Genomic DNA, 288358 nt, shown 5'->3' with positions numbered 1-288358 from the left:
GATCCTAGGGCCTTAGGGACATCTGTTGTCATAAAATTCATCGAGAGGGGTCATAGGTTAACCTATGACTCCTCTCAATGCATTAGAACCAACCAATTATGTCCCTAGGGCCCTAGGGCGCCTAGGAACATATGTTTTCATGAAATACATTGATAGGGGTCATAGGTCATAGGTTAACCTATGACTCCTCTCGATGTATTAGAACCAACCAAATCCATCCCTAGGCATCTTAGGGCCTCTAGGGACATATGTTGTTATGAAATGCATTGAGAGGTGTCATAGGTTATCGTATGATTGCTCTTGATGCATTAGAACTAAAAAAATGTGTTCTTAGGGGTCCTAGGCCTCTAGAGACATAAGTTTTCATGAAATGTTTCGATAGGAGTCATAGGTTAACCTATGACACCTTTTGATGCATTAGAACCAACCAATTGTGTCCCTGGGGTCTTTGAGCCCCTAGGGACATAAATTTTCATGAAATGTGTCGAGAGAGGTCATAGCTTAACCTATTAGCCCTTTTGACTCATTAGAACCAAAAATTTGCATCCCTGGGGGACCTATGGTCCCTAGGGACAAATATTGTAATGAAATGCATTGATAGGGGTCATAGGCTAACCTGGGTCATAAGTTAACCTATGACCACTGTCGACGCAATGGAATGAACCAAGTGTATCCCTAGGGGCCCTAGGGCCCATAGGGATATTCGTTGTGATGAAATGGATCAAGAGGGGCATAAGTTAACCCATGAACCCTCTCAATACATAAGAACCAACCAAATGCATCCCTTAGTGTCCTAGGGTCCCTAGGGACATATGTTGTCATGAAATGTGTTGATAATAGTCATAGGTTAATGTATAACACCTCTCAACACATTGAAACCAACCAAATGTGTCCCTAGGGACCCTAGGCCCCTAGGGAGATATGTTGTCATAAAATGCGTAGAGAGGTGACATAGGTTAACCTATGACACTTCTTGACACATTTCAAGACAATGTATGTCCCTAGTGTCATAAGTTAACCTATGACTCCTTTTAATGCATTTTAACCTACCAAATGTGTCCCTTAGGATCCTTAGGTCCCTAGGGACCTAAATTGTGGTGTAATGTGTCTAGAGGGGTCATAGTAAACCTGTAGCCCCTCTCGAATAATTACAACCAACCAAATGCATCCCTGAGGGTCCTAGGGCCCTTAGGGATATATGTTGTCATGAAATGCATTGAAAGTCTATTTAGAACTAACAAATTGTGTCCCTAGAAGTCCTAGGGCCCTAGAGACATACGTTGTCATGAAATGCATCAATAGGTGTCATAGGTTAACCTATGACCCCTCTTGATAGATTAGAACCAAATAATTGTGTCCCTATGGATCATAGGGCCCCTGGGCACATACATTGTCATGAAATGCATCAAGATGTGTCATAGGTTAACCTATGACCCCTCTCGATGTATTTGAGCCAACCAAGTCTATCCTTAGGGGTCCTAGGGCCCCTAGGGACATATGTTGTTATGAAATGCATTGATTATTTAGATTTTTTGATCACACCAAAAGCACGTACTAATGGTGGAGAGGGATCTCATCGGAGATATTGTTGCTACGACAACATGCCCCACATGATAGCCAGATATAACCATTTGTCATGTGGGATTTGCATCCATTACATACCATGTTGATAATCCAAGCCTATGCAGATGAAGGGACAAAGGGCTCGAGGGACTTGAACCAATGACTTGGGCTCTAATACCATGTAGCAGTTGATGAAATCCAACTCGATAGCTCACCAACATCACTTACATGCAAATAACCTATTGAAGAGAAACCAAAAAGAAAACCAAATAATTATTTACTCTAACACCCCCCCTAAGTGCAACTTAGGGGAATGCTTTAAGCTCACAAAACTAAGATGAAATGTAGAATGGGTCCCCACAGCAAGGCCATGTTAGGTACCCATGTACAATACAAAGAGATGCAACCTCTAAAAATTGGGAAAGAGAGAAAACCACATGGAAAAAACCCTCCCCCAAAAAGAGGTAACCTAATGAAGAATTTAAGAAGTCTCCAACTAGAGAAATGTCCCCATAAAATAGGAACAAAGAGTGATCATGAAGAGCATCACTGATGCATGAAGAAACTACAAAATCTATAATCAGAAAGAAACTTCTGATCTGAAGAACCTCCATGGAAGAAGGCACAAACTATGCATGTCTATATGGTAGATAATCCATCTCACTGAAATGCATAGGTAGCCAACCACTGTAATCGCTTTGCATATAGGATCAACCACTAAATACATAGCTCACACTATCAAACCATTGAACCAAGGATAAATTAGAACAATTGCATAAGCCCCCCTTAATGCAGATAGGGCAAGATGACAGGAAACAGAGAAGGTCGTCCAAAATCCTCTACAAAAAGAACCAAGAACAATGAGAGGGAAAGATGTACAAACACCTATAAATACATGGTCACATTGATGCTAAATGGGGCTAATGTCATAGAAGGGACACTCACTTGACAAAGGAAGAGGGCAAGAAAATGGAAACAACTATCACCCCCATGGTGCTTTGTAAAAAGAGTGCAAGTACAACTATCTCAAAACAATGTTCATGAACCCAAAATGCAAGAGTGGCACTTTAGCTAAGTGTGTATACATAAAAGTGCTTACAAACGATGTCTACAATGATTAGAAAAGGAAAAAAATTGACACAAACGATAATACAACCTAAAACAAAGGATCCCATGCCTTGAAAATGATCCTCAGACCTAGAACACTCAAGATATCCACCATAAAGAAAAAATGACAAAAATATGATGGAAAGAGTATGGGCCTGAATCTCAGAAAAAAGACCACATTTTTGAAAATGTGACAAAACCAGCTTTCCAAAAATGTAATTTTTTCAAAAAATAGACATGGGACACAAAAGATATGCATGCTAGAGTAAAAAAATAGCACCTCAAAATTTGACTACAACAATGAGCAAGAAAACTACATCAAAACTCCAAAATACATACACTAATGTCTCCATCTCAGAACCAACTTTCTGGTGCTTCTTTTAAATTGGAAAAATACCTCTGTATGCTCAAGATATGGCCAAAAAATTGCAAGTAGGTAAAAATGACTTTGGAGAGGTGCTAGAAGGTGTTGATGTAGGGATGATGTCATGCTAACATCAGTAATCTACACCAAAAGCATGTACTAATATTGGAGATGGATCTCATCAAGGATATAGTCACTATGCCAACACCCCTCGACTTGATGGTGCTAGATACAACCATTTTATCATGTAGGATTTGCACCCACTACATACCATGATGATAATCTAAGCTTACATAGATGAAGGGTCAAAGGGCTTGAGGGACTTGAATTGGAGTTGATGAAGTCCAACTCCATAGCTCACCAAGATCACCTGCATGCAAATAACTTTTTGAAGGGAAACCAAGAAGGAAGAGGAGGAGCTTGGAAAAATCCTAAATGGACTTGAGAGAGAACATATTGAAAAACATTGAAAATGTATTTACAATGAAAATGAGTTGTGAGATACAATGAGAGATCCTAAATATAAAGGCCTTATGGAAGCTTGTAGAACAAGCTGGAAAGAGGTAGAAGATAAGGTTGACAACTAAGCATCCACAAAAAGGTGAAACATGCTAGAAGGGAACAAACTCTCGTGTTCTCAGTAACTCATCACTATGACCATTAAATGAATGCATTAACCTAAGCTTAAGTAAATAGAATAAATAATTAATATTTCATTATTTACTCTAATAAATTGGGGTCATAGGTTATCTTATGAACCCTCTCGACACATTGGAACCAATCTAAAGATCCCTAGGCGTCCTAGGGCACCTAGGGACATACATTGTCATGAAATGTGTCAAGAGGGGTCATAGGTTAACCTATGACCCCTCTTGACTTATTAGAAACAACCAAATGCATCCTAAGGGGTCTTTGGGTGCCTAAAGATGTAAGTTTTCATGAAATGCATTGATAGGTGTCATAGGTTAACCTATGACCCCTCTCAAAGTAGTGGAACTGACCAAATGTGTCCCTTGGTGTCTTAGGGCCATTGGGGAGATATGTTATCATGAAATGCATTGATAGGGTTCATAGGTTAACCTATGACCCATCTCAATGCATTTGAACCAATCAAATGCATCCCTAGGGTCCTTAGGTCCCCTAGGGACATACATTGTCATGAACTACATTGAGAGGGATCACAGGTTAACCTATGGCCCCTCTCAACACATTCAAACTATCTAAATGTGTCCCTTGGGGCCCCAGGGTCCCTAGGGACATACATTGTCATGTAATGCATTGAGAGGTGTCATAGGTTAACCTATGACCCTTCTCGATGCATTCTAACCTACCAAATGTGTTGCTCAGGGTTCTAGGTCCCCTAGGGACATATGTTATCATGAAATGCATAGAGAGGGGTCATAGATTAACCTATGACTGCTCTCGAGACATTAGAATAAAGCAAATACATCCCTATGGATTATAGGGCCCCTAGGGACAGATATTTTCATGAAATATGTAACCTATGACCCCTCTTGATGCATTAGAACCAACAAAATTGTGTCCCTTGGGGTCCTAGGGCCTTTAGTGACATATGCTGTCATAAAATGTATCAATAGGGGTCATAGTTTAACCTATAACCCCTCTCAATGCATTAGAACCAACCAAATGTGTCACTAGGAGTCTCAGGTCCCCTAGTGACATACATTGTCATGAAATCCATTGAGAGGGGTCTTAGGTTAACCTATGGCCCCTCTCAATACATTATAACCAACTAAATGCGTCCTTAGATTCCTAAGGCCCCTAGGGACATATTTTTTCATGAAATGCATCAATAGGGGTCATAGGTTAACCTATGACCACTCTTAATGTATTGAAACTAACCAAATGCATCCCTAGGGGCCCTAGGTCCCCTAAGGCATACATTTTCATGAAATGCATCGAGGAGTCATAGGTTAACCTATGATCCATCTTGATGCATTTGAACCAACCAAATGGGTCCCTAGGGGCCTAAAGGCCCCTAGGGACATACATTATCATAAAATGCATCAAAAGGGGTCATAGGTTAATCTATAACCCCTATCGATGCATTCGAACAAACCAAATGGTTCCCTAGGGGTGCCAAGGATCCTAGGGAGATATGTCATCATGAAATGTGTTAAGAGGTGTCATACTTTAACTTGTGACCCCTCTTAATGCATTCAAACCAACCAAATGCATCCCTAGGGTCACTAGGGTCCCTAAGGATATTCATTATCATGAAATGCATCAAGAGGGGTCATAGGTTAACCTATGACTCGTCGCGATGCATTTGAACCAACCAAATGCATCCCTAGTTGCCCTAGGGCCCCTAGGGACATTAGTTGTCATGAAATGCATCAAGAGGGGTCATAGGTTATCTTATGACCCATCTTGACACATTAGAACCAACCAAATGTGTCTCTTGGGGTCCTGGGACCCCTAGAAGCATATATTGTCATGAAATGCATTGATAGGTGTCATAGGTTAACCTATGACCCATCTCTACTCATTAGAACAAACTGAATGTGTCCTTAGGGGCCTTAGGGCCCCTAGGGATATATATTGTTATGAAATGCATCAAAAGTGGTCATAGGTTAACCTATGACCTCTCTCGACACATTAGAAGCAACAAAATGCATCCCTAGGGCTCCTAGGGCCCCTAGGGGCATATGTTGTGATGAAATACTTTGATAGGGGTGATAGGTTAATGTATGACCGCTCTTGACACATTGGAACCTACCAAATGCTTCCCTAGGGCCTCTAGGGCTTGTAGGGACATACATTGTCATGAAATGTATCGAGAGGGGTCATAGGTTAACCTATGACCCCTTCTAATGCATTTGATCCAACCAAATGCATCCTTCGGGGTCCTAGGGCCCCTAGTGACATATCTTGTAATGAAATGCATCAAGAGGTGTCATAGATTAACCTATTACCCCTCTAGACGCATTAGAACCAACCAATTGTGTCCCTAGGGTCGTAGGGCCCCTAGGGACATAATAATATAATATAATAATCAATTATATATATAATGTATTATATTTATAGGTCATAATAATAATAATAACATATATTGCATTATTATACATTAATAATAATAGTAAAAATTATAATAATATAATATAACAATCATATATATTATATTTATAGATCTTATAACAATAATAACATATATTATTATATTTAATAATAATATAATATGATAATCATATATATATATATATATATATATATATATATATATATATATATATATATATATATATATATATATATATATATATATATATATATATATATATATATATATATATATATATATATATATATATATATATATGTTAATGAAATTTGTTACATTGCCCCTGATTCCATACAAAATTTGGGAATAAATATTGAATATTTGGTCTGATATTAGATATCTGATTTAGTATCAAGTATCTGATATGAGGTCGGATACCTGATTAAATTGGCATGATTTTCCCAACCTATTCCCTATCACTGCAGACCTAACAATATCACTTTTTGTGGGGTCATTTTTATGGGTTTTAGAAAAATTGACTTTTTGGGGCCCAAATGATCAAAAAATGTTCGCTAATATATCTTTAGGTGCCTGATATTGCCATCTGAATGTGGAGCAATAGTCATCAAAGTGCTAAATACAAAAGGAAGGTATCGAGTGAAGAAATTGTGACATATAGGGAAAAGGACAAGGTAAATCACTGAAGGAAAAGACAAAGTATGTTAAATGTGAGTCAAGTTGACGATGTATTGGTCGAAAGTGAAATCATAGAGTCAGATAATGAATATGTGCAGTTGGGGAATGAAATTGTACCAATTAAAAATGATAATGTTGGGATTGAAAATTTAAAGAATAAAAATTTGGAGAATGAAATGTGACCACGTCATAATGTAACTTGCATGATTGACCATGCCGAACATGATAATGCATAGGAACCTTACATATCTCTTAATTATAATTGACATGAAGGTTCTAAAACACCAAAATGGATAATTGAAATTTATGAAACAATTATTACCAATTTGGAAGGGAAAAAATCAGAAAGAACAATTCATTTATGGGCTTCAAGACTATATAACATATTTTTCAGCAACAAGATAGTGGTGGAGCAATGTCAGCTTTTATGCACTTATTAAAGATGCAAAAGATGAGACCTATGCTTTCCATTATTATGAAGAATCTTTTTAGTGCTCTCAATAGCATTGGGAAAAATAGCAAGGAGAAGGATAAGAGAGTTTCTCAAAGGGCTATTACAACCTCTTTGGTAAGTCATCATTCAAGAAAGGGTAGATATATGAGAAAAACTTGTATTGACTTGAACTTAAATCGTACTACTTTGAGAAGAGCACTTAGTATATGAGAGAGAATTGATTATCCACTTCAAAATAAAATATGGGCTTTTGGTGGGAGACTTCCATGTTTTGATAAGAAGTTATCTGATGATGTAAAGGAAGAAATTACACAATTTTGGTACTCTAGCTCAAGAGTATCACCCAATGCTAAAGACATGTTAAAGTTTAAAATTGGCATCAAAGACCACACACCGCATCCTAAACATTATTTGGAGGTAAGTCAAACTATGTTCAAATAATTTAGAGAGAGTCATCGAAGTCTTCATATATCACAAAGGGCTTTTGAATCTTTGAAGCCATTTTGTTGTGTCCCACTTAAAATTTGAAATACATATTGTTGCAAATATCATGTCAAGTTTTCTATGCACCATGAACTATTATGCTCGATCTGTTCTACTTTGCATAGTAAAGAAATGTTGGAGAATTGTGGTGCTAGTGGTCTTCCAAAATCATCAAGAGACTTGCTAGATCAATTTTTATGTCATAGAGTTGATGCTTGTTTCTTTTATAGAAATGCTTGCTTAAATGAGAAGTGTTCAGAATGTGGTGGCTTATCCAAGTTTCAAAAATGTTTAAATGAGAGGTGTGGACAAGATCTTGGGAAGACAACAATAAGAAAAGAGGTATATGAAATGGTGAAATACACATTGAAGAGTGGGGGTGAGGGCTCTAGATGTGAATTGGCTACAAAAGAAATTAATGTGTGTAGTGCCTGCCCTAGTTTGCATTTTTGCTATTATTGCTGAACTCTTTTAGGTTAGTTTTATGTTTGATGATTAGTAGTTTTGTTTTGAGATTATTAGATATTGATTTACATTTAGTTTATTGTATAAAGAGATTACTTGGTACTTTATATTTCATGTATGCATGACGATTATTCAATGTTTTCAGTTATTGATGATGATTAGTTAGATGGTTTATTATCATATGTATTTTCTTATGGATACTTACCCCATACTGCATGTGTATGGTGTGCGTGTTTTTTTTCTTTATGTATGATGTTTCTAATGTCGTTAAGGAAGGGAGTCGTAGTCACCTACTAGTCGGGATCTACACGATGCACCACTTCCTGCCATTGCCTATTTAGCTTAGAATAGTATGTCTGTACATGCGTGAATTTTATACAAGTTGCAGGTACTGGGTATTGAATTCCCTCAATTGCTAGGACGAGCATACCCTATTGCATTATCTCAATGATAAGAGAGGCGAGATAAATTCTTAAGTCCAAATCCTAAACCTTTAAGCCATTTGTCCTAATTGAAAATTAGGACAAGTATCTGAGCCGAGTACCCTCTGAATGTGTCGAATGATGTTAATTAAGTCTAATTAAAAGTTTAAATTAATGTTTTAATTTAATGAAAAATTATTATGACATTTTAACATTTAATTATATTTAATTAATTGAGAAATTAATTAAATAAAATGAATTAAATTTGGAGATTAAAGTTATAAGAATAAATTTAGAATGTGATAATATTTATTTAATTTAATAATATAATATTTAGAGTTTATTATTATATAAATGCTAAATATTATTGTTATTTAAGTTAGTAAATATTTATCAAATTAAACATTTGAAAATAAATTAAAAGTTAAAAAAGATATTAAATTATGAAAAAGTTTTAAGTTCGCATGATTTATGCATTAGATTAAAATAGAAGAAATTAATTAAAAAGATAAAACATGTGAACTTAATAAAGATATTTTAATAAAGCGCACATGAGATTTAGAAGTTAATAAATAAAATAAAAATGAAGTCAAGTGAAAAATTAAATAAAGTAATTTAATAATTCATTTCACATAGATGGAAAGGATAAAAAAAAAAAAAAAGTTAATTTAGAGTTTGAGTCTTGTGAGCAAGGAGTCCCCTCGGGTGAATGCACAATTAGTGCCCCAATTTGAGGAGAGAACTCCTTATCACTAATTGATGGTTCATTTTTCAGAGGAAGCAAATTGGACATGCTTTTTTGGAAGAAAACTTGGAAGCAAATTTTGGAAGGGAATTTTTGGGAAAGTTTCAGAGAGAAAGTTTTGGATAGAAGTGAATTCTCTCACAATCTTCAGGTGGTTGCATATTAGCATCAGGTTTAGGTAGGGTCTTGTGTTTTGATCATTGATTAATTAAACAATTTTTTTTTTATGTCTTCTTCGTGCCTGTGGATTGTAAATCCAAATTCTTTGTGATGAACACTTAAACATTTCAATATTGTAAATTATTATATGCTTGCCAATATCTTCTGCATATGCGGAGATTAGAAAAGTAATCAGAAACCCTCCTTTTCAAGATTAAAGAAATTAGAATTTAATTTGGGAAGGGTTTGAATTTAAAAAGAAAAGAAAAGAAAATTCTAGATAGAAAGGATGGTTAATAATATTTTCTCTATTAGAGTAATGTTGGAAACAATTTTTAAAAATATATATAAAAAAGGAGATCTATTTAATAAATTTTATATATTTATAAAATTTATAAAATAAACAAATTTATTTAAAATGTTGTACAAAATATAATAATAATAATAAAAAATTAATTAGGGAGAGACAGGTTTACCCACCCCCTACTCCCTTACCTATATAATGTAAGTGACTATTGTACACAGTCATACCTGTGATTGCGGTAGCAGTACAACTGTGACTATAGCTGTACACTACCAAGAAAGTCAGCACTACTTTTAAAGCATCAACGATAATTAAATCACAGGTGGGTGTAATTCATATTTATTTTTATTATTTTTTGTTAAAGTTTTGTAATATGTGTTATCAATTTAAACATTAACATATTTATTATCTAATATTAAATTGATTTATGTTATTTAATATGTATCAAATATTATTTAATATATATTAAATATTAATAAGTTTTAAGGTTAATAAATTTAATTGTGATTCAATGTCTTGGGATCGTTAATGAATGTAACCTATTATGTATGCTTTGAGATAATTGTATGTTATCACTTCAACTACTACGTGTTTGATGTGAATGATCTATCTTTCTTGTTTTCAAAAACAAATTGTATGAAAAACTTAGTAAAAATTTAGGTTAATTATTTTCGATCCCTTGGTGGTGCATTACATTTGGTATCAGAGCCCGAGTTTCTACATTGGGAGCTATGGGTATATTGGAATGCCACTAGTTGTTAACTAGTTGAACAAAAATGAAAACATTAAACTGTTATGTATATCTATTTCGAACTAAAATCTGAACTAGTTGAACTTAAAATAGAACTTAAACTTTTCATTGTAAATTTTTCATACTTCAATGCTTAGACTTCAAAACTAAAATTATATATAAACCTAAATATAGGAAAAACTAAAATTGAAACTTAGTCTATTTGTAAAACATGTATATTTCATCTACCCTTTAAGGTAGTACATCATTGATTGTCTTTGTGAGCATTATGTTGTTCTTGCTTACAGAGTTTTGGTGATCTATTTTAGTAGTTGTTAAAAGGGATGAATGTTGGATCAATATAGTTTTCAGTTTACTATTAAACTAGAATCATATTGTTCTAAGCGATTTAAAGTAGTATGTATATTTTTATGATATCATCTTGTATCTGGATATTATTGTAGGATGGTATCTGGGATGAGATCTTCTATTAGAGGTTGTAGCCTAGACCATGGTAGAGGCCATGGACAAGGCAGAGCTATCAGTATCCATGAGCCTATCCATGAAGAACCTATCCAAGATGGGAATAGGGAAGGGCATGTTAGAGAGCTTTAGGAAGAGAACCATAAAGAGGAGCAGGTTATCTCTGAGGAGGTTGATCTAAGGCAAATGATGTAGACCATCATTGATCGCCTACCTCCTATTCATGATCACGAAAGAACACATGGGATAGGACTTGAGCATAGACTTAAGTGTGTTAGCTCTCATAAATCTTGCAATGCATCATATAATAAGCACCACCAACTTCACTAGCCATCTCAGGGTTTCCTTTTTCTATGATTGCGGGTAGCGGTCAGTAGTCTAGTGCACCTAGAGTTCAGTAGAGCTTCAATGGAGAGTGTTTCTCATGTGGAAAACATGAACACAAGTCACCTCATTTCCCTCAAGGGAAATCATAGCTCTTAGATCTGACACCCGCAGCATCAGAACCTATAGTTGGCGATATGGGTAGATTCTAGAGAGTGTTCTCAATCGAGACATATCCTCCTACAAGGGAAAGGGTCCAATGTGACCTACATAGTGAGTCCCTTAGTTTTATCATTCATGTAGGCTTCTAGGAGTAAGCCTATGTCTAGGGGGGGTGGATGTAGTGCCTACCCTAGTTTGCATTTTTTCTATCATTGCCAAACTCTTTTAGGCCAATTTTATGTTTGATGATTAGTAGTATTATTTTGAGATTATTAGGTATTGTTTTACATTCAGTCTATTGTATGATGACATTAATCGGTACTATATATTTCATGTATGCATAATGATTATTCAATGTTTTCTTATGGATACTTACCCCATACTACATCTGTATGGTGTGCGTGTTTGTTTTCTTTATGTATGTCATTTCTGATGTGGTTAAGGAAGGGAGTCATAGTCACCTGCTAGATGAGATCTACATGATGCACCACTTCCTGCCATTGCCTGTTTAGCTTAGAATATTATGTCTGTACATGCATGAATTTTATGCAGGTTGTAGGTACTAGGTATCCACTTCCTTGAATTGCTAGGATGAGCGTACCTTATCGCATTATCTCAATGGTAAGAGAGGGGAGATAAATTCTTAAGTCCAAATCCTAAACCTTTAAGCCATTTGTCCTAATTAAAAATTAGGACAATTATTTGAGTCGAGTATCCTCTGAATATGTTGAATGATGTTAATTCATGATTATAACCATTTAATTTGATTTTGTATGTGTTTTTCTATGATGGGTTTTTGTATTTTACTTTATGAGTCTTTGGTGGATTTTCTATTAATTAAGTCTACTTTAAAGATTAAATTAATGATTTAATTTAATGAAAAATTATTATGACATATTAATATTTAATTATATTTAATTAATTGAGAAATTAATTAAATAAAAAGAATTAAATTTGGAAATAAAAATTATAAGAATAAATTTAGAATGTGATAATATTTATTTAATTTAATAATAATATTTTTAGAGTTCATTTTTAAATAAATGCTAAATATTATTGTTATTTAAGTTAATAAATATTTATCAAATTAAACATTCAAAAATAAATTAAAAGTGAAAAAAGATATTAAATTATGAAAAAGTTTTAAGTTCACATGATTTATGCATGAGATTAAAATAGAAGAAATTAATTTAAAAGATAAAACATGTGAACTTAATAAAGAAATTTTAATAAAGTGCACATGAGATTTAAAAGTTAATAAATTAAATAAAAATGAAGTCAGGTGGAAAATTAAATAAAGTAATTTAATAATTCATTTCACATACATGGAAAGGATAAACAGAAAAATAAAAGTTAATTTAGAGTTTGAGTCTTGTGAGCAAGGAGTCGCCTAGGGTGAATGCACAATTAGTGCCTCGATTTGAGCATAGAACTCGTTATCACTAATTGAGGGTTCATTTTCGAGAGGCAGAAACTTGGATGCGATTTTTTGGAAGAAAATTTGGAAGCAAATTTTGGAAGGGAATTTTGGTGAAAGTTTTAAAGAGAATTTTTTAGATGGAAGAAAATTCTCTCACAATATTCAGGCGGTTGCATGTTAGCATTAGGTTTAGGTAGGGTCTTGTGTTTTGATCATTGATTAATTACACAATTTTCCTTTTCTGTCTTCTTTGTGCCTGTGGATTGTAAATCCAAATTCTTTGTGATGAACACTTAAACATTTCAATATTGTAAATTATTATATGCTTGCCAATATCTTCTGCATATATGGAGATTAGAAAAGTAATCAAAAACCCTCGTTTTCAAGATTAAAGAAATTAGAATTTAATTTGGGAAGGGTTTGAATTTTTTTAAAAAAAGAAAAGAAAATTCTAGATAGAAAATTCGAATGGTTAATAATATTTTCTTTATTAGAGTAATGTTGGAAACAATTATATATATATATATATAATAGGAGGGTTGTTTAATAAATTTTATAAATTTATAAAATTTATTTAAAATATTGTACAAAATATAATAATAAAAAAATAAAATAAATTCATTAGGGAGGGGCAAGTTTACCCACCTCGTACCCCCATACCTATATAATGTAGGTGACTACTATACATAGTCATACTTGTGATTGTGGTTGTAGTACGGCTGCAACTGCAGTGGTATGCTTCCAAGAAGGTTAGCACTACTTTTAAAGCAACAATGATAATTAAATCATAGGTGGGTGTAATTCATATTTATTTTTATTATTTTTTATTAAAGTTTTGTAATATGTGTTATCAGATTTAAACATGAACATATTTATTATTTAATATTAAATTGATTTATTTTATTTAATATGTATCAAATATTATTTAATATATATTAAATATTAATAAATTCTAAGGTTAATAAAGTATGATTTTTTATTTTTATTTAATAAAATATTACCAGAATTAATTATAAATTATTAATTAATAATAATTTTGTTAATTAATTTTAAGGAAAAGAGATATTAATATAAGTATTTAATTAATAATCATTAATTAGTTTAATTAAAAATTAGTTTGATTAAATTTAATTAATGATGAATATGGTTGAATAAAAATTGTAGATAAAATCAGTTATATAATTATTAATTAACTTATTTAAATATAATTTTAGTTAAGATTAATTAGTGAATGGAGTTATATAATTATATAATTATTAATGATATTGATTTTAATGAAATTGATCATTATTTTATTTAAAATCAATAAAGTTTATTTCAAATAAATGATTATCCTTGGAATATTTTAGGAAGTTGACTTAAATATAATAGGGTGAATTCTACTTTTGATTCGAATAAATAGGTGGGTTGACTTGTAGATTAAACTAAAAAAATAATGCACTTGAAATATACTTTGAAACAAAAATTGAAACCTCATGTATAATTCAACCGTGTGATTTAAAACAAGCCAAAATATGAACTTACACCTTGTCTTCTATGTGATGTTTATGTTTGGGATTTTGGGGTTGATTTGATGTTGACCTGTTTTGGTTGTTACCAGAGGCTTGGGAGTTATGAGTTTGTGATGTTATGTTGATGTTTTGATCTCAATCTTTTAAACCCAACCATGGTAATGCAATGGAATGCTCTATGATGTGTGTGGATTATTGATTGTTATTGCTTTCTAGTTTCCTTGTGTGAAGTTGAGGTGTATGTTTATGAGATACCTATCTTAACCATTTTTAAGTCATCAATCAGTTATATTTGATTTGCTTTCTAGTCACTTTGAGAGGATTGAGGTGTTTTGAATGATTTATTCTTGATGATGTCATGTTGTGGCATGTTTGACTTGACCATTTTGGAGTCCTCAATCATTATTATTATTGGAATACTTTCCAGTTGCTCGTTGAGAATTGGTGGATCTTGTGATTTATCTTTGATGCTTTTTAGTTGCTCATTGAGAACTATTGTGATTATTATGATTATCTTTTGGTGCTTTCTAGTTTCTCATGGAGAATTGATGTGAATATTTTGGATTATCTTTTGATGCTTTTCAGTTGCTTGTATAGGGCTAAGGTGATTTTTATATGATTATTGATTTGTGCTTTTATTGAGCCTAGGATAGGTTTTCTATATGTAGTGTCTGGAAGTAGCTTGCAATGGGGGATAGGGGCCCTAAGTGGCTCTAGGGATAAACCATTGTAAATTGTTTAATAAGTGATAAAATTACACTAAATATTAACTTAAATGAACCTAATAAGAGTTAATTGTATGTTCTCACCCATGCCTCGAGTGCTAGTATAGACTAGGATGTGAGTAGAGAGAAGGCATGGTTACAACCTTGTATTTTGTAGTTTTTCTTATCAGTACGAGAGGATACTGGTGGCTTCAATGGGATCACTAGGTACCTGAGATTCCTAAGGGACTACTCAGGTAACTCCAAGCATGATTTGTGTGATGACACTTGCCCACTTACATAGTAGGTCTCCTACATGTCTTGTGTGCCTTTGGGTCTAGATGTCGATCTATGCTTGAACCTTTGAGTTAGTATACTTTTAAGATTTCCTTGAATTAGAGAGTATTTTTTTTATGTGATTTGATATCATGTTTGGGACTTGAGACTATCTCCTCAGCGTGGTGGGAGTGGGCCATTTAGGTTCCACATGGTTGGGTGGTAATGCTTTTTACTCTTACCATTGACATTCATCTGTAGTCACTGTGGCTGTAGCTTCTTGGTATGCTTGTTTATCATGTTTGGATGATGTTGTTTACTGATGCATTTCCTTATATTGATGATTAGTATGTGATAGATGATGTAACCTACTTTGTAGAATAATCTTATGCTTTATTCTAGCATGTTAGATTTCTTTATGCATTTATTGTAGCATGTTTTAGTAGTGACATTCCTATTATGATAGTACAGATGATTTGATCAGTGGCTTGGGATGTTATGCATAGGGGATGGCTAGGTCCCACAATAGTATTATAATGATATTCATGGTTGGGAGGAACCACACACTTAGTTGTGTTTTATGATGGATGGATGTATCGTGTATGGTGGATGGTTACATTTATTTTACTATACTTTGTATCATGGATCCAAAGGGGATAATGTATTCTATTTTCAAATATGTATATTCTTTTAGCCTTTCATACCCTGTGACATGTACAATGGATGATTGAGCATTCTGAATTTCATTTAACAAGAGGCATTTGGAACAAATATATATAATTTAAATGGACATTGGACTTTCTAATTATTTTTTCATGTGGATGTGGTAGTTGTTAGACTTCAAATTAATTAAATTGAATTGTGACTCAATGTCTTGGGATCCTTAAGGAATGTAACTTGTTATGTATGCTTTGAGATGATTGTATGTTATTCCTTCCGCTACTATGTGTTTGATGTGAATGATCTATCTTTCTTGTTTTAACAAACAAATTGTATGGAAAACATAGTAAAAAATTAAGTTAATTCTTTTGGATCCCATGGTAGGGCATTACATCTAGTATCAGAGCTCAAGTTTCTACATTGGGAGCTATGGGTCTATTGGAATGCCACTAGTTGTTAACTAGTTGAACAAAAATGAAAACATTAAACTGTTATGTATATCTATTTCAAACTAAAATTTGAACTAGTTGAACTAAAAATAGATCTTAAACTTTTCATTGTATATTTTTCATACTTCAATGCTTAGACTTCAAAATAGAAATTATATGTAAACCTAAATATAGGCAAAACTGAAACTGAAACTTAGTCTATTTGTAAAACATGTATCTTTCATCTATGCTTTAAGGTAGTATGTCATTGATTGTCATTGTGAGCATTATGTTGTTCTTGTTTAGAGAATTTAGGAGATCTACTTTAGTAGTTGTTAAAAGGGATGAATGTTGGATCAATATGGTTTTCAATTTAATATTAAACCAGAATCGTATTTCTCTAAGTGATTTAAAGTAGTATGTGTATGTTTATGATATCATCTTGTATCTGGATATTATTGTAGGATGGTATATGGGATGAGATCTTCTATGAGAGGTTGTAGCCTAGACCATGGTAGAGGCCATGGACAAGGTAGAGCTATCAGTATCCATGAGCCTACCCATGAAGAACCTATCAAAGATGGGAATAGGGAAGGGAATGTTAGAGAGGTTTAGGAAGAGAGCCATAGAGAGGAGTAGGTTGTCTCTGAGGAGGTTGATATGAGGCAAATGATGTACAACATCATTGATCGCCTACCTCCTATTCATGATTAGGAAAGAGCACATTAGAAAGGACTTGAGCATAGACCTAAGTGTATGAGCTCTCATAAATCTTGCAATGCATGGCATAATAAGCACCACCAGCTTCACTAGCCATCTCAGGGTTTCCTTTTTCTATCAGTGGGGGTAGCAGTCAGTAGTCTAGTGCACCTAGAGTTTAGTGGATCTTCAATGGAGAGTGTTTCTCATGTGGAAAACATGGACACAAGTCACCTCATTGCCCTCAAAGGAAACCACATCTCTTAAAGTAGACACTTGCAGCTTTAGAACCTGTAGTTGGCAATATGGGTAGATTCTAGAGAGTGTTCTAAATGAAGACATATCCTCCTAGATGGGAAAGGGTCCAATGTAACCTGCATAGTGAGTCCCTTAGTTTTATCATTCATGTAGGCTTCTAGGAGTAAGCCTAAGTCTAGGGGGGTGGATGTAGTGCCTACCCTAGTTTGCATTTTTGCTATCATTGCCAAACTCTTTTAGGCTAGTTTTATGTTTGATGATTACTAGTATTGTTTTGAGATTATTAGGTATTATTTTACATTCAGTCTATTGTATGATGACATTACTTGGTACTCTATATTTCATGTATGCATGGTGATTATTTAATGTTCTCAATTATTGATGATGATTGATTAGATGGTTTATTATCATATGTGTTTTCTTATGGATACTTACCCCATACTACATGTGTATGGTGTGTGTGTTTGTTTTATTTATGTATGGCATTTCTGATGTGGTTAAGGAAGGTAGTCATAGTCACCTACTAGTTGAGATCTACATGATGCACCACTTCCTACCATTGCCTTTTTAGATTAGAATATTGTGTCTGTACATGCATGAATTTTATGTAGGTTGCAGGTACCAGGTATCCACTTCCTTGAATTGCTAAGATGAGCATACCCTATCGCATTATCTCAATGGTAAGATAGGGGTGATAAATTTTTATGTCCAAATCCTAAACCTTTAAGCCATTTGTCATAATTGAAAATTAGGACAAGTATTTGAGTCGAGTACCCTTTGAATGTGTCGAATGATGTTAATTCGTGATTACAACCATTTAGTTTGATTTTGTATGTGTTTTTCTATGATGGGTTTTTGTATTTTACTTTATGAGTCTTTGGTGGATTTTCTATTAATTAAGTCTAATTAAAAGATTAAATTAATGAAAAATTATTATGACATATTAATATTTAGTTATATTTAATTAATTTTGAAATTAATTAAATAAAAAGAAATAAATTTGGAGATAAAAATTATAAGAATAAAGTTAGAATGTGATAATATTTATTTAATTTAATAATAATATATTTAGAGTTCATTTTTAAATAAATGCTAAATATTATTGTTATTTAAGTTAATAAATATTTATCAAATTAAACATACAAAAATAAATTAAAAGTGAAAAAATATATTAAATTATGAAAAAGTTTTAAGCTCGCATGATTTATGCATTTGATTAAAATAGAAGAAATTAATTAAAAAGACAAAACATGTGAACTTAATAAATATATTTTAATAAAGTGCGCATGAGATTTAAAAGTTAATAAATTTAATAAAAAAGAGGTCAAGTGGAAAATAAAATAAAGTAATTTAATAATTCATTTCATGTGCATGGAAAAGATAAAAAGAAAGATAAATAAAAGTTAATTTAAAGTTTTGAGTCTTGTGAGCAAGGAGTCCTCTCCGGTGAGCTTACAATTAGTGCCTCGATTTGAGGAGAGAACTCGTTATTACCAATTGAGGGTTCATTTTCGAGAGGGGGGAATTTGGGAGTGAATTTTAGAATGGAATTTTTGGGAAAGTTTCAAAAAGAAGTTTTTGGATAGAAGCGAATTCTCTCACAATCTTCAGGTGGTTGCGTATTAGCATTAGGTTTAGGTGGGGTCTTGTGTTTTGATCATTGATTAATTACGTAATTTTTCTTTCATGTCTTCTTTGTGCTTGTGAATTGTAAATTTGAATTCTCTGTGATGAACACTTAAACATTTCAATATTGTAAATTATTATATGCTTGCCAATATCTTTTGCATACATGGAGATTAGAAAAGTAATCATAAACGCTTGGTTTCTAGATTAAAGAAATTAGGACTTAATTTGGGAAGGGTTTGAAATTTAAAAAGGAAGAAGAAAATTCTAGATTGAAAATTCGAATGGTTAATAATATTTTTTCTATCAGAGTATTGTTGGAAACAATTAAAAAATATATATAATTAAAAATGAGGGTTGTTTAATAAATTATATATATTTATAATATTTATAAAATAAAAAAAATTATTAAAAATGTTGTACAAAATATAATAATAATATTTTTTTTAAAATTAATTGGGGAAGGGTGGGTTTACCCATCCCCTACCCCCTTACCTATATAATGTAGGTGACTGTTGTATGTAGTCGTACCTACGACTGCAGTTACAGTAAGACTGTAACAGTAGTCGTACACTACCAAGAAGGTGAATGCTACTTTTAAAGCAACAACGATAATTAAATCGCAAGTGGGTCTAATTCATATTTATTTTTATTAACTTTTATTAAAGTTTTGTAATATGTGTTATGAGATTTAAACATTAAAATATTTATTATTTAATATTAAATTGATTTATGTTATTTAATATGTATCAAATGTTATTTAATATATATTAAATATTAATAAGTTAAGGTTAATAAAGTACAATTTGTTATTTTTATTTGATAAAATATTAACAAAATTAATTATTAATAATTTTTTAAATAATATTAAGAAAAAGAGATATTAATATAAGTATTTAATTGATAATCATTAATTAATTTAATTAAAAATTAGTTTGGTTAAATTTAATTAATGATAAATATATTTGAATAAAAATTGTAGATAAGATCAATTATATAATTATTAATTAACTTAATTAAATATAATTTTAATTAAGATTAATTAGTTAATGGAGTTATAGAATTATTCAATTATTAATGATATTGATTTTAATGAAATTGACCATTATTTTATTTAAAATCAATAAAGTTTATTTTAAATAAATGATTATCCTTGAAATGTTTTAGGAAATTGACTTAAATATAATGGGGTGAATTCTACTTTTGATTCGAATAAATAAGTGGGCTGACTTGTAGATTAAACTGAAAATCTTATGCACTTGAGATATACTTTGAAACAAAAATTGCAACCTCACGTATAACTCAACCATGTGATTTAAAACAAGCCAAAATATGAACTTACACCAACAAAAGTGCAATTGCAAGGGCTATATAAGTAGGTACTATTTTTTATCATCGAGCCTTATTAAGGACATCAAAAGATCATACAATCATCACTAGTGTAAAGTATGAGAATATGAATATAATCTATGTCAGATAGGAATGTGAGAAACCAACCCATGTATCAATGATAGTGAAGTCAAGATGATTATGCAACTAGATTTGCTAAGTTTAGTATATAAACATTGCACTTGTATCAAACCATAATGATAGGATAAGCTCCAAGTATGGTCTTGGGAGAACAAATAGAGAGGATACATTAGATATTGTAAGTGTCAAGTGAAATAAGAAAGAAACTCAAGACACTTAAGGTCAACAAGATATACCCAAAGGGAGAAAGAAAACACATCTCATGACCCAAATATTCTGTTCTATGAAATCCTTGAAAAACTATTTGGGAGAGAATAATCAACTAAGAAATCATCATAGATATCACACAAAAATAAATAAAGCCAACAACTATTAATCAATTTTTTTTTGTATGCAAGTGAGTGTGTGTAAGTCATATGATTGTTTCTTTAGGACTCAAGTCTGCCAACGAGAAGTATTGTGAGATCCTAAACTATAGCTAAAGTATTTTATTACTATTGAAAAATACTCTATGTCAAAGGAAAGTATTAAAAAATAGTATTTGGTGAGATATCAAAGAAACGCCATTATAAAAAGGAGACCTTGATAAGCTACATAGTTTGTGCCTGCAATACCTAGACATGAGTCAATTCCAACCTAGGAAAGGAAAGGGAAATATTAAGTGAATGGTTTGTGAGCACAAAATGAGATTCTAATAGACATATCTACAAGGGTCTAAGGTAGTGCATGTTTCTAAGCTTTCAACACTTTGCAAGATTTGTTTTTAATGATTTTTAATATTGTTTTGTATTTTTGAGATATTTAATTTTTTTGGTGATACATCAAAGTTCCTATTGCTATGTTTTCACTAAGATGATCATTTTTTTAGGATATATTTTTCTTTTTAAGATTTTTCAATATCATTTAATTTTTTAAAATTTTTCTTAGTTTCATAACATATATACAAGTTCTAACCAACAAAAGCACTAAGAATAGAACCTCTTGAAGTGAAGTATATTAATGGGCTTAGGGAGTCATTCTCCCTCATGTGTAGAGAGCTAATAAAAACCAAATCCAAATGCAATAGAACATATCTAGGGGCCCTTCCAATTAGGTTTGAACTTTGCCTTTTGTTCTCTACTTTTCTAATTTTTCAAATTTTCTATAAGGACAAGATTACCAACTTGAAATTCTATAGGATGAATCTTCTTAATGTAGCAAGTAGACATGCATTTTTGGTAATCCCTCATATGATCAAAATTATCCTTATGCATTCATCTATGACTTCAAGTTCATGTATCCTCACAGCACAATAATCTTCATCATTGATTATCTCTTTTAGAGAGACTTGCAAGGAAGGAATCTCAACCATAATTAGTAGAATAAGCTCATAACCATAAACTATGTCAATAGGAATAGCCCTAGTAGGTGCGCATATGCTAGTTCTATATGCTCATAATGTAGGATTGATATGTAAATGCTAATCTATTTTGGACTTATGTAAATTTCTATGCATGATTTTTAGCAATGTCTTTTTTCAAGCCTCAACTTTGAAGCATTCCCTTGAGGGTAGTAAATAGAAAAATTAATATTTTTATCTTGAACTTCTTTTAGAGTTGTCTAAGGTCATTATTTTTGAATTTTCTTCCATTATCAATGACTATAGAGGAGGGAATTCCATGGTGACAAATTATATGATTAAATATGAACAAAACAACATGATTTCATGTAACCATAGAAAGTGGAACAACCTCAACCCACTTAGTGAAGTATTCTATATAGGTGATGATAAACTTATGTCCACTTGAAGAGCTAAGATGTATTCTTCCAACTAGATCAAATACCTATTCCTAAAATGGCCAATGTGTGATAGATGGGATCAATTCATGTTCATGGGCATGAATCAAATTACCATTTAGTTAGAAATTTTCATAGGACTTAGTATAAAAAACAACATCTCCTTACATATTAGGACAATAATAACTAGTCCAAAATAGTTTTTGAGCAAGTGAAAGCCCATTTGAGTGAGCCCCTCAAATATCATCATGGACTTTAGTTAACACCTATTCAAACTCAGCTATTTGTAAGTACTTAAGAAGTGTTCCATCTAGACACCTCATATATAAGTTACCAAAGAAAAGGGTATAATGAGAGGCATTACGAATGAGTTGAGATTTTTCATTATCAGTGACATTCTCTAGGATAATTTCATCATAAAGATAGGAGTATATGGTAGCATAGTAGGAATAATCATGGCCAATGATAGTAAAAATGACTCGGTTGAAAGTGAAATTATAGGAAGGGAAATGTAGCTCTTACACTAGGAATTAGAACAAAGACTCATATTGTTTCAATTGCAAGATAGATGCCAAATTAGTCATAACATCTATAGCCTTATTTCATCCCTAGAAATTTGTTGAAAAGTGGCAAAGGTGAAATAGTTGTGTAGAGTATCAACCAACTTCTTGTATGCAATCAACTTGCCATAGTTGGTTTTATAGTCATTATTAATCTAATTTATTAAAATTTGGGAGTCTCCATAAATATAAAACTCAGTTATTCCACATTAAATATCCACCTTGATATCATTTATGAGATACTCATGTTCTACTATATTATTTGTGCATGGAAACAAGAGCATGTAAGACTTAGGAATGGTGTAGCCATGAGATATAATGAAGAGAATACCAACACCAACACCATTTTTAGTGTGGGTTCCATCAAGTTACATTTTCCACGTCCTTTCCATGACATACATAATTTATGGATCTAAGAACTTGATTTGCATAGGGACATTACCTTGGACTGATAAATCAATGAGATTATCTACAATATGTTGTCATTTAATGGCTATGCATTCAATACACTAAATGTCAAATTTAGATAGAATAATCATCCATATAGAAAGTCCATCCATAAGAAAAACTTTAATTAGAAGGTATGTAAGAGGATTTATTTTTGCATCCAAATGTTTAGTATGAGATAGCATGTAATGTCACATCTTTTGAGAGGAAAATGTGACAATGATACAAGATTTCTCAATGTTAATATAATTGATCTCATAAGTAGCTAATTTCCTACTAATATAGTATCTAGCTCATTCATTTCAATTCTTATCATGTTGTGCTAGTAATGCTCCTATATATTGAAGTAACAATAGCTAAAATGTATGAAGTCAAGGGCTTCCCATGAATATAAGGCATAAGAAAAGGTGGTTTAGCTAAATACTCCTTTATATGGGTGAAATGTCCCTTTAATAATTTTTCATGATATTTCCAGCCTCAAATCAGACCTTTAAAATCAAACAACCAATATTACAAAGATCTGCCAATTTCCCAATAAAACCCAAATCGGGAATGTCCAAATTAGTGCCAAAAACTTCACAACTTCACAATTTTTTAATAAATCTGAGAATGGAAATTTTTACAAAAATTTCAGCAGCATAAAAGCCTACAAAATGAAATTTCCAGATTTGTATAGCCTTTACACAACAGCTCACAAATGTAGGGCAAAACTATGCTCAATCGGGCTCCCGAAATTAACACAAAAATGCTCGAAAACACCACAAAAACACTCATAAACTATCTCAGAAGTTTAATCATGATCCAATACATATATTTAGCTCTATTTTAACATCATAAAGTCTGAAATACAGCAGCAAACCAAACTGATATGAAACACTCAACTGAAAACCCAAACTCAAACCAAAAACAACCCCGAAAACACCCAAATCGGCACTATTCAGCACAAAGGAAAACTCTGTATGAGCATGCACATGGAATGGCTTCAAACTCCCATCCTTAGCCTTCTTGGAAACCTGAAAACTCCCGTTCTTGGGTCTCCTTCTCCACAGGTTTGGCAGCCTCTGAAGAACAACAAGAAAATTAGCAAAAATCAAGTTCTGGAATGAGTACAAAATGCCTCCAAACCCCTTTTAAAGAGGGCATAACCCTAACTCACGTCCAAGAGGGGTTTATAAAATATAATTTAATAATAATTTTTATTTATTAGTTCATTGGTTTCCAAAGATTAGCCCTTTTTCTCCGACTTCACCTTTTTGGAGCCTGCCTGCCTTAGCAAAGTTTATTTTTTTTAATTATTTGAATAGGGGACATGACAAGTCCTCCCCTCCCAAATATTGCTTGTCCTCAAGCAATGAAGGTTGGAATTCTCAAGAATATGTGCTCCTTCCCAAGTTGCATCCTCTAGTGGTAATCCTTTCCATTTGACCAACTGCTCTATGACGCTCCTATTTCTCAACCTTTTCTCTCTTGTATCCAAAATCTCTTCTGGTATCAAAACTAATTTCCCTTCATCATCAAGAGGTGGTAATTCTGTAGATACTATGGTTTTCTAGCCTAGAACCTTCTTTAAGAAATATACATGAAAAATATTATGTATTTTGCTGTTTGGTGGGAGCTCCAATTCATAAGCTACCTCTCCTACCTTCTTGATGATTTTATAAGGCCCATAGAACCTTGGCTTAAGTTTCTTTGCCCCACTCCTCTTCAAGGTGCTTTGCTTATATGGCTACAACCTAACAAATACCAAATCTCCCACCTCAAAAGATCTTTCAATCCTTTTCCTGTCAGCATATATCTTTTGTTGGTTCTGTGCATGTTGTAGATTATCCTTGAGGGACCTTATTATGTCTTGGCTTTGCTTGATGAAATCACTTGCTGCAGGTACTCTGCTATCGGAAAGTATTAGATCAACAAATGAAAGGGAATCATAACCATAAAGAGCACAAAAAGGAGGCATACCAATAGACATGTGATGAGATGTATTGTAACAATACTCCCCCAGGTGTAACCATTTCACCCAAGCATGTTGTTGATTGGAAACATAGTTCCTCAAATATCCCTCTATCCATTTATTAACTATCTCTGTTTGTCCATCTGTTTGAGGGTGATAGCTAGTACTAGGAGTGAGTTCAGTTCCTGCCAAATGAAAGAGCTCCTTCCAAAAAGATCTGAGGAATCTCCTGTCCCAGTCACTAACAATGTTTCTAGGAAAACCATGTAATCTAAAAATTTCCTTGAAGAACAATTCGGCCACTTGTGATGCCTTGAAATCAGATGTGATAGGAAAGAAATGTGCATACTTAGTTAGTCTATCTACCACCACATATATGCAATCCTTACCTTGAACCTTGGGCAACCCGGTGATGAAATCCATGGAAATACTTTCCCATTTTTGTTTGGGAATAGGAAGTGGCTGCAACAACCCTGCAGGAAAATTTTGCTCATTCTTGCTTTGTTGGCATACCATACATTCCTTAATGTGTTTAAGGACATCCTCCTTCATACCCTTCCATGAAAACCGCTCTCGAATTTGCCTGTATGTCTTGAAGTATCCTTGATGACCAGCCAAACGTGTGTCATGAAAGGCCCTCAATATCCTCTCCTTAGTTTTTGACCCTGGCACTAAGAAGATCCTGTTCTTGTAATAAATCAATTCATCAACAACCTTGTACCTGTTATCATCCACTAACTTATCCAAAATCTTGGTGGAAAATGAATCTTTAGCATACTCTAAAATTATGGAGACTTTCCAATTAGCAGAGATAGATGATAAGGAACACAAAGTGGGCTTTCTTGAGAGAGCATCAGCAACCACATTATTCTTTCCTTTCATGTATTCAATATCAAAATCATAAGCTTGCAATTTGCTTACCCATTTTTGTTGACAATCATTCAAATCCCTTTGGTTCAAGAAGAACCTGAGGCTATTATGGTCTGTCTTTACAATGAATCTCCCACATAACAAATATTGTCTAAACTTATGAAGTGCATGCATGATTGCCAACATTTCCTTATCACAGATGGAGTAACCTTTCTCTGATTGATTTAATTTTCTACTCTCAAATGCTATTGGATGTCCCCTTTGAGTTAGGACTGCCCCTATACCTTCTCCAGAAGCATCACATTCAACAAAAAAAGGTAAAGAAAAATCTGGAATTGCAAGCACAGGGCATGAACTCATTACCTCCTTAAGCTTATCAAATGTTTTTTGTGCCTCTTCTATCCAAACAAAAGCTCCTTTCTTTGTCAAATCAGTCAAGGGGGTAGAAAGCTGAGAAAATCCCTTGGCAAATCTCCTATAGTAGCTACACAACCCAAAGAAACCTCTCAACTGTGTAAGATTAATGGGTGGAGGCCAATCCAAACTTGCCTGGATTTTTTGTTGATCAACTTGTACTCCTTTAGAGCTTATAATATGTCCCAAATATAGGATCTCTGTCAAACCAAACTCACATTTAGATAGCTTAGCATAGAAGGATTGCTGCTCCAAGATTCCCAAAACAGTGTCTATGTGCTTTAGATGCTCTTCCCATGTTTTACTGTATATCAAGATATCATCGAAAAATACCAAAACAAATTTTCAAAGATGCTAACTGAATACCTTATTCATACAAGATTGGAATGTTGTAGGTGCATTAGTGAGTCCGAATGGCATAACAAGAAATTCAAAGTGCCCATAGTGACATCTGAAAGCAGTCTTTTCCACATCTTCACTCCTCATTCTGATTTGATGGTAGCCTGATCTTAAGTCAATTTTTGAGAAGTATACAGCACCATGTAACTCATCAATGAGTTCATCTATGCATGGTATGGGTTACCTATTTTTTATGGTCTTCTTGTTTAGAGCCCTATAGTCTATACACATTCTCATTGTACCATCCTTTTTCTTGACAAGTACCATAGATGATGCAAATGGACTAGAGCTAGGCCTTATGAATCCCATGTCCAGGAGTTCTTTAATAGTTTTTCCAATTTCTTCCTTATAACCTCTTGGATGGTGGTATGGGGTTGTTATAACTGGTTTGGCACCCTGTTCTAACTCTATAATATGCTCAAAACCTCTATCTGGTGGTAATCCTAGAGGCAAATCATTGAAAACTATACTATGCTTATCAAGAATATTTTGAATTTCAAAATGGAAATTACCTTGATTCTTTGGAGAGCTTGTTGGTTGGATTATGACTCCTGCTGCCCATGTTACTTGTCCTCTTCAAAAAGTCCTCTCCATCCTCTTTGCACAGACCGCCTTAGGTGCTCCATTCGATAACCCTCTCAATATGACTTCTTTCCCATTGGAATGAAATTTAAACTCCATAGTTTGATGGTTCATGTAATAGCCTCCGATAGAGTGCAACCATTGAACACCCAATACAAGATCTGTCTCCCCAATACCAACCACATAGAAGTCATCACATAACTCATAATCTCCTAAGGTCATCTTGAGTTGTTTCACCACCTGTGTGCAAGGCATAGTGAATCCATCAGCTACAGTAACATTGAATCCCTCAAAATCTTCTGCTTTAAGCCCTCTTTTCATGACAAATCCCTCATCAATAAAATTTTGAGTTGCCCCACTATCAAGAAGAACGGTCAACCTTTGCCCTGCTAGTACCCCTCGAATTCCGAAGGGATGGTATCTTGGGACTCCTAATAATGCTGCTAAAGTGCCATCCTTGCTGATATCTTTTCCTTTCTCTTCTTCTACCTCATCCTTAGTATCATGAAATTCCTCATGCTCATCTGAATCAGATTCTGAAGCAACTTCAATATAGTGCACTTGACCTTTCCCCAAACATCTGTGTCCTGGAACCCATGGTTCTCTATAAGTAAAACAAAGCTTTTTCCTTCGTAATTCACTCCTAGTCTCTTCATCTACCTTCTTTTTTGCAACATTTGTCACATCTTTTGGTGGTAGTGTTGGGAAAGTCTTTTTTTGAAAATTTCCCTTATGTTGCCAAAGATTTGGGGGTTTTTGATTAGTGATTGATTTCATAGGCACACAAGTTTCAAGTTGCAAGCTTCTTTTGATAGCTTCCTGTAAGGTTGAGGGTAAGAAAGCCTTAACCAAACCCTTAACAGAATCTTCTAAACAATCAAGAAAAAGATAAACAATCCTCTTTTCCCTCATATCAGGTACCATAACAGCCACTTTTTGAAATTCTTCTATATACTCATTAACTGATTTGGTTTGCTTCAACTTTGACAATTCTTTAAAGTACTCTTCATCATCCTTGAGGTCAAATCTATCTGTCACTCTTTGACTAAAATCTTCAAATGTAGTTACCTGATCGTGACCTTGAGTAGTCATTCCATGATACCACCAATCATAGGCTGCATCTTCCAAGTGTAGACTTGCAAATTGAACAACATCACTCTCTTTCATGGGGTTAAGTGTGAAGAAAATTTGTAATTTTTGTAGCCATGCTCTAGCTGCAATTTTATTTGTTCCATCAAAAGTAGGTGCTGTAAACTTGCTTATTTTATTTTTGAGCTCTCTTCCACTTGTGTCATGCTCCCTCCTATTCTCTTTCTTGGGCATCAAAGTGTTCATTATATCCACATATTCTCTAAAAGGAACTGAACTACGAAAGTCATCATCTAAACCATTATAAGTAGCTCTTAATGTAATCAAGTTACATGTAACCTCTTCCACTGGATTAATAGTTGGATTTGGTATTGGTGGCTCATCTGTAGGCAAGAAGATAGTTTTGGTTGATTTAGATGGTGTGGATCTCCCATTTCTTGGCTCCTCTGAAGTACTCCCTTTCTCATTAATAGATGCAATTCCTTGTAATTTTTCTGTCAATATTCGCAAAGCCTCTCTAGTTTCTGCCAAACCATCCACTATTTGCTTCTGAGTATTTTGGATGTCTTGGAAGAATTTCTTTGCGATCTCATCTGGATCAGCCATACTTTTTTCTTCCTTGGATTTTGTACTTTTTCTTTCAACTGGGGGTTTGATCAAAATTTCTTTATTCTTTTCTCGCTGCAAATATCTTTTTTCTCTTTCACTTAGTTGCATGCGATCATAAATTTTGACTTGCAACTAATTAGAAGCAACATGAAACCATAAAATATGACATGAAAGATTTGGGTAGTTGTCAAAACTGACATGCAAGAGCTGGGTAGTTGTTAAAACTGACATGCAACTTCTACAAACCCTCAGGCTGGCAAGATCACGGCTCTGATACCATTGAAATGTCCCTTTACTGATTTTGCATGATATTTCAAGCCTCACATCAGATCTTTAAAATCAAACAACCAATATTACAAAGATCTGCCAATTTCCCAATAAAACCCAAATCGGGTATGTCCAAATTAGTGCCAAAAACTTCACAACTTCACAATTTTTTAATAAATCCAAGAATGGAAATTTTTACAAAAATTTCAGCAGAATAATAGCCTAAAAAATGACATTTCCAGACTTATATAGCCTTTACACAATAGCTCACAAATGTAGGGCAAAACTATGCTCAATCGGGCTCCCGAAATTAACACAAAAATGTCCGGAAACACCACAAAAACACTCATAAACTATCTCAAAATTTTAATCATGACCCAATACATATATTCAGCTCTATTTTAACATCATAAAGTCTGAAATACAGCAGCAAACCAAACTGATATGAAACACTCAACTGAAAACCCAAACTCAAACCAAAAACAACCCCGAAAACACCCAAATCGGCACTATTCAGCACAAAGGCAAACTCTGTATGAGCATGCACATGGAATGGCTTCAAACTCCCATCCTTAGCCTTCCTAGAAACCTACAAACTCTCGTTCTTGGGTCTCCTTCTCCACAGGTTTGGCAGCCTCTGAAGAACAACAAGAAAATTAACAAAAATCAAGTTCTGGAATGAGTCCAAAATGCCTCCAAACCCCTTTTAAAGAGGGCATAACCCTAACTCACGTCCAAGAGGGGTTAATAAAATATAATTTAATAATAATTTTTATTTATTAGTCCATTGGTTTCCAAAGATTAACCCCTTTTTTTTGACTTCACCTCTTTGGAGCCTGCCTGCCTTAGCAAAGTTTATTTTTTTTAATTATTTGAATAGGGGACATGACAATGGGAAAGACTCTTTTCATGTTCATCATTCCAAACACATGTATATCCCTTATGGAATGGTTGAGACCTATTAGCCAACTGAGAATTAAACCTTCGTATAGTTTGTAGACATCCTTGAAGACTTCTTAATTAACTTATATTTCTAAAAGGTGTCCTTTCTATTATAGTGTGTACCTTCTCACCACCAACTTCAATGGCCTTAGATAGATGTGGTGTAGCCTAGAAATTTTCCAGAGGTGAAACCAAAAGCACATATTTTAGGATTAAGACTAAGCTAAAAATGTTCCATAACCTCCAATATCAAACTCAAGTCATCCAAATGTGTATTTCTTTGTTTAGAATTAGCTAAGGCATTAGCTACATAATCCTAAATGTTTTTGTGCATTATAACATGAAATATGGTTTTCATATCCCTTTAATAAGTATAACTTGCATTCATAAGGCCAAAACACATAACATTGCAAGAAAAAGTACCCCAAGCACAAGTGAAAGCTATGTTTTCTTGATCTTCAAGAGCTATTTTAATTTTATTATATCTTGAGAACCCATCCATCAAGGAGTACATTTCATATCTCATAATCATGCCCACTATCATTTTAATGTTTCAAAGTGGAATATCATCCTTAGGGAAATATTTATTTAGATCCCATAAATCTGTGGAAACTTGAATAGAGTTGTCATGTTTTGAAATAGTTAAAATGTTGGATATCCATTGAGTGTAATTTCTATCTTTTATAGATTTTTTACTTAGGATATTTTCAAGTTCAAGTTTCACTAATAAGACAACATGCATATGAATTTTCCTCATTTTTTGCTTGATAGGTTTGACACTAGGACCAATAGAGATGATGCATAATTAAATTAGTGTCAAGGTCAAGCATGTCTATATATGTCCAAGTTAAGTTAATTTTATTTTCTTGGAATAATTGATTGAACTAATCTTTTCCTTCATGTTTGTGTTTTAAAACTATAGGCTTAAAAACAACACTAGAATACTACATAGGGAGATACCTAGGGATTAGCTACTTTCCATTTTTAGAAAAAGCCATTTAGATTTGGAGAAACTAATGAAGCAAGAGTACTTCCTACACTTTAGGCTCTCCTAACCAAGGCAGGATTGCCTAGGGATTTCAACATTTCTTCATATTTTGACACTACAAATCCCTTTAGAGAAGATTTGGTCTCTTAATATTCTTGGTAGTTAAATAAATTATTGAATTATAACAGCTAACTACAAACTCAAGAGCTATTATAATAAGTGAATGAAAAATATATCATTTTTTGTTATAGGCTTTAGATATTGATTTTTTTTTAAATGCTTTTTGTTACTAAATGATTGCTTCAATTTGCATCCTATATAATGATCATTGCCTTATCTATCATTACACAAAGTCATGTCAGTAGATCTTGGTCCATTTAATTGACTTGCAACCAAATATATAAATTATTAACCCTAAATCCCATTCTTATGATATCTCTTCTATATACATAGAAATCCTATTAGCTCACTAAAGTATTTACCTAATTTATTGAATTAAAAGAAATAATAAACTAACATACAATCTATCCGAATTGCATTAAATAAAATGAATTTTTTTCACTTAATCTCAAAATGACAAGTATATGAAAGTGGAGACATAAAATAAGGACACATATATTTAGTAAATTCCTTTTGTATTCATCTTCTTGAGAATGATACATTTATTTGATATAAGACTCAAAATATAACTTAAGATTTGACGGTATTTCATTTATTCACTGTGTTCATGAAATACACATTTGAAACAAAAAAAAATAGCACAAGAATTTGGACCAACTGAAAAATAGTATTATCACTAAAGAAAATAGAATTATGACCCTCACTCCACATCTTGGAAATCCTTTTATAAGGCAAGGATCGCTAATAAGCAGCATATGGGAGGACACTTGTCAAAATTTAATTTAAAAAAATAAATAAAAATTTTATTTTCTTTTTCAAAATATTCTTTGTACTTGGATGGAAGATGAGAAGCCATTCCAAAACTGATAGTTGGTAATTGATCTTTAGGTACAATATGGGTTTATTTTTGTAGATGTTTCCAAGATGAGCACATGTACAACTCAACAACTTGCTATAATAATTGTCCTTTCTCTATTTTGTCTCTTCTACATTTATCTATGATTTTTAATTGCTCCCCATGAATAACCTCAGTTTCTTCCCTAACTACTTAGTCACTATCTCTAGATGGTAAGGCTTTTATACTAGCTATGGCCTTCTAGATGACAATATCAATATCAATGTCTAGCCAAGTGGTATCTTTGATTATATTTAGTTCATCAAGGAACTTATTCCACTTTGCATCTGTAATGGCCTTCACTTCTGCAGTCACCCTTTTGATCTCTGATTCTAACTTATACAATACATTGATCATATCATATACTACTATGACATCTACCTCGTTATTATAGTATGCAAAAAATCTTACATGCTTTAAGATATCATCAAAAGAGGATGACCATTCCTGCCAATCCTTCACATTTCCATTTTCATCAATGATGTTGGGCACAAAGTTGGGAGTCCTGGTGGTAATTGTTTTCATTTTATTCTAGATCAATTGTAATTTCCCTAAGAAAAAACCATTTAGTTCTTTATGTTTATGAATAAATTTTCTAATAAGGATAGTTACTCCCTTTGGTAACTACTTCTTTTGTGTCAGCATTAGTATAAGTTTTTCAAAGAATGGTGTATATGGGCTCCACATGGTGAATAAAAGGGATGATAATGAAATCGCTTCTAAATATTGATACCAAACCCCTTGCAAAGAAATGTAGCTACTATGTACATTCTTTGAAAAATGTTTTAGAGAACCTATCTTATGAATCAACAAAATTTCATTGTTCTAATTTTTCTCTCCTTGCTTGATTGTATCTCTTCCATGTCAATGACCATAGGTTGGTGATGTAGGAGCATCCTGGGTGTAAGAGCAATCTTGCATCACCAAAAAATATTTTCTTTTTAGTATTTTATATTTTAATAAGGACTAGTAGAAAGAGTGGTTTCTATTTATGGGAGCTTTCTATTTTTAGCAAGATTGTCATACGAGCTTAGAATATTCTCATTTCTACATGAAGGTTCATTTTAGAGTTATAAGCCTACCATAAAAATCTTATTGCTCTAGCTTAAGTATCAGTGAAATTATTGTGGATTTTCGGCGGAAAAATTTATATAAAAATCTTTAGGCTCACCATTGGAGGCCTTAGAATGCCCGATTGAGATCTAAAAAATCAATGGAAGGGTGCTTGCACCATATTGAGCCTATAGATTAAGAGCTAGTGTTTCTAAAAAGTGGTTATAATAGCCAATCAGATCAATGGTTTGAGAGTTATGGCCTTCCAGAGTTGGGCTGCACAAAATATATAAAATAATTATCAAAGATATATTTGGCTAACTCTATATGTATTGTTAGGGTCTGTTGGCTCTAGGTATTAAGTTTCATTGTCTATAACCTTCTTGAGCAACATAAAATTTCCTATTTAAGAAAGGCTCAAACATTATCTAGAATAGTTTTGGGTGATGGTTTGTAGCTTCTCATGCAGATTATTGTATGAAGGTGTCCATGTGGGTTAGCATATTGTGCTTGTGAACTTTGTAATTGTGCATTTCTAGTACAAATATGTAGTCCATATTTTGTTCTCACATATGTTGTTGTTTCTTTGTTTTCTGTTATGGTTTATGGTATTAAGGGGAGTGTTGGAAATCTGATTGAAAAGCTCACTGTTGAGGATCAAAGAGGTAGATTGTTGGAAAGATGGAAGGTTGTTGTTACAAGAATGTCTTCAATCATTATTTTGTCACTGATGTCAAAAATTGCTATTTGTAGGGATGATATTTGCTTATAAGATCCAAGTACTATCACTTAGTTGATTGATGAAGAGGATTTGATCAACAAGATGTAACAAGAGAACCTAAGGGAAAGGTTCAGTTATGATGTTGTAATGAAGTGCAAGGATCAATTAAGACAATACTTCAATGATGTATTGATGACATACTCAAGGATACAGAGGCTAGTCAAACTTAGAAACATTGAAGGAAGAAGTTGTAACAAGGTAGAATGCAAAGCTTAAAGTAAGATCATTAGTGGGTGCTGAGAAAGTTAGTTGAAGCCGAGAAAATTTTAAGTCGGAGACAAGCATCAGAAAATTCTATTGTGTGATGAGTGAACTTTAGGTGTTGAGTGAAGATCAAGTCCTAAGCATCAAAAAATTCTAAGTTGGTGCAAAGTGATCTTCAGGTGCTGAGCATTAGGAAGAACATAGTTGATGCTGAGTAAACACAGTATGTGTCAAGCATCAGTATTTCAATAGTGCCAAGCTGCTACATTATTTCAAATTATGAAGATTTTCCAAATCTAAGTTGACATAGTGGTTACATTGAATTTTGTGAATGAGTTGAAAGATAAGGATGATGAGCTAGTGGCATAGAATCTTATGTAAACTATTTTGGGAAAATTCTAAATGATTACTCAAGAAGTTTCTAGAGTAAATAGAATATGGGTTAGATGCAATGAATCTTACCTAATCCATGCAAATTGAAATTAAAGAATGGAAGAATTGAGAGGGAAAAGGAACTCCAAGACTTCTATTTAAGAAGTCATAGACCAAGAAGAAAAGAGCTACTGATACTAGTTCTATTGAAAAGCCAAATCTGTGAAGTGGTTAGAAGGGTGTCAAGAGAGAGACATCTAGGAGAAGGAAGAGAATAGAGGCTCTACTTCTATGAGTGGTCATGAAGAGGTGATTGCACTGGTGCATTGAGCATAGAGACTCAAGCAAACTAAGCTTGAAAGGAGGGCAAGCTGTCAGAGTTACAGAGATTGAAGGCCAGGCAAGGGTATGAGCTAAGAAGTGATTTGAGATCTACAAGATAAATTGTGTGTTGTAGTTAGGTCAAAATTTTCCAATACTCTCTAGTAATTGTATTAGATCTAAAAATCCTATGGACTTAGGTTGGCCTAATAGCCATTTGTAAATCCTTTAATAGGGTGGCATTCCAAGTGAATGTTCTAAAGTCCTCTAACCAGGCCCACTTCTAACAGAGTGGTTAAATCCTCTAACAAGGTCACATTTAACAGTGTGTTGTAAGCCTTTAACAGGCTAGGCCTTTCATAGGGCATCACTTTAGAAGAGTGAGAATTGAGTAACATGTTACTAGTAGTTTTTCCCAAATTGGGTTTCCACATAAATCAGTGTGTTATGTGTTGATTTCTTATGTGTTACACTTGCATGTTGATTTATAGTAACTTGCTGATTAGAAAAGTTAAAGCTTGGATGAATGAATGGTTGAATGGCCCACTATACTTATTGAAAAGTTTGAATAGAACATTTGGACCTTGAATAACTAATTCACCCACCCCCCCCCCCCCCCCTTCTTAGTTATTCTTAAATATCTCTAATAGGGAGCACCCTTCATCAAGTAGTATCAGAGCTAGAGTTCTTGAGTGTGTGGATAGATTGCCGATTGTGAGATAATTCACACTATTACCATGGTTTGTGCTGAGCATGTAGATAGATCACTGATTGTCAAGTAGTTTGCAATAGGGTTTCAGTGGAAGCACAAAAATGCCTACACAAAGAGAGCATGGTGGAAAAGTTGAAGGTGTTACACCTAAGCATTTTAGAACCTACTAGAGGAAAATGCAAGTGATGCAAGAACATATTTGTAGAGGAATGAATATTTCAATAGGATATGATGAAAGTGAGGATGAAAGAGAAGAAGGAAATGTGGAACTAGACATGGTAGAGGAAGTTCATAACCTAGAGGAGGCAAAACTTTTTAGGGCCATTTCTAGTATTCGAAAAAGACCTAAGTTTGATGTTCACACATTTTTGGATAATCTCAACCTAGAGGAATTGATTCACTGGATCAATGAATTGTAAGAGTACTTTGAATATGAAGATATTGAAGATAAGGATAAGGTTAAGATTGTGAAGGCCAAACTGAAGTCTCATGCAAAGATCTAGTGGTAGGAGATCTAGTTGGATTGAAATAACAGAGGAAAGGACAAAATCACTGGATGGGATCAAATGGTAGCTAAAATGAAGTGATAGTTCATTCCCATAGATTATGAGCTTGATCTATTGAAGAAAATGCAAGGGTTGAAGCAAGAGGGAAATTTTGTTCAAAGATTATACTAAAGAGTTTTATCGAGTTCTCATTAGAACTAACCATGTAGAAGCTAATAAGAAGAAAGTCACCCATTATCTTAATGGGTTATGAAAAAGCATTTAGGATGAGATTAGTCTTGTTCAAGTGACTAATATTGAGGAGGCATACTAGCTTTCCCTAAGTTTTGAGGAGAAACTAAGCAAGAAGTTTGATAACAATAATAGTGAAATAGGTTGTGATGGAAGATCTTGTAGAAAATCTTATGGAGGTCAAAATGATGATTAGAAGAACAAAGAAAAGGCTAAAAGTAGCAGTCAAAACTAGAGGGGTAGTAATTACAATCATTTTCATGATCAAAACAATAGAGATTAGAGAGGAAAAGGTAGAGGAAACGGATCTGGAAGAGGATGCTTCCATGGGAAATGTTTTGACTATTGAGAAGAAGGGCATAGAGAATTTGAATGTACCCGACACCAAGGAAGGATAGATCAAAGAATAGAAGGCTAGGCTAGAGTTGCACATGTTAATGAAGATGCCAGATCATCACATTTTGAAGATGTTGAAAGAGGAGAGGTCTTAGTTAACAGAAGAGTCCTCTTGAGTGGTGAGAATGAACCTGATCAAAGAAGAAGCTTGTTTCACACAAGGTGTAGATGTGAAGATAAATTTTTTGATGTGATCATTGATGGTGAAAGTGCTGACAATATGGTGTCAAAAATGATAGTCACCAAGTTGAAGCTGAAGAGCTAGAAACATCCACATCCATACTATATTTCTTGGGTGCAATATGAACACAAGGCCATGTTTAATGAGTAGTTCTTAGTGAAGTTCAAGATTGGAAGCTACCAGGATGTGGTACAATGTGATATCATAACTATGAACATATGTCATATGTTGTTTGGTAGGCCATGGCAGTTTGGTAGGCATGTTGTACATGATGGGTGAGTAAATACCTACACTCTAACCAAGGATGGAGTGAAACATAAGTTGAAGCCTTTGAAGGAGAAAGAAGAAAAGGTATGTAGTTCTTCTAGAATATGTTTTATTGATGGAAAAGAGTTTCTCAAACATATGAAGTGTGAGCATATGTATTTTTCTATAATTCCAAAAGATAGTAAAGAAGAAGTAGAGGAGGTGCCTGCAAAAGTTGTAGATATGTTGAAAGATTTTTCTAATATTGTATTAGATAATGTACCTAATGAATTTCCCCCAATGAGAAAAATTATTCACTAGATGGATTTGGTTCCAGGGGCCAGTTTTCCAAACAAGGAAACACATAGAATGATACCAATAGAAAGTTAATAGTTGAACAAACAAGTTCATGAGTTGTTGTAGAAGAGGTTGATTCGAGAGAATCTGAGTCTATCTGTTGTACCAATCATATTAGCACCAAAGAAGAATGGAGAATGGAGGAAGTTCATAGATTCTTGCATAATCAAAAAGATCACAATCAAGTACAAATTTCCATAGCCAAGGATGGATGATATTATGGACTCTTTTAGTGGAGCTGAGTATTTCACAAAGATAGATATAAAGAGTGTGTACCATTTGATTTTTATCATAGAAGGTGATGAGTGGAAGACTTCTTTCAAGACAAAAGAAGGACTATATGAGTGGTTAGTCATGCCTTTTAGGCTAAGCAATGCACCGAGAACTTTCATAAGGCTCATGAATGAGGTACTAAAGAAGTTTCTAGGTAAGTTTGTCATTGTTTACCTAGGCAATATTTTGATCTTTAGCAAGACATTGGAGGAGTGTTTCATTCATATTCATAAGGTCCTTGATAAGTTGAGGGAAGTAAAGTTGTTGATAAAGTTAAAGAAGTGCAATTTTTTAAAGAAGGAGTTGGTGTACTTGGGATTTGTAGTCTCGATAGAAGGTCTAAAAATGGACCCAAATAAAGTGAAGGGTATCCTTCATTGGCCTACTCGAAGGAGTATGACAAAGATAAGATCTTTTCATGGACTGACTAATTTTTGCAAAAAGTTCATAAGAGGTTTTAGCAATATTTGTGGACCCTTAACTAAAATAATAAGAAGGGATAGGAAAGAATTTAAGTGGACTATAGGAGTAGATAAGTGTTTTAATCTATTAAAACAAAAGGTTATTGATCAACCTATTTTAGCACTTCCTAATTTTAACAGGGTGTTTCAAGTAGACAGTGATGCTAGTGGTACTACAATAGGAGTTATTTTAAGCCAAGAAGGTAGACCTATTGCTTATTTTAGTGACAAATTAAATGGCAAAAGGAAAATATTATGTTTATGATCATGAATTTTATGCTATAGTTCAAGTACTAAAGAAGTGGAGACACTAGCTATTTCCTAAGGAGTTTGTTTTCTATACTGATTATCAAGCTTTACAATATTTAAATAGTCAAGAAAAATTGAACAAAAGGCATTTAAAGTGGATTGAGTTTTGTAGTGTTATACATTTATTTTGAAACATAGGAGTGGGAAGTCTAACATAGTTGTAGATGCTCTTAGTAGAAGACAATTTTTGCCAATAGAAATGTAGATAGAGGTGGTTGGGTTCAAGGAACTCTATACTTTTTATCTAGATGATCTTGATTTGGAAAAGTGTAGAAGGCTTGTACATAACCTATTACACTTGACAGGACAAGGTGGTTGGATTTTAATGATCCACTATAGCATGTTGTTTAAAGGAAGCTAGTTGTGCATTCTCAAAAGCTCAATGAGAGAGAATCTTATAAAGGAGAAGCATGGTGGAGGATTGGTTGGACATTTTGGAAAAGATAAAAAAATAGCTTTGGTTGCTAAGAATTATTACTAGCCACAGTTGTAGCAAGATGTGAAGAAGTTTGTATAGAGTTTTAGGGTATGTCAGATGGTGAAAGGAGTAAAGCAAAATACATGGTTGTATTAGCCATTACCTACACTAGAGAAGTCATGGGAGGTTGTTAGCATGGATTTTGTTCTTAGATTAATGAGGAAACAAAGAGGGCATGATTCTATTTTTGTGGTGGTTGAAAAGTTTTCAAAGATGGTGCATTTTATTCCTTGTGAGAAGGCTAGTGATGTTGTTCATGTGGCAGAGTTGTTTTTCAAAGAAGTAGTGAGACTACATGGTCTGCCAAAGAGTATAGTTTCAAATTGAGACATCAAATTTTTTGGGTATATCTGACATACATTGTGGAAGAAATTGAAGATAAAATTGAATTTTAGTTCATTACATCATCTATAGACTGATTGATAGACATAAGTTTTAAATCATAGTTTGGGAAATTTGCTGAAATGTTTGGTTGGAGACAAGCCAAAAGGATGGGATATGATTTTACAAGAAAAAAAAAATTGAATATAATAATTATGTCAATAGTAGTACTAGTAAATCACTATTCTAGATTGTATATGGGAGTAGTTTTAGACATGCTTCTAACTTATGATAGTTGGATAGAGGAGAGATAAGTAGTGCTAAAGCAGAAGAATTTGGTGAACATTTGAAGAACGTCCTTAAGGAGGTGAGGAAGTACATTATAAATATGAATACACAATATATGGCTAAGGAATATGTGAAAAGGAGGTATAAGGAATTTCATGTTGGAGATGAAGTCATGGTTCATTTGAGAAAGGAACATTTTCTAGTGGGTACATATAATAAGCTAAAGATGAAGAAATTTGGACCATGCAAGATCATGAAAAGGCATAATTCTAGAAATTCTTAAGAAGTGGAGTTTCCTACTAAATTGAATATTTCGTGAGTATTTAATATTTCAAATTTGATAGAGTATTATGAAGGAGGTGATGTAGATGAAGTTACATAAGTGCAATGGAGTATTTCATCAGCTAGTTCAGCTACAAAGGAGATTGAGGAGATACTAGATACTCATATTGGAAAAAGTATAAGGAATAATACTTATGAGGAATACCTAGTCAAATGGAAAGGGAGGCTAGTAGAGGATTCATCATGGCTAGCAAGGGAAGAGGTTAACCATATTGGTTTTCCTTTGAACACTTGAGAGGTCACAAAGTTACTTCTCAAATTAAATTGGGTGTCTGATGCAAGAGCATCTTGGGTGTAAGAGAAATCTTGCATCACCCAAAAATATTTTCTTTTTAGTATTTTCTATTTCAATAAGGACTAGTAGATAGGTTGGTTATTATTTATGGGAGCTTGCTATTCTTAGTAATCTTGTCATATGAGCTTGGGATGTTCTGATTTTCTACATGAATGTTCATTTTAGAGTTATAAGACTACCATAAAAGTTACATTGCTCCAACTTAAGTATCAAAATAGTTATTATGGATTTTTGATGGAAAAATTTGCAAAAAAATATTTAAGCTCATTGTTGCAGGCCTTAGAGTGCCCATATGAGGTCTAAAAACTCAATGAAAGGGCGCTTGCACCATTTTTCACTTGTAGATCAAGAGCTGGCATTTCCATAACATGGTTATGATAGCCAATCAGAGCAACAGTTCAAGAGTTATGGCTTTCCAAAGTTGGGCTACCCAAAATATCTAAAGTAATTGTCAAAGATGTATTTGGCTGACTCTATATGTATTATTAAGGTCTGTCAGCCCTAGGTATTAAGTTTCATTTTCTATAACCTTCCTAGGTAGCATAAAATTGTTTACTTAGGAAAGGCCCAAACATTGTCTAGAACAGCTCTAGGTGATGGTTCACAGCTTGTCTTTTAGATTAATTTAATGAAGGCACCCGTATGGGTTAACATATTGTACTTGTGAATATTGTAATTCTACATTTGTGGTGCAAATAAGAAGTCCATATTTAATTCTCTCATTTGTTATTGTTTCATTGTTTCTTGTTATATGTTATGGTATTAAGGGGAGCACCCTTCACCAGTTGGCTAGCTATATCACCTTCATTAGTTACATGATCACATGTTTGTAGACCTTTTGTATTCTACCTCAATAACATTTCCTAGTAGTATCCTTCAATGTTTTCACATAAATTTCTAGCTAGAGAGTTCTTTGTTCTATGACATATGCTTTTTTGATCTCCTCCTCATAGTGTTTCCATGTATCCACATACCTGTTAAAAGTTCCATATGGTTGTTCCTCCAACACATCAATTCTATTATTTCCCAACAATGATGTTGAATTCATCAGTCCATAAATTTAATTAATGGAAGTAGAATAAATATTCTAGAACATTACATTTCCACTAGGTGAATCTCTAATCTCCATGAGTGTTGGCCTATCATCTTCTAGAGCTAGAATCCATATTTCCATGGTCTATGCATCAACACTATAACTAGGAAATCTTCATTCTCATTGTTGATTCACATCTTCAAAAGAAATTTTCTTCTCCTACATTCTCATTTGGTCAAGCTAAAATAAAGAGTTAATTTCCCATCCTCGAAAGATGATCATGCCACTTCTCTTTATCATTTCTCTTGCTTCTTCTACAATTAGGGTTTTACTCTTAAGCTCATGCTCCTATAGCCTTTTGACTATTTCTACTACATTTTCATTGAAGTCACCTAGCTTTAATTGTAATGACAATTCACTTTGCTTTATTTTGAAAAGAAAGCTTTTAAAGTCTACTATTTTTATGAAATTGTCATCTTTCATAAATTCTCTAGCTTGTATGATGCTATCATCTATCATCCTAGCCTCATCATCATCTACTTCTAGTATAATATCAGGATCAAGAGATTTATGATTGACTCTATTTTTTTTCTTTGTAGAAACTTGGGCTATAACCTCATTAAAATTTTCAATGCACTTATCAAATCTAGGAATCCTTCTTTATGTTAAAAATCCTTAAAAGATTGGTCGATTCCCTTCATTTCTTCTTCAAAATCCATCATTTGCCTCCATTATAATCTCCTATCTCTACATACATTTTCATGTAGAATGTCTACATGACATCCTCTTCCCAATATTCCTTTCTCAAGGGAAATTTATATCTGGTCATCTACCCTAGAGTATCCCTAACAACATCAAAAGGATCATATGTCCTTGCAGGAGTAGTTAGAAATTTAAAATTTCTAAGGAATGCATCAGTCTCTTCAATTTCATTCTTACCAATCTTAAAATCTCCACACTTGTAACTTCTATACAATAATTTTCCCTTCCTACTAGTAGGGCCCAAATACTCGCTATTTGTAGATATCAGTTTCTAAAAAAATTCAACAATTCCTAATCTTTCTAGAAAAAATATAGGAAGGAGATGTTGTGGCTAAGGGCATGCAAAATCCCAACTGATTATGTGATTTTCCAGTAGTAAAACGCTTCCCCAATCATGCCCTAATTATTTTCCTTCATCAAAGTACATAGAGGGTTTAAGAAATTCTCTAAAATTTCTAGGAATCCTCTCTACTACAACCCCAAACTTATTTAATCCTTATTTTATTTTGAAATATGCCTCAACATGGCCCTCTTTGTGTAGAAATTCTTGTGCTTTTGGAAATCATCATCATTTTTTCTAGGTCAATAAGGAATTCCATAGGTCCTGCTAAATCGAAAGCCTCAATGAAAGTCTCCTTGTCTAGTGCGTAGAGTATACTTTTGTCCTTTTTGTTGAATGCATGATTAACATGATTATATGCTTTGATCAATACCTTTAAGAACTCAACATCAAAAAAGACCTAAGGAATAATCAAATTTCTATTTCAAGGGTTTTATATAAGGACCTTATTCAGTCTATTGTTATAAAAGAACCAAAACAATTCATTCACATTTCTGTCTGGCACCTCTCGATCTCTATACAAACTATATCAATCTTTACAAGAATGAGCATTTGCAGACTGAAGATTTGATGAACATGGAAAAACTTGTAAACATTCATCAGAAAAAGGGATAGGATTCTTTCCCCTTGAAGAGCTTGATGAAGCTTCTTTAATTTGAACTTGTGCAATCAATTTTCCCTCCTTTTGTGTCATTGTTTTAATCTTTCCCAATATCACAAAAATTTTCTCGCTAAGATTTTCTCTATAACTCAATTCTTCTCTATAATTTAAAGCACTTTGGAATTGGTGAAAAGATCCTTGTCCCTTTTACCTTTTATTTCCTTACAATAAATTAGAGCATGGTATTAATAGCATTAAAACAACATGCATGAAAAATATTTTAGTGTTTCAAAAGCTGCCCTACATTCAAATTTTATGTTTCTTGTACTTTCAACTCATCATTTGGTACATCATCTTGGAAATGAACTTTGTTTTATGTTCTTTTCCTTCAAAATTTAAGGTAGTGATGTAGCCATTATGACTTTTTCCACTTCTCGATAGCTCTATACCCTTCCTTATTCTTGTACATGATGACATGAACATGGTTAACATAACCTCCTCAACACTTTCACTTATTTCTTAAACCACCACCTTCACCCTAGGATTTCATGTTAGTAACTCATCTCTACTTTGTCACCATATAATTCTATCTACCATGGAGACCCACAGAGAAGATAAACATACTTCATAGCCTTATATGTGACATCAAAAGTATTAAGAATTTATCATTTAACATCATGGAAATGTAGAGTTAATGGTTAAATCACATCTTATCACTACATCCCAACTCAAATCTATGTCATTTTCATGTAACCCATGAAGTAGAAAACTTGGTCATCATAATCATTTCACAACTTAGCAACCATTCAACTAACTATCTTACTGACTGCAATGATCCACTGAGTTTCAATTAGGAACAACTACTTAACCCTTATTTCCACATCTCATCCTTTCAAAATTTACCACGACTTGACCCTTGCAAAGGTGCAATGACCACTTATCTCTTCATCAAAACTTGTTACCTCTGGTTACCTTTTAACCTCGTGAAGCAACTAAACTCCATTTTACATACACCTCTGGGTCTTTGTGATTTGGAGCTTAACATTTATCGTACTGGTCAGCTCACAAAAACCTTATTCTAAATGCTTCATAGTTTCACAATAATCAAAAACCTATCATTGTTAACCCCTCTAATGATGGAAACACTACATTGGAGCTAACCATTACTTCCTTTGTGGTTTCATGTCCATAAACTTTAATTCATAACTTATCCTTGTAATGCAATGACCACTATTTATCTCTACTTCTCCACTCTAAAATTACTTCATCTTTGAGTGTAGGAGATGTAGTGATAAACTAATTTTTGATCACTATGCTTTAACTTTGTGGCTTTGCAACTTAAAGATCACCTTGAAAATCATAAGCCAAGATCTTGCGATTCAAAGCTCTCACCACTTTGTATCCCTAACATAACTGCTACCCTTTCTACCTAAGATGTAGCATGAACATCATGATTGACTACCTAACAACATCGCTGCCATTGAAACACTTAGAAAATATAATGTAGAGATTCAGTGATTTAAAGGCTTTCATGACTTTTCTACTTAAAACACTTTAGGATTACAACTTTATATCACATGAATTTAAAACTTAAGTTAGGGATAAACAAATTTATAAGTATAACCAAAGTTTTATCATATCCCCCCTTTTTTAAAATTCCAAACCAAAACCTTAATAATTTTTAAAAAATCATATGGTTTGAGTAAAAATGAAGTTAGGGATTCTTTCTAGAAAATGATGACTACGCATGAAACCCTAATCATGAACACAAATTTATTCTTGATTTTGACAAGACATCAATTTTGAAGATTGGTGAAAATTTAGGTCATCACTTTAGTTGATAAAGACTGAGCAAAAATAAAAATGATCTTAGAAGACTCTTCTTTACTAAGGTTGATAGGCTGCATAGGTTCAATGAAAACTAATGGCCTATCTTGAAAATAGCTTTGTAGAATACCAAGTTTTCACCTTCTGATACATTTTTTAAAAAATATTTCTTCTTTGAAACTTATACAAAGTGGTTCTCACCATCAAAGTGTCTTTTTTAAAAAAAAATTTTTCACTAATGTACTTGATATCTAACTTTGTCATGTTAATAGCTAGTTCATAGGTAGAGAAAACTATGGGCCAATTAATGAGATTGGAAAGTATGAGGGATAGAAATTTGGAAGGTTCTAGATTAATTATATGAAAGGAATCATCTATAGTGACAAGAGAGTTAGGACCTATAGAAATTTTTTCTAAGATACCAAATTCAAATTAGACCTAGTAGAATCAACACGGTAAACTAGATCCAATTGAGTGTTCAACTCATCAAATTGTATGTAAGACTCATCAACTATACAAAGTTTATTATTATAGGTGTGTACAATATCTAGTCTCACTTTTTGAGATGTGATAGAGAGACAATCCCATTTATATTCATTCAAGGAAGTACTTTGATCATGAGCTAAAATGCATGCAATATTTCTTCTAATTAGGTCTCTATTTGAACCCTCTATGTCAGACTCATCAAACTCAATTTTTCTATAAGTGGAAGCCTTAGCAATGTGATAATTATATAACTTGTATTCCTAAAAAAATATGGAGTTTTAAGGTATAAAATCATCTTTTGGGACTATAGTAGCTATAGGTTGAATCTCATCATCTAGATGAATAGTTATAGGAGATTCTTCATCATAAATATGAAGACTATCATAAATCCCATAGAACAATCTAGTAGAATATTTACTTCTATGACCTTTAGTAGGATCCATAGGTTCAAAAAGAGCATTCTTGTTACACTTTAAAGTTCCATGTTTAGGGTAACCCATCTTTTTGAAAAACTAATACATTCTCCCATACCTCTTTGGAGAAATAGGTGTAGAAAGTATAACCTCATCAATTGGGTCTTCTTCTCTCTATATCCAATCACTAATGACTTAGTCTTCCTTTTTATCTTCTAATGGGATTGGGGATTGTAAAAATGGGCCATAAATAGTCATAACTAAGGACTATGGCTTCATGCATTCAAATGATTTCTCATATGAGCATCCAAATACTAGTAATGTAGCAAGAAAATATAAGGTATACACTTCTACAATAATGCTCATTATTTTTATCATTTTCTCATAGTTAGTGAGTGAATATCTAACTTCATTATCATATCTATTATTTGGAACTAGAGATTCAACACTAGTGAGTGTATTAGTTGACACGGAATTATCTCCAAGAATTAAGACATCCATATGATTTAAGGGGAACTTAATGTATTGATGAAAAGTTGATGGAATAGAATATATGTTGTGTATCCAAGATCTCTCTAACACCATATTTTATGCAATAGTAATATCAAGAACCTATAATACCACATCCTTTTCCATAGGACCAACTTGAATAGGAAGCACAATAAGACCCTTAGAAGAGCATTCAACTTCATCATAAGCTTTGATTGTAATTTTTAATCTAAGGTAAACAATAATTTTTGAGAGAACCAATTAATAAATAACATTGAAAGAAACAATATTTAACCCTACATGATTGTCCATCAATGCTCAATTGACTCAGGTGTGATGGATTTGGACTTCAATTTTCAATGCAAGGTTGTGATGATGACTAAGTGCTTTATCATATTCTTCTAAAAATGTTAGGTAATGTAGATTGTAAATTTGATTAACCAGAGCTTGGAACTTATATGCATCAATGTTATTAGGGACACTACCTACATTGAAATCCTTTTCAAGGATCTCATTATGAAAATAAGATAACTCTAGCAACTAAAAAATAGAAATCTAAGTGGGAGTGCATTGTGATTGGTTTAGAAGATAATAGGGAGATGTAGAAATTGAGGAAGAACCCACTTATTTAGCTTTAACTTGTTTGGGATTATATGTAACCTTAAGGAAAATTTTATATCAACCACTAGTAACAAGATTTAGTCTTTCACTAGATGGAGAAGAGAAGCCCACAATTCTAAGTGAAATCATAGGTCTATTGTCCTCAAATCATAGGTAAGACTAGAGGGTTCTCAAAATTAAATTAGATCTTTTGGCATCAGTATCATAGCTAGGTTCCTCATTAGATTCAGGCCCCATCATGTAAACACTCTCCTCAATAGTCTCAAGCATGTTTATGACATTGTCAATATTGGTGTATATATAGTTGATCAAAGCCTCATGATTCTTCTTGTTTTGATTTTAAGTTTCTCCTTGCTCATATTTTGGGATATGATCCTTGAAATATTTATGATCAAAATTCTTAACCAACTTGTTAGTGGCAATTTTCCCTTCATCAATGAGATCTTTTATTACATATTTTAGCTTAAGAAATTTATTGATCTTATGAGCCTTCTTCCTATGATAGTTCAAAAAAGTATCATCCCTCCAACAAAAAGGGTTGATAGTTGGTCATAGGTTTGGGACTTGTTAGATTCATTTGTTCTTGTAGCCTCTTTTTGTTTGGTAGAAAGGGTAGCATTGCCAAATTTGAAAGCAGATTTCTCAATCTTAGGCACATCAACAACACCATCATTACATGCATACTTATTCTTATTCTAAGGTTTTCCCATTTTTATTCTTGCCTTGTTTAGAACTATATCTCCCTTCTTAACAACAACATATTTAATACATTTATCACTCTTAATCATGTCATTTAATGTGGTGAGAATTTTTTTCCTAAGATCATAGTATAGCTTGGATATAAGATTACTAATGAAGATATCAATCTTCTCATTCTCAGGGATTTGTTGGGTATGCCTAGAGTGTAATATTCTCCACATTTGCAAGTATGTAACAAAAGGTTCCCCTTATTTTTTCTCAATATTGCATAATTATAGCATGGTAATTGGGTGTTGATGTTTTATGAGTAATATTGAATAAAACTTTGCACAATCCCGTCAAATTTCATAAGAGAAGGGAAGAGTTTAGTGAACCAATTGATGACTTATCCATTCAAACTTTGATATAAGAGCTTCATGAGATATGTGTGTTCATGCATAAAATCCATGCTAAGTGCATCCAAATGTCTAACATGATTGTGTTGATCAACATTATCATCATATTTATTATATTTAGGAACATCTATATCTGTTGAAACTGACATCATGTAAAGATTTTTTTAAAAAGAAAGAGCACATATGATCTCAACAATGAACTTTTAGGCTTTTTTGTTCTCCATTTGGATTCGTATGGGTTGACTTTACAACTCTTGGATGTATTTCTTTATGAGTTCAATTTTAATTGGTTCTCTCTTTTGTATAATTCTTTGGATGTTAAACTCATGTGGCAATATCCTAATTCTATTTTCCATTTACACAAAAAATTTGTCCCCATTTTTTTCTAACTAGTAATTTCATTTTTGTTAGATTGTGGTGATTGATCAAGGAAGTATTGTACCTTATTAGATTTTGAGCCCTATTTTATCAGGATTTTGAGCTAGCATGTAATTATTAATTATAACCCTAAAGCGATAAAAATAATTGTATAAAAGGGCTTAGAGTTATGGATTGTCTTAGTGTGGTGATGCAAAAATTGGTTCTTGTGGTGGTATTGAGATGTAAGGGATTACAGATTCTAATTAGGTTGTAAGATCACTAGATTATAATAATATTGGACTTGTTTTTTGGTGGACAAAGCTTGGGGATTGGGTGAACCACATTATATCTTGGTGTCTTGTGTTCTTTTCTCTGTGATCTATTATTTTTTGATATTGTTTATATTTGCATGTAATTGTTATTTCTATCTGTCGTTTAATCCTAACAAGTGGTACTAGAGCGAGGTTGTTTTTTTAGCTATTCTTTGTAGGAAAGTATCACAATTGAGTGGGAGTGATGGTAGATGGGGATAAGTTGAGGGTTGACAAGTTTAATGGGCAAAAATTTCAGTTATGGAAGATGCAAATGGAAGACTATCTTTATCAGAAGGATTTATGGAAGCCATTGGAAGGCAAAACTAAGAATCGAGGATCTATGTCAAATGATGACTAGGATCTTTTGGACAAAAAGGCACTTGGAAGCATTCAATTATGCCTAGCAACATCAATAGCATTTAATATTACAAAAGCAAAGACAACAAAAGAGTTGATGCAAACCCTAGCCAAGCTGTATGAAAAGCCCTCTACTTCAAACAAGGTATTTCCAAGGAAGCATTTATTTAATATGAAAATGATAGAGGGTGGATCTATTACGGATCATTTAAATGAGTTTAATACTATTATTGGTGAGTTAGCTTCTGTGGGTATCAATTTTGATAAATAAATTAGGGCTCTCTTGATTTTTTGTTCTTTTCCTGAAAGTTGGAATGGCTTGGTAATGGATATGAGTAATTCTATTCCTGGATCTAGTACCCTAAAATATGATGATGTGATTGGTGTTATTTTGAGTGAACAAACTTAGAGGAAATCCTTAGGCAAATCTACATCTGGAAGTGATTTGAAGGCAAAAAGTTGAGGTAGAGCAAGTGTGAGAGGAAGCGATTCCAAAAAATCATGGAAAATCAAGAGGAAAGTCAAAGGGGAGGAGATCTCAATCAAGAGGACCAAATGACTATTGGTATTGTGAGAAACTAGTACATAAAAAGAAAGACTATTGGACTTGAAAGAAAAATGAAGGAGATAAACTATATGGAGACAAGGAGGCAAATGTGGTAAGTAACAAATTTGAAGAGGATGCTTTTCTTCTATCTTTAGAAAGTGTTGATGATTCATGGGTTTTAAATTTTGGTGCTTCATTTCATGCTACATCTCATAGAGGTTATTTCATTGATTATGTCCAAGGGGATTTTGGACTTGTTTATTTGGGGGATAATGAACCCTATCAAATTTTTGGAAAGGGAAAAGTTAAGATTAAGTTGTCAGATGGGAATCATTGGCTACTACATGAGGTAAGACATGTTCCAAGGCTTAGTATGAATTTAATTTTAGTAGGGAAACTCAATGATGAGGGTTGTGTAGTTACTTTTAATGATAAAAATTGGAAATTTTTAAAAGGTTCCCTTACAATAGAAAAAGTTGTGAAAGTAGGTATCTTATATCTTTGTATAGGTCATATTGCTCCTTTTACTTTAATTATTTTAGAGAAAAATGAATGTTTAGGAATAGTCATTGCAGTTAAGTAGGGAGAACAAATAGCTGATGTAGATTCTAATATAACAATGTGGTGCAATAGACATGGGCACATTAGTGAGAAAGGTATGAAAGTACTTAATTCAAGGAAAGTTTTACCAGGTCTAAAATGTGTTAATATGGATTTCTGTGAAAGTTGTGTGTATGAAAAAAAAAAAGAGAGTGAGTTTTGTGAAGATTGGGAAGGAAAATAAAAGGGAGAAATTAGAGCTTGTGCATACAAATGTATGGGTACCAGCTTAGTTATCTTCCCTTGGTGGCTCTCATTATTATGTTACATTCATTGATGATGCAGCTAGAAAAGTATGGGTTTATTTCCTAATATAAAAATCTCATGTATTTTGGACTTTTAAGAAATATAAATGCTTAGTTGAAAATGAGATTGGGAAGAAATTAAAATGTCTCAGATCTGATAATGGTGGTGAGTATTGTAGTCATGAATTTGAAAATTATTCTCCACTAATGATATTCATAGATAGAAAACTATTCCAAGGACTTCACAGGAAAATGGAGTTGCTAAATGCATTAAACATAACTATAATAGAGCATGCAAGGAGCATGAGGTTGCATTTTGGGTTGCCCTTATGCATGTGGGTGGAGGTGATCAATACTATTTTATATTTGATTAATAGAGGTCCCTCTACTCCTTTGAATTGTGGTATTCTAGAGGAAGCATGGACTGGTAAGAAGGTGAGTTATTCTTTTCTCAAAATATTAAGTTGCAAAGCATTTGCTAATATAGATTCTAAAAATAGAACGAAGCTGGAAGCTAAGTCAAAGAAATGTGTATTTTTTGGATATGGCATTAATGAATTTGGCTATAGGCTTTGGTATTTTTAAAATTATAAAATTGTAAGAAGCAGGGATGTCATATTCAATGAAAAAGTGTCGTACAAAATTTGTTGCAGCAACATGAGAAGAAAGAAGATGATTATGTAGTGATGGATGATACTCTAAAAGATGATGTGCAACAACTGCAACAACAAATACCACACACACTAGTGAATGTTAGATGGTCAACAAGGTTCATTAGACCTCCAAAAAAAATTTCTCCCTCTTTGTGTTATATTTTACTAATAGATGTTGGTGAACCTAAATGCTATGATGAAGCTATGTAGGTGGATACTAAGATTTAGTCAGAGTCTACAATGAAAGATGAAATGGACTCTTTGCTAAAAAATAAGACATGAGATTTATGCAAGTTGTCTATAGGTAAAAGGGCATTACAAAATAAGTGGGTTTATAGGTTAAAAGAAGAGGATGGAGGTAAGAAATGATTTAAAGCCAGGTTAGTTGTAAAAGTATTTGCACAAAAGAGGGCATTGATTTGGTTGAGATATTTTCTCATGTTGTTAAGATGACTTCTATATGTACTATTTTAAGTATTGTGGCTATTGAATATTTGCATTTAGAGTAGCTTGATGTTAAAATAGCCTTCCTTCATGGTGATTTGGATGAAGAGATATAAATGACTCAGCCATAAGAATTTGAGGTCAAAGGTAAGGAGAACTTAGTGTGGAAATTGAAAAAAAGTTTATATGGCTTGAAGCAAGCACCTTGGCAATGGTATCTGAAATACAATAGTTTTATGCATGAGCATGGATATAGTAGGTGTCATTCAGATCATTGTGTTTACTTTAAGAGGTTGGATGATGATAGCTACAATATTTTATGTTTATATGTTGATGATATGCTTGTAGCTGGGTCTAACATGGATCAGATTAAGGGGCTGAAATGCCAGTTAGCACATCACTCCATTTTAGTGGAATGAAGGATCTTATTTTTAAATTCATTTCACTCCTTTAACACTATATTAATTAATTTAATATCTCCTTTGACATTATGATTAATTATTAATTAATTAATTATATTTTATCATATTCTTCTACTTATTAATTAATTTTACCTAATTAAATAAGTTCACTTCCCTAATGTATTTTGAATTTAATTTAAATACTCCCCTCTAATGTGTTTTTGGGGACAACAAAACAAATCCTTGGTATGAAGATTTGTAGAGATAGGAAGAATAGGAAACTGATACTATCTCAGGTTGATTATGTTGAGAAAGTGTTACAATGTTTCTCTATGGAGAATACTAAAGCTGTCAACACATCTTTACTTTGTCATTTGAAGTTGACTAAGGAGATTGTCCCAAGACACAAGAAGAGGAGGATAAGAAATCAAAGGTACCCTATGCTTCAGCTATAGGAAGCTTGATGTATGCTATGGTATGTACTAGGCTAGATATTGCATATGTAGTGGGAGTCATTAGTAGGTATATGAGTCATCTAGGAATTGAGCATTGGAATGTAGTCAAATGGATACTTAGATATTTGAGAGGAACATCCAATAAGTGTTTACACTTTTGGGGCTCTACTACTAATTTACAGGGATATGTTAACTTAGATTTGGCATGGGACATTGATACTAGGTAGAGTACTATAGGTTATGTATTTACTATTGGTGGGGTAACAATGAGATGGGTTTCTAGGTTGCAAAAATTTAATGCTTTATCCACTACAGAGGTAGAGTATGTTGTTGCTATAGATGCAGACAAGGAGATGATATGGCTTTAGTTCTTCTTGGTAGAATTGGGACACCCTCAAAAGGATAATTATTTGTTTATAGAGAGTTAGAGTGCCATTCATCTTGCAAAGAATTCAGCTCTACATTCAAAGACCAAACACATACAATTGCGGTAACATTTCATTTGGTCAATTTTGGATGATGGACAGTTAAAGCTAGACAAGATACTTATAGACAACAATCCAACATATATGTTTATAAAAGTAGTAACAAGGGAGAAATTAAACTCCTCTTTAGCTTTAGTTGGTCTTCTAGACTAAATATGAATAAAAGAACAACAGAGTCCAAGGTGGTTTGATCCAATGGGAGCCTCATGGAGTAGCAGCATAGCTATAGGATCAGTCTCCAAGTGGGAGATTATTGTTTAGTGTGGAGCCTAATTAGTCCCCAAGTGGGATATTTTTAGATTATGGTGATTGATTAGGGAAGTACTATACCTTGTTAGATTTTGGGCTAACATGTACTTATTAATTATATCCCTAAAGTGATAAAAATATTTGTATAAAAGGGCTTAGGGTTAGGGATTTTCTCAGTGTGGTGATGCAAGAATTGGTTCTTTTGGTGGTATTGAGATATAAGGGAATACAAATTGTAATTAGGTTGTAATCAATAGATCATAATGATATTAGACTTGCTATTTGGTGGACATAGCCCAAAGATTGGTTGAACCACATTAAATCTTGGTGTCCTGTGTTCTTTTCTATGTGTCTATTATTTTTTGATATTGTTTATATTTGCATGTAATTGTTATTTCTATCTGTGGTTTAATCCTAACAATTTTACACCTCACTCTCATGATTTGAAGTGTGAGGCCTCGCTCTGAGCCATCCTAGCATCAATGATACCTTATTATTTTGATACTCATGACTCTATATGTCAGAACATTATTTGATGCATTGAATATTATTATGCTATTTATGATGTGTGATGTTTTACTTTTAGATGTTTGTGTTTATTGTTTAATGCTTTATGAACATGTATGATGATGAAGTAAATGAATACAAAACTAACAATATGGATTATGCAATTTTAATAGTAAAAAATATGAGTAGTGTTAGATAAACAATTGATTATTAGAAAAATGGATGTTTTAATCTATATGATTTTTTTGATATGTAAAGTTCATAATGCATGTGATTTCTTGAACCTACTGATGGGTACAATGAGTGTGCAAGAAGTTTAGTCGAAAAATCCAATGGAAAGCCAAAGTTGAACCCCTTGTCTATTTTGTGCTATCTTTGCATTGTCTATCTTTAAAAGGTTGTTATTTGATTTTATTATTCTCCTAGCTTTTAATTGTTCTTATTATGTCTTTAACACTTAAAAACATCAAATTTAAGTGCCCTAGGGGTAAGGGTATGGGTGGGGAGTACTTTCCACCCCCTTAGCCTCCTTATTTGACTTTTAGGGTCACTCAAAAGCCCTATTTTTGAGGGATTGCGAAAATTGATTGTCATCTACATGTGTTGGTGACTCAAACTCCATCTTGAGTTTGCTTTAAGTCTAGTTGAGTTAGGGATGATACTTAGAGGACTTTGGAGTAGTTTGGGGTTTTGTTACCCAATCTCTAATTTTAGAGAAAGTGGGAGACTGAAGGAAGAAAAGAGAAAAGCTCTTCTCAACTTACCATTTTACCATAATTCTTTGTGAAGGTAGGATTTCTTCACTCATTTGGTTTTTTTCCTCATGTTGTTCATGTTTGAATCTTGCATAAAGTATTGTGTTGTTCTTGTTTTTGCTTGCTTGTGTGTTGGGATGGATTTGGAGGGATTTTTGTTGTTCTTAATGCATTCTTATGCTTGTCTTGATGATTTTTTTTTTTTGGAGGGGATTTCATGGGGATTGTTTTGGCATTACTCACCCTTGGATAGGGAAGAAGTGGCCATGTACAAGGGTAGGGCCTTAGTTGGACCTCAATGGTTTAGAGCCTCCTCTCATGGTGAGAGGAGGGAAAGAAGGTAGGGTGTATGGGCCCCTACTTGTCATCACATGGCTTGTTTGATATTGTGAATTCTTGAATACGGAAAGGAATGAAAATCTTTGTGGTATTAGCCTTGAAAGGGCCTTGTAGAAGAATGAAAGTTCTTGAAGTTTTAACCTCGAAAGGGCTATGTTATGGCATGGTGATTGACGTCTCCCATTGGACAAATCTACCTCCCCCCTATTCAGGTCCTATGTTTGGATCTATTGTGTAAAACTGGGTTAGGGTGCATGCTTGAATTGCTCTTGATGTTGTGATGTTCATGCCAGGTCAACCCTTGTCTTCTCCTTGTATTTCCTTGAAGTTTTGAAGGTATTGGAAGAGAGTACTTGTGAAGTATTTTGAAGAGATTTTATTTGAATTATAATATTATGTAAAATGTATTTAAATTTTGATGTATTGGCAAAGACATTGGGTTTTCTTATTGGTTCTTTCCTGATGAAGCCTTGAACTAGGTTGAATAATAGAGAAAGAAAAAGGTTATGAAAATATCCTTGCATTACTCTTATGTGATTCCAAATTTTGCATATGTATGTGAGAAAATAGAATGATAGATAATGTCTTGAATTATGAATTTTCAAGTTTTCAATTATGTTAATGAGAAGCTATTTGATATGATGAAGTTTCCAATTTGATGTTTAAACATTAAGATGAAATAAAAGTCCTACATTGTGATGACAAAGTTATCACTTTCATTGTTAAGTTTCATTATGAACAAAATAAATTTGATCAAGAGATTATGTATTTCCTTGAATTCCAAAAAAAAAGGAACATACACCTTGATTTATGATGAATAGATAAAACATAAATTATAAGATGGAAGACAAAAATATAACCCTATGCACAACCTTGGATTATGATACTTGTTAAAGAAATCTAGGTTGTCATTAGGCTAGAATGCACTCTTAAGATAAAAATAAATATATAGCAAAGAAAATTATGCCAACACTTAGAAAAGTGGCTTCAAAGAAAAATGTGCATCTCGAAGAGTGAAAAACCTCTCTAGAAAATGTATGGGGAAAATTTTAATTCCCCCCACAAGTCATAGAGAATATTCTCTCTTTGATTCTCTTGAGATACTTTTGTGTTATTCAAAAATAAAATAAAATAAAATAAAGTAATGAAAATATTTTTAAAAACATATATATATATATATACCCTATCTCCACCAAACAAACTTTATGTTATAACTCATCCTCCATTTTCCTAGGTGTCAGTTCTTGAACAAGGGGTAGATATGAATTTTTTTTAACCAAAGTCAATAATTTTAATGTTGACACAACCCCTATACCTTCCAAAAAATTCACAGTCTAAGAGTACTTGCGTGGCAGATAGGGTAATGGCAAGTTGCATTTGGGATTTTAAAAAAAACAATGCAAAGTTTTCAATTTAATTCCTCCTCCTTACCCTTCCATTGCCCAACTCAGAAGTCTTATCATGCGCTTGGAAGGGGATGTCTGTATGGCTTAGCATGAGTGGGATAGGCTTGGGCCTTGTGCCCATGTATGAGCTGAGGGTGGTTAGAACCAGGTTGCGTGGGAAGGAGAAGTAGGCGCCGAGGGATGTAGGGGATGGTTAGGTTAATATTTAATGTTAGTAATAGTTGGTTAGTATTTAGTTGTTAGTGTGTAGTTTTAGGTTAGTTTAAATTTTATTATTATTGTTAGTCACCATTTTTCTTTAGTTTGTATCATTTAAAGTTTTCTTTAATTTAAGTTTAGTTTTAGATTAGTAGTTAGTGTTTTATTTTGTTTATGTTTTTTTTGTTAGTATAGATGGTTAGTTTAATTTAGTGTCATGATAATTTTAAATTTAAGATATTTTAGATCTAGTTGCAAGTTAAATTAGTAATAGATTCGTTTAATGTGAGATTAGTAGTTATTTTATATTATTAGAAACTAGTATAATGTTTTTATGTTAGTATAGACGTTAGTATAGATGTTAGTGTTAACTTAGGATAGTATTAAGTTAGTAGTGGTTTGTGTTTTGTTAATATCGTAAAGTTAATTCTAAATTAGTTTGTTTTTTTTTTTTTGTCACCTCTTGTTATAGTTGAATCTTATTATGTGTTATCACTTAGTTTTATATTATTGTGAGTTGGTTAGATAAATCTTAATATTGGCATTTTAATAGTGGACTTAAATTTGTAATAGTTGAATGAAGTTTAGTTGCACTTATAGATTTAATTGGAATAGATTCTAGTCTTCAATTTTAATTGTAATCGATAGATTAATAAATTGGAATGTTATAAGTAGGTTGGAGATAATTATAAATTAAAATGTAGATAGTACATTTGAAAATAAAGAGTACCTCTACTATATGTGTATATTAAGGTTAGTTTAGATTATGGATTAAATATTTAATATGTAGATAGTATGCATTGAGTAGTTAAATTTAATTGATCTTCTAGAGTTTCAACTCATCTTAATGTCAAATGACTAAATTTGTAATGTTGATCAAGTTATTAAGTTAATAGAAGGGACAAGTTAATTAATTCATCATAAGGTTGGTGGTATATTGCTCATAGTTAAATTGTAGCTAAAAAAAGAATATGTCATTAAGACATAGATGTCATTCAGTCAGCATGTTAGTTTAAACATATTGATTCAGTGTTGTGATAACCTAGTGTCTTCCTTAGAAGGTGATAAATTAAAGAATCATTAAAACAATTGAAGGGGTTACGACTTTAATTAAATGCGATTAGTCATTTAACTTCATTATTTGAGTGTCTAAGAAACATTAAGTTCACCAAACTATCTCTCCCATGTTATGTTTCAAACTGAGTTGTCACCTCTATTTTTTATATCGATGTTGAACTTATATCTATCTTCAAAGTACCTAGGGTTATCAAAATTTTAAACTACTCAAACAATTAATTCCATTATAGTCAATCATCTTAAATCTTTTTCAACTATGTTATCTTATTTAAGTATAGTTCTTTAAATAAAAAATTGTGTGTGTGTGTGTGTGTGTGTTGTGCCCTACTTTTTGGGCATGACATAAAGGTTTCCCTTGATGGAAGCATCTAGGTGGTGATACATATCTTGCAACATGTGGTATTGGGGTTCTTGGAGGAATATTTTTACCCTTTTTTACCAAAGTTAGCATGGTTCACAAAGGGGTTTCTATAGGTAGCGCTAGAATTTTGATTCTCAAAAGTATATGTGTGATTGTTCCCAAAACTATGAGCATTATTATTGTGAGCATTATCTTCATCAAAGGTATGTGTAGCCACTCTAGAAACCCTATATTTCACTTTTTCAAGAATATATTGTTCTATCCTAGCTTATTCATCTTGAGAAGCCTTTTTCCCTCTTTTAGTGTCCTCTCTCCTAATATGAAAGAACTTAGCTAGGCAACAGAGTCTCTCCTCTTGATTCATGGTAAAATACATACTATTTTTGTCTCTAAGAGTATCAAAATAACTACCAAAGTGTCTAAGTGGATCATACCAAGTGGTAAACTTGTCTTCCTCAACATTGTCAAAAATAGGTTCATTTTCAAAGTGTTGCTTACATGGACACCTAGTTGGTAAAGATAAATTTTCAAATGAAAATGAAGGATAACCTCCTTGACCAAATCATAGCCTAGTTTCAATTGGCATGTAATAGAATTTATTTATCTTAGTAAGATGACACAAAGCATTTGGAATTTAAAACTTGTAAATTCGAGATGTTCACTAGTCAAGAAATGTAGCGATGATAATAGCTTGTCCAAAGTGTCCAATCAACTTATGACACTAGTGACTCATGTTGGGACTTAGGAAAGGAGCCCAATAGAAAATAGCCAAAGAGATAGATTAAACATGTTTGACAAGTGAACAATCTACGAAATCAAGTTTGTATCCAAGAACTCAAGCTAATCCTTTTAGCATAGAATATAGCCAAACATGTAAGTTTTAGAACAAGGATACAATGGGATCAAGTGTGAGGAAAAAAAATTCAGCCAATAATGTGATTCAAATAAATTTGAGCAAGAAACTAGTCCAAGTGACAAACCTCAAAATGTAGTGTGATATTTGATTGGCAAGAAATTTTGTATGATAATTTATAAAATACTAGGATGGTAGCTTGCAGTGATACAATAGTTTAGAATAGGTAGTTTAATAGAATATAGAGTAAAAGTGTGATAGAGTTTGTATGATAGTGCAATTATTTTCACAATCTACAAGTATTGTATGATACTTCTCAAATAGGCAGTATTATACAAATTCAAGATAGACAACGTTTTGTGACTTTGTGGTTAAATGACATATGTTTGAAAGAAAGTTTCCTATTGTAATAGATTTTTTTTTCATTTTATAATAGCTATATAGTATTTTTAGAGAAATTTGTGCCACAAATACATGTTGTCATAAAATTGGACAAAGGACAAAGAAACCTTGCCAATAAAAACACTTGCAAAGTTTCAAAGAAAAAAAATCATATGGAACTACTATCATATGTGTGTTTAATATATTTCCATAGGTCTAGTACATATTGAAGACACTCCAAGAAATGTATACCTAAACTTCATAGTTAATTACTCAATATCTTAGCTCACAACTTGATGCCCCCTCTCCCCACACAAATTGTTTTCCCATAATAATTATTGGCTTTGTCATGGAAGTGCTATTAACACAACCAAAGGGACACAATTGTTAAGTGTAACTTTTTGGGTAATCTAAATAGTCCACTAGGATTTATCCCTGCACCAATGTATTATGTGGATAAAATGGATGGCCTCTAAATGCTAAAGTACCTAGTAATGGTCTCATTTGTAACACCCCTATTGTACCTGATACACGATATAATAATGGACCTCACGATCTTAAGAGTACCTTAAGTATACCAACTTAGTGATTTCCTCATGATACCAAACCCATGAGTAGTCTCACTAAGTAAAGTAAAGTTTTATGCACCCAAGGCTTTGAACTCTATGAAGGGGTTTGTGAGTATAGTGGATTGGGTTAGCTAGGTTTCTCTTATTCCCACTTTTGATCATTCCTATTGGTATATTTCTACCAATAGCAAGCCCTCTAAAGGTATGAATCTCACTAGTAGATTAACAAAATGGATCCACATGAAGGAGGTAAATATTTATAATTCACCTAAAAGGTGAAGAGCATACTCTCCTACTCCCTAATGTTTCCCCCAAACATTCCAAGAAGATTAATTAAAACTACTAAAGAGTGGAGTATCCCACCGACTTTCTTGATTCAATGAAGGGTCAAGATTTTTGATTCACATGATAGGTGAAGGGTATACTTGCCTACCAAGAATGAATCCTTTCATGATTTTTATGTTCCTAAGAAAATAAAACAACTAGTATATGCCACACATGAAATGAAATAAAAGACACATGATGTTTTTTTTAATAGCTTGGCTAGCCTTGCAACAAATCTTAGTAACCCTATTGATTTAGCAATGCCTCCTTAGAAAAATGAGAAAGAAACAACATGTAAAAAAAAAAAAAAGAGTTAGAGCACAAAAGGATTAGTAAAATCCGAAAACACCTTGCAAAACATCTTGTTAGAAGCTATTAGAAAATTAGAAAGCTCAAATGAAAACTAGAAGCTAAACCAAGAAAATATAGTAGACTAGGTGATAGTTTTATCTAAAATAGTATCAAATGATACTTCCTAAAATGTCTAGATGATAGTTCTATATAGTACGATACTCTATATCATGTCATATGATATTTTGTAGAGTAAGAGTGTGATAGAGTACAAAAACTAGTACAATACCAAAAATGGTAATGTATCATATTAGTGTTGTAGAAATTATTGCACGATACTAGTAAAACATCACATGAAATTTATGTCTATAAAATAAATAAAAACTCAAAAAACCTAGCTAAAATAATGATAAAATTGAAAGCAACGAACCTAGACAAGGTCATCTTGCCACATGCTGGCTGAAAAAAGTGTATGGCAAAAATCAACAACATTTCTATCAGTCCTTATTCTCAAGAATACTAATGATGAAGATCATCTTAAGAGGTTTCTTATAGCTTCCTATCTATGACATGAAAGAACTATGAGATAGTGGCTCTCAAATCAACCTATCTTAAGAAAATTATTTGAAGGTGCAACATAGAATGGAAGATTTCAAGAGTAGAGGAAAGAGTGCCAATATCAAATAATCAATTATGGATGCAATGAAGGTGAAAGCTCAACTAAATTAAATGTAAGATAACAAAGAGAGTTAGAAATTCTCCCAATAAAGCTATGTGAGCTAATCTAAGGCATAAAAGAAAGGCTAAGCTAAGAATGCCATGATGCAAGTGTGAGATGTCATGCCATAAATTTTAACGAAAGAACACAACCATTTTTTTTTCTGTAAGGCCCCGTTTGGTTGCTGGAAGATGAGGGCCAAAACCGGGTTATCAAGGGCAAAACCAAGTTTTGCAAAAAAAAATTGTTGTTTGGTTGGTTAAAATAATAACCCGGTTTTCAATTTCATCTTCCAATTTTGGTCAAAAATTGGAAGAAGTTTCTTCCAGTAAAAAGGTGGAATTCGAAATTAAAACCAGGTTTTGAATTTTATGACAGTTTTTTTAATAATATTGTGGGGTCCACAATATATTCATCTTCCATGTCAACCAAACGGACCATTGGCTTTCCAAACCACAAAACCAGGTTTTCAAAAACCTGGTTATAAGATAACCTGGTTATGTCAAAAATTCATCTTCCCCAACCAAACGGGGCCTAAAATACATTAATGTTTCTTGATTCACTAAATGATTTGGTGTGCACTATGAAGGGGGATTATACTCTTATCGGGTTATGATTATACTTGGCTATTTTTGTATAATTAAAAGTGTGAGTTGCATTCTAGGTTTACAGTTTATGATGAAGCTTTGGTAATTACCTAACAGAATTTGTCGATCAAATTAAAGGATACACTATCTGTATTTAAACTTGGAGTTGTGAAGGTTTGTTAATGGATCAAAAGACTCTACTCAGGAAGTGAATTTATGAGCCCTTATTCTTCTACACTCAAGCTAGGACACTCTGATGGGCAGATGTGATTTATCTTATGTGAATGTAGCTGTGATAGCACAAAGGATTGCAATGAGAGGATGAATTATTACTCAATGTGTCTCTATCAGTATTCAGGTAACCATTATTATTATATGGTCTATTATGAGTTCACTAGTATTATAGTTATAGCTCAAAAGTGCCTATACTTCCTATTCTTAGTTTGCATCTTTCATGAAATGCAAACATTCTTATTATCAATTATTAAATCAAGCTACTATTCTTGGAGTTATTGTGCAATTATTATCGTGATCAAATTACTGTCTAATCTCATACCTCCTTACATTGACATCAAAACATCATTAATTCATATTCAAAATTAAGTACCCTACTTGTTTATCTTATCTATACTACTCTTGACCATACTAACCACTAAATAGTATAATCTATCCAAATATTATAATATAAGATAAATAATACATATCGAAAGAATATAATAATATATATATATATATAATATAGTATATAACTCTAACTACCCATTATATCCCTACATACCTTTAATCACCTTTATGCTAGAATCAAATTTCTTAAATTCAATAACATACTAATATGACTATTTGATTGGTTAAATAACTATAACCCATTTATATGTCAATGTTCACTACAACTTTACCTTGTTAATTTATGTGCCACATTAAATTCAAAACAAGATTAAACTAAGATTCAACCCACTTATGATTACATAAAATATGAAAACCACTTTATTATTCTTATTTTGCATAAGCTAGGGGTCTTGTCTTACCTCATTAAGATGCTATAGGCTATCATATCACACAACCCCATGCAAAATAAGCCTACCTCATTTTTCCAAGTGCATGCTTTGGAGTCAAAGTGAATTTGGGCATTATTTTGTTTGAAAACAAAACACAATAAAGTGCAAACAATCTCCATCTTATTACCTTGCCACATGGGCACCTAGGTGTCGATAGTGGTAGGTGGGGAGGAAATAGGAAGGAATATGTGCTCCTCAAGGTATCCTCTCCACTTAAGGTCTATTCCCTTCTTAAAACACATAGAAGATAACGCTGACCAAGGAGACAAGGGAAAGCATGACATGGTCAGCAATAATAAAGTCTTACAAGTACTTTTTCCTTGCCCCTAAATGGTAGCGCCCAAGACTGAATGCAATTTGCATTTGTCATATCAACTTGCATTATCATACCTATTTTATTTTATTAGCAAGATTTTTCTATTGCCATGGAGGAAAAAGGTGTCACCTTGGAATTCAAGGCTAGCCCAAAAGTCAATAATGACATTAATTCTAGCACTATTGTGTATATGTTTATATATCTTTCAATTTGTTTCCTTATGACTAGTGAAAAGACATTTATGTCATACAGTCTATTATTTGTTTTTTTTTTTTTTTAATTTCATTTCTAGCTAGGTAGAATCCTAGGTAGGTTCTTAGCCAATAAAATAATACTCTATAATTGAGAGATGGAATTTAGTTACCCCTCCATATAAATTCTAGAGAGATAAATGGGCACCTTCAGCTAGTTAGTTTTATGTTCCATACACTTTATATGCATTATTTAAATTTTCTTCTCCCTTAATAGAGGTCATCCGCCATGGGTTATTACACTGATACATTATGAATTATTAAACTTTTTATTTTCATTTAAATTAATAAATTTATTGGATCATTTAGATAGGGGATTTCATTTGAAACAACATATGGAAAAACATGTTGGAGAAATCAAATTAAGAACAGAACTCAAGAAGAGTTGAGCTAACCCCTATTGCATCATATGTTTTCATTCACATCATTCAATACCAAAATTTAAAGCTATCTACCATTCTTTCTATCAATTGCATACCTTACTTCATTAAAAATTTCAATACTAAACATCAAACGTCTAAATTATTTCTTATACAATAGAAATGTAAGATATCAAGGTGACAAAGTTCAGTTTCAATCCTATTGTAATCTCAAGATACTCAAAGTTCTTCTTCCTTCACATTCCAAAATACATATAAAGGGAATAACAAAAGTACAACATAACCTCTCTGATATGATCCTTTAAAATTTCTTTCAATACAATATTAAGCATGAATTCTATCAATCTGATCACACTAGAAATATCATATATGATAATGATACAACAACTTCTCTTCCTAAGAACATATGAAACTGAAACAACACTACACTCTTACAATAAAAATTCCTTCACACAACCAATGGGGATTTATCTCTCGTTAACACAATAATAATGCACCTGCTTCCAATTAGGAAATATACTCCATAATATCAATTTTCCAAAACTCTCCAAAAGAGTACCTACACAAGAGAGATACAAATAGGGAACCATGGAGGCTCACCTCCCAACCTAGGCCTCAAGGAGTCCACCCATCAAACTCAGGGAAACAAGGTATAAATGGTTTCATGCTTCACATTCTCATGCTATGCATATGCACAATAAAATTGACAGGATTTCACAATATACTCTCAACACACCCCATCCCAAGGCTTTGCACAATGATTCAACAAATGAATCAAGAACTAGGTGAAGGTGGGATCTCATCATGAGGATGATTGTGTAGCCTTCAAAATTCACATCTTTTCACTATCAAAATGCCCTTCCGAGGAAATCAACATGCTTGCAATGCCCTTTCGGGGAAATCAACATCTTCCCTTCCTCATACCACCTTATATCTCCCAAGATGCAAGTGAGCAAGATAATTTGCATGCCATAAACATATTCAACCATCTCCATACAAGGGAGAACTCCTCAACTCCATGTGTGAGCCCAACTAACCCCTTCACCATAGGCATCTCTTCCCTCCCAAGGGTGAGTGATGCCTCACACCCAATTCACAAAACATATAACATGTAACAAAAAATTCAAGAAAGACTCCCACAATACTACCACATGAAACATACAAGAAGATCTATTCACAAATACACCACAAGACACCATGATCCCATTATGAACACACCATTTCTAACCTACATGCAAACTGAAGAGACTTCATGGATCATGTGACCAACCTTCCTCCAAGCAAGGCAATGAATACTTGCAGAAGAGCTCCCTCTCCTTCTTCAACCTTATTAGTCTCTAAAATTAGAGAGTTTCCAAGTGAGTTTCAATGTTAGCATTGCCTCTATTTATAACCCTCTTATTTTCGGATTCAATGAAGAATGTCATTTTCATGGGGTCTCCTAAGTCCACTAGACACCATAGAGGTCATTAATAAACCCCTACCCTATAGTACTAACATGGGTAAGGTTAATTTTAATCACAATTGGCCTTAAAGTTACTCTATGGCCCTCCTAAAGCTAGGTAATTCAAATTTCCATTTTTGTTAAATTTGTTTAAGGGTGACAACCTTGTCCTCTCCTACCTAAGACAAAAATCAACATCCTTAATTGAGGTATATAACATGGAGCAAGGTGGCCACATGATCCATTGATGATTAAAATGTCATTTCCCATAACAAGTACAAGTGTCAAGTGACACACACATACATCACATGTTCACAAAATAAGCACATCACAATGAGGTTTATGAATCTTACAAAGATTCACCTTGGCAGAGTCATTAAACATGTGTCTATACCTTGTTTCCCCGTTAAGTTTCCATGGTTCAACTTTCTTGCACACTCAACTTAAACATCAGTAACCTAATAAAATAATATAGGATACATACAAATAGATACAACATCGATCCAATACCTCATACTTCTCATTAACATTTGCAATTAATTATCATCTAATCATTTTTTTTCTAAGTACTGTCAGTAAAACATTTCCATATCATATTCCATTTAACTTTCATCTAAGTGCATATTCAAAACATTGCATTATCACTGTCAAAAAAATATTTAACACATTGAAATATTGAATATGTGTATCAATAGTAATCCTTCTTACTATAAATCATTTTAAATTAGAGTATCATCATAACTCTTTCTCCCATAACAATGAAACTCTAAGTCATCTTTAGTGAATCGTATAAACAATATAAAATGGCTCTTAACATATATGTCCTAAGTGAAAATCACTAATGTATAGACCGGTTAACTAGTAACTTTAGATCAAGTTAAACATAGTGATGTTCCAAACAATATCCCTTTATCTCATTATGAGAGGTTTATGTGATTTTGCAAGTTTAACTCCACAGACTGTTAAAATGTTTCAATCATTATGTCATAATAATTTAGAACCAATTTCAAACATATCCATATACTTGATTATCATCATAACCTATGCTCATAGTTGTTCTTAGTAGGATGAATGTTATTTTATCCTTCCTAACTACCTAGTAGATCATCTGTAGAGTCTCATGGTCGGGTTCTTCTCTTGAACATTTTAAATCTCATTTCCATGTGGTCTTATCTTATCGATCTAATGTTATGGGGTAGAGTATCAAAATCTTCATTAATCTCCTATAGGATCCCTTAAATAATTATTAGTAAGCAAACAAAATGTAAATCATAACTCAATTAACTCCTACCATATTTATTTCATTAGGATCTAGAATAGGGTGCTAGTGTGGGCCTTACATGAGAATTCTCCAATTTGTTCAAAGAGCCAAAGTCACCTATAAAAACTATACAATAATGATAGCATGAGAGTATATGAATCAAATAATATAAATAGAGCCCTTCCTTTTAAAGATAAATGAATGGTTGAGATCAAGAGAAAAGAGAGGTCAAAATAAGGGTGGAAAATTCATCTTGACTAATCCACGTGTCAATGTTTTAAAATGTTATGTTTCAAAATTCCTAATGAGAATAAAATACATCTAGGGGAAGCTACTTCTCATCTACAATATACATGTTCAAACACCAGGGCCAACTAGTAGGTGACACCCTTCTTCTACTTCAAGCTCTACAAAACTTAGGCAAGTGTACCTTAGATTCATCCATATGGTACTAGTGTTAAAGCATACACTTGAATCTAAAAAAGTAGATAATACCATTAATATTATAACACTTATGTAGACAACATAGAAATGAAATATCTAGAATCATGACACATGAACTAGATAAGCTAAGTGAGGGTAACACTTTTCACCTATTCAACAAAAAGGGAAAAGGATTTTGACTATAAATTTGGTTTTAGAATAACCTAGACATGAATAACATAAACTTTTTATCCTATAGCTAGTTAGTGCCTTATCTATTAGGAAATCCCACAAATCACTAACATACATCCTTGAAAGTCATTGATACATTTCATATATCATGAATTCCTAATCTATCGATTCACCTTGTGAATCAGACATCTGCATCTTTTTGAATCTCATACTCAGTCTGTCCCTTTATGAAATATGCAACCCTATGATGAAAAAATAAGCATTTACATGACTCTTTGAATTAAAACAAAACAATATCAACATATTTGATCAAAAAAAGATTGCAACTAGACAATATGCACCTTATATATATATATATATATATATCATAGAAGATCACAAACAACATGAACAAGAGACAAGATTTAGACTAAAGATTAAGCTTGCTACTACACTTTTATTCATTTCCTTGAAACAAATACATAAAGAATGTATGAAAAAAAACTTTTGAAACTACTAAATAAACTATAACTATCTATATTCATTACTTTTTTTTCATTACACCAAAGAAATGTTGGGAATGAATGGTGGAATCAGAGCTAGAGCTTTGCTCAATAGTCTGGAAACAACCAACCATCAACAACCCTAGAGAAAGAGAAGGGAAGAGATTGAGAAGACATGAAGAATTCCTAGATTAGATTAGATGATGTCATTTTTCTACATGGAAAACCTCCATTTGTTGATGAAGAACATATTTGTACTCTCCCTCTGTAACTGGAAGTCAAATATTTTCTTTGTTGCTTGAAAAAGCCTTGAAAATATCTCATTACTAATAGAAACATATAATTGAAAAGATGTCATATCTGATTTTGAGATGAGGGCAAAAACACCTGTCAAATGACCTCTAGAGGAAAAATAAAGCTTTCAAAATCATTTTTCTCCACATCTAGAGTCAACAAATCTCATTTCCTTCTTTCCAACTAATTTTGAATCTTAATAATGAAAATTTCCCAATCTGCTGAGAATGCCCTCCAAATCACAAAATTTCTTATAACATGTGTTACTGAATACTTGTGCATATTTTGACTACAAATGTAGGTAGCTCATCTTCTCCTTGTTCCAATGGTATATTGCATTGCATATTTTTGATGAAAACCACCCCTCTAGTGCATGTTTAAAATTTTCAAGACCAAATAATGAACAGAGTATAAAATGAATTTTAAAAAAAAATCTATAGTTGAAACTATAGAAAATTAATAGAATCATTAAAAATTTTCATTTTAGAGCTTGCGAGTTCAAATCTTGGAGAAAAATAATGAAGTTTTGATTATTTTATTATTTCATATTTTTCCTTATTTCCAACTCTAGGTCAACCCTCCTAGTTGACTACCATGTGTCAACTCTTCATTCACTAAATTTGACATAGTCATCACTACCTTATCAACACCCTTTCCACGTGCAACCTTAGTGCACTTTCATGTCCTTAAACCTAGATTCCACATTAATTGCAATGACGATGCAAATTCAAGCTTATCGCACTTTTGGAACTCAACTAGCTAATTGCAAGTACTTGCTACAAGGTTGCAAAATGAGGATTTTCATAGGGTTGGATCTTTTTTTTCTACTTAACATTTTATATTATTGAAGTTACAACTATGGTTATGTTAACCATTTTACGTCATCACATAATTATCTCCGAACTACACACTAACCACCATGACCACACACCCGGCTTAATCAAACCATTGCACGATTTCTTTCCCATTACATGGTTTCCATTGTGAACTCATGTTTGGGTGCCACTCGTCCATTTTCTAATGCCATCATTCTGACCTCCTTTTACTATGTTTTCACTCAAATTTTGGGTTTCATGTTAACTTGTCAATTCGACCATGGTGGGACCCCTTAACACTTGTGCTTCAAAAGCACATATCTTTCAAGACACTTACTATGTAAGCACCTCAGTATATAAACAAAGTAAATAACCCCTATGGTGTCAATGTGGGACTAAGCTCCTAGGAAAAAAAATATTTAGCATGGCCTAAAATGAGCTCCACCCTCTGCATTTTTCCATTCATCCTTCTCCAACATGTCTTTGTTTTTTGTGGAGCTTCCACACATCTTCTCAGGACCTTGTATGCATGAAAATATAGTTCTAAAGGTCTCTTCACCTTCATGTGCCTGATTTCCATCATTTTTCTCTCCATTCAATACTATTTACACACAAAATGGGAGGTACACTGGGGTTATGATTGGAAAATCACATAGAATGGGAGGTAGAGGTTGAAAGGTATGTGCAGGATCATGGTCAGCCAAACTATGCTCTTAAGTGGAAATAAAAAATCAAAAAATTAGGGTAAGGTCAACTTGACATGCAATTTTCTACTTGTTATTAACTTTATATAAAAAAGTTGAGAGAAAAGAATATCTAGAAAATTGAAACTAGTTTCTAAACTACTAGGACTTATCTCAAAAAATTAAAAATTGATTGGTCAAAATTTTGAATTTTAATACAATATTACAAAAATTTCAGAACAAAAATAAGAAGTGGATCTATGTCTGACCACCTTAATCAAAATCAAATGATAATATTTTTTAATAATATTCTAGATATAAGTAGCAGACTCATGCCTAGATGCGACACATATTTTTGTGTATTTTTATTCTAAATAAATAATTAATAATTAATTTTTGACTTTAGTATTTTGGGAATAAAAACTCTCATGTCTGACCACCTCAACTAGTTCAAAACTCTGCAAAATTCAATTTTTTATTTTTTTCCCTTATAGTAGAAGAAACATAGAATGTGATACATCCTTTGGATTTAAAAAATGTTATACCATTTGCAATTTATAGTTTTTTTTCAAGTAGTATGTCAGTTAGCACTTTATACCTAATTGCATTAGAAAATAAGTAATAATTACTTACTAAACTCATAATTTCACAAACCTTACATTTATGGAAAGATAAGAACATTCTTAAGAAACCCTTTTCATTTCATCAAATTTTGGCAGAAAAAATTCATCAAATACATGTTTGAAGTAAAAATCACATAAAAATAGGCCAAAAGCACATTTTTAGGATTTTTTAAAGTTGACCATATTGGTTTGGTATCAAATGATATAGTAGACCTTATAAAGATATTAATTGTTTTCATTTAGTATCAGGGTGGGTGGGGAAAAATTTGGGATATATTTTGAAATGGTTTGAGATATTTCAAAACTGTAGATTTTTTAGATCACCACTTTTTGGCACACCATGATCCTACACATACCCTAAACCTTTTATAATATAATGGTTAAATTATAAAGAAAGTAGCAATTTTTTGGGGTGTAAAGGGAGGTGTGTGAAGATGAAGAGATACTAAGAAAAAATTTCCACCCTTTTGTTGCTACCCTATTTCTTACAATTCTCCCTCAACTCCCTATCATGAACTACTCTTAGTAATGGTCCTTGCTTCACCATGGATATGTTGAAGATGTCATGGAGATTCCTCTTCCATTGCCCTTCCACATGTTTCAATATCCAAGCTCAAGGATTGTGAATAACAACATCAAAGCATTGGTAAATCAAAACAACATGTACAACAACTCCATAAGCCACTGTGGCATACATTGGTGACTTCAAATGGAACATTTTTTTTTACTTCTTCAATACCTAATCCTTTATAAGATTTTGAATTACTTCATGTCTTTGTGGCAGTTGGTTTGAATTCTGATGATTTTATATGCCTAAGTAGCTAATACTTGGTATTGATTGGATGATTGAGGAGAAATTTGATTATTGGGCTGCCATAATTTCTCTCAATGCTCTATAGTTACTCTACACAAAAACATGTCTCATGTAGTTTGAGCACCCATTTCTCATGCAAACCAAAAATATTATGACTTTCTTTTGTGTACATTTCAATTGGCACCAATAGCGAGAGCCTCCATTGTTAATGAGGTTTGAAGGTAAGAATTTGGCTTTGGCTTAGTATTAAAGCTCTTGAAAATTTCTGTGTTGTAGCATAATCTAAGAAAAATATTTCATTATGCTACACGACCTACAGAGTATCATTTTACATTTGAATCATTTTCTTCACCCACAAAACATCTTTAGTTTGCATTATTTGTAACCTCCTTTTAATCCACATATCATCTTTTGACACAGGCCTCCTTAGACCCACCTTCTATGTATAGAAAATAAAAAGATCTTTATCATAATAATCCACCTAACTTTTATTATAAAATAATATAATGGTCAAACCATACTTCACTACGTATACTCCATGATGTTGTGCATTTGGTATTTTCATGCTTGGCATGGCACCTGCTCCTTCATATTTTATGTCAAATTACTATCCTTTATTAAAATGGTGGTACATTAATAGTAATTCTTTCTTTTCAAAATACCACTTATTTCCACAAATTTTATCAATATATTGAAGTTAGTCAGGATCCACAATTGTGTCTTTTCAAGACCTCACTAAAAATTTCAATTCCCTCCTTCATTGTTAGTTATTTTTTTCTTTTCAACTTTGAAAGGTGTGTGACAAAATTAAAATTATAATAATTATAACCAATCAAACATCCTTGGAAATATTTTCATAATAAATTCTTTCATAGGATCTAGCTAAAAAAAATTCAAACTGAACACCTGACTCCCCAAATCAATCCAATGAATTTACCTCACTGACTAGAATCAATTTGCAATACTGATTAAACCTTTAAAATTCATTTCTTATGTCTCCTGTAAACTACCAATTTTGTGCCAAGGGGTTCCCTGACTAGCCTTAAAAATTGACAGAAACACCTGACTGAGCTCTGAAATCAGGTAGATCTGCTCTCTTTTTTGCAGTCTCTTACCTTGTCAAATATAATGTCATGATGAAACATTGGTCAAAAGATATTGACCATCAAAGTTCCTTAATTAAAACTTCCTGCAAGCAAACATGTCAAAAATAATAAATTAGATTTGGTTTTGGCTTTGAAAATAGGTCAAATTGATACTTGAGGGCTTGAAAATTGGCATATTAATTCATTATCACAAGGAGATAATAAATCTATAATTTGGGCTCATGATGAATAATAGGGCGCATTTGGAAAATATTCAAAGTGGGGTACTTGGATTTTCCAGATTGAAAACAATGGCAGAATAATGATTTTCACAAATGGAAAGGACTTGGGGAAGTGTGCAAATAGATTGGTTAAGACTTGTAAACTAGAAAACTTAATGTATTTCTAGAGTAGAACAAAGAGCTACAATCTATTTGGTTTTGACGATCACAGATTCAAAGTTATGACATTCTAAATAGGGTTACCTATCAATCTATACGTCTTTACACTAGTAAGACATCACAAATTATATTTGGAATCATGTTTGAGAACTGATCAAGTAGATTCATCAAAACTTCAAACCTAAGACACAACAATCCTCTTACCTCTGAAATGTAATGAAAATTATTTTTTCTCATTTTGGTCAATTAGGTCAAAGTTTCCACTTGTTGAATAGGGCCTCCCAAAATTTTAAATAATTATCCATAAGCATGACAATAGTAAACAAATGACTTTGAGGGACTCAAAACCTAGTCAAAATATATCAAAATGAATTGAAAATAGAAATGTAGGTTCTCTAATATGCATACTAAACACTCCCAAAGTGATGAGTCATGAAACATTACTAGGTGTGAGATAGTGAATTATAAACTAGGCTTGTTGTTGATATTTGATAGTTAGGCAAAAAAGAGGAAATAAACATTGCTCAAAATGAAACTTCATGGGATGACTCAAAACGACACTTTATCAAAACAAGATGCACAAATATTTTAAATGTAAATTTTTAGAAATGTAAAACACCGCTTAGGCCTCAAAAGGATAGTTAGGTACACATGCATTAAATGCTCTTCAATGGGCTCAAAATGAATCAAAAGCTTAGAATAGTACTCAAATCAAGAATGTAAATTTGAGTCCCGATAGTGGCTCTATTTAGGGATACATTTTGCTTATGGGAATTTCAAGGATTTAGAATCATTAGAAGATGCAAATTTCACACTTGAAAATAAAACTTCTCTTGAACAACTTATCAAAAGAAAAAATGGCTACTCCTAAAGTATACAAATGATGGCCCTAGGCCACCAAAACTCATCCAAACTTCTTACCTCTACCATATATCTAATTTTCATCTCAATTTTCATGAAGTAAGATGAGAACATCATTCTCATTATTTTCACCAACATAACCAACATTCTTTTTTAGTTCACTTGGTAAAACAAAATAACTTCCTTCACTCCCATAGTGCGTATAAAAATCAGCATTTATTTCTATATCATGCTCACTATACAAAAGTGAATCAACATGCTCATATAAACTATAATCAATCTATAAATCTTCATCTATAAATGACCAATCCATGCCATAAATTTGAAATACAAAGGCATCATACTCTTCTTTAATCAAATGGTTACATGTATCAAAATATTGCAATTCATGGTGCAACTCGGGTGTGAAGAATATTTCAAATCTGATTTCTCTACTCTTGCAGTCTTGATTATCATTTCATTAGATTTATCACATGATAAAACCTCTTTACATTGAGAGAATTTATTATTTACCAAGTTTGAAAAACTTTCATGAAAATGCTGACATAAAATATATTGATCATAATCTTCATTAAACAACTCTTTAGAGTGAACTTTGAACTCATCAAACTTATTTTCAACACATAATGAAAACTCTAAATTACATTTAAAACCTTTAGCCTTTTCCTCTTTTTCATATGAACAATGAAAAACAACTTCAACATTACCAACATGACAAGAATTTGAAATAGTGTGAAACTTCTACTTCATGGTACTCTCCTCATAAGAAAATTGATCATGTGTATTGACACTTGAAACATTATCACATACACCTCCAAAAGTTGACAAAGAGTATTCTAATTTTATATCAATTTCAGTATCAAACCTTGTGGAAAGGACTTCATCCTGAGAAGACAAATAACAAGGGATAGTTGGATCATTTGGATAAACATTTCCATACCTTTCAAGATCATGAGCTAGTGGTTCTAAAATTTCATCAACACTCAAGAAGACTTCATCACAAATTTGTTCTCCATGGTTTTGATCATATTCTAGTTGTTCTAAAAAATTTATAGTAGTAGTACCATTAGTATACAAATTTCAAAAATTAGAATCATTAATACAACATATTACCTCTTCTTCATGCAACACCTCTTCACTACGTCTATCATTTTCATTTTCATCAAAAGAAAATTTATCCATATTGTTGTTATAACTTTCCTCATTTTCATACTATGATTCATTTTCACTCACATAACCATCTAAATCTTTCTGACTAAAATCATCTATTTCAGTAGATCTAGAATTCATCTCTTCACACTTAGAAGACAAATTGTTGTTATCTATGGATTCGCTACATTCACTATTACTTTCAACACATTCACATTTTTTGTTCATTACGTTCACTATTAATTTCAGCACATTCACATTTTTAATTAGAGGATTTAGTACATAATTAATTTCTACTTAAATCACTCTCAAATTTCTCAAAAATACCTTCAACATGTGAAATTTTTTGTACTCTCAAATGTGCTAGCCAATTAACTAAATTAAGCATAAAGACATCTAAGAAAACAATAGGCCAGGAAGATTCCTTAGGTCTTTAAGACAAGTGCAAATCCATGAGTGCTTATTTGAACTTTACATAAATTTGATCATCTCTTAGACCTTGAACAGCTCCTACCATATTTCTTATAAATATAACAATCTGATTGTTGAGTTCCTTTCTTATCTCCACAATATCTTCAACTACACTTTCAAAAATCGGTAGACTAACTTCAAATTTTAGATTTGATTCCATTTTGAAACAAACTTCCACCTCTTTCTCTTAGTTCTAAAATCATTGAATACATGCATTGATTTCTAACATTTTACTCCCATAGAAAGAAAACATGAAAATCAAAATACCTTCAAATGCTCAAGCTAAACTTTGATATACTAATTTGGCATGGGTGCAAACTTGAAACTCATTCACACCATTGATCAAAACCATGTAGATCTACCACCTCCTTGAAGAGGATAAATGAAATAATTGTTGTGATTCACTCTTTAATGTTTAAACTTCATACAATAATAGATTGCATACAACATTGAAACTTAAATCAAGAATTGATATCATCTCTTTTCTTTCCAAGATCTTCAAGTACAATTTTTTTTGATTTGCACAACTAAGTTGAAAAACCTTGAAAATTTTTTATATAGAACCAATTTGCATTGGTATCTAGATATCTTTTAGAGAGTCATCATTCACAATCATGAGAAAGATTTAAAACATGATTTATCACTTGAAAATTTTGAATTTAACTTTCAAGTGGTAAAACTTGCAAATCATCAACACTTCAAAAAGAGAAAACACTTTTGAGAAATTCTAATGCTGACTTTACAAAAACACTTCTGAAAACAAAATCTAGTTGAATTGATTGAAGATGAACTCTCTTAGTATCAACACAATTTACACTCACCTCTTAAAGGTACTACTAAAAATGGATAAAACATTACTGTGATGCACAATTTGGAGTAATAGACTAGAAAGAACATAAAAAAACTTGTTGTTTTGGCTTGTTTCATGCACTTCTTTTGTTGTATTGAATCTCTTGTTTTCAAGTTCTCATGGTTTGTCCATCATATAGATTCAATACATTCCCCAGTAGAGTCATCATTTTTTTGGTGTTTTAAAACATTATGTTTTAAAATTTCCAATGAGAAAAAAATACATCTAGGGGCAACTACTTTCCATGTACAATATACCCATTCAGACACCAAGGCCAACTATAAGGTGAAACCCTTATTCTACTTCAAGCTCTACAAAACCTAAAATTCATTCATATGGTACCAGTGTTAAAGTATACACTTGAATCTAACAAAGTAAATAATACTCTTAATCTTCTAATACTAATGCAGGCTACATAGACATGAAATAGCTATAATCATGACATATGAGCTAGATAACCTAAGTGAGGGTAACACCTTTCAACTCTTCAACAAAAAGGGAAAAGGATTTTGACTATAATTTTGATTTCAACATAACCTAGGCATGAACAACATAATATTTTGATCCTATAGCTGATCAATGCCTTATCTATTGGTCAATCTCATAAATCACTGACATACATCCTTAAAATATATTAATACATTTTAGATATTAGGATTTCTTAATCTATCCATTCACCTTGTGAATTAGACATTTGCATCTTTTTGAATCTCAAACTAAACCTATCCCTTCATAACATTTTCAACCCTACAATGATAGATTAAGAATTTACATGGCTCCTTGAATCACAAGGAAATAATATCAACATATATAATCAAAAATAGATTGTAACTGGAAAATATGTACCTTGTACATATATCACAAAAACTCACAAACAATATGAATAGGAGACATGATTTAATTTAGATTGAATATTAAGCTTGTTGTACAACTTTCATTCATTTCCTTGACACAAATACATAAAGGATGCATGTAAACAACTTTTGAAACTTCTGAATAATCTAGAACTATTTGTATTCATTACTTAATGTTCATTACAATCAGAGAAATGTTGGGCATGAGTGGTGGAATCATAACTAGAGTTCTACTCAATAGTTAGGAAATAGCCAACCACCAAAAACCCTAGAGAAAGATAGGAGAAGATATTAAGAAGACATGAAGAATTCTTGGATCAGATCAGATGTTTCCATTTGTCCACTTGGAAAACCTCCATCTATTTATGAAGAACATCTCTCTACTCTCCCTCTCTAACTACAAATTAGATTTTTTTTAGTACACCCATAATATTATTGTATATAGGCTTATGAATAGTCAACTTGTGGCTATCTTAATCCTTAATTAAGTCATGTTATCATTATTATATTATAATTTAGGTAGGTAGGTTAGCCTAGGTGTTATTAAGGGTTGTGCCTATTCAACCTTAGAATAATTAGGTATATATGAGAGGTTCTAAGTCTTATTTCATCATCATATTGTGAAGTGTGTTCTCATTAGAGATATTTGGAGGTTCCCACCTAGAAGTAGCCTATTATTCTCAGCTATTATCAAGTATTTATATATTATTTTATATTATTTATTCTATTGTAAAAGTTATTTCAAAGATTTTTAAAGGATTTTTGGAGAACATATTAAAGAAGCTATAGTCTAAAATTTAGAGGAATTGGAGAAAGTTTGACGAAATTATTGCAAAATGACTATTTCTACACAATTTTTTGAGGTCTTCATATCTCTCACATTTTGCCTAATTGGAGTATAACTTGTATTGGGTTTTTCAATACATAGTAGGGGAGACTAAATTCAAATCTTGGAGAAATTTTTAAAAAAAAAAAAAAAGCAAGATATTGCAAAATTAGGAAAATTTTCTCTCAAGGCAGCAAATTTGCTAATTTCATTTTTGGGCATTTTTTCCAAGTAAGGATTTCTTGCCCCAAGTAAGTTATAGTAAAAAATAAATAAATCAGAGAATTTACATTTCATTTGTATGATTTATTTCAAAAATATTGGTTTCAATAATGATGGGGCTCCAATAAGAGGCAAAATAAATTCTACCACACCAGGGAAATCCACTACTCAAGATTGGGAAGCAACAAAGGATAGTAAGATCAATGAGGAACCTAGTAAGTTCAAGGAAGAGATTAAGAAGGATATGCATGACCTATGAGGATATATACCATATATATGAAGCATGTTAAGCACCTATATGAATGAAACAAGGAAGGAGCTCTCAAGCAATCAAGGTGAAACCTTCAAGTAGACTAATAATTGTTGGAAATGATTGACAAGATCATGAGGGAAATTGTTGGAAATGATCATATGAAACCGGTAAATAATGTTCCCAATCATTGTTTTGTCATTAATGTCAAACTTGCTACTTGCAAGAATGACAATTGCTTTAGTAATCCAAATACTATCAATTAGTTGAATGACAAGGAGGAGGCAATCAATAAAGATGTCACTAGAACACCTAGAGAAAGGTTGAAGTTATGATGTTGTAATGAAGTACAAGGATCAACTAAGCCATTGGTGAAATAGTGTATTGATGACATACTCTAAGACATAGAGAATGGGCACATCGAAACATATCAAAGATGTAAGGTTTTAGCTAAGTCATTTTTAAAGTCCAACTAAGTTCATTAGAAAGAGGGAGCCGAGCAAGCTTGTAGGTACCAAACAAATTCCTAGTTAAAGCCGAGCAAGTTCAACTTCAAGTGTTGAGCAGAAATAGGTGTCGAGTAGATACAAGTGCCAAGAAAATACAAGTGCTGAGTAACAAAAATATGTCGAGCATCAGTAAACCAAAAGTGTCAAGTAACATAGAGATGTTGAGCATCAATAAACCAATAATTATGAGTTGCTGCATTATTCCAAAAATTGAAGATTCATCAGATCTAAGCTGACATGGTTGTTATCTAGAAGTTTTTGAATTAAATAGAAGATAAGAATGATGAGCTGGTGGCACTGAACACCATGTAGAATGTTTTTGGATATTACAACTGGAGTCTAGATGAAGTTTCTAGATAAGAGCAAGATATAGAGTAGATACATTGTATCCTACCTAATCCATTTGAAACCCTAAAATTGGAAAGGGAGAATCGAGTGGCAAAGGCAAACCAAATTTCTATTTAAGGAGTCATAAGGTCATGAAGCAAGAGAAAAAGAGGAGGTCAAACATGAAAGCATAATTGTTGAAGGAGGTGCTAAAGAGAAAGAAAGCACATTTACTCTGTTTCAATAGATGACCACAGATATGGATGCATTGGTATGATGAGTAAGAAGACTCAAGGAGACAAAGCTTGAGATGACAAGCTGTAAGAATTAAAGTGATTAAAAGCTAAGAAAAAGGAATGAACTGAAGAGTGATCTAAAATCTGCAAAGTGTATTGTAAGTTGTATCAGATCAACAATCTATTATTGTTACTCTCTAGCAATTGTAATAGATAGTTTAAATCCTATGGACTTAGGTTGGTTTAATAGCCATGTTGTAAATCCTTTAATAGGGTGACATTTCAAGTGAATGTTCTAAAGTCCTTTGATCAGGCCCATTCCTAACAGTATGGTGAAATCCTCTAACAAGGTCACATTTAATAGTGTGTTGTAAGCCTTTAACAGGGTAGGCTTTTAATAAGGCATCACTTTAGAAGAGTGAAAATCAAGTAGCATGTTACTAGTGGTTTTTCCCAAATTGGGTTTCCACGTAAATCACTATGTCATGTGTTGATCTTGCATGTTTTATTCCTGCATATTGATTTACTGTAATTTGCTGATTGATTTAAGTTTGGAAGAAAAGTTTATGGATTCATTATAAGTAGTGAAAAAGTATTATTAGGGCATTTAGACCTTGGATAACTAATTCAACCCCACCCCCCCTCTCATTTATTCTAAATAATTCTAACAATTGGTATCAGAGGTCAACTACTGATTAAGTTTAAAAGGGGCTATAAGCAGAAAAGATCTAAATGCCTAAGAGAGAAGTCCCTAAGCTCAAAAAAGACAACTTTTTTGCATGGAAAAGTTTGATGAAGCTACATCTTGGATCCATAGGAGACTATGCCCAAAATTCAATTGTTACTGAACATGTTGATCCAACTGGCACTCTTACTGCAGAAGATTTGAAAAACAAATAGGAACACAATCAGACAATGCTGGAAATTGCCTCTACACTCAACTATGCTGAATTCAATGATATCAAAGGATGTGACACTATATTCAAAATGTGGAAAGCCCTATTAGACATCTATTGAGGAGATTAGAATGTCCAAAAAGCAAAAATAGAAAGCCTCAGAAGAAAATTTGATGATATGAAAATGGAGGAAAATGAGAATGTTGCTCAATATGGCACAAGAATAAAGGAAGTGGTAAGTGCAATAAGATGTTTGAATGGCCAATTGGATGAAGATACTATTAATAGTAAGTTCTTAATAACCTTGCTCCCTATCTATGCTATTAGAGTATCAACAATACAAGAACTAAGATGTGTACCAAGAAACAATCTAAGTTTTGAAGGTATAGTGGGTAGACTCACTGCATTTGAGTTATCTAACTTTAACAACTATAGACTTGAGAATGTTGAATTTATTTTCAAGGCCAAGCTATCACTGAAAGATGTTGAATAGATGAAATTAAAGAAAGGAAGGAAAATGAAATATGTAGCTAGTGATAGTAGCACTGATGAAGAAGATGTGGAACAACTGGAAGCATTGTTGGCTAGAAGATTTCACAGAGGAAAAGGAAAATTCAAAGGTAAGATGCCTATAATTTGTTTCAATTGCAATGAAGTAGGACATATTGCTACAAGGTGTACACAGAAAAAGGATTATAAGGAAGGCAAGAAAAACAAATATAGAAGAGAAGATGAAAAGAGATATTACAAAGACAAAGGCAAGAAGTGTTATATTGTTGAAGAGAATTCTAACGATAATGATGATGAAGTTGTTTATGTAGCCATAAAGGACCAATCTGATGAAGAAGAGACTACAACACTAGTAACATGTATGAAAAAAAATAATAGATGGATCATAGATAGTGGATGCTCACATCACGTGACAGGGGGAGACAAAAGTAAGTTTGTTAAATTTACTTAGTATGATGGAAATAGTGTTAGATGTGGTAATGATGCTCCATGTCAAAAAAAAGGAAAAGGTTCCATTAATCTTACAGAACAAATTTCATGTGATAATGCATACTATGTTGAAGGATTAAACTACAATTTGTTGAGTGTCTCACAGTTAGGCAATATAGGATGCAAAGTATAATTTGTAAACAAAACTGCAAAAATCTATGATACTAATGGTAAACTGATAGGAAAAGGAGATCAAATAAGAAGCAATCTATTTTACCTTGATATGGATGATGTTTCTTATTTTGCTACAAAATTTGATGATGAATGGTTATGGCATAAAAGGCTATGTCATGTCAACTTTGACAATCTGGTCAATATCAGTAAAATGAAGAAAGTCAGAGGTTTACCAAAATTGAAGAAGCCTGATAATATCATGTGCAAACAATGTCAGCTAGGAAAGATGACAAAGTCAAGTTTCAAAAGCAAAAACTATACATCTAAAGAAGTACTTGAGTTGGTTCATACTAACTTATGTGGACTAATGGAAGTACAAAGCTATAGAAGAGATAAGTACATAATGTTGTTTGTTGATGATTATTCTAGGATGATGACTGTTATGTTCTTAAAACAAAAATCTGATGCTTTTCAAATGTTTAAGTGTTATGTGGCTAGAGTTGAAAAGAAAATAGGAAAGAGCTTGAAATGCTTGAGATCAGACAGAGGTGGTGAATTCACATCAAATAAATTCGAGATATTTTGTAATGACAAAGGAATCAAAAGACAAATGTTAGCTCCTAGAACTCCCCCATAGAATGGAATTGCTGAAAGAAGAAATAGATCTATGATTGTTTGTGCCAGAACATTAATGATGAAAAAGACTGTTGCTCTAAAATATTAGAGAGAAGCTATAAGTGTAGTTGTTCATACACTGAACTGAGTACAAGTCAAGAAAGGTACTTATATAGCACCTTTTGAATTATGGTATGGTCACTCACCCAATTTAAAACATTTCAAAGCATTTGGTTGCAAATGCTTTATCCTAAAAGATGCTAGAAATGGAAAATTTGATGCAAAGAGTGATGAAGGCATATTTCTTGGTTACTCTACTAGAAGTAAGGCATACAAGTGTTTGAATACTAACACTAACAAAATTGTGGAAAGTGCAAATGTAAACTTTGATGAACATATAGAAGTCCAAGCTGAAGAACCAAAGAAAATAGATGAATACAGAACCTTTTTGTATTCTTATGAAGGAATGACTATTGATGAGGATGATGTCAATAAAATTGAAACTCAACAACACATTTTAGTTTCAGCCAAGTCACAACTAGTGAATGTCGAGTTGCATTCAGAAGCCAAGTTGCAAAATGAAGGAAATGCACAATATAATTCTGAAGTCAGTACACATGAAATAGAAGAAGAACAACCTGACAACTTAGTACATAGTGACCCTAAATCAGAAAGATCAAACATGGAAACAAGGATAGAACCAAGATTATCCAAATATGTAAACAGACATCACCCTGCTGAACAGATAATTGGTGACAAAGATGCAAGACCAATGACAAGGAATAGACTAAGACATGAATCATGTTTGATTAGAAAATCTAAACCTAAGACAGTATATGGTGCATTACAAGATGATGACTAGTATAAAGCTATGGAAGAAGAGATTGATCAAATAAAGAAGAACAAAACCTGGAGTTTGGTTCGTAGACCAGTTGACAAGAATGTGATTGGCACCAAGTGGGTATTCAGAAACAAGCTAGATGAAAATGGTGAGATTACTAGAAACAAAGCTAGACTAGTATGCAAGGGTTATGCTCAAGAAGAAGGACTAGAATATGGGGAAACATTTGCCCCTGTTGCTAGAATGGAAGGAGTAAGAACTCTACTTGCATATGTTGCATATAAAGATTTCAAAGTCTATCAAATGGATGTAAAATCTTCTTTTTTGAATGGTATACTAGAAGAAGAAGTCTACATTAAACAACCAGAGGGATTTGTTGATGAGAACAATAGGGATATGGTTTGTAAGCTACATAAAGCACTCTATGGTTTGAAACAAGCACCCAGAGCATGGTATGATAGACTTCACAAGTATCTAGTGCAAATAGGATTTGAAAGAACTAATGATAATAGCAACATGTACATCAAATTAGAAGACAGTAAGTATATTATTGTATCTGAAATCTTTGTGGATGACATAGTGTTTGGAGGAAAAGAAGTACTTTGCAAAGGCTTTGCTGACAAAATGAAACATGAGTTTGAAATGTCTATGTTTGGAGAGATCAAAATTTTTGTTGGATTGCAAGTACATCAACTAAAACATGGTATATTTGTGACACAATCAAAGTATATCAAAGAAATACTCAAAATGTTTGGATTGGAGGAGTCTGAACCAGTCAACACACCAATGGCAACAGGAAATAAGCTATCCAAAAATGATGAATCAGTTGAAGTCAATCAAACAATGTACAGATCTATGATTGAAAAACTACAATATGTTGTACATAACAGACTAGACATAGCATTAGCAGTTGGAATAGTGGCTAGATTCTCTGCTAATCCCAAATAAAATCATCTCATAGCAATAGAAAGAATAATGAGGTATCTTAAAGGAACTAATAACTTTGTTCTATACTACAAAAAGAATGGAAAGTTTGAGCTCAATGCATATACAGATGCAGATTGGGGAGGCAACATTGATGACAGAAAAAGCACAAGTGGAGGTGCATTATTTTTAGGTAAAAAGCTAGTTACCTGGACTAGCAAGAAACAAACAAGCACATCCCAGTCCACTGCAAAATCAAAATATGCAGCAGCAATCAATTGTACAAACATTGTGTGGCTCACACATCTATTGAAAGGAATGCAAGAAGAGGTAACAAATCCTGTGATATTGTACTGTGATCATACAAGTGCTATAAACATATCTAAGAATCCAGTAATGCATGCAAAAACCAAGCATATTGCAAGAAAATATCACTATGTCAGAGAATTGGTAGAAGAAAAACAAGTGAAATTGGAATACATTCACACATAGGAGAAAATTGCAGATATCTTCACTAAACCATTGCGCAAGGATGCTTATGAATATCTTAGAGGCAAGTTGGGGGTAATACCCCTAACTCAAGCAGTATAAGATAACAAGGATGCTGCCCTACATTAATAGGAACAAATCATTAAAATATCAGAAGAATGATGCAGAAGATGATAGCAGGAGCAGAAACTCCAAATTAGTCACAAGCATGGTGATAGAGGGAGAAGACATCAAGAATCCAAAGCTTATATTTTGCATGATAAAGATGCTACATCTTTGGAATTTATGTCAAAGAGGGAGAAATATACAAAAAATTGATCAATACAAAGCAAGAGGGAGATATATATGAAAGAGGGAGATATAAGACATTAGTAGTAAGGATGCAATAGCTAACAAAAGTAGCAGACAATGTATACAATCTTGGTGGTAACTAAGTTGATCAATTGATCAGTTTGGTTTGCCATTAATGCCAAAGAGGGAGATTTTTGGAAATGATTGAAAAGATCGTGAGGGAAATTGTTGGAAATGATCATATAGAACTGGTAAAGAATGTTCTCAATCATTATTTTTTTATTAATGTAAAACTTGCTACTTGCAAGAATGACAATTGCTTTAATAATCCAAATACTATCAATTAGTTGATTGACAAGGAGAAGGCAATCAATAAAGATGTAACTAGAACACCTAGAGAAAGGTTGAAGTTATGATGTTGTAATGAAGTGCAAGGATCAGCTAAGCCATTGATGAAATAGTGTATATATGACATACTCTAAGACATAGAGAATGGGCACATCAAAATATATCAAAGATGTAAGATTTTAGCTAAGTCATTTGTAAAGCCCAACTAAGTTCATTAGAAAGAAGGAGCTGAGTAAGCTAGTAGGTGTCAAACAGATTCCTAGTTGAAGCCGAGCAAGTTCAACTTCAAGTGTCGAGTGAACTTTAGATGCTGAGTAAAATCAAGTGTCGAGCAAAAATAGTGTTGAGCAGATACAAGTGCTGAGCAAATACAAGTGCCGAGTAACATAGAGATGCCAAGCATCCGTAAACCAATAGTGCCGAGTAACATAGAGATGTTGAGCATCAGTAAACCAATAATTTTGAGTTGTTGCATTATTTCAAAAATTTAAGATTCATAAGATCTAAGCCAACATGGTTGTTATCTAGAAGTCTGTGAATTAAATAGAAGATAAGAATGATGAGCTGGTGGCACAAAACACCATGTAGAATATTTTTGGAGATTACAACTAGAGTCTAGACAAAGTTTCTAGATAAGAGCAAGATATAGGGTAGATAAATTTTATTCTACCTAATCCATTTGAAACCCTAAAATTGGAAAGGGAGAATCGAGCAGCAAAGGAAAACCAAATTTCTATTTAAGGAGTCATAAGGTCACGAAGCAAGAGAAAAAGAGGAGGTCAAGCATGAAAGCATAATTGTTGAAGGAGGTGCTAAAGAGAAAGAAAGAACATTTACTTTGCTTCAATAGATGACCACAGATATGGATGCATTGGTATGATGAGTAAGAAGACTCAAGGAGATGAAGCTTGAGATGACAAGCTATAAGAACTAAAGTGATTAAAAGCCAAGCAAAAGGAATGAACTAAAGAGTGATCTGAAATCTGCAAAGTATGTTGTAAGTTGTATTAGATCAGCAATCCATTATTGTCACTCTCTAGCAATTGTAACAGATATTTTAAATCCTATGGACTTAGGTTGGTTTAATAGCCATGTTGTAAATCCTTTAACAAGGTAACATTCCAAGTGAATGTTCTAAAGTCCTTTGATCGGGTCCATTCCTAATAGCATGGTGAAATCCTCTAACAAGGTCACATTTAACAATGTAATGTAAGCCTTTAACAGGGCATGTTTTTAATAGGGCATCACTTTAGAAGAGTGAAAATCAAGTAGCATGTTACTGGTGGTTTTTCCCAAATTGGGTTTCCACGTAAATCACTGTGTCATGTGTTGATCTTGCATGTTTTATTCCTGCATATTGATTTACTATAATTTTCTGATTGATTTAAGTTTGGAAGAAAAGTTTATGGATTTATTATAAGTAGTGAAAAAGTATTATTAAGGCATTTAGACATTGGATAACTGATTCAACCCCCCACTCTCTGTTATTCTAAAGAATTTTAACAATAATGACACAAATTTTATTAATCCTATGGGATCTAGGAAATTTTTTCAAAGGTGGATATGTGTAAATTTGATGGCAAGGATCCTTTAACATGGATAGAACAAATGGAGAATTTTTTTGAAATACCTCAAATCCCATATGAACAAAAGGTTACGATGGCTTCCTTATATCTAGAACTAGATCAATTCATTTGGTATCATTGGTTTTGTACTCATAGGAGGAAAAGGGTCTCACTATATCATGGTCAATTTTTATAGAAGAACTCCAAGCACAATATAGTAATAGTATGACAAAAAACTTCTTTAGCCAACTTTCTAAGCTTCAATAAATAATATCAGTTAAGGATTATGTTCAACAATTCCAAAATCTATCCTTAAGAGTGGATACAATTATAGAGGAGAACTTTAATGATTTATTCCCGGGTGGTCTCATGGATCACATTCAACATGAGGTACAAATTTTTTGTCCCAGTTCATTAAATGAGTCTTTTATATTGGCACGTAAGGTAGAGGAGAAGTTCTTGATTTCTAAAAATAAGAGCTTAATGTGACAAGAGACAAAGGATATTGAACACCTTATCTTCCTCAACCTACTAGGTTGGCTTCACAACAAGTTGAGGAGAAAAGAGGAAAAGGGTTGTGTTTCAATTTTGATAGCAAATATAGTCGAGGACATAAATGTAGTGAAAAGAAATTGTTCTATATCAAAGGTCCAAGTGAGGAAGAAAAGGATGAGCCCATATTAGAGGAGGATAGTGAGTTGGGTGAGGAATCAAATGATTCTCAACTGATCATTTCTTATCATGCACTTTTAGGTTTCAGTGCACCACAAACTCTTAAGGTAGTGGGTTTCTTAACGAAGCAAAAAGTAACAGTGTTGATTGACTCAGGTAGTACTTGTTGGGTGTTCATTTTGCATGAGGTCAACGGTAGGAATCCATTTTGTAATTCCTCTCTTGAAAATAAAATCTTTTAAGGATCCACTCCAAGGTTCACTATTTGTCTTGCAATGTACCAAAATCCACTCAGTAGAAGATAAATGTGAGTGTTCACAAGGAGGTCTTTGTTGGTTCTAAAAATTGTTTTATCTCAAAATTGACGTAAATCTATTCACTGTCTCAAAATATCACATCAAAAGAAAAATATTTTTATATTTCCTCTTTTTCAATGCATGCAACTAAAATGCATTTCTATTCTAACAAGGGGTTAGCAAAGAAAATAATGAAACTAAAAGCAAATAACATGAAATCAAATGACTTGAAATTGAAATTCCTGAATAGACATAAGCTACAGAACACAACATGCTATAAGTTAAACTTTCAAAGAAATCAGTAGGAAACCAATGAAAACAAGAGTAACACTTCCTAGAATCGACTAATGCAATCGTCAATGAGAAACTTTAATAAATCGAATGATGTTTCACTGTTCATAAAATTGCAAGGCCATGGATAGTGCACTCATGTGAGACAAAAAGCTATGTAGACACAATTGGGTGATCTCTTCTCAAGCTTGTTACATCACCAAAATTCATATATTTGTAGAAAACACCAAAACTAAAAGATCTCACAACCAGAAACTACACAATAAACCTCTGGCTGAATCACAATCTCATGAATAAAATTCACAGAACAATGACACATTCAGGCAAGAATAACTACACTCTGAATGCTAGCACCAAAAGCATAATTTTATTGCATAATAATGGCGGCCCTTGTTAAATTTTACATTGGGGTATTTATAAGAAATTGTCTCCTCAATTTTTGTTGAGAGTGAAAGATATCTTCATGCAATAAAATGCTTTTAAAACATTAAAACAAACTAAATATATACAAACTAACAATCTAACTAGTGCTTAGAGGGAATCTATCCATATTTTATTCATTAATTGGATGCATGATCCCTTTACATGTCAAAAACAATGAAAGAATGAGAGATAAAGTAAGAGGAAACCATCAGTCAAAGTGGAAATGCATGGAGGTGCCAAAAATAGAAGCTAGCCCTTCACTAGGTGTATGTCAGAGTTAACTAGCCATCAAAATGCGCTCCCGATGCATGGAAAGTGCTATTTTATCAGTGCACCTCTGAATTGTGGAGTTGTAGACCTATAGAGCTAGGAAGCTATAGACTTGTGGAGTTGTAGACGTATGGAGCTACGATTGAGTTAAAACCTCAAAATTTTACTAAGTGTCAAAATTGAAATTCTTGCATCTGGGTTTTGTTCATCTTCATCCCAAAACTATGTTTGGATGTTTGCCCTTGAATTTCTTTATCATCTCAATAATCTTAGTAGCCTCTAGAAGATCCAAAGCCTCATACTCATCCTTCACCTTCTACCTATAGTTGTCCACCTCAATTTGAGTCTTTGTAAAATCTCTGAGTTTGGTGTCTAATTCTAACAATGCTTCCATTGTCCTAAAGGCTTATCTGATGTATTCATCACTAGATGCTTCCTCTAAAGTCTTCATAAAATTTTCCATGACTACCTCAACTGGAAATATCTTCTCTCATTGTTCATCTTCAAAGATATCCAAGCATGCATCACTGTACAACTTTTTTGCTTCCAAAATTTGCTCTTCGGCTTGGTCCTTGACCCTATGTATCTCATCATGCAATTTTTCCATCACTTTATTTCCATCCACAATATTCTCTATCCAATCATCTATCATTTCTAACTCTTCTCTGGTATATACATCAATAATAATGTGGTAATTCTACCATCTTATGGCTTGTGGAGTTTGCATAGCATGCAACAACTTCAAACTTTCTGCGATTATAATGACACCTTTATCTTCAAGGCTATCTCACCAATCCTAACAAGCTTTCAAAAATGGATTGAGTCATACACCTTCCTCTTCTCTAAGAATGGTACTCAAAGTCTCCTCAAGGTGTTCAGGGTCAAGAGGACCAATAAATTTGGCTAGATATCCCTTTAGGAGCTCAACTTGTCTTTGAAGTGTTCTAATTTCAATCTCATCCTATTCCATGTGGCTAAGAACCTCTTTGACTCCCATAGTCATCATTTGTTGAGATGTATCCTATGTAAGCTTTCCCACATAATATATTTCACTTCATAGTCCTCAAGACTAATAGCTTCTGCATCTGTACCTTTAGAAGGCTTGAGCCACTTGTGCAAATAAGTCCTAGTTCTATGTAGTAGTGATGAACACAAATGGTGTTGCATCATGTAATGGAGACTTAGGCTTGTTCAAGATCTTTGCAATGTCACAAATGTCATCCTCTGAAGCATGAAACCAATGCTTGGCACTTCTCATTATTTCTTTCTAAAACCATCTTGGGATATTCTCTCTACAACCTTGGTTCTAGATGATGAAGGGATGTGTTCAACTACCTCCTTCAATTTATCACTCTTGCTTAGAATATCCTATTGTGAGGACTCTTATTTTGTAGTCTCAGTCTCTATAGATCTTGTAGTTTGATGCTCAACTTCCTAAGAAGGTTGTTGTACACATTCTACTATTTGTGCCTCTTTTGATGGCTCATTAGTAACTATTGGTTCTAGTTTCTCTTGTAATGATGGTTCCTTTTAAACATTTTCCTCTTCTAAACTTGGAGGTGGAGTGACTAACCCTTATCTATCACCATGACTTGTGGTGGAGATGGAGGAGTGAAAAGAGGACCCTATGTCTTTGGTGGCATTTGTGTCTAGTCTTGCTATTAATGTTCACCTGTAGGGGTGCCTCTGATTTATCTCCAACTAACTCCATACCCATAGGCATGAAATCAAAATCTAGGATGGAGAGAACATCTTCACCTTGCTCCCTTTTCTCATTCACCCATCACTGCAATTCATCCTCTGAAGAAGAGAGTTCTATAGGTTCTACTTGGGTGGGTGGTCGGGTACTCATGGCACTCTTCCTTCTCTCCAATTCAATGGCTTTTTCCAACTGAGTTCTCCTTTGTAAGGGTATTTGATCTTCCTCCTCATCTGATTCTATTTCTTCCTCATCTGATTGTTCCTTTGGAATGGTCTCAAGAACAAGAATAGATGGATTAGGTACTAATCTTTTATGGACTCTTTGCATCTTGTTCATTCTAACCTTGATTCTTTTTTGTTTCTATATAACAATAGGAGAAGTTGGCTCTTCATGCACCAAAGGAATGGAAGTCTCTAGAATTTCTACCTCTTCTCATTGACTTGACAAAATAGGAGGCAATGGAAATTCAACCTAGATATGAGAAGCTCCCCCATCTTGGAGCTCTTGCAGACTCTATTCTTATTGTTGGGAAGAGACCTACTCTTCAACATGCTCTATATAAATCCTCTGAGGAGAGGCTTCTTTGTCTTTCCCTTCCTCTCCGAAGGGTGGTAGTATCCTATTGGGTGATCAAGATGGTAGACTATCTCTAGCCTAATAGGAGACTGGAGTGCAAAGATAGGAACTATGACTTTCCTTCCCTTACCCCTTTCTGGGAAAACATGTGCATGGAAGATCACTGTATCTAGAATTGGATCAAGTGGAAAGGGTTTCTTAATCCAACTCCTTGTCATTTGAATGACATGTCTCACTCGATGATTAATATCATCTCCTTCCTCTCTATCAAATTTTGCATTCAGAATGGGTCTCTCACCAACTTTATCTATATTGAATAGGGATCTAGTAGTTCCTTGGAATCTTATAGCTTTATCTCATCAAGGATGGTCAAATAGAGAGCTTTTTCTAATAGATACAAAGTCATCCTACAATAGTCTCTGATGTAGACATCATAGTCATTTGCGACATTCATCCACTGATCTTCAATGGCATCCTCATGATAGAACTCCTTTCCTGCCAATTTTTTCACTTTACCAACATTGTCGAAGAATGGCCGAGGAGGTTTATACTCTTCAAGAGGGTAGTTCTCCCATTCCCACTCGAAAGTGGGATATCCTGCTTTCTCTTCACCTGATATGCTCCTACTACAAAAGGCCAATCCCAAAAAGGTCTCCATTGTCTTTTGATCCTTTCATAAGCTAACTGAATCTACCAGGATATTTTCATTAGGACCAATTTGTCACTTGGGTACCTTGGGAGTTTCTTCAGATTGATAGATGTGCCACCTACTTGAATGTATGTAAATGTCCTGAATTGGCTGAAATATGCTTCGAGAGTTGTGATCTATGCCTTGGCTTCCTCAAACAATCTCTTCCCATAGTCCCCCTCTATGAATAAAATGACAACAAAGATGAAGGCATCATTTACAATCTTGTACTCTTTTTTCTATTGGCAAGAGCTTCTTCTTTACCAACTAAGGATAGACTATATATGGCCAAGCATTGGAGTCCTACATACTACCTTTGTTGTATAACCTGGGATAGCTTGTTGCCCTTACTACAAGTAGGTACACCACATAAGAAGTCATATAGAACTTCTTCTTATCCTTTACTATCCTCAAGTGATCACATAAGTTTTCACTTAGCATGGTGTCCCAATCTAGTGGTATCTTTACATGCCTGATAGTCTTAATGAAGTTGACCATGAATGGAGTGAGATGACCTACTACAGGTAAGGTAATGACTCTGCTCAAAAGAATGATGGAGTATTCGATGTCATCTTTCATTATCCTCAAGTCATATCCACTTTACTAATTATCTTTCCCTGAGGTGGCTTCTCAATGAAGTACAAGGAATGTATGATGTCGATGGCCTCTTGGTGATGATCCTTATACCATCTTTTAGTTGCTTTGTAGGAGAGTTAGATGAACTAATTGGCTCTAGGCAGATGAAAAACTCTCTCGATGTTGTTAGGTCACAAATATAAGACCACTTCTTTAGTGATGCTCTTAACTACCCTCTTATTAGGAACAAAATGCAAAGATAAGGTCACGATCAACTCATTTCACTATACTGACATAGGATGTGATGCTGTGTTCACTAATCCAGATTGGATCAATGTGGACACCAAGGTTGACCTTTGTGTTGAATTGTTGCATAATCTTAGGAATTCTCCTAAGTCTATGTGTCTAAGGTCATTATCTTTGATCTTAGTGTACTCATCATGTAATATTGATTTTGGTGTCATGCCTTGAAATTTGTAAACAACTAGTTTCACTGCCAACCCAGATGTGGATGCCATCTAATTATGTTACCTATACATCACAAGAAAGAAAATATGACCAATCATCGGATAGTGTGGATAGAATAGCATGGCCTTCATAGTGCACACAGTCAATGCATAATGCATGGCTAGTGGTGCGCATGACCAATGTGTCTAGTGCATGACACTCCGCCCACACATAGTGCATGACTAGTCGACGATGCTCAGCCCATGCAGCTAGCACATGGTGATCAGTATGCATAGCCTGTACATGGCATGTGGCTAGCACATAGTGCTCAGCCCTCCATGACCAATGTGGCTAGTGCGTGATGCTCAACCCATGCATAGCCTACGTAGCCGGTGTGGGCAATGCAACACGCATGGGGCTAGTGCTACATGCAATGCTATGGATATTGGAGAGGGGGGTTTACCTCTCCTCCTCTTCACCTTAGAAAAAGGAAAATGAGGAAGGAGGAGGGGAGGGAGGGTTTTCTATCCCTCATCCCCTTGCGTGCACCATGCCTTGATGTGTGCATGCGTGAGAGGGTGAGATTATTTATTTATTTATTTAATTTTTACTTTTCGATATATATATGTATATATATTTCTCAATTTTTTAAAACTCTATGACTAACTTTTAAATAAATTTTTCTTCTCCTGACTCTCAAATCATGAGTCCTGGAGTTGAAAAATTTAGGAGGTCCCCATTCCTGGCAAGGAATGGGGTGTGTGTTGTGAATACCACAACAATACTCATAATTTCATCAACAAAAAGTTGGCAACTCTTCTGAATTGTTTTATATATCTATCCCCAGTGTTTTAGGTTTTGATTGTAGATGGGGTCATAGTTAGTTGTTTAGGGAAGTTTCATAGCATCAAATTATCCATTAGAGATTATCAACTTGATACCTCAATGTATGTGATATCCATGGGTGTAACAAATTTTTTTGGGAGTACAATGGCTTAATGCATTAGGAATAATTGAGATGAACTTCCAAGAACTATTCATATAGTTTCAATCACAAGGAAAAGTAGTGGAGCTAAGGGGATTGAAGGAAAAATCCACATAGATGGTAAGCTCTCATCGAATGAAAAAAATTCTTAAGAAAGGTGCATATGGATCTGTGGCCTAGCTATGGTCATTAGAAGTCTCTCAATCTAATGCACTTAGTTATCTATATTTACAAGCAATAATTGATTGTCACTCAGTGATTCTTGGAGATATGCCTAGAGGACTTCCTCCTAAGAGGGATCCTAACCATGCCATGCAACTAGATCTAGGGAGTTATCCACCAAACATTAGGCCTTATAGGTACCCACACATAAAAAAAAGTGAGATAGAAAAAAATGTTGAGGAAATGCTAGAGGCAAGAATTATCAAGCATAGCCAAATTGCTTACTCCTCACCTGTTGTGTTGGTGCATAAGAAGGATGAAACTTGGTGCATGTATCTAGATTATAGAGTGTTGAACAAGTACACCATTAAAGATAAGTTTCCTATTATAGTCATTGATGGTCTTCTAGCTGAATTAAATGGAGCTATGTATTTTACCAACTTAGATCTTAGATCAAGTTATCACCAAATTTAGATTAAGGAGAAAGATATTTGTAAGACAATATTTCAAACTCATGAAGGGTATGTGCAAGATCATGGTGTGCCAAAAAGTGGCAATGTGAAAAAAATAGATTTTGAACACGTCTAAAAGTCCATCAAAATCTGCTCTGACTTTTTTTCACATATCCAAGTACCAAACTTAGAAGGTAAGGCCCAAGCCTTATTGAATATCTAAATTGAGATCAGCTATCTAATATGACATCGAATATCCGATCTCATTTCAGATATCGAATCTCATATCGGATATCCGATATGAGATCAGATATCCGATACCAGCAGCATAAAAATTGGAGGGAAAAGGCACCAAAATTAGAGGGAAAAACGAATTTGTAAGTGATATAATTAATTTGAGTTATGAAATATGTAAATATATAATATATAATATATAAATATATAATATAATAACATAACTATTATATATAAAATAATATGTAATCTATATATTATATAATAATATAATATTATATAATATTATATATATATATATATAATAACGTAACATAAAGATATAATATATAATCTACTAATATATAATAATATATTATGTTATTATTATTATTATCTATAACTATAATATATATTATTATTATTATTACTATATTATTTCTATTGGAGTCATTTATATGGGTCAAAAGGGCCCACAGGATGACCTATGACCCCTTTCGACACATTCCATGATGACATATGTCCCTAAGGAATCTTAGGACCTTTAGGGACATATTAAAATAGTTTATATGGGTCGAAGTTGGTCACAGGATGACCTATGAACCCTTTTGACATATTACAAGACAACATAGACATATTAGAATCATTCATATGGGTCAAAGGGGGTCATAGGGTGACCTATGACCACCTTCGACACATTCCATGATGACATATGTCCTTAGGGGTCCTAAGAGCCCTAGGGACATATTAGAATCATTCATATGGATCTAAGTTGATCGTAGGGTGACATATGACCCCCTTCGATACATTCCACGATGACATATGCCCCTAACCATCCTAAGACCCATAGGGACATATTAGAATCTTTCATATGGTTTGAAGGGGGTTATAGGGTAAACTATGATCCCGTTTGACACATTACATGACGACATATGTCCCTAGGGATCCTAGAACCCCTAGGGACATATTAGAATGCTTCATATGGGTCAAAGAGGGTCATAGGTCAACCTATGACCCCCTTTGACATATTAAATGATGACATATGTCCCTAGAAACATATTAGAATCATTCTTATGGGTCAAAGGAGCTTATAGGGTGACCTATTACCCCCTTCGACCCATTACATGATGACATATCTCCCTAGGCATCCTAGGACCCCTAAGAAGATATTAGAATCATTTTTATGGGTCAAAGGGGGTTAAAGGTTGACTTATGACCCACCTCGACATATTACATGATGACATATGTCCATAGGGGTACTCGAACCCTAGGGACATATTAGAATGCTTCATATCGGTCAAAGTGTGTCATAGGTTGACCTATGACCCCTTCAACCCATTAAATGATGACATATGTACCTAGTAGGACCCCGACGAACATATTAGAATTATTCTTATGGGTCAAAGGGGGTCATAGGTTGACTTATCACCCCCTTTGACCCATTACATCATGGCATATGTCCCTAGGGGTCCTAGGAACCCTAGGGACACATTAGAATGCTTCATTTAGGTCAAAGGGGGTCATAGGTTGACCTATGACCCCCTTCAATCAATTAAATGATGACATATATCACTAGGGATCCTAGGACCCCTAGGGACATATTAGAATTATTCATATGGGTGAAAGGGGGTCCTAGGTTGACCTACGACCCGCTTTGACCCATTATATGATGACATATGTCTCCAAGTGTCCTAGGATTCTTAGGGACATATTATAATCATTCATATGGGTCAAAGGGGGTCATAGGTTGACCTATGATCCCGTTCAACCCATTACATGATGACATATGTCTCTAGGGGTCCTAGGATCCCTAGGGACATATTAAAATCATTCATATGGGTCAAAGGGGGTCATAGGTTGACCAATGACCTCCTTTGACCCATTAAATGATGACATATGTCCCTATGGGTCCTAAGACACCTAGGGAGATATTAGAATCATTCGTATGGGTGAAAGGGGGTCATAGGTTAACCAATAACCCCCTTCAAGCCATTAAATTATGACATATGTCCCTAGTGGTCCAAATACTACTAAGGACATTTTAAAATCGTTCTTATGGGCAAAGGGGGTCATAGGATGACCTATGACCCCCTTAACCCATTACATGATGACATATGTCCCTAGGGGTCCTAAGACCCCTAGGGACATATTAGAATCTTTCTAATGGGTCAAAGGGGGTCATACAGTGACCTATGACCCCCTTCGACCCATTACCTGGCAACATATATCCATAGGGGTCCTAAGACCCCTAAAGACATATTAGAATGCTTGATATGGGTCAAAGGGGGTCACGGGTTGACCTATGACCCCCTTCGACACATTAAATGACAACATATCTCCTTAAGAGACCTAGGACCCATAGGGACATATTAGAATCATTCTTATGGCTCAAAGAGTGTCATAGGTTGACCTATGACCCCTTTCACCATATTACATGATGACATATGTCCCTAGGCTAGGACCCCTAAGAACATATTAGATTTGTTCAAATGGTTTAAAGGGGGTCATAGGTTGACCTATGACCCCCTTCGACCCATTAAATGATAACATATGTCCCTAGGGGTCTTAGGACCCCTAGGTACATATTAGAATCATTATTATACATCAAAGGGTGTCATACCCTTTCGACCCATTACATGATGACATATGTCCCTAGGGGTCCTAGGACCCTTAGGGACATATTAGAATCATTCATATGGGTCAAAGGGGGTCATAGGTAGACCTATGCCCCCTTTGACCCATTAAATGATGACATGTTAGAATTATTCATATGGATCAAAGGGTGTCAAAGGTTGACTTATGTCCTACTTTGACCCATTACATGATGAAATATGTATCTAGGGGTCCTAGGCCCCTGAGGGACATATTAGAATGCTTCATATAGGTCAAACGGGGTCATAGGTTGACATATGACCCTCTTTGACCCATTAAATGACAACATATGTCCTTAGAGGTCCTATGACCCTTAGGGACATACTAGAATCATTATTATGGGTCAAAAGGGGTCATAGGGTGACCTATGACCCCCTTTGAACCATTACATGATGACATATGTTTGTAGGGGTCTTATGACACCTGTGGACATATTAGAATGTTTCATATGGGTCAAAGCAGGTCATAGGTTGATCTATGACCCCTTTTGACCCATTAAATGATGACATATGTCCCTAGGGGTCCTAGGACCCCTAGGGACATATTAGAATCATTATTATGTGTCAAAGGGTGTCATAAATTGACCTATGACCCCTTTCAACCAATTACATGACAACATATGTCCTTAGGGGTCTTAGGGCCCCTAGGGAGATATTAGAATCATTCTTATCGATCAAAAGGGGTCATAGGTCACCCTATGACCCCCTTCAACCCATTAAATAATAAAATATATCCCTAGGGATCCTAGGACCCCTAGGGACATATTAGAATCATTCATATGGGTCAAAAGGGGTCATAGGTTGATCTATGACCCCCTTCGATGCATTAAATGATGACATATATTCCTAGGGGTCTTAGGACCCCTAGGGACATATTAAATTCATTCTTATGAGACAAAGGGGGTGATAGGCTTACCTATGACTCTTTTTGACTCATTACATGATGACATATGTCCCTAGAGGTCTTAAGATCCCTAAGGACATATTAGAATTGTGTATATAGGTCAAAGGGGATCATAGGTTGACCTATGATGCTGTTTGACCCATTACATGATGACATATGTCCCTAGGGGTCCTAAGATTGCTAGGGAATTATTAGAATCATTTTTAAGGGTCAAAGGAGGTCAAGGGTTGACCTATGAGCCCCTTGGACCCATTACATGAAAACATATGTTCCTACGAGTCCTAGAACTCATAGGGACATATAATAATCATTCTTATGGGTAAAATAGGATCATAGGGTGACGTAAGATCGCTTTCGACCCATTACATGATGACATATGTCCCTAAGGGTTGTAGGACCCATAGGGACATATTAGAATTATTTTTATGGGTCTAAGGGGGTCATAGGTTGACTTATGACACACTTCCACACATTACATGATGACATATGTCCATAGGGGTCCTAAGACCCTTAGGGACATATTAGAATGCTTCATATGGGTTTAAAGGTTTCATAGGTTGACCTATGACCCCTTTGGACACCTTAAATGATGCCATATGTAACTAGCAGTCCTATGACACCTAGAGATATATTAGAATCATTCTTATAGATCAAAGGGGGTCATAGGCTGACCCGTGACACCTTTCCACCCATTAAATGACGATATATGTCCCTAGGGGTCCTAGGACCTCTAGGAACATATTAGAATTGTTAATATGGGTCAAAGGGGGTCATAGGTTAACCTATGACCCGCTTCAACCCATTAAATGATAACATATGTCCTTAGGGGTCCTACAACCCCTAGGGACATTAGAATCATTCTTATGGGTCAAAAGGGGTCATAGGTTGATCTATGACCCCCTTCGACCAATTACATGATGACATATGTCCCTAGGGGTCCTAGGAACCGTAAGGAGATATTAGAATCATTCTTATGGGTGAAAGGGGGTCATAGGGTGACCTATGACCCCTTTTAACCCATTAAATGATGACATCTATCCTTAGGGGTCCTAGGACCCCTAGGGACATATTAGAATCATTCTTATGGGTCAAAAAGGGTCATAGGTTGACCTATGACCCTCTTCCACATATTAAATGATGGCATATGTATGTAGGGGTCATAGGACCCCTAAGAACATATTAGAATCATTTTTAATCATCAAACGGGGTCATAGGTTGACCTATGACCCCCTTCGACCTATGACATGATGACATATGTCCCTAGGGGTCTTAAACCCCTAGGGACATATTAGAATCCTTCTAATGGGTCAAAGGGGGTCATAAGGTGACCTATGATCCCCTTTGACCCATAAGAACAATTCTAATATGTCCCTAGGTGTCCTATGACTCCTAGGAACATATGTCATGATGTAATGGGTCGAAGAGGGTCATAGGTTGACCTATGACCCCTTTTGACCCATAAGAATGATTCTAGTATGTTCTGAAGGGTCTTAGGACCCCTGGGGACATATGTCATCATGTAATGGGTCGAAGGGTGTCATAGGTCACCCTATGACCCCCTTTAACCCATAAGAATGACTCTAATATGTTCCTAGGGGTTCTAGGACCCCTAGGGACATATGCTATCATGTAATGGGTCAAAGGGGGTCATCAGTCAACCTATGACCCCCTTAGACACATAAGAACGATTCTAATATATCTCTAGTGTTTCGAGGACTACTAGGGACATATGTCATCATGTAATGGATCAAAGCGAGTCATAGGTCAACCTATGACTACCTTTGACCTATAAGAATGATTCTAATATTTCCCTAAGGGTCCTAGGACCCTTAGGGACATATGTCGTCATGTAATGCATTGAACGGGGTCATAGGTCAACCTATGACCCCCTTTGACCCATATGAATAATTCTAATGTGTCATATGTCATCATGTAATGTGTCAAAGGGTTTCATAGGTCAACCTATGACTCTCTTCGACCCATAAGAATGATTCTAATATGTCCGTAGGGTTCCTTTGACCCTTAGGGACATTTGTCATTATGTAATGGGTTGAAGGGGATCATAAGTCAACCTATGACCCCCTTCGACCCATATTAATGATTCTAATATGTCCCTAGGGGTGCTAGGACCCCTAGGGACATATGTTGTCATGTAATGGGTCGAAGGGGGTCATAGGTCAACCTATGACACACTTTGACGCATATGAATGATTCTAATAGGACCCCTAGGGAAATATGTCATCATTTAATGGGTCAAAGGGGGTCATAGGTCAACCTATGACCCTCTTTGACCCATAAGAACGATTCTAATATGTCCCTAGCGATCCTAGACCCCTAGGGACATATGTTGTCATTTAATGGGTTGAAGTGACTTATGACCCCCTTAGACCCATAAGAATGATTCAAATATGTCCCTAGCGGTCCTAAGACCCCTAGGGACATATGTCATCATGTAATGAGTCGAAATGGGTCATAGGTCAACCTATGACCCCCTTTGACCCATAAGAATGATTCTAATATGTCACTAGGGGTCCTAGGACCCCTAAGTACATATGTCGTTATGTAATGGGTCGAAGGGGGTCATAGGTTAACCTATGGCCCCCTTTGACTCATATATATTAATAATATACATATATATTAATAACATACATATTAATATAATAATATATATTAATAAAATATATATATATAACGTTATTATATTTCATAAAAATATTACATTATTATATATATTAATAACATATATATATATATATATATATATATTACTTTATTATATTTAATAAAAATATTACGTTATTATAGTTAGTAAAAATAATAATATAAATTATATTTATAGATTATAATAAGAATAACATAATATATTATTATATATTAATATATTATATGTTATATCTTTATATTACGTTATTTATATATATATATATATATATATATATATATATATATATATATATATATATATATATATATATATATATATATATATATATATATATATATATATATATATATATATATATATATATATATATATATATATAAAATATATTATAATACATATTTGCATAGTAATATAAGAAAAGTAATTTATAAATCATAAGCTATAACTCTTAAATCTAATTTTCCCTCCAAAATGGGTTGGGATTTCAAAATTTCTACCAAAATTCACCGAGCCATATCAAATGTCCGATTTGAAATTGGATATCTGATTAGGCTTGGTATTTACCAAGCCTACCCAGTCAACCCAAAAGACGTGCTTGAAGAGGGTTTTAGTGATACTCAGACTTTGGGTAGCCGTCTGACAATGTTATTTTGATCGAAATTGAATGAAACTAAAAGGGTTTTTTAATATCACTCTCGAGATTCCATCGATATAATTTTAATCAAATTCTGAGTTCGATAAGTATTTATTAGTTAATTATCAATGAAGATTATTGTAAAGTGCTGATTGACATACTAATTGAAAAATAGCTATAACTTTCAAATGGTTTAACATTTTTTAAATCTAAAAGTTGCTTCACATTCTATGCTTCACCTAGTATAAGAAAAAAATAAATATTAAATTTGGTAAAATTTTCTATTAGTTAAGGTGGTCAGAGATGAGACTCTTTTTTTCCAAAAAAATTTTTGTAAAAAATTCATATTTAATTATTTATTTGCAATAAAAATATCAAAAAATATGTGTCACATTTGGGCATGAGTCTACTTTTCATATCTATAATTATATTAAAAAAATATTATCATTTGATTTTGATTAAGGTGGTCAGACATACATCTACTTTTTATTTTTGTCTTGAAATTTTTGTAGTACTGCATTAAAATTCAAACTTTTGACCAATCAATTATTTTTTTCTCTTGATAAGGCCTAGTATTTTAGGAACTACATTCAATTTCCTACAGATTATTATCTTACAACTTTCTGATATAAAGTCCATAACCACTTTGAAATTATGTGTCAAGTTGACATAACCCTGATTTGTTGGTTTTTCACTGCCACTTAAGGCCATAGTTTGGTTAACTATGATCCTGCACATACCCTGAAGGTCATTTTGTATTTTTGGTGATTCCATTTGGTCTTACTAATGCACCATCTATGTTCCAAAGTTTAATCAATTCCATTTTTAAGAAGTTCTTGAGAAATTTTATGTTAGCTTTTTTGTGATGATAAATTAATTTATAGAAAGACTTGGGAAGAACATTTGTAGGATGTAGATCAAGCATTAAAATTACTCGGAGATCATCAACTCTATGCTTAGCCATAAAAGTATTCTTTTGGTCTTGAGGAGGTGGAGTATTTAGGAGACATAGTTTCATATGAAGGAGTAAAGGTGGACCCAAAAAAAATTAAGGCTATCATGGAATGGCCTATTCCAAAAACTATTAAGAAGTTAAGGAGTTTCTTGGGATTGAGTGGATACTATAGAAGATTTGTGAAGAATTATGGTCATATAGCAGCACCTCTTACACCTCTATTGAAGAAGGATTCTTTTCATTGGAATGAATCTGCTAATGTATCTTTTCAGCAATTGAAGAAGGCTATGTGTACAACTCCAGTGCTTGCCACTCTGGACTTTACAAAGGAATTCATTGTGGAATGTGATGCTTTTGGAAATGGGATAGTTAGCATTTCTCATGCAAGATAGTTGACGAATTTATTTTGAGAGTCATCAATTAAAAGGTAAAAATCAAATCAAACCTATTTACAAGAAGGAAATTTTAGCAATCCTTCATGCAGTTAAAAAATGGAGGCCTTATTTAATGGGTCGACACTTCAAGGTTAAGATAGATCATGATAGCCTAAAATATTTTTTGGAACAAAGACTATCATCAGAAGAGAAATGAAAATGGGTTACTAAGATGTTGGGATATGAATTTGAAATTGTATACAAGAAAGGGAAGGAAAGTATTGTGGCTGATACACTTTCCAGGAAGGATGAAAAAGATGAAGCCTTATTGTGTGCGCTTTCAATATTACAAAAAAATTGGGTGGTAGAAGCCAAAGAAGATTGGAAAAATGATGTTGCAACAAGTAATCTCACCCAACAAATAAAAAGTGACCCTAGTAGTTTAGATAAGTTTTGTTTAAAGGGGGATAATCATTGGTATAAAGAGCACTTGTATCTTTGTGAGAATTCCACTCTTAAACACAAGATTCTCAAAGAACTACATGAGTCCTGAATTGGTGGTCATTTAGAATTTTTGAAGACATGTCATAGGGTCAAGAAAGATTTTTTGTGGAAGGGCTAAAAGGTGATGTTCAAAAGTTTGTGGTTGGATGTTTAGTTTGTCAAAGAAATAAGGGGGAAAAAATTAAGACTCTAGGTCTCTTGTAGCCTTTATCTATTCCTAGCCAATTTTGGTAAGAGGTATCCATGGACTTCATCACAGATCTCCCCAAATCTAAAGGTCATAATGTCATCATGGTAGTAGTTGATCGCCTCACTAAATATGCACATTTTATTGCATTATCACATCCTTCTACAACATGTATAGTGGAAAAATTTTTCTTGGAGAATATCCAAAAGCTACATGGTACACATAAGGTTATTGTTAGTGATCATGATCCTATCTCTACTAGTCACTTTTGGAAAGATTTATTCTCATGTTTGGGTACTTAATTGGCTCATAGTTCTTCATACCATCCACAATTAGATGGGAAAATTGAGGAGGTTAATAAATGTTTGGAAGGATATCTATATTATTTCACTTCAAGAAAAAAAATCTCAATGGGTAGATTGGCTAGCTCTTGCAAAATGGTGGTACAATACTTCTTTTCATAGCTCATAAAAAATGTCTCCATTTTTGGCACTTTATTCATATCATCCTCCTTCTATCACATCAAATCATTAAAGATGTCACCAAGAGTTCAAGTAATAGAGGATCACTTGCTTCATCAAAAACAGGTACTTTTAGGACTCAAGGAGAATTTAGCTATGACACAAAATCAAATAAAACAAAAAGCGAACCAACATCGTAGTCAAAGAAATTTTGAAGTTGGGGACTGGGCCTTCTTGAGATTGCAGCCTTATAACAAAATCTCAATGAAACAACAAAAAAAGAATAATAAGTTTTCTCCAAGATACTATGGACCATACCAAATCATGCAAAAGATTGGTAGTGTTGCCTACAAGCTTTAGTTGCCACCAACAACAAAGATACATCCAATTTTTCATGTTTCTTGTTTGAAGAAGGTACTTGGGTAGAATATTCCTATAAGGCCTCACCCCAACCCATCATAGAATAGTTGATACATTATTATTTTGATACTCATGACTTGATATGTTGAGACTTTGTTGGATACACTCGAACTTATTATGTTATTTTATGTTGTGTGATGTTTTACTTTTAGATGTTTAATTATGTTATTTAATATTTTATGAACATGGATACAGATGATATAGTGTAGAAAGTGAATACAGAATTAGGACTATGATTAACACTTTGATTATGGAATTTTAGTGGTTAAGTAAATGAGAAAAATGAGATAAATAGTTAATTATTTGAAAGATTTATGTTTTGATTTAAATGTGACTATTCAAATGAGTTTATATATATGCATGTGATTTTTCTCAAGCTACTGATGTGTGAAATGAGTGTGCAGGATTATTAGTTGAGAAATCTAATAGAGAATCAGAACTGGACCTTATGTATAGTTTGTGAAAACTAGGGTTGGGTCTAATGAAAGATGCAAACCTTATATTGTTTCATATTTTTTTTATGTCATAAATTGAATTTTTATATCATTCTATAATCATTAAGTGTTAAAACTTTGTAACAGTGATTTTATAGTGTCACTTGACACTTGTGATTTGTATATGCATTTCAAGATGATAATTAGGTTTAACCAAGTAACCTAAAGATCTAAGTTGGACTAGGTTAGTGAAATATTACTAATCAGTTAGTAATCGAGATTAATTACCCTAATTAGGATTAGTGATAAATTTGCATCTTGTCGGTTGTTAGATAGTCCAAATATTTCAAGTATTTTAATAGGTCCCTAAACAGTTCTAGAGGCAAAAAAAAATGAAAACTAAGTATTTCAGGGAGCATATGTATGGGTTGGGGGCATTTTCCACCCCTCTAGCCCCTTTTGTTGACTTTTGTGATCACCCAAATATCTCATTTTTGCTTTATTGTAAAAATTGAAGTTTCACCATGAGTTGGATAAGTTAAACTCCATCTTGAGATTAGCCTTAATGACAAGATTGAGTTAGAAGACTATAGAAGCCTTTAGGCAAGTGGTGGAGTTATGAAATTTTTGTAGGTGGTTAAGGTAGGATCCTATTTAGAGGCTAATTTGAGAGAGGAAAAGTGTTCAACCAACCTCTAATTTTAGAGAGCAAATTCAAGATTGAAGGAGAAGGAAGGATAGCTCTTCTCAAATTTCAATTGCCATAACCTTATTATGAAGGTAGGAATCCTTCAAGTTCATTTTGTTCATGTTGTATTTCATTTCTTAAGTAGGTTTTTGAATGTGTATGTTCGTGTGTTTGATGAACATATTTCAAATGAGATTGTAATGTGTTTCCTTAAATTTTTTTCCTTTGTATTTTACTTTTGATTTTTGAAGGGATTGTAAGGGTTGTAATGACATTACTCACCCTCAGATAGGGAAGAAGTGGCCATGTATGCGAGGAGGGCTTTAGTTGGACTTTGACAGTGCAGAGTTTCTCCTCAAGATGAGGAAAGGGAGACAATAGGGTGTTATGGGCCCCTACTCATCAGTACAAATCACGTTTTTGTGTTTTGGAAATTGAGCATTGAAAGAATGAAGGTTCTTATGATTATAGCCTCAAAAGGGCATCTGCTATGGTTTTGTGACTGACATCTCCTATCTACAAAATTCCACTTTCTCCCTAGTCTAGTTCAATGATGAACCTATTGTGCAAACATGGATGGGAGTAAATGTTTCATTTTTTCTTCATGTTAAATTATTTTTCTCCCAGTCAATTTCATTCCCTCCATGGTTACCTTGATGTGTTTGCAGATTTTCATAATGGCTACCCTGTTGTGGAGTCAAGTAGAAATTTGAGAGTTTCTTTTTAAATTTAAATATGTTGGGAGATTTTTCCTTAGGATTAAGATCTTGTTGTAGAAATGTTATTAGTAAACTAACCTCTGAAACAATTACGATCTCGAGTTTTCTTCCCTAGTTCTTTCTCAAGGGAGTCCTTAAACTAGATGAATGAATTAAAAACAATGGAATACTTTTCACTCATATGATATTCTATGTGATTAAATTTCTATGCATGTGTTTTTTGGAATAAAATTGCAATGATGTTTTACCCTTTTTGTGACATTCTTAAAGTTCAAATTTGTATTCCTAAATTAAATTGTAATTAGAGGAAATAATGATAAATAGAGTTATGCAAAATTAATTTCAAATTATGTTAAGAAAATTTGACTGTATGAATGGTATTTCATTTTGCATCTTCGTAGTTATCAGGGAGCATAATACTCCTATTCAAATTTTCAAGCATTACATCAAATTTTTATGTTATAATTAACTTAGGAAAAAATAACTCCCTTGGTTAATTGAGTGAATTGGACAATTCAATATTTAGACAAAAATAAGGGACAAACAAATAATAATATCTCCTTTGACAAATTAAATAAATTAGAAAATTTTACACTTTGAAAAATTATGGTCTTGAAAAAATAAATTATTACCTCCTTAGAGCAAATAAGTCTCTACCTTTTGTACGAGAGAGATTTATTCTCTTTGGATAGAGAATATTCCCTTGATTTAATTTGACACTTAAAAATTAAAAAATCTAGTTATATAATTAAATACAAAAATTAAAAATCTAAAACCCACCCACTAAACTTTATTCAATAACTACCGTTTCCCCCTGAAGTCTTATCTACTTTTACCCACTTCCATCTTACCTCTTCCTAGGCATCAGTTTTGGGAAGTGTGGGAGGGGGACTAGAATAAAGTTTTGTTACAAAAGTCAAAAGGCATTAAACTTTAAACTTTTTCCCCTTTTCTTTACCATCTCTTGCAAACATATCAACCCACCTTTTTACAAGTGCTTGACATGATAAGAGGACAGATTGGGGTAGGGTGCCCATATCAGTGGCTTGGGGAAAAGGTAGTTAGATGTTGGGAAGTGAGGGTAATGTTAAATGGGTGGGGTTTAGGTGTTATAAAGTTAGTAGTTGCATGTTAAAGGTTAGGGTAGTTAATGTTAGGTGTAGTAAAGTTAATTTTTTTAATAATGTTAGATTTTATTTTTGTATTAGTTAAGTGTAGTTAGTTATTATTTTAAATATTAATATTATACTAGTAAGTAGTGTACAACAATTTGTTATTAAAGTTAGATAGGTTTACTATGTTATTTTATTTTAAATTATATTTTGTTTTTAAGATTTGTTAATTTTTAAATGTTAGAATATATTTAGATGTTAGAAGTTAGTAAGGTTAGTTTTATTTTCTGTTAAGATATTTCTTTTAATATTAGTATGTTTTTAATATTTGTGAGTATAAAGTGAAAAGATAATTAGTTTAGGATAAAGATGATTGTTTGTGTTAGTTTAAATAAAGTTTAGTTCTTTTTTTTAAATATTAAATTAATAGCTAGTTATTTTAATGATTTAGATTTATTAATTTGTTATTAGAGAAATTTAATTACGTGATTAATTAATATTTAGTTTTAACTAATATTATAATGGTTAAGTTAATATTATTTAAATTAGTTTTAGTTTTTAATTTATGTTTTTAGTAGATGGATAGTTAGTCGATATAATTTAATTTTTGTGGATTAATGTGCATAAAATTTAAAAAATAAAAATAAAAATAAAATTGTTTTAGATAAATTTAGATTTAAATTAAACATATTATTTTTTACCATGTAAGATGTAATTAATATTAGTAATGTTTAAATTGTGATTGACGACATTAATCTTATTAATATGAATTAGTGAAATTTAAGATTGACTTAAAAAGTGTGATTGAGATAGTAAAGAAAGTTAGAGGGAGTGTTATTATTTTTGGGGCCTAGTATAAATATGAAAAAATCTTGAAATAAATTAAATAATGAATGATTAAATCCTACATGAGTTGTTTAAACCACTGAAATAAACTATCAAGCTATTGTTAGGGGAACCTTTACCTATCTCTCAACATACCTATAGCTTAACTTGTGAAACAAACATATCTAATCATATCAAAACCCTATTGTGTCATGTAAGTCATAGTCAACCTTTCTCGACATAGTCATTTTGTTAAACTTAAAAAAGAAAATTGTGTGTTTTTGCCGAGGTATTCTAGGCATGACAATTCCTACTCAAACAATACTACTAGAACTTGATGAAGAAGTAAGAATTTTTTTGGAACCAGAGTGCATTCTTCAAACACGCATGAAGAAGCTGAGGAACAAACCCCTAACTCAGTATCTCATCTAATGGAAGAATTTACTAGTTGAAGAGGCCACATGGGAGGATGAGGAGTTCATTCAAAATAATCCACACTTACTTAACATTGAGGGAAATGCTTCTTTCAAGAGAGGGGGCATGCTATGCCTTTAATATTAATTTATATAGGGTTATGAATAGTCAACTTGTGGCTATCTTAATCCTTAGTTGCATCATTTTATCATTATTATATTATAATTTAGGTAGGTAGGCTAGCCTAGGTGTTATGAAGGGTTGTGTCTATTCAACCTAAGCATAATTAGGTATATATAGGAGGTTGTAAGTCTTATTTCATCATCATATTGTGAAGTGTGTTTTCATTGGAGATATTTGGAGGTTGTCCCCTCAAAGTGGCTTATTACTCTCAGCTATTATCAAGTATTTATATAATATTTCATATTATTTCTTCTATTGTGCAAGTTATTTCATTACATTTTCTCTATTGCTTGAAGAAAACCTTGAAAATATCTCATTACTAATAGAAACATCAAATTGAAAAGATGTCAAATTTGATTTTAAAATAAGAGAAAAACACCTATCAAATGACCTTTAGAGGAAAAATAAAGCTTTAAGAATCATTTTTCTCTGAATCTAGACTCAAAAAATCTCATTGCCTACTTTCCAACTAATTTTGAAACTTAGTGATGAAATTTTCCCATCTTGTTGAGAATGGCCCCAAAATCACAAAAAAATGCTTATAATATATATTGTTAAATACCTATATGTATTTTGACTACAAATATGGATAGCTTGTCTTCTCCTAGTTCCTATAGTTTATTGCATTGTATATTTTTGATGAAAACCACCCCTCTAGTGTGCATTTTAAATTTTGAGGTCCAACTAATGAACAAAGTATAAAATGAATTTTTTTTAAACACCTATTCTTGAAACTATAGAAAACCAAAGAGATCAGATTTCCACATTCCATTAAAATTGTTAGTATTGCTTCTGGATTAGATTGTGTTGAATTTTTTTTTATCATCAACATTTTGAATCACACTACGTGATTCATCATCAGGATGAGAGAGCAAGAGCTACAAAAAAAATTCTATAGTTTTGCAACTCTTGCTCTCTCATCTTGATGATGATTCATGTAGTGTGATTTGAAACGTTGATGATAAAAAAATTTCAACACTATCTAATCCAAAAGCAATACTAACTATAGAAAATTCCTAAAAACATTTAAATTTTTCATTTTAGAGCTTGCACCTTCAAATCTTGGAGAAAAATAATAAAATATTGATTTTTTATTATTTTATATTTTCCCTTTTTTCCAACTTTGTGTTAACCCTCCTAGTTGACTGCTACATGTTAGCTCTTCATTCGCTGAATTCTACAAAGTCATCACTGCCCTATCAACACCCTTGCCACATATTGCCTTAGCACACCTTTGCATCCTTAACCCTTGATTCTTCCTTAACTCCAATGACCATGTGAATTCAAGCTTATTGCACCTTCAAAAATCAACCTGGCTAACTACATTTAATGCTTGCAAGGTTGTGAAATGAGGATTTTCACAATTTTAGGGCTTCTTTTCTATTAAGATTTTATAATGGTGAAGTTGTGCTTATGGTTATCTTAAACATTTTGCATTGTTGTGCACTTATCTCCAAACTACACTCTAAACACCATGACTGCATACCCACCTTAATTGCACCATTGCATAGTTTTGTTCCAATTACGTGGTTTTCACCATAAACTCACATCTAAGTGCCACTTGTCAGTTTGCTAACATCATCATTCTGACCTCCTATTGCATTTTCACTCAAAATTTGGGTTTTGTGCCAACAGGTAAATCCAACCATGGTGGGACCCCTTACTCAAGGATTGTGCTTTAAAAGCACGTCTTTCAACATACTTACTATGTAATCACTTGGGTATATAAAAAAATTAAACAACCACTATGACATCAATGTGGGACTAAGCTCCCAAGTGGAAATTTATTTAGCATGGCTTAAAATGAGCTCTACCCTCTGCATTTTCACATTCATCATTCTCCAATGCCTCTTAATTTTCTATGGAGCTTCCACACATCTTCTCAGGAGCCTGTGTGCATAAAAAGTCAATTTTGAAGGTCTCTTCACATTCACATGCCCAATTTCCATCATTTTTGTCTTCATTCACTAATGCTTAAATGCAAAATGGGAGCCACACTTGGGCTAGGATGAGAAAATCACATAGGATGGGAGGTAGAGGCTAGGCATTTAGAATATAGGGGTTAAATTATAAAGAAAGAAACAATGTTTTGAAGTGTAAAGGGAGGTGTATGTGCAAAGGAAGAGCTACTAAGAAATGAATTCCCACCCTTTCGTTGCTGCCTTATTTCTTATAATTCTCCCTCAACCCCTTGTCATGGATTGCTCTTAGCAATGGTCCTTTCTTCGCCATGGATACCTTGCAGATACCCTGGAGTTTCCTCTTCCATCACCCTTCCACACATTTTAGTAACCAAGTTCAAGGATTGTGAATAAAAACATCAAAGCATTATTCAATCAAAATAATGACATGTAGAATAACTCCATAAGCCACAATGACATACATTGGTGACTTCCAATGGGATGTTTTTTTTTTTAATATTCTTGAATACCTAATCTTTTACCATTCTTTTGAATTACTTTATATGTTCATGGGAATTAGTTTGAATTTTGATGGGTTTATATGCTAAGAAGGTAATACTTGGTTTTGGTTGAGTGATTGAGTAGAAATCTAATTACTATGCCATTGTAATTTCTCTCAATACTCTATAATTACTCTACACAAAACTATGTCTCATATAATAGGATAGTGTGAACACACATTTCTCACATAAACAAAAACTATTACAAATTACTTTTGTGTCCATTTTAGTTGGCACTAACAATGAGAGCCTCCATTATTAATGAGTTCTAAAGGTAAGAATCTAGTTTTGACTTGGTAGCAAAGCTCTTGAAACTCTATGTGTTGTAGCATAATCTAAGATAAAGATTTATTATGGCACATGGCCTAAATAGTATCATTTCATATTTGAATCATTTCATTCACCCACAATACATCTTTAGTTTGCATTATTTGTAGCCTCCATTCAATCCACATATAAAATTTTGAAACACTAATAAAGCATTCACCAAATTTTAATACAATATCTCAAAAGTCAAATTCATCTTTTGACACAGGCCTCCTTAGAGCCACCTTCTATGTATGGAAAATAAAAAGATCTTTATTATAATAATCGACCCGACTTTTTTTAATCAAATAATACAATGGTCAAACCATACTTTATTTTGTATTCTCCATGATGTTTTGCATTTGGTATTTTCATGCTTGTCATGTTACCTACTCCTTCATATTTCATGCCAAACTATTATGCTTTCTTAAAATGGTTGTACATTAATAGTAAGTCTTCCTTTAAAAAACACCACTTATTTCCTTGAATTTTATCAATATGGTGAAGTTAGTTGGGCTCCACAATTGTGCCTTTTCAAGATGTCACCAAAAAGTTCAATTCCCTCCTTCATTGTTATTTATTTTTCCCTTTTCCACTTTGAAAGCTATCTAACCACATTAAAATTAAAATTATTATAACCAATGCAATGTCCTTTCAAACATTTTTAAAATTCATAATGTTTTATCAAGCTACTAAATTCAATCGAATCCCAAAGTGGATTTGGCTAAAGAAAATTGAATTGAAACACTTGACTCCCCAAATTAATCCAATAAATTTTCCTCACCTATTAGATTGTGTGTCATGAAGACACCTATGTCAAAAGATATTGACCATAAAAGTTTCTTAATCAAAACTCCCTGTAAGTAAACATGTCAAAAAATAATAACTTACATTTCGTTTTGGATTTGAAAATAGGTCAAACTAATATTTGAGGGCTTGAAAGTTGGGGCATTAATTAATTGTAATGAGGAGAGTATAAATCTATAATTTGGGCTCATAACAAATAACATGGCACATTTGGAAAAAGTTCAAAGTGGGGTACTTGGATTTGCAAGATTGGAAACAATGGCAAAATAATAATTTTCACAAATGGAAAGGACCTAAGAAAGAGTGCAAATGGATTGGTCAAGGCTTGTAAACTAGCACACATAAAGTATTTTCAAAATAGAAAAAATTGGTACAATCTATTTGATTTAGACACTCAGATTCAAAGTTACGACATTCTGAAAAAGGGTACTAATCAATCTGTACTTCTTGACACTAGTAAAACATCATAAATTACATTTGAAATTGTGTTTGAAAACTAATCAAATAGATTCACCATTGTAAGGCCCCTTCCCTAGTACCTTATTACAAACCCTAAATGTGAGGGATATGATTATGTTAGTTAGAGCAAGAACACTATATGACATGGTTTAGTTTCTTGAGAAGAGGATGTGAATTATATGTATAGCTATCCTTACATGTTATGATAAAATGAGGGTAAGGAGGTCTTAGAATTTATGTATGTCATGAGCGATAATTTACTTATCAATAATGAACTACAATATGTTACTCAAGATGGATATAGATTTTAGTTATTGCTAGTAGCATTCAGTTGATGTGTTAAGATCATATGGAATAAAGGTTCAAAAAGTCATAACCTAGAAACTAGGTCAATGGATGCATGATGTTTTATGATCTATTAAGATAATTGAATTGGATGGTTATTATGGAAAGAGGAATCAACACCCACCCTTATGATATTACTAATAGTCATAGATGAAAATATGGTAGAACTCGATATGACGTAATGTAATAAGTTAATTATTGTACATGTAGTAATAGGTGGATATATTGACACTCATGAGGACATATTTTATGGCCCAATAAAATGTAATAGATTTATTCTATGATTGATTTTGAAAACTATATGAGTATGCAAACATTTTGATTACCTAACATAATTGATGCACCCTATTATGTGCTTTATCTCATAATGATAACATGATACTTTTAGTAATCAAACTATATTGAAACAAAGGATACTAGTTGTGATGCTTAAATTTTGGTGATTTTGACCTAAACTATGGTAGAACTAACTTTCATGTTGGTCAACTTAACAGAATAGACTCAACATTTCACCGCAATGATAGAAGATGAAATATAATGTGATTCAGAATATTATATTGATCATGATAGGGAAAGTTTAATGTTAATATGAAAATTTTGATATCTTAATGTTTTGAATGCTTTTCATATGAAAATGATTAGAAAAAGAAAGGTTAATTATTGAAATTTGAATAAGTTGATTTTGAAATGTTAAGATTGTCATATATTTATACACATGCATGTCATATGACTTTTCATTGGGCTAATAATGTTCCTGTTTAGTGTATAGGAAATTGAACCATATTATTTGATTGGGAAAACAAGGTCCAAACTCATATAAACATGGTTCAGCCAAGGTGAATCTTTGGAAGACTCAAAAGTCTCATTGTGATGTGTTTATTTCATAAATGTAAGCTTGCATGTGTGCGGTAAATTTAATCTCATAAATACATTAGGGATATGTCATGGTGATGTGTAATGTGTTTTAAATGTGTCACTTGATACTTCTAATTATTTATGTGTTGATGACATGTCACCTAGGGTTTTGGTCATGGAAAAAATTAACCTTAAATTAAATACCCTTCAAAATATTTAATCAAATCCACTTGGAGAAAGGATAGAATGGGTCACAATCATTGGGAATTTCGAATTTGAACTTGAAAAGGATTTTAAAGGGTCAATAGGTGGTCCCAAAGTGCCTTTTTTGTTAAAATAAGCTAGCCATATGTTAGCATAACATGTTAGGGGCCTAAATTATTCCATTTTAGTGCTTAGCTAACTTAGGGGACCCTTTAACCAATGCATTCTTCCACCAATTCGAAATTAGAGTTGTCACATGACTTTAACCTTTTCTCCACACTTGGTCAAGGTCCTATGTTTAGAAGGGACAATAGTGTAAGAGAAAATTTGGCTTCACGCTTTTCCAAAAATGGAGATAGTGGGGTTGAGGTCTTTTTAAGAGAGTTTGGAAAAACTAGTGGGTGTTCACCCACTCTCTAACTTGAGAGACACTTAGTGTTTGGGAGCTCAAAGGGAGCTCTTCTACAACCTTTCATTTTCATTTTGCAAAGGAATTCAAGGTTGATGTTTCTTTCCATGTAGTTAATTTCTTCCATTTTTATGTTGAATCTAGGTATTGTATTCATGTGAATGTAGGTACTAAGAATACCATTGTAAGGAAAATGTGTGGTATCATATTGTATCATGTTGTGTTGTGTTGTAATGAGCATGAAGTTTGGATTTTCATGGTTTTTCTTACTTTTTATTTTCCATGATTTTGTGCATGAATGTTGTTATGGGTGTGAGGGCTTCACTCACCCTTTGGGAAGGGAAGATAAGTCCAAGGTGAAGGGATTAGCTGGCCTTGAAATTATATTTGAGAACCTTTGAGTATCAAATCCATTGTATGCCATATTCATTCATATCTTGCTAGGGGTAATAAGGGAATTTTGGTGTAGAAAGGAAGTTTATGGAGTATGGGCTCCAATGAAGCTACAACTGATGGTAGAGTGTGTGGAGGAGGATTGTGAAAGCCTTGAAAATGCATGTAATTTTCTAATTTGTGAAAGCCCCGAAAGGGCATGAAATATGTTTATTGCAGATATTGTTTGATGTGGCAAGTCTCCATTTGAAGAGAAAAACTTTGCCCTATGTTCAAAATTCTATTGGTGAACCATTGTAAAATAGACTTGGGATGGAACTTTTCAAGTGTTGTAATGTGATGTATATGCATTTGTAAGATTAGAATGAAACTGAGTTTGAACCTTGTTTCCCCAGCTTGGTGGGTGGCCTCTTTGGAGGCCTAGGATGGGAGGTGAGCCTCCATGGTTCCAAATTTTGTGTTTTTTTACAAATTTTGTGAGAATAAATCCTATGAAGAGATTAGTGTTTCACCCTTGACAAAGTTCAAGAATCAAGTGTTGTGGAGAGACTAATCTTTCCCTCGTCATCTCATATTGTGTTGTGGTATTAAGTTTCTATTGTTGTTTCATTGTAATGTGAAAGGGATTTACTTCCTATTGTATATTGTTGTAAAGGTGTAAAGTAAAGTTTGAGAGTAAAAGCATATATCTATGCCACCATTTAGGATACCAAAACCTATTTTGGTCAAATATTAGTTCTCTATCTATTAGTGTTTTGAAACATTACAAGTTTCAAATTACCTCGATGAGAACAAGACACATCTAGGGGCAGCTAACTCCCATCCTTAACATAACTTTTTAGAGACTAAGCTGACTATAAGGCTAGACCCTACTTCTACTTCAGGCTCTACAAAACCTAGGCAGGTGGACCTTAGATTCAATTGTATGGTACCAGTGTAAAACATATTCTTGAATCTATTAATTACAAATTTAACCCTTATATCTCCTAATAACTCATGAAATGACATAGATTTGTAGTAGCTAAATGCAATTCTATTAAATTCACAAGCTAAGTGAGGGCATTCTATTCTAGCTCTTCAACATGAAAGGGAAAAGCATTTGATTAATAATGTTGAATTTAGCAAAACCCCAAATATGTAGCAGTAAAAACTAATGATCCTATAGCTGATTAGTGCCTTATCTATTGGGAAATTCCATGAATCAAATGAATACATCTATGATATCAAGGACATATTTCATACACCTAGACATCAAATCTATCCTATCACTTTGTGAATCAAACATTAGTGTTTATGACCTCATTCTCATGAAATATCCTTCTCAAATAACCAACAACCCTTTCAAACACATCAAGCATTTACTTGGCCCTTTGTTCCAATAGCAAAACATTTCTAACATACAAGAATAAAGTGATACAAATGGATCTCAACTCTTTGTTCCTAGACCACATAAGACTATAGATTACTGAGATGAGAGATGAGAAGCAGAATGAAACTAATGAAATTCTTGTTCATTTATATTCATTTCTTTCAAACAATACATTTAAATGCATGAAATCAAAACATGAAAACACCTAATAGATCTGAACTTTTTATATTATCTTTCCTACTATTGTTCATACAAGAGAAATTGCTAAAGAAAATGTGGTGTCATAGTCAAGAAAACACATCAAAACTGGAACCATTATTCTCATAGATCTAAGTAAACTCCAGATTGAAACACACATGGTATCATAGAAATGAGTCTTCTTTTCCCAAAAACTGGAACCAACCTTAAAGGGATGAGAGAAGGAAATATATAGAAGAGAGATGAATTCTTGGATCTGATCCGAGAATGGCATGTGTCCACTTGAAATTCCATCCTTTGCAATTGCAAAACCTCTTTCCTTTTTCTACCCCAGAGATCTGATTTTGTTTTTGTCATTATACTATAACAAAATGGGGAATATCTCCTGTTAAATGATGAAAACCATTTTGTTTGCCAAAATATCTAAAAGCATCATAAAATTTTGATGAAATCCTCATTTAACCAACTTAAAAGTGATCACATTTGACCCCAGCTGCATTCTTACCATGTGTTACCCATATTCATCTCATTACCATGCTAGAAAATTGTTTTGAACTTCGACACCTGAACACAGTTGAAAATTGGGAATCTAGAAGAAAACCTTGAATAACTTGAACAAGTGGCTTCTTGTGCAAAAAAACCTCCAAAATCAAAAAGTTTGTCTTCTCCTGATTTTAGTGATATATAATATTGCTATATTCACCTATCAAAAACTCCCAGAATCTCAATTTGAAAAATAACCCCCTATTATAAAACATTTTATGCACTTCTAAATTTTTAAAAATTAAAAATTTCTAAAGTATAAACTTTAGAATAAATGCCCCTTTGATTTAAAAATTCTGTATGTGCATTCTGAGAAAATATATTTAAAATGACAATTAAATTTATTATATTTTTTAGTCCCCTTAGGCCCTAACGTGTGTCACATGGAACCATATTATTGGCTTGATCTTTTGTTACATTCACTTGTTGATAGGGGTCAACATGTCACCATGTGCCTCGGGCCCACTGTCATGTGGCACTCAGACACATTCCTACATTGTTTAAATTCTAAGCAACTTCCCCAAGTAGGAAAGCACCCACCATAGGATGCGCCACATGGTGCAATCCTATGCCTCCTATCTCCATATCATTAGTCACAATTGCTTGGTAAAAAATTTAACCATAGTGACCCCTAGTTGTCTAACCACGGGCCCCACCATGCATGACCCTTGCCTTTTAAAAGACGGTGTCTTTGTGGCACTAAGTTATTGAGTGAAATTGTATATAAATATCTAAAATTGCTTCCCCACAAGGAATGTGGGATAACCTATTTGTGGGTTTCCTCTACTTACAAGGTGCTTTTGCTTCCTTTGCACATGGGCTTTCTACACTCTTCTTATAGCTTCAAAATTGGTGGCTCTCCTTGTTTGCAATGACCTTCTCTTTGGCTTGGATTGATGAAGGATGCCACCTCCAATGACATCTCCAAATTATGCTTGCAAATTTCTCCTTGTGGCATCTCTGTTTACTATCATGGGTGCTACAAATGGTTTTATTTCCTAGGGAAAGACTCTATAGCTTGGGGACTTCAGAAGTTTCATCCTATTACACCTTGAGAGACCTCCAGTCCGAAGTTGCCCACTGATGTAGATCAACATCCTCCATCCCAATTATGGTTCCAGTGAACCTTCGCTTTGGGGCCTCCTCCCCTTCAAATCTCATCTTAAATCTCATACCAACTAAAAGGTTTCTATTTATAGCCTCCATATATTTATCACAAGGAATAATAAATTTAGACTGGCTTGTTCTTGGATCGTAATATACAATAAACATGGTATGTGTTGCAACAACATGAGAGACTATAGAAATTATGCCAAGATGCATGTTATGGCTAGACATGTCTAAAGATGGCATATTTATCTACTACCTCATGATGTGTCTTACCCCTACCCTTAATTCTCCAACCCTTTAGAACTAATAAAGACACTCCAACCTGTTCTTAGTAGATGTTGTCAAGGTTGACCTCAAAAAATATGTCTAAAATGCCAATCGATCCCATGTAGATCTTTAGCTACCAACTCTTGGATCAGAGGCTATTGGCTCATATCCAGAGGTGGAAGGCATTCATCGGCATGTCTTCTAAGAATCAAAAAGTATCCATGAGTGCTGGTTTTAGAGGTAGTAAGTGTTTTACAAAAAAAATGCACATTCCTCTTTGGAGAAGGATTTGATAGGGTTGCATCACTACATGCCTCATTCTCCACATTATCCTGCTCTTTGAAAATTCTTGCAAGATGATCAACTTTTTCCTCAATATTTCTACTCTTGTTAATCCATGATAAAACTTCTATTCTACCTTCTGACTTTTGCTTAATTTTTTGAGGACACCACAAGTCCCCTAAATTGAGGTTTTAGCAAGATGTGGTATGTGATCTATATTCTAGATTGGGGTTCTTTGAAGAACATCTTAACATAGGCATCCTGTAATCTCAATAAACTCTACCAAGAAAATGGGGCAATCTCCTACATTTGGATTTGATATTTGTTTACTAGGTATAATAGTAGGTAGCTCTTTTACACATTTAATCTTCAGTCCTGTATTTGCTACTCTGGTGAAATTAGGCAGGCACCAAAGTGGGTCTAACTAAAAAAATTTCATTTCCAAACAACTAAACTATAAAACTAACTTATTCACCCTCTAGCACTAATTTGAAACAAATTCAACCACTGAAAGTGAATTAGAAGGTCATTTTACATCTTTCTGCAAACTATCAATATTGCATCAAGAGGTCCTTTGACTCACCTTAAAAACTGGGGCACAAATTCTCTGTTCCTCACTTTTGCACCCTGTCGAATCTCATCTCATGAAAAATTCTCAGTCAATAGATATTGACTATCAAAGTTGCCCTTTTAAAATTGGCTACAAGAAAACAAGACAAAAAACCATAAAATGCTTTCAGATTCGGCTTCAAAAACTGGGTAAACTAATTCTTGGGGGAACATAAACTAGGACATTGGTTCACTATCATGAGGAGAGTATAAATTTGTAATTTGAGCTCATGATGAATAACAAAATGCATTTGGCAAATGATCAAAGTGGGATACTTAGAATTTGCAGACTGGAAGTAATGTTAGAAAAGTTATTTTTGCACATGGAATGGACTTGGGAAAGTGTGCAGATGATTTTTTCAAAACTTGAAAATTGATACACTTGTAGTATTTTTAGAGGATGACATAGTGGTACAATCCATTCAATCTCACCTATCATGGATCTCAAGATATGACATCACAAACAAGGGTTTTGACAAGTATGAACTTCTTGATATTAGTAAAACTTTATAAATTGCATTTGGAATCATGCTTAAAAATTGATCAAACAGAATCATCATAAGCTCAAAATTGAAACATAGCAAGTCTCCGACCTCTAAAATGCAATGCAAAAGGAATTTTCTCATTTTGGTCAATTGGGTAAAAGTTATAACAGGTCAAATAGGGCCTTCCAAAATTTAGAACAATTCACATCAGCATGACATCAATAAATGACCACTTTGAGGGATTCAAAACCTAGTCAAATAAATTTGAAATGACTCAAAATATGAAACATAGACTCTCTAGTATGGAAACTAAAAATTTCCAAAGTGGTGTGTCATGAAACATTACTAGGTATGAGATATTCAGTTGCAAACATAGCCTCCTGTTACTGTTTGACACTTCGGCAAAAATGCAGATTTGATAATTGCTCAAAACAAGACTTCACGAAATGGCTTAGAATGACAATTTATCATCAGGGAACACATAGATGTACTAAATTCAAGGTGCTAGAAGTATTAAACACCTCTTGGGGATCAAAAGTACAATTGGGTACATATGCATCAAAAAACATTTATAGCGCTTAATTTCTTCAATGATACTCAAAATTGGGGCTTCAATTTTGAGTCCCAACACTACAAAACTCAATGTTTTTCAAAAAGTAAAAATACGCTTTTATAGATCTTAGCTCCAATATCATCATTATATAATTTTTTGAGTATTTTGATTAGTTATAATATGTTATGATTTCAAAATATTATAAGTCAATATTTCAATATTTTAGAAGATTCTCCCTCAAGAAAGGAAAAAAAATAATAACTCATATAAAAAAAAATTTAAAAATATATTTATCTCTAGAGGAGAGAGTCCTCTTTGTGAATATGTAATTTTTTTCAAGGTGGTGTAGATTTGATAGGGAAGTTTTGATGGGATGAAAAATTGTTGGATTCTAATAAGGTTGAGTTTGAATACTTGTAACAAAGAATATATATATATATATATCCCCTAGCTATACATGTCATCTATAAGATATTTTCAAATCAGAACAAAAAAAAGATGATTTGCATATACTTGTTTGACGAGAACTACACCCTATATTTTTTACAATTAAAAAAGGGACTTCAAAATAAAATAAAATGATGAATTATTACTTAAAAAAATTACAAAAATTATAGGTGTAAAATTCATACAATTCTATACAAATCATTAGTTTACATCATCCTCAAATTCTAAACACAAATACTATTTTTTTGTCATTAATGTTGAGCTCTCGCATTCTAATATCTCATTTCTTTATAAAAGGTGACACAGGTTTGTGCTTTTACCCTTGAGAATTTGTATATAGTTGTCTTTGTAGGAGAAATATTGTGGCATTATCATAGTTGTGTAGGAAGGAAAAAAATCATTTCATGTAAAAGAATATCTAATATTGTGCGAACCATATTGAAGTTATGTAAAGTAGGTAATTGTTCTTGCCTAGATTTTGTATTCTATTAATAAACCCTACGGAGTTCTCATATGAGGGAATATTGTAATGATTAATTCATGTAGATTTGAGTGATTTCATTTTAAGGCTCTTTATTATGTATTTTTATTAAATGGCAATATAAGGTTCTCAATAGTTCATGTGTATGCATAGAAAGTGATTCAATTTGCTTCAAAAATAAACAATCTCATTTATGAGAGTATTCATCTTTTAGAAAACATTTATGGTTGATTATTTAATATAGGTAGTATGTAAAATTTTGAGTATCTATCACCAATAAATCTCTAGACTATATAGATGTAAGAAATTACATCAACTCATCATCAAACAAGCTACCTTGACATAATAGTTGTTATAGAAGAAAATAACTCCTCGTATGATATAGTTAAAAAATTCATAAGGGAGAGTATGTTGTAGATGTATTTTAACTCTCTGGAAATTGTATGGGAGAAGGAAATAATTTCTCTCCCCAATTATAGACAATAAAATAAGCATAAGCTTAGTCCAAGTAACATGTCCTGTCAACTGAAGAGATACACCAAATAAGATTTTAGAACATAAAAATTTGTAGTAATATTATGGTAATGTTAGACATGTGACTGCATGTCACAATCCACAACTACACACACACACACACACACACACACACACACACACACACACACACACACGCGCGCGCGCGCGCGCAAATTTAATAGTACCCATGGAAGGACATGATGTGATGAGAGGAAGGAACCATAACCCAAATATATATATGTATATGTATATATACATATACATACATACATATATATATATATATATACATATGTATGTATGTGTGTGTGTATATATATATATATGTATATGTATGTATATATATATATATATATGTATATGTATATGTATATATATACACATATGTATATATACATATACATATGTATATATGTATATATATACATATACATATGTATATATATATATATATATACATATATATATATATATATATGTATGTATGTATGTATTTTATATATATATATATATATATATATATATATATATATATATATATATATATATATAACAAAAACTATAGACTTCTACCATAATACCTATTTTCTAGGTGAGCAGCCACCATTCATGGTAGCATATATAACAAATAATATAAAATTTAATAATAAACAAATTTAAACACATTATATTGAGCCCTTGCTAGGATAAGGAAAGGGAATGCAAAAATGTCTTGGGAAGACGAGAAGTCACATGTCTCTCCCCTTTCCCACTTTTTTCTCCTCCCTAGGTGCCTCCAAAGGCTGCCCATAATAGGGCTCAAGTAGATTCAAACACCCCTATATGCGCCCTTGGAAAGATAAATGCAAGGAGTGAACCTTGGGAGTTGGGGATGGGAAAAGGTAAGAGGAAGTTAGTGTAGGTTAATAATTGGTAGGATATGATTTTTATTTGTTGTATACATAAAGATGGTTGGCGTAGGTTTAGGAAATGGATAAATGTGTTAGTTTGTATGTGAGTTAGTCAGGGTACGAATGTTGGCTTATTAATAGGTAAATAGTTAACATTAAATTTGGGTTGGTAATATTATTGCCAGTTTTAGGCTTGTATTGGTTAATTTTAATTAAGAAAGTCACTATAATATTTAGGAATTTCAGAAGTGAGCTTAAGGGGCCCATGTGGGTAGCAAGGATATGAAACTTAGCAAGTAGGTATTTGTTACTAGTTGGCACAAGTAATTTGGGAAGTGGCATTTAGCTAGTAGTGAAGCCAATATTGTAAGTAGTTAGTAGAATAGTTAGTGATAAAGTAATTATTCAAGATTAGAATTAATATCATTTTTGGTAGATTCTTATACATATATTTTTGTATTATAGTTGTTTTATTTTATTTTATTGGTGTACAGTTTAATGTCAATTGATTTATACAATATTGATAGATCATAAACATGATATAATATTTTATTCATGAATGTAAATATGTTAATACATATTCAAATTTATTTATTTAATTCATCTTGCATTTAGGAACATAAATTTTGAATAGAATGTATAAGGGTAATGTGAAACTAAGCATAGTGGCTCTTATATTGACAATTATGCTGACAGCTTCTCGATATATATATATATATATATATATAGAGAGAGAGAGAGAGAGAGAGAGAGAGAGTCATCCTAAAGTATATATATTACTATTCAAAATGAATAGATATATAACCTTTATTAACCTTCCTAGTAGCTACCTTTAAATAAAAACTCTATATAGCATCAAAGTGAAATAAATTATGTGTGCTATATAATGAATGGTAATCATAATAACTCAAAGATTTTTATATGTTGAGTTCCCTCTCTTTCCTACATGTATAGCATTAGAAACTAAATAATATGTTTTACCATTATTATTGCCTAGTTAAAGTTTCATGGATATATTTATCTCCTTTTCTTTCATCATTTAATAAATACATCTTATGTACCTATTGTTCTTCAGATGCAAGCATTTTGAATAAGTTCATATAGTTTCTCCCCTTGTATTACTTATAATATCCAATTACCTATGTTGTTAATCTGGTAATGATTAGGTGGCTACCACGTTATTAAGATCTCGATACTTATTTATGATTAATCACATATCTCAACTCAAGCTAGACCTAAGAATATAATCCATGACTAGGTGCAAACACCCTTTTAGTAATGGTTTTTATCAGAATATGATTTGAACAAGATTGTGATATCGAGTATGCTAGTGCTAGCAATACTATGCCAAGTAAGGTATGCATTAGGTTGATCACTTGATATACTCATTAGGAACTAAACCTTAAGGTATTATTTTTCAATTTGGATAAGGAAATTAAGTGTGTGGAGATAGACCAAAACATTAAATTGATATAACCATGAGTAGAATTTTCAAACTCCTAATTGTTTGATAGATTAGACATAACATTCTTATGTCTATATGTGATTCCTTAGCTTTAGTTTCAAAAAAATATATATTGTAGTTGTGTTTTGCCCTAAAATTTTGGGCATGACATTATGGTATTAGAGCCTAGTTCACAACACTTGGGCATTAATGGGTCCATGTGCAATGTATGATTTTCAAGTTACCATAAGAAAATTAGAACACTCACTATAATAAAAATTTGACAAACTAAAATTTCAATTTTTTGACTTCTTTATGTAGCTTGAGTAAAACTTATCATCCCAGGTGATCAATTCATGTTAAGTGATCTTACATGATTAATGATTTTATTATTTAATTTCTTTTTTAAAAATTGTATTTCAAAGTAGAGTATGTCCTCCTATGATATTGGAGCCATAATAAGCATTAATTATTGAAAGGATAAGTAAGTTATATACTTTAGATAAGTAACGTTACTCAGTAATAGTAATGATATCCTTAAAAGTTCTGAGGATTAAGATATGTGAACACTCTACAAGGAAGGAATGAGATAAGTATTAGCATGTGAAACTAAAATACTTAAATAACATGATAAGAAGGGGAATTTATGCAACCCCCTCGCCTCCAGTAGCTACAAGACCTATTGGGTCATGATCAATGATCATGTCGTGCACAATACAAGTTTTAGATATACCAAGATCTAGAAGGATTGAGTGGATTTGTAACTTATACTTAGTAAAAACCATTAAATTCCCATGAATTGAGTTTGTTTCTTAGGATTGACACAATGTTCTTAATTAGAAATTGATAAGAAAAATAAATAGAAGAAAACCATAGGGTTGTGAATAGCTACCCTACTATGAAGTTCTAGTGGAACAATGATTGAATATTATACATTAATGGAATGTTTTATGATTAAATTGTCATTACAATGACTCTCTATATATATGATAAAGCCATATACAAGGATACAGAGTAGAAGATTTCCCTTAAGATATGATATTTCAAATATGCTAACTCTATAAGTACCCTTGTATGTAATACCTTGTTAGAATTGACAAATCCATAACAACATATGAATTAATAATTAATGCAAAAACAAAAGAAGAAAACTATAAGAATATGGATAACACACATATTTAATGTCATTCACTGAAAACACAGGCTATGTCCACCTACATAGTCATCCAACCTTTCTTATTATCCAATTATTATAGTACAAACCCTTACAGCTCAATGACACCACAAGAACAACCTATCTCATTATACATCATATTTTCACACAACCCCTAACCCTAAGCTATCTTATATAATATATTCCCACTTTAGGGTTACAATATGGTTATCTAAATAAGGTGCAATAAAATATGAATGGAAATATTTTTTTCTGATCAGTCAACATAGACTAACATATCTATCACAAATTCTTAGTAAAAACCTATTCCTTAGAGAATTCATCATTACATCTCGACTAGTGCTTGATAGGAAAGTATGCTAGGTTAATATAGAGGCATCTCATGGGTCCTTCTAGTCAAGAACCTATAGTATCATATTCCAATATGTGTGACACATACCTTGATCATTTTTGTAAAGCCAAAGAGCTATTTGTATAATTGGTGTTAAATGTCTACCTACAGACAACTTTATGTAGTTCTCGATGATAATAGGTAGAAAGGTAAGAAACCATAGTCAATTGAAGAATGAGCTCCTAGACTCAAGGACCCTATCAACAATAAGACTTAGATGATACTCCTGCCTATTGCAGGAGATGACTAAAAATACAAGAGATTTTTCTTTGCATAACCATTGATTTCTAATATAGCTATAAGATAACTTTTCTCTTCTTCCCAATAGGAAACCTTGGTATGACCACACCACTCTTAAAATTTTGCATCATTGTTGCTCTCAATTTATTTTTTCAACTATGTGGAGTTTCTATTTCATTGATTTCTTATTTTGACCCCACTACCTTGGGGATAGCCCTTGTTTTAATTTAAGATTTATCATTGTGGCCACACTTGTGTTCATTTTTCTTTTTATTGGTTATTTTATCTTTGGCTTTAGGTTATTTATGAAATTTTTTCAAGTGAATAGTGTTGGTTAGTGTGTTGTGCTACATTTTATGAGATGGCCATACCAAGGAATATTCTAGAAAATCTATGTGATAGATTGGGACACTGTAAGATGGCCTTGTTATAATATATGAAGCTTTTAGATAGGGCCTTGGAAACAAATACCTTCTTATATCATAAATATGAACTCTTTCAAACTTCATGTAGCATAGAAATAGATTCTCCTTTGACTTTGAAATGATGTGAATAGACACCACATTAATGGCTTTAAGTAAGGGTGTTAAAAGTTATAGAAAGATTTAATGGGCATTGGAATAGTTAGACCTAGGTAAGATTTTGTAATGATTACAGTAGTTGAAAAAATGAAATGATCAAAATAAGACTAAGGAACTTGGAGTAGAATCTATGTGATGCCCCTATTGGCCAAATATCTATATTTATGCCAGAAAGAATAGTACACAATGACCAAGTTCCCAACTACAACTCAGCCAAGGAGATAATGCAGTGACAAACAAGTGTCTGCATTTGACAAAAAATAAGTAAATCTTAATATTTAACTAAAATAATTAAAATTTTGGAAATACTGATAGAAGATAAATAACCCCATCAAGGAAGGACACCCCTCATTGATGAGTTATTTGTCAGACCTACAATCATAAAATTTAGTTAGTACAGGAAGAAGTGAATAAATTATGCCATTAAAGATTAAGTTAGCAAGTAAGAATTAAAAAAAGAATATGAAAACATTGGTAATTAAATAGATAATGTATCTAGAAAAATAAGATTTCCAAGAAAATGGACTTCAAAATTTAGTATAACCAAGAAAGAGGGAGAATTCTGAGTATATGGCACCATATGAAAAATAAATATGTTAACAGTATTACTGATTAAAAAATGGAAGTAACAATAATTAAACAAGAATAGGGAAGGCAGTAAGAATTTAAAAAACATGTACGACCTAGTTTGACAATGAAGGATTGCACTATGTTAGATTGATCTTTTAATACATTGTTAGAATTATTATATTCATTAACCCCAAGAGATTAGGTAGATAATAAAAAACGTATATAAGGAAAATTATTGTTCCAAGTAAAGTATCATGTAAGGGATACTTATGCTAGACAGTTGAGGATTACAGTAGCTACACCAATGGTTAGATGATACCTAAGCAAAATAATTGTGAAGTAATCAACTCTAGGGAAGTTTAACCATATCATGAGTTGTGGCCCAAAGTTTAAAAGTACCTTAAACTAAATCATGTATACACATAAAATTCATTATGAATGTTCTGTAAAAGCCTCTAAAATTGGACCGTTTATGCTAAGACTAGGTAAGTCCTATATATGAATATGGTAAACCTAATTTTGAAAGACTTCTACGAGTAAGTCAAACACAAGGGGGGAAGATGTAAGGCTACTACCTAGTACCTTATTACAAACCCTAAATATGAGGGATATGATTATGGTTAGAGAGAGAAAGATCATTATCTGACATGTTTTAGTCTCTTAAGAAGAGGATGTGAATTATATGTATAGATATCCTTACATCTTATGATAAAATGAAGGTAAGGAAGTTTTAGAATTTATTTATGTCATGAGCAACAATTTATTTATCAATAATGAACTACAAGATGTTGCTTGAGATGGATATATATTTTAGTTATTGCTAGTTGCATTTGGTTGATGAGTTAAGATCATATGGAATAAAGGTTTGAAATTTCATAACCTAGAAACTAGGTCACTGGATGCATGGTATTTTATGATCTATTAAGATAATTGAATTGGATGGTTATTGTGGAAAGAGGAATCAACACCCACCCTTATGATATTACTAATAGTCATAGATGAAAATATGGTAGAACTCAATATGATGTAATGTAATACATTAATTATTGTTCAAATAGTAATAGGTGAATATGTTGACATTCACGAGGATAGATTTTATGGCCCAATAAAATGTAACAGATTTATTCTATGATTGATTTTTTAAACTATATGACTATGCAAACATCCTAATTACTTGACATAATTGATACACCCTATTATGTGTTTTATCTCATAATGATAACAAGATACTATTAGTAATCAAACTATATTGAATCAAAGGATACTAGTCATGATGTTTACATTTTGGTGATTTTGACCTTAAATATGGATTCAAAACTAATTTTAATGTTGGTTGACTTAACAGGATAGATTCAACATTTCACCACCATGATAGAAGATGGAGTATTATGCAATTCAGAATATTAAATTGATTGTGATAGGGAAAGATTAATCTTGATATGCAGATTTTGATATCTTAATGTTTTGAATTCTTTTCATAGGAAAATGATTAGAAAAAGAAAGGTTAATTATGGAAATTGGACAAAGTTGATTTTGAAATGTTAAAATTTTCATGTATTTATACACATGCATCTTAAATATGATTTTTCATTGGGCTACTAATGTTTGAGTTTACTGTGCAAGCGATTGAACTATGGAATTTTATTGGGGAAACAAAGTCCAAACTCATGCAAACATGGTTTAGCAAAGGCAAATCTTTGGAAGATTCAAAAGCCTCGTTGTGATGTGTTTATTTCATAAATGTAAGCTTGCATGTGTGTGGTAAATTTAATCTCATAAGTACATTATGGACATGTCATGGTGATGAGTAATGTGTTTTAAATATGTCACTTGACACTTGTAATTTTTTATGTGTTGACGAGATGTCACCTAGGGTTTTGGTCATGGCAACACTTAACCTTAAACTAAATTTCCTTCAAAAGATTTAATCAAATCCACTTGGAGAAAGAATAGGATGGATCACCATCAAGGGGAATTTTGAATTCAAATTTGGAAAGAATTTTAGAGGGTCAACAGGTTATCATAATGAATGGTAATAATAATAACTCAAAGATTTTCATATCTTGAGTTCCCTCTCTTTCCTACATGTATAGCATTATAAACTGAATAATATGTTTTACCATTATTATTGCCTAGTTAAAGTTTCATGAATATATTTATCTCTTTTTCTTTCATCATTTAATAAATACATCTTATGTACCTATTGTTCTTTATATGCAAGCATAGTAAATAAGTTCATATAGTTGTTCCCCTTGTATTACTTATAATGTCCAATTACCTATGTTGTTAATTTGGTAATGATTACATCCCTACTAGGTTATAATGATCTCGATACTTATTTATGATTAATCACATATCTCAACTCAACCTATACCTTAGAATATCATTCATGACTAGGTGTGAATACCCTTTTAGTAATGGTTGTTATCAGAATAGGATTTGACCAAGATTGTGATACTAAGTATGCTAGTGCTAGCAATACTTTGGCAAGTAAGGTATGCATTAGGTTGATCCCTTGATATACTCATTAGAACCTAAACCTTAAGGTATTACTTTCAATTTGGATAATGAAATTGAGTGTGTGGAGATAGACTAAGACATTAAATTGATATAACCATGAGTAGACTATTTTAACTCCTTGTTTTTCAATAGATTAGACACAACATGCTTATTTCTATATGTGATTCCTTAGGTTTAGTTTTTTTTATAAAAAAAATTGTAGCTGTGTTCTGCCCTAAAATTTTGGGTATGGCAGTCATAAACTCAAATTTAAAACACAAAAAATGTCTGACCTTTGGGATGCAGTGAAAAAGAAATTTTTCATTTTGGACAATTGGGTCAAAGTTACAATTGGTCAAATAGGGCCTCCCAAAATTCTAAACAATTAGGCATCAGCATGACAATAGTAAAGAACCAACTTTGAGGGATTCAAAACCTAGTCAAAACATACTGAAAAAAATTGAAAATAGAAACATAAGTTCTCTAATATGCAAACTAAACACTCCCAAATTGGTGAGTCATGAAATATTGTTGAATGCAAGATATTCAATTGCAAACTAGGCTTCATGTCACTATTTGACACTTAGGCAAAAAAGAAGAACTAAACATTGCTCAAAATTTAAATTTACAAAATGACTCGAAATGACAATTTATCAATACAAGATGCATGGATATGCTGAATGAAAAGTGTTAGAAACATAAGAAACCTCTTAGGCATCAAAAGGATATTTGGGTACACATGTAATAAATACACTTTAAGGGGCTTAAAATGAATCAAAAGCTTAGGATAGTACTCAAATTAGGAATGCAAAGTTGAGTCCCAACACCATGTACATAGTAATATCATGTAAGAAAGATCAAGAGTGGGACTTAAGAGGAAAATGATGTATCGAGGAGAATAAAGATTCTTCAAACATTGAAATGTGTGCTCCCCATGCTAGACAAAAAGTATTTTATTTTTATTTTTAAAATTTGAAAAATGCTTTATGTGTACACACTTAGGATAAGAAAATTTTGGGAACTTTAATTAAATAAAAGGGAGAAACTTCTTTGAATTAATAAAAGACTTAGGATAAGGTGGTAAAGCCATAGGTTATAATCAAATAAATAGAATTTTTATGATTTGATCAATAATTAGTGATTAGTAAATTATGCAAAATACTATAAAGGGGGCTCATAACCTATATGGCCATTTTTGAGTGATTACAATTATGTTTTCATTGATGTCAAATTCTTAGTTTGATAGACATCATGCTAATTTATTAGAGTTCTGTATGATTTCATGACAGAGAGGAAATGATTGATGAAGAGGATTTGAATAAATTTAATGATGAAAGAGTTTTTAAGTATGGTATACAAAGGGAACTTGAATGAGTTGGATAGTGATAATGTAATATTGGTTTGATTATCATTTTAAAGTCATGTAATTATGTGATGTAATGATGAAACCTATGTATTCACCAAGCTATATAAGCTACATGAAGTGGCAAGGTAAAAGAAGAAATACAATATTAATTAAGAACAATATTAATCAAGCATTTGAAAAAGATGAGTTGAAGTTCAATGTTATTCAAGTAATTCATATGTTAATTGAGTGATATATTGTCCTAGTGAAATTTAATATTCACTAAGTATGAGCTGGAAAAAATGTTAAGAAAGGTGAAATATGAGGCTGACTTATGCTGAAAATAAAGAATGTTTGAGAAGTTCAAAGGCTCAAGTCAAAGTTTGTTACATGATCTACAAGTGGAAAAATAGAATGAATATTCAATGATGTAGATTTAAGAGAGATAAGGATGAGAACAAAGTTAAATGAAAGTTCTATTTTCAAAGTGACTAAATCCATTGAATGCAATATCAATGGATATGACTAAGTGATAAAACCTAGGCGAATCTAAAAGTAGAGAGTTTGCTACTTAAGGAGACATTGGAAAAAGTTTTTGGTTCTTGATCAATATTATTGAGTTGGAGATTTGTGTGAAGCAAGGAGAAGAAAAGGAGAGAGGTGAACTAATCTTAGTCAAAGGAAGATCAAGAAAAGTTAGAGAAAAGTGAAACTATAAAGAAGTGAATGATATAGATAAAGATTAAAAGAGGAAGAAGACATAGTAGAATAGAAAACTAAACAAGCAAGGTAGTGCTTAATTTTAAAGATCATTTGAGTGTTAATTTCTTACAATTGTAGCTGCAAAATATCTTAACCAAGTGAACCTAAGATGTTTATGAAATTATATATGGTAACATCAATTAGTTGTATTTGTAAGTCCTTTAGAGTAGGCCACTCACTAGATATTATCAATGAGTGATAAGTTCTAGATGATCTTTATGTTAAAACCCTCGAACAAGGTCACACTAAAAAATTGAATGTAAACCTTTAAGAAGGTCGAATTCTAGCAGAAATCACTTCAGATTAGTGAAATTAATTAGGTTGCCAATGCTAGGTTCTTTTTACTTTTACATCACTTCTAAGTTAAATCATGTTGGCACATGTTCTTGACATTAAGGTCAATTTGTGTATTAGTAACTTAACACTTAGTTGGTTACATTGCTACCAATCTCTATAGTGTTAACCAAGTGTTTTAGTTGATACTAAGCTAAATAGTCATATTGTAGTTCATGTTGAGCTTTACAATGTCTACCACGAATCTAAGATAGTTTACAGTATCACCAGAGGATAGAAGAGTCTATCAAGCTTTCTAGTATAAGTGATGAAGATATTAGTTTTAACCAAGCTTTGTATTGTTAACCAAGTATATCAGTGTCTATTGAGCTCATAGTGTTAACAAAGGGAATTTAGTGTTGACTGATTCATGCAATGTAAACCAAGTGAATTTAGTATCTACCAAGTTTCTCAGTCTTCATTGAGTCATATAGTGTTGACCAAGTTTGTACTACTCGAAGTGATTAGTATGGACTAAGCTAAAATAGCAACTAAGTGCCAGAGTATGTTGAGTGTTGATAGTGTTTTTCGACTGTCATAAAATTATCGAGTTTGTCTTTTGAACCTAAGTTATAACAATGGGGAAACTTTGTGAATTATAATGAATTTCATATTATAGTCAACTATAGTGGATTGGTATAGATATGTAATATTTTATATCATATCCACATAGAAGAAAGTAATTTAGTATGAGTATTTGAAGACGTAAAAGTAGATGAGTTTGAATTGAAGAAGGCTACAAGTAGTAAATGGTACATCAAAGACTTATCTATCATAGTAAGGTGATCATTGCAATTAAAGGAATCTTATTCAAAAAATAAAAGTTGTAGATCAAAGATCAACCACTAATTCATTTTGACAAGTGCATCAGTCAAATCTTTTAACTAGGTGGACTTAACAATCTTTTTTTAAACCTCCTAATAGAGTGCATACTTCACTGTATATTTTTAAATCCTTTAGCAAGGTGGACCTAATAGTCCTTATTGCTCCTAACAAGGAAGATCACTAGAAGTGGTCAATTGTAAGCCATAACAGGTCAACTTTATACTATAGTACTTAATCTTATGGGTATCATTCCCATCCCAGTTTTACTTTCTATTTAGAAGGTTTTTGGGTTACCATATCTTGTTTCAAAGTGTTACGAATGTTTTATTGCTTTCATTCTTTCATGCATGAAATTAGATCGAAATAATAGATGAAGGATTAATTACTGAAGTGAATTAAAGTTTTACTGGTTCCTGATTCACTAATCCCCTCTCAATAACCTAGCCTACCTTATATTTCCAATAATTGGTATTAGAGATTTTGGTTCTCACTTAAAAAGTTTAATAGCTTGAGAAAAGATCAGAGGCAATGGAGGCATACAGGCTAGAAAACACTATTGAGAATGAAAATTTGGATCTAGAATTGGCTATTGGACAACTCCATAAAGAAAAGGAGCATCTTTCTTAATCATTGCAAAGGAGGAAAGATCTTGCAAAAAAATGGATGACAATATCTACATTGAAGAAAGAATTGAAGACTTATGCCCAAAAAGAAATTTAGATGAAGTTGATTCCACAATAAAAGAACTACTAGAGATGAATCTCATTCTTCAAGATAAAGTTAGAAAGTTGAAAAGAGAGCAAGAAATCCAATCAGTTAGAATGTGTGAAGTCATGAAACAAAAGAACAAAGCCAAAGAAGAGATAGAAGCAATGGACAATGAAACTCAACAACTATCCCTTCGAAAGTTTTTTTTTAATTGATCAACTCAATGATGCAAATTAAGAACTTATCAATACAATGACATAGAATGAAAGACTACAAAATGATCTCAGCATGGGAAAAAAAACCAATGAGAGAATGATGAAATCTCAAGAAAGAATGAATTAGCTAAATGAACAAACTCAATATAAACACAAATATAAAGATGGATTTTGATATAAAAATGAAGGTGAATCATCTCACCAATGATCTCAAAATAACAAAAGACCTACTTACAATAATTATGGTAAGATAGGTCATACCTCAAATAAGTGTTCGAGTAATGGAAAAGTAAAACTCAATGGAAAGTGTTACAATTGCAATAAACATGGTCATACAACAAGTGAATGCAAAGAGAAACCTAAATTTGAAGGAAAGTGTCACAATTGCAACAAACAAGGAAACAAATCTTCAAAGTGCAAATCCAAGAAGTGAAACCTAGCAGAACAAATTGTGAAAGCAATATTTGGCTGGGATTACAACACATGGTGTAGATTTCACTACTGTGGTTAGTTTGGGCACATTTGAGAAAATTATGTAAAACATCACATGAGGAAAAGAGACAATATGAAGAGATATATTTATTGTATAGAACTTGGACATCTTGCCAAGAACTATATGAGTAGAGGAAGAATTGAAGATGAAAAGAAAGCTAAAGATGACAATATAAAAAAAAATTAGGCAATGATGGGTAGAAAATCTCAAAAGAATGCAAGCCAAAGTCATGAAGTTGGTGATACCCAAGTCAATGAGTTGGGTGACACAATCATTTTGACTTAGTATGCTATGGAGATCACAAGAATTATGATTCTAAAGAATTCATCTAATACTAGTTCCAACTAAGGAAGCAAAAGATCCATATCAACATTTAAAATGCACAAGGATTACCAAGTGATGATGGAAATTCAAGAGCTGATGAGCAAGGTCAGGTTGTGTATCTTTTTCAAGATGTAGGTGCTGAGTTGGTGACTCTACCAAGTTTAGACCAAGTCAAGAGACCTTACCAAGTTGGAAGTGTCTTTTGAGTACTAAAGACCAAACCAAGTGGAGGATATCCTATCACTAAGCGAATATGTGTATAAAGCATTAATGGTGATCGAAAATCTGAAATTCATTAAATGGAGGAAATTGAATGTATTGTTTCATCATGAATTTTCAAAGCATAGAGAAAAGAGAGAATTCAGAGCCCCCAAGAAATTTAAATTTTCTATTAAAGATTTCTCTCATGCTCAAAACCCTACTGAGCGATGTCATCTTCTAGGAACAAGTTTAAGAAAGTTTCTAAGATGTTGGTTGGTGGATTCAAATGTAAGGCTCTTGAGTTCAAATTGAGTCCAGTAGTTGTAGAGACACTCGACCCTACTAGAGAAAAATCCCAGATTCCACCTAAGGCACTCATTTTTCATGACATTTGATCATTTTATCACTATTCTATTCAAGAGTTGGGAACCCTAGAAATGAATGAGGTATTCAATGAACTTTGTGTGGGTGGTTCTTTAAAACCCAAGGACAAACATTTGGAGACAAAGGGTTTGATGCAAATTTTACATATGTTGAGGGACTTCCAAGTAAAGTTGATCAGATTCAACTTGAGCCATATTGATAACCAAGAAGATGATACATAGGATCTCTTCATTACCCATGTTTAACAAATCAAAGACCACAAAAACCTTAGATTGCATTGAATTTGCAAAAAGGACTCTTGCTAAATGGGATAGAAGAGGCATGAAACTAAGTGGAGTAATTGACATGTAATTAAAGTTTGGCATCCATGTGATAGCACAAAGAAACCTACAACTCAAGCGAGTTGAACAACATTTCATGTCAAGTAGTTGACTTGGCATTCACGGTGGTAAAGAATAATTTATTCTTTGACCATACTGAGCTACTACTAAATCAATTGAGAAAGGGCATGGAGAGCATCCAAGTCTCCAAGAATAATCCATGTAAGTTTATTTCTCTCTTGACATGTTTATTCTTCTATGTTCAATTTTTTTCCCTTCTAAAGGAACCATAGTATGGAAGATAGATACTCTAGTATTCTATCAAATCAATGAATTTATAATAGAGATGGGAGAAAAACTTGACAATATTATGGATAATTATTTTGAGACAAAAAAGGAGAAAATGAAAAAAAGATATAGGATAGCTATTATATTTTAGAGGTCTTCCCCTACCCTTCAAGAAAAATTGAAGAAATTGGAATAGGGAATCGGTATGACATGTTGTAAATCACTTAAGTATGAGACTAGGAGTCAAGAGAAGAAAAATAAAATTGAGGATGCCCTTTTGGAAAAATTGGGTAAATGGAAGTACTCACATAAATAATTAACACAAAAATTTCCTGATGTAATTATGAAAGCAATCAAACCTCAATGGGATTATGCATTGAAATTTGCTAAAGACATTAGTAAAAAACCTTCATATGGCTTACGTCAAGTCTCAGTAATTATGAGGTGAAGAAATCATTAAAAAGGAATGTGCAAAAGCTTACACCTAAATTCGATAGATGTCTAATATTTCTAAAGGACATTTAATCTATGGTGAAATCAAATACTACCGCATGGAAAAATATATATGGTCTACACATGCCTAGTGAGTATGTTGTGCAAGTAGATGAAAAAGATGTTGAAGAAGATGATGTGGAAGAGGAAGTATAAATAAGAGATGATGAAATAGACAATGTAGATCTTGATGATGCTAATGAGGAAGAAGAACAAGAAGTCACTAGAAGAAGTCTTACAAAAATTCAGAGTATTGAGGAATCTGATGCAAAAAATATTGCAGTAAATGTTATGACTTCCTTTCCTCATTCTCCAAGAAAATTCTTAGTGCAATCATGCTTAGAGAAGGTTTCTACCGAGTTGGTTGAGGTTACAATGGGATCACCTAGCACCCAACCAATCTCTAGAATTACTCTATCGAGTGTTTTAATGACTAAAGTATCTAGCACTTCATCTACTGAGAAACAAGTCTTTCAAGCATCAAGCTTGACCAAGAAACAACAAGGTATTTTGTTGTCAATTTTATTTCTATTGTTAGTACATTTGTTGCTAGTCCTACTTTTTCAACTAATATTTCCACCATGGCTAGTGCAATGATAGTTGAGACCCAATCTCAATTGAGCACTAAAGCTTCAAATAAGGGAATATAAATTATTTTTACTAAGGATAAGGGTCAAGATGTTGAAATCTCTAAGGATGAGATTGATCTAGAGGAAGATCTTGTAATACTAGATTGGAATCTTTCCAATTTAACTACAATGCCTACCCCTAGTTTGCATTGTTGATGGTTAGTAGCATTGTTTTGAGACTACTAGATATTGTGCTATGGATTCCATTGATATGTGATGAGATTACTTAGACTTTATATTTCATGTATGCATGATGATTATTTTCAATGTTTGCAGTTATTAATGATGATTAGTAAGATGATTTATTATCATGTGTGTTTTCTTATGGATAGTTACCCCATACTTGCATGTGTATGGTGTGCGTGTTTGCTTTTGTATGGCGTGTTTGACGTGGTTAAGGAAGGGAGTCATAGTCACTTCCTAGTCAGGATTTACATGATGCACCACTTCCTGCCATTGCCTGTTTAGTTTAGTATATATTGTGCTTGTACATGCATGATTTTTTATGTAGGTTGCAGGTACTGGGTATCGACTTCCCTGAATTGCCAAGATGAGCATACCCTATCACATCATCTCAATGATAAGAGAGGGGAGATAAATTCTCAAGTCCAAATTCCAACCCTTTAAGCCATTTTTTCTAATTGAAAATTAGGACAAGTATATAAGTTGAGTACCCTTTGAATACGTTGGATGACGTAATTCGTGATATTAACCCTTGGTTTGATTTTGTATGTATTTTGGCTATGATGGATTTTTGTATTTTACCTTGTGAGTCTTTGATGTATTTTCTATTAATTAAGCCTAATTAAAATATTTAATTAATGGTTTAATTTAATGGAAAATTAATATGATATTTTAATATTTATTTTATTTAATTAATTGAGAAATTAATTAAAAATAATAATTAAATTTGAAGATAAAAGTTATAATTTTAAAGTTGAAATGTGATAATATTTATTTAATAGTAATATATTTAGAGTTCATTTTTAAATAAATGACTAAATAATATTATTATTAAAGTTAATAAATATTTTAGCAATTAAGTTTCAGAAATGAAATTAAAAAGTGGAAAATATATTAAAATTAATAAAAGATTCTAGATTTTATGTGATTGAAATATAAATATATTAAGATAAGAATAAGTGGAATTATTAAAGTTAGTGCATGAGATTTAAAAATAAATAAATTAAATTGGAAAGAGTAAAGTAAATATTATATTAATTAATGTGTATTATTTTAATATTTAAGAGTTTGCAAATTCTCAGGAATTGTCATGTAGACAACATAGAAGTTTTCACTCTAAGTATGCACACATTGTCTACACTTAGGAGTTAGCATATTATTTGAGCACATGGTGTCTACAACCTTATAACTTATCTAGAAGGTTTGAGTAGACTCATGCTTAGTTGTCATGCTTATTTTCTAGTTGTTTCTAGAGACATTCTAGATGCATCTTAGAGGCCTTTAAATAGAGGCTTTCCTAGTGTGTTTGGACAAGCTTCAAAGCTTACATGCATTTGAGAAGCTCATATGCTTCTACATGCTCATATGTTTCTACATGCTCATATGCTTCTACAAACACTTCTAGTCATGTGGGAACTTCGGTTGGCTTGGATCATGGAGGAATTGTGAATGTTGGAGAAAGAAAGGATTTTCTATGGAATTCTAAGGCAAGACAAATTAGCATCAGTGTCTAGGTGCACTCGTGATATTTTCATATTCCCTTTGCACTCTTTCTCTTCATGTCTTCATCATGTCTGCTAGATAACTGCTTGGATAATTCTTGTGATGACTATTTAATTCATATTTGCATGTTGATTCTCTCCTTGTGTGAAAAATCCAATAGAGAACTCATTAGAAAACCCTAGCTTCAATTTAAGAAAGAAATTAGATCTAAATCGGGTTTGGGTTCGAATTTATATTATAAAATTAGATAGACAAGATTTGAAAGTAAAATAGAAATTCTAAGTTGAAAATTTGAATGGTTATATGTAATCTTTCTATCAAATTATATTTTCAGATGCGTACGGACAAACCTATTAGATGGATGAATGGGTAAATTTAGAGAACAATTACCTTTTAGGAGAAATTCTTAATTCATTACAAATTGCCTTGTCGCTGCCCCTTGGATAGACCCAAACTCAATCATTCATAACTTTTTATCGTGATCGAATTTATTCAATCGCTCCAATAAAAATTGGTGCAACTTGGCCCTCTCCAACATATTTCAATTTCAGCTTGATCCAACACTTCATTAGGGAGATATGGGCCTCGTATTGGGACTGTTTTATTTAAGGATAGATATTTCTCTATTTCCCACAACCAAGAGTTCTTTATGCTTAAACTTCACAAAAATAATATATCAAAGCATGGAATGAATTAAAGATATTATTGCAATCTTCCCTTAGTAGAATCTTATTTTTATGCACTAGTTTTATATGATTTATTAACTAATCTAATTAAGATTAGTTAATAGTAGAAGAAGTGTAATTAATTATTAGTCAATTTAAGTAAATGGATTTTTAAATGAGGGAAAATTAAAAGAAAAGAGATATTAATAAGTGTAATTAAATAATTGAATTTTTAATCAGATCATTATTTAATGGATAAGATTAACAATGAGTGATGGTATAAATATTTTTAATGAGACTAATTGGTCGAGATAGAGGAAAGGAAATTCATTATATTATGATTAAATCAGAATCATCTCTTGAGAGAACATTAAATTATAATGATTCAAACATTTACCCTTAGTTGAGTTTAGAAAGGTTGATTTCAAAACATTACGAGGATTATACTATTTAAATGGGATAACTATAGGGTTAAAGGAAGCTTTCTTGCTTGATAATAATCATCGAGTTATCAATTAAGTTATGCAATGAATTGATTAATTAAAAATTGATAAGCATTATTTTGATAGTTTAAAATAATCAATTACTACGAGTAATTGCACCTATTATTTAAATATAAAATGGGTGAAATCAGGAATCTCTTCTACCTAGAAAATACTTTAAATTTGAAAATAGTAGTTGACTTATAACTTACAAATTATAGTTAGTTATTAATCAACTGATATTTATTGGGTCGTTGATATGGTTATGTAATTATTAATTAAATCAATTAATTGGAGTTAATTAGATTTAATTAATAATTAAGTTATGTAATAAAGTTTTTAATTGATATGATTCTTTTAGCAAAGTTGCAAAGTAATTACATCGAAGTTGATAAGTCTTATTCTAATGACTTCAATAATGACTTAGATATTTTAACGGTTATTAGTGACGATTTAATTATTATAATGATTATAATTAAGAGGCTTAAGTGTTAGAGATATTTAATTGAGTTTTAACCATTAAAATGTTAAAGAGTCATAGATTGTGTACCTATGTTAATTGATTGATTTAATTGATCATTTTATTAAAGTTATAATCTTCTTATTCGAAGATTGATAATTGTCTTTCTTATAATATAATGAATAATGATCCTCTGATTATGTTGAAAAGTTGAAGTAACATTAAAGAAGAGTTAATCAATAAGAATATGGATCTTAGTTAAATAAAGAGAAGAATTTAATTAAGGGTCAATGATGACCAGTTTAATGAGTAAAGTATTTACCCTTATGTTATTCTTAGAATGTAATTTTAAATAATGGAAGGCTAATGTTATCGGGGAAACAAAAGGGTTGATGTGTAGGTCAAATGAAGAACCTAACACATTTATATTTGAAATGAAAATTGAAGCTCTACACATTATTCAACTATGTAATATAGAAAAACCAAAACATGTGTTCGCATCGTGTATTCTATATAATTCTTGTTTTGGGTTGACTAGTGTTGACTAGTTATAGGAGGTCTAGCATAGGCTTGAGGGTTATGATTGTGATGTCATGATGATGTCTTAATTCTGATCTTTATAAACCCAACCATGGTTATGTGATGGTATGCTCTATGAGATGAATGTACTACTAATTGTTATTGCTTATCAGTCTTCTTGAGTGAAGTTGAGTTATTTGTATCTAAGACACTTGACTTAACCATTTTTGAGTCATCAATAAGTTATCCTTGGATTGCTTTCCAGTCACCTTGATGGGACTGAAGTGTTGATTTATTTATTGATGATGTCATGTTGTGACATGTTTGACTCAATCATTTTGAAGTCTTTGATCAATATTATTTTGAGATATTCTTGGTTGCTTGTTAAGAACCAATGCATATTGTGATTCATATTGGAGATTATATTTATGAGGTTTTATTTGTGGAGCTTTTATGTGTTCTTGTATGGGAGAACCATCTTATTATCAGGTTTCCTTTTAAGGAATCGAGTTTGATCTTTATGAGTGTTGTGGTATGGGACACAACTATGGATTTATGTGCCTAGGAGAGGTTGTCTGGGTACATGACTATGGGAGTGGCTTGCATAGGGGTCTAGGGCCCAAAGTTGTTAGTAACAGGGTAACCTAATGCAAGTTATGTAATAAGTGATAATCTAGTAATTAAAATTTATGGGGGGGGAAACACACTAAAAAGATAAGTTAGAGATATTTGAACCACCCATGCCTTGAGTGCTTGTATAAACTAAGGATGGGATGACTGCCTCGTCTTCTTGAGAGGGCTTTTTGGTCTCCACATGTGCCATGTTGAGGGTCTGGGGTTCAGAGTAACCAATCCAGGGTAACTCAATGCTTGAGGGTCCGGGGTCTAATGAGAGACCAGTCTAGGGTAAGTCAAGCAGCCATGTGATGACACTCCCTAGTTTGTAGCTCGAGTCTCCTCTGTAGATTTTTGTGTACCTCTGGTGGTGTACTTATTGTTGTGCCTCTGGTATTAGATGTCATTTTGTGATTGGAACCTTTGAGTTAGTATACTTTTAGGATTCCTGGACTTATAGAGATTTATGCTATGTGATTTTGATAGCTTGTATAGGACTTGAGTTTATCTCCTTAGCATGGTGGGAGTGGACCATTTAGGTCACATGCGGTCGGGTGGTAGTGTTTTTCCACTCTTATCATTTAAGATCCATCTGAGACACCGTGGCTGAAACATTCTTGGTTGGTATTTATCTTCATTATGTTCTTAGATCATTATGATAGATGATATACCCTATGATGGATGTGTTAACTGGTATGTTTCTTATATTGATGATTTGCATATGTTAGATGATGATATCTTATGCTTTAATTTGCATGTTAGATTTCTTTCTGCATATGATGTAGTATGATTTAGGTGTGACATTTCTACTATGTTAATACCGATGATTTCTTCAGTGCTTTAGGATGTTATGCACTAAGGGATGGCTAGGATCCATGATGGTCTAATGATGCTATTTACAGTTGGGAGGAACCGTGCACTTAGTTATTTATTTTTGTGATGTATGGTTATCTCTTATGATGGATGTTTATATCTTTTGTGATGATGTATCATGTATGATATGTGGTTTTATTTACTTTAATTGCATCATGGATTAGAGATAGTATGATGATGTATTTTATTTCACACATGTATATTCTTTTAAGCCTTTCATACCTTGTAACATGTACAGTGGATGATTGAGCTAAACTAAAATGTAATTACTAAAAGGACACTTGTATATGGTTTAAGAATGTTGGATGTATCATTGTTATTTCATAAGGATGTGATGTTAGATGAATGGTTGATTTAGATGTAATTCAAAATTCAGGGATCTTTAAATAATGTAATCTATTATGTTATGTTTACTTTCAATTGGATGTTACTATTGCTTCCGCAGATGTTATGAATGGTTTTACTTTCATGTTTCAAAAAAAAATTGTTTGGCAAACTTAGTGATATTTTAGATTAATTCCTTGGATCCCTTGGCAGGGCATTACACTAACACCTAATCAAATGGATACCCTTGGAGAAATTTGTAAGAAAAGGGCTAAGCAAAAAAAGCTTAGAGAAGAGAGGCAAAAGAAAAATCAAGTCCTTAAGGACATCAAGGGAATATTTGTAGATGTTATGAGTAGTGAGGTTGATAAGAAACAACCTATTATGGATTAGTTAGTTGAAATTGTCCATAAGTACAATGAAGAACTAAATGGACAAGAAAAAATATTATAGAGAGCAGAGATAAAATTTAAGAATAAGGTTTTAGAGAAAGTAGCATAGAAGATTTGTATTGATCAAGTAGAGTTGTCTACTACTCTTGCTACACTAGAGGCATCAATCAATAATGTTGTTTCTATATTTGTCAGGTTGAGTGACACATCTATGTTTACTAAGGAGATTAAGGATAAATTATCCAAGATAGATAAGGATATGAAGGAAAGCACATATCATCTATCACTTGATACTAGTTGTAGCTCTACACACTTTACAAAGATCAGATACTTAGTAGATCTACAAGAGTAGTTGTTAAGGGTAAAAGCCATAATTAGGGCTACACTTGTAGAAATTCAAGGCATGATTATTCCAAAAATGGATACACTAAAAAAGTACATTTTACATGCAAAGACACTCATCCATGAAAATAATGCTCCATAGTTGACCACATCATGTAACTTTTAGCATAGATATAGATAGCCTTGCATTTAAGTAAGGTATTTTAATAGAATTGGGATAAGACCATGATGATCACTTTGAAGGTACATATTGATTTGTTGACACATTTTGGTATTAACTTGTAAATATTTTGTATCTTTGGCATTTATGTCAAAAAGGGGGAGAATATTATTGATAAAGGTGGACAAGAAGATCACTTGTATAAAGAAGATTATCTTACTTCAGATATATGTATAGGAGAGATATATGTATCAAGAGTAGTAATAATGAGACACACACGCAAATTAGCAAAAAATATGTTTACAAAAACAATTTTGTAAAATTAGAAAACAATGTAATTTACCAAGCTATATTAGTAGTAAGTCAAAACCGAGTTAAAGACATAGAATGTTGATAAAGGAAGTGTTTGACTTATAATTTTGAGATTTTAGAATTTTTGTATGATAAGTGTTTTTGCCACTAATTCTAAAGGGGGAGATTGTTGATTTTAAGGAAACTTTTTGATGCAGGAGTATCCTAGATGTAAGAGCAATCTTGCATCACCCAAACATATTTTCTTTTTTAATTTTTTCTATTTTAATAAGGATATGTAGACAAGGTGGTTACTATGTATTGGAGCTTTCTATTTTTAGTAATTTTTTCATACAAGCTTGGAATGTTCTCATTTTCTACATGAAGGTTCATTTTAGAGTTGTAAGCCTGCCATAAAAATCTCATTGCTTTAGCTTAAGTATCAGAGAAGTTATTGCAGATTTTTGGTGGAAATAATTGCAGAAAAATATTTAGGCTCACCATTTGAGGCCTTCAAGTGCCCGGATGAGGTCTAAAAACTTGGTGAGAGGGCACTTGTGCCATTCTAAACCTATAGATCAAGGGTAGGCATTTCCAAAAGGTGGTTATAATAGCCAATTGGAGCAATAGTTTGAGAGTTATGGCCTTCCAAAGTTGGGCTACCCAAAATTTCAAAAATAATTGTCAAAGATGTATTTGGCTAACTCTATATGTTTTTTTTAGGGTCTGTTGGCCCTAGGTATTAAGTTTCAATGTTTAGAACCTTCCTAGGTAGCATAAAATTGCTTATTTAAGAGAGGCCAGAACATTGTCTAGAACAACTCTAGGTGATAGTTCATAGCTCATCCTGCAAATTATTTTAATGAAGGTGCCCATGTGAGTTAGCATATCTTAGTTGTGAATTCTATAATTTTGTATTTGTAGCACAAAAAATAATTCCATACTTTGTTCTCACATTTGTGATTATTTCTTTGTTTCTATAATGTGTTTATGGTATTAAGCCAAGTACCCTTCATCAATTTGTCTATTAGTGACTTAACACATAGTTAGCTAGTTACATTGATATTGAGCTCTACAATTACTACTAAGCTTATCATTCATCTAGCAATGTTAACTTAGTGTTATAGTTGCTACCAAGCTAAACAATTAGATTGCAGTTCATGTAGAGCTTCAGAATGTCTATCAAGCATTAGAGATTGTTTACAATATCACCTGAGCATAGCAGAGTCTACCAAGAAGTAATGAAGATCATAGTGTTAAATGAACTCTATAGTGTTAACCAAGCATTCTAGTGTCTACTAATCTTGTAGTGTTAACAAAAGGAATTCTATGTTTATTGATTCATGTAGTTTCAACCAAGTGAATTTGGTATCTATCAAGTTTCTTGGTGTTCATCAAGTCATACAGTGTTGACTGATTTCATGCTAGTCAAAGTGATTAGTATGGGCCAAGATTCAACATCAATTGAGTGCTAGAGTGTTCCAAGTGTTGATAGTATTTTCTAGGTGTTAGAACATCACCAAGTTTGTCTTTTGAACCTGAGTTACAACAATAGACTTCAACTTTGTGAATTATGATGAATTTGGTATTGTAGGCAACTCCAATAGATTGGTATATATATGTAATGTATTATATCATATTTGTATAGAAGAAAGTAACTAAGTATGAGTATGCAAAGAAGTAAAAGAAGAAGAGTGTGAATTGAAAAAGGCTACAAGAAGTATATGATACAAAAAACACTTATCTTTCATTGTAAGGTGATCATTGTAATTCAAGGAATCTAATTCAAAAATTTAAAGTTGCAAATAAAAAATAAACCACTATTCATTCTACCTGGTGCATCAATCAAATCTTTTAGCCAAGTGGACATAACAATATTTTGCTAAAACTCCTAATGGAGTGCGTACTTCACTATATGTTTGTAAATCCTTTAACAAGGTGGACCTAATAGTCCTTATTACTCCTAATAGGGAAGATGACTAGAAGTGGTCAATTGTATTTCTTAAATCGCCAACTTTATAATGGAGTACTTAAGATTGTGGGTATCATCTCCACCCCAATTTTACTTTCTATTTGGAAGGTCTTTGGGTTACCATATCTTGTGTCAAAGTGTTATGAATGTTTTATTACTTTCATTCTTTTGTGCATACAATTATATCATAATAATAAATGAAGGATTATTTGGTGAAGTAAGTTAAAGTCTTATTTCTTCCTGATTCACCCCTCCCCTTTCAGTAACCTATCCTACTTTATATTTCCAATAGTGTGAATGTTTTTTTATGTTGTAAGTTAGTTTTATGATATTTACTTAATATAAAAATCTATAAGGGTTAAGTAAAAGATAGGTAAAAATCATGTAAGAGATGGGTTATATTTATTATATTCATTAGTTATAGAAATAATGAGATAATATTTTGAATTAAATTGATTATAAGATTGAATTATGAAGTTGAAATAGTATTCAAGTGTTTTAAAGACCTATAGGATAATTGTATATTACTGATTCACACCCACATCCCTTCTCATTGATCTAACAATTGGTATCAAGGCTTTGTGTTTGGGGGAAGAAATTTGAAGGAACTTGAGCTAAATATTAAACAATGCATAAGGGATAGCTACAAAAAATGAAAAAGGAGGATTTATTCTAATAGAAAAATTGAATCAAGCTATACCTATATGGAATTGGTGATAATACTACACACTAGTTAGATAATGAATACATTGCACCTCCATTTCCTATGACCTTGGAATATATGGATGAGAAGAAAGAAAAAAATAGTCTAATGCTTAAAATTACATCTTCCCTAAATGATCTTTATTTTGATGATGTTAAGAACTGTGTTAAAGAAAAAAATATATGAAACAAACTATCACTTGTAAATGGTGGAGATCCAAATGTGCTAAGAGATAAAGAAAAAAGTTTGAGAGGAAAGTATGATCACAATGGAATGAAAGAGGGTGATAATGTTGCGTAGTATGTAAACCAAATCATAGAAGTTCTTAGGGCAATCAAATCTATTGGAGGAGTTATTTATGATTGTGATATTGTAAGTAAAGTTCTTAGAACTCTTCTATCCAACTATACTATAAAAGTTTCTATAGTTTAAGAAGTTAGATATATTCCTAGCAATAATTATACACTTGATAGTTGAGTTGGTCAGTTGACTTAATTTAATTTGAGAAATTATGATAATAGTTTTGTTACACTAATAAAATATGGTTACATTGATTCCAATCAAATATGCTGATAAAATAGAAAATATCTAGAGAGATTTTTTATGGTTTGGTCTTGAAGAACATTAAAGATACTCTCTTATGGCTTGGGATAATGTATGCCTCCCCAAGAGCTATGGAGGTCTAGGAATTAGGAAACATAGACATCTCAATAATGCTCTTCTAGCAAAGTAGGTCTAGTGCATTCTCAATAGCATAGGAGAATGGAGAGACATTTTGGTGGAGAAGTAGATTAGGAGGCCTTCTCTAAGGTATTTTCCCAATGACCTTGACATTCCAAATTGCTTGATTTGGAATTGGATTCTTAAGGCAAGATCCCTAGCTAATTCTAAGACCAAGTGGAAAGTGGGAAATCAAGAAGACATCCTCTTCTAGCATGATAACTAGTTGATTCAGGGTATTGTCATCAACAATCCTATTTATGAAAATTGGGCAAATATTTGTATTAGGCAGTTTGGAATGAAAGTGAGAGATTATAGAACAAACTAGGGATGGAGAGACCTATCTTTCATTTTGAATGATCTTAAGCCGATAATGGTGATGCTGAATTCAATGATTTTGAACAATAAAAAGGATGAATTAATAAAGGAGGGTAACCCTAATGGTTGTTACTTGTTGGCCTCATAGTATAACTCCCTTAGGAGTCTGAAGGAGAAACCTCTTTGGGCTAAGGCCTAGTTGATTGGCCTTACCCCTAAAATTAATATTTTCTTCTGGTTGATGCTATAAGATCAAATTATCACTCTAGTTAATTTGGCAAAGAGAGGTTAGTATATCCCAAATAGATGTATTCTTTTTAAGCATCAATTGGAGTTGGTAAATCATATCTTTATCCATTGCCCTTATTACATGGAAGTTTGGGATTTTGTCATGCCCAAAACACCAATAAGTTTTGTTTTAATATTTAAAAGTGATAATAGGATTAAATGTAAGAAACAAGTATTCAATCAATCCAATTAACTTCCTCACGCACATGTATAATTATAAAAATTAAGCACAACTCAAATGCAAATTTTCTTAACATATTTTAAACTTAAAATTTCATAGCTAAGTATATATCAACATGTTATCTAATAAATTAAATTTAAACGAATGTGATTACCAACCATAAAAATGTGCAGTAAGGTAACACCATCACATCTAATTTTTTAATTACATATGCAAAACTGAAAACAAAGCTATAAGACTCAATGCAAGCATATTTACTCAAGCACCATTTTATTGGCAAACTTGATCCAAAGGCTCAACCAAGAAAGAAACAGGAAGAAAACCTGGCTTCATTGCCATTACAACAAAGTTTTGAGATACAAATTATAGAAGAGTTCAATCTCAAATTTCAACAATTTCAATGGATTTTCTTCATGATCCTCATCAAGGGATTCATAACAATTTCTACAACACATTTCTAGAATCATGGAGGGAATAGAAGCTGATCAAGTGACCAAAAGCATGACCAAGAACAATTCAAGCATGCGTATTCATACAAGGTTTTTACAATATGATTCACAATGAGTCAACACTAGGGAAAGGTGGATTCTTCCAACTAGGAGAAGTCAAGCACAACACCAAACAAATGCCCAATCGGGGCTATTTACCAAGAACTTCCATTCTTCCATTTCAACATAACATAATCATACAAGGTTTTTGCTGACAGGTAGGGGCCCATAACACCTTACCCTTTCTCCATCTTCTCATCCTGAGAAGAGACTCTACACTGGTTAGAGTTCGACTAAATAGACCTTTACCAAAATTGGTCACTTCTGCCCTCTCCAAGGGTGAGTAATACCAAAAAACCCATGCAAGAAAAATCTCAAAATTGAAAACATAAACATGAAAGAAAAACATCCAAAAAAAAACATGGTTTTCAAAGCTTCCCAACATACCCACAAACATACAAACATTGAAACAACAACAAGGTAGCATAAGCATGAAACAAACATGTAAACTGAACAAGGGAGATGAGAATTCCTACCTTCACAAAGAGGTAATGGCAATGAACAAGTTTGAGTAGAGCTTTCTCCTTCCTTGCTCCAATCTTCCAAGACTCCTCTCTAAATGTAGATATTGGGTAACAATCCTCCACTAGTCCAAGAACGACCTCAAAATAAGCCTCAAACTCAACCACCCAAAAGGATCAATAACTACACCCAGCCACCTACAAATCTAGAAGCTCCTAACTCAACCCACACCATGGTTAAACACTAAGTGGAGGTGAGGTGAGGTAACTCAAGATAGCCACTTGCAATTTTCGCACAAATGAGACTTTTTGAGTGATCTCCAAAGTCCACAAAAGAGGCTTAGGGGTTGGAAAACACCCCCAACCCATACCCATACCCCTTGGGCATAATTATTTCATGTTTTAAAGCCTTAGGAATAGGTTTGGAACCAAACAAAAGCTAGGAAATAATTAGTACCAACTAACAACTCTAAAAAGTAGATTAAGCACTAATCCAAATTAAGGATGACTAAACTCGATTAAGAACCAAATTAGCAAAAGATACTAACTTAATCTGACTTAGGTCCATGGGTTACACAACTAACCCTAACTAGCATGCTAAAGTGCACAAACAATTCACGAGTGTCAAGTGACACTATAAGAACACAGTTTACAAACATTAACCTTTACTGATCACATAAGGATACATACATACATACATACATCTCACAATTAAAATACTTGAATTATGAACAAAAATGTTTCCAAAATTAACACATAGAGATCAGTTCTATTCCTCCATTGGGTTTCTCAGCTAAAATATCTTCACACTCATTGCACACATCAATAGTCCTAAAAATCTCGTGTACATATATACGTATCAGAAATTCAGATAAATTGAAACATACATCAATCAGGGTTTCTTGCACCCTACTTATATCCTTAATCTTAAAGATTTCAAAATCAATGTGTTAATCCTACATTTTTCTTAATTCATCAACATACATATACATAAGCATTAAATGACGGACATCAAATATCTGAAAATAACATCACACAGCATGAAATAATATAGTATGTTCTAAGTATTAGGTAATGTCTTGACATCTCGAGTCGTGAGTATCAAAATGATAAAATAACAACTAAGGCTACAAAGGCTTGGGGCGAACTCAGAACATAATGCTTCAATTATTTAACTATTTAATTCATTTCTACTCACATTTAATCATTAGTAATTACATAATCGATATGACATATAACTTATTCATTAATTCAGATTAAATACAAGAATAATCATTGTTAGGCATGCATGTACCTAAACATCATAACATCACCAATAGTGAGTATTAAACTATCTAAATGCATAGAATCCAAATCACTGAGGTAACAAAATCAATAACATCATCATTAAGTGAAACACCTTGTATTATTGTTAGAAAATTTTTAATATTTAAATATTCGAGATAATGTAGTTTATTCTTGAATGACTTACTTATTTAAAACATGAATGTATTAGGATCTCAATTCTTATTAGGACATCTAAACCATAAAACATTATTTCATATCCATTCTAATCACCTACAACAATTGTAACAAGGAAATTCATATTTAAAAAGTACATGTGAGGAGGGACCTTACATCCTCCCCCACTAGCCTTTGACTTCCTCCTGGAAGTCACTCAACTTAAATGTTCATGCTACGCTAGTCCTATACTCAAAGTTCTGGAGAGGGTGGGGCACAAATATTTTTCACTAGTAATCCCCAACCCTAAAGTTAACATCCACTTAATCGTCAAGAATCCATTTTGGTAGGCCCATCATATGTCATTTGCCAATAAAAATGTAAAAGAAAGTTCCTCATAATTTAAATTCGACATCAAGGATGAATATCCACCTCAAAAGTAAAAAATCAAAGAAATAAAGAGTGGCCACAATAGTAAAATTTTAAGCAAGAAATAAAGACATAACCAAGAGGCAAAATAGAATCGTCAATAATACAGTTGGCTAAATAGCCCCACATCACACTGTCGACAAAAAGGAAGAACATTAAGAGTACCAAAATTAGAAATTAGGCAAATGAGGAAATAAATCCAATTACTCACAAAAATTAAAATTGCTGACATAATGTGACCATACCAAGGTCTCTGAGAAAATAAGGAATCTTAGGTTTCCCAAATACATCGCAGGTATCAAGAATTGAAATTAGATGGAGGTTTAACGACCATGTCACTCAACTATGATTGATCTTACATACTAACTACAATGCTTCCATGAGTGATCGGTTTAGCCCAAATCTGACTTCTGCTAGAGATGTTGAGAAACACTTTCTCTTTGACTTCTAGGTTGTTTCATTGTTCCACTTTCGTGATTCATAGTTGTTTTAGGGTTCTTAATTGAGGTGATTGTGTTCAATAAAATTTTGATTTCTCAAAGAGATCATAATATACTTTAATATAACTATAACATTCACAAAACATAAATTGAATTCTAATTTCCAATTTATAACTTAAATCTCACACCTTTAATTACTTATATTTATAAAAGTTTGTTCAAAACTCTTAACTATAATTACAACCTTATTCTACTAACAATTTTGTTAAAGCTATAATCTTTTTTTTAAAATAACACATTCCAAATAATAACATTATAACTAAAATAATATACCACTCACTGATAAATAAATGAAACATAATATCACGTTCAATTAATCTAATTCAATCACTACAACTAACGATCTCTAATTTGCAACCTTTCTTTAATCTATCATACTAAAATTAAAATAACACTAACTAAAATTTTAACCAAGACAATATAATTGAAAAAGGAATTTATTACATATATATATATATATTTTAAAAAGTACTAATTAACTAACATTAACAAATCATGTATATTGAACACCACTTAACTAAATACACTTTAATAGTACTTCAAATTAAAAAATTGTCAAATATTGACACAACTTTATTAACTAGGCCAACAACTAACATCACACTATTAACTAATACTAACACTAACAAATAACTTCTAACCCATACAACCCACTTAAAATAATAACCAACTAATATACAAATTAAACCACTTAATAAAAGAATAAAGACTAACTAATTTAAACTTTAAATAGATAAACTATCATCAAATAAATCCTAACTATCTTAACATTATTACTAACTTATCACTAATACTAATCCAAAGTTAAATCTAACTAAATATTACTAACACACACCAAAACATATTACAAAGCAACAGGGTAGCTAATTTACAACTAGCCTAGGGTCCATGGCCAACTGAATCTACCACCCTGCATAGCGAGATTCTTTTGGATGGAGTAGGCAACCTGCTTGCTGAACCACTGCATATTATATTATTCGGATTGGGACTTAGAACTTTGCAATGATATCTGTCAGCTCCGCTTCCTTGGCCACTAGGCCTCCTACCTGACCCACACCCCAAGGCACTCTACGCAGACCTCAAGGCAATGCGCACTATCCCAAGAAAATGTCAAGGGCGCGCAGACCTGCTCCACTTCCTGACATGCAGTAAACCCTCTTATTGCATGCGCTACGAGTGGAAAGATGGGGGAAATTAAGTGGAGTTTTAATAAATTGAAGTCCCTTAAAACATGGGTACATGCTCTCTTATTGGTGCCAAAATGAAATGCTGACCAAGTTTTTTGGACATGTCAGAGATGATGGCACTTGAATGGAGGTGATATTGCATTAATATTATTAGCGCGTCAAACTAGATCCACGTTAGGCCAAATCCGCATGGGGTAAAAGTCACCAGTTTCCATCATGTCGCCCCCTCCATGCCACGTACTGACCTCCAAAACAAAACTTCGTTTGTTGCAGAAAATGGATGAAAATTTAATTGCATTGATTTTCTTTTTTGTTAAACAAAACTTTTTAAGGATTCATCCTTGCTGCACGTGCCTGCCATCCTTTCCTAGGCGTGAATGGTGAAAATTTTTCAAAAGGTTGTGTGCTTGAAAGATGGTCAATTCCAACATTTATGTTTACATTTAACAAGGAAGACTTGCCTCCCCATTCCACATGGCGCCTAGATCTTCTCTTCTACCCACGTCTTACTATGACATGATGGAGTCTGGGATGATAGGAGGTCGATTTGATGGTCTGGCTTGCTGACAACACCCTCATAATTTCCTTTGAGGTGATTGGGAGAAGGAACCTTTAGTTAACATAATAAAGATATGAATAGTGTAATTTGACTTTAAACAAGTCATGTCTTTCCTTCTGATTTGATAGAGTGGGGTGACATTGACTAAGGTCCTTAGTCTCATATGTCTGCACCCACTTTTGGCAAGAGAAGTTAAGTTGAAAAGAAAATTAGGTGTTTTGAATCTTTTTGAAAGGATAGGATAGGATCGTATCCCTTTTTCTGAATTTTATTTTATATTCTCATAATTAGCATTTAAAAAAAAATTGATGTCTAAAGATATTTTAGAGAATCTTTTAGAATATGCTCTGTTGTAACAAGGGAATTCTCTTTTTTTTTTTCCTTCCCATACAAAAAATATAACTAATTTTCTCTAAAAATGAACAATTTTCTCCAGCTTCCCCCCTCATTTTTTTTTCTAACCATCAAATTATCCAAAGTACTTAATTAGCCAAGGAGGATTTTTTTTTTAAAGTTGATTATAACCTAGAGTTTAAACATCTTGTTAATACAATAAGATAGGATTATTTCTCCTCCGAATCAAATATGTAAATTTAAGAGGAGGTTTAGTCCATGCAGTTTTAAACTTCCATACTTTATATGAACCCATTATTGCCCAATTGTTACGAACCCAGGCTCTGATACCAAAATGTCATGCCCAGAACACCAACAAGTTTTGTTTTAATATTTAAAAGTGATAATAGGATTAAATGTAAGAAACAAGTATTCAATCAATTCACTTAACTTCCTCACGCACATGTATACTTATTAAAATTAAGCACAACTCAAATGCAAATTTTCTTAACATATTTTAAACTTAAAATTGCATAGCTAAGTATATATCAACATGTTATCTAATAAATCAAATTTAAACGAATGTGATTACCAACCATAAAAATGTGTAGTAAGGTAACACCATCACATCTGATTTTTAAATTACATATGCAAAATTGAAAACAAAGCTATAAGACTCAATGCAAGCATATTTACTCAAGCACCATTTTATTGGCAAACCTGATTCAAAGGCTCAGTCGGGAAAGAATCGGGAAGAAAACTCGGCTTCGTTGCCATTACAAAAAGGTTTTGAGATACAAATTACATAAGAGTTCAATCTCAAATTTCAACAATTTCAATGGATTTTCTTCATGACCATCATCAAGGGATTCATAACAATTTTTGCAACACATTTCTAGAACCATGGAGGGAACAGAAGTTGATCAAGTGACCAAAAGCATGACCAAGAAAAATTCAAGCATGCGTATTCATACAAGGTTTTCACAATATGATTCACAATGAATCAACACTAGGGAAAGGTGGATTCTTCCAACCAGGAGAAGTCAAGCACAACACCAAACAAATGCCCAATCAGGGCTATTTACCAAGAACTTCTGCTCTTCCATTTCAAGATGCCATAATCATACAACATTTGTGCTGACAGGTAGGGGCCCATAACACCTTACCCTTTCTCCCTCTTCTCATCCTGAGAAGAGACTATACACTGGTTGGAGTCTGACTAAACAGACCTTTCCCAAAATTGGTCACTTCTACCCTCACCAAGGGTGAGTAATACCAAAACACCCATGCAAGAAAAATCTCAAAATTGCAAACATAAACATGAAAGGAAAACATCCAAAAAAAAACATGGTTTTCAAAGCTTCTCAACATACAGACAAACATACAAACATTGAAACAACAACAAGGTAGCATAAGCATGAAACAAACATGGAAACTGAACAAGGGAGATGAGAATTCCTACCTTCACAAAGAGGTAATGGAAATGAACAAGTTTGAGTAGAGCTTTCTCCTTCCTTGCTCCAATCTTCCAAGACTCCTCTCTAAATGTAGAGATTGGGTAACAATCCTCCACTAGTCCAAGAAAGGCCTCAAAATAAGCCTCAAACTCAACCACCCAAAAGGATCAATAACTACACCCACCCACCTACAAATCTAGAAGCTCCTAACTCAACCCACACCATGGTTAAACACTAAGTGGAGGTGAGGTGAGGTAACTCAAGATAGCCACTTGCAATTTTCGCACAAAGCTAAAATGAGACTTTTTGAGTGATCTCCAAGGTCAACAAAAGGGGCTTAGGGGTTGGAAAAGACCCCCAACCCATACCCATACCCCTTGGGCATAATTATTTCATTTTTTAAAGCCTTAGGAATAGGTTTGGAACCAAACAAAAGCTAGGAAATAATTAGGACCAAGTAACAACTCTAAAAAGTAGAATAAGCACTAATCCGAATTAAGGATGACTAAACTCGATTAAGAACCAAATTAGAAAAAGATACTAACTTAATCTGACTTAGGTCCATGGGTTACACAACTAACCCTAACTAGCATGCTAAAGTGCACAAACAATTCACGAGTGTCAAGTGACACTATAAGAACACAGTTTACAAACATTAACCTTTACTGATCACATAAGGATACATACATACATACATACATCTCACAATTAAAATACTTGAATTACGAACAAAAAGGTTTCCAAAATTAACACATAGAGATCAGTTCTATTCCTCCATTGGGTTTCTCAGCTAAAATATCTTCACACTCATTGCACACATCAGTAGTCTTAAAAATCTCATGTACATATATACGTATCAGAAATTCAGATAAATTGAAACATACATCAATCAGGGTTTCTTGCATCCTACTTATATCCTTAATCTTAAAGATTTCAAAATCAATGTGTTAATCCTACATTTTTCTTAATTCATCAACATACATATACATAAGCATTAAATGACGGACATCAAATATCTGAAAATAACATCACACAGCATGAAATAATATAGTATGTTCTAAGTATTAGGTAATGTCTTGACATCTCGAGTCGTGAGTATCAAAATGATAAAATAAAAACTAAGGCTACAAAGGCTTGGGGCGAACTCAGAACATAATGCTTCAATTATTTAACTATTTAATTCATTTCTACTCACATTTAATCATTAGTAATTACATAATCGATATGACATATAACTTATTCATTAATTCAGATTAAATACAAGAATAATCATTATTAGGCATGCATGTACCTAAACATCATAACATCACCAATAGTGAGTATTGAACCATCTAAATGCATAGAATCCAAATCATTGAGGTAACAAAATCAATAACATCATCATTAAGTGAAACACCTTGTATTATTGTTAGAAAAATTTTAATATTTAAATAGTCGAGATAATGTAGTTTATTCTTGAATGACTTACTTATTTAAAACATGAATGTATTAGAGTCTCAATTCTTATTAGGACATCTAAACCATAAAAAATTATTTCATATCCATTCTAATCACCTACAACAATTGTAACAAGGAAATTCATATTTAAAAAGTACATGTGAGGAGGGACCTTACAGATTTGTTGACTAAGAACTATGGGGCTAGTTAGCGCAAGCTAAGTATTTTTTTGGATTTTTGTTGTCAATGAGATAGTATGTATAAAGGCACAAAATTGCATAGCATTAGCATTTGGACTTTACCTCACTTCTACTAGGGAGTATGGAAGAAGAGAAACAATACAATTTTTAGAGACAGGAAGGAACCTGCTTATGTACTTGCAGATAAAATAAATAGCAAAATGAAGGAAAATTTCTTGATAAGGAAAGTGGGAGATATTGAAGGAGGCAATAATAAGGAAAGGGAAAAGGACAAGAGAACTAAAAGATAGGAGGTGAAGTGGAAACTCCCACCTGAGGGTTGGCATAAAGTCAACTTTGATGGAGTGGCTAAAGAAAACCTTGGTCCTTTGGGATGTGGAGGCATAATTAGAAATTATCATGGTGGGGGAGTTGTTTCTCTTTCCTACCCCTTGGGATTCTAGACAAATCATTATGCTGAAGCTAGTGCTACTCTCCAGAGTGCTAAATTAGCCCTAGAAGTGGGAATCAAAAAATTATGGTTGCAGGGGGACTCAAACAATATCATTAGATGTATAATAGGTGTTCTCTAACTTTCCTAGACAATTAAAAATATAATTGAAGAAATCCATACAACACTTGGAAAATTTGAAAGCATTTATGTTAGCCATGAGTATAGAGAGAAAAAAGAGGGGTAAAAATTTATTAAGACAGAAAGGAATACAACACGGAGAGCTCAACAAGGAGCTCTATCCTAAGCAACAAGATCATCAAATTCTTGCACCATCTCAAAGGACAGTTGCCCCCTATCCCTAATATTCCAACCCGGATCCTGACTAGAAGCCCATTTGGCTAAACAATCAGTAGGTCTATTCCATTCTCGCAGAATATACTTGAACCTAATGAACTGAAAAGAGGAAGAGAAGAAAAGAATCTGCTTAAAAACAGTGGCCAGCTGCCAACTAACATTCTTAAGCTCTTGCAAAGAAAGCATGTTCACCACCACCTGGGAATCAGACTCACAAATAATCTTACTCCATCCCCACAAGAAACACTGTTCTATAGCATATAAAATAGCCTGAGCTTCCATGAGATTGTTAGTATAATCACCCTTATGAATTGAGAAGAAAAATTTAACATTCCCAGAACTACAACGAGCCACTCCGCCAATACCAGCCGGACCAGGATTCCCATGAGAAGAACTATTAGTGTTAATTTTTAGAATTCCACAGGGAGGAGGAGTCCAGTGCCCATCCCAGTTAACCTGACCCTTCCTCTGATGGTGAAGCTGCCTGGACATAGAAGGAAACCTATGAGCCGCAACCCCATCCTGCAGATGAAAATTGAGGCGATTATAGATAGCAAGATCAACCGGATCCATACCCCCATCAAGGTCAGACTTCATAAGAATAGTTTCCTAGAGAGAATGTGATATTTTCCACCAAAGATGCAAAACACCAAGCCGAACATCTTGGAATATGTGACAATTCCTCTCCAACCAGATATTCCAAAGCATGAAAGATGGGCCAGCAATCCAAGCAGCATGGATAGAAGAAGACTTGGAGGGAGCACTACCCAAGCGAGCCCAGAACTCAGGCAAAGAGGAAGCATGCCGACAAGAGCAACCCCAAGCGCTCCACCAAAGGTGCCATATCTGAGTAGAATAGGAGCAATGGAAGAACAAATGGGAGACAGACTCCTCTCCATTACCACACAAAACACAATAAGAGGGGCCCTGAAATCCACGTTTACAAAGATTATCCCAGGTAAGACAACGGTTGTGAGCCACTAGCCACATGAAAAAATTGCACTTGGACCAAGAAACTTTATTCCAGACTTGCTTCCACCAAGGGACCTCAGCATCCCCAAATAATTGTCTAGTTATCTCCTGATACCCAGCAGAGACATGATATTTACCAGACAAGGTACTGCCCCAAGCCAATATATCTGGACCAAGCAAAGAGGAACACTCTCTAGAGGCCAAAATTTGAGAAAGCTCCTGATGATCCATGTCTGTAGCTCCAGGAGGCCAATTAGAGGAATGCTTCCATCTATAACCAACAACAGGTCCCAATTGATAAGGAGTCTAGTAATGAGCCACTTTATCCCATCCAGCGGCAAGAAAAGAGTCACAAAGAGGTTGAAGATGAGGGTATATGGATAAAATGGAAGGGAATCCATCCCAAGCATCAGACCAAAACAAAGCCTAAGAACCTCCTTTACATATCCAGAATAGACCCCTCTTCACCAACATCGCACCTGTCTTCAAAGTATGCCAAACCATTGAGCCACGACCTTCAAGAGGAAGTGCAGAAATAGAGCAAGGATCAGCACCATGAAAATATTTATGAGTGATAATACGAGCCCAAAGTTGATGCTGTCCAGAGCACCATCGCCAATAAAGTTTAGCAGCCAAAGCTTGTCTACTCAATAGAGCAGAATGAAGACCAAGACCACCCTCCTTTTTAGGCCTACAAACAGTTGCCCAATTAACCAAGCTCCATTTAGTACTATGCAAATTACCACTCCAAAGGAATTGTCAAGAAAGAGCATCAAACTCCTTAAGAAAGTAAATAGGTGCAGCATGAACCATGCTTCTATAAGTAGGAAGAGCTTGGATAACAACTTGAAGAAGAGTAACTCGGGTAGTAGTAGAAAGCTATCTACGAGTCCAATGGTTTACCTTATCCTGAAGCTTGGTAATCAAATTTTGCCAGAAGAGATGTGGCTGCCTAGAAATAGCAATAGGAATGCCAAGATAAGTCAAAGGAAGTGAACCTATCTGAAACCGTAGGATACTAACAATCCTGTGCTGAATAGAATCAGGAGTGTTAAAAAAGTAAATGAAAGATTTGTGCTCATTAACTTTCTAGCCTAAAGCTGCCAAATAAATGTCCAAAGCATGTCAAAAGGCTTCAGCTTCCTTGATCCTAGCAAGACCGGCAAGAGTAGAATCATCAACAAATTGAAGATGGGAAAGAGAAGGTAAGCCATTACCCCACTGCTAGCCTTGAATAGAATTCTGGGACACCTGATGCTTAATAAATCTGCCCAAGCCTTCAGCCATGATGATGAATAGATATGGGGAGAGAGGGTCACCCTGGTGAAGGCCTCTAGAAGCACCAAATAGTTGTGAAGGTTGACCATTAATAAGAATAGAAAAAGAGGCAGAAGTAACGCAACTCATAATCCAACTCACCCAGTCAGAGCTAAATCCAAAAGAAAGAAGAATACTCCTTAGGAAGCTCCATTTAACTCTATCGTAGGCCTTAGCCATATCCAGCTTAACAAACATGGCTCTCTCCCTTGAAGTAGCCATAGAGTGAATAGCCTCATTAGCAATAACCACCCCATCCAAAATTTGTCTTCCAGCCACAAAACCACCTTGTTCTTCTGAGATAATAATGGGAAGCCACCTTTTCAGTTTCTCAGCAATCAGCTTAGTAATAACTTTGTAGACCACATTACATAAGGCAATTGGTCTAAAAAACTCCAATTGATTAGTGCCCTCTCTCTTAGGAATAAGAGTCAAGAATGTAGAGTTCAAAGCTCGAAGCATCTGCTTGCTAGCATAGGATTCTTTAACCACCTCCAACAAATCATGATTAATGATGTCCCAAAATTCCTGAAAGAATTCAACTGGAAAACCATCAGGACCAAGAGCCTTCCCCTTAGGCATGCCAAAGACCACTGCCTCCAGCTCTTCCAAAGAGATAGGACGCATGAAATAATCATTCATTTCCTGAGTGATAAGGGAAGGAATACAGGACAAAATAATATTTTCTTCATTATCAGTAGGAGGAGAGTCCTCAAAGAAGAGGGTAGAGAAGTACAAAATAGCCTCTTGGAACAAAGATGGCAAGGAATTTAGTTGGATACCTTGAGAATTAACCAAAGAAGAGATAGTGCTCTGATTTCGGCGAGATTGCACTGTTTTATGGAAAAAGGCAGTGTTTCAATCGCCTTCCTAGAGGCAATCAACTCGAGCCTTTTGCTTCTAGAAAATTTCCTCTCAAAGTTCCCATTCTTCTAGAGCTCTAGCAGCAAGGGATTTAGCCTGACCAAGATCCTTCGGGAAACCTCAATCTCTAATCTCCCTTGTGATGACATCAAGATTTTCTTGAGCAAGCCTCTTCATAAAGTGAAGATTCCCAAAGCATTCCCTATTCCATATCTTGAGCTGCCTTTTAACATATTGAAGCCTTTTAGAAAATGAGAACATTGTAGTACCATATGCAGGGGCACCATCTTTCCACCAACCAAAAACAAAATCATGAAGAGAGGAGTCACGGACCCACATCAACTAGAACTTAAAAGGAGGATGCTTCGTAACATAATCCCCTATAGCAGAAAATTTCATTGGCCAATGATCTGAACCCCTCCAATCAAGGATTTCTGAAGAGATAGTAAGGGTGCCACTAAGCCAGAAGCAAGAAACAAGAAATCTATCTAGGTTTTCTGAGATAGCAGCAATACCAGTCCTGCAATTATTCCAGGTATAGAGGCCATTAGAAGGCTTAACATCAGAGAGATGCAAAAGAGATATGTGTTGCCAAAGAAGAGCAGAAGAAGGCCCCAATCTAGCCAAACCACCATGCTTCTCTTCCAGACTTAAAACTGAATTGAAGTCCCCTGCTAACACCCAAGGATGATAAGGATGACAATTTCTAACATATTGAATATGTTCCCAAAGTTCCTCCTTTCCCACAAGATCAATAGGTGCATACACATTAGTAACCATGATTACCTCTCCTGAGTCTAGAGCAGAAGCTACCATAGAGCGAGCTAAGCGAGAAGACATCCAACCAAGAGGAGAAAATTTTTGAGGATCCCAAAATATAGCTAAACCACCAGCACTGCTTGTTGCCCCAACACATTGGCATTGGCCACGAGACCAAATACTAGAGGCATGTTGGACCATAGACTCCACAAAGAGCTTAGTCTCTTGGATACAAAAAACATCAGGTCTATGATCAACCACCAAGTTATGAATAGCCTTTTTTCTAGGGATGCTATTCAACTCCCTTACATTCCATGAGAGAATAATCATCATTGGGTAGATTTGGGAAAATGAGAATCCAAAGGTTTCACTGAACCAGACTCAATTAATATATCTCCTATGAGTTTAATCTTCTCTTGGTCTATTTTGCGTCCACTCCTTAGAGGGGGAGAAGAAGAAGCCTGCTTAAAGGGTCGAGGCAGCAACCCCAAGGGGAGAGGAGATCCCTTGCCCTTACCTGATGGTAGCACATCCTTAACCAAGTCAGCCAAAACAACATCATCATCTTCCAACACTGTAGGAGTCACCAGAGCCACTATCATAGGAGCTATAGGAACCTCACAATTTTGATATACTAAAACTTGAGATGCCCCACAAGCATCATTAGGAACAGATCTCTCATCTGGGAAAGCTGGATCAGAAGAGATAGGAGGAGGAATACCCTCCTCTAGAACCATACTATCCAGCACCTCAAAATGGTTAAAACCTAAATCAGATAATCTTTCTTTCAAAGGCCTCTTTTGACCACGTCCCTTAGCTTGAGGATGAACAAGGGTAAATCCATCCTTATCCTACATTAGAGCCTTACCCTTACCTGTAGCATCTTGTGGATTCATCCCCTTGGTAGTATTAACCATTTGAGATTGTCCTTTCCCTATAGTATCTGCCAAACCACTAGCATTTTTAGCTATAGACCGATCCACTCCTTTGAAACTTGAGTTACGGGGGCACTGCCGCAGTAAATGACCATACTCATGACAAATCTGGCAATGAAAAGGGAGGGATTCATAATCTAACTGCTGCACCCAAGAAGAATCCCCCAGAAAAATTTCCAAAGAATCTGGTAATGGGTTATTCAAATTAATTTCAACACAAATTCTAGCAAAAGAAATAACCTTTTTATCGAGGGTTTGATGTGCGATCGTAGCTAGCTTCCCCAACAAAGTAGCAATTTGTCGAAGGATGTCTTCACGCCGAAATTCCAAGGGAAGATGAGACAAGCGAACCCAAACTTGCACTGTTGAAGGGAGATCCTCAGCAAAATTAAAACTTGAATGCCAAGGTTTAACAAATAACCCCACATTGTTGTAGAAATAAGGGCCTCCTTCAAAAACACGATCACGATCAGACATGCAAGAGAATACAACAAAAAAATAACTATTCCCTGCCAACATAATCTCCATATCGCCTTCCACCTGCCAAGAGCGGCGGATCCATGCCTCAAGAGCAGATAGGGAAATCCAGATTCCAAGAAATTTGCATATCAAAGCATACTTGGTCCAATAATCAATGTCCTCCATTATAGCCATTGGAGGAATAACTAGAACAGGGCGATCATGGCTATGCAAACGACAACCATTAACTTTTTTCAGCTTGGAGCTCTCCCCTGAATAAAATGATTCAGATTGCATTGCATGCATAGTTGGAGAAGAACCATCTGTTCTCACCAACAGAGAAGAAATCCCAGGCCCTGCCATGCAAACAATAAAACCCCCAATCCAAAATTGACTGCAGAAGATCTCCAAAAAAACTGACGCAAATTATGTCTAGCAGCTAACAATCCAAACATAACAAAAAAAAAGTAAAGATCAAACACCAAGAGTAGGCTAGGGGAAAAACCCTAGCCCAGCCAGCAGCCAATGCTTCTCAGAGACTCCATCGCCCAAAATCAAACCCCAAAGATCCATGAGTATAGAGAGGCTAACTTGGTGGCTAATTGATTTTCCAATGAAGTAGTAAAGAAAGAAATAGTGATGATATGGAACACTGGCATGAATATTCCTTGAGTCACAAAAATCCTAATGGAGTAGGAGAGGATCTAGGATGGGTGAAATCCCTAGTTAATTATGGAAACTAATGCTTGTATATGCAAAAGCCAATGCATTTGTGGAAAGTACATGAGGAATACACAAATGACATTTTCTGTGTCAAATCACCACACTTTATGGGTTGTTTATTTTCTTTACCAATTTACTAGAATCAAAAGAAAAAGCAGTGAAAGAAAAAGTGGTTTTAGACATAGATTACAGTGGATAGAGGAAGGTAAAGAGAGGACTGTGTTTATGAGAAAGGATACCACCCAGGGTACTGAGATGGTGGGTGAATAGAGTAGGAAAGAACTAGGTGGTGAGGCAGAGAACCAAAGTTTGGGAGAAACTTGAAGAAAGTGGCATCACAAACTACATTGCCAAGCTTCATGGGTATGATCCAGCAATAACCAATCTTATGGTTAATTCATGGAAGGATGGTAGGGTCAAAATTGATGGGGTATAATATCAAGTTACTATGGAGTTCATCACCCATGTCATTAAAATCCCAAATGAGGGTTTAAATTTCTATAGAGACAAAAGGGTGTTTGTGAATGTAGTTAAGGATTTTTCCAAGAACACGGAAGAGAAGAAGGAACTAGTGAAAAGTGAGACCTACTATGAGATGGACTCAATTAAGAAGCTCTGGAGGTATGTGTTGAGGGCCATTATTGAGTTTAGTTCTTTGGATATGAGGTTTGATAGGGTTAGAATTGATCATTTTGTTTTGCTCAATCATTTTCGTTATGGGGTTAAGTGTCATGCCCTAAACTTCCAAGGAAAAACACAACCAAATTTTATTTTTTTAAAGTTAAATTAAGTTAATATGAATAGACCTTTACTACTATGAAAGTCCTATTGAACTATGAGTTGTCCGATTAACATTTATATCTCCTTGAAGGTGTTGGGAATTTACTAATTTGATCGATGAGGTTGGAGATGATAGAGTTAATTGATGTAATAGAAATTGTTTTCATTGAAACCATGTACTTCAGTTTTTTCCTAGTGATACCAATATATTTCCTAACATTTATTTAAGATCTAGGTTTTGAAATAAGAGGCAAGTTAAGTTATCATTTTTATTCTATACTCAATCTTTGTAATAGGGCATTTTCTATATACATGTGAAGTACAAGTAGTATGTCCTTGAGACTACAATAATTTTATCATTTATGAATATGACTATGCTTTCAATTGTTTGACTTTACATCATGTTACCTTACTCATTACCTTCTATGTTTAAAACTAACAGGGTATAGGCAATGCTATTTTAAATGGATTACTCTCATTTTATCTTTTATTAGTTTTCAATTTAATTATTGTTTTACCACTTGGTTATTTTAAATCGACCCTTAATTATTTATTATCCACACTTTTATATAGCAATACTTTCAAAGGACTCATTTAGCCATAGTTAGTATTTCTATTTTACTTTAATATTTTATTATTATTTTCTTTTATTGTAATATTATATTTCATTATTTTTATTTTATTTTATTATATAATAACTAATCTATAAATTATACCTTCCATTATCATGTGAGATGATCATCACATGCCCTATTTGCAACCTCTTCAAAACAAAACAAATATATCTGAATAAAAGAGAGCCTTCTAATTATCTACTGATTCCCACCTCTTTATTAAAAAAAAAAATCTACCTTTTAAAGTATTATTAGCCTTACCACAAATTTATTTTTACTAACTTTATTATAATCCTATTCACTAACACTTGACATTAATTTCAATCTATCCCTAAACATCTTAATATTAGAAACTCATTTAGTATCATACATTATTTATTTTATCTTTATTAGACTCAAAACATTATCTAAATTTCTAAAATTCAATATTAACAATTTTTTTTATACCTATAACACCTACCTTTAATCCTAGACTACACATGCCCCTCCACCTCATCTTATTTAATTTCTTCAAACCTCCTCTTCCCCAAAGTTGAACTTCTAAGGCATGGGTTCACTTGTTGATTTAATCCCTCTTTCTGAAGATGTTGACAAGATTACATTTCGCTCATTGAAAAGAAGGTTTTGATAGGAAATGATTTTAAATTTTTAAACTTACCAAGGAACACTCCCCAATGCCCACATTCTCCTCTTTCCTTCCAAGTGCATGAGTTCTCTTACCTAGGTGAGATGTGATTGGGGAAGAAGTCATTTCAAAACCCTTTCATTAATTTTTCTTGCTAGGTGTCTAGGTAAGTGTCTACAAGTCTCTTTTCATGTCAAGTAGTATTAAATCATTATCCCCTCTCACATATGACAAGGAAATTCACCTAGTGGTGTCCATTTCTTTTTTTTTCCTTTCTACATGGAAAGATTTGTTTATATTTTAATCATGGAGTCCTTTCTTCCTTTAGGTGACACCTAGGTGGGATGAATTTTCCATTAATTAGTTTTGGTATAAGTTTTATTCCTTCATTGTTAGGTTTTAATTTAAATGTTTTGATTTTTTTATTTCCCATATTTAGTGTAATATATTTGTGAGGCACATCCTTTTTCATGTGACTCTACTTGGTGATGGAGTGTTTAGTACTTACCGAGGTTAGTGGACATAAGTATAGTTGTCTACTTAAGTCCTAGGATCTCATTTGATTATCATTATACTTCTTGTTTTCTATTGCTCTTAAGGTGATTACTTAATTATTTTCTTATGACAAGATTCTGATAGTATTCTTTTATTATTTAATTATTTTGTAATAGGGGAGTGGATTATTTTCACTCCCCATACATTTTCTAGAGAGGAAAAAGTGCACCTACAACACTCTTTTCTCATGGATTTTTCAATCATTCAGTATAAGGACTTATTTTCTCCAACTCTCATGTTAGAAGATTGAGATTATGTGTTGTCCTTGATTTGGTTTGATTTTCCTACTAACTCTTTAGTTTGTATGTTGATGATTTTTATAGTTCCTACCTTATCTAAGAATCTATTACAATTTGAAGTCCCAATGAAGAAATTTTCATACATATGCAAGGAATTATGAAAACATAATAAGTTTCCTTCCATTATGATGAATGCATAACATATATTCCAATGTAATCTTCTATGTATTAAGTTTGAGTTAACTATATAAAAAAGGATCTAACAATTATGAAATTTTTCAACTGATTGATTTATAACAAAAATGTCTCATTTACATGATTCTTCCTACTACATCAAATTACAAAATGTAAAAACTTGAATTGATGATTTATTACAAGTAACTATATACAATCTCCCAATCCTTCCCTACACATTTCAACTTTATACAATGATAAACAACTTCTCTTACATCACAATGTAGTAACAATAGAGGCTTGATATCACAACACATTTGAGATGACATGGAACATTGGGCTCTCATAACAAACTTGATTTTTTTAAACTTGTCAACGGTGAACCCCTAATTTCTTCAAGCAATCCACCTTTACAAAACCTACATACACACACAACTAGGAACCATGGAGGCTCACCTCCTATCCTAGGCTTCTATGAAGCCACCCACCAAGTAGGTGAAGCAAGTTCCAAATGGGTTACACACATACATTACTTTCCATTGCATGAAACACAACACATAACACAAAACAAATACCTCCCATTGCTTGCACATTGATTCACAATTAGAATCATAAGAACATTGGGTGAAGGTGGGCTCTTCAAGAGGAGATTTTCCATGTCAATACAACTCACACACCTTGAATTTCACCATGCCTCTACAAGGCTTGCATCATACATTCATCTCTTCACAATTTCTACTTGTCACCCCCAGATTCATATTTCCAGTTATCACCCCCAATCATAATATCAATAGCCCATACTCCATGAAATCTCCCCCCTTCTCTCCAAGAGAGGATGCTCTCTGCTACTTTGTGGAGCCCAACTAATCCCTTCACCCAGGGATTCTCTTCCCTCACAAGGGTGAGTGAACCCTTCACACCCATGATCATATTCAACATTCAAATCAAAACAAGAAAGTCAAGAAGGGAAGCTAAGAAATTTACATGAACACAATATAGATTCACATTTTCACAACACAATACCCAAATCTCCAATACAAATATTTACTACACAATGCATGATTCCATGACTCATACTCCATGCTTGTAGATTTTTTTTTCAATATAAAAAAGAAAAGAAATAAACATGTTTTGAATCACCAACCTTGGTCCAAGCTAAAGGAAATGATAGTAGAGCTCCCTCAAACTCCCTCCAAACCCTAACTATTTCTAAACTTAGACAGTGGGTGAACACCCGACTAGTTTGTCCAAGAATCTCTAATAATGCCTTCTCACTAACTATTTTAGCAAAACCACCTAGCCACTTTCTCTTACAAACTTGTCTCCTATAATTTTGCTATATTTGATTTAGTGGGGGCATGGGAGAAAATGCATGTGACAAGTCCAAATTCGAATTGATGGAAGAATGATTGGGTAAAGGGGCCCCCTAAGTTGTCTAGGCACTCACATGGTCAAAATTAGGTCCCTAACTTGATATACTATCATATGGGTAACTTATTTTAAGATAAAAGACACCTTGGGACCACCTAATGACCCTTCAAAACCCTAGCCAAGTCAAAATTCGAGTTTCCTTTAATTGTAACCCATCCTACCCCTTGTCAAGTGGGTTTACTTACTCATTAATAGGTAATTAATTTTAGGTTAAATTGCCACCATGATCAAAACCCTAAATGACATGTCAATTACACACAAGTCCACAAGTATCAAGTGACACATTAAAGCACATTCCACATCACCACAACATGCCCCTAATGCACCATAATGATTAAACATTTCCACATACAAGAAAACTCACATTTATGAAGAAAAATACTTTCACAACAAGGATTTTAAAATCTTCCAAAGATTCACCTTGGTTAAATGGTGTTCAGAAAGGTTTGGAACTTGTTTCCCCCAAGAATTTCCATGGTTCCACTTCCTACACATTAAACTCTAGCATCAATAGTCCAAGGAGTTCATTAAAACATATATATCATAAATGCATATAATAAAATCCAAATTAACATAATTCAAATTAAATTTCCTTTCCTAATTAGTTCAAATAAATCATTCAAGATGTTAGAATATCAAATCTGCATGTCACAAACCATCATAATAAATTTAACATCCATCTACATATCATAAACCATCAAAATCAATTAACATCCATCTACATATCATAAATCATCAAAATCAATTAAACATTTTTCTGCATATCATAAATCATCAAAATATATTAACATCCATCTACATATCATAAATCATCAAAATCAATTAAACATTTCACATTGCATTATAATCTAATGCTATCTTTTCATAATGTTGCATCATATGTGTTTGATCATTCCATTCATAATATCAGGTTAATAGTACATATCATAAATGCAAAACACTATTGAAATATCAAAATCAATAGATAAAGAAAATCCACTATCCATCTAAGTCTTGAGTAAATGTTAAAATATCAAATTCTCAAATATCAAAATGCTAGTAACATGTTTATGCTATGATGGGTCAAGGTGAGGCCTCACATTAAGGTTTTCTTTCCTTTTTATTTGTATTCTTTCATGCACAAGAACATTTTAGGTTACAAGAAAAAACCTAGTGCTAACCTTTCCTTGCATGAGGATTTACTTGTTTTGCTTTATGAACATTTTAAGGCTCAATCTAGGAGTAAATCCCTATCACATGCTATGGTTTCTTTTGAGGAGAGGAGGAGCTCTAACTTCTCCTTAGATATAGAAGATGTTCAAAGTATAAGCTTAGAGGAGGAGGATGATTATCTTTCATTGGTAAAGAAGACTAGGGGTAGAGGCAAGCATACTCCTACTCCAAGTAAAGTTCCATTCAGGAAAATCCCTAGGGGCCATGGGCCCAAAAATAATATTCAAGGGGAAGAAGATTATAATGAGGAAGGAGAAGACATGGATACAGATTATGAGAATAGGGAGGAGCTAGTTAGTAACCCCAAAAAGAAGTAGAGGAGGATAAAAGATGAGCATATGCCCTTAGAAGGGAAAATTAATTTAGGCCCAGAGACTTTTGTGCTTCCTCCTCCAATTCCCCAATAGGATCAAGAAAAGGAGAAAATTGAGGAAGGTAGCCATGAGATGGTAATAAAAGATAGGCATATGGGTTGGAAATATTTCAATGGTAGAACCTCAAAGATGAGGATTGTGAGAGAAGTCATGAATCCCCAAATCCTTGAAGAAAAGGAGGGAAAGATCTAGTTGGAGGAACTAATTGAACCAACACTGGTGGCTATCACTAACAATGTAAGGGAGGTCAGAATGAACTTTCTCAACAATGCAAAAAATAACATGATTAATAACTTTAGATAAATTAAATGTCTTTTTCATGAATTAGAGGAGGTAAAAGAAAGAATAGGATAGTTGCAAAGCTAGGGGAAGATGTTTAAGAAAGGGAATCCAAAAAACCAGGGGGATCATATTAGGTTGGTTGAGAAAATGATGCAAAATCTATAGACTTATAACCACAACATGGTTAACTAGATGATCTCTATTATAAACTCTTTCAATGAAAACATTATTATTCTTGTTGGTAAGCTAAAAGCTACCAGTTTTGTTGAGGAGAATGAAGGAAATGAAAAAGTTGGAAATGAAAACTTATCCCTGATCTTTAAGTATTCATAATCATTAACATACACACAAAAGAAAATAACATCAACACAAGAGACACTAGATTTAATGTGGAAACCCAATATGTGAAAAACCACCGAGTAACTAGCTACCAATTTTCACTCTTCTGAAGTGAGACATGTTTGGAGCCAACCCTATTAAAGGTTACAAAAGACACTACTAGGTGTGACCTTGTTAGAGGATTTAATCACCATGCTAGGAGTGGCCTTGCTAGAGGACTTTAGAAAAATTTAGTAGAATTGTCCACCTTGTTAGAGGTTTTACAAAATGGTTGTTAAACCAACCATGTTAAGAGATTTTGAATTCATTGCTACAATTGTGAGAAAGTAACAATGAGTGACCTGAATGAGATGCATCTGAACTTTGTTGATACAGATCTCTATTCTAGTTCAATAGATCCTTACTAATTGAATATAACTTTTCTACTCCATAAGGATATTTGATCCTTCTTCAAAATTTTCTCACACTTCTTCACAATCAACTCACCTGCATGCTCATTCATTACAATTAGAATCTAGAACTTGACCTTTTATTTGTACATTAAAAATTGTCAAGTCAACTCATTTACAAGTTCCATTTACCAATAAAAAACACATTAGTTGGCTACAATCATTACATGAAACAAATAAACTTTATTTCCCAAAATAATGAAATCCTACATTGGCCAACCCTACTCAGTAAACAATACTCCAAAAATGATTTCCATTGTTAACCAAGTGAAGCTTGGTAAACAATGCGAACTCTACAAAATCCTTTGGAGACTGAGTGAACTCGATCAACACTAACTTTACTTCACTGACCTTGTGAGTTCAATAAAAACTAACTTTCCTTTGTTAACCTTTAACACTAACTTCTGTCACAGAATCCTTTGATGCCCAAGTGAGCTCGATAGAAACTATCTTCACAGTGTAACTTCCAGAAATGCTCAGTAGACTTTGTAATTCACTTTTCTTTCCATATGAACTCGATAAACTTTGTCTTTTTCTTTGCTTACCAACTAAGCTCTATAAACTCTATTTGATAACTGATATGACATTTGTGTAACATCAAAGACAACACATAATTGAACAATTGTATCCAATAGAAAAATCAAGATATTTGATGATGGAGGAAATATGATCGGTACTAGAGTGCAAACAAAAGGTAATCTATTTTATCTTAGTCCTATCTTTCATACATGTTAGTTTTATAAATTTGAGGGATTATGGTTGTGGCATAAGAGGTTGTTCCATATAAAATTTGAGAACATCATAAAGGTTAGTTTAACAAAAAGAGTTAGAAGTTTACTAAATTTTCATAAACCTAAGAATTTTATGTGAAAATAATGCCAATTCAGTAAGATGCCAAATTCTAGGTTTTGAAGAAAGTCACATACTTATAATGCTATTTGAATTCAATGCATACTAATTTGTGTGGACCTATGAGAGTGGAAAGTAATTATGGAAAGTGATACTTCATATTATGTGTTAATCATTATGCTAGGATGATGACTATCATATTCATTAAGGTAAAATCACATTCTTTTGATATTTTCAAATGGAATAAGGCTAGAGTTCAGAAAGAAGTTGAAATAATTGAAATGTGTAAGATTTGATATAGGTGGTGAATTCATGTCTATTCAACGCACTAACTTTTGTCTTGAAAATAGTATTAAAAGGTAGTTATTTGAAGCAATGACGTTATAACAAAATATAGTTGCTGAGAGAAGAAATAGATCAATTATGGACTATGAAAGTACATTTTTTATTGAAAAAATATGTTGCAAAAATTTTCTAGAGAGAATCCATAAGAATTACACTCTATACTCTCAACCAAGTACATTTGATGAAAGAAATAGACAAGACACCTTTTGAAATCCGATATGACCATTCACATAGTGTGAGTTATTTCAAGATATTTGGAAGTATGTATTGCATTCATAAAGATGAAGAGAATTATGAATTTGATTTAAAAGGATATGAAGGTATTTTTCTTGGATATTTGTCTAAGAGAAAAGAATATAAGTGTTTGAACAAAGCTACTAATACAATGATTAAAAGTGCAAATGTGAGAATTAACAAGGTTGTAGATAAGAATGACGTGGAGAGAAAGAAGGAACCTAAACATTAGAAAAGATTTGTTTATGTGTATGAAGAATTAATTGATACACTACCTAAGTTATAATAGAGAGATACTGAGAAACAACCTACTTTACTCGAGCAATAGACCATACAACTTGAGAAGAAAGTTGAACCCCAAATGAGTGAAAATAATCCTCAAAATCAAAGACCTAGACTTGTGTTCTCAAAATATGTCACAAATATTCATTCACCTGAAAAAATCAATGGAGATAGGAGTGTTGGAGTGATGATGATAAATATGTTAAGAGATAATACCTATTTAATAACTAATTTTGCACATAAAATAATTAAGGCTAGACATGGTAGTGAGGATTGGATAAAAAATATGAATGGAGACATTAATAAAATAGAGAAGAACAACACATGAACACTAGTATCAAGACTTACATACAAGAATGTGATAGTAGCAAAGTGTATTTTGAGAAATAAGCAAAATGAAAATGGAGAAGTGGTGTGAAACAAAGCAAGACTACTTTGGAAAGGTTATGCCCAAGAAGAAGAACTAGACTATGGTGAGACTTATGCACCTATGCAAAGATTGGAAGGAGTAAGAAAATTGTATGCCTATGCTACTTACAATAAATCTACAGTATACCAAATGAATTTCAAGCCTTCATTTCTGAATGAAATACTCAAAGAAGAAGTCCACATAGAACAACTAGAAGGATTTGTTTAACCTAATTATAATAACCTAGTTTGAAAGTTGAATAAGGCACTATATGGAATGAAGAAAGCACCAAGAGGATCATATAAAAGGATACATTCTTATTTGATTAAAATTGTATTTTTTAGATCAAGTGAGAACATTAATCTACATCTAAAGAGTGAATCCAAAAATATGGTGTTGATTGCTATTTTTTTTGTGGATGATACTATATTTGTTAGAAATGGTTTTCTATGTAAATCATTTTCTAATGAAATGAACAAAGAATTTGAGATTTCAATGTTTTATGGGATTAAATTTTTAATTGGATCAAAATTTTATCAAAAAAAGAATGATGTATATGTGACTTAGTCTAAGTATGTAAAGGAAATATTGAAAATATTTGGAATGGATGAATCATGACCAATTTGTACACCTATATTATTTAGAATGAAATGTTTGAAATATAAGAGGAGTAACTCAGAGGGAGGGGTGACTCAGTTACCACAAAAATAAATCCTAGATCCCTTAGATGTCAATACAAATCACAACCAAACTCTGCTAAAACTAAAAATACTATTGTAACTTAGTTAACACTGGATCACTTGACAAATACTAAGAATCTCTATTACTCAGTAATTACTAAAATATTTACTTCTTAAGATGTTTAGTGTTATTAGAAATAATTAACATAGTTGTAGAAATATAAAGAAAATAACATGAACACATATGACAACAGGATTTAACATGGAAACCTAATACAACATGTCATAATACAATTAAATTTTAGAGAAAAATAGAAAGAAAATATCCTTCTCTATCAGTGAGAACTCCCTTTGACATCAATGTCTCCCTCTAGAATGATTCTCTAATTACTCTGATTGCATTTTTTCCCTTTGTCAGCAAAGTTTCCTTCTTTATTCTTCATATGACTTGACATAAAACTCTCCTTTTATGCCAATAGCATAAACAATCAAAAAAAAAATTTATAATAAAAAACTTTCCCTCTTTGACATCTCATGCCAAAGATAGAATTTAATAGACTTCCTATGTACTAAATGTATTGATTCATATGCAATCTTCCTTTTTCAATATTGCATCAACTTGATTGATCATCAACATGCTTGGTTGATGCATCAATAAAACATGATTAGTGAGCTTCAAATAGGGTAATGACCCCTAGCTTACCTCTTAGATGCAAAAATGCATCCTTAGGTAATGGCTTGGTGAATATGTCTGAAACATGTTCTTTTGTATTCATAGATTCCAATCTTACCTCGTTATCTTGCACCAATTCTCTTAAGAAATGATACTTAATTATAATGTGCTTGGGTTTGGTATGCATCGTAGGATTATTGTAAATGTTAATTGTGCTAGTGTTATCATAGAAAACAACAACTAGATCCTTGATCTCTTCCTTCATACCTATTAAAAGTTGTTTATGTTAGAATGAATGTTGATGATGCTACATTGGGGAGTATTCTAAGCCTTGGAGAGCATTGAAATGTTGCACTCATGACTATATTTGTCACTGATGTCAACATAGCATAATTTTTGTAAAGACTGACTAAGTTACAAACATAGATATTATAGACAATGGTCTAATTGTCTAGTTATGCACAGTTACAGAGATGTTTAACATAGTGTCCTAATGATGTGGTCAAGTACACAAAGTCTAAGTTGAAAACATATAGAAGTTGTACTTGATTTATAGAGAGCATATCAACAAAAAATATTAGGAAAGTAGTTCCTAATGTTTATTGGCTATCTTACATCTGAGATGTGATGAAGAGATGCATAGTTAGGAAGTGATAGATGATAGTCATGTGATGATGTCAATGACTACAAAAGCCCTAGTATTGTACATGTGATTTTTTTTATAGATTGTGAGCTGAGAGTGCTATTAAAATTTTAATTAATTAAATATCTTAGTATAATTAATGGGAAATCCTCAAGGTTGACTCAAGGAATTATTATGAGGATATGTATAAAGGAAATATGTTATCCTTGTTTGATATGGGAATATGAGTATGGTGATCATTGTATGAAGTACAAAGTGCAAAAAGAAGTAGAGTGCTTATTGAATGCATGTAAGTGATCCAAGGAATTATTGGATGTGAGATTGATGATCTAGTTGCAAGATTAGAAGGAGTAGATGTCTGATTTATAGGATAGAGAAAGAGGAAGGAACAATATAGTACCATTCTATTTTTTTTCAAGAATAATATAGAGATTATTTGGACAATGAGTTCATTGATATTTCCCTTGAAGCTATTTGTGAAGTGGGTCTAGTTGTCTTCCATAACTCCTAATGGGGTTGGTGCAACTTCTAATAGGTTTGGAATCTCCTAACATGGTTTCAAAATCTCATAATAGGGATTCATATGTACTAAATGTATTCATAGACTCCTAACAGGTTCCATCCTATAACAAGGAATATTTATATTAGTACATCATCTTATGGGTACCATCCATGCCAGGGTTTCAATAGTTAACATATTTGGTGTTATTGTGTATGAGTATCTTGTTGTGGTTTTAGTTTTTATTACTCATATGGTTAAGTTTGTTTAAGTTTGATAATGGTGATAATAGTTAGATAATTGATTCACCTCCCAAGTTATATTAGTGTACTATATATTCTAAAAATTGGTATTAGAGCATTAGGACCTTGAAGGATAAGCTTAAAAACTTTGGGAGATCTGTGGCAAGTTATTTCAAAAAAGATAGTTCTAATTCTAATAGAGGAAATTTTTGACATGCAGAAGATGGATATTCCTAGTGATTTATTAAATATGTGTAATGAACTAAGCTTTTAGTTTCCATATCCATAATCTTTTTGTTGCATACAAAAAATAGAGCCACAAGTAAAGATACATCTAGATCTAAAGAAGACACGAAGATCAAGGAAGGTATTGATCTGCTTATGAAAAGAGAGCCAAATGGTATGGAAATTATTTTTTGTTGGACATGTAAAGAGTTTGGTCATTTTTCATCTAGATGTCCTAAGAGAGTAAAAGAATCTAGAAAGAGTTCACTTTTTGATGAAGATGAAGAATTTAAAGAAATTATAGAAATATTCTTGAATTATTGTTATGTTAGAGATAATGAGCTTGAACTAGTTAAGAAAGAGGAAGTCTTAGAAGAGGTAGCTTTGGTAACCATAAAAACATGGAAGTTATCATTGAGACTAACAATGATTTGTAGAATGATGTGCTAACTATTGAGCAAAGAGGAGAGTAGAGATCTAAACCTAGAGAATAGATAAGATTTCATATGTCAACTCCTACCTCTAACAAGAATCTGAGAAAGAATCATCCTCCTGAGAAAAAAATTGGAAGCAAAGACAAAGGTGTGATGACATGGAATCGAGTAAATGAGGAGATATGTTTGATATCTCAAATTGAGCCTAAAAGTGTAGATGAAGCATGTAAAGATGATCATTGGATTTAAGAAATGAAGGAAAAATTATATCAAATTATGAAGAATGATACATGGGAGTTAGTTCCTAGACCTAAAGACAAGAATGTGATAGGAACCAAATGGGTATTCAAAGACAAGATGAATGAGAAAATAAAAGTTGTGAGGAACAAGGCTAGACTTGTATGTAAGGGATATTCATACAAAGAAGGCATAGACTATGATGGGGACACAACCCAAGCACATAATGGACACAACAAGAAAAGGGAAATTGTATTAACTATGAAAATAAACTAGTACATTTAGTATAGAGAAAATAGAATTCAAAACATGTCATAAGGGCTTACAATAGCATAAATCTAGAGATAATTTCTCTTTTTAGTACCTCCTCTCAAACTCCACTCTAAACTACCTTATGCAATGCCAGAAATGTCCTTAAATAGACCCCAGAGGGTTAACAACTAGGAATACATTCTAGAAAGTGCTAGTTGGCATCCACCAACCAAATAGAAGGCTTCAGAAGCTATGTTAGAAGTCGACACAAATCTAGAAGAATCCATAAATGGTAACCAAACTTTTGGGAGGCATAACTTTTGAACCATAGCTTCGATTAACGAACTTTTTACATTTTCAGAAAGCTCTCAAAGCGCTCTATAGCCTTATGGACTAGCTTCGGTCATCCCCCATTTTTTTGGCCCTTTTCAAGGTCATTTAATTCCCCTAACCTGACTTTGAAGCATTCTTAGGAGGTCTCCAAAACTCGAAAAATTGTGATAACTTTCAAACCATGGGACCTTTTGACCTGATTCTTTTTCTAGAATACTCTAAATTACAATTACATTCATCTAGCCAATTTACACCTCCTAGTTCACCAAAATGATGGCTCAATTACATACTCCTTTTTTTTGGCATTTACATGTATCCCAAGGTGTTCAAATACTCTATCCTAGAACACTGATAGTGGAACTTTGAGAGTTGGAACGTTTATTTGACCCAAATGGGTATCCAAAAATGAAAACACATGAAACAAAAACTAAGTCTAAGTACATTTTTTGGGTGACACGGGATTACCCTTATACCTCTGGATGCTCTTGCATCAGACACCTAGGGTAGATTGAAAAGTGACCCTGTCACTTTATGAATGGTAGAGGAAATCCAAATGGGAAACCTCCGTTGCTGAAATCCAAGTTGAGTCCTCTATCGGCCATCCTTTCCACTTGACCAAATACTCTTCATATTGTGTATTTCTGGTACTCCTACCGACACGATGATCTACAATGTGTTCTATCTCCTCCTTCTTAGAAGTAGGAATTGGACATGGCTCTAACATCAACTCCTCATCTACACCATCATCATGATACTCTGTTAAGTCTGCAATGTTGAAAATAGGAGAAATGTGAATACCATCTAGCAGCTCTACCTCATATGCATTTCTTGAGGCATGTTTCTAAAAAATTTTGCAAGGACCAAATTTCTTCATTTTCAGCTTGTTGTAAGTACCGGTTGGAAATCTTTCTTTTCGTAAGTGCACCATGACTAGATCCCCTACTTGGAATTCCTTATGTCTTCTCCTTTGATCAGCCCTAGCTTTATACTCTTGATTAATCTTGGTAATGTGTGCCTGAACCTCCTCATGTAGATGCTTAATATTTTCAGCAAATTCTTCAGCTTCAGCACTTGTCCTCTCCCCTTGCTCTATCTTCCTTAATTTCGGGGCAGTCCTTGGGCTACTTCTATACACAATTTGGAATGGTGATTTACCTGTACTCTTATTTACAAAGTTATTGTAAGAAAACTCTGCTTGTGGTAGAATCAAATCCCACCCCTTGGGCTTATCCCCAACTAAACATCTCAGTAAATTGCCTAGACTTTTGTTTACCACTTCTGTTTGGCCGTCAGTTTGTGGGTGATGCATGGAACTGAATTTCAAGTCTGTTCTCAACTTTTTCCATAATGTTCTCCAAAAATACCCTACAAACTTAGTATCTCTGTCAGAAACTATACTCCTTGGAAGACCATGTAGTCTTACCACCTCTCTGAAAAACAAGTCTGCAATATAAACAACATCATGAGTTTTGTGGCATGGAATGAAATGTGCCATTTTGGAGAACCTATCAACTAGCACAAATACTGAGTCATTACCCCTTTGTGTCCTTGGAAATCCAAGAACAAAATCCATACTTATGTCCTCCCATTGCTTTGATGGAACAAGCAATGGCTAATATAGTCCAGTATTGTGGCTAAATCCCTTGGCAACTTGACAAACCTAGCAACTCTGTACAAACTTCTTCACATCTTGTGAAATCTAAGGACAAAAGCAACATTCTCTAAGAATGGAAATGGTCTTATCTCGACAAAAATGTCTTGCCATCCCTCCACTGTCTTTCTCCTTAATCAAATTTTCCCTCATGGAACTCCTTGGAATGCATAATTGACTGCCCTTGAATAACATACCATCCTGAATTAGATAGTCTAACCACTTAGTTCTGTTTATAGAAACAGGCTCTTTACAAGGCTTCCATGATTCAGCAAAATCAGGATCTTTAGGGTACAGATTCTTGAGTTCATCAAACCCAACTACTTTAACCTGCATTACTGTAAGCAACAACTGTCTCCTACTTAGTACATCTACAACCCTATTAGATTTTCCACTTCTATGCTTCAACACAAATGTATAGCTCTACAAGAACTCTACCCACTTCATATGCCTCTAATTCAATTTACCTTGGCTATTTAGGTACTGTAATGCCTGGCGATTAGTATACAAAACAAATTCCTTGGGCAATAAATAATGCCTCCATTTCTTTAAGGCCTGAACTATTGCATAGAACTCTTGATTATAAACAGAATACTTCTTCTTTGTATCATTCAATTTTTCACTAAAATATGCAATAGGCTTACCTTCCTGGCATAATACAACCCTAATAGCGCTGCCACTAGCATCACAATCCACCTGGAACACCTTTCTAAAATCTAGAAGTGCTAACACAGGTTGTTCTCTCACCTTCTTCTTCAGTAATTCAAAACTTCTCGCAGCTCCTGAAGTCCATTTGAACTCTTTTCTATCCCCTCTTATTATGTCAGTTAGGGGTGCACATATGCCACTGAAATTCTTTATGAACTTCCTGTAAAAAATAACCAGACCATGAAATGATCTTACCTCAGTAGTAGACCTTGGTGTAGGCCATTCCAAGATGGCTTTTACCTTCTCTAGATCCATTTTGAGACCTTCAAATGATATAAAAAACCCCAAGTAGACTAATTCCCTTTTTGCAAAGATACACTTCTTCAGATTAATTAACAGTTTCTCTTCCCTTAACCTTTCAAGGACACTACGAATATGTAATAAATGTTCTTCCAAAGTCTTTCTGAAAATTAAAATATCATCCAAATAGACAATAAAAATTTTTCCCAAGAACCTCTTAAGTACCTCATTGATAAGCCGCATGAAGGTGCTTCGGGTGTTCGTCAATCCAAAGGGCATGACTAACTACTCATAAAGACCCTCCGTGGTCTTGAAGGCTATTTTCCACTCATCTCCTTCTCGAATCCTTATCTGATGATAGCCACTCTTGAGATCTATCTTTGTGAAGTACTGAGCTCCACTCAAGCAGTCCATAAGATCATCCATTCTTGGAAAAGGAAATCGATACTTGATGGTTATCCTATTTATAGCTTGAGAGTCTGTACACATTCTCCACTCTCAATCCTTCTTAGGTGCCAATATTGCAGGTACTACACATGGACATAGGCTCTCCCGAATCAAGCCCTTCCTCAATAGCTCCTGCACATGTCTATTTAGCTCCTCAGTTTCAGTAGGAGTCATCCAGTGAGAAGCCTTGTTAGGAAAACTAGCTCTTAGGATTAGATCTATTTGATGACTGATTTTCCTTATTGGTGGCAATCCTTTTGGAAGATTATCAGATATAATATCTCCAAACTCACCTAGTAAATTTGAAACTTCAAGTGGTATTTTACTACTACCTTCTTTATCTTTCCTAGGAATCAAAGCATAGCACATACGCTGATGTTTCATGCCATCTAAAAAATTCCTTCCATGAACAAGACAAATCCTAGCACTGCTACATACCTTTTTTCCTTCCTTTTTTATGGGCTTCAGTTTGTGACGAACTCCATCCTTTGTTAGAGAGTATGTGTTCACATGTCCATCATGTACTGCATGTCTATTAAACTGCCATGGTCTACCCAACAATAGATGGCAAACATCCATTGGAATAACATCACAGAGAACTTCATTATGGTAACTCCCAATTTTGAATTTCACTAAACATTGTTCACTTACCAGGACCTTATGATCATCTTTCACCCAAGCAATTCGATAGGGCTGGGGATGTTTCTCCCTCTTGAGCTTCAGCTTAGAGACCATCTCCTCGGATACCAAGTTATCAGTGCTACCACCATCAATGATCACATCACAACATTTTTCCTCACACTTGCATCTGGTATGGAGAAAACTCCTCCTTTGTCTTGGTTCAATCTCTCCACTTAGTAGGACCCTTTTATTTACCAAGATCTCTCCTCTTTTTGAATCCTCTGAATGTGAGGATCGTGCATCCTCATCCACATGAGGAACCCTAGCTTGACCCTCAGCCCTCCTATTTTCCATTCCTTATCATTTAGGGAATTCAAAGGCATGATGACCTTCTTCATTGCAATGGAAATAGGTACCATGGAAGTCTCCTCTTCCTTGTCCATGTCCTCTACCTCTTCCTCTCTGATTTCCAAAGTCTTGATCATGGGAGCAGTTGAAACCCTTGTTCCTCTAGTTCCTGCTAGTACCCACATCTTCATTCTTCTTTTGGGTTTCATTGCGGCCTCCAGATGACCTACCACTACCCCTTCCTCCTTGACCATTCCCTCTTTTTCTTCCTTCAAACCTTTTATTCAGCTTCTCTTCAACTCATAGGTCAAACTAGTATGCCTCTTCAACGCTGGTCATTCTTACTAGACTTAATTCCTCCTGGATGCTAGGTCGCAACCCACTGATATAATGAGCAACCTTCTCGATAAAAATCCTCTGTATATTCTTGGACTGATCTTCCTACTTTCTTTAACCCATGCATCTTCTTAAACAAATCAAGCTCGTAGTCCACAGGAATGAACTACTTCTTCAATTTGTCCACCATGTGATCCCACATTGTGATCTTCTCCTTTCCTCTTCTGTTTCTTTCCAATTGGACCTCTTGCGAAGAGATTTTGGCATGGCCTTTCAGTTTGGCCTTTGCAAACTTAACCCTATATGGGTCCTTGATATCCTCATACTCAAAGTACTCTTCTAGTTTGTTGATCCAATCGATCAACTCATTTGGTTTCAAATTTCCTAAAAATACACCTACTTCAATTGTAGGTCTTTTTCCAAACTTAGTAATGGCCCTAAAAAGCCTTTCCTCTACCTGATTCAGAACTTCTCCATCAAATTCCCCTTCTGGTCCAATTTCTTCTTCTTCATTGTCATCCTCACTGTCTCCACCTGCGGCAACATTTGTTCCTCTACGGAGCTTCTCCTGCAATGCTTGTACCTACCTTTGGAAGGCTCTAACCTCCTTAGGATAAATAGCTTTGGCCCTTCCACCACGCTCTCTTCATGGATGCATCTTCTTAACTCAAACCCACAACCACACAGTCCTAGTGCAAACTGCCTCATAGTCGGTGCTCTATCTACACACTCAGGAAAACCAACTCTGATACCACTTGATGGGGACACAACCCAAGCACAGAATGGACACAACATGAAAAGGGAAATTGTATTAACTGTGAAAATAAACTAGTACATTCAATATAGAGAAAATAGACTTCAAAACATGCCCTAAGGGCTTACAATAGCATAAATCTGGAGATAATTTCTCCTTTTAGTACCTCCTCTCAAACTCCACTCCAAACTACTTTTTACAATGCCAGAAATGTCCTTAAATAGACCCCAGTGGGTTAAGGACTAGGAATACATTCTAGAAAGTACTAGTTGGCATCCATCGACCAAATAAAAGGCTCCAGAAGTTGCATTATAAGTCGATGCAAATATAGAAGAATCCAAAAATGGTAACTGAACTTTCGAGAGGCATAACTTTTGAACCGTAGCTTCGATTGATGAATCGTTTACATTTTCGGAAAGCTCTCAAAGTGCTCTATAGCCATATGAACCAGCTTCACTTGTCCCCCATTTTTTGGCCCTTTTTGAGGTCATTTAATGCCCCTAACCTAACTTTGAAGCATTCTTAGGAGGTCTCCAAAACCTGAAAAAATGCGATAACTTTCAAACTATGGGACCTTTTGACCTTATTCTTTTTCTGGAATGCTCTAAATTACAATTACATTCATCTGGCCAATTTACACCTCCTAGTTCATCAAAATTATGGCTCAATTACATACTCCTATTTTTCTAGCATTTACACGTATCCCAAGGTGTTCAAATACTCTATCCTAGAACACTGATAGTGGAACTGTGAGAGTTGGAACCTTTATTTGACCCAAATGGGTATCCAAAAATGAAAACACATGAAACAAAAACTAAGTCTAAGTACATTGTTTGGGTGACACAGGATTTCCCTTATACCTTTGGATGCTCCTGCATCAGACTATGAGGAGACATATGCACCTACAACTAGAATGGAAGTAGTAAGGATGTTCTTGGCTTATGTACCAAATAAGAAGTTCACGATTTATCAGATGTATGTTAAATTAGCCTTTTTGAATGGAGAACTTAAAAAAGAGGTATATATTGAGTAGCCTATAGGTTTTCTTTTGTCAAAAGTCAAAGACATGGTATGTAGACTAAAGATAGCTGCATATGGTCTAAAATAAGCACCTATAACTTGATATACAAGGTTAGACAATTATTTGGCAAAACTTGGATTTGCTAAAGGTATGGTAGATAGTAACTTGTATTTGAAAGAAGCTAAAGATAGTTTTTTGATTATTTTCATATTTGTTGATACCATCATTTCTGGAGATAATGATAAGTCTGTTGAAGAAATGAAGAATGAATATGGAATGAGTATGATAGGAGAAATGATTTTTTTCCTAGGATTGCAAATTCTATACAATAATGATGCTATTTTAATTTCACAAGCTAAGTACTTCAATGATTTGTTGAAAAGGTTTGGTTTGGATAGTTGTAAACCTATTGGTACGCCTATGATAACTAGTTACAAGTTATCTAACAAAGATGAGACACCTAGAGTAGACCAAAAGAATTACAAATCCATGATTAAAGGTTTGTAGTATCTAACTTACACTAAACCAGATATAGCAAATGTAGTTGGGATTATAGCTAGATTTCAAGCTGATCCTAAGGAGTAACATTTTGTAATAGTGAAGAGAATATTCAAATATTGGAAAGGGACATCTAACTATGGAATTTGGTATGATAGATTAAGTGATTTCACTCTATGTGCATATACTAATGCAAATTGGGTAAGCATTATGGATGAAAAAAAGATCACCAATGGTGGAGCATTCTTTCTTGGAGGAAGATCAGTCTCTTAGTTAAGAAAGAAACAATATTTTATCCTAATAACAATATAACAATTTGAATTGTTGTGGAAATTATCTCTTACTTATCAATATTGTATTTTACAAAGTACTATTGAGGTAGAGTATGTTGTAGTAGTAAATAACTGTAATCAAGTTATGTGGATAAAGCCAATGCTAAAGGATATAAATATTGAGTTTGAAGTACTTGATATCATTTACTATGATAACACAAGTATAGTGAGTATGTCTAAGAATCTTGTATTACATTCTAAGATTAAGCATATATCTATTAAGTATCATGTGCTGAGAGAGACAGCAATAGAAAAGGAGATTGTATTTTAGTACGTAAGTAATAAAGATTAGATTATAGATATATTTATGAATCCTTTGCCTAAAGATATATTTGAGTGGTATGCTTGGGGTTATGCCCTTGCCTACTTTTGAGTAGATGATACATAGAGTGCATCAGTCTAGTAGTACAAAGCACTATTATTAGCCTAGATTAAATGTTGATGCTTCCTACATGTGGGAGTGTTTGTGATGATCTAAGTCACTAAGGACTCTTGGTATTTGGTATTAAATAGTTTCTTTGGACACTCAATCTAGTTGAAGAGTTGGAGCAACATATTAACAATTGGTATTCATTCATTGCTATAAAGTAACATTGAAATTGAGGTCCTTGACATTGATTTCAATGGGGCTGAATATGTATGATAAAAAAAATCTCCTAAGGTATGGGAGAGAGAATCTTCTAGGTATGGAAGAGAGATATCCTTGTAGAGAGATTTAGAAAGATTCATGAAAGGAAGCAGGAATATGCATTTGATGTAATATGAATTATTTAGTGTGAAGTAAGAAATTGATGTCTAAGAAAAAGGAGTATGCACCTATTGTGTACCAATTATTTTGAGATTCAATTTAGCATGTGGGCATTTGATGTCAATCTCAAAATCTAGAGGATTTTAGTCTTGCCTAATGGAGAGGATTTGAGAAGATGAGAACAAAAGAAACAACAAAGTATTACATGGCATTCTTGGAACTTAGATGTTTTTTTCATCTATATTTCTATCAATACTGAAGGGGGGTATTGTTAGCATTAATGTTGACGATACTACATTGGGGGAGTATTTTATGCATTGTAGAGTATTGGCATGTTACATTCATGACTGTGCTTGTCATTGATGTCAACAAAGCATAGTTTTTATAAAGAATGGCTAAGTTACATACAAAGATGTTGATGTTATAGATAATGGTCTGATTGTCTAGTTATGCATAGTTAAAAACTTGTTTGGCACCATTTCCTAATAACATGGTCAAGTGCACAAACTCTAAGTTGAAGATGTGTGGAAGTTGTACCTGATTTATAGAAAACAGTTTAGAGATAGAGTATTGGGAAAGTAATTCTTGATGTTTGTTAGCTATCTTACATCTAAGATGTAATGAAGAAATGTGCAGTTAGGAAGTGATAAAGGACAGTCAGCTAATGATGAGTGACTATGCAAGCCCTAGTATCACATATTTGAAGTTTGTTATAGATAGTGAGCTAATAGTGCTATTGAGCTTATAATTAATTAATTATCCTATTATAATTAATTAGGGAAGCCTCAAGGAATTATTATGAAGATATGGTATAGAGGAAAAAACATTTCCTTATTTGAAAAGGTAAGATGAGTATGGAGACCACTGTATAAAGTGTGAAAAAGATGAAGAGTTCTTACTGAATGTGTGTAGCAATCCAATGGATTATTGGATGTGATATTGGTGATCTGGTAACAAGATCAGAAGGAGTAGAAGTCTAGTTGATAGGATAGAGAAAGAGGAAGGAATAATACAATACCATTCTATTATTCTGCAAGGTATAATACAAAGATCATTTGGATAGTGGGTTCATTGATTTCCCTTGAAGTTGTTTAGGTAGTGGGTCCAACTATCATCCACAACACCTAACAGGGTTGAAACAACTCCTAACATGATTAGCACAACTCCTAATAGAGTTGGAGTCTCTTGACATGGATTCAAAGTCTCCTAATAGGGAGTCATATGTACTAAATGTAATCATAGACTCCTATTAGGGTCCATCCTCTAACAAGGAATATTTATATTAGTACATCATCTTGTGGGTACCATCCTCACCAGGGTTTTCCCTCTGATCAAGGGTTTCCCTAGTTAATCTATCTAGTGTTATTGTGTATGAGTATCTTATTGTAGTTTTATTTTATATTACTCATATAGTTAATTTTTTAAAGTTTAATAATGGTGATAATAGCTAGATAATTGATTCACCCCACCCCCCACCCCACTCTTAGTTTTATCAATGGACTATATATTCTAACAATTTGAACCAAATAATATTTGAACAAATTACTACTACTGCAACATATTCACCTTCTATTGTAGACTAAGAAATATAGTTCCAATTCATGTTTGTCCAAGACACTAGCCTCTTTTGAAAAAAGAATGCCCCACCACTAGTGCTCTTTCTATCATCAATGCTTCCTTCCCAATCAACATCAGTAAATGCTTTCAATACAAAGTTGCCTCCCTTTTTATACCACAAAACATAATCTTTACTATCATTCAAATACCTCATGATTATTTTTATTCCCATCATGAGATTTTATTTTGGATTAACAAAGAATCTTTCCATCATTCTAAATGCTAATGCTATATCAGGTCTTGTATGCACCACATACTGAAGTTTTCCAATCATTGATCTATATGTAGTTTGATCTACCTCTTTTGAATCATCATCTTTGGAAAGCTTATTTCAAGTAGACATAGGTGCTCCAACTAGTCTACAATCCTCCATTCCAAACGTCTTTAGTATCTCCTTGATTTAATTTGATTGAGCAATATAGATACCATCCTTCTTCTATTGAATCTAAAAAACAACAAAGAATTTGATATCTCCAAATATTGAAATCTCAAATTCCTAACTCATTTCCTCTAAAAATGATTTGCACAAATCCTAATTTCCCATAAACAAGGTATCATCCACAAAGATTTCTGCCAACACAATCTTCTTATCTCATCCTCCTTTGATGTATAGGTTTTTGATGCCATTAGTTCTTTGAAAACCAATCTTTATGAGATGCTTGTGAAATCTCTCATACTAGGCTCTAAGGGCTTATTTGATACCATACAAAACTTTCTATAATATACATAACATGACCCTCTTTCTAGAATCAGTGAAACCTTCTAGTTGCTCAATGTGGACTTTCTCTTCTAAGATTCCATTCAGCAATGCTTATTTCACATCCATCTAATACACTTTGAATCCTTTGTGTGTTGCATATGTATGGACTATTCTAACACCTTCTAGTCTAGCAATAGGAGAAAAATTTTCTCCATAGTCAATACCTTCCTCTTGAGCATAGCCCTTACAAATTAGCCTTCCCTTGTTTCTTGAAACTTCTTCATTTTCATTCAACTTATTTCTGAATACCCATTTTGTGCCAATTAAATTTTTATCCTTGGCTCATAGAAAAAGAGTCCTTGAGTATTATTCCTTTCGATATGATCAATTTATTCATTCATTGCTTCAATCCAACTTTCATTTTCTAATTCTTCTTTGATAGATCTAGGTTCAAATTTAGTAAGAAAACATTTACCTTTCAATTTTTTCTTTGTCATTGTAGCTTTTGATAGATATCCAATGATTTTCTTGGGTGCATGATGCCTTCTAACATATCTAGTTGTTCTAGGCTCCTTCTTTTGGAATTCACTAGGTTCACCATGATATTCTAAATCATGCTTAGGTTCCATTGAATCTGAATTAGTTTCCACTAGCTAAAATTTGGTCCTAATGATTTAGGTCCTTCTGATGTCTTGAGTTGCACTGGCTACAACTCAGGTTGAACTAGAGATTTTGGGGACTTGGGTAGTGAAGACTACTAATTCCCAATTGAATTAGATAAAGTGTTAGACTCATAGTAAGCAAAGTTTCTATAGTTTTTTGGTTCATTACTGATTTTTTCTTTTCTCTTTTCTACAAAATCTTCAATCTTCACATGTGCAATTTCTATAACTTTATGAGTAGGTAGATTTAAACATTTATATACTTTTATGTTATTATAATATCCAAGAAATATGCCTTCATCATTTTTTACATCAAATTTTCCTTTTCTTGACTCCTTTAGAATATACCATTTTCTTCCAAATATTTTTAAATAACACACATTAGGTCTATAGCCGTAGCATAACTCATAAGTTGGTTGTTCTAAATCTTTTTTTCAACTAAACTCAATTCAAGGTATGAACTATAGTTTTGATTTTGGTTCCTTTGAGTATTTGACAACAAAATTCTTCTCTATCATCAGGGTCATTACAAAATTCATGAGTGATCTATTCCTTCCTTCAACAATGCCATTCTATTGAGGTGTGTTAAGTGGAGACACTTGTTTTTTGATTCCTCTTTCATTTTAGAATTCAATCAATTCATTAAAAATGAATTTTCCTCCTCAATCTGGTCTTAAACATTTTAGTTTGTTTCATTTTTCTTTCTCCACTCTAGCCAGATACCATTTTTGAAAAGATTTTGATTTATCCTTCAAATGCATAACTTTCATCATTCTAGAATAATAATCAATGAATAAAATAAACTACTTATCTCCATAGTAGCTTGATGTGCCAATAAGTCCACAAAGGTCTATATGAACCAACTCCAACATTCTTAAGAATGATATTTCTTTCTTTTAAAACTTGTCTTTCCCACCTTTCCATTTTAACAATTCTTGCACATACCCATGTCAAGTTTCTTGAGGCTTGGAATTCCTTTCACTCTTTTGTTTTTTCTTATGTTGACTAGATTATTAAAGTTCACATGACACAACCTTTTATGCTATAACCAAGTTTCTTCTACTTGATCTAGGAAACATCAACTTTCATTTAGATCTAGGTAGAATAGGTTACCTTGTCCAAACTAGATTTCCTCTCCCATTCAATAGATTGGGCTTTCCATTCATGAATTCTACCTTGAATCCAAAGTTATTAAATTAATCCAAATTAAGTATATTATGCTTCAATACTTCAACCCAATAAACATTATCACATCTTATATCGTTGGTTAGTGCAATACAACCTTTACCTTTCACATAACATGGTTCCTCATTGTTGAATCTAACACTTCCACCATCATAGTGTACCGAGTTCTCAAATTTAGATTTTTCACCATTCATATGGTGAGAAAAACCACTATCAATAAACCATGGTTTTTTTTTCTTCTAATATGTGAGATAAGTGCCATCTTTTCAATCTCATCATCTGACTCATCTTTAACAATAATGTAGACCATTTCATCTTCTCCTTCACTACTATCAGAATCTTTAGCAATGTAAAAATATTTCTTACCCTTTTTCTTGTAGTCCTTGTAAATTTTTAAATCCTTTTGGCCTTTGTATTTTCCATGTTTCTTTTCATCTTTTCCTTCTCTCCTCATAGCAATGTGACCAACTTTTTCACAAGAAAAATAGATCAAAGGAATTTTACCTTTGTACTTTCATTTACCCTTGGGAAATATTCTTACAAGTAATGTTTCAATGACTTCAAGATCTCCATCAAAACCATTTTCATACTCACTGTTATATTGCCTTTTTGATTTTACATCTTTCTTCTTGAGTGATAGCTTGGCTTGAAATGTAGACTTAAAGTTGCTAGAGTTAAGAACATAGTTATCATAATTATCTAACTAAAATATTTTCAACCTTTATATTATTGCATCCAATGTTATATCATTCTTGGGATTGCATCTCATCTCTTGAATTGCTGAAACTCTAATTTCATATATAGGATAAAGTTTTTTGAGATCCTTTCTTACCAATTTCTGATTTTCTATATTTTCTTCCTAGGCTCTAATTACACACACACTTGCTTTGATTCTATCACTATATTTTGAAATGTTCTCATCTTTTCTCATTCTCATTTGATGAAATTGACCTCTAAGAATTTTTACCTTAGCTCTACTGATGCTATCATCTCCTCCAAGCAGTACCATAGCCTTTGACATCATCAAATTTAACATAGTTGAGAGTTCACAAAATATCAATTATCATAATGTTATGATTCTTATTTTATGTAATTTCTTTAATAGACATAGTTCTAGTAGGTGCCACATACTTGGCGTCTAGGAATGTTAGGCCTAGGTCTCCAATGGTTTCCAAATGAAATCTCATGAGTTCCTTCCATTCCTTGAAGTTATCTTTATTCATCTTAGGGATAAAACTTCTATAAGAAATCTTGATCTTTATCTTAGGTCATTGAAACCTTCTTTGCAAGAACAAAAGCTTCTGATACCAATTGTTGGAAATATAAGAAGAGTAACTAAAAGGGGAGGGGTGAATTAGTTACTACAAAAATAAATACTAGATCCCTTAGATGTCAATACAAATCAAAGCCAAACTCTATTGAAACTGAAAATACTAGTGTAACTTAGTTAGCACTAAATTACTCGACAAACACTAAGAATCTCTGTTACTCGACAATTACTAAAATATTTAATTCTTAAGATGTTTAGTGTTATTAATAGAAATTAACATAGTTGCAAAAATAGAAATAAAATAAAATGAACACATATGACACCAAGATTTAACAAGGAAACCCAATTTGGGAAAAACCACCAATTTTAACTACTTATTGTTTTTCACTCTATTGAAGTGAGCTTTGTTAGAATCCAACCCTATTAAAGGTTACAAAAGAAAATTCTAGGTGTGACTTTATTAAAGGATTTAATCACCCTATTAGGAGTGGCCTTTTTGTATGTCTTTAGATACTTAAATCTAGAAATGCCTCCTCATTAGAGGATTTGGCAAATAGCTATTAAGCTAACTATGTTAAAGTATTTGATACACTACTACAATTATTAGAGAGTAACAATGATACAACCTATTTTTTCATGCAACTTGCTAATTTCAAATCTTTTATTTGGCTTGAATACATGATCCTCCTTGATTAGATTTTTTTTTGGCTCAGTCAACTTATGATACTCTATTATTCTTCCAATTCTCTTCCTTAGTTTATCTTTTCAATCCCATAATTCTCTCTTTTAATCCCAAAACTTAACCTTATACTTATATATTTTCCTTGGTCAAGTTGGCTTGAATACACTTACAAATATTCAATATTCATCCCTTAAGTTAGCTAGACTTAACAAATAAATTCATCAAACTGAAAATATTAATTCAAGAAGATCCTTAGTTATCTAACCTAGCTCTATTAACACTAACTCAGAAAAGACTTTCTTCAAACTTCCTTTAGTAAACAAGTGAGCTCGATTAACACTAATTTCATTCCTACCTCTCTTTGCTGCCCGAGTGAACTCGATAGACACTATCTTCTTGCAAACTTCCTTTGGTGCTTGAGTAAACTTGGTAGATACTATCTTTGAACTTGATAATTTCTAGAACACTCAATAGACACTGAAAATCATCTTCATTGCTCGAGTGAGCTCGATAAACACTGATTGCTAAAGACTTGAAATTTTGTGTAACATCAAAGATAATATCTAATTTAAACAATTTTTTTCAACATGAAATTATCAAAAGAAGATAATACTATTGAGGTAAATGAAACTCAATATAGATCAATGATTGGTAAATTGCAATATGCTTTCCATAGTAGGCTAGATATTGCACATGATGTTGGAATTTTTGTGATATTTGCATGTAATCCAAAGAAAACAAATATGAGTATTGTCAAGAGGATATTCAGATATCTTAAAAATACTAAAGATTTCAAATTGTGGTATAAAACATATAGTGAATTTACTCTTAAAGTCTATACTAATGTTGATTGGGCTAGTAATGTTGATGATAGAAAAAACAAAAGAAGGTGGAGCTTTCTTTTGGCAAAAAGATTGATAACATTGTTTAGAAAGAAAAAATAGTTGCATTTTGAAATCACTACTAAAGCTTAGTATGATTCTATTACAATTAATCATTCTAATATTGTTTGGATTAAATTTTTTTTGGAAGGAATACAAGGAAAGGTAACTAAGCCTATTACTATTAATTATCATAATACTAGTGCAATAAGTCTATCAAAGTTTTTTGGTGATGCATGCAAAGACAAAGCATATATCAATCAAGTATTACTACTTGAGGGAGAAAGTACAAGATAAAAAAATTAAGGATTGAATATGTGAAGTCTAAGGAACCAATTATAGACATATTTAGTAAGGCATTGCCTAAATATTATTTTGAGTTTTTAAGAGATAAACTAGGGGTCCTTCCCCTATCCAAAATTAACTAATTGAATATGCATATTACATCAATTCATGCATGAACACAAACATATTTGTGGAGTTGGTGCAAGAATTCACACTTTATGATAAGTTTAGAAGTTGTAAAAATGACTATATAATAAAATTTATCTAAATGGTACATGCAAGGTAAAAGGTATAACTATACAGTTTTATACGTTTCACATTAGAGCTTATAACTACCTTTAAAATTATTGTGAAAGGGGAAGAGAATGAGTAAGGGATCTATATACCATGGGAGAGTATAAAAAACAAGAGATTTAAGGAGAGAATCAAGAAGCTAATACAAAAGAATGAAGATACTGTTGAACAAAAAGACATATCCTAAGGGGCAGATATGTTGAAGATTGATGTGACTGAAGATACAAACTGAGTACACATGATGATGAATTATGTTGTAGAAAACATGAATGAAATCAAAGAACTAAATTTTATTATTATTTTTAATACAAACATTAATCATATGTTTATTTGTTGTTAGCTCCAACTAATGATGTATGAGAGAATGCTATGACTGTATGTGAAAGAGTCATATTGGTGTAGTAACACCTAGGTAATGCTACTTAGTAACCTAGGATTCCTAATCTAGTTTTGCCTTCTAGTGGACTTAGCCAAGCCACTAGTGTAATAAAGGTGCAGATAAGTCCTAGAGTGTGCCTTAGCCCTTAGGAGGTCTAATTAGGTCCTTAATACTACTTGTTTGTCAAAAGTGTCTGGGTGATGTATAACCTGGTGTCAACATTGTGAAAGTCTCAAATGTGCATTTAGAATGCTAGATTTGAAAATGTAGGATGGAATAATGATTTTATTTCATAAGTGACATATCCAAGCATTTGGTAGAGTTTCATATGTTAGAATATATAGTCTGCAGATATAACGAAGGGGTAGGGAGGGTGAATTAGTTATACAACTATTATGGCAATCATTAAATCCAAACAATCTTAACCATATGAGTAATGTTAATTGAAAAAAAAAAAAGATACTGATACACAATTAACACCAGATATGCTAATTAGGGAAACCCTTGATTAGAGGGAAAACCTTGGTGGGAATGGTACCCACAATGTGATGTATTAATATAAATATTCCTTGTTAGAGAATAGACCTTATTAGGAGTCTGTTACAAAATTTTGTACATATGAGTCCCTATTAGGAAACTTTGAATCCCTATTAGTGGATTCAAACCTTGTTAGGAGTTGTGCCAATCCAGTTAGGGGTTTTGGAAGATAGCTAGACCCACTACCGAAATATCTTCAAGGTTAATATTAAAGAAACCACTATCCAAATGATCTGTGTATTATTCCTTTCAAAATAATAGAACTAAAATATAATTCTTTCCCTTATCTTTGTCTTGTCAATCAAACTTCTACTCCTTTAGATCTTGTAACTAGATCTCATACTATGCATCTAATTACCCCTTGAATCACTTACATAAATTTAGTGAACATTTATCTCCTTCTCGCACTACACACTAGTAGTTCACATTCCACTTGATCCTCTAATCCAATTTCTCATTACAAGCAAGGGAAAAAAATTTCCTTTATATTGTATCTTCATAATAATACCATGAGTAAGCCTTGAGGGTTTCCCAATTAATTAAAATATGATAATTACTTAATTTACAATTGTAATAGTACTATTAGCTCATAGTCTATACAAAACATCACATGTTTGAAACCATGTGTTGTGCACATGTTGGTATCATCACACGACTAACCTCTATAACTATGTAACTATTCATCTCTTCATACATCTTAGATGAAAGATAGTGATAGGTCATTAGAACTCTATTTTCCAATGTTCTGTTTCTACACTACTTGTAGTAAATTAAGTGTAACTTTCATATACCATTTACTTAGACTTATTCCTCTTAACAATGTCATAAGGACAACCTCAAAAAACTATCCTCCACTATGCATCATCTAAAACTTTCTTAGCTTCTAGACTTTTTCCTCTTAACAATGTCATAAGGACAAATAGAGTCATGAATGCAACATATCAATACTCTCCAATGTAGTATCATCAACATTCATGCCAACAATCTCCCCCTTTGGCATTCATGGCAACATAGATGAAAAAACATCTAAGTTCCAAGAATATCAAACTGTACTTTATTGCTATTGTTGTCATCCTCTCAAATCTTCTTCATCAATCTAAAATATTCTAGCTACTAGCCATAAGTTGTTAATGGTAAAAAAATTCCAACACTTTTGTGGCTTTTGGCCATGATTTTTTCATGGTGAACATCTTCCAACACATTTTTGGTTTCATATCTTTCCCATAGAAATATCCTTGTTTGCACTAACACATTCTTGTGCAGACTTACATGACTCTTTCTAAATATCCCTAAAGAGATTACACTCCCCCATTGACAACTTAATAGGTTCTTCTCTCACATTTTCTCTCCTAAATGCCTAGGAGATGTTTTTCATGTACATTCTCTCCCTAATTGATATCAATGTCAAATGTATGAATAAAAACACATAATTATACTTCTTCCAACTCTTTCAATTAGCTCAAGTGTCCAAAGACACTATAAAATACCAAAATACCAAGACTCATCAATGTCTTAGTACATATCAAATACTCCCCCATACAAGAAGCATTGGAATTCAATCTAGTCTAACCATAGTTGTCTATACCAGTAGACTAATATACTCCTTGCATCATCTATTTGGAATTAGGAAGTAGCATAACCCCTAGCATACCTCTTAGGTACTCAAAAGTATCTCTAGACAAAGGCTTCATAAAGATATCTTCAATCTAATCTTTAGAACTTACATACTCCAACCTTATTTCCTTTTTAGTTGCCTTCTCTCTCAAAACATGATACTTTATGGATATGTACTTTGCCTTAGAATGCAATACTAAATCCTTAGACATAGTTACTATACTTATGTTATCATAGTAAATGATAATAGGTTTTGTAAACTCAATCTCAATGTTCTTCAACATTTTTTTCATCCACATAACTTGATTATAGTTATTTTCTATTGCAATATACTCTGTCTCAACTATACTTTGAGATATATAGTCTTGTTTCTTAATCAACCAAGAAACCAATCTTCTTCCAAGAAAGAATTCTCCACCATTGGTTCTCTTTTTTTCATCCATACTGCCTTCCTAATCTACATTAGTATATGTGTAAAAAGTGAAGGCACTTGATGTATCATAACATATTCCATAATTAGATGTACCCTCCAAATATTTGAATATCCTCCTTACTAATGCATAATGATACTCTTTAGGATTATATTGTACTCTTGCTACAATCCCAACTACATTTTTTATATCTGGTCTAGTGTGAGTTAGATATTGCAATCCTCCAGTTATAGATCTATATTTTTTTCTGCTCAATTTTAGGTGTCTCATCTTTACTAGATAATTTGTGACCAGTTATCATGGGTGCACCAACAAGTTTGCAACATTCTAAACCAAATATTTTTAACAAGTCTTTTAGATACTTGGTTTGTGAAATAAATTTCCCATCTCTCCTTTGTGTAATCTCTAATCCTAGGAAAAACTTAATTTCTCCTATCATGCTCATTTCAAATTCATTTTTAATATCTTCAACAAACTTATCACTTTATTTATCATTTCCTTCAAATATTATTTCATCCACAAATATTACAATGATAAAAAAACCATCATCATTTTTTCTCAAATATAAATCACCATCTATTGTACCTTTGATAAATCAAAGCTTAGAAAAATACCTGTCCAACGTTGCACACAAGGTTCTAGGTGCTTTCTCTAGACCATATAGTGATTTCTTTAGTCTGTATACAAACTCTTTAAGGGAAACCATCAAGTTGCTAAATGTAAACTTCTTCTTCAAGTTCTCCATTTAGAAAAGTTGACTTGACATCCATTTGATAAACCTTGAAATTCTTGATTGCTGCATAAACCAAGAACATCCATACTACTTCCATTCTTACCACAAGTGCATATGTCTCTTCATAATCTATGCCTTCTTGTTGTGAGTAACCTTTGCAAACAAGTCTGGCCTTGTTTCTCATAATGTTTCCTTGCTTATTCATCTTATTTATGAATACCCACCCAATTCTTATCACATTCTTTTCTTTAGGTCTAGGAACTAATTCCCATATTTCATTCTTTATAATATGATCTAATTCTTCTTTCATTTCTTGCATCTAGTGATTATCCTTACATGCCTCATCTATGCTTTTAGGTTCTACTTGCAAAATTAGACACAATTCATCATTCATTGTGTTCCTTGTCATCACATTCTTATCCTTACTCCCAATTATTTTTTCTAGAGGGTGATTCTTTGCTATGTTTTTGTTGGAAGTAGGAGTTAACATCTCAATCCTTATCTCTTCTCTAGATTTAGATCTTTGTTCTTTTCTATGCTCAATAGATACACCATTTTGCAAGTTATTGTTAGTCTCAAAAGGACTTCAACATTCTATCTAACAATTAAAAAATTATCATCTTCTTCATCAAAATTATTTTATACCATCTTCTCTTTAGTACCAAACTTTTCATCAATCTCAATATTTGCACAATCAACTATTGTCATAGTTCTATAGTTGAAACTTCTATATGTTTTACTTTTCAATGAGTAACCAAGAAACATACCTTCATCACTTCTAGGATCAAACTTACCAATATCATCATCTCTTTTTATGTAACACTTCCAAATATTCTAAAATACTTGACTGATGGTGAGTTACCAAACCATAATGCATAGGGTATCTTTCTCATCATACCTTTTCTAATATGTACTCTATTTAGAGTATATACTAGAGTGTTAACTTCTTCTCTCCAAAATTTCTTTGAGAAATAATTATCAAATAACATCACTCATGTTGCTTCTTCTACAGACTTGTTCCTTCTTTTAGAAATCCCATTCTATTGAGGCATTCTTGGTGAAGATAATTGTCTTTTAATTCCATTCTCTTCATAAAACATGTTGATTTGTCTAGAGGTGAACTCTCCTCCTCTATCAAATATCAAACATTTAATCTTGACATGAAATTCCTTTTTAACTATATTCTTGAATATCTTAAATTTCTCAAAAGATTTAGACTTCTCTTTAAGAAATGCTACCCATGTCATCCTAGTGAAATCATAAACTAAAAACATAAAGAACCTTTCACCATATAATCCTCTATTTCTTGTAGGACCACTCAGATTTGTGTGAATAATCTTCGTTTTCTCTATAGTAGAGAACTTATTGCTAGGAAAAGACACTTTCCTCTTCTTATGCAAAATACATTCCTTGCTGATAACATTAGTCAGCTTAATAATCTTAGGCAGATCTCTTACTAAAAATGTATTGCTAACTTTCACAATATTAACAAAGTTTATATGATAGAACATTCTATGCCATAACCAACTATTGTCAATCTTTGCAACCAAAATTTTTATTTTAGTATAATTTGACTAAAATACATTGCCTCTAGACTTGGTTCTAGTACCAATCAACTTACCATCTTTGTCTTTGATAATGCAAGTCTTCTCTATGAATTGTAATAGATATCCCTTGTCTACCAACTGTCCAACACTTAACATATTATGTTTCAAACCATCAATAAAGTAAACGTCACCAGTATTAGTTTTACCATCAAAAGTAATAGATCCAATCCCTATGATATGATAGGCTACATTGTTACCAACTCTAACAAAACCTCCATCATGATTTTTCAACTTAGTAAATTTTTTCATATCACCAGTCATGTGATATGAAAATCCTCTATTAATTATCCAATCTAATTTCTTCTCAACTTGGGTAACTAGAGCTCTCTCTTCTCTAATTTCTCTATCAAGATCATCTTCCTTGATAGCCACAAATCCTAATTTATCATCACTTTCGCTATGATCTATTTCAACATATTCTTGGTCCTCATTAGAATATAAACAATTTATATCCTTATCTCTTCTAGGCTTAAATTTTCCTCTAAACGTTTTCTCTCTTTTAGGACATTTAGATGCATAATGACCATATTCATGACAAGTCCATCACTTAAATATTTTCTTACCATCTGTCTCTCTTCTCACTAGAAGGGGCTATTCCTTCTTCAATCTTTTTGTCTTCTCTAGATCTTTTATTACTAGCAAAGTCTCCTCTTGCAATTTTACTTCTTGATAGATTAGGTCAAATGTTTAGAGCACTGAAAGTTGTCTCAACTTTGACTAGTTCACTAGATTGTCTCAATTATGCTTCTATAGACTCTAACCTTCCAAGAAATGTTTTCGTTTTGAAATCTTCGGTATAGGGAATTACTAGCTAAATCATGTGTGTTGTCTATTTCAAAGCTGGTTTTAAACTTTTCAAGATCATCCATATAGCCTCATCATCTTGTTTAGTTCCAACAAGTGACCAAATACCTACAACAATTTCTAATATTCTACCAACATAACTTCTTATAGATTCATCTTCCATCATCTTAGCACCTTGAAATGTGTAAATTCAATTTTTAATCTCATTCTTTTTGCATGATAATCACCTTCAAAAATAACTTGAAATGTCTTTACCTAATTGCATTCATTCTATAGAAAAGCTAATAGTAGGGCTTCTCTAGCTCTCATGTTACAAATGAAGATATCTCTTTCTCCTTGACTACGCTCCTATAACTTTGATTCTTCAACAATTGCCTTCTTAGATTTATTCAAAAGCCAATCTCTTGGACACATGCATAGCAGATGAGTCTTCATCTTTCCCTTCCAACTATCAAAGTTTTTTGCATTGAATATTGGACTATCCTTCATAAACATATTGACCACCAATCTCCTAAAGTTGTAAAGCCTTATCTTTAAGGACCTGAAGCTTTGATACCAATTTTTAGAATATATCCACTAATGTAACTAAGAGGGGGTGGGGGATGAGTTAGTTAGACAACTATTTTTCCAATAATTAACTTCAAACAATCTTAACCATATGAGTAAGGTTAATTGAAATAACAACAAGATACTCATACACAATTAACACTAGACAAGTTAACTAGGGAAACCCTTGATCAGAGGAAAAAAAAAAACTAGTGGAAATGGTACCCACAAGATGATGTACTAATATAAATATTCCTTGTTAGAGGATAGACCCTGTTAGGAGTCTATTACAACATTCAATATATATGAGTCCCTATTAGGAGATTTTGAATCCATGTTAGGAGATTCCAACCCTATTAGGAGTTTTGGAAGATAGTTGGACCTATTGCCCAACTAGCTTCAAGGTTAAGATCTTCTAACAAGATCTCATACTGCATATCCAATGATTCCTTGAATCACTTACACACATTTAATGAGCATTCTTCTCCTTCTCACACTACACACTAATACTTTGTATTCAACTTGATCCTCTAATCCAAGTTCTCATTACAAGAAAGGGAAAAAAAATTCCTATATACCTTACCCTAATAATAATACCTTGAGTCGACCTTGAGGCTTTCCCAATTAATTAAAATAAGATAATTAGTTAATTCAAAATTGCAATAACACTATTCGCTTAGAGTCTATACAAAACTTCACATGTGTCAAAATACATCTTTCACACACTAGTGTTATCACACAATTGAAATATATCATTGTCTAGTTTTTTATCTCTTGATTACATCTCAAATGAAAGATAGCGATAGGTCATTAGAACTCTATTTTCTAATGCTTTGTTTCTGCACTGCTTCCAGTAAACCAAGTCTAACTTCCATATGTACCATTGACTCAAACTTATTTCTCTTAACTATGTTATTAGGAAAACCTCAAAAAAATCTCCTCCACTACACATCATCTAAAACTTCCTTAGCCTCTGCACATCATAAGATTATTGATTACTATTCTTCTTGTCTTAACATAATTACTGTTATGTTGACATCAATGAAAAATATAGTCATGACTGCAACATATCAATACTCTCCAATTCTTAGGATACTCCCCCAATGTACTATCATCAAAATTCATGCTAAGATTATAAGGTTTTGACCAATTTTGGTCTAACTAGGCAAGAAAGTCAAGTTGCATGAAAACTTTCTAAAATTGTTAAAGTTGTCATGACAACTTTCCAAAAAATGCATTTTTGAGCACTAAGTGGAATAACCACTTCTTAGTGGTTGAAACAGGTGTAATAGACCTATATATGGCCTCCCTCAACCTATGATAGGTGTTTTATTGGATTTTAAGGAAATTTTGGTTAACAAAGAAGCATTTTACTGAGCAATTTTACCAAAGTTTGAGAATTTTTATTTCATTGGACTACTTAATGTACTATGGCCTATTTATGAGAAATTATATATGATTAGTAAGTTTTTTATGTTCTTAGTTAGGTCTTTTAATTTCATTCCTTATCCTTCTATAAGTGTATTTTTGGTTATTGCATAATCATTGGTCTAAATCATGCATTTTTTGAACATGAAGTCTTAACTCACCTTTCCACCATGGGATCTATACGATCTATTGGAATGTCTAATAAGAATCCTTGTACTATAGGCATACAAGTTCTTGGGCCTAAAAAATAATGTTTGGAATTTTTACACTAATGTCCTAGGTAAGCCAAGTGAGTATGGTTAGGGATAACATTTATTCAAACAACACTTGATGGGATTGAGTGCATTCATCACTTCAATCCAAGTGAATGGAGAGAAGGATATGAGGGTGGAGAAGTCATGTGCCTAAGGAGAAGTCTTCGTGACATGTTTTTATGGGGATATGAGAAAACCCTTATGATTTCTGTTAGAAAATTGGTAAACCCTTAATTTTAGGCTTAAAATCAACATCCCACTATATGGATAGGTTGGGGAGGTTAGACAAAGTGAATCTCAAAGGTATTCCAAAAGAGTATCTAGATATGAGGTTTTTTTTCCACCTTAGTAATCCTTTTTCCAAGTTATATGTCATTTGGTGAGTTTGGAGGCCTGATTCCTTATAGCTCTATTAGGCCTAGTTTGGAGAAATATCCTGAAATCAATAGATATTTCTATGAGTTTTTGGTTGATTTTCATTGGAATGGCTCCAATCTCTTAGAAAAAATCCTCTCTCTCCATTTTGGGTAGGTTGTAATCATGCGTGGTCATTTGATGTGGGTGAGCCAACAAGATAATTAAAGAGTGTAGATTGGATGGAATTGAGTTCTACATTAGTGTGGACAAGTTGAAAGAAGGAAGGATTGGCATTGTAATCCTTCTAAGTTAGGTTTTGTTAAAGAAACCTAATAGGATAGAGAAGTGGCCTACAAAAGAAATTAGGACAAGATAGGGTTAAGGAGAAATATTAGTTCTTACATTAGAGTAGTATCAGAGCCTCAAAGGATTTTGGATTATGGATAAATGTTTCAAATTGTAGAAGAGTCAATAGGTGAAAAGAAATGGTCAAGGAAAAGTTGAGAAGTAGAGTCATTGAAGAAAACCTAGAAGAGATGAAGACTAAACTAGAAGAATTTGTTCAAGAAGCCAAGAATAAAAACAAATAAGGTAAAAATAGTTATAGAGGGAAGGAGATGAATGATGAAGAATACATCATACTTGAACTAGACCCTATGTTAAATGAAGAACCATTCTTGAAGGCCATCAAGGCACTAGGAGAAAAATCCCTAGAAGGAATTCCATTACTTAGTGGAAAGATGAACACTAATATAGTGATGAAATGGGTCAAGGGAATGGAGAATCATTTTGAGTGTGAAGGTCTCATAGATGCAAAAAAGGTAAAGGTTTCCAAATCAAGACTTAGAGCTTCAACATTGACATGGTGGAAATACATGCAGGATGAAAGGGTCAGTATGGGCAAGAAGCCTATAGCTAATTGGAATGCCATGGTGACAAAAGTGAAGGAGAATTACCTACCTGAAGATTATGAGGTACAATTGCATAGAAAGAGGAAAGGTCTAAAGAAAAAAGACTTGGATGTGGTCTCTTATACAAATGAATTTCAAAAACTATGCCTAAGGTCTAAGATTCAAGAAGAGGAACCTATCAAAGTGGCAAGATATTTGGGTGGACTAAAGTGGAACATCAAAGAAAAGATAAGCCTATGGACCCCCATCACTATTCTAGTTTCATCAATTGTCTCTTAAGGTGGAACAAAATAATAGGATGAAGGGAGATTCAAAATTAAAAGGTAGAAATAGAGGAAGAAACCAAAGAGGGCATAGAGGTAGATACAAAGGTAGAGATAATGATCAAAGAAATTAAGGTGAGTTTAAACTTGTAGAATAGGGTAGTGAAAATACTTCAAGGGGAGGTTATAGAAGAGGAAGAGGCACTCAAGGAGGCTCTAATAGAGGGAGATGTGCAAGTAGGAGTAATTCAGAATTTGAAAGTATGAAATGTTACAATTATGGTTAATTGAGTCACCCTACTTATAGATGTCCTAACAAGCCTACTTCAAATAGTGATAAGAAAGTTGCATATGCTCATGAGGATTCAATGAGTTCTAAGGTATCTGAGCTAGATCATATTGAGTCAGACAGGGGAGAGAACTTGATGTTCAAGAGTATGTTGATTAGACAACTAGCCAAGGATGAACACAAAAATAGAAGGTCCTTGTTTAGAATTAGGTGCAAGATTTTGGGTGATGTATGTAAGGTTATTATGGATTCAGGTTCCATAGAAAAAATCATATTATACGAGGAAGTGGATAAGGTCAAATTGGTAAAGGTACCTCATGTTAACCCTTATAAGGTGACATGGTTGAATAAAGGGAAGAGTGTTTTGGTGGATGAGAACACTTGGGTTGAGTTCTCAATTGCAGGATATAAAAACAAATTACTTTGTTATATATTGTTGAATGTCATCTACTATTGGGAAAACCTTGGCAATATGACAAAGGTTCTATTTATGATGGGAAGGGAAATTCCATTTCTTTCAAGAAAATGGGAGTTTTAAAATTTAATACTTATTAAAGGAAGATGAATCCTCGTCCAATACTGCTAGTCTATTTTTGAGTACTATGAAGGAGTTCATTAATTGCCTTAAGCATGAAGATAGTGAGTGGTATGATATTCTTCTTAAGCCTAACAAAGGAGAGAAACCCAAGTAAGAGCCCTTACGTACTGAAATTGAAGAGATTCTTGTGAAGTATAAGGACATTATCAATGATGGAACACCTATAATTTTACTCACTAGGAGAGTATAAGTCATTAGATTGAATTTGGACTTGGTGATGCATTTCCAAATAAAGTAGTCTATAAGATTACCCAAGAGAAAAATAGATAGGTAGCTCAACAAGTAAAAGAGCTTCTAGATCAGGGTCTGATAAAGAAATGAATTAGTCCTTGTGTAGTGCCAGTAATTTTGGCATCTAAGAAAGGAGTAAAATAGAGGCTTTGTATAGATTAAAGGGCCATAACTAGGATCACTATAAGGTACAAGTCTCTGATACCTAGAATTTAAGACTTGATGGATTGTCTTGGAGGAGATCAATACTTCACAAAGTTGGACCACAAAAGTGGCTACCATTAGATAAGGATAAAGGAAGGTGATGAGTGGAAGACAAAATTTAAGACCACATATGGATCATATGAGTGGATTATAATGCCATTTGGGCTCTCAAATGCTCCTATCACATTCATGAGACTCATGAATGACCTATTGAAGGATTACACTAGAAGGTTTGTGGTGTTATATCTTGATGGTATACTCATTTTTAGTAAGATAAGAGAAGAACATCTTGAACATGTGGAGATGGTGCTAAGGATGTTGCATGAAGAGAAGTTGGCAATCAACTTGGAGAAATATGAATTCATGAAGCAAGAGCTTTTATACTTGGGACTTGTAGTATCTAAGGGGTCTTTGAAGATGTAATAAGATAAAGTTACAGAAATTTGAAATTGGCCACCACCTAATACAACAATAGACCTAAGAATCTTCCATTGGTTTGCTCAATTTTATAGGAAATTCAATAGGAATTTTAGTGGTATTTGTGCACCATTACCAGACACCATTAAGGGTGGGTTGAAGGACAAGTTTAGGTGGAATTATAAATCAAAAAATGCATTTGAAAATTTTAAAGAACAAGTAGCCATATGACCTATCCTTAAACTACCTAGTTTGACAAACTATTTACCCTAGAGGGTGATGCAAGTGGGATGATAGTAGGGGTGTGCTAAATCAAGAAGGTAGGCCAATAGCCTTCTTTAGTGAGAAGCTTAATGAAGTCAACAAGAAGTATTCTTCTTATGAATTGGAATTGTATGCCTTCATTAATTCTCTTAGGAAGTGGAGAGATTACCATCTACCCAAGGAGTTTGTGGTATTTATAGATAACCAAGCCCTTAGCTACATCAATACCCAAGAAATTTCGAGCAATAGACATTTGAAGTGGATGTAATATCTTCAAGTATTCATATTCACCATCAAGCACACAAAGGGGAAATTGAATAAGGTTGTAGATGAACTAAGTAGGTTTATGCCAACTATTCAATAAGTTCAACTACATAGTATTGGCATAGAGAGTTTCGAGAACCTCTACAAGGATGATGAAGAATTTTATGAAGCCTATAAGGTATGCTCTAAATTTTAGAATCATTTTCATAGCTCTTTTACTGATTATAAATTGCAAAGTGGGATATTTTTAAAGGGAAACTAGTTGTGTGTTCCTAAGGGTTCCATGAGAGAGAACTTTACTAGAGAAAAGTGTAATGGAAGTCTAAGTGGGCATTTTCGAATATACAAGACCCTAAAACTAGTTCAAAGATTCTACTATTGGCCAAAGTTGTCAAGGATGTATCAAGATATGTGGAGCAATGTGTAGTATGCATGAAGGAATAGGAGGAGCTAATAATGCAAATTTGTACTAACCTTTACTAGTCACTAATAGGGCATGGGAGTGTGTTAGCATGGACTTCATTGTAGGGTCACCTAAAACAAAATATGTATATGATATAATCTATGTTTTGGTAGAAAAATCTAGTAAAATGGGTAACTTTATATAGTACAAAACTACCCATGATGCTAGCCACATTACACATCTATCCTTGAAAGATATTGTGAGGAGCCATGGACTACCCCTAAGCATTGTGTTGGATATGGATGTCAAAATTATGAACCATTTTTAGAAAACCTTTTGGAATAGGTTGGGAACTAAACCATCTTTTGGATCATCTTACCATCCTTACAGTGATGGCCAAAATGAGGTGGTTAATAGGGTGTTCAGTAACTTGTTAAGGTTCCTAACTAAAGAATATGTTTAGACATGGGATGTGATTATTCCTCAAGAAGACTATGAATATAATAACATTGTGAATAGGAAAATAGGTAGAAGCCCATTTGAGATTGTTTATGTGATGCATCCAAGGGGTGTATGTGAACTAAGAGACCTTGGAGCTATAGAGTATAGGAGTGGTCAAGCTGAAGTCTTCAGTCAAACCATGAAGGATATTCAAGAACATGTGAAGAAAACTATACAAGAGACTACACAAAGGTTGAAAGCTAAAGTGAATGAGAAGAGGAAGGATGTTCAATTTTTAGTAGATGACTATGTCATGGTACACTTGGATAAGTCAAGGTTATAGAAAGGAGTACCTACCAAATTGCAGATGAAGAGAGTGGAACCCTATAAGATCCAAGCTAAATATGGGGCTAATATAAATAAGTTGGATCTGCCTAGTGCTCTGAACATCTCACCTATCTTCAATGTGGCCAACCTAACCAAGTTTAAGGGACCTCTAATTGATGTATATATGAACAAATAGAAGATTTAAAAGTATGTGGAATCTAATCTCTTAGCTCCCAGGTTGGAACTAGAGATAGAGAAAGTATTGGATTCAAGCATCAAGAAGACTACTAGACACAAAGTATACATGGAACACCTAATAAAATGGAAAGCTAAGTCAAATTCAAAGGTGACATGGGCTGAAACTAGAGGCTTCAAGAAGTTGGAAATTTTTAATGACATATTGTCTAGATGAGTAACGTGATTTCCTTTTGTGGGGAGCATGGTGCAGGAGTACCTAGGCAAGGCTACTTGATAACCTAGGATTGCTAATCTAGTTTTGGCTTGTAGTGGTCTTAGCCAATCCACTAGTGTGATAGAGGGGCTAATGATTCCTAGGGTGTGTATTAGCCATTAGGAGATCTAATTAGGTCCTTAGTACTACTTTTTTGTCCAAAGTTGCTAGGTGATGTGGAACTTGGTGTCATCATAGTAAAAGGTGGAAAATATGCATTTAGAGGGATAGATTGGAAAAATGTAGGATGAAATGATGATTTCATGTCATAAGTGACATATCACATAATTTGGTAGAGTTTAATATGGTTTTGAACAAGTCTATTATAACTAGGCAAAAAGTTATCAAATTGGATGACAACTTTGTAAAATTATAAAAGTTGTCATGACAATTCTTATTGCAAAAAGTGCATTTTAAAGCATTAAGTGGAATAAACAATTCTAATAATTTTTAATAGGTTTATTAGACATATATAAGGCCTCCCTCAAACTATGATAGGGATTGGATGGAATTTTGATGAAAGCTTGGTTAATGAACAAGTATTTTGCTAAGCAATTTTACCACAAACTAAGCATTTTTACTTCAATGGACTACTTAAATGATTTAACTTTGTACTGTGGCCTATGTATAAGAAATTAGATGTGATTACTAATTTATATATATTTTTATATAGGTATTTTTCTTCCATTCCTTTTGTTTTGTAAATATTTTAGCTTTTGCATAATCATTAGTCTAAACCAGGTAATTTTGGAAGATGGAGTTTTAACTCACCTTTCCATCGTGACATCTATACAATCTCTTGGAATGTGTAAGAATAATTCTTGTAATATAGTCATGAAAGTTATTTCACCCTATAAATCACATGTGGAATTTTTATATTAATGTTGTAGGCAAGCCAAGTGAGCATGGTTAGGGATCACAATGATTGAAACACCAATTGATGGGATTGAGTGTATTAGTTACTTCAATCCAAGTGAATGGAGAGAAGGATATGAGGGTGGAGAAGTCTAATGCCCAAGGAGAACTCTTGGTGACATACTTTAATGGGGATTTGAGCAAACCCTTGTGATTTTTATCAGCATATTGGTAAATCATTAATTTTAGGCTTAAAATATACATCCCATTATATGGATAGGTTAGGGAGATGAGACCAAGTGGATCTCAAATGTCTTCCAAAAGAGTATCAGGATATGATTTTTTTTTCCACCTTTTAAAGCCTTTTTCCAAGTTATGTCATTTGTTGAGTTTGGAGGCCTAATTCATTATAAATCTACTAGGCCAAGTTTGGAGATATTTATTAAAATTGATAGAGATATATATATATATATATATATATATATATATATATATATATATATATATATATATATATATATATATATATATATATGTATATATATATATATGATGTGCATTAGAATGGCCCCAATGCCCTAGGAAAAATCCTCTCTCTCCATTTTGGGTAGGTTGTGATCATGTGTAGTAATTTGACATGGGTGAGCTAGCAAGAGAATTATAGAGTTAGTAATTTGACATCATTTTATTGATGAAGAGGATTTGAAGAAAGTATGATGATGATAGGTGATAATTAAGGTATACAATAAAAAATTTAATGTCTTAGATAGTAATAATGTAATAATAGTTTGATTTTTTTATTACCATATAATTATATAATGTAACTATGAAGTTCATTCTTTTACTGTTGATTGACATTATTGAGTTGGAGATTTATTCGAATAAATGAAAAGGAAAGGAGAAAGTTGAACTAGGTAGAGACCAAGGAAGATCAAGCACAGTTAGAGAAAAGTGAAATTATGAAGTGAATGAGCCAAATATAGCTCAAAAGAGGAAGAAGACATAGCAAAATAGAGATCTAATCAAGCAAGGTAGTGCTATATTTTATGATTGTAATAGAGAAATCTCTTAACCTAGTAGAGCTAATAATTTTGTGGAATCCAAAATGATAACATTGATTAGTGATGTTTTTAAGTTCTTTAGGAATCCCATTCTATAGATAGGATAAATGAGCTATAATTTCTAGATGATATTAATGTTAAAACCCTCTAATAAGGTCACACTAAAACTGTCCATGTAGACCTTTAACAAGGCTGGTTCCTAGCAGAGATCACTTGAGAAGAGCACAATTATCTTTTTTCCCAGTCCTAGGTGGTTGTTCCCTATACATGGGTTCCATGTTAAATCATGGTGTCAAATGTGTGAATAATTTTTATAAATTATGTTACAAGTTGATTTTCAAGGTATTTACTTAGTACTCCAATTGAATAATAGTTAAGAAAAAGTTAAGTAATAGTAGGGTAAAAGGTAAGTTCTATTTTTGATACTCAATAATTATAGAAAGAGTGAGATAATAGTTTGAAGTAAATTAATTAAAATATTAAATTGGGAAGTTGAATGATATCACCATGTTATTCCTATTGATATTTATATTTATGAAGTTTAACTAGTAGTTAAGTGTTTAAAATTCCTATAAGATACATGGACATAGTTGATTAACGCCACTCCCCCCCTTCTACCTCCACTCAGTTATGTAACAAAGGTGATCTAAAGATATATTCCTATTTTATTTTACAAGGAAGAAAGCTCATAAAAATTTGAATAAGGTTACTAACAAAATGGTGAAAAGTGGTAATGTGTGAATTGATGAGCTTGCAGAAAAGACCAGTGAATTCTTTTTTAAAGAACAAAAGGACTACCAAAGATTTGTATATGTAAATGAAGGATCATCGAGTACCCTACCTAAGAAAGAACTAGAAGTTACTAAGAATAATTAAGCAGCAAATAAGAAATTTTTGAGCCCCTAAAGAGTGGACAAAATGTTGAACAACATAGAATCGAGTATGTTGTAGAAAATTATGCTAGAATGAATTATTCACTATACTTGATATTTAGAGATGAATATAGGTTTGATGAAAAGAAGTAACTTGAGAGATAGTATAAGTTTAATTGGCACAATGCAAGGTGGGATAATCCCCAAAGGAGATGTCCTAGCCCCCAATAAATAATTACACAAAAAAAAAATAGAATACAAGATACAATCTCTGATACCAAACACAACATTTTATTCATAAAATAATTTATTACATGTAATGTGTTAGGTTGAAAGGCCTTCATGGTTATGACCAAATACAAAGCAAGAAATAGTTTGACAAGATCTTTCAAGATCCAATCTAAACCCTAGCTAGTCTAGATCCACACTCTCATAGAAACCTCCAAGGAAGATATTAACTTGTACTTACAAGATCACAAAGAAATCTCCTTATTTTCCAAGCCTTAGATAATATCCCTTCTCAAACAACACCTAAGATCCAAGTGTAAATTACCTCACATTCAACACTCTATCCATACACTTAGGAAAACTTTACTCTTCCACTACTCCACACTAAACTCAAGATCCACTCCCCCTAAATGAACTTCTAAAGACTCCCTACTTCTACCCAACTAAGTCACAAGTCAGCCTAGCCCAATAAAAATTAAGATAAAACCTTACATTAAATATATGCATAAACCACAAGTTGGTTGCAACACACATTAAATAACCACAACCCAAATCAAATTCCAAAAGGTTGGCTCATAGATAAATCAAACAACACATAGAATGAAGACATGAACAAGGTTCAAAAACCACCACCAAGCATCAAAAAATCCTCAAGCATAATGAAGACCCTTCATCAATCAAGCCACTCAGTCAACAGAACAACCAGACCAGCCAAGCTCTCCAGTATATGCCAAGTTCCTCCTTCATAGACTAAGTCCCTTTTTTGATTGAGAAACTTGAGGAACACTAAAACCAAGCTTTACTAAGATCCTAGTGTGTGCTAAGTTCCCACAAGCATCATCGAGGACCTTCAACAACCATGCCCCAAGCTATGTCGAGCTCCTTTGACAATTGAGCACCTCCAACATTGCCAAGTGTATTCATCCACCAAGTTATCTACCAAGAATTACCAAGAAATAACTAAGTAACCTGTATGAAGCACCTCTTCTTAAACTAATTATCAATATAAATACCCTCCAAAGAAAGTATTGAGCCTCCTCCCATGAACTCTAGAGTAGCCACCAAGAGATCCCAAGATGCTCCTACATCAGATCCCTAGGTAAATAGAAAAGTGTATCCCATACTTTGATTTAAAAAGAAAGATCTATGACTATCTTCATTTTCACCAAAAGTTTCCACTCTAATAGGGACAAGAAAATAAACATGCAAATCATCCACATCTGCATCCATATGTTGAACACCAAAATCTTAACCATCAAATCAACATGCTCACTTGTAGGAACAAAATAAACATAATGCTTCATCAAAAAATTCACATCAGTAACTAGAGAATCCACACTAGTAGTAAAAATATCTACATCAATAGAAATATGTAGATCTTCATCAACACATGCTAGACTCACAACACCAATAGTCTCATTGCTCACAACAAGATGCTCTACAATTTTCATGTTAGACATACCTAAATGATCATGAAAGCCAATCCCAACCTCAACATCAACAGGATTAGGAATCTCCTTGGTAAGCTCAAGTATTTTAGAAACAACCACCAATTACTCTATAGGTTTTACATAAGATTCTACAAACTGATCAAAACTAGCCTCACATACCTTTTTTTTACCTCCTTTGTAACCTTATTATTCCATCTTCTCTCATGGACAACTCTTTTAATGAGCCACATAACTCTCTTCTAGATTAGTAGACTCCAACTCCATAAACATCTATAGAATTCAACCATCCCTTTGTTAACTAACCATGCAAACATCTCCAAAAGCTTATGCTCCATGAAATCATAGAGATTTGCAATCATCATAGGGTACAATTTTATTAGAGACATCTTCCAAGATCTTTGGAAACCCTCTGCAATAAATCCACCACTAAATCAAGATTTTCTCAAGTCAACTCCTCTCAACTCAAGGTCCTAGTACAAACTACCTTAGCTTTGAAAATTTCTCTACATTCTCAAGAATAATTGTGCCCTGATACTAGTTGGCATAGAACATGGTAGGAGAATCCCCAAAGGAGACATCCTAGCCCCTAGCAAATAACCACACAATGGAAAGACAATAAAACATACAAGTTCTAGTATGAAAAAAACTCTTTATTCATAAAATAATTAATTACATATAATGTGCTAGGCTATAATGTCTTCCTAGTTATGGCCAAATACAAAGAAATTAATAGTTCTAGAAGATCCCTTCAGATCCAACCCAAAACCTAGCTAGTCTAGATCTACACTCTAGTAGAAACCTCCAAAGAAGATCTAATCTTGTGCTCACAAGCCCACCAAGAAATCTCCATGTTTCCCAAGCCTTAACTACTAGCCATTCTCAAATTATACCCAAGATACAAGTGTAAACTACCTCACATTCAACACTCTATCCACACACTTAGGAAAACTTTTCTCTTCACCTACTCCACACTTAACTTAGGGTTTACTCCCCCTGAATGAATTCCTATAGAGTCTATAAAACCCCCTACTTATATCCAACTAAGCCACAAGTTGAACTATTCTAATACAAATTAAAATAAACCCTCAAATTAAATATATACATAAGCCATAAGTTGATTGAAACACTCATTAAATACCCACAACCCAAATTAAATGCAAAAGGTTAGCTCATGGAAAAAAGAAAAATAGAAAACCAAGACATGAATAAGTGTCAAAAACCATGACTGGGCATCAAAAAATCCTCAAGCATAACCAAGCCCCTTCACTGACTAAGTAACTCAGTCAACACATCAACCAAAATAGTCAAGCTCCCTAGTATATGGTGATTTCCTTCTTCATAGATCAAGTCCCTTCATTGACTAAGAAACTCAAGAAACACTGAAACCAAGCTTCACCAAACTCCTAGTGTGTGGTGAGTTACCACAATTATTATTGAATTCCTTTGACAATTGAGTGCCCTAAGCTATGCCAACCTCCTTTAACAACTAAACACCTCCAAGATTACCAAGTCCATTTATCCACCAAGTTCTCAACCATTAACTACTAAGAGATGACTGAGTAAACTCTACTAAGAATCTCTTCTTCAACCAAGTATCAGTCCAAGCATCCACCAAAGCAACAATCGAGCCTCCTCCCATGAATTCCAAAGTATCCACTAAGAAAATGCAAGATGCTCCTACATCACTTACTTTTGAACTTGAGCCCTAACCAGTCAAATATATAAAAATCAATGAAAATTGGATTAATGTGATGAATGTGGATATTGATCAAATAGAAAAGAAAAACACTTGGATATTAGTATACATACCCAAGAACAATAATTTTATTATTAATAATTTTATTTTAATAAATAAACTAAATTAAAATTGAGAAATGATAAGGAACAAACAAAGGCTAGTATGGAAGGGATATGCACAAGAAGAAGGAAATGACTATGGTGAGATATTCAACTCTATTGCTAGATTAGAAGATGTGATGATACTACTTGCATATGCTTCCTAAAAATGATTCAAAGTTTATCAAATGGATGCAAAGTCTACATTTTTTAATTCAATTCTAGAAGATGATGTCTACTTTGAGAAGCTTGAAGGATTTATGGAATAGAATCATAAAAACATGGTATACAAACAATAAAAGGCTTTATATGTACTAAAGTAGGCACCTTGAGCATGGTATGAATGATTTCACTCTTATCTAATGAGAATTGGTTTAGTAAGAACTAGTCAAAATTGTAATCTATATTTGAAAAATGAATCTAAATATGTGATCTTTAAAGATTAAATATTATTTATGGATATCCTATTTAGATGGAATAAACTAGTTTGTACAACATTGTTTGATGAAATGAGAAAAGAATTTGAGATGTCTATGTTTGGAAAAATAAAATTATTTATTGAATTAAAAGTTAAACAAGTTAAGGATAGTATATACCAAACTCCATCCAAAAGTATCAAGGAGATCTTGAGATTTTTTGGCATGGAAGATTCAAGACCAATTGATAGACCAATGATGACAGGATGTAAACTATAAAAGGAAGATTATTTAATTGAGGTAAATGAAACACTTTGGATAAATGATAGGTAAGATAAATTATGATTTTCATAGAAGAATACATTTTTAATCTTAGATTGGTTTTGAAAAGTCAGTGACAAAACACTTTCTTATTATTCAACATAATTATAGTACAAGCTAAGTGATCAGAGCAAGTTGAGCATAAGGATCCATACAATACATGGGAAGTAATATACATAGATAGTGTTGATTAGATAGAGAGTGTTGATTCACTTAGAAGCTAAGTAAATAAAGTATTCTGAGTTATTTAGGAACCAAGTTACAACATTGAAGAAATAGTCAATGCTAAGCATCAGAGACTTCAATTGCCAAGTGCATAGTTTTGAACATAATTATTTGTAATGGTACAAACCATTTTTGGGCTGACTAAATGATTGTTTTATGATTCAAAAAAATGTATACAAATGTATATTATGAATCCCTATACAGTACATACAACGAATCAAATTGAGGAATGTTTTCTATAAGGTCTCATCCAAGTAAGGACTAGAAGGATCGTTAATTTGTCTACAATATAATTTGATTAGAAGTAAATATTAAGTTTGTCATTAGAGAATATTGTATAGCTTATGCAATAACATGATTAGGGAGAATACTTATGTGACTTGCAATGATTAGTATTGTTTAAATAAGATTGACTTATCAATTGTAACCATTTGAGTATTAGTTACAAATGTGTATGTGATACTTCATATAGTAGAATTCTTCTTATTTAATTAATGTGCACGTTAGACTCAACTTATGATCAACTATGGATTTTCTTTGTACACTTTACAATGATTACAAATAGAAATGGTTGGACCTCTTTACATATGACATGATATTTTAGATAGTTATGAGACTAGTAGCATTAGACCTAATTCACACTAGGATGGATTATCTAATATAAGTTTACAACTTGATTAGCTAATGTGAGTTACCTTATGGATAAATACCTTATATTTTTCATCTTATCTCCCCATAATAATTAGATAGTTTTAGTAATTGAAATTATGGCCAATTGAATTGCATAGATATTGTGTTGTGGTGAATACATTCCACATAAGGTGATTGTGAAAATGGAAATCAAGTTTGGGTTATGTGATTATTGTTTTGAAGTAACTTATGTATCATCTTATTCAAAATTTAAAAAGTACAGAAATGAATAGAATATAGATAACACAATGAATACTAGTGATACTAGTTATGTTATTCTAAGAGATGTTATGATTTGAATCCTATAACTAGTGAGAGTAAGTACTTATGCTTGATAAATTTGACTAATGTATGTGTAAGGTGTAAGGTGTTTTGATACATATGCTATGAATTATTAATGTGGTTATTATTCTTGAAAAGTTTGTAATTAGAGAAATTAAAGTAGAAAGAATGATACTTATTTGTAAATGAATTTCATATGCAAATGATTCTAAAGAAATGATGCTGGAATATGATATTGATCTAATGGGTTGATCTATGGTTAATTCAAGGATATGTCTTAAGGTTTAGAGTCTTATGGGTGAATGCACAAAGTTGGGTTGCAATTCTATGAAAGTCAAATCCGCGAAATGAGACCTCTTAGAAACAGGTACCCAATTTTAAAATATGGGCACCCATTTTAGGCTCAGGTGCCCGACCCTAAATTTAAAAAATGGGCACTCGTTATTTTTGAAAATCAGGTACCCATTTTTTATTTTCAAAAAATGGGTATCCATTTCTCAAAAAATTAAAAATTTGAATTTTTAAGAAATGGGCACCCTTTTTTTAAAAATAAAAAATGGGTACCCATTTTTTAAAAATCGGGGACCCATTTTTTAAAAATCGGGGATCCATTTTTTAAAAGTATAAAATGGGTACTTGTTTCTTAAAAATTCAATTTTTAAGTTTTCGGCGAATTTTACATACCACTTTTAGCTTTTCAAAACGTGTACCCATTTTTTGAAATTCAAATAACGGGTGCTCATTTCTTACAACATGAGGCAAGATTTTTTTTCCTACCTCAAATTTTGGTTTGGGATAGGCTTGGTGAGACCAAGGCTATGCCTTGGCCTCTCAAGATTTGGCTAAGGCATTGAATTGACAAATTCATGCCTTGCCATAATTTTTAGAGGGTCTTCTCAATTAAATTTTTTTATGAAAAAAACCATTAGAGCTCTCACTATCCTAATTCCAGAAATATAAATTTTATAGAGTTATGATTTTATTTACTTTTTTTTTTTTTTTTTAATCAAAGGTGGTACCTAAATGTAAAATAGCAACATTCACTAAAACTTTAATAACTTTTTTATTTTATATTTTTTCTTAAATTAATTTATATGTCATCAATCTACATTCAATTCTTTTGAAGTTAAAAAAAGAAAAAAATGAAAAAAGTAAAATTTTTGATCAAATTATGGTGTCTGTACACGAGAGGTTTAAAAATTTTCTTTTATAGCCAATTAAAAATTATAAAAAAAACTATTCATTAAAAAATTCAAGAAAAATATTCTCATCAATCTTTGGTGTGTCAGGTAACTCCATTTAAAAGGATTCACAAAAATTTATTCATTTGTGTCAAATTATGGTGTCTGTACACGAGCGTGGTATGGTTCTAAAACATGCATTTTGAAAAAGTTATTTTTAAAGATCCATACCAAAAAAAAAAATCTATCATATGGGTATACAAATCAATTACGTATTCAAAAAGAAAATTCCAGACACTACAATTTTTATTTTTGAAGTTTTTTAATATTTAATATCTAAATGGGTCAAATTTTGGCATCAATTGACAAAATATTTCAAAAACAGGAAAAATACTTCTACTTTTTGGCCAAAAGTGAGACCCAACTTGTTGAACTGACCCTTATATTTATATGTTTGAGTTGGTGATGTTAAATTTGAATTTGTGCAGTGAATGCTTGTGAAGGCCTAATCGGATGATTATGAAGACCTTCAAGAAAACTATGCAAACTCTTGTACAACAATCAAAGTCGACCTCAATGAAAACTTTTTGTAAAATTGGATATGAACTAAATTTAGACTTTAGAGGGGTTAAAATGGATCCTAGAGTGCATTCTGGGTTAAAATAACCTAACCCACTTATACTACCCAAGGTTGGGGGTTAGTTGAGGGTCAAATCATGGTTAAAATTTACATTATGACACCTCTAAAGGGCCCCACTTCAAATGTGATGAAAATGAATAGTGGGAGACTGTTAACCTCATAATGGTTTTTGACACTTGAGTGCCAATAACACTTACCTATTCTATATTGGAGCTGAGTACACCATGCATGCTGAGCCACAACAAATGCCGAGTAATCTTCATGTGCCGAGTAGTTTTTAGGTACCGAGTGAAGTGTAAGTGTTGAGTAACATAAGGTGTTGAGTGTTAACAAGTGCCAAGCAACATAAGGTGCCAAGTGTTAACAAGTGCCAAGTAAAATAAGGTGTCGAGTGATACAGTTTTGTTTAGGTGCCGAGCTATCAAGGAAACAACATGTGCCGGGTATCAGCAATACTTCAGGAGCCGAGTAACTCAGAATATCAGCATAAGAGTTTGTAATTGCACAAATTATGATGTAAACTATTTTTGCAGCTGACATAAGGTAAATCTCAAAGGATTTAATGATGAGATCAAATATTTTACTTTTCCTATGCAATCTACATGCAACCAATAAGAAAAATGATGAAGGCATGCAACCAATAGAAGAAGTGCAAATAATAAGCGGAAAATGAAGATTGAATATGGATCGTAGATCCATAGCTAACCCTAAATCCTCAAATGTCTTTATAAGGAAGATGAAATTTCATTGTAAATATATAAGTGGAAAAAAAAGGGTGCATAAGGAATTCTATTTTTAGAAGCGAGGGTTATTAGATCACAAAGGATCAAGATCAGAGAAAGCAAAAAGATGCCTGCATTCAGCAATCAAGGATTGTAATCTATCAGGTTCAATATACCTAATACTTTCTAGCAATTGTATTAGAATAAAAATCCTATGGTGATAGGTTAGCTTAACAACTACTTCATAAATCCTTTAAATAAGTGATTAAATCCTTTAACAGGGTGACACTTCATGTTAAGTGTTTGAAAAGCCTCTAACCAGGTCACTATTAATACCGTGTAAAGCCTTTAACAAAAGTGGTTGAACAATATTGCTGCAGTGATTTTTGTGCATATCATCCCCACCCTAGTTTTACCTTCTTATTCTTGGAGGGTTTCTAGGTTACCAAATTCCAGTGTTATGAGTTGTTGATGCATGTGTTTAGTTTCATGTTTACTTGATGTATTTACATGCATGCAATTTACTTTCAATTAAAAGTTTTATTGGCTAAAGTGTGATACTTATGATTCACCAACACCCCCCCCCTCATAAGTACTCTTTCCATATTTGAATATTCCAACAATTGGTATCAGAGCATCCAAATTCTCACAAGGAAAAGCCTAATAGCTTAGAGGAAAAGGATCTAAAGATGGAAGCTTTCAAACTTGGAAAGATCATTGAAAATTAGGTGATAGATGTGCAACTTGCTCTGCATAGCTTGGAGGAATTTAGAAACAAGTTGAGAAACTCATTAAAAAAAAGGAAGGATCTAGCCATAGCTGAAAATGATATACACTACAAGGAGATTGATACCACCAAGATATTTTCCAATGGAGATACTCAAGAGTTTGATGCAGCAATAGCAGAATTGATGGAGAAAAATAAAGTTCAAGAAGATGAGATAAGATCTCTATAGATGGAACATGAATCACAGGCGATAATGATATGTGAAATTACCGAACACAAGAAAAGAGCAGTTGAAGATAAAGTGATTATGGAAAATGACAAAAGAAATCTTTTAAATAGACTTGAAGAAAAATGTACTATATTGACAAGGATCTCAAACATGCAGATGGATACACTTGCCCAAATGATGAACCTTCATCATGAACTCAATTTAAAAGATATTGAGATCTCTACTTTGAAGATGGAGAATGAAAAAATGTAGAATGAATTGAATAGAGAAAAAGAGGTAGCAAAGAATCTCAACAAGTCAAGTGAAGCCATCAAGTATTTTGAACAGTTGCTGAAATCACCAAAATTTTCCCATGATACATCTGGACTAGGATACAATAGTACTAAACTTGGGGAATCATCAAAGAGTGCTAAACAAAGAAGTGACAAAGGTAAGAATTCAAAACCCACTTGTCATTACTATAATAAGAAGGGGCATACAACTAATTTGTGCAGGAGTAGAAGATTCAATCAATCAAACACACCCAAAAATAAGAGTTTTTGTCACAAATGCAACATGCAAGGACATATGACACAAAATTGTAGATCCAATGTCACAAGGACTTAGAGATTTGATGGAAATTGTTATAATTGCAAAAAGTATGGACATAGGGCATTTGAATGCAAATCAAAACCTATGTGGACATTAAATCAACCAACAAAGACATCAAACCAAGAATTTTGGGATTACAATACCAGATATAGTTGTGACTATTGTCAAGAATATGGACATATACCACAGAACTGCATAAGAACACATTTTAGAGGAAACTACAAAAGATGGTTAAATCAAACTACATGTTTTAGTTGTTTGAAAATTGGTCATATCAGCAAAAACTATCCTACAAGATCAAAGGCACCAAAGATTGAAGAAAACAAAGGAAAACAAAAGATTGATGTCGAAAAGATAAGGGAGAAAATGAACAAGACTTGGAAAAAGAAAGATGAGTGCAACACATCAAGTAGAGGGATTACTTCACCCAATGGGTCAAGTGATCACACTTCATCAAACTAAGCATGAGAAGTACACAGGACTGATATAAAAAGCTATATCACACATCAGTCCCAAGACAAAGAAGCTAAGAAAAGTATAAGCCTACATGAAACAAGATGTCAAAAAAAAAAAAAAAAAACTAAATGTTGTTTCCAAGCTATCTTTGGATACCGAGTTAAACTCCAATAGATGTCGAGCTCCCAAACGATCGAGCTGATAATTGATGCCAAGTTGGATAACTCCAATGGAAGCTGAGTAAAGTGGAAATGTAGTGGAAGCTGAGTTAGATTAAAATTTCTTCAGAAGCTGAGTTGACAGTTGAGCATTTAATGCGACAAAAATAGGGTATATTATCATGATTTCAATCAATTTTACTCATTACGATCAAGAAGCAAAGAAGAAGAAAGAGAGTTGAGAAACTTTATAGCAAGAATCCAACGTATCAAGCAGATTGCAACCACATTCAATATGTTTTTCATCAATCTTGAGGTATTTTCATTTGTGCCGAGCTACGTAGTTTCATATCCTTTTGTTGTATAAACCCTAGTTTGCATAAATGGCCTCAAGCTCAAAGAAAACCGAGGTAAAAGAGTCTTTTGAAGTGAAGTTAGTTTCAAATGAGGTCAAGCAAATTGATGTCTATCCTATACTCGAATTTGCCTACAAAAATGACCTAGGTGGAGCTCTCTCCCATATTCCCCCAAAAGTTGTAATGGTCCAAGAAGTGAGAAAATGTTACAACTATAAGATAGGAGCCCTAGGAGACATGGAAATAAGAAAATCCTATGAGAAACTGTGTGTAGATGGAGTCTTGAAAGAAGAATTCAAAATCATTGAAAGAAAGGGTTTAACCCGAGTTTTAAGCTTTCCCACCATATTCAAAACAGAATGGATTAGACTTGTGCTGAGTAGAATTCATGGTAGAAATTTGTGGTTAGAAGATTCTCCCATCAAATTGACCAAAGAAATCATACATAGAGTAACAAGGTACCCAACCCTAGATTGGTACAAAACCCTGAGAAGTGAATCAAAGGAGGTTATTGAAAAGAACACTGGTGCCCAGTGGAACAAAAGAGGAATGACAATTCACACCATATAGGATCCTATAGTTGAGTTTGTTGTTAGAGTCATTGCCCATAAATTCTACCAATCTAGTAGACTCAATAATGTACCATGTATTGCAGTAGATGTAGGCTACAAATTGGTGAAAAAGGATCATACGTATGATCTTACAGAACTACAACTATAATAGATCAATGAAAACCTAGCTGCCATAAGAAGAACAAAGGGCACTCAATGCAAATTTGGAGCAATTCTAGTTTGCATATTCTTTTATGTTTAGAATGAGTTTCCTTCTTTTGGCAAAGTGGCATGGAGAAATGACAGAACCATCATTTCCCAAATCAATGAATATATAGAGCAAATAGAAGAAAATTTTGATACCTTGATGACAAGCTATTTTGAGGATTTCAAGAAATCCATGAAGCAAAGATCAAGCATACCAGTTTCCTTAGTAGAAAAACATACTAATGATATATGTTTCTTAGTTGACATTGATTTTACCTATATTCAAGCAGTAATACCAAGAGTGAGATGGCTAAGGCCATTTGGATATGAAATTAATATTGATGAGGTATCTGCAGCAATAACTGCATTATTGGCAGAAGAAACAGATAAAAGTGCTCCACATTTTGGCACTTATGATGTGGTAAGATCAAAGATAAACATGGAACTAAAAACTACTTCCACATTGAAGAATAAAGACAAATTATTAAAGAAAATTAAGAAGAAATTTGGTAAAGAAATTGAGGCTGAAGCAGAAGAAGAAGAAGAAGATGATAGTGGTGATGAAGATGAGCAAGAACAAGGGCCAATGGAGTTAACTCAAGGTCTTGGAGAAGACAAGGAGGAAGGTGTAGAGGAAGAAGAAGCCAAGGAAGCACCAACTGAAGCTGACCCAAAGAAGAGAAAGGCAATAGAACAGCCTCCAGCTAAGCCCAGATCAAAGAAAGCTGCTACGCCATCACCTCAAAAGCCAACAACATGAGCAGCAACAAGTACCTCCACTCAAAAGGCCAAAGAGGAAGTTACATAGAAGAAACAAATCAAGGAAACACAGGAAGAGTCGAGGAAAAGAAGAAGATATGTGGCTCAACCTGACACTGATGAAGAAGACCAATCTGAAAAGGTAAGCCATTCTTCAGTTGATACCTTATGTAAATAGATTGGAAATGGTGACTTAAATAATTTAAATAAAGTTGATTTCAGTAAATTTAATAAAGAAGAACAGAATAGAATAGAAGAAACAGTTTATGGAATGATGGCACAGTTCAAGTACACTCCACTTGAATTAGATGGACAATTGCCAAAAGAACTATCTAAAATTGTAGAAGAGAGATGGCATTTCTGTTTGAAAATGGAGAAGGAGATGAGGGAATCAACCCTAGCAAGTGTATTGCCAGATTTGAGTAGGGAACAAGTAAAGAATGCAGTAAAAAGGCATAATAATAGGTTTACACCTAAATATAGGGCATTCTTCATACTCCAAAACAAGATGGAAGAAATTGTTCAAAGAACAATGAAATCATGGAAAAACTTGTACAAAAAGATTGAAGATTTTCTTGAAGAAGAATACAAGGAAGAAGTTGCTATACCAAGAGAGGAGAAGAGAAAAAGGAAAGAAGATAAAGAAAAGAAAAGAGAAGAAGAGAAGAAGGAAGAAGAAAAGAAAGATGGAGAGGAGGAACAGACACAAAAATAGGATATAATGGGAATAGTTGAGCAAGAGAAGCAACCAGATTAGAGTGTGCAAGACACACAATTGCCACCCCCTAGCCCTCCTCAAGCATCCATCTCACCTGCAGATACTGTAATGATTACTGATGTTCCTGATACTTCTGGTCAGAATATCAATCCATTAACTGCAGAAGATCTTAAAAGAATTCTTGACCAATCTACACAACAAGCAATATTATGTACAGATCCAGTATTGGTCAGCATAGATGAATTGCAAAAACTAGTAGAAAGTACAATCAAAGATAAGGTGAATCAACAAGAACTACCTTCTATCATTTCTACAACTACTAGTAGTCAATTTCAAATGCCAACAAGCATAGTTGATGCTGCAATACAGAAGCCAAGTGCAGCTGTAGAAAAAAGAATAGAACAAATAGGACAAACTATTATATCTGATCCTACAACACAAACACAAGGTGCACTTCCCAAGATTACAATAATTGATCATGGTAGATAGAAGGAGGAGGAAACAGTGAAAACCCCTAAAGAATAGGAGGCAATACAAACATTAATAGATTTTCCTACCTCGGGAACTCCTTCACACCAGCCATTGCAAATATCTATACCAACATCTAGTACTACTAGAGTTGCAAGGGTACTTCACTATGGAGACCCTGAATTAGATGAGGAGATAGTCATACTAGGCAATGACTCAAAAACAATAACCATTGATCAAATCAATGAGGTGTAGGATGTACTGAATAGGAGGAAAAGACAGGAGATACTCAAGAAGGAGTATAAACAAAAGAAAAAACTATGTGAAATTAAGGACATCTTTATGGATGCCTTCAGTCTACAATCACCAGATGAGTCAAAGCATATCACAGAGCAATTAATAGATATTGTTGACCAGGTGACAAATGAAGACCTAGAAACAAATGCAAAACTTATGGAATGGTTAGAAAGAAAATTTTAGGGGAAAGTGAATGAGAAAATATCAAGTCAAATTGCACTTTCACAAGTTGAATTGTCAACGCTTATTGACAAAGTGAAAAGGGTGCTTGAGAATATATTCTCATTGTACAAAAAGTTGTGTGATTTTTCATACTTCACGCAAGAGACAAGCCAAAAGATACTGAGCCTAGAAATGAATTTAAACACTTCAAGCATGCAACTACCAAATGATCCAGCTCAAAGTGAGAAGTATTTTTCTCAATCGCTTCACACTCACAAAGAAATAGCTGTATTAACAGCAGATGAGGCTAATATCAAGGCCAAATTAATACAGCTCCAATCCTCCATTACCCCACATTTAGAGATACTCCATAAAGAGCAAGTATATGCTCAAACTATTCTCAAGAAATACCCAAATCTTTATACATCAGATGGACTTATTCATCTTACTGTCAAGACTGCCATCCAGCATAAGTCACTGAAAATTGCTTTGAACAATTGGGATGCAGCTCTCATGATGATTATGAATGTAAACATCACATTTTTGGCTAAATATGGTCTTAACCCTTAAACATTCTTTGACATAAGTGTCAAAAAGGGGGAGAAAACAGACATAATAAGGGGAGATATAGATTAATAAGGAGAGATACAAATATTATGAGATGAATTAATGTGGGAGAAAAGATACAAAGGAGGAGCATGATATACAAACAAGGCACAATCAACTCAGGGGGAGTTACAAAATTTTTGAGGTATATATTGTAAGATTGTAAGTTACAAATTTTGATCAAGTTTTCTTTAAACTCTGTATATACCAATCAGATCAGTAAATGTACTTATAAGGTCTATTAAGTGTTTTTGTCACTAATGTCAAAGGGGGAGATTGTTAACCTCATAATGGTTTTTGACACTTGAGTGCCAATAACACTTACCTATTCTATATTGGAGTCGAGTACACCATGCATGTCGAGCCACAACAAATGCCGAGTAATCTTCATGTGTCAAGTAGTTTTCAGATACCGAGTGAAGTGTAAGTGCCAAGTAACATAAGGTGTCGAGTGTTAACAAGTGCCGAGAAACATAAGGTGCTAAGTGTTAACAATTGTCAAGTAACATAAGGTGCCAAGTGATACAGTTTTGTTTAGGTGCTGAGCTATCAAGAAAATAGCATGTGCCGAGTGTCAGCAATACTTCAGGAGCCAAGTAACTCAGAATATCAACATAAGAGTTTGTAATTGCACAAATTATGATGTGAACTATTTTTACAGCTGACATAAGGTAAATCTTGAAGGATTTAATGATGAGATCGAATCTTTTACTTTTCCTATGCAATCTATATGCAGCTAATAAGAAAAATGATGAAGGCATGCAACCAATAGAAGAAGTGCAAATAATAAGCAAAAAATGAAGATTGAATATGGATCGTAGATCCATAGCTAACCCTAAATCCTCAAATGTCTTTATAAGGAAGATGAAATTTCATTGTAAATATATGAGTGGACAAACAAGGGTGCACAAGGAATTCTATTTTCAGAAGCAAGCATTATCAAATCACAAAGGATCAAGATCAGAGAAAGCAAAAAGATGCTTGCATTCAGCTATCAAGGATTGTAATCTATCAGGTTCAATATACCTAATACTTTCTAGCAATTGTATTAGAATGAAAATCCTATGGTGATAGGTTAGCTTAACAGCTACTTCATAAATCCTTTAAATAAGTGATTAAATCCTTTAACAGGGTGACACTTCATGTGAGGTGTTTGAAAAGCCTCTAACTAGGTCACTATTAATACAGTGTAAAACCTTTAATAGGGCAAGCCTTTAACAAGGCAGACCATCAGAAGTGGTTGAACAATATTGCTGTAGTAATTTTTGTGGGTATCATCCCCACCCCAGTTTTACCTTCTTATTCTTGGAAGTTTTCTGGGTTACCAAATTCCAGTGTTATGAGTTGTTGATGCATGTGTTTAGTTTCATGTTTACTTGATGTATTTACATGCATGCAATTTACTTCCAGTTAAAAGTTTTATTAGCTAAAGTGTGATACTTATGATTCAACCCAACCCCCCCCCCCCTCATAAGTACTCTTTCCATATTTGAATATTCCAACAGGAGACAATGGGTTATGACACATTGATAAGAAAGCCATGTGCCTTCATTAAATGAGGGAGGGTTTTGGAAGAAGAGCGAGGAAGACTTTGGAGGATTGACCATTTTTTTCACCATTGTTGGAGATGAAAAGGGGAAGTTATATGAAGAATAAGGGAATGGAGAAGGGAGGAGAGGATGTTAGAATAGTATGAGGAGAAGAAGATCAAGAGGGAACTTGAGAGACAGATGAGTCTTTCTATCCCTTTTCTTTTGTAGTATTTCTTTTTGAGTTGGATTCATGTAGGTTTGAAATGTGTAACAAGTATAGTTAAAAATGTTGTTCTTATATTAGGAACTCACTCTTATGATAACATCTATGATCCTTAGATGTAGTGAGTTCTTTCTCGAGGGTATGGCTAGGGAACTAGAGGCCTCATGATGCCATTAATTGGTAGGGTGGAAAATGAGCATTGTTTGAGTATTAGTAGTTCTCTTTATGCTATCTTGCAAAAAAATGTAAATGAAACTTATAAAAGCTCAACCTTGCTACTTGATTTAAGATTGTGTATATGATTCAATGCAAAAGAGAAGTGTGTGATCTTACATTTGTGATGTATGAAAGGTTTCTTGTTTGAATATAAGAAAACAAAGAAAAGAAAAGAAATAGTTCTATGTCTTATTAAGATGTATATTTGAAAGACTGATAAATGGAAATCTAATGCTCTTTTGAGTTGAAATCAATTAGTTAATCAAAGTTTCATTTCCTTATAGTGCAGATCTGAAATTTTTAGTTAAAAATAGTTATCTAAATCATGTCTTCATTTAAAGGAATTTATGCTTTATTTTGGGTAGGAAAATATGGGCATGACATTTGGTATCAGAGCCTAGTTGCAACATTGGGACATTGTTTAGGACCATTATAGACATGGGAAAATACAAGGAAATTTCTTCATGACTTAGTACCATAAGAAAAGGTCTATTAAAATACCATTATGATAGAAAAAGCCAGTTTATTAGGTTCATGTTTGATCATGTTTTAATTGCATTTTATAGATTAAGAGATTTCTAATGGATTCATTGATTTAGATATTGCTTTGAAACATTAAAATACCCTCTTATTAATATCATTCGCAATATCATAATTGATGGAGAAAATAAATCAAACAAATACTATGGACAAAATAATCTAAAAAGAAACACAAGGGCAGGATGAAAACTGAAGGCTGGAAGAGAGTATTAACTCTCTGGAATTTGTATGGGAAGCGAAAAATATCCAAATCCCAATTATAGAGTAATAAAATAATAAGAAACATATTCTAAGTATTTTGATCCATAAAGTCCATAAATAATAGGAGACTATATATATAATATATTATTATGTGATTCAAAAAAAGTAGTAAAATAAACAAGAGGCTAGACACATAATAAATGGTATGTCACCATAAATTGGTGAAATTATTAAACTAATGGCTAATATGACATGACTGTTCCCCTAACCCACTTACCCATTTTTCCTATAACTATAGCCTTCATCCCATGTGTGAGGGTCCAAGGCTGACTTAGGGTCACAAACTTTTCCTTTTCAAAGATAGGCCGAGACACAGCTGGGTTATTGCCCTGAAAGGAGTGTATGCTAATACAAGAAGGATAACTTTTTAAAAATAACCTTCCTTCCTTCCATCCTTCCTTAGGTGCCTTAATCTAGGAGCTCAAAAAGGCTGCCAAGAATGGGACATCCCATCCCATCTTCTACTCATGTGCCACTTAGGCACTCAGTCTTTGACCAACGGATTTTAGGAGGGGTGTAGAACAAGTAATGTGGTTGTGATTTGAGCTAGGGAAGAGATAAGTCGCCTAGCCTTCACATAAATTTAGATGGAGGACTTGTCATAGGATTCACGTGACTCCAATGTCCCCATATGTGGCACCTCCCAAAGCCCCTCCAAAGGACACTAGTATTCAAGTTGGTAGGTGCTATTGAATGGTAGTGTTAATATAGTTATCAATGGTAAAGCTAGTGAGAGAGGAGGTAGGAATGGGGTTATCATTTAGGGATTTTGTGGATTAAGTAATTATTTGGTAATATCTATACACTTTGGTCATTTCTATATATGACTTTGGTAGTAGATTCAATGTCTTCAAATACAATATGTTAATAACTAAAACATAATGTCATTGAAAAAAAAAAACAATTAGTTATCAGCATAGTAGTAATAAAATAGAAAAGTATGTAAGTAAATGATACAAAAGAGTATTGAAGATTTGAGTTATTCTTAAAATATTTCAACACATGTAATAAAATTATTAGTGTATTAGTATACTTTGATTGTAAATATAATTGGTATTGTTATTTAAAAAAAATAGAGATTAATTCTTCATGTAATCATATGTCTAGATTAGAGAAAATAGAGAATGATTAATATGAATAAAGTTCAATAATAAACATCCATAGTAGAGGGCATACAAACAAAATTTGCAAACTTGCAAAATGAAAATATGGGTATTATTATGCTACAAAAAGGATAAGCATGGCTCTCCACTCAAATCTACAACCTTAATGGATGAATATGCTTTATGCATATATACACAACCAACATGGGTAAATATGCATCAAGTATATACAAACATCATGAATCCTTCATCAAAGCTTTATTTCCAACCTACAACAAAATCTAGAATAACAAGCATGAATTGGAGAAACAAACAAAAAAATAATAATCAGCCCTAAATGTAATTTCAAATTAGGGTTAGGAATGAGGGTTTGGACAAAATTTTGAGAAATAGAGATGAAAAGAATGCTAAATATCTTTCATTGAGCTCTTGAATCCAAAATTGCAACACAAATAAACAAAAGCAAGAAACAATAGTGAAAAAGAACAACATGCATTAGGGTTAGAATATGAAAGGAGAAGATGAGGAAAATAAAAGAAACAAGATTGATATGAAAATAATGAAAGAGTAGATTTAGGTTTCTTTCTATAAACTTTTTTTTGGAGAACCCTAATTAGGGTTGTGATTATTTTATTTATTTCCTTGTTGACTTTTAATTTTCTATTGGAAAGTGAACTTAAACTCCAAATTTAAAATAAAAAGAAAGTGTTTTTATTTTAAATGTTGAAGTGGGCTTTTAATAAAAGATTTCTTTCTAATTTCAATATTAGCAAGTTAGTAAAGTAGTGAGCTTTTATTCTAAAAAAATTCCTTCTAAGTTCAATATTTAAGTGGTGTAAAGTGAATTTAATGACTTATTATGAGGGAAACATGATTTTTCTCTTTTAGTAAATAGTAGAATTTATAAAGTGCTTTAAATTTAATAAATGCAAGTTTTGTTTCTAAACAAAATTTTAGAAATTGGATTTTAAATTTAGTATTATTATAATATTAATTAATAAATTAAATAGAGTATTTAATTAGAATATTTCATTACTATCTTTAGTATTTCTTAAATTTAAGAGTGAGCTTAACAAGGAGGATTGTCACATTAAATATGTGTGTCCATTTAATTAATAGAATTAATAGTGTTGTTTTAAAAGATTCATTATGATGTTAAGGAAATAATTAATAGTTTATATACAATAATGTCATGGAATTAATTAATCCATTTAGATATTAAGTCATTAAAATGAAAATGACATTGGAGATTAAAAAAAATTATATATATATTATTTCACTTTATTAAAGTTAGTCTAAAATCAACAAATGAAAATTTATTGCTATGTTGTAAAAAAAAGTGAAGGGGAGCTACCAATAAGGAAATACTATAAAGTGACCTTGCAAAGAAGTAGCATAAATGGAAACCTAGGTGTAAGTTATATTTTTATACATACATATGTATTGGTAATTTAATTTTCTTGAGCATTCATTTTGTTACCTGGTTAAATAATAATAGTTATTATTTTGTCACTTGATTCTTATGGGTTCAAATGACTTTGTATTAATAATGCATAGAACATTTGAATTAATGGTTGAAGGGATTGTACTATTAGTAATTAACCTATGTCATCCTTATATTAAAGAGAGAACAATGAAAGATTTAGAATTTTAGGGTTAAAAAAAAAGGGGGCAATAAGTTTATAACTAATGGCATCTCATATTGGATTTAAAGAAATAAAGTTCATATTATGTCGAATGCAAATATTTTTCTTAGGACATTTTATCTTTTGGTTTATCATTTAATTTCAAAAGTAAAATCAAACTCAATAAAAATAAATAGAAAGAAAAATTGGTAACTAGATAAAAATAAATAAAATCCTATATTAAGTAATAGTTGGAAGTGAAGACACTAGATGTTCAAGTTTGTTTGAATTTTAAGATATTGAATGCCATATAATTAGTCAAGCATGAATTTTATTAAATTATTTTCTTTGAAATAAAATCTTGGGATTAATGTTTTAAGAATAATCTTATATAACAAAAAGGTAGTTTAAAAATAACACTGTTATATTCAAGCAACTACTGAATATAAGATTTCACATTTAACCTACGAGATTATCAAAATTAGTAGATATCATGAGAACTCTAGTTCAAATGCTAAAAGTCTAAACTATGAGAGAAGATTCAACCTTTCCTGATTTTAGAATGAAACATAATCTCAAGGAGTATAATTGAATCAGTATTGGTACATTTAGAATATAAATAAAGTTTTGTGATGTTTACTTGTGATAGATATAAGAGGGTACTAGACCAAAGGGTCAAGACTATAGAAAACCGACATCTTTTTTTATAGTCATTCATAGTTTTTAAATTATGAAGGATGTAATAAGAAACTTCTTATAGGAATTAGATTGCTAAATCTACTTAAAACCTTTAGTAAGGGCTTAGTATGAGGATAATCAATACCTATAGAAGAATTGGAATATAAGTTATATATCATTTTCACTCTCAAATCTAAAATTAGTGAAATACCATGTTATTTGGTTAATTTTCTCTATTTCTCCCTGTTTAGGTGTGTATTCAAAAATTGAATGTTTATGTGTACCATCTTATATTAGTGATTGAAAATGTTTATTATGCAAGTTCCAAATAGATGCTCCTTGCTTAATTTAAGGTATGTATTTTAAGAGAAGAAAATTTATATGTACATGGATAGCTTGTATGTTATGGTAATGAAAATGTGAGCTATTTTTGTTCAATAATAAACTAGTGGCTAGAATAATGAGTAGAGTAGAGATCCAATGAAAAATGAAATCATGCAATGATATACATGGGCTAATATGTTCTTGTGTTGATAAGATCTTTTTTATGTTGTGGGAATATCTTATGTGGCTATAAATAATGTTTGATGTCCTCATCTAGGGAATATTAGTTGAGCATTATGGTTAATGTTGATATTGTATGTGGTTATGTAGATGCAATGAAAGATGTCATACCTTTCTTTAATATATGTTAGTAACCTATGTGAAGCCATAACTCATGTCATCTTGTGTTTCCTCATCCATGTGATTAAACTAGTGTTTCCATTTGTGTTGAAGTGATGTATAAAACCAACAATTGTCATGTGTGCCCATGTGAGTTAAAAACAAATGTTCTTGGAAATTATGTTTGTACATAAGTATGTGGGAGTCATACCTCATATGTGTTATTTCTTGTTTGTAACCCTACTAAGTACCACCTTTAAGGATGTTTACAAAGGATAATGTTGTTACCAATTCCCATAGTTGAAAACAAAATACCAGTACTCAGAATTAGACTCCTTAGACATATTTGTGTATATTCTCTTATGAGATCCAACATGTGGAAGGAGGATTTCCCATGTTGTGATAGATACCATTTCCACACATGTTTTAACATGATACAATGGGTAATGATTTCGTGTTGCAAATGGTAGCGAGCCCAGCTCGAGAACACTATGCCACGTATATAGTTATGTGAAGGTGCTATTGTTTTTGTATGTTTCAGTTCCCACTTGATGTAGAGCATATAGGAGATGCTTGCATTCTTGTGGCAGGGTACCCATGGATGTTTGGTCATGTGTATGCGAAAGTACATATGGGTGGACCCTAGCCATGTATACCTCTGGCTATGGCGATGCTTACATGAGATCGCTATGTGGAGTGTGTCCTACATGTTCTTTCTATTTGAGGAACACTGCCATGCAACATATGACCAAAGTGGGTGTTCTCCACTTGGTGTATGGTCATGTTGGGTGAGTTGACGTACTTAGTCTATACCACTCGATGTGAGGTGTTGCCGAGGTGAACACCCCATGCCATGTGGTTAGTGCACCTAGAGTGCCCACATGAAGGGCTATTGCGCTAGCCAGATGTTGTTCCCTCCTTCCTCATGAGGTGGCTAGATATAGTCACATAATGATGTAATGTGCACTTTATTATTTATTTTATTGTCTAGACCAACAAGTTTATTTACTTTGTCTTTGATAGTCTAGCCACAACCTTGATCTTCACATTTTTTTACTTAGCTTATTGTTGCAATACATTGAAATTATCTTATTTTATTGTTGTTGAAATATATGATTTAAATTCTTTCATTGGAAAACTTTTTTGTGGCTAGACTAGTTTCCTTGGTGTTTATGGATGTTGGTCTTGTGTTCTACAGTGATTCCTCCTCAAGGATGATGGAGATGAACTTGATGAGTGTATACGAGGAAGTAGATGCAAGGAACCCTTGAGGATGGGGGTATGTGAGGCTATTATGCAGCTATTATCCACTACCTTCCTATGTGTGTGGTTTACATTCCTTGGAGGCTAACCATCATACATAAACAAGGGATATGACATGTGGTTTCATATGGATGACCTCTTATGTGATGGGTCTATTTACATTGAGCCACCAAGTGAGGCTTGGATCACAGATTATTGATTTTGGACTATGGATCATGGATTATGGTTATGTATATGGATTTTAGTTATCTATTTAGTATAGTGCACTTCAGACCTAGATGAGATCAACATTTTACCTCTATGACCATTCATGAACCTTGTGATGTGTTTATCCTAGTGATGTGGCTTATGTATGAGTGTATAGGATGTCAATGGGTGTGAAGGCTTCACTCACCCTTGGGAGGGAAGAGATGCCTTGGGTGAAGGGGTTAGTTGGGCTCAACATTGAAGTTGAGAGATTCTCCTCCTTGGAGAGCCCACCTTCACCCATTGTTTCATGATTCCAATGGTGAATCATTGTGTTCAGCCTTGGAAGGGAGTTTATGTGTTTTTATGATATGTTGTATGCTTTGTTGGTGTTTGAGTGTAACCTGTTTGAGCCTTGTTTCCCTAGTTGAGTGTTTCAATTTTGTTTAATATATCAATTTTTTTATGTATGCTCATACAATTATAAACTGATAAATGTTGTAAATATCACTTACTTCAATAGAATTTGAAAGATAATTAAAGAGACACCAAACACTGGTGACTTCTAGGAGGAAGTCAAAGATTAGTGGAGGGGAATGTAAGGTCACATCCAAGTAAGGACTAGAAGGATCATTAATTTGTCTACAATATAATTTGATTAGAAGTAAATATTAAGTTTTTCATTAGAGAACATTGTATAGCATATGCAATAACATGATTAGAGAGAATACTTATGTGACTTGCAATGATTAGTATTGTTTAAATAAGATTGACTTATCAATTGTAACCATCTAAATATTAGGTGCAAATGTGTATGTGATAGTTCATATACTAGAATAATGCTTATTTAATAAATGTGCAAGTTAGACTCAACTTATGATCAACTATGGATTTTGTTTGTACACTTGACAATGATTACAAATAGAAATGGTTGGACCTCTTTACATATGACATGATAGTTTAGATAGTTATGAGACTAGTAGCATTAGACCTAATTCACACTAGGATGGATTGTCTAATATAAGTTAACAACTTGATTAGATAATGTGAGTTACCTTATGGATAAATACCTTATATTGTTCATCTTATCTCATCATGATAATTAGATAGGTTTAGTAATTGAAATTATGGCCAATTGAATTGAATAGATATTGTGTTGTGGTGAATACATTCCACATAAGGTGATTGTGAAAAAGGAAATCAAGTTTGGGTTATGTGATTATTGTTTTGAAGTAAATTATGTATCATCTAATTCAAAATTTTAAAAAAGTATGGAAATGAATAGAATATAGATAACACAATGAAAACTAGTGATACTCATTATGTTATTCTAAGAGATGTTATGATTTGAATCCTATAACTAGTGAGAGTAAGTACTTATGCTTGATGAATTTGATTAATGTATGTGTAAGGTGTAAGGTTGGTTTAATACATATGCTATGAATTATTAATCTGGTTATTATTCTTGAAAAGTTTTTAATTAGAGCAATTAAAGTAGAAAGAATGATACTTATTTGTAAATGAGTTTCATATGCAAATGATTATGAAGAAATGATGCTGGAATATGATATTGATCTAATGGGTTGATCTATGGTTAATTTAGGGATATTTCTTAATGTTTATAGTCTTATATTTATATGCTTGAGTTGCTGATGTTAAATTTGAATTTGTGTAGTAGATGCTTCTAAATGCCTAATCAGATGATTATGAAGACTTTCAAGAAAACTATGCCAACTCTTGTACAAAAATCAAAGTCGACCTCAATGTAAACTTTTTGTAAAATCAGATATGAACTAAAGTTGGACTTTAGAGGGGTTAAAATGGATTCTAGAGTGCATTCTGGGTTAAAATAACCTAACCCACTTATACTACCCAGGGTTGGGGGTTAGTTGAGGGTCAAATCATGGTTAAAACTTACATTATGACACCTCTAAAGTGACCCACTTCAAATGTGACGAAAATGAATAGTGGGAGACAATGGGTTATGACACATTGATGAGAAAGTCATGTGCCTTCATTAAATGAGAGAGGGTTTTGGAAGAAGTGGGAGGAAGACTTTGGAGGATTGACCATTTTTTTCACCATTGTTAGAGATGAAAAGGGGAAGTTATATGTAGAATAAGGGAATGGAGAAGGGAGGAGAGGATGGTAGAACAGTATGAGGAGAAGAAGATAAAGAGGGAACATGAGAGAGAGATGAGTCTTTCTATCCCTTTTCTTTTGTAGTACTTATTTCATTTTGAGTTGGATTTGTGTAGGTCTGAAATGTGTAACAAGTATAGTTAAAAATGTTGTTCTTGTATTAGGAACTCACTCTTATGATAACATCTATGATCCTTAGATGTAGTGAGTTCTTGCTTGGGGGTATGGCTAGGGTACTAGAGGCCTCATGATGCCATTAATTGGTAGCATGGAAAATGAGCATTGTTTGAGTATTAGTAGTTTTCTTTATGGTATCTTGCAAAAAAATGTAAATGAAACTTATAAAAGCTACACCTTGCTACTTGATTTAAGATTGTGTATATGATTCAATGCGAAAGATAAGTTTGTGATCTTAAATTTGTGATGTATGAAAGGTTTCCTATTTGAATAAAAGAAAAAAAAGAAAAGAAAAAAATAGCTCTATGTCTTATTAAGATGTATACTTGAAAGAATGTTAAATGAAAATCTAATGCTCTTTTGAGTTGAAATCAATTAGTTAATCAAAGTTTCATTTCCTTATAGTGCAGATCTGAAATTTATAGTTGAAAATAGTTATCTAAATCATGTCTTCCTTTAAAGGAATCTATGTTTTATTTTGGGTAGGAAAATATGGGCATGACATTTTTAGTGGGAAAAATGGATCAACCACATCCATTGATTCTAACCTAACCCTAGCCATTAAGTAGAAAAACCCTAAATAGTTTGTATTGAGTGAAGGAAAAGAAGGATATGTAAGAGAGACAAATGATAAGTGTAGAGAGCATTCATGGTGGCTATAAAGGTTAAGATAAATTGCAAAATTAGTTAAAGGAGAATAGAAAGAATTAGAGAAAGGATAGAGGAGACATATCTAATCAAAAGGGTCTATTACAAACTAGGAAAGAGAAGATCTAACATATAGGAATAGTGTGCTAAATGAATGCTCATGTTGTTGAATCATTCTAACAAATGATGTAGAGAAACTATCCTAATAGAGTAGTCCTAAAAGGCTTGTGTAAATCTCTTAATAGAGGGCTTGTTTGATTGCAAGTTTAAGTCCTCTAACAAGGTGTACTTCTAGTAGGGTGTTTAAATTATTTAATAGGGTGAGACCTAATAGTCTTTGTAAGCCTTTATTGGGGAAGACATTTCATAGGGTAGATCATAGTTTATGGTCAAACTTTGTGTAACCTTCATTGGATATACTTTACAATTACAATATTAAAGATTTTTGGGTGTTGTCACCACTCCAATTTTACCTTCTCATTAGAGGGTTTCTAGGTTAAAAATTTTTGTGTCATGTGTTATTTGCTTCATGCTATGGATGGACACATAAACTTAGCTATTTTAGTTTACATGATAAAATGATGAGATGGATGTGTTGTACCCCAGCATAATTTACTTTTCCATTGTTATTTCCAACAATTGGTATGAGAGCTTTATTTTTGGAAAGGAAATATTTTCAGCTTTGAGGAATGATCTTGAAGATGGAATTCTACATGTTGGGGAAGAATATTGAGAACTAGAAGATTGAAATCTAGCTTACACCATACCAACTTATGGAACTAAGAGAAAAACTACAATGTTCATTGAAGAGAAGGAAAGAGATAGCTATTGAGGAAAATGACACCCATTATCAAGAGGGACACTGCTAGATTATTTGTAGATGGGAATCAAAGAGAGTTAGATTAAGCATTTTTAGATATAATGGAAAAGAATGGTGCCCTAATTGAAGAGGTCAAAAATATTGAGATAGAACAAGAAATCTAGTCAATGTTGCTATGCAAGGTGAGTGAGAAGAAAAGGAAATTTGAGGAAGACAAAGTCATGCTTGGAGATGACAAAATAACATTGACCAAAAAACTGGAAGAGAAGACATCAAAGGTACAAAGGATTACTAACATGCAACTAGAAAGAATGAATCGAGTGATAATTGCCAATCATGAATTGAATGGAATAGATATTGAGATCACAACCCTAAAATTATAGAATGAAAAACTAAGGAATGAACTTAGAAAAGAAAAGGAATTTACTGAAATTTTAAACAAACCTATTGAAGTCATCAAATACTTTGAGAGATTGATTATATCTCCTAAATCTGATAATGATACTACTATATTGGGATACACAAGTACTTAGGAAGGAGAATAATTTAAAAGTAATGAACAAAGAAACAACAAAGGTAAGAACTACAAACCCACTTGTCATAATTGTGGAAAGTTAGATCATACAATAAATGTTTTTAAGAGCAACAATACAAATCAAAACCCTAATCATGAATTCAACGGTTATTGTCATAAGTGCAACAAGAAAGGATATTAGGCACATTAATACAAGACTAAGACCTTAAGAACATACATAATTGAAGGATACTTCCAAAATTGTAAGAATTATGGACATAAATCATATGAATGTAGGCCTAATGACAATTGGATGTCAAACAAGTAGAGAAATGTACAACAAAATAGAAAACCCTATAATTGGGATTATAATACAAGGTATATTTATGACTATTGTTAAGAGTATGGACATGTTATTGAGAATTGAATTAAAACACATTTCAGAGACAACTACAATAGATGGTTGAGTGAGACTACATATTTTAGCTATTTGAAGATAGGTCATATCAAATAAAACTATCCAACCAAATCACGAATGTTGAGTAATGCTAATAAAGACAAAGATAAGGTCAATGTTGAGAAGGTCATTGTGTAGATGAACAAGACATGAAAGAAGAGGGAAGATTGCAACACATCAAGTTCTAGTGAGATCACTTCACCCAATGGATCAGGTGATCACATCACCTCAAACTAGGTAATCAAAAGGTATGTATGGGGCTAATATTTTAATGACACAATTTACATAAGTTCCAAGAATTTGAGTTCTAAAAATTTAATATATGCATGAATTAAGATATCATACATTTGATAGTTTTCATGTCATTTTCGAGCATCAAAGGTTTCACAATGACTATTGAGCGTGAATATAATTTTAGTTGTTGTCGAGTTATAAAGGTTTGGTAGTATTGGCTGAGTTTGCTATGCAAACCAAGCATAGTGGAAATCATGTGTAAGCTAAATGAGCTAAAAACCCTATATTGACCAAGCATACAATTGTGTAAGCATTAAGTATTTATTGTATAAATTTAAGGGTTATATAGTCATTTCTTGACTCATTTGCATTTACCAACAATTGAAGAGTACATGAAGAGAACATAGGAAAATTTCAATAGGAGATTCTTACATTTGCAAACTAAATTCAATTGAAACTTGACATATTTATTAGATTGGAAAGGTATTTTACTTGTACCAAGTTTTTTTGTTTTCATTTTCATGAAACCTAAGTATCAAATATAGCAGCTAGTTCTTTTCCAAGTATTAGGAAGGAAGAAAAGGAAGTGTTCAATGTATAATTAATTAGTAATGAGGAATAAAGACAACCAACTTTTTGGCAAATATCTAAAATTACATATAAAGGAGATCCATTTGGTGTGTTACTGATGATACAACTAAATGTCTTAATGATTAAGGATGTTAGGTGTTGTTATACATGAAAACTTGGAAGTATAGGAGACATGGCGATAAGGGATTTGTTCACTCAAGTTTGTGTAGATGGAGTCTTAAGAGAAGAGAATAAAATTGTAGAAAGGAAAGGGTTGACTCATTCCCTAGATTTCCCTAATGTATTCAAGAATGAATGTATAAAAATTATGCTTAGTAGAATACATGGTGGCTTCATATAGTTGAAAAATAGACAAATTAAGATCACTAAAATAATCATCAATTGAGTGAAAGGGTATCCTACCCTAGATAGACCTAAGAGTGTGAAAAGTGATTCAAATTAGATAATTTAAAATGACACAGGTGCAATATGGAATAAGATGGGAATGTTTATATATTTTATCTTAGAACCCCTAATTGCCTTTTTTGTGAGAGTGATAGCTCACAATTTATTTCAATCTAGCATATCAAATAGTGTGTCTTGCATGAAAATAGATTTGGGATAGAAAATAGTGAAGAGAGACAACACCTATGAACTTTCTGAGTTACAACTGCGAAAACTATTTGAAAACTTAGAGGCAATAAGGAAAACTAAGAGTGTTGCTTGAAAATTTGTCTCTTTTCTAGTTTGTATATTATTTTAAGTGAAAAAAACATTTCCTACATTTGGAAAAGTTTCTTGGAAGACCAATAGGTCTATCACAGTTCAAATTTCAGACATTGAGCAACTTGGAGATAACTTTGAGTTAATGATGACTAGTCATTTTGAGGATTTTAGGAAATCCATGAAACAGAGGCTAAGGATTCCCATCTCACTAGTGGAGAAACATTACAATGATTTGTTGTTCTTAGTGGATGTAGATTATACATAGGTGTAGGAAACTATTCCTAGGGTCAAATGGCTTAAGCCCTTACCATATGAGATCAATGTTAATGAGGCATCTACAACTATTACAGCTCTATTAGCATAAGAAATAGATAAAAGTGCCACCTTATTTGCAAACTATGAGGAAGCCAAGTTTATAACTACAATTGACTTGAAGAAAGCTTCTATGGTAAGAAAGAAGAATATACTTGTGAAGAAGCTAAAGGAGAGATTTGGCAAAGGGGGAGTAGGAGAAGAAGATGAAGAAGACGAAGAGGAAGAAAAAGTCCAAGCCCCTTTGGCCATCACTCAAGGATAAGGAGAAGGTGAGGAAGTTCATGAAGAAGGTGTCAAGGGATAAGAAGTTAAGGAAGCACCCAAGACTACTGAGAAGAAAAGAAAGGCTAAGGAGATTGAAGTGGAGAAACCAAAGAAGAAGCTTGTGAAAATTTCACAACAAAAGCCAATAGTACCTACTACCAGGTCTAGCATAAGGACAACCACTAAGCAAGTCAAGGTTGCTAAGAAACCTAAAGGAAAGAGGAATATTACTTTAATAAAGCTGAGGAAGTCAACCAAAAATATATATTTAAGGATGAAATACACTCTAGTGGCCGAGTCAAATGAGGAGAAGATATAATTTGATGACATAAGTTAATTCAAGGTGGTGATTCATAGTCCCTCCTTTGACTTATATCATTTATGTGACAATATAAAATCAAATGCAAATTTATCTAGTTTTGCACACATATATTTTGATAAGTTAGTTAAAGTTGAACAATATACTGTTGAGGAAGTCATAGATGTGATGATGGCTATATTCAAATAAACTCCTATTGAGATTGCCAACTCACTGCCTAAAATTTTATATGACTAAGTTGAGCATAAATGGAAATATAGTTTACACATAGAGAGATAAATCAGGGAATCCAATCTAGCCTAATTAATGCTAGAATTGGATAAGAGGATGATTACTAAAGCCATGGAAAAGTACAAAACAAAATTTGCCCCCAAATATTGTTTTACTTCAAATACATTGCAAAAGAAAAAATAATAATAACTAAATTAAATCTACTATCTCCTATCCATAGCATTTAACTATAAAAAAATATTAAAAATCTCTAACACTAACCTAACCATCACATAATCCTTCTTACCTACTAACCTATCAATTTAATTTATAAGAACTAGAAAACTCATCTTTATCTCCCTAATTAACAAAATAATAAACCTCATTACTAATTCCTATTCCACACTAAAATTTTATAACACTACCTATATTAAATACTAATTAAATTATTTCAACCCTTATTCATTTCCTAAACACATCCCCCAAGGGTTTTTGGAGTGCCCTCCAAGTCTAGGCACACTACCCAAGACCTAGAATTCATAGCCCAACATCTGCCCAAGGTGGCACACTTGTGGGAAAGAAAAACATAAGGTAAGTTAAAGAAAAAAAGTGGAAGGGCATTTACAATATAATGTTGCATACTTTATTTTAAAGTTTAAACTTGCCCACTCATTCGCTCAAGTTAATACCCAAGTCTATACTAAATGGTGAGGTGAAATGTAGTATTGTTTCCAATTTATGGGAGAGGAGGTGTATTTTGGGGAGAGGAGTAAGCAAGTGGGGTGGGTAGGTGGGACTTTAGGAAAGTGGGTAGCTTATGACATAGTTTTAAATTTATGTTTATTATTATTCTTCAACAACCATAAGCCCTATGTGGATTTCATGGAGGGTCAGGGGATGGGTGTTGTGGGGTCTACTCATCCCTACGCAAAGTTTATTTTTCTTTAAATGATTAAACTAAATGCCATAAAGGCACGTTATTTGAATATTGATTTATAAGGAGGTGTATGCCCAAGTGGGTAATTATATGCTATTATTATATTGACTATGGAAATTAGAAGTGGTATGGGAGGGATTTAATTAGCTCCCATACAATTTCTAAAGAACTGTAGGGTATCATTGGGAAGAAATTTAGGTAAAATTTTCAAATGATAAAAGGTTATATGGGTATATTTCCAACTTCCTTAATAATGAAATTAGGTTGTGATATTGTGATCAAGATTTAACTGTGTGATTTTGAGTCAAACACATTGAACCATGTTTCATGAGTAGTGATTCAACATGAATCCATCTCCCATGAGAATAAATAGAACACTTAGCACTCAAGGTATTGTTGATAGCTCTGAAGCACTAAGACTTCTTGGGAGGTCAACCATCCTAGTACTACTCCAACATGAGCACACTAACTATGAAGTTTCCTCTAAGGTTAAACCCAAAGCTTGTAACCCCATTTGAAAAACCTTCACCTAGTTTTTTGACTTGTGAACCATTCATTAGAAATTCCCTTAAGTTCATCAATTGATAAGTAGGAGATAATCTCCACAACAAGTCAAATTGTGATATTGCTATCAGGATTTAAATGTGTGATTTTGAGTCAAACTCATTAACCCGTGTTTTTTGAGTAGTGATTAAAAATCAATCAATCTCTTATGAGAATAAATGGAACACTTACCACTCATTTGATCTAGGAGATGCTCATACAGGTGAAGCACCATGACTTCTCAGGAGGTCACCCATCCCAGTACTAATCCAAACTAAAGCGTGCTTAACTACAAAGTTTCCTCCCTGGTTAAACACAAAGCTTGCAACCCCATTTGTAAAACCTTCACAAATTGTTGTGCCTTATGAATCATTCATTACAAATCCCCTTAGGCTTATCAATTGACAAGGAGATAATTTCCATAACAAGTCAAATTTTAATATTGCTATCAGGATTTATCTGTGTGATTTTGAGTCAAACTCATTGACCCATCTTTCATGAGATGTGATTCAACATGAATCCATCTCTCATGAGAATAAATGGAACACTTAGCACTCACTGGATCTACGTGGTTCTCATAGGGTTGAAGCACTAGGACAGGGAGGTCACCCATCCCAATACTACTCAAGCCTGAGCATGGTTAACTATAGATTTTCCTCCATAGTTAAACCCAAAGCTTGCAACCCCATTTTCAAAATGTTAATCAGGTGTTTTTCCTTATGAACCATTCATTATAAATCACCTTAAGCTCATCAAATGATAAGTAGGAGATAATTTGTACAACATTTCAAATTGTGATATTGCTATTAGGATTTAATTGTGTAATTTTGAGCAAAACTCATTGACCCATGTTTTATGAGTAGTGATTCAACATGAATCCATCTCTCATGAGAATGAATGGAACACCTAGCACTCATTTGATCTAGGTGATCCTCATAGGGATGAAGCACCAGGAGTTCTCAAGAGGTCACCCATTGTAGTACTACTGTAGCCTGAGCACACTTAACTACAAAGTTTCCTCCATGGTTAAACCAAAAGCTTGCAACCAAATTTTCAAAACCTTCACCCAATGTTGTTCCTTATGAGCCATTCATTAGAAATACACTTAAGATCATCAATTAATAAGTAGGAAATAATTTCTAGAGCAAGTCAAATTTTGATATGGCTATTAGGATTTAAATATTTCATTTTGAGCCAAACTCATTTACCCATGTTTCATGAGTAGTGATTTAACATGAATCCATCTCTCATGAGAATAAATTTAATACTTAGTACTCATTGGATCTAGGTGATACTCTGATAGGTGATACTCTAGTGACATTCAGTACAGAGAAAATAGACTTCAAACATGCCCTAAGGGCTTACAATAGCATAAATTTGGAGATAATTTCTCCTTTTAGTACCCCCTCTCAAACTCCACTCCAAATTGCCTTTTACAATGCCAGAAATGTCCTTAAAAGACCCCGAAGGGTTAAGGATTAGGAATACATTCTAGAAATTGCTAGTAGGTATCCACTAACCAAATAGAAGGCTCTAGAAGCTGCATTAGAAGTTGGTGCAAATATAGAAGAATCCAAAAATGATAACCGAACTTCTGGGAGGCATAACTTTTGAACTGTAGCTCTGATTGACGAATTGTTTACATTTTTGAAAAGTTGTTGAAGTGCTCTATAGCCCTATGGACCAGCTTTTTTCATCCCCCATTTCTTGTCCTTGTTAAAGGTCATTTAATGCCCCTAATCTAACTTTGAAGCATTGTTAGGATGTCTCTAGAAACCAAAAAACTACAATAACTTTCAAACCATGGGGCCTTTTGTCCTGATTCTTTTTTTGGAATACTCTAAATTAAAATTACATTCATCTGACCAATTTATACCTTCTAGTTCACCAAAATGATGGCTCAATTACATACTCCTATTTTTTTGGCATTTACACATATCCCAAGGTGTTCAAATACTCTATCCTAGAACACTGATAGTGGAACTGTGAGAGTTGGAACCTTTATTTGACCCAAATGGGTATCCAAAAATGAAAACACATGAAATAGAAACTAAGTATAGATACATTTTTTTGGTTGACACAGGATTGCCCTTACACCTCTGGATGCTCCTGCATCATACTCACAGGGTTGAAGAACTAGAACTTCTTGGGAAGTCACCCATCCCACTACTACTCTAGCCAATCCATCATGTGACCTAACTTATGTAATTAGGGTTTTTCCTTTTTAGGATAATGTGATTCTTTCTAAATGAGGCTTCAAGTGATTAAATAGATCCAAAGATTCATATCCATTCAACACATTAAAAAAAAATCTCTAATAACTTATTGGTGGGGAAAACTCAATTGAAATAATAAAGTGTTTCATCAATATTCCACAAGGGATAAACATAGTCAAAGGGATGAAAATTTGTTGGAGTTAACTTCAACATATGAGGACATGGAATACTTCATAATCCTTATCATGATGTTTATTTTATAGAGTGGGAACCTTCATGCATGTTCTTGTGCTCTTACTAGTAATGACTTTGAGTACTCTTACAAAATGTAAAGAAGATTGAGATTCCATGTCACAAAGTTTTGTAGTGCAATAGTTCAAGTGGTCATCAAGACATCACCTATCTTGAGCTCGTTAGACAAATACAATATGTTTAGTTTCCTATACTCAACATTTCAATAATAATTTGGGAATTTCAAATTCTTGAACATGTTAAAGGCTAAGTTTTCTTAGTATTTTCCAAATCTACATAGTTTCACAATTATCGAGCAAATGGCATGTCAGATTCAAGAGAAGGGCAGCTATTCATGCATCCTATTCTATCACTAAGGCCACTCTTGGCCCTTTGGATCTACATGAGCATGCTCCTCTGCATCAACTTGACAACTCACCCCATTTGTAAAGAGACAAAGAGAGGAGCAAAGCTCTACGATGGAAAGAAGATGAAGGGGGCTAGACAAGGTAGGAGAAAGTAGAAGCAAAAGGATTATGAGATATTTTTTGGTGGCCTGGATAAAGATGCTATTGAGGAAGATCATGGAAAGGTCTTTAGCACAATGGGTGATATTTTCGAGGTCCATCTTATGATGAATCCTCAAAATCATAAAAACAAGGGACTTGCACTCATTTGATATGCTTATGTTGAACATGCCAAGTGCACCTATTCAAAGTTAAAAAAATCTATAGGTAAAGGGAAAGTTTTGTGGGATCTCTCTAGCTCAAGATAATGATACCCTTTTTGTAAGGAATGTGAAAAAAATAAACTTGTTCTACCATCTTGAGTGAGTGAACCAGTCCATACAAAAGTTTCCACATTACTAGTGTTTAAACCAACAGAGGAATAACCCACATGAGCCACTGAGGCATGATTTTTTCAAGAGAAAGCTTCAGATCTTGTAGGCATTAACACCATTATTAATCTTTTCATTTAAAAATTTATTCCCATATGCATAAAGTAGGGGAAAACCTCTATATTTTAATACTAAACCACTCATAGCTTAAGTATCTTTAAAAAAAATTGTCTTTAGGAGGCAAATCTCATGCCTATGGGACTTAGATTGCTAGTTGCACATGACTAAAACCAAAATTTTCAAACAAGCCATTGAGCTGACAAGGAGGAGGATGATGTCATAAAGTACCATGTGGTGTCAAATGACACACTAACAATGAAAACCATTCAGTTAGTGGAAATAGTTCCAAAGATGTGATAAGGTCAAATATAACTACATCACAATTTCGTAGAATTAAATTTTAAGTTTAGAAAGTTTCCCTAGCCACGCGAAAATCATCATTTTGTATGATTTCACAACCTAACAATAACTAAGGTACAAGGATTTTGAAGTCACAAGATAGAGTTATTTTCTAGGTCATGTGGCTAAGAAGGTGGTTAGGGGTTAAGCCTACAAACTTGCGAGAATATGACACATGGTGATACCTTTTGACTATGGAATAGTGAGGTGGTGATGATAGAGTAAGTCTAACCAATGAGGAGCTAACACATGGTGGCTACATGGAGGTCAATTGAGGTTTGACCTAAATTTAGAAAAGGGGCAAATTATGAAATGGAGAAAATTATTTATTTATTGATTTTTCTTTCAATTTTTTACATGCATCTTTGATTTGAAAATTTTAATGAGTTTAGAGATTTTCTATAGTTTTAAACTATAGCATATTTTTATTTTTTATTTTACTGCTCTATTCATGAGTTGGGCCTAGAGATTTCAAATACATGCCAGAGGGGTATTTTTTATGCCAAATGCATAGAGTAGTATAGTGTTGGAATAAGGAGAAGATAAGATATCCAAATATGCAGTCAGAAAATGCATAGAAATTTACTAGTAAGAGCTATAGGAAAAAAATTTTAATGGGAGATATTCTTAGAAGAATAAGAAATTTTCAAGATGGAGCATCAAATTTAGTTACAAAGTAGACATTGAAGTTTGTTGGATCCATATTTGGGAGAAAACATTTCTAAGAGCTTCATTTTGCATCTAGAGATCATTTAGCTCATTTTTTTTGCCCTTGTTCTAATATTAGATCAAGCATCTTAATCAGTTACATATTTCTATAATTCTGAAGATCTTGTCATGAATTCTTCAACAACAAGGAAAAGATCTAGTTTTTAGTTACAAAAAGAGGGTAGAGAGAAGGTCCACATCAATAAATGGAAGAGTTTCAAGTGGAAAAATGATAGCATGTGATCTAATTTAGTAATTCTTCATGTCTTTATATTCTCTTCTCGTCTCTTTCTTTATGGTTGGTTCTAGTTCTTGGATATTCACTATTGTCATACCACAAGGACGGTTCCAATTTGATTGAAATTTCTTTCATTGATGTGATTCCACCATTCTTCATCATTTCTCTCATGTACTGAACAAAAAATAATGATACACAATGATAGTTCTAGTCTATTCAACAATTTTATATTTCAATTTCATGCATCCTTTATGTATTTTTTCAAGGAAATGAATAAAAGTATAGCAACAAATTTCATCTTCAGTTTAAATCTTGTCTCATATTCATGAAGTTTGTAACCTTTTGTATGTTGTGAAAAAAGAGTATAAAACTTAGTTGCATCCTATTTTGGGTTGTATGTGTTGATATAGTTTTCTTTTGATTCAAGGAGTCATGTAAATGCTTAGTTTATCATTATAGGATTGTATATTTCATAAAGGGTTAGGTTGAATATGAGATCTAGAAATGATGTAGATGTTTGATTCACAAGGTGAATAGATAGATCTAAAAGTTGCAATACATGAAATGTATTAATGTCTTTCAAGGATGATGTTTTGTGGAATTTCCCAAGCATTGATCATCTATAGGATCTATGTATTCTTTTGTTCATTTCTTGTATTGATCAAATAAGTAAGATTGACAAATGAGTGTCAACATACTTAACCATCTTCACTATACATATTGAGTATACAATGGAAGCCAAGCCAGAACTCCAACACATGCTGAGTTACAAATAGTGCCAAGTAGATCAGAAGACAGTATGTGCTGAGCAAAGCAGAAGTCCAATGTCTACCAAACATAGGAAGTTAATAGGTATCGAGTAACATATGAAGTTAATAGGTGTCGAGTAACATAGGAAGTTAAAAGGTGTTGAGTAACACAGGAAGGTGCCAAGTAACACATGAATTCTATAGGTACTGAGTGACACGACAATTCTATAAGATCTAAGTAACCAGGAAACATAGTGGATGCTGAGCAATCTAGGATAGATGGTGCCAAGCATCAGTATTACTTCATGTGCCAAGCAATCCAAGGTTAGCATGAAAGTTTGTGCAATCACAAACCATGATGTGAAATAGTTATACATGAATCATGATAGGATAAAAGGATAAGATCAAATCCCCCCAACCACCTATGCAGTCTTCATGCAGCCAATCACAAAATTAGAGACTGCATGAAGCCAATGGGTTAATTTCAAGGGTTTGAGCAAGAACACTTGAATCGATGATGCATAATGAACCACTAATCTTTATAAGGGAGTCTTGATGCCATTGAAAAAGTGGAAGAGAGTTGGAAGAAGAAGAAACATTAGATCCTATTATAAAGGTCATTGCAAAACATTGGTGTCAAATATTTAGTGGAAAGGATGACATTTACACATCTAGTTGATTAGAACAAAACAAGGAACACAATCAACAGATCAGATCTAGTAGAGATCAGTGATAGAAGAGTAGATCAAGTACTTGAGATCAGCATTAGAGATTGCATTAGATCAGGTGTATTATTCTAATACTCTCTCACAATTGTATTAGGAATTTGGAAATCCTATTGAGTTAGGTGGGTTTAACAGCTCTATGTAAATCATTTAATAGGGTGGCATTCTAAGTTGAATGTTCTTAAGTCCTCTAATAGGGAACACTCCTAATAGGGTGTAGAAATCCTTTAATAGGGTCACATTTAATAGTGTATTGTACCCTTTAATAGGGCATGCCTTTAACAGGGAAAACCATCGGAAGTGGTTGAAACCAATTGCTGCAGTAATTTTGTGGGTATCATCCTCACCCCAATTTTACATTCTTATTTCTGGAGGGTTTCTGGGTCACCAAAATCTCAAGTGTTATGCAGTGATGCATGTTTTCTTATCATGATTGTTTAATGTTTATATGCATGCATGCTAATTTTAGTTATATGTTATTAATGATTTAAAACATGTAAAAAGGTGAGTACTTTTGTATAGATGTGCATCTTGTTCTACACAAGGTAGAGGAAGCTAGAGAGGAATTAAAAAAATCCTTAAAAAGAAGGAACGAAGTAGATATAGCCAAAAATGATATTCAATACAAGGAGATTAACACCACACATATTTGCCAAAGGAGATTCCAAAGAATTTGATGCAGCAATAGCAGAACTAATGAAGAAAAATAGAGTTCAAGTAGAAGAGATAAGAACTCTTAAGATGGAGCATGAATAATAGGCCATGATGCTACATGTAATCACTGAGAAAAAGAAAAGAGTAGTTGAGGATAGAGTCATGATGGAAGATGACAAAAGATATCTTGCAAATAGACTTGAAGAAAAATGTACTAAATTAACAAGGATCTCAAACATGCGGATGGATACACTTGGCCAATTGATGAATCTTCATCATGAACTCAATATGAAAGATATTGAGATCTCTACTTTGAGGATGCAAAATGAACAACTGTAGAATGAATTGAAGAGAGAAAAAGAAACAAAAGAGAATATCAACAAGTCAAGTAAAGCTATCAAGTACTTTGAACAGTTACTGAAATCCCCAAGATCAGCCCATGATACATTAGGACTTGGATACAATAGCACTAAAGTTGGTGAATCATTAAAGAGTACTGAGAAAAGGAGTGACAAAGGTAAGGATCCTAAACCCACTTTTCATTACCATAATAAAAAGGGGCATATTACTAATGTTTGCAGAAGTAGAAGGATCAATCAGCCAAACATACCCAAAAGCAAGGGTTACTATCACAAGTGCAACATGCAAGGTCACATGACACAAGACTGTAGGTCTAAAGTCATAAGGACACAAACATTTGATGGAAATTGCCACAATTTCGAGAAGTATGGACATAGAGCCTTTGAGTGTAGATCAAAGCCTATGTGGACACCAAATTAGCATGTAAGGATTGACAACTATCTACACCATTAGAATTGGGACTACAATACAAGGAAAAGTTGTCACTATTGTCAAGAATATGGACATATACCCTAGAACTACATAAGAACACACTTCAAAGGGAACTATAAAAGATGGTTGAACCAAACTACTTGTTTCAGTTGCTTAAAAACTAGACATGCTAGCAGAAATTGTCCAACAAAGGCCAAAGCACCCAAGACTAAAGTAAATAAGGGAAAAGAAAAATTTGATGAGGAACACATCAAAATATACATGAAGAATACATGGCAAAAAAAAGATGGACCAAGTACATCCAATGGAAGGGTCACTTCACCCAAGAGGTCAAGTGATCATATCTCATCCAACTAGTCACAAAATGAGCCTATGGGGCTGATACATATAAGGAAATATCATACATTAGCCCTAAAAAGAGAAGAAGCACTGCAAACTATAAATTTGCATGAGTTAAAATGCCAAAAAAAAATTTGAATGATGATGCTGAGTTTTCTTTGGTTGTCCAGTGAAACTACTTTAGAAGCTGAGTGAAAAAGCCAAGTAAAAGCAGGGCAAAGCCTGTTAGTGGTTTTCAAGTTATTAACAAAGTTAGTAAATGCTGAGTGAGAATGGCTGCCAAGTAAAATGGAATGGATTCCAAGTTGAGAACCTTTGGAAGCCAAGTGACAGGTGAAGGTACAAGAATGCATTAAATGCAAGGTTTTTGAGCTTCTTAAAGGTGAAAATTGATTCATTTTGAGCCATTCAAATGAAGAGAGATTACTAGGAGCACGACTGAGAAATTTTTGAGTATTCAACTAGCAATTTGTAGTGATTTAGAATCAACCCAAGCTATTTCAAGCATTTAACTAGGTATTTTGTTCATGTGCCGAGTTGTATAGTTTGTGAAGTTTAATTTAAATGTCAAACCCTAATTTGGTTTAAAATGGCATCTAGTTCAAAGTTCACCAAAGGGAAGGAAATTCATGAGATTTAGCTTGTTAGTAACAAGTTTAAACAACTTAAGTTTAGGCCCATACTAGAGGTAACATACAAAAATGATTCCACAAGTGCATTGTCTATGATTCTAGAAAAAGTTTTTATGGTTCAGGATGTACATAAGTGTTACAACTATAAGATTGGAGCCATAGAAGATCGAGAAATCTTCAACACCTATGATAAACTCTATGATAATGGTATATTAAAAGATGAGTTTTCAATTGTAGAAAAGAAGGGTTTAACCAAAGCCCTAGTTTTTCCAATCATATTCAAAACTAAGTGGATACGCATAGTACTTAGCAGAATTCATGATGGATCATTCTAGCCAGAGAAAGGACTAGTTAAAATTACTAAGAAGATGGTTCATAGGGTCATAGGTTTTCCAACCATAGATCAGCCAAAGACATTGAGAAGTGATAAGAAGGAAACGATAGAGAAAAACACAAGAGCAAAGTGGAACAATAGAGGCATGACCATAGACACCATAACTGATCCCCTTCTAGACTTTGCTATAAGGATCATATCACATAAGTTTTATTAATCTAGCAGGTTGAATAGTGTACCCTACATAGAAGTGGATGTGGCATATAAGGTTATAAAGAAAGACCACACCTATGACCTTGCAGAGCTCATGTTGTAGCAGATAAATGAAAATCTTTGGGCAATTAGAAAGTCTAAGGGAGCACAATGCAAATTTGGGTCAGCATTGGTATGCATGTTCTTTTATGTGATGAAGGAATTTCCTTCATTTGACAAAGTCAACTAGAGTCAGAATAAAACAATTGTTGATCAAGTAAATGATTTTATTACACAAATGGGAGATAGCTTTGATGATCAAATGAGTATCTTTTTTGATGATTTCAAGAATGTAATGAAGAAAAGAATGAGGATACCAGTCTCATTGGTGAATCAAATTGAGAATGGCATATGCTTTCTTGTTGACATTGATTATACTTACATCCAAGCAGTCCTTCCAAGAGTAAGATCACCCAGACCATTGGGATATGAGCTTGATGTTGACCAACCTTCAGTAGCCATCACAACACTACTTGTAGAGGAGATGGATAATAATACAAAGCCATTTGGAACTTATGACACTATCAGATCAAGAGTTGTTACAAAACTCAAGACAACCAAAATACTCAAGAAGAAGGACAAACTAGTAAAGAAAATAAAGAAGAAATTTGGTGTTGAAGAAACAAGTGTAGTAAGAGAACTAGAAGAAATTAATGAAGATGAAGAAGAAGGTGATGATGAGAAAGATGGAATGAGCCAGAAAAAGGGCCACTTGAATTAACACAAGGCTAAGGTGAAGACAAAGATGAGAATGCCGAGGAAGAAGAAGCCAAGGAAGCACCCATCAAAGGTAAGGCTATCAAAAGGAAGGAAAAGACACCTCCTACTTCTCAACCTACATCAAAGAAAGTTTTCATGCCAACACCCAAGAAGCCAACAACTAGAGCTACAACAAGGGCCTCCACACAAAAATCCAAAGAGGAAGCTACAAAGAAGAAGAAGACAGCCAAGAAGGCATAGGAAGAGCCAAGAAAAACAAAAAGATATGTGGCTCAACCTAATACTGATGAGGAAGATCAATCTAAAAAGGTGAGTCATCCTCCTAAGTCTTCAGTTGATACCTTATGTGAAAAGATCAAGAATGGAGACTTAAGTGACATGGAAAAGATTTAATTCAATAAGTTTACTAAAGAGCAACAAAACAGGATAGAAGAATTAGTCTATGCAATGATGGCACAGTTCAAGTATACACCTCTTGAACTAGATGGACAGTTGCCAAAGGAATTGTCTAAAATTGTAGAGGACATATGACATTTTTGTTTGAAAATGGAGAAGGAGATGAAAGAATCAACCCTAGCAAACATACTGCATGGTTTGATAAGGGAACAAATAACTAAAGTAGTCAAAAGGCATAATAAAAGGTTTACACCTAAGTATAGGGAATTTTCCATACTTTAGAATAAAATAGAAGTTGTACAGAGAACCACAAGATCATGGAAGAATTTATATAAGAAAATTGAAGATGTCCTTGAAGAAGAATGCAAAGAAGAAGCTACTACTAAGCCAAAAGAGAGAAGAAAGAGGAGACAAGAGAAGAAAAAAGTAGAGAAAAAGGTAGAAAATTAGGAAAACAAGGAAGAAAAAGAGGAGGAAGGAAAAGATGAAGACAGAGGTACTGATGGGCAGCAAGAAAAAAGTGTGCAAGACACATAACTACCACCTTCTAGTCCTCCTCACTCTACTACTACACCTACAGAAATCATAAAGATTAAGGATGTTGTTGATAGCTCAATTCAAAACATTAATCCAATAACTACAGAGGATCTCACTAAGATCCTTGGCCAAACAACTATTCAAGCACAATTGTGTACAAGTCCCATATTGGTCAGTGTAGATGAGCTCTAAAAGTTAGTAGATAAAATCAAAGATGCCAAGGTGTCACCATGAGAACCACCTCAAATCACTCAAATTAATAGACTTTCATTTCTACCATCTACATAACAACCAAGAATAAACATTGAAGCTCATCAGGAGCCAAGTGCAATAGTAGGGTAAGTCATAGATACAAGTATAACAATACAGATAGTGAGTACACCCCTAGCAGCAGTGGCATAAGAAGAGGATAGCGAAGAAACATAGGATAAGGAGGAGTCTGCAATACAAACTTTGGTTGAATTGCCAAAAACAAGAACTCCTAGCAAACCTATTTAGAAGCCGAGTACTGACATGTTGACCTTACAAGTCAGGACACCAAACTAAAGTTCTACTAGGGTAGCCAGGACCATTCATTATGGTATTCCTAAGCTTGATGAAGAAATTCAAAAACCCTATTATGATTCAAGCACTTTAACTGAGGAAAAGATGAATGAGATACAAAGTTCATTGGACAAGAGAAGGAGGCAAGAGGCATTGAGGAAAGAGTTCAAATATAAGAAGACAATGAATGAGATCAAAGATATATTCATGGATGCCTTCAGCCTACAACCTCCAGATTCAAGTAGGCCAATCCTTGAGCAACAATCTGATATAGTTGACCAAGTAAATAATGAAGACCATGATACAAATGTAAAACTCATGGAATGGTTAGAAAAGAAGTTTCTTGGCAAGGTCAACCAAAAGATAGATAATGGAATTATTTTGGGATAGGTTGACCTAGCCAAGGAATTGGATAAGGTAAAGATTGTACTAGGGAACATCTTTTCCCTTTACATCAAATTGTGTTATTTTTCTAGGTTCACACAAGAAATAAATCCTAAAATTTTGAATCTTGAGAGAAAACTAAAGCTCTCCAGTATGCAACTACCCTCAAATATTGCACACAGTGAGAAGTATTTTACTCAAACACTTCACACTTAGAGGTAATTAGCTGCATTATCAAAAGAAGAGGCCACTATTAAAGAAAAATTGATGCAAATTCAAGCCTCAATTACTCCTCATTTGGAAGTCTTACACAAGGAGAAAATTTATACTGAAGTAGTCCTAAAAAAGGATCCAAATATTTCTACACATGAAGGACTTGTAGATCTAGCAACAGAGCTTGCAATCCAACACAAGTCATTGGATATTGCATTGAATAACTGGGATACAACTATCAAAATACTTCTTGAGGTTAATAAAGTATTTTTGACCAAGCATGGCATTAATATTTAGAACCCTTTGACATCAGTGTCAAAAAGTGGGAGATAATGTAGGAGATAATATTCTAAGGGGGAGATATATCAAAGGAGGAGAAATGCATATAGCAAGAAGATAAGGAGATAATAGGATCAGAAGGAAAGAATAGGACATAAATAGAGAACATCAGGCACAATGGCACAAGATATCAGAATTCATGACATGATAAGGCATAATCAACTTAGGAGGAGTCATAAGGTATATTTTTGTTTACAATATCTTTTTGAAATTTTTTATGTGAATTAAGAAACTGAAGAATGCACACACAAGGATTGGATCATGAATGATCAGTTAAATGTTTTGACAAAGGGGGAGATTGTTGATCAAATAAGTAAGATTGACAAATGAGTGTCAACACGCTTAACCATCTTCACTATACATGCTGAGTATACAATGGAAGCTGAGCCAGAACTCTAAGATATGCCACGTTACAAATAGTGCATATTAGATCAGAAGACAGTATGTGCTGAGCAAAGCATAAGTCCAATGTGTTTCAAACACAGGAAGTTAATAGGTGTTGAGTAACATAGGAAGTTAATAGGTGCCAAGTAACACAAGAAGTTAATAGGTGTTGAGTAACACAAGAAGGTGCCGAGTAACACAACAATTCTATAGGTGCCAAGTGACATAGTAATTCTATAGGAGCCGAGTAACCAGGGAACATAGTGGATGTCGAGCAATCCAGGATAGATGGTGCCAAGCATTAGTATGAAAGTTTGTGCAATCACAAACCATGATGTGAAATGGTCATGCATGACTCATGATAGGATAAAAGGATAAGATCAAATCCTCCCAACCACCTATGCAATCTTCATGCATCCAATCAAAAAATTAGAGACAGCATGTAGCCAATGGGTGAATTTCAAGGGTTTGAGTGGGAACACTTGAATCAAGGATGCATAACGAACCACTAATCTTTATAAGGGAGTTTTGATTCTATTAAAAAAGTGGAAGAGAGTTGGAAGAAGAAGAAAAAGAAGAGCCTATTATAAAGGTCACTGCAGAACATTGGTATCAAAGATTTAGTGGAAAGGATAACATTTACACATCTAGTTGATTAGAATAGAACAAGGAACACAATTAGTAGATTAGATCTAGTAGAGATCAGTGATAGAAGAGCAGATCAAGTACCTAAGATTAGCATTAGAGATTGCATTAGATCAGGTGTATTATTCTAATACTCTCTCACAATTGTATTAGGAATTTGGAAATCCTATTGAGTTAGGTGGGTTTAAGAGCTCTTTGTAAATCCTTTAACATGGTGGCATTCTAAGTTGAATGTTCTTAAGTCCTCTAACAGGGTACACTCCTAACAAGGTGTAGAAATCCTTTAACAAGGTCACATTTAACAATTTTTTGTAGCCTTTAACAGGGCAAACCATAAGAAATGGTTGAAATCAATTGTTGTAGTAATTTTGCGGGTATCATCCCCACCCCAGTTTTACCTTCTTATTCCTAGAGGGTTTCTAGGTCAACCAAATCTCAAGTATTATGTGGTGATGCATGTTTGCTTCCCATGATTGTTTAATATTTATATGCATGCATGTTAATTTCAGTTATATGTTATTAAGGATTTAAAACATTTAAAAAAGTCAATAGTTCTAATTCCCCCCCCCCCTCTCAGAAGCACTCTTTCCATTAAGACATTCTAACATCTTGGTGATGTTGAAATCAATTTATAATCACAATCCTTTTCCCTTTATATTTAGGAGCTGAAAAGAGTTTCCCTCACTTAGCTTATCTAGTTCATATGTCATGATTGTAGATATTTCATATCTATGTTGTTTGCATAAGCATAGAAGATTGAAGGGTATTATCTACTTTATAGGATTAAGTTGTATTCTATGATACTGGTATCATATGAAGAATCTATGGTTCATCCAACTAGGCCTTGTAGAGCCTAAAGAAGAAGGAGTACAACCTTATAGATGGCCCTAGTTTCTAATGGGTATGTTGTAGATGGGAATTAGCTTCCCTTAGATCTATTTTGTTCTCATCATTAGGTTTTTGAAACATGTGATTTTGAAGCACTAACAAAATAATGACTATGTTGGGGGCAAGGTTGCAACAAGCCTTGTTAAAAAGACAAGAATTTATGGTGTAAATTGAATTTCTCAGTCCCATATTTCAGGATGGTTTCTCCCATTTGAGTCACCAACAAAATGTTGAAATCTAACTAAATAGATCATTACTAAAGAAAGGAGATTGCTGATAAAAAATGTTTTCAATCATTTTTTTGTCACTAATGTCAAACCTATTATTTGCTAGAATGACAACTACTTATAAGATCCAAGTCCTATCACTTTAGTTCATTAATGAAGAGGATTTAATTAATAAGATGTAACAAAAGCGCCTAAGGGAAAGGTTGAGTTTTGATTTTGTAATGAAGTACAAGGATCAGTTAAGACAATGGTAAAATGATGTATTGACAATACACTTGAAGATACAGAGGATGACTACACTTAGACAACTCTAGATGAAAAAGTTATAACAAAACTGTCTACAAAGCTTGACTAAATTCATTAGTGGGTGTTGAGCATGTTGGTTCATGTCGAGTAGATTATCTAGTAAGTACTAAAAAATGCAAAATCTAGTCTATGATGAGTGAAACAAAATGTGCTGAGCAAGTTCAGGTGTCAAGCTAGATAAAATGTATTACGGGTGAAAGCACAAACCTATGTCACCATTTGTGATATTTGGAGGGTTTATGACCGAAATAGTTTCGGCCGTAATGGTTATGGCCAAACAAGTTTTAGTCGTACATATGTGGCAAGTTTCTCCGTTAATGTGGCATGCACAGTTATAGCCGAAACACTTTTGGCTGAAACGGTTTCGACTGTAACCCCCATATTTCAAATGACTCAAAATATCATAAAAATAGCCAAAAAGTGATTGATGATAATTTTATACATTGGGGGGTTACGGCCGAAACCCTTTCGGCCGAAACTACCTATGTGGCATCCTAGGTGGCAGCCACTAAAGCAAAAATAAGAACTTCTACAAACTTCTCACTTTGAAGGCCAATTTGACTTACTAAATTGAAGTTTCTTTTAAAACTAAAAATATAGTTTTGTAGGTCTCGGAGTCAAGATTATGATTATATAATTTTTTTAAAATTTTGATTATGGATAATATGTTATAACTTGAAAATAGTATAAGTAGGTATTTTAAGATTTAGGAAGATGTCTATTCAAAAATAAGAAAAAAAAGGTAAATCATGTTCAAAAATTATTGTTTTTTAATGTTGCACTAGAGGAGAGAGTCTTCTTCAAGAATATGTAATTTGTTTTAAAAAATATGTAGATTTGATGGAAAAAGTTTGACGGGAGAAAAAAATTGTCAATTTCTAATAACTTTGACTTTGACCAGTTATAACTTAAAAAATATTAGCTGAATTTCAATTTTTATTTTTTGGTGCACTAGGTATACATGTTGACTCTAACATATTCCAAAATAAGACCAAAATATGAACATTTTCATATATTTGTTTGACAGGAAAAAAATTCTATATTTTCAGCATTTAAAAGAAATTAAAAAATAGACTTTAAAAATTAAAAAATAGATAAAATTTTCACTCAATTTTTTTCAAAAAAATTATAGAAATAAACTATATCTAATTTTACACATTTCATTAGTTTTCATCATCTTCAAATTCTAAGCACAAATGCCACTTTTATATAATTAAAGTTGAAGACTTTAAATTCTGATATCACTTCTCCTTTATAAAAGGTGACATAGGTTTGTGCTTTTACCCTTACGTGTTGAGCATCCATAAAACTTAGTTAATGCCGAGTGAATCCATAGCAGGTACCAAATAACATAGTATGTGCCAAGCATCAAAAAGAAAATAGTGTCAAGATATTGTATTATTTGAAAAGTTAAAGATTCACTAGATATGAGCTAATAAGTTTGTTACCTTGAATTTTGTGAACTAGATGGAAGATAACAATGTTGATCTGGTGGCATAGAATTCCAAGTTAACCATTTTTAGGTTAATATAGGTGGATTCAAAAAGATGTTTCTAGAAGAAACAAGATAAGGGGAAGATACATCATTTCTTACCTAATCCATTCAAACCAAAAATTAGAGTAGGAAGATTAGAGCAGGAAAAGTATTCCAGAAAGCATCGAGAGGGAAGACTAGAGTACAAAGACTCTTCTTCAATAGGTGATTGCATTGGCACAATGAGCATGGAGACTCAAGGAAATAAAGCTCAAAAGGAGGACAAGCTATCAAAGCTACAGAGACTAAAAGCTAGGAAATTTTTTGAATTGAATTGAGATTTGAAATTTGTAAATTATGTTGTGAGTTATATCAGATCAAAAGCCCCTATTGTTACTCTCTATCAATTGTAGTAGTAAAGGAAAAATTCTATGGAATTAGGTTGGTTTAATAGCCATTTTGTAAATCCTTTAATAGGGTGACATTCCAAGTGAATGCTCTATTGTCCTTTAACCAAGCCCACTTCTAATAGGGTGGTTGAAATCCCTCAACTAGGTCACATTTAATAGTGTGTTTTGTAGCCTTTAATAGGGAAAACCTTTTATAGGGCATCACTTGAGAATAGTGAGAAAGGAGTAGCATGTTCCTAGTGGTTTTTCCCAAATTGGGTTTCCACGTAAATCACTATGTGATGTGTTGATTTTTCATGTCTTATGTTGATGTATCAGTAACTTGCTAAGAAGAATGTTTAGCTTGGATGCATGGTTAGTTTAAATGGGCTTTAAATTGGCTCACTATACTTAGTGAAAAAAAATTATTAGGAAATTTTGACCTTGAATAACTAATTCACACCCCCCTGCTCAGTTATTCTAAAGCATTTCTAACAATTGGTATTAGAGCCATTTCCTGATTTGGTTTAAAGGTACTAGAAGTAGAAAGATCAAGATGTCTAAGAGAGAAGTTCCCAAGCTCAATAGAGATAACTTCACTGCATGGAAAATTTTAATGAAGGTACACCTTGGATCAATAGTTGATAATGCACAAACCTCAATTGAAGTGGAACATGTTGCTCCAAAAGGTGTCCCTACTGCAAAAGATATGAAGAAAAATGAGCACAATCAAGCAATGCTAGAGATTGCCTTTTCCCTTAGCTATGTTGAATTTGATGACATCAAGCGATGTACCTCTATATTCAAGATGTGAGAAGCCTTTTCAAATATTTATGGAGGAGATCAGAATGTCCAAAGAGAAAAAAGAGAAAACCTTAGAGGAATGTTTGATGACATGAGAATGGAGAAAGGTGAGAACATTTCTCAATATGTCTCTAGAATAAAGGAAGTAGTAAGTGCAATAAGAAGTGTGATTGGCCATTTAGATGATGATACTATTATTAGAAAAGTCTTAAGAACCTTGCTACCCATCTATGCTATTAGAGTATCAGCCATCCAAGAGTTGAGATGCATACCAAGAAATAAACTAACTCTTGAAGGTATAGTGGGAAGACTTACTACATTTGAGCTATCCAACTTTGATAACTATAGACCTGAGAATCTTGAATCTACTTTCAAGGTCAAGCTATTGTTGAAAGACACTAAAGAGGTGAAACCAAGGAAGAAGAAAAGAAAGATAAAATATGCATCCAGTGACAACACCAGAGATGAAGAAGATGTGGAACAATTGGAAGCCTTGCTAGCAAGAAGATTTCATAGAGGCAAAGGTAAATTCAAATGTAAGCTACCTATCATTTTTTTTAATTGCAATGAAGTAGTACATATTACTACAAGGTGCACATAGAAAAAGAACTATAGAGAAGAGAACAAGTAAAAGAATAGAAGAGAAGATGATAGAAAAGATTACAAAGACAAAGGCAAAAAGTGCTACATTGTTGAAGAAGAGAATTTTGATGAAAACGATGATGAGGTAGTCTATGTAGCTATAGAGGATGAGTCAGATGAAGATGAGGCAACAACACTAGTAAATTATGTAAACAAGAATGAAAGGTGGATCATAGATAGTGGATGCTCACATCACATGACAAGAGACAAAAGTAAGTTTGTTACCTTAACTTAGTATGATGGATATAGTGTTAGATTTGGAAATGATGTTGTATGTCTAATCAAAGGAAAAGGTTCCATTAAGCTTACATAGAAAATTTCATGTGATAATGCATATTATGTTGAGGGATTGAATTATAATCTGCTAAGTGTGTCATAGTTAGGAAATGTAGGATGCAAAATAGAATTTGGGAACAAAGCTACCAAAATCTATGTTACTGATGGAAATCTGATAAGAAAAGGAGACCAAACTAGGAGTAATCTATTTTACCTAGATATGGAGGATGCAACCTATCTTATTGTAAGATTTGATGATGTGTGGCTATGGAATAAAAAGCTATGTCATGTCAACTTTGATAATTTCATTAGCATCAACAAAATGAAGAATGTCAGAGGTTTGTCTAAACTAAGGAAGCTTGATAATACAATTTGCAAACAATGTCAGTTAGGAAACATGACCAAGTCAAGTTTCAAAAGAAAAACCTAAACTTCCAAATAAGTATTAGAGTTATTCCATATTGATTTATGTGGCCCAATAGCAGTGCAAGGCTACAAAGGAGATAGATATATAATGTTGTTTGTTGATGACTACTCTAGGATGATGACTATCATATTATTAAAGAAAAAAATTGATGCTTTTTAAATGTTTAAGTGGTATTTGGCTAGGGTTGAGAAATAAATATGGAAGAGTCTGAAGTGCCTAAGATCACACAGAGGAGGAGAGTTCACATCAAAAGAATTTGAGACATTTTGCAATGATAAAGGACTTAAGAGACAAACATCAACACCTAGAACTCCCCCACATAATAGAATTGTAGAGAGGAGGAATAGATCAGTGATGGACTATGCCAAAATATTAATAATGAAGAAGAATGTTGCTTTAAATTAGTGGAGAGAAGCTATAAGTATAGCTTTCTACATCCTGAATTGAGTACAAATCAAGAAAGGTACAAATGCAAAACCTTTTGAATTATGGTATGTTCACTCATCCAATGTAAAACATTTCACAGTGTTTGGTTGTAAGTGCTATATTTTTAAAGCTTTTAGAAATGGCAAGTTTGATGCAAAAGGCGATGAAGATATATTTCTTGGATACTCCACTAGATGTAAAGCATACAAGTGTTTAACTATTAACACTAACAAAATTGTGGAGAGTGCAAATGTAAACTTCATCCATCAAGAAACAAAAAGAGTATAAGATCCTTTGTATACTTCTATGAAGGAATGCTTGTTGAATAAGAAGCTGCCAATCAAGTTGAGAATCAAAAATAAGTTTTAGTATCAACTAAGTCACAACTAGAGAATGTTGAGTTGCATTCAAAAACCAAATTGTAGAATGAAGATAATGCACATTCTAATTCTAAAATCATTACACATGAAAGAGATGTGCACAATGACTCTAAAGCTGAAAGACCTTACATGGAAACAAGGATAGAACCAAGGCTATTTGAGTATGTGAGAAGACATCACCCTACTAAAAAAATCATTGGTGATAAGAAATCTAGACTAATGACAAGAAACAAACTAAGAAATGAATCATTCCTATTGAGTAAGATTGAATCCAAAATAGTGAAAGATGCACTACAAGATGATGATTGGTACAAAGCTATGGATTGAGTAGATAGAGAAGAAAAAAACTTGGACTTTAGTTCCAAGACCAGCTGATAAGAATGTGATTGGTACCAAGTGGGTATTTAGGAACAAGCTAGATAAGAATGGTGAGATCACAAGAAATAAGGCCAAACTAGTCTATAAAGGCTATGCTCAAGAAGGACTAGACTATGGGGAAACATTTTCCCCTATTGCAAGGATGAAAGGAGTAAGAACTCTACTTGACTATGCTACTTACAAAGGTTTTAAAGTCTACCAAATGGATGTAAAGTCTAGTTTTCTAAATTGTATACTAGAATAGGAAGTATATATAGAACAACTAGAGGGATTTGTTGATGACAAGAACAAGGATATGGTTTGCAAACTGCATAAAATACTCTATGGTTTGAAACAAGAACCTAGAGCCTAGTATGAGAGACTTCACAAATATCTTGCAAAGATAGGATTTGAGAGAATAGATGACAACAAGAATCTATATATCAAGATAGAAAAAGGTAAAGACATTCTAATATCTGAAATCTTTGTTGATGATATAATATTTGGAGGAAAAGATGCATTATGCAAAGATTTTGCTGATAAGATCAAACATGAGTTTGAGATGTCAATGTTTAGGGAAATCAAATTATTTGTTGGATTGCAAGTACATCAACTAAAACATGGCATACTTGTCACTTAATCAAAATATATCAAGGAGATACTTAAAACATTTGGCTTAGAGTATTCAAAACTAGTCAGTACACCAATGGTAATAGGACATAAGTTATCCAAGAATGATGAGTTAGCTAAAGTAAATCAGATAATGTACATATCAATGATTAGAAAGTTACTATATGTTATACACAGTAGACCAAAATTTGCATTATCTATTGGAATAGTAGCAATATTTTTTGCAAACCCAAGAGAAAATCACCTTATGGCAGTAAAAAGAATAATGAGGTACTTAAAAGGAACATATGACTTTGGTTTATACTACAAGAGGACTAAAAAGTTTGAGTTGAATGCCTACACTGATGCAGATTGGGGAGGTAATATAGATGATACAAAAAGTACTTGTGGAGGAGCACTCTTCTTAGGTAAAAGATTAGTCACTTAGACGAACAAAAAGAAAAGTTGTACCTCATAGTCCACAACTAAAGCTGAGTATGTTGTTACTACCATCAACTACACTAATATTGTATGGATCAAGCACTTGTTGAAAGGTATGAAGGAAGAGATAATTGAACTTGTGATACTCTATTGTGATAACAAAAGTGCCATCAACATATCAGATAATCCTGCGATCCATGCCAAAATAAAGCACATTGCAATTAAGTATCACTATATAAGAGAACTGGTGGATGAAAAATAAGTGAAGATAGAATATGTCAACTCAAAAGAAAAAATTGCTGACATCTTCACAAAATCATTACCTAAAGATGCATTTGAGTATCTTAGAGATAAGTTAGGGGTGATACCCCTATCCAAGGTTTTTTAAGTAATAGCAAGACTGCCTTGCATCAAATGAGTTGATTGCTGAAATGATATAAATATATGTAGAGGATCCTTACTTTAGGTTTTTCCTAAGTAATTACAATATTGAAATTCCAAATAAGTCATAGGCAAGGTGACAGATGTAGAAATTGGAGTTCCTACAAATGCTATATGTGAATGATAAGGTGTTGAACTAATATGTCTTTGGCATTGTAATACTTTGAAAGAGGGAGTTACTTATAGAATTCAAAGGGAGTCATAAGAAATTCAAATTTTATGATAAAATGAATAATTTTGGATACACAGTTTTCTTTTTGGCATTTAACTCACTATTTTAACTTAGTTAGCATTTTGAGACTTAGTTGATCAATTTGGTTTTCCATCAATGCCAAAGAGGGAGATTGTTGAGATCTAATTGAAAAGATCATTATTGAAGAAGGGAGATTTTTGATAAAGAATGTTTTCAATCATTGTTTTATTATTGATGTCAAACATACTAGTTGTTGTAATCACAATTTCTTATAAGATCCAAGTACTATCACTTAGTTGATTGATAAAGAGGATTTAATCAATAAGATGTAACAAAAGCACCTAAGGGAAAGGTTAAGTTATGATTTTGTAATGAAGTACAAGGATCAGTTAAGAAACTAGTAAAATGATGTATTGATAATACACTTGAAGATACAAAGGATGGCTACACTTAGAAAACTCTAGAAGAACAAGTTGTTAAAAAATTGTCTGCAAAGCTTGACTAAATTCATTAGTGGTTGTTGAGAAAGTTAGTTCATGCCAAGTAGATTATCAGTAAGTGCTAAGAAAATGCAAAATATAGTGTGTATCGAGTGAAATAGAAGGTGTCAATAAAGTTCAGGTGTTGAGCTAGATAAAATGTAATAGGTTCCAAGCATCAGTAAAACTTAGTTAATGTTGAATGAATCCACAATAGGTGTTGAATAACATAGTATGCATCAAGCATCAGAAAGTCAATAGTGCTGAGTTGCTGCATTATTTAAAAAGTCAAAGATTTGCTAGATCTGAGCTAATAAGTTTTTTACCTTGAATTTTGTGAACTAGATGGAAGATAAAGATGTTGAGCTGGTGGCATAGAATTCTAGGTTAACTATTTTTAGATAAATATAGGTGGATTCCATAAGATGTTTCTAGAAGAAATAAGATAAGGGGAAGATACATCATATCTTACCTAATCCATTCGAACAAAAAATTAGAGGAGCAAGATTAGAGGAGGAAAACTATTCTAGACTCTTATTTAAGGAATTACAGGTCAAGAAGAAAAAAAATATTGGAGAGAGTATGTGGTGTCAAGGAGAAGGCATCAAGAAGGAAGAATAGAGTACAAAGACTCTACTTCGATAGATGACCACAAAGGTGATTGCATTGGCACAATGAGCATGGAGAATCAAGGAGACAAAGCTTGAAAGGAGGACAAGATGTCAGAGCTGTAGAGATTGAAAGCTAGGAAAATTTGTGAACTGAATTGAGATCTAAAATCTACAAGTTATGTTGTGAGTTATATCAGATCAAAATCCCCTATTGTTACTCTCTAGCAATTGTACCAGTTAGGGAAAAATCCTATGGACTTAGGTTGGTCTAGCAACCATTTGTAAATCCTTTAATAGGGTGACATTCCAAGTGAATGTTCTAAAGTCTTTTAACCATGCCCATTTCTATCCCTGAACTGGGTCACATTTAACAGTGTGTTTTGTAGCCTTTAATAGGGTAGACCTTTCACAAGGCATCACTTTAGAAGAGTGAGAAAGGAGTAGCATCTTACTAGTTGTTTTTCCCAAATAGGGTTTCCACATAAATCACTATGTCATGTGTTGATTTTTCATGTCTTATTTATGCATGTTGATTTATCAGTAACTTGCTAAGAAGAATGTTTAGCTTGGATACATGATTAGTTTAAATGGGCTCACTATACTTAGTGAAAAAGTTTTATTAGGACATTTGGACCTTGAATAACTAATTCACCCCTCCCTCTCTTAGTTATTCTAAAGCATTTTTAACATAGAATGGAGAATATGTTGGGGATAGACACAAGTAAAATAATACATTAGTGAGGAATTGTGGTGTTCTTTTAATATCCTTGTTAAATTTTGTTTTTCCCAATAATTCTTTATTCATTATTAGTAGTAACTTTGAGGGTTGAGTTTAAATTGTGTTGTTTCTAAGAGAGTTCATCTTCAATTAATTCAGTCGAGTAAATCTTTTCAAAGTGATGTTGTAAAATCAGAGTTAGAATTGATCAAAAGTTTTCTCTTTTTTTTAAGTGTTTGATTATTTGGAAGTTCTATAAGTTGAAGGTTGAGTTTAGATTTTTCAAGTGATAAATCATGTTTTAAATATTTCTCACGATCATGAGTGGCAAATCTCTAAACATCTTTGTAGTAGTGCAAATTAGTTCTATGTAAATGTTTTCAAAGGATTTTCAGCTTAGTTGTGTAATATGAAAGTTTTATAAGAAGATCATGGCAAGAAAAGAGAAGATGTCATCTCTTGGTTTATAGTTTTTAGTGTTGTATGGAATCTATTGTTGTAAGAAATTTGAATATTAGAAAGTGAATCATAATAGTGATGGTCCTCTTCAAGGAGGTGGCAACTCTACATGGTTTTGATTAATGGTGTGAAGAAGTTGAAGCTTGCAAACATGCCAAATTAGTAGACTGAAGTTCAACATCAACACTTATGGTATTTTGGTTTTCATGTGTTCTCTTTCATGGAACTGAAATGTTAGAAATCATTTACTCTATTTAGTGACTTTAAATACTAGGAGAAAGAGGTAGAAATTTTATTTCAAAATGCAATTAGATCTAAGATATAAAGTTAGTTTACCAAACTTCATGAACATGTTCTTGAAGATATTGTAGAGAAAAGAAAGGAAATATTCAATTATATTGTTAGATTCATAAGAAATACTACAAGAAGTATTCAAGGTCTAGAAGATGATAAAATTTATATAAATTTCAAATCAACAATCATGGATTTTCATATTTCTTTGAGACCTAAGGAATCTTCATGGCCTATTGTTTTCCTAGATGTCTTTATGCCAAAATTAGTTAATTTTCCAACACATTTGAGAGTACAAAACATTTTCCATGTTAAAGATCTTTTTCAATAAATTTGAGAGTGATTTAATTCACAATTAATTCTATACTAAATCCTCTAATAGAAAATATTAATGTGTTGAAAGTAATAGTGAATCTAGTGAATCCATAGATAATGACAATGTGCCTTGTGATTATGAAAAGATGGATCCTAGATCTAAATCAGGTGATTTCAGTCAGGATGAGAAATATGGTTATGTAACTAAAAATGAATTGTGTGAGAATATGTATGAGAATGAAGAAAGTTCTAATAGTAGCAATGATAACTTTTCTTTTGATGAAAATGAAAATGAATCACTTAGTGAAGAGGTATTATGCAAAGAAGAGGTCTTATGTTGTAATCATGATTCTAATTTTTTAGATTGTCATACTAATGGTACTACTGCTATATTTTTTTTAGATCAGTTGGATTATGATTAGAGCCATGAAGAACAGACTTGTGATGAAGTTTTGTTTAGTGTTGATGACATTTCTAAACTATTGGCTCATGATCTTGAAAGGTATGTAAATATTTCTTTGGATGCTCATGTTGTCCTTTCCCCAAGGTTTGATGCTAAAAGTGATATAAAATCATAATACTCTTTATCAAGTTTTTGAGGAGTATGTGATAATGTTTCAAGTGTTAGTACACATGACAACTTTTCTTTTGAGGAGCTTACCATTAGGGAGAAGTTTCATACTATTTCAAATTCTTGTCATGTTGATTATGCTGAAATTGGTTTTGAGTATGATGAAGAGGAAAAGGTTGGAAATGGTAAATATGATTATGAGTTTTCCATATATGTTGATAAATCTTGTGATGATAAGTTCAAAGTTCACTCTGACAAGTTGTTTAATGAATATTATGATCAACATATTATATGCCATCACTTTCATGAAATTTTTTCAAACTTAGTGACTAATCAATTCTTTGAGTGTATGGAGATTTGGTGTGTGATAAATTTTATTGGATGAGTACTAGGACTAAATGGATGAGAATTTAGATTTTAGATGTTCTTCACACCTGGTTACACAAGGTGAGTTGCAAACTTTTCGCACATGCAACTTTTTGAATGAAGTAAAGTATGAAACCTTCATGTTTCTAGTTTATAGCATGCATCGGTCACTTGTAGATGAAGATTTTCATTTTGATTATAGTTTATATGATCATGTTGATTCACTTTCTCATAATGAGGGTGATGTAGAAGTAAATGTTGATTTGTATATGCACTATGACAGTAAAGGAAGTGATTTGTTTAGCCAAATGAGTTGTTTTAGAATAATAATCTGAGTGGTGAAAATGATGACAAAGATATTTTCAACTTACCTCATGAAAATGAAGATGAAAATTAGGTATATTATAAAGGGAATAAATTTTGTTGAAGTTCAGTGGCCCTAGGCCATTGTTTGTACAATTTAGGAGTAGTTTTCCTTACTTCTAAGTTGTTCAAGAGATTTGTTGGAGTGTTCTTCTTCCCCTAGAGTTCTAAATCCTTATCATTCCCAAGAGACATGCATCTCTAGATAGAGCCACTAATGGGACTCAAAATTGCATTCCCATTTTGAGTAACTTTCTAAACTTTTGAGTCATTTTGAGCCCCTATAAGAAGATTTAGTGCATGTACTCGACTATCATTTTGAGGCCTAACAAGTTTTTCATATTTCTAGCACCCTGCATTCAATATGTTTTTACATCTCATGATGGTAAAATTCTATTCTGAGTCATTCTGTGATGTTTTATTTTGAGCAATGTTTAGATTTGTATTTTTGCCCAAGTGTGAAGCAACGACAAGAAGCCTAATTTATAATTTACTATCTTGCACCCAGTTATGTTTCATGACTTTCTAATTTTTAAGTATTTGGCATACATATCTAAATACTTATGTTTTACATTTCAAGTTATTTCAACATTATTTGAATAGGTTTTAAATCCCTCAAAGTTGGTCATTTACTATTATCATGCTGATAAAAATTGTTTAGAATTCTAGGAGACCCTATTTGACCAGTTATAACTTTGACCTAGTTGAAAAAAATGAGAAAATTCATTTTTTATTACATTATAGAGGTTAGACACTTGCTAGGTTCTAGATTTGAGCCTATGATGAATCCATTTGACTAGTTTTCAAACATGATTCCAAATGCATTTTGTAGAATTTTACTGGTGTTAAGAAATGAAGATTGGTCAGTAGCCCAATTCGGTATGTCATATTTTTGAATCTATGATAGATGAGACTAAATGGATTTTACCACTATTTTTTAATCCAAAAATTATTTAAGTTTTCCAATTTTTGAGTCTTAACTAATCTGTTCATACACTTTACCAGGTCCATTCTATTTGTGAAAATCACTATCCTACTAATGTTCCCAGTTCTACAAATCCATGTGCCTCATTTTGACAACTTGATAAAAGCATCCAGTTATTCATCATAATCCTAAATAATAGAATTATACTATCCTTATTATAGTGAACTAATGCCCCAATTTTCATTCTTCCAAGTGTTAGTTTGACCTGTTTCCGAAGCCAAAACCAAACACATTTTATGGTTTTCTAACATGTTTGTTTGTTGATAGTTCAAAGAGAGAAACTTTGATGATCAATATCTTTTGAATGAGTGATCTTCATGAGGCAATAATTTGTAGGCTAGAAAAATTTGTACCAAAAAAATATAAACGTGAAGTTTCAAAATTTAGTTAGATGTTTCTATTAGTTTTTTTAGGCCAATCAGAGGATCCCTTGGCATGAAAATCATAGTTTATAGCAACAAGTTGAGCTTAGTTTTTAATGGTCAATTAGTGGTCAGATTTTATCTTGATCAGTACTAAGTGTTCATTAGATATTTTGGGATGTCAGTTGTATGAAAATAATTTTTTTTAGTTGAGCCACCTTGTGACCTGACTTATCCAATCAGGGTATTTCCTTTTTAGGATAGTGTGATTATTTCTAAATGAGGCTTGAAGTGATCAAAGAGATCCCAAGCTTCATATCCATCCAATACATTTTTAAAGAAGCTCTGATAGATTATTGGTGGGGAAAGGTCAATGGAAATAATAATGTGTTTCATCAATGTCACAAGGGATAAACTTAGTCAAAGGGATGAAAATTTGTCAGAGTTAGCTTTGACATATGAGGACGTGGAATATGTCATAATCCTTATCATGATGTTGATTTTATAGAGTAGGAATCTTGATGCACAATATTGTGCTCTTATTGGTAATGACTTTAACAAGTAGTCTTGGAAAATCTAAAGAAGATTGAGATTCTATGTCATAAATTTTTGCAGTGCAATATGTGTAGTAGTTGTCAATACGTTGCCCATGTTGAACTCATTAGAAAAATATAAGATGTTTAATTTCCCATACTCAATGTTCCAATAATAATTTGAGAATTTCAAATTATTGAACATGTTAAAGGCTAAGTTTTCATTCTATTTTTCAAATCTACATAATTTCACAACTATCTAGCAAATAATATGTCAGATTCAGGGGAAGGGAAGTTGCCCATGCCTCCTATTTTTTGTTGCTGAGGCCAGTCATAGCCTTTTGGATCCACATGAGCATGCTCCTCTACATTGACCTAGCCTACTCATACCATTTTCAAAGAGATAGAGACAAAGGAGAAAAGCTCCACATCAGAAAAAAGAGGAAGGAGGCCAGTCAAGGTGGGAGAAGGTGGAAGCAAAAGGAGTGTGAGATATTTGTTGGTGGCCTAGATGAAGATGCTTCAGGGCAAGATCTTATGAAGGTCTTTAGCATGGTGGGTTATATTTTGGAGTTTTGACTTATGATGAATTCTCAAATTCATAAGAAAAAGGGACTCACACTTATTCAATATGCTTCTATTGAACATGCCAAGTGCGCCTATTTAGATTAAAAAATCCACAAGTAAAGGGAAAAGTTTTTGGGGCCTCTCCAAGTCAAGATAATGATACCCTTTTTGTAGGGAATGTGAGAAAAAAAAAATTTCTTCCATCTCAAGGGAGTGTACTAGTCATATGGAAGTTGCCTCATTACTGGTGATGAAACCAATGCAGGAATAATCTGCATGAGTTGCTAGGGCATGATTTTTTCAAGAGAAAACTCTAAATCTCACAGGTGTTAACACCATCATGAATATTTTCATTGAAATGTTTAGACTCATATGTGTAAGGTAGGAGAACACTTCTATGTAGCTTAAATACTAAACCACTCAAAGCTTCAGTGTCTTATAAGACATCTATCTTTTGGAGGGAAAGATCACGCACATGGAACCTAGATTGCTAGCTAGATGTGACTACAATTTTTTTTTTAAACCAAAAAATTGAGTAGAAAAGGAGGAGGAGGATGTTAGAAAGTTCCCTGTGGCATCAAATTGCATTCTCACAATGAAAATGATGTAGTTAATCGAGATAGTTCCAAAAATGTGAAAAGGTCAGATTTAATTGCATCACAGTTTCATAGTGTTAAATGTTAAGTTTAAAAAATCACCCTATCCATGTGAAAAACCTCATTTTGCATGATCACACAACTTAACCATAGTTAATGCAAGAGGGTTCTGAAGCTATGAAATAGAGTTAATTGCCAGGTCATGCTATTAAGAACTTGGTTAAGGGTGAATCTTGCGAACTTACAAGAATGTGGCATGTGGAAAGACATGTTGACTATGAAATGGTGAGGTGGAAATGACAAAATGAGTCTCACTAATGAGGAACTAACATGTGGTGCCTACATGGTGGTCAACTAGGGTATGACCCAAATTCAAAAAAGGGTCAAATTATAAAATTTAGAAAATTAATATTTTATTGATTTTTCTTTCTAATTTTCATGTGCATCATTGATTTGAAAAATTTAATGAATTGAAATATTTTCTATAATTTTAAACTATAGGCTATTTTAATTTTTCATTTTAATGCTTTGTTCATGAGTTGGGCCTAGAAATTTCAAATGCATCCCAAAGAAGGATTTTGTTTTATGCAAAATTCATAGTGCAGTATACCATTGGAATCAAGAGAAGATGAGCTATCCATATATGCAGTTAGAAAAAGCATAGGTATTCAATGATAAGAGCTACAAGAAGATTTTTTAAAATGGGGGGAATTCTTAGAAGAATGAGAAATTTTCAAGATGAAGTATCAAATTTAGTTGGATAACAGATATTGAAGTTTGTTGGCTCCAGATTTGGGGGCAATCATTTTTGGGAGCTTCATTTTTCCTCTAGAGGTCATTTAGTGGGTGTTTTTTTCCCTTGTTCTAATATTAGATTTGGCATCTGAAACAATTACATATTTTTATAATTCTAGAGATATTTTTATGCATTCTTCAATTGCAAGGAAAAGATCTTATTTTTAGTTATAGAAGGAGGGTAGAGAAAAGTTCTGCATCAACAAGAGGAAGAGTTGCAAGTGGAAAAATGATAGTATTTGATCTAATTGGGGAATTATTTAGGTCTTTATATTCTCTTCTCTTCTCTTTCTTTAGGGTTGGTTCCAGTTCTTGGACATTTTCACTATTGTGATACCACAAGGATGGTTCCTATTTGGTTGAAATTTCTTTCATAGCTTTGATTCAACAATTCTTCAACACTTATCTTGTGAAATGAAAAAAAAGTAATGATATACAATGATAGTTCTAGTCTATTCAATAATTTTATATTTTAATTTCATTTATCATTTATGTATTTTTTTCAAGGAAATGAATATAAGTGTAGCAACAAGTTTTATCTTGAGTCTAGATCTTGTCTCCTATTCATGTAGTTCATAATATTTTGTGTTTTGTGAATAGAGAGCATAAAACTTATTTGCATCCTATTTTAGGTTGTATGTGTTGATATAGTTTTCTTTTGATTCAAGGAGTCATGTAAATTCTTATTTTATCATCATAGGGTTGCGAATTTCATGAAGGGATAAGTTGAGTATGAGAGTCATAAATGATTCATATGTCTAATTCACAAGGTGAATGGATAGATCTAGAAGTCCTCATATATGAGATGTATCAATGGCTTCCAAGTATGTGTGTTAATGATTTTTGGAATTTTCCAATAGATAAGGCATTGATCAGATACAGGATCTATGTGTTTTTTTGTTCATGTCTTGGTGATGCTGAAATCAATTTATAATCAAAATCATTTTACCTTTTTGTTTAGGAGCTGAAAAGAGTTACCCTCACATATATAGTCTAGTTCATATATCATGATTCTATCTATTTCATGTGTATTTTGTTTGTATAAGCATAGAAGATTCATGGGTATTGTTTCCTTTATAGGATTTTGTTGTCTACTTTAATACTGTTGCTATATGAAGAATATGAGGTTCACTCGTCTAGGTTTTGTAGAGCTTGAAGAGGAAGGAATAAAGCCTTATGGTTGGCCCTAGTGTCTAAATGGGTATGTTGTAGATGGGAATTAGTTGCCCCTGGATGCATTATATTCTCATCATTAGTTTTTTGAAATATGACATTTTGAAACACCAATAGACACAATGCCACTCCAATGCATCTAAAAGATAAAATAGGAGTGAAAGCAATTTGAAATCTTATTACCATGCTATACAATTTATTCATAAAATAATCTTCTTTCTTCTCATTGAAAATAAAATCTAAAACATGAAATACACTTAAATAAGTCATAAGAAAAATATGAATTGTTTCCTTCAATGCATAAATACAATGATAGAAGAAGAAAGATGAGATAATGGACAAGCCTCCAATACAAGGTGTCACATGAAGACCATCAAGAAATCCAAATTGATCCAAAATCCATGTTTTATCCATGATAAGAACCTATCCAAACATACAAATACAAATAGAACCAACCATGGAGAGCTCACTTCACAATATAAATATCAAGGAGACCACCCGCCAAGCTTGGAGAAACCCTAGCTAGCTGGGTGATAATCAGGTCCAATCCACAATAACACAAAAACAAAAATAACACCCATCCAAAGTATACACAATAGGATTCACCTTGAACTCATGACAAAGAGTGAAGGTGGACTACACTATTGGATATGGCAAATGTAAACATGTTCAAGAAACATGCCTTTCTAATATTAAAATTCACATACAATTTCCATACTTTATCATCCTTATCTCACACAAAGAAAGATCAATAACATTAGCATACAACAACCCATATACCTTGAATTTCTTCCCTCTTCGCTCAATGAAAAGAGACTCTTCATTTTGATTGAGTCCAACTAACCCCTTCCCCTACACTTGGCCACTTCTTCCCTATCGAAGGGTGAGCAATGTCATTACACCCTTCACAAATTCCTTATAAATAATCCAAAGATGAAAAAAATAGGAATGAAATCAAAGCCAAAATGCGATTCCCTTACATTATAATATCACAATATGCATGAAGCACATACGTAAGAGAATACAATCACATACTAAACTATTTTCAAATAAGAACAAGATTTCCATGGAAATAGACATGACCAACCTTCACAAGTTTTATGGTTAAATAATGTTTGGGAAGAGCCCAATACCTTTTGCTTGCTCCAAAACCAAGTCCCTAATGTCTCTAAAAGTAGAGAGTGGATTCAAACACCCATTATCTCCTTCAAGAGCCTCTTAATTCTATCTACCTATCAAAATTAAATTAAGAATTGACCCCTATGTCCTTTGGCTTTCACATGTCCCCTATAATAAATCCAAGATTGGAAAGGAGTGTGGTTTTGGAGAAAGGTCAAGGGTTCACTCAATTTTCCCAACATGTTGAAAATGAGATATTAAAAGGGTCACCAAGGCCACTAGGGGGTTCTAGTAGTTTTAGAAATATCACAAACCCATACCCCTAACACTTGGGTACTTAGATTTCTCTAAAATTGGACTCTAGAACTACTTTTTGGCCTCTAGAAGTGACTAGAAAAATTTGAATCCAATTAACTCAATTGGTGGTACTTTACAAGTATCTCTAATGAAAGGATTTAATTAGGTTCCTAATAAGTTAGTTAGGTTTAGGTTTGCATTACCATCTTTAGTAGACATATTGTTACACATACACATGACAAGTTCCAAGTGATACTATAAAATCACTTTACACAACATTTAATGTCACTAATTACATAGTAAAATCACCTAATACATACATATAAATTATGATCATGAATTAAATAACTTAATAATGATGTTTCAATCTCCTCATTAGATTCAACCTTGGCTTTACAATTTCCACATATGTTTGGTTACTATTTCTCCAATAATTTCTATGGTAAGTTTCTTGCACACTCAATTCGAATATCAATAGATCAATAAAATCACACACACACACACACACACACACACACACACACACACACACACACACACACACACACACACACACACACACACACACATATATATATATATCTGTGTGTGTGTGTGTGTGTGTGTGTGTGTGTGCGCAAGATCATGGTGTTGCAAAATGTGGCAATCTAAAGAATATGTAGTTCTGAATTGCCTCAAAGCATTACAAAATCTATTCTGACTTCTTTTCCACCCATCTCGATACCAAATAAAAATATTAGTACCTTTGTAAAGCCTATTATATCTTTGGATGCCAACACAACATTCTCAACTTAAAAAATGTCCTTAAAACATGTTTTTGGCTTGTTCTTATGTGGTTCTAACTTCAAACATGTGTTTGATGAATTTTCTATCACCAAATTTTGACAAAATGAAAAGGTTTTCTTAAGAATGTTCTTATATTTCTGGTAATTTAATGTCTATCAAATTATGAGTTTAGTAAGTAATTATTTTTTATTTTCTAATGGAGTTATGCATAAAGAGCTAATTGACACACTAATTGAAAAACAAATAAAACTTTCAAATAGTATAAGATTTTTGAAATCCAAAAGATAAATTGCATTATATGCCTCTTCTACTTTAAGGAAAATAAAAGGAAAAATGAACTTTTTAATTTTTTGAATAGGTAAGATGGTCAAATATGAGAGTTCTTTTATTCCAAAAATACTATAGGAGAAAATTTATAATTAATTTTTTATTTGGAATAAAAATACCCAAAAATATGTCTTACATATGGGTATGAGTCTATTTATTATATCTAGAATCTTATTAAAATATATTATCATTTTTTTTATTAAGATGGTTAGACATACACTTCTCATTTTTATGCTAAATTTTTTGTAATATTGCATTAAAATTCAAAATTTTGACCAATCATTTTTTCTTTCTTTAGACAAGGCCTAAAAGTTTAGAAACTAAAATCAACTTCCTATAGATTCTTTTCTCACAAGTTTTTGATTAAGGAAAATAGGATTTAATAGGACCCTAAAACCCATACAATAAATAGTTTAGACATAGAGACAACACTTAAAGTAGAAACATATACTATAAGGAAACAAAAGAAACAACTCCCAACAAAAAAGACTAGGTCTAGTAAAAAGAAAGGGAGAGAAGACAAAAAGCCAGGTCATCCAAGAAAAGCCAGGGCACTCAACAAATCTCTCTTAGCCTTTCTGCTGTATTGATTTCTATCTCTGATAGTTTGTTTGTCGCATCCTTCATTTCTAGTGCTCCTGGTCAAGATCTTGAGTATCCTTCTTCCTCATGCTAGATCTTGTGCACTTCCTTGAGCTATCTTCAAGGTTCTTTTCCTTGGCACTATGGAGGGTTGGGTTCTCTTCCTTGTTGGTTCTGATGAGGATCTTGACATTCTCATTGACCTCTTTTAGAATATTGTGGCTTTGTTCTATAATGATCTGCATGGAGCTCTCCATAATTTGAACCTTATTTTTAACCTCCTCCACTCTATCATCCTTGCTCCTTTCTTCCTTTGAAATCTTTTTGTTCAAGCTACAGTTTTCACTTTTAAGGCTGCACACCCTATACTTGAGATCTTGGATCTCATGGAACATCCATTTCGTAGCTCAAAAAATGTCTACAACAATGTTCTTAACATTATTGATGACATCCATATCCGGGTGCTTCTTAGCTATGTCACTAAAAATAACTAGGGTTGGGTCAATTAATTCCTCAATTTTAATTTTTCCTTCATCATCCTCTTTGATCTATGTTCTTATTATTTCTCTATAAATCCCCATCTCATCCGAAGTATTGCCAAAATTTCTCCACACCATATTTATGCCCCTACCCATGATCGAGCACCTGTATTGGCTAGAGCCAAATTCCTCAATGTCTTTTTCATGGTCAACTCCCTCTTCTTGGTTGGGAAAATGTGCATCAAGTTGACATAACCCTTATTTAATGATTTTTCATTACCACTTAAGGGCATATTTTGGTTGACCATGGTCCTACACACACACAAACAAAATTGCATAATCAATTGACTAAACATTCTACATTCTTATTTTAACAAAATTTTCCATTTCAGCAATGATAAAACATAATTGATTGGATGATTAAAATACCATAACAATTTCACCAATTCGAATTAAAATAGTAAAGTAATCATCATAATGGATGAATATACCTACAACATCATAAGCATCATCAATAAATTACGCTAAACTATTTGAATAAATATAACATAATTATCAAGGTACCATAAATAACATCATTATCATAAGGTAAAAAACCACATAACATCGATAGTACAAAACAATGTTTAAATAGTCAACAATGTAGCAAGTCTTAAATCACATGGTATCAAATGATTAATGTACTAACTAGTATCAATTTATATTAGAACACCTAAACCATAAAACCTTAATTCCTATCCATCATCATTTTCATCTGATTCCATAGCTTCTATCACCTAGTTATGTGGATGTATCATAGAGAACACATGAAATGTTTATGATTCAAACCATAATTTTGATCAACCAAATAAATCATCCCATACAAATGTATAACCTCTTGTACAAAATACCCTTACAACCTTAACTCATTGTAATGTACTTTTAATATCTAAAATTAAGTTACATAAGGACACCTCTAGTTAGTTGATAAAATTTGACCTTGAATTCATAATGATGTATAAAAGGGTAATTATTAAGTTATATTATTGCAACAATCATCAAATCATTATTTGTAAGATAGCAATAATTATCATAATTTCGTCTACATGGTTTCTAGAAAGAACAAAAAAATTTCCCAATACCATTTCCTTGTTGTGTTTATATATCCATTAAAATATCTTATAATTATTTAACAAATAAATTCATATTTAAATCAGTACATATGAGGAGGGGTCTTACATCCTCCCCCACTTTCCTTTGACTTCCATTTGGAAGTCGCACAAACTAAGACATGCATCTCAAGGTAGACCTTGTCTAGACTTATCCCAAAATCCACTTCATTATAAAACAATGATTTATAATTTACATATACACTCAAAGATGATAACATATTTACCTAATTTCCCTTACTAAAAGTGAAGTTCAACCCATAACTCTGACATGGGTATGCTTCCTAGGGTCAAATAAAGACATATTTCACATGTACATAACATTCCAAACTAGTATGAATATACTTATAGAATCTCTAATAATAATAATAATATAATAAGGTCTTCCAAATTTCCTTATACTCACTCATCGAGGTAATGGTTATACAAGACACCCTCAACTAGTATTTTCTTAAAATGGAGCTTGGATCTTTATCAAAGGTTAATCACTTTTACACTAGATTTCTCGTTGTGTACTTCTTCCTTGATAGTACACTAAACAAGACCATTAGGTTAAATCATAACCATAACTAGTTTTCTGTGGGGTTACAATATATTACCCATAATAGTCAACAGATATTCACTAGTCCTATTACTAAAGTCTTGGGAGAGGGTGGGACATGAATACCTTCACTAAGAACCTGAAACCCTAATACTACACCTACACTTGATTTTTAGGAATCACTCTAGTATTCCTATCATATTTCACTTTTCCAACAAAATTCACAAGGAGGTGCCTTAAAATTTAAATTCAAAATCAAGGATGAAATATTCAATGCAAAAGTATGAAACAAAAGAAATCAAGAGTGGCCACAATAGTAAATTTTAATCAAGAAATAAAGGCATGTGCTGGAGGAAAAATATAACCAACAATAATAAATTTGGCTAAGTAGCCCAACATCACATTGCCAGAAAGAAGGGAAGAATATTAAAATACAAAATTTGAAATCAAACAAATAAGGAAATAAATCCAATTTCTTACAACATCTACATTATTGGCATAAGGCCTTCATACTAGCATCACTGAAGAAAGGAGGAATCTTAGGTCTTTCAAATCCATTGCATAGAGTGTTTATTGAAATTAGATCATTCTCTAAAGACCATGTTGCTAAAATTATGGTTCATCTCATAGACTAACAACATAGGTATATTTATTGACATCATCCAATGGTTAGGGTTTACTATACTAAGGGGTGTTTCTAGACTAAACTCCACCTAATAATGTAAATTAGAGGATAACCAAAATGAGTTTCCTTCCATCCTCTTGTTGTTACATGGGTCTCCTTTTGAAGAATATAAATATGTGGGGATATTAGTGACAATAAAGTGGTACTCTATGTTGTAGCTATAATATCAAAGCCCTTATCCTCAATTCACTATAATTACATATTGGGTTTATAGGTTAAAAGAAGAGGAAGGAGATAAGAAAAGATTTAAAGATAGGTTGGTTGTAAAAGAATTTTCACAGAAAAAGGGCATTGATTTTGATGAGATATTTTCTCCTATTATTAAGATGACTTCTATCCATACTATTTTAAGTCTTATGGCTACTGAAGATTTTCATTTGGAGCAACTTGATGTTAAGACAACCTTCCTTCATAGTGATTTGGATGAAGAGATATATATGGCTTAGCAATAGGGATTTATGGTCAAAGGTAAGGAGAACTTAGTGTGCAAATTGAAGAAAAGTTTATATGGCTTGAAGCAAGCACCTTGGTAATGGTATCTAAAATTTGATAGTTTTATGCATGAGCATGGTTACAATAGGTGTCATTTAGATCAATATGTTTACTTTAAGAGGTTGGATGATGATAGCTACATTATTTTATGTTTATATGTTGATGATATGCTTGTAGCTGGGTCTAACATGGATCACATTAAGGGGCTGAAATGCCAATTAGCACATGAATTTTCTATGAAGGATTTGGGGGTAGTAAAAAAAATCCTTGGTATGAAGATTTGTAGAGATAGGAAGAATAAAACATTGACGCTATCGCAGGCTGATTTTGTTGAGAAGGTGTTGTAATGTTTCTCTATGGAGAATGCTAAAGCTGTCAGCACACCTTTACCCAATCATTTCAAGTTGACTAAGGAGATGTGTCCTAAGACACAAGAAGAGGAGGATAAGATTTCCAAGATACCCTATGCTTCAGTTGTAGGAAGCTTGATGTATGCTACGGTATGTACTAGGCCAGATGTTGCGCATGCACTGGGAGTCATTAGTAGGTATATGAGTCATCTAGGAATTGAGCATTGGAATAGAATCAAATGGATTCTAAAATATTTGAGAAGAACATCCAATAAGTGTTTACACTTTTGGGGCTTTACTATTGATTTACAGGACTATGTTGACTCGGATTTGGTAGGGGATATTGATACTAGGTAGAGTACTACAGGTTATGTCTTTACTATTGGTGGGGCAGCCATGAGCTAGGTTTCTAGGTTACAAAAGGTTAATGCTTTATCCACTATAGAGGAAAAGTATGTAGTTTCTATAGAGGTAGCCAAGGAGATGATATGGCTTCAGTTCTTCTTGGAAGAATTGGGACATCCTTAGAAAGATAATTATTTGTTTATAGATAGTTAGAGTGCCATTCATCTTGCAAATAATTTGACTCTGCATTCAAAGACCAAACACATCTAGTTGTGGTACCATTTCATTCTGTCAGTTTTGGAGGATAGATAGTTAAAGCTAGAAAAGATACTTACAAATGACAATCCAACAAATATGTTGAAAAAGGTAGTAACAAGGGAGAAGTTGAACTCCCCTTCAATTTTGGTTGGTCTTCTAGACTAAACATGAATAAAAGAATAGTAGAGTCCAGGGTGGTTTGATCTAGTGGGAGCCTTATGGAGTAGCGAAATCACTATAGGATCAATCTCCAAGTGGGAGATTTTTGTTTAGTGTGGAGCCTGATCAATCCCCAAGTGGGAGATTTTTAGTATATGGTGACTGATTACGAAAGTATTGTACATACTTCATAAATTCTTTGGGGCTTGGGTCATCTCCTCAAAAAAAAAAAAAAATTGGTACTAATTTTCCACTAAAGTAATGGCCAATATTCACCAATTTATGGCCAACATGTAGTAACCCTAAAGTGGTCTAATATTTGTATAAAAGGGCTTAGGGTTAGGGTTTTTTCATAGTGGTGATGTGAAATAGGTTCTTGTGGTGGTATTGAGCTATAAGGGATTATGGATTTTAATTAGGTTGTAATCACTAGATTGTAATAATATTAGACTTTTTGTTTGGTGGATATAGCCCATGGATTGGGTGAACCATATTAAATATTGGTGCCTTGTGTTCTTTTCTATGTGATCTATTATTTTCTATTATTGGTTATATTTGCATGTAATTATTATTTTCTATCCATGGTTTAATCCTAAAATGTAATACTCTTCTAATTCTTGACATGTATTATACCTAGCACATACTATATAACTTGGTATATATATACTTGATACTTGCTTGATCGGTGATGAGCTTAGCTCGTATTGAAATGCTCAATGACCATACACCAACTTTGCTCCTATAGAGCTCAACACATACTTATTTATGTACATGAATTAGCTTATATAGAGTAGCTCAATTGTAGTGATGACCCTCTAACTCTTCCTTGTAAATGACTAAGTGGTTGACACTAATAGACACCAATGGTTAGAGATATCAACAATCCCCCCCTTTTCATTATTGGAAAAAACACTTTTCCATAGTTACATTGTTATAATACAATATGATAAATGAGCTCTCCCCCTAAGTCTTATGACTTATGCCAATGAATAATGAATAAATAATGAAAAATTGAATAGTGTTAGAATCTGAAAAGATTAATAACCCAGAAAACTAGTGCAAAGAGTAAATATCTAAACTATGAATGCAAATGATACAAAATCAAAATAGCATCATAGAGTTAGTCTCCAAGAGAGTAATGCAAATGCTTGAAGCAAAATAGCATTAAGAGGATGCAAAAATAAGAGATACAAATACAAGCTAGGTAGCATGCTTATATAGGCTAGGAAGAGAGAGGAGGTGGCAACACCAACCAATGAGGAGCAACCATCTATCGGACTAAAGATAGCAAAGTATCTTCCCAAGATAGCTAATGGATGCTCACATGTAGGAAGGTGACACCTCACAACCATTAACCTAATAAGACATGCTTTATTAACCTAAGCGAGATTATTAAAAGTGTAGGAAAAACCTAGCAAAATATGAAAAAATAAAAAACTACACTAACACCCCCCCATAAGCGAAGCTTAGGTGGATGTAGAAATGGGTCCCGGCAACGAGGCCATGTTAGGTACCCAAGTACAATGCAAGAAGATGCAACCTCTGAAAGAGGGGAAAGAGAGAAAACCACAAGGGAAAAACCCTCCCCCAAAAAGAGGTAAGAACCTAGTGAAGAACTGAAGAAGTCTCCTGCTAGGGAAATTGTCCCCTAAAATAGGAACAAGGAGTGATCATGAAGAAGCAGCATCACTGGAGCATGAAGAACCGCAAAACTCTGTCAAAATGCTGATCTGTAGAACCCCCATGGAAATAGAAGGCACGAACCATCAACCAAAGGAACCTCCATGGAAATAGAAGGCATGAACCATCAACCAAAGGAACCTCCATGGAAATAGAAGGCACGAACCATCAACCAAAGAATCATAGAACAACAATATATCCTCCCCTTAAGGTAGGTGAGGTGACAGGCAGCTGAAAAGATGGGCCAAAAATCTCCTACAACACAGGAGCCAAACACATCGAGACTGAGGTACAAACACAAATAAAGGCATGTGTCGTCGACACTACATGAGGAATTAGAGAAAGAGGGCCTATAAGCGGCAAACAAATATCCCCCCCATGGAACTTTATATAATAGTGCGAGTACAATGAATCACAATGATGAAAAGGATCCTGAATCGCAAGAGTGGCACTTTATCTCAGTGCGTTGCATAAAGATGCTTACAGTGAATATCAATAATGATAAAAAAAAACATAAGGCTGAAACAATAGAAGTAAAGCCCAAAACGAAGCAACTGAAGCAACAAAATCGATCTCCAGACCTGAAACAAACAGAATATCCACCAGAATGCTAAAATGCAAAAGACTGAATAGGATGTGTCTGGAACAGAATCTGGAACAACAACCAACATCACTGGAAAGAGCATAGAAAGAGCTTTCCAGCGATATAAAGAAGTCCAAAAATGAAGATCGAAAGCTCAAGATATGCCTCCCGGAGTGCAAAATAGAATATCTGACTTTGATTACCGTAATAGGCAACCAAACTATATCAAAACTCAAAAAAACCTATACTAGTATCTCTGTCTTAGAACCATCTTTTCGACGCTTCTTTCAGATCGAAAAAATACCTCCATATGCAAAAGTTATGGTCAAAAAACCACAAGTAGGTCTTGATTTCAATGCATTACAAACCCTCATGAAGAGCATATGTTAAAAGTGAAACTTGGGCACAATAATCAAGGAAACGAATAGCACCACTGCGATCTACTCGAAAAATCATGCACTTTCAAAAAAAGAATCGCCTCGATACAAGGTCGTATGAGAAAGTTATGATCCTTCGAAGTTTCCAAAATGAGAACTGTGCACAGTCACGGCTGAGAATCTGTAATTTTTGAAGAATTCATGCATGAAAATCAAAAAATAACTCCAATAGTGGATAGAGCACAAAAAAATAGCTAAGTTCATAACAAGAATCATCAAAATCGGAGTCCGTATGAGCAAGAACGAGACATTTGAAAACTGCATTCAAATCTGCGGCTGCCAACGGAGAGGGGTATGGCTGTAGCTTTGCATGCTCGATTATGAAAAATATACAGCTTGCATGCAAAATCTAAAAGATACCCAGATGGTTTTTCGGGGCTGCGAACAAAACTCAAAAAGCGTTTTTCTTGCTGATGAACAGAAGATGTTGCTGTAGTGTAAATCAGACGTCTTTAACAGTAAAAAACGGCTCCAAAAATCAGAAAATGACCACAGCAACCAAAATTTGACATGCAAATGCTGGATCAGCTTCTCAAGTCCATCAATGGCATGCTGGAACCTGCAAAACTGATTGAAAATTCCAAATATGCAAGTTGGTTGTCAGATTTGAGATTGAAACCCCAGAGAAAAACTGGGTTTGTCAAAACTTTTCTGATTCTCAAGATCATCCAAAGATGCAAGAGAAGAGCATACTTCATTTTTCAAAAAACTAGAATAAAGTTTATTTGCCCCCCCCCCCCCGAATCTCTCAAATAAGGAAACTAAAAACTACTCTTGCACATAGAAAAGCTCTGATACCATGTTAGAATCTGAAAAGATTAATAACCCAGAAAACTAGTGCAAAGAGTAAATATCTAAACTATGAATGCAAATGATACAAAATCAAAATAGCATCATAGAGTTAGTCTCCAAGAGAGTAATGCAAATGCTTGAAGCAAAATAGCATTAAGAGGATGCAAAAATAAGAGATACAAATACAAGCTAGGTAGCATGCTTATATAGGCTAGGAAGAGAGAGGAGGTGGCAACACCAACCAATGAGGAGCAACCATCTATCGGACTAAAGATAGCAAAGTATCTTCCCAAGATAGCTAATGGATGCTCACATGTAGGAAGGTGACACCTCACAACCATTCACCTAATAAGACATGCTTTATTAACCTAAGCGAGATTATTAAAAGTGTAGGAAAAACCTAGCAAAATAGGAAAAAATAAAAAACTACACTAACAAATAGCAGATTCATTTCATCTTTATTCATTTCTGTATTTCTCCCTTTTCATGACATATCATTCCCCCTTGTTTTTTAACACTATTGTCACTGCTGCTAGGGTGGAATAGGTGGAAGTAATCCATATTTTTCAATGAATTCCTTATGAAATTTGATAATGATGGACAATGCATGATCCCATGTGGTTATTTTTGCCTCCAAAATAGTAATCTAGGAATGTAATCTTGTATACAAATCAATTAAGCTATCATCCACTGAAAGATTGCTATATTCTATGATAAGATCCTGGGCTATTTTCAATTCTCTCTAGATGACCTCCCAATGAGATATCATATTTAACTAAATAGAGATCAACTTGGATCTCATATTTTTGTTAGCTACCTAAAGCTCAACCAATGTGCCTTGAGCATTTAGTAGATTATTGTAGTAATCAATGATTGATCTTGCTCACTCATAAATAATGCTTCTAGATCTCTTTATCTAAGCCTAAATTTGATCTATTTTTTCCCAAGTTGTGTTAGTAAATTGTGGCACATTTGACAAAATTATGTACAAATGTTGTATCTTATGTATTGGCTCAATCATAACCTACACTCTATCTTGTAATTGCACCTTTTTCTTGGAAATAGTTATTGAGACTTTGTTCATAAACATAGTTTCTTGTATCTGAGTAGACCAATCTACTAGTTTCTCATTTGACTCTATGTTACCAACATTCACTTGATCAACTATATTTATAAGCTATTTGATGATTGGTTTATTGAAAAAAAAGATTGTTGATGTAAATAAATGATGGAGATTGTTCAAACCTATCATAGGAACAATCATTATTTTGTCACTAATGTCAAACCTGCTAGTTGCTAGTACGACAATTGCTAGCATTTGTAAAAATGTTATCATTTGATTGATTGATGAAGAGGATTTGAAAAGAAAGGATAACAAATGTACCTAGAGAAAGGTTGAGTTATATGGTGTATAAAAGGAGCACTAAGACCAAGTAAAACTTTGACAATATAGTGTATTTTATATCTACTTAAGGTTACAATGAAAAGATAATTAATCAAAGACAAGAAGAAGACTAAGCAGAAAGAATATGTCTACCAAGTTAGACGAAGCATACAGTATAAGCTAAGAACATAGTTTAGGATGAAGAGAAAGATGGTTATGACTAAGGTAAGAAGGGTTTAGTATGTGTTGAGTGACAAGAAATTCATTTTGCATCAAGCATCAAAGATGTTAGTATTGACCAAGCAAAGACTTAGTTCATACCAAGAAACCTAGTCTTGACCAAGCATCATAAATTAGTTATTATCAAGTAAACAACATGTTATTGCCGAGTGATACTATAAAGAGTTTAATGGAGATTTGACAAATTTGAGTTGACAAAGTTGATTTCTTGAATTATGTGAAGCATGTTGAAGATAAGTATGATGAGATGGTGGCACAAAATTCAAGATAAACCATTTGAAGATGAATTTAAAGAGGGTTGTAAGAGAAAATTGTAGAGGGAAAATAATGGAAAGAAAGGAGGATTTGATGAATCTAACCTAAACTTAAGAGGGATGATTGTGATGAAGTGGAAAAAGATCAAAATTACGTAAGGATAGACAAGGCTAGAAGTAAAGTGTGAGCAAGATAGAGAAGGATTTTAGAGGTTTTGCTTCATATTGTGGCCAAAGGGATGAATCTATAGTTGGCATTTTAAGCAACAAGGCTTAAGGAGGTGAAGGCTTGAAGGGTGAACAAGAAATCAAAGACAAAGGGGAATGAATACTAGTAAGAATGGAGAGTTGAATGAGAGATCTAAAAATTGCAAGTGAGTTGTTTTGTTATTAGATCAACTCCAAATATTACTTTCTAGTAATTATTTCACTTTGGATAAATCATTTGGATTAATGTTGACCTAACAGTCATGAGTATAACCTTTAATAGGGTGAAATTCTAATGGAATTTTATAAATTCCTCTAACAAGGCTCACTTTTAATAGGGTGATTGAAATCGTTTAATCAAGGTCACATTTAACAGTGTGCATTTTAAATATTAATAGGGTTTTCTCCTCATAGGGCTCACTTTAGAAGAGTAAAAATTGGTATCATGTTTCTTGTGATTTTTCACAAATTGGGTTTCCACATTAAATCCTTGTGTCAATTTGTGTGGTTAAATTTGTGGTATTTCATGTTTACATTTTTGCAAAGTTCATTTGACCTAGGACAATAATATACAATGGTTTGAGATATTGGATAATCTAATCAATGCATGCACAAATACTTGTTAATTACTATAAAAAAAAATTCTGTACATTTAGACCTTGGATAATTGATTCATCACCTACCCAGTTATTCTAAACTATTCCAACATGGTGCATCTTCTTCAACATTTTGAATGTAAAAAGCATCAACAAGAATATGCTTTACATCATATAGTACTTATTTTTACTTAAGATCTCTTCTTAGTTCTTCTTGTCTCTTCTTCTTCACCAAAAATTCTTGCAAAAAAAATATTTTCTCGAAGGTGAGATTTTATGTGTCCAATTGTGGTATCTCAATTGTTTCAACTAGCCTAACCTCAATATCTTGTGAAACATATTTTATTGTTTTCCATTTTTTTCTAGGTGGACTACTGCTACTCAATACTACACTGAGAGTTGGTGAAGGGGTGCCACCACTTAGTCTTGCTTGTGCATCTATGATTGAGACAAAAATAGTTACACTTAGCTCATCTTCATTTGATTCTTTGCGTTCCTCAATGTGAGTTGTTGAAACAATATTATTATTTATACTTGTTTCTTTCTCTTCACCATCTACCTCTCTATCTATGAGCCTTGACTACTTGGCCTCTAGAGTCTCATGGGTGTTAGAATGTATAGGGGAAATCTTGCCTTGTGGACTTAGTACACCTGATCTTTCTCCACTACTATAATGATGTTTGATGTTCACGATGGTTGTCTCTCTCATCTTTTTTGTTAACCCAAAAATGTTTTTCCAAAGAAACTCATCTTCTTGTTGTACAACTTTCTCTTTATACTATAATAACAAAAAAATTCTATACTTAGAAGAGAACTTACTCATATATTGTTCCAAACTTGTATCCTATTTCTTCTATGATAGATCAGACATAACTCTAACTAATGTCTCAGTTCCTATATATTTCTCTTCTACTTCTTTTGGCTACCATTTCATTTCTAGTCTATCAAATAAATCCTTGTGTATCATTTTATCAATTCTTATATGATCTAACTTATGATTATAAATCATATGCATGGTTGCCTCCTCAATCTAAGTTTGATCAACATTGTCTAATGTATCATGCTTTACAAATATAAAGTTAGAGAATCCTAAAGATCCTTGTAAATTTTCAAACACCTCTTTAATGGATTTGCATAGCCCTTTGGCTGGGCCTCTAACCAATCTCCTTCTATTTTTTGGGGAATTAGGCTAGATAGTCATTTCTACTTTCTACTTTATAGTCCACTTGACACTAGCAGCTTCTTTGATCCTTGGCTTGTTTGGTGGTGGAGGAGAAAGCGGTGTCACTACCAGCTTCTTTTGTGTTCCTTGAGCTTTCTTGCTCAGTAGTATGACAATAACTATGGCTTTTCCCTTGTCACCTTCTTCGTCTTCCTCTTCGTCATTAGCACTATCTTTTTCTTCATCTCCACCAAGACCTTGTGTCAATTGTAATGGGTTTTTTCCCTTCCCTAGGGTGCTCAGTTTAGCTTTTAGGCCTTCAATAATTTTCTTCCTTTTCTTCTCCTAGGAATCTATTTTGATATTCACAATAATTCTTTCTTTGGCTTCTTCATATTTTCCAAGATGTTTGACCTGAGCATCTATATCTTCTTTCAATAATGCATCAACATTTTCACTCACTGCGTCACTATCAATCTCATAGTAAAAATTTTGTAATGAATCCTTCCTCAACTTTACTACCAATACAAAAACATTGTCTATATCTACAAGACAATATATGTCATTGCCATATTTTATGACAACCACTTTAGGTATCCTTATTCTCCTTTTCATCCTTTGCTTGAATTCATCAAAATTAGCATTCATTACATTCCCAAAATTTTCTCCTAATTGAGTAATATACTCATTTATTTTCCTTGTCACTAGTTTTTCTTGCTCCTATACAACATCACCAATATGAGGAAAATACTTCTATATATAAAAGAAAATACACATAATGAGGGAACCAAACTTACATATTGAATTTTTTGATTTTCTTATAGATTTACAATTCTCTACAAGTTGTAGTCTTTGTAGCTTGGCAAGATCATACTCATGATCTTTCAAAACAATCTTCCATTATTGATCTACAACCATACAAGGCACACTATTCAGTCTTCTTTATTGATAGAATTTTTGAGCTTTAAGTTTCACTGCAAACTCAATTAGTGGATTAGAGATTTTTTTAATGGATAGACTATGTCCATTCCACTCGACTCCTATTTTTTCCTATATTTCTTCATGACTCAAGTTTTTTTGACGTATCAGTGAAGTTTGTTATTAGTGGTATACACTTATTCAGATTGTAAGTATCCACCAAGCTTATTGTATAGTTAACAATGTTAACCAAGCATTTTAGTTGTCACCAAGCCCTACAGTTGCTACCAAGTTCTTTGGACAAATTCCAGTGTATGTCGATCACTTACCATAGAGTTAAAGTTTAGCAATTTAAACTGAGCATCTTAGTGTATGTTGAGTTTACCAATGAAAATTGAGTTGTGTTATGCTTACCAAGTTTGTAGTTGATATAATGTGAGTCCAGAGTTAACTGGGCTACTTAGTGTTAACCAAGAGACTCGGTTTACACCAGGCTCAAGGTGATAGTGTTTATCCAGCTATGTAGTGGTAACCAAGAGACACAATTTATGTTATGAGTTTAATAGTATTCACCAAGTCACCAATGCAGACCAAGTTCAATACTAGCTGTAAGTAATCAATATGGACTAAGCTTCTATATCTACTGTGCATGATGATGTTAAGCATTGACATTCGATGATGAGTATCAGAACCTCATCGAGTTATTCTTGAAACCTTGAGTATTTACATTTGAGATGACTTTGTAATATTTGTGTAAACTTATATTATGGCCAACTTTATAATTGTATAATTGGATTGGTATATATGTAATGTATTGTATCACATCTAATGTATTTATGGAGTCAATAAGGAAGTAATTTGATCATCATAGAAGAGAAAAAATGTGAATTAAAACCGTATAAGGAGCAAAAAATACACATATATCATAGCATGGTGATTTATATAGTTAAAGGAATCTCATTCAAAAAACCAAGTTGTAGATCAAAGATCAACTATTGTTTCATCCTAAGAAGTGGATCAATCAAATCCTTTAACAAGGTAGACCTAACACTCTTATGTAAATCTCTCTACTAAGTCCATACTTCATATGTTTGTAAATCCTTTAACATGGTGGACCTAATGATCCTTATTGTTCCTAATAGGGTAGATCATTAGAAATGATCAATGTAAGCCGTAATAGACAAAGTTTATATAGGAGTACTAAAGCTTGTGGGTATCATCCCCACCCTTGTTTTACTTTCTATTTGGAAGGTTTTTAGGTCACCAAATCTATGTGTCAAAGTATTATGTATCCTTTCATGTTTTTAGTTTCTCATGCATGAAGTTAGATCAAAATTCATATAAAGGATTAATTGATACTTGAATGAAATGAAGTTACTAATTCATCCCTCCCCTCTTAGTAACTTAGCTTGTCATAATATTTCCAACAATTGGTATTAAAGCATTTTGGATCTTAGAAGAAAGTTTAATAGCTTGAGCAAAGAACAAAGGCCATGGAGACATTTAGACTTGACAAGGCTATTGACAATGAGAAGCTAGATTTTGAAATGGCTATTGCCCAACTCAAGAAAGCAAAGGAGAAACTCTCTCGATCCCTAAAAAGAAGAAAGGATCTTGCAATTCAAATGAATGATCATCTCTACATTGAAGAAATAATTGAAGATCTTTATTCATAAAGCAACTTAGATAAAGCAATCAAAGAACTTCAAGAAAAGAATGGTTCTCTAGGAAAGGAAGAAAACTAAGAAGAGAACAAAAAATTTAGTCAGTAAGGTTATGTGAAGTCATGGAAGAGAAAAACAAGATGATAGAAGAAATAGAAGGAAAGCATAACGAGATTCAACATCTATCCCTCCAACAGACTGACATCATTAATTAGCTCACAAATGAAAATGAGGAAATCATGAACCTAAGGTTAGAAAATGAAAGATTGTAAAATGATCCAAACTCTGAAAGACAAATCAATGAAAGAAAGATGAATCCCAAGTGGACATGAATCAGTTCAATGAGAAAAATCTCTATAGATAGGGAGAAAAAGTAGGAATTGGATATACAAAAGAAGGTGAATCTACTAAGCAAAGAACTCAAAAGAATCAAAAACCTAATTGCATTCATTATGGTGGAATAGGTCATACATCAAATAAATGTTGGAGCAATGGGAAATAAAAATTCAATAGAATGTGCTACAATTGCAACCAGTATGGTCATAAGGCTAATGAATGCAAAGAGAAACCCAAATTTGAAGGAAAATGTCACAAATGTAAGAAGCATGGATACAAGTCATCATAATGCAAAACTAAGACATTGAATCTAGTAGAAAAAATTGTGAAAGCTATATTTGGTTGGGACACAACACCTAGTGCAGATGTCATTACTATGGAGAATTTGGACATATTGGAATGAATTGTGTAAGGCATCACATGAGGAAAAGAGATACTACCAAAATATGTTTTATCTATATAGAAGTTGGTCATCTTGCTGAGAACTATATAATACTAGTAGAATTGAAGATAGAAAGAAGGCAAAGGTTGATAACATTCAAAAATAGATGAGACAAAAATGGGTTCCAAAGTCTACCAAGAATGCAAGTGCAAACAATGATGAACAAGTCACTCTAGAATTGGGTGGCTCCACGAATTCTACATGATTTCTTAAAAGAGAACTAGAACTAGGCCACCAAAGAAGGCATCCAAATGAGTTCTAGTTAAAATGACAAAAGATCCATATCTATATTCAAGATACAAAGGGATCAC

At 33.1% G+C, this 288358-nt stretch overlaps 1 pseudogene; it reads right to left on the bottom strand.

Annotated features, from left to right (window-relative positions):
* Nucleotides 1–117030: 117030 nt before the first annotated feature.
* On the bottom strand, nt 117031–254122 carry LOC149580223 (auxin response factor 7-like; annotated as a pseudogene).
* Between the last annotated feature and the right edge of the window lie 34236 nt (nt 254123–288358).

This window comes from Cupressus sempervirens, chromosome 1, assembly GCF_028749045.1.
Source record: "Cupressus sempervirens isolate cs-2001-9-10 chromosome 1, ASM2874904v1, whole genome shotgun sequence".
Taxonomy (NCBI): Eukaryota; Viridiplantae; Streptophyta; class Pinopsida; order Cupressales; family Cupressaceae; genus Cupressus; species Cupressus sempervirens.
The sequence above is the reverse complement of the archived record's forward strand: the minus strand, read 5'-3'. Positions and strand labels throughout refer to the sequence as shown.